This window comes from Bombina bombina, chromosome 3, assembly GCF_027579735.1.
Source record: "Bombina bombina isolate aBomBom1 chromosome 3, aBomBom1.pri, whole genome shotgun sequence".
NCBI lineage: Eukaryota > Metazoa > Chordata > Amphibia > Anura > Bombinatoridae > Bombina > Bombina bombina.
This window is the reverse complement of record NC_069501.1, coordinates 588,154,108-588,442,465: the sequence shown is the minus strand read 5'-3', so window position 1 is coordinate 588,442,465 and position 288,358 is coordinate 588,154,108. Positions and strand designations below refer to the sequence as shown.

The 288,358-nt window shown below is 39.9% G+C and overlaps 3 protein-coding genes across 8 annotated transcripts in view; all 3 read right to left on the bottom strand.

Annotated features, from left to right (window-relative positions):
- YRDC (yrdC N6-threonylcarbamoyltransferase domain containing) overlaps nucleotides 1–7,603 on the bottom strand; it is a 12,957-nt gene extending 5,354 nt beyond the window's left edge. Inside the window, exons 1-2 of the mRNA XM_053707168.1 lie at nucleotides 7,434–7,603; nucleotides 1–158 (exon numbers count right to left, since the gene is read on the bottom strand). The exon at nucleotides 1–158 is cut by the window's left edge and continues 38 nt beyond it. Of these exons, the coding sequence (XP_053563143.1) occupies nucleotides 1–158; nucleotides 7,434–7,578 (303 nt within the window). The 5' untranslated portion in view covers nucleotides 7,579–7,603. The remainder of the gene's footprint in view (nucleotides 159–7,433) is intronic.
- A 59,875-nt stretch (nucleotides 7,604–67,478) lies between these two features.
- Nucleotides 67,479–207,085, bottom strand: MTF1 (metal regulatory transcription factor 1). 3 transcript variants are annotated; one of them, XM_053707164.1, is made up of 11 exons: nucleotides 206,884–207,017; nucleotides 205,423–206,358; nucleotides 184,409–184,647; nucleotides 182,122–182,253; nucleotides 175,833–175,906; nucleotides 175,592–175,722; nucleotides 172,843–172,920; nucleotides 158,242–158,344; nucleotides 126,414–126,973; nucleotides 80,515–80,578; nucleotides 67,479–69,062 (listed from the first exon to the last, which is right to left on the bottom strand). In XM_053707164.1, the coding sequence occupies exons 2-11, from the start codon at nucleotides 205,846–205,848 to the stop codon at nucleotides 68,674–68,676; spliced, it is 2,196 nt and encodes a 731-aa protein (XP_053563139.1). In that variant the 5' UTR covers nucleotides 205,849–206,358; nucleotides 206,884–207,017; the 3' UTR covers nucleotides 67,479–68,673. The 3 variants fall into 3 exon arrangements, with proteins under 3 accessions (XP_053563139.1, XP_053563140.1, XP_053563142.1); XM_053707165.1 differs by having other exon boundaries at nucleotides 80,515–80,575; XM_053707167.1 differs by lacking the exon at nucleotides 205,423–206,358 and having other exon boundaries at nucleotides 206,884–207,085.
- Nucleotides 207,086–275,190: 68,105 nt separating this feature from the next.
- Nucleotides 275,191–288,358, bottom strand: part of INPP5B (inositol polyphosphate-5-phosphatase B) — a 406,727-nt gene continuing 393,559 nt past the window's right edge. For all 4 annotated transcript variants that reach the window (XM_053707160.1, XM_053707161.1, XM_053707162.1 and 1 more), the window contains 2 exons: nucleotides 287,504–287,615; nucleotides 275,191–276,900 (listed from right to left, as the gene is read on the bottom strand). In XM_053707160.1, the coding sequence (XP_053563135.1) occupies nucleotides 276,779–276,900; nucleotides 287,504–287,615 (234 nt within the window). In that variant the 3' untranslated portion in view covers nucleotides 275,191–276,778. The remainder of the gene's footprint in view (nucleotides 276,901–287,503; nucleotides 287,616–288,358) is intronic.

The following is a 288,358-nucleotide window of genomic DNA, read 5'->3' as shown; positions in this document are numbered from 1 at the left end:
AGGCTTGGTCCCATTGCGTCCTTTCACATTGTAAATGTTGTTGATTGATTGGGCATTCTGAGCCAAACAGGCAAGGCCATATATAGTATCAGTAGGTACAGCAATCACTCCACCCTGCTGTAAAACACCAACTGATGTATTCAAAATTTCTTTCCAACCTGCAGTGTTAGGTGAAAGTGCATTTACATTATATTAAGCTTGAAAGCTATTAAAATAAAACAGCAAGTATGAAGACAGAAAGTATCTCAGAAAAACAGAATTTATGTTTACCTGATAAATTACTTTCTCCAACGGTGTGTCCGGTCCACGGCGTCATCCTTACTTGTGGGATATTCTCTTCCCCAACAGGAAATGGCAAAGAGCCCAGCAAAGCTGGTCACATGATCCCTCCTAGGCTCCGCCTACCCCAGTCATTCGACCGACGTTAAGGAGGAATATTTGCATAGGAGAAACCATATGGTACCGTGGTGACTGTAGTTAAAGAAAATAAATTATCAGACCTGATTAAAAAAACCAGGGCGGGCCGTGGACCGGACACACCGTTGGAGAAAGTAATTTATCAGGTAAACATAAATTCTGTTTTCTCCAACATAGGTGTGTCCGGTCCACGGCGTCATCCTTACTTGTGGGAACCAATACCAAAGCTTTAGGACACGGATGAAGGGAGGGAGCAAATCAGGTCACCTAAATGGAAGGCACCACGGCTTGCAAAACCTTTCTCCCAAAAATAGCCTCAGAAGAAGCAAAAGTATCAAACTTGTAAAATTTGGTAAAAGTGTGCAGTGAAGACCAAGTCGCTGCCCTACATATCTGATCAACAGAAGCCTCGTTCTTGAAGGCCCATGTGGAAGCCACAGCCCTAGTGGAATGAGCCGTGATTCTTTCGGGAGGCTGCCGTCCGGCAGTCTCGTAAGCCAATCTGATGATGCTTTTAATCCAAAAAGAGAGAGAGGTAGAAGTTGCTTTTTGACCTCTCCTTTTACCGGAATAAACAACAAACAAGGAAGATGTTTGTCTAAAATCCTTTGTAGCATCTAAATAGAATTTTAGAGCGCGAACAACATCCAGATTGTGCAACAAACGTTCCTTCTTTGACACTGGTTTCGGACACAGAGAAGGTACGATAATCTCCTGGTTAATGTTTTTGTTAGAAACAACTTTTGGAAGAAAACCAGGTTTAGTACGTAAAACCACCTTATCTGCATGGAACACCAGATAAGGAGGAGAACACTGCAGAGCAGATAATTCTGAAACTCTTCTAGCAGAAGAAATCGCAACTAAAAACAAAACTTTCCAAGATAATAACTTAATATCAACGGAATGTAAGGGTTCAAACGGAACCCCCTGAAGAACTGAAAGAACTAAGTTGAGACTCCAAGGAGGAGTCAAAGGTTTGTAAACAGGCTTAATTCTAACCAGAGCCTGAACAAAGGCTTGAACATCTGGCACAGCTGCCAGATTTTTGTGAAGTAACACAGACAAGGCAGAAATCTGTCCCTTCAGGGAACTAGCAGATAATCCTTTTTCCAATCCTTCTTGAAGGAAGGATAGAATCTTAGGAATCTTAACCTTGTCCCAAGGGAATCCTTTAGATTCACACCAACAGATATATTTTTTCCAAATTTTGTGGTAAATCTTTCTAGTTACAGGCTTTCTGGCCTGAACAAGAGTATCGATAACAGAATCTGAGAACCCTCGCTTCGATAAGATCAAGCGTTCAATCTCCAAGCAGTCAGCTGGAGTGAAACCAGATTCGGATGTTCGAACGGACCCTGAACAAGAAGGTCTCGTCTCAAAGGTAGCTTCCAAGGTGGAGCCGATGACATATTCACCAGATCTGCATACCAAGTCCTGCGTGGCCACGCAGGAGCTATCAAGATCACTGACGCCCTCTCCTGATTGATCCTGGCTACCAGCCTGGGGATGAGAGGAAACGGCGGGAACACATAAGCTAGTTTGAAGGTCCAAGGTGCTACTAGTGCATCCACTAGAGCCGCCTTGGGATCCCTGGATCTGGACCCGTAGCAAGGAACTTTGAAGTTCTGACGAGAGGCCATCAGATCCATGTCTGGAATGCCCCACAGCTGAGTGACTTGGGCAAAGATTTCCGGATGGAGTTCCCACTCCCCCGGATGCAATGTCTGACGACTCAGAAAATCCGCTTCCCAATTTTCCACTCCTGGGATGTGGATAGCAGACAGGTGGCAGGAGTGAGACTCCGCCCATAGAATGATTTTGGTCACTTCTTCCATCGCTAGGGAACTCCTTGTTCCCCCCTGATGGTTGATGTACGCAACAGTTGTCATGTTGTCTGATTGAAACCGTATGAACTTGGCCCTCGCTAGCTGAGGCCAAGCCTTGAGAGCATTGAATATCGCTCTCAGTTCCAGAATATTTATCGGTAGAAGAGATTCTTCCCGAGACCAAAGACCCTGAGCTTTCAGGGATCCCCAGACCGCGCCCCAGCCCATCAGACTGGCGTCGGTCGTGACGATGACCCACTCCGGTCTGCGGAATGTCATCCCTTGTGACAGGTTGTCCAGGGACAGCCACCAACGGAGTGAGTCTCTGGTCCTCTGATTTACTTGTATCTTCGGAGACAAGTCTGTATAGTCCCCAATCCACTGACTGAGCATGCACAGTTGTAATGGTCTTAGATGAATGCGCGCAAAAGGAACTATGTCCATTGCCGCTACCATCAAACCGATCACTTCCATGCACTGCGCTATGGAAGGAAGAGGAACGGAATGAAGTATCCGACAAGAGTCTAGAAGTTTTGTTTTTCTGGCCTCTGTCAGAAAAATCCTCATTTCTAAGAAGTCTATTATTGTTCCCAAGAAGGGAACCCTTGTTGACGGAGATAGAGAACTCTTTTCCACGTTCACTTTCCATCCGTGAGATCTGAGAAAGGCCAGGACAATGTCCGTGTGAGCCTTTGCTTGAGGAAGGGACGACGCTTGAATCAGAATGTCGTCCAAGTAAGGTACTACAGCAATGCCCCTTGGTCTTAGCACAGCTAGAAGGGACCCTAGTACCTTTGTGAAAATCCTTGGAGCAGTGGCTAATCCGAAAGGAAGCGCCACGAACTGGTAATGCTTGTCCAGGAATGCGAACCTTAGGAACCGATGATGTTCCTTGTGGATAGGAATATGTAGATACGCATCCTTTAAATCCACCGTGGTCATGAATTGACCTTCCTGGATGGAAGGAAGAATAGTTCGAATGGTTTCCATCTTGAACGATGGAACCTTGAGAAACTTGTTTAAGATCTTGAGATCTAAGATTGGTCTGAACGTTCCCTCTTTTTTGGGAACTATGAACAGATTGGAGTAGAACCCCATCCCTTGTTCTCTTAATGGAACAGGATGAATCACTCCCATTTTTAACAGGTCTTCTACACAATGTAAGAATGCCTGTCTTTTTATGTGGTCTGAAGACAACTGAGACCTGTGGAACCTCCCCCTTGGGGGAAGCCCCTTGAATTCCAGAAGATAACCTTGGGAGACTATTTCTAGCGCCCAAGGATCCAGAACATCTCTTGCCCAAGCCTGAGCGAAGAGAGAGAGTCTGCCCCCCACCAGATCCGGTCCCGGATCGGGGGCCAACATTTCATGCTGTCTTGGTAGCAGTGGCAGGTTTCTTGGCCTGCTTTCCCTTGTTCCAGCCTTGCATTGGTCTCCAAGCTGGCTTGGCTTGAGAAGTATTACCCTCTTGCTTAGAGGACGTAGCACTTTGGGCTGGTCCGTTTCTACGAAAGGGACGAAAATTAGGTTTATTTTTTGCCTTGAAAGGCCGATCCTGAGGAAGGGCGTGGCCCTTACCCCCAGTGATATCAGAGATAATCTCTTTCAAGTCAGGGCCAAACAGCGTTTTCCCCTTGAAAGGAATGTTAAGTAGCTTGTTCTTGGAAGACGCATCAGCTGACCAAGATTTCAACCAAAGCGCTCTGCGCGCCACAATAGCAAACCCTGAATTCTTAGCCGCTAACCTAGCCAATTGCAAAGTGGCGTCTAGGGTGAAAGAATTAGCCAATTTGAGAGCATTGATTCTGTCCATAATCTCCTCATAAGGGGGAGAATCACTATCGACCGCCTTTATCAGCTCATCGAACCAGAAACATGCGGCTGTAGCTACAGGGACAATGCATGAAATAGGTTGTAGAAGGTAACCCTGCTGAACAAACATCTTTTTAAGTAAACCTTCTAATTTGTTATCCATAGGATCTTTGAAAGCACAACTATCCTCTATGGGTATAGTGGTGCGTTTGTTTAAAGTGGAAACCGCTCCCTCGACCTTGGGGACTGTCTGCCATAAGTCCTTTCTGGGGTCGACCATAGGAAACAATTTTTTAAATATGGGGGGAGGGACGAAAGGAATACCGGGCCTTTCCCATTCTTTATTAACAATGTCCGCCACCCGCTTGGGTATAGGAAAAGCTTCTGGGAGTCCCGGGACCTCTAGGAACTTGTCCATTTTACATAGTTTCTCTGGGATGACCAACTTGTCACAATCATCCAGAGTGGATAATACCTCCTTAAGCAGAATGCGGAGATGTTCCAACTTAAATTTAAACGTAATCACATCAGGTTCAGCTTGTTGAGAAATGTTCCCTGAATCAGTAATTTCTCCGTCAGACAAAACCTCCCTGGCCCCATCAGACTGGGTTAGGGGCCCTTCAGAACCATTATTATCAGCGTCGTCATGCTCTTCAGTATCTAAAACAGAGCAGTCACGCTTACGCTGGTAAGTGTTCATTTTGGCTAAAATGTTTTTGACAGAATTATCCATTACAGCCGTTAATTGTTGCATAGTAAGGAGTATTGGCGCGCTAGATGTACTAGGGGCCTCCTGAGTGGGCAAGACTCGTGTAGACGAAGGAGGGAATGATGCAGTACCATGCTTACTCCCCTCACTTGAGGAATCATCTAGGGCATCATTGTCATTGTCACATATATCACATTTATTTAAATGAATAGGAATTCTGGCTTCCCCACATTCAGAACACAGTCTATCTGGTAGTTCAGACATGTTAAACAGGCATAAACTTGATAACAAAGTACAAAAAACGTTTTAAAATAAAACCGTTACTGTCACTTTAAATTTTAAACTGAACACACTTTATTACTGCAATTGCGAAAAAACATGAAGGAATTGTTCAAAATTCACCAAATTTTCACCACAGTGTCTTAAAGCCTTAAAAGTATTGCACACCAAATTTGGGAGCTTTAACCCTTAAAATAACGGAACCGGAGCCGTTTTTAACTTTAACCCCTTTACAGTCCCTGGTATCTGCTTTGCTGAGACCCAACCAAGCCCAAAGGGGAATACGATACCAAATGACGCCTTCAGAAAGTCTTTTCTAAGTATCAGAGCTCCTCTCACATGCGACTGCATGTCATGCCTCTCAAAAACAAGTGCGCAACACCGGCGCGAAAATGAGGCTCTGCCTATGATTTGGGAAAGCCCCTAAATAATAAGAAGTCTAAAACAGTGCCTGCCGATATTATTATATCAAAATACCCAGATAAAATGATTCCTCAAGGCTAAATATGTGTTAATAATGAATCGATTTAGCCCAGAAAAAGTCTACAGTCTTAATAAGCCCTTGTGAAGCCCTTATTTACGATCTTTATAAACATGGCTTACCGGATCCCATAGGGAAAATGACAGCTTCCAGCATTACATCGTCTTGTTAGAATGTGTCATACCTCAAGCAGCAAGAGACTGCTCACTGTTCCCCCAACTGAAGTTAATTGCTCTCAACAGTCCTGTGTGGAACAGCCATGGATTTTAGTGACGGTTGCTAAAATCATTTTCCTCATACAAACAGAAATCTTCATCTCTTTTCTGTTTCTGAGTAAATAGTACATACCAGCACTATTTTAAAATAACAAACTCTTGATTGAATAATAAAAACTACAGTTAAACACTAAAAAACTCTAAGCCATCTCCGTGGAGATGTTGCCTGTACAACGGCAAAGAGAATGACTGGGGTAGGCGGAGCCTAGGAGGGATCATGTGACCAGCTTTGCTGGGCTCTTTGCCATTTCCTGTTGGGGAAGAGAATATCCCACAAGTAAGGATGACGCCGTGGACCGGACACACCTATGTTGGAGAAATATCTGTTACAAACTATCATAATTGAATCCCAGTTCTACCTAGAGACAAAATGACCCAAAATTTAACACGTTAAAGAGACACAGTAGCGCAAAAACGCATACGTTCTAATTTGCTGCTGCATGTAATTTGAGTACTACTATCCCTGCAAGTTTGTGTGTTTAATCCCCACAAAGAGGTTAAACAAAGTTAAAATACAGATTGGAAGTTTGAGGGAACTAGTGGTCCTGCGCAGACATGATCAGCAAACCAATCAGCAGCAGTCATACAACCACACCAATCACTAGCTGTGTTTGTTCGGGACCATGGACTCTAGAATTAGAGCATATCACTTTTCAACTTTGATGTCAATCTATGACTGCCATAAATATGTTTACTACATGCTACAAAAGATTTTGTGAAAATAATGCATGTGTAAAATTCTGCACCATATCTAAATGGTGAAAGCTCTTCTTGATGAGAAAAAAAATTGGCTGGCTCCATTATTGTCAGATATTTTTCTTTCCTTTCCCTTGGCTGCTCGAGAATTATGTTACACAATGCACAGCAGCTTTCTCTGCTTGCCAAGAGATTAAAATAAATAATGTATAAGAGTGCTTTTCAAGCATAGAGGCTGGTAACTTTAAGACATTGTCTTAAACCAAAACAAAAAAATAAACACTTCTTTATAAGGAAAATGATAATATGAGAGCAATCCTTGCTAAAGAAATATATTACAAATATGTGTAATCAAGTGCACAAACCTACATAGAACACGGGTGCAAAAGAATATATATGTTGCATATAAGGTGTCAATTATGTTGATGTGTCACAAATAAGTGTGCAACTCTCGCAAACTGGTAGGGGAGATCACTGGATCAGAACCAAATGCTTTACACGTTATAAAACAGTTTGCTACATATAGGTAGCGTACAGTCCCTGTATAAGTGACGTTACAAAATCCATGGCTCAAACCCAAATATTATATAATCCAGTCAAATGAAAAGCCACGGATCATCACACTATGGATCCACTATGGCCTTAAACCGTACAACCTAATTACCGTACAACCTAATTTATAAACACAAATGTTTAATATTAAACCATTTGAAGTAACTGCCCATTCATATTATAATGTCACTACCTACAGACTCTCCATTTTAAGCCATAATTCCCAGCTGGCCTTATGTGTATCAGCAGCTTCTCCTCTGCAGCCAGACTTTTCCCTGCCTATCCATCACTCCATTTATATTGATGACTCTCATGTCTAGAGCTGCGCATTCTCTCAGGCTGTATCATTATTAGCACGTATTTATAAAGTGCTGTATCACACTCACTCTTGGCATCCCCAGCTGGTCCGTTCCTAAACCCGCCTCTCCTCCCCCCGCCAGGCAAGCTCAGCACCCTACACGCCATGTCCCAGGCCGAGGTTTGCTGATTAATCCCGGACAACGTGCGCTGCAACCGGGTGATCAGCCTCATCCGAACCAACCACGTGACAGTACCGCTACACTTCCGGCATAGACAGACCACGCCCCCTCGTCATCATTTACGTCACTGCTGAGCTGACTAGAGAAACGAACTCCTGGAGGATGCTGAGCCAAAAACAAAGATCCAAACTGTAATTACTTGTGATAAAATGTACAAGTACACAGACCTGTATAATAGACAACTATGTATTGTTTGCCAATGGCACCATTATTACATTTTTGTGTGCAAAATCGTATTTTAGCGTTCTGAATAGCTTCCTCGGCTATACGTTAGTTTGGAGTTCAGTACTGTGAACCGTGCAGATAGTGGGCGCCATGTACTAAAAGGTCTCTGCTGGCATAGGTAGGGTTGCCAGATATACTCCACAAATACACTGAGCAGTCTCTTTGGGTAACTGGGCACCATGATCAATGGGGTCACGTATTGCCCCTCAAAAGCTCCACACATAAACAAAAGTTATTTGACTCTCTTGTCACTTCTTTCTGTTGCATATTTGTAATGAGTTTATAGATATGTGAGACCTTATTCACTTATCTAACACTCATGGACACACACAAAACATTTCAACATTTGTGTCCAGTATTTTAGTGATGTTTTCACTGGACAGCCTGCTGAAATACTGGACTGTCTGGTTGAATACTGGACACCTGGCAACCCTACTCACAGGACAAAATAAAAGGGGATTTAAAAGACCATAAGGGCTTAGAGGCTTCCATTCGTTTACCATTATACACTTTGACCTTATTTTCCCTAATCCCTACTACCCTAATATCTTAACCTGAAATAACCACACAGGCACAGTAGTTATGGCGAAAATGGAAAGGTCACTATTTATTAATTTGTTTTGCCAACCTGTGGCAATTTTTGTTGGAGAGCAAAATTAGCCAATGAACAATAATGTAACTCATAAAAAATGCACCAGCATTTGCAGATAACATGAAATTAGGGTTCGACGTATCGGGGGGGTACCACACACCCCACCTCTGGCAGGGCAAGAGGGGGAAAGGAGAACCCATGGCATAGCCCGCCCATTAGATAGACCACTGGATCACCACTCTAGGCTAGTGTATGCCACGGGATCCTCCCACCCCCTCATATGTGCCGGACCTGAATTTCACCGCATTACCATGACCACAGGTTATTCTAACATAAACAGTTTCTTGATATTTTAATTTCGGGTTGGCGTAGACCACACGAGTCACCTGCCACCTTCCATTGCAGCTGCATTCGTCCTCGTAATGAGGAGCACAGGCGGTCTTACTTCAAATCGACTAATTAGGCAATATTGTGCCCCTATCCTTGCCATGTTGCTCTCCTTTCCAGTGACCTCTCCGAGTTTTGGTTTGCTTGCTTTCCCTGATTCTAGGGAGGGAGGGTGGCAAACAAAGAAAAAACGTTAGAATGGCATCTCCTTGCTGTGCCTCGCCCTAGGTATCCTTAGCCCCTCCTCCGCCCTTTTGTTCCTTTTGGCCAATCCCTAGCCGTCTCACCCCCTTGTGCGGCGTGCCTACCAACCCCCTCTAGCCATTCCCCACTCAGGAGAGCCCAGCCCTTATTCCGCTTCTGTGCGCATGCGCTTCCTCCACTGTCTTTAAGGGCTTGGAGGCTTCCAATAATTTACCATTATACAATTTGACCTTATTTTCCCTAATCCTTACTACCCCAATATCTTAACCTGAAATAACCACACAGACACATTAGTTATGGCGAAAATGGAAAGGTCACTATTTATTTAAATTTTTTGCCAACCAGTGGCAATTTTTGTTGGAGAGCAAAATTCGCCATTGAACAATAAGGTAACTCAAAAAATGCACCAGCATTTGCATATAACATGAACTTTCCCACGTATCGGGGGGGGGGGTACCACATACCCCACCCCTGGCAGGGCAAGAGGGGGGAAGGAGAACCCATGGCATAGCCCGCCCATTAGATAGACCACCGGATCACCACTCTAGGCAGTGTATGCCACAGGATCCTCCCACCCCTCATGCCCCGCTCATGTGCCGGACCCGAATTTTACCGCCACAAAAGAGCCTTCTCTTTCAACCAACTATCCCCTTCACCCTCCGTGACCTTTCCTTACCTTTTTAATATCCTGGATCATCATTATGATGTCCTTCAGTAGCTGTCATTTCCGTCATCCGTGAGGTGCACCCCATCCCTACAAAAGATCTCTTCTCGCTTTGCTGCTATCAGAGGGTGCTCAAACACTAGCCCTCCTGCTTCCCTTACCGCTTTGGGCGCCACTTGGTTCAATTTTCTTCTAGATCTATAGCCAGCCCGCCTGGTGTATGAGTTCCTCCAATTTATCCTTGATATGATATTTGACCATACTATTCTCACCGAAGGCCATCCTATGCTCGACCACTTGAATACTCCTTTGATCCTGTCTTCCAGGTCTTTTAACGGGCTATTCCCTATGTCATTTCCCCCAAGGTGTATTATTAACACGTAGGAGCATCCTCACCTCTGCCTTGCTATTTGTATTGTTGGCACTAGCTCATCCCATCACATTCCTCTCTTTCCTAACCACCTAATGCTGGCTTGGTGATGCGTGAACGCTAGATGCCCGCCTTGTACCGACGCAGTCGCTTGTACTTGAGCCCAATACACGTAGGAATCTCCTACGATCCACACCCTTAAAGCTCTGTCTGTATTAGAAATTGAATAAATGTTAGCTATTTTTCTGGGATGACATATGCGATACCATTTCACATCATTCATGGTAACACATTTTTATTGCCTTTGCCCCCCTTGCAGTCTAATGTATGATTTGTACGCCGCAGACTTCCATCTTCCTAGCTTTTGTATCTGCTCTGTTGAACACCCTTTCCCTGCCGCAGATGTCGCTGCTCCTATTCTGAATGAATGCGGGGCAAAATACGCTTCCTCCCAACCTAATTTTACCACCACTATGTTCAATACTTTCCTAAATTGGTATATGGATACTTCAGAACCGTCCCCATGCCTTAGAAATGCTCTACCTTATCCCTTTCTCACTGCAATATATCCCTTCGCGCATGCCACAGGGCACCCTATCCCCTCAGTTGCCCACATATTAACCCATACCCCCTTTCCCGCTCTGTCTGTCTTTGATTTCCTAATAAAAGCCATTACTGCCTTGTCCGTGACACGGACGTCCTTTTCTTCTAGCCGACTACCATAAAGTCGTCTAAGTAATGTTCTAATGAGCTGAATTTTTCGAATATCGAACACTCCCATTGGCAGGCACTTATCTACGTAGTACATTCCCTGAAATGTGCACCCCATTAGTCTAAAACTTTCGGGGTTCAGTGGTAATAACCTAAATGACGCTTCAATATCTATTTCTGCCCTTTTCCCTGCCCCTTTTACAAGGTCTACCGCGCTGTCAAAAGATTGGTATTGTACCGCCGCATCCAGCTTATTGATAGCATAATTCACTGATTTCCCTTTGGGGTACGATAAATGATGTATCATTCTAAATTTACCTCTTTCTTTTTTGGGGACCACCCCTAAGGGGGATACTACCATGTCTATGAAAGGTTTCTCTTTAAAGGGGCCCGCCATCCTCCCCAACAGTTCTTCTTTTCCCAATTTTTCTTTTGAGTAAGTCATATGCTGATTTTAGGTTCCTGGCTTTGCTAGCCCCCTCCACTCCCCTTTTTACCAGTACTACAAAACCCTTAATTAAGTCCCTGATTATCCTGGGCCTGCCTTCCGTTCTTTTCACTGGCCTGTCCAGCTCCTCCCATTCGCCCTGAAAAACCCTTGACTGCTCCCCATCCCTGCGCGCTCTGTATCCCCTGTCCTCCCATCTATCTGAGTACTCCCCCCTTTGCCCCCTGTTTTGCCTGCTATCCCACCCATCGATGGAGCGAGCACCTAGCCCACCCCACCCCAACTATTCCCCCCTTCCTGCCTCCCTGATTCCCCATATGGGCCCCTCCCCATCCAAACCCTGCTGCTGTCCCTTGGTTCGCGCAATCCCCCAGGGGCCCTGATGCTATCATGTTGCAATGGCCGCCGCTGCCATGCTCAGGGGTCCCCACACTATGACCCCAATCCTGCTGTATGCAGCCTGGGAGCCCCCCCCCCCCTCATTTACAATGTTTATACCCCATTGGCGCGACGGCGAGGCCTTGCCGCCCGCCCCCTCTGCGTTCTTCCCCCCGCTCATATAATCCCTCTCTACCGCCCGCTCCCTATGCCTGGTACTGTTGTCTACCCCAAGCACCCTTTTGCCCTGCGCAAGCGGGATGCTCCCCCCCAGGGTTCCGGGGGGTGAGGAAAAACATGCTGGGACCCCAAAGCTGTCCTGAGAACCTACCAATAGGCCGCTGTGCTCGTCCTCATATGTGCCCGAGTCAACTGCTGGGCCTCTGGCACTGGATGTGGCCACCCACACCCCTCCCACACTTACCGGTTCCGGATCTGCCCTTACAGTCGTTTGCTGTGGGGGACTCACTGAACCACTGACTGCTCTGTCCGTTGCCGCTCCTGTTGCCTTCTGTCCTGGCTTCCCCTTCTCTATTCTGTTTAGCTTCCTCTGCGCCTGCAGGGCCCTGGTTCTCCATACTGACTCGCCATTGTCCAGGAACCTCTTCGGTATTCTTCTGTTCCTAGTCGCCATCTTGGAAAACATCACGATCTGCTGAATGTCCTACTGAAACTAAGAAAAAACTTTAGAATGGCGTCTCCTTGCTGTGCCTCGCCCTAAGTATCCTTAGCCCCTCATCCGCCCTTTTGTTAATTTTGGCCAATCCCTAGCCGTCTAGCCTCCTTGTGGGGCATGCCTACCAATCCCCTCTAGCCATTCCTCACTCAGGAGAGCCCAGCCATTATTACGCTTCTGTGTGCATGCGCTTCCTCCGCCGTCTTTTTTCTCTACTTATACGTCCCATTAGGCACTGGCTACAGTGGAGCGTCTGCGGATGTAAATTGCATTATTGGCTCACCTGATGTGCTCAGCTAGCACCCAGTAGTGCATTGTTGTTCCTTTAACGTAGGATATTGAGAAGGAATCAAATCTGATAATATAAGTAAATTGGAAAGTTGTTTAAAACCGTATGCTCTAAATTAATCATGAAAGAAAAATTTTGGGTTTCATATCGCTTTAGGAATGGTGAATAAACGTTAATGAAATGTTGCATACAATAATATAGGAATTTAGAGGTTAATAAGCAACTACCATCTGGATTATTCAATTCTATACACATTATTTAGAACAGAAAATGTATGTATAATTAGACTGAAAGTTAGCTTTTGTTTTCAATCGCATTTCTTTTTATTAAATTGTGCACTGGAAGCCACATTGTATTCACATTCTTTATATTCCAGTAGTGTTGTCAGTCATTCTATCCAGATCACTACCATTTTGTGTAATTGTACAGTTGGATACTGTGGACAACCTACTGAATTACCCGTTAAAGGGATAATAAAGTCCAACTTAAACTTTCATGATTCAGATAGGGCATGTAATTTCAAACAACTTTCTAATTTACTTTTATCATCAAATTTGCTTTGTTCTCTTGGTATTCTTAGTTGAAAGCTAAACCTAGGTAGGCTCATATGCTAATTTCAAAGCCCTTGAAGGCTGCCTCTTATTTTAATGCATTTGACAGTTTTTTCACAGCTAGAGAGCGTTAGTTCATGTGTTTTATATAAACAACATTGTGCTCACGCACGTGGAGTTATTTAAGTCAGCACTAAGTGCCTGAAATGCAAGTCTGTCAAAAGATATGAGATAAGGAGGCAGTCAGCATAAGCTACAAGGTAATTACAGAGGTAAAACATATATTTCTATAACAATGTTGGTTATGCAAAACTGGGAAATGGTAAAGGGATTATATATCTTTTTAAACAATAACATTTTTGGTGTTTACTATCCCTTTAACTTTATAAGCTTTGTGATCATTACATCATATTTCAGCCTTAAAGTTTTTCTCCCCTCCAAAAAAAACCCTCTCTTTTTTATTTTACAAGAATATCATTGAGAACAAAAAATGTTTCTATACTAGCTCATACACTGGCAATGGATAACTGAGTTTGCAATGACAGGGACAAAGGAAGCAACAAGCTACTGGAAAACAAAAATATGAAATACCCCCCCCCCCCCACACACACACACACTAAATTTAAGTTATTATATAATGATCTTGATGGTAGAATGTCACTAAATATACTACAACTTAAATATCATCTTAACAGGACACTTCAGCATATAAAACTTGGTCTAGAACTCAAAATGAACTAAATTGTATGTACAGTTATCTACCACTCCATGTCATTGATATGTATGTGCTGCCAGCTAGAGTACTCTTACTTTAATGCTCTGCACACTCTTTTCTTAACCATAAAGGGTCCCTCCCATTTCCCCTATCCCCCAGTCATTCTGCCGAGGGAACAAGGAAAAGTAGGAGAAACATCAGGGTATAAAGGTGCCAGAAGAATAATATAAATAAGGAGCCGCCCAACAAAAATAAATTACGGGCGGGGTCGTGGACTTATCTGGTAAGCATTAATTATGTTTTCCTTCCATAAGGCAGGGAGAGTTCACAACTTCATTCCTTACTGTTGGGAAAACTATACCCAAGCTCCAGAGGACACTGAATGAATAATGGGAGGGAACAAAAAAGAGGCGGACCCTATTCTGAGGGCACCACAGCCTGCAAAACTAAACACATCAAACTTGTAAGATTTTAAAAAAAGTGTGTAAGGAGGACCAGGTAGCCGCCTTACAAATCTTATCCATAGAGGCTTTGTTCTTAAAGGCCCAGGAGGAAGCCACTGCTCTAGTGGAATGAGCCGTTATCCTTTAAGGAGGCTGTCGCCCTGCTGTCTCATACCCTAAGCGGATGACACTCCTCAACCAGAAAGATAGTGAAGTCGTAGTAGCCTTCTGCCCCTTACGCTTCCCCGTATAGATGGCAAACAAAGAGGAAGATTGTCTGAATTCCTTAGTAGCCTGAAGATAGAACTTCAAGGCACGAATCACATCTAGATTGTGAAGTAAGCGTTCCTTCGCTGAAGAAGGATTAGGACACAAAGAAGGAACAACAATTTCTTGATTAATGTTGCGATCCGACACCACCTTAGGGAGGAATCCTAATTTAGTACATAAAACCGCCTTATCAGCATGGAAATTAAGATAAGGCGGGGTCACATTGCAAAGCTGAAATCTCAGAAACTCTGCATGCAGAGGCAATAGCCAACAAAAAAAGAACCTTCCAAGATAACAATTTAATATCAACAGTATGTATAGGCTCAAACGAAGCCTGCTGCAAAGCACTGAGAACAAGATTGAGGCTCAAAGGCGGGGGCCCCAGATCTAAACACAGGTCTGATCCTAGTCAGATCCTTAACAAAGGACTGTACATCTGGAAGCTCAGCCAATCTCTTGTGCAGTAGCACTGACAGGGCTGATATCTGTCCCTTCAGGGAACTAGCAGATATACCCTTCTCTAGTCCATCCTGGAAAAAAGATACAATTCTGGCAACTTTAACCTTATTGGTAATAATAGTACAGTCCAGCACAGAGCACAATCCAAAAAGAGGGTAATCCTTGGAGTGACTGCCACACTCAGTAACGAATAAGGACGACTCCTCTGTAGTTAAAATCCAAATTTATTAGTTATACAGGATCAGACAAAAAAACACAACGTTTCGGGGTCAATACCCCTTAGTCATGTGATAAAAAAAACACTCATAACACACCTGTTTAAATAGGCTAACTAGGTAATTAACCCCTTATAAGCTTATCAAGTGAAATAAATCACAACAGTATAGCCTTACTGACCTCTACTGGCCAAGGGTGAAATGACATGAATAATAAAAACAAATATTCAAGTCTCAAGGATATGTACATATTTACATGGTCACAAGCAGTAGTATTTTATACAAAAAACATCATCTTTCAACATTCTTGCCTACAAATTAGAAAGATCTCAATTATAATCCAGAATGTAAGCACTTCAAATGTATTCATCTAAGCAAGAAACAAGAGAAATATTGCCAGAATATTTTACATGAATTCATTTTGCAACTTTTTTCAAAGGAAATAGGTAACCAAAATATCTCCTCTTGGAAATTAATACTAATTAGTATCTGCAATTGATGTTACCTCTTCCAGCAAAGCATGGTCCTAGGAATATTATTGGACATAGAGTGATAACTCATTATCTAAGGAGCATGCTTTAATATAATAGAGCAAGCCCAACTGTCAACATAGAAGGGTACCACATCAATAAAAAACTGCCCAGTTGATTTCTCTGTTCATCCCCTTTGGTTCCAGGGTATCTAACTTAAAAATCCAATAAGATTTGCATTGTTTTAACAACAGCACTCTGTTGCCACCACGTCTAGGTATCTTAATGTGGTCAATAACCTGGAACCGAAGTTGACTTATATGGTGTCCTGCTGACAAGAAATGATGTGCTACAGGGGCAGTGATTACCTTGCACCTGATATTGCTCTTGTGCTCAGTGATGCGGTCCCCTACTCGTCTAGTGGACTCACCCACATAGGCCCGCCCACAAGGGCATTTAATCAAATAAATGACATAGCTAGTGTTACAGGTGTAATAGTCTCTATATTTAAATTTATGACCTGTCTGTGGGTGTAGAAAGTATGGGCTTTTAATAATTGATCCACAATTAGCACAGCCTAAACAAGGGAAACATCCCAGATTTTTCTTAGTAATGTATCCCTGTTGAGGAGACCTGCCAGGACCCACATCTGCCTTGATTAAAGAGTCTCTCAAGCTCTTATTACGCTTGTAGGCTGGCATTGGGTATTGGCAGAATTCCTCAACATTGGGAATACAGTTCTGTAGGATGCCCCAATGTTTACGTATGATACGTGTAATATGTTGACTCTGTCTACAAAAGCTAGAAACAAAGACCATTCTCTTGTCTCTATTGCGAGGGGATTTAGGTTTAAACAGCGTATCTCTATCAATTGTAGCTACAGTTTGGATAGTTTCATTGATTAATGTCATTGGATAACCTCTCTGAACAAATTTCTCCCCCATCTCAGATAGTCTAATTAGAGATTTATCAGTATCATCCACAATCCTTTTGACCCTAAGCATTTGACTGTGTGGGAGAGATTTCACCAAGGGTAGAGGATGTGCACTCTCATAGTGAAGTAAACTATTTCTATCAGTGGCTTTCCTAAACAAATCAGTTTTAAAGCCCATGCCATGTTTCATCACTGTTACGTCTAAGAAATCAATGCTTGATTCGCTCCATACCAATTTACATTGTATGTTGTTGGTAGAGCAATTCAAATCTGTGCTCCAGTGCTCCAACGTCGCCCAGCCACACACCAAAGATATCGTCGATGTAGCGCCACCAGGTGGCACCACACCGACGAAACTCAGGATGTTCAAAAACAAATCTCTCCTCAAATAAATTCATAAAAATGTTGGCATAATTAGGGGCGACGTTGGAGCCCATAGCAGTCCCCTGTAGCTGCATGATTGCAACTACAGCAAAATTGCAACTAATACAAAATTGGTCCTCAAACAGGAAATAGTTATTGTATAAAATAATTTCCAATAGTTGCAAAATGAAAGAAATCTCAAGGGTAGAATATAAACCACTGGAATAAAGTACACTACTGACAGACCCGATGCCACTAGCATGTGAAATTGATGTATAGAGGCTAGTGACATCAAGGCTAAAAAGAATTAATTTGTCAGTAGATAATTCCAAATTATGTATTTTCACAAGTAAATCGTTTGTGTCCTTAATAAAAGTGCATGACTGCTCCACCAAAGGTCTCAAAATTTTGTCCAAATAGATGGCTATATTGGAAAAGATAGAATTCGTCCCCGCCACAATGGGGCGACTAGGTGGAGCAGTCATGGACTTGTGAATTTTCGGCAGGACATATAGGACCGGAGTAACCGGATCCTTCACTTGAAAAATTGACCAGTCTTCTTGTCAATAATGTTAGATCTCGCTGCAAAATCCACAGTCATCTAAATCTCATGTTTCAGCTTAAACACTGGATTGAATGTAATAGGACTGTATACCGATTGTACACTGAGTTGACGGTATATTTCATGTTTGTAATCAGACTTATTGAGAATGACGGTAGCCCCGCCCTTATCCGCTGTCTTTAAAATAATATCGCCATTTTCTCCCTAAGTCTGTTCAAAGCCTGATAGTCATTTTTGGTAAAATTACCATTGTTTAGATTACCCTTCAAGTGCTGTTTATTTACACGTTGTTGAAATTTATTGAGATCAAATAAAACCAATTTCTCAAAAGTTGCAATGCCATGATGTGTTTGTTGTGGATAAAACACACTTTTATTTCTTAAACCTAAATCACCAATCTTAGGTGACGAGTTAGGGACAGGGAGTATTGCATTGACAACATTTTTAACCATATCAGTGTTACAGTTCAAATTAGATGTTGATTTTGAGCAAGTTTCCCCCAGTCCAAAATTAACCCCATGTCCTTATGGGTCTCAAAAGAATCAAAGTCACTGGAGGGGCAAAAAGATAAACCTTTTTGCAGCACAACATCCTCGCTTGTGTCCAGTTGATAATTGGAACTATTAATTACTATGTTTTGCGAGACTGTGTCGCCCTCCCCGATTGTGCCTTCACCAACTGTCTCGCCTTGGCGGGCTGGTTTCCGATGCTTGTGTTTGCGGCCGCCCCGTTTCTTGGGATTCCTTCGCCCTCGCTCTGTGAAAAATCAGAGGAATCAGAGCTGCTGTTACTTGCCATCCCGGGCTGGTTCTGATGACGTCTCCTCTGGCCGGACGTAATGCAACGCATCTTGCCTTGCAGGTCATAGATCCACCTATATACCCGATTGAATGAGTAGTCCTGCTCATCACGCTGAAACTTTGTCCTCTTGCGTTCCTCGATAGTCTTCCTCATCTCCACCAAGAGGTTTCGGCTATCTGACATCAGCTTGTAAAAGTTTTCCTCTGAAGTTGTCTGTTTGATCTCATCTTCCAGCTTAGAGATGGCAGCTTTAATCCCATCAATCTCCAATTGCAGAAATTCCATCGTAAGTACGATAATGTCAAACGAGCATTTATTTAAAATATGCTCAAACTTACGGCAGTATTCTACATTGTCCTTTAATAGGGTAGGACGTGTGCTCATACGTAATCCTCGTGGGATACGTTTTACCCTGAAATATTCAGCCAGGGTCGTAGCATGTAGGTCATATGCCAATAAGCGTTTAGAGAGCCTGTCATGTTGTACCCCTGCCGCATCTGCCGGTGCTGTGTGTAAAAAACTGTGTGACCCCCGGACAAGAGTCGTTATCCTAGAGGCTTCTAAATCTGTATAAGTGAAAGTCTGAGAGCCTGTTATTTCGTCATTCATAGACAAAGCTGGATACTCCGGTGCACGGACCAAGGCAGAATAGACGATAGTGGTAATAATAGTACAGTCCAGCACAGAGCACAATCCAAAAAGAGGGTAATCCTTGGAGTGACTGCCACACTCAGTAACAAATATCCAAGTAGCAATAAGGACGACTCCTCTGTAGTTAAAATCCAAATTTATTAGTTATACAGGATCAGACAAAAAAACACAACGTTTTGGGGTCAATACCCCTTAGTCATTTGATAAAAAAAACACTCATAACACACCTGTTTAAATAGGCTAACTAGGTAATTAACCCCTTATAAGCTTATCAAGTGAAATAAATCACAACAGTATAGCCTTACTGACCTCTACTGGCCAAGGGTGAAATGACATGAATAATAAAAACAAATATTCAAGCCTCAAGGATATGTACATATTTACATGGTCACAAGCAGTAGTATTTTATACAAAAAACATCATATTTCAACATTTACAATTCATGTAAAAGATTCTGGCAATATTTCTCTTGTTTCTTGCTTAGATGAATACATTTGTAGTGCTTACATTCTGGATTATAATTGAGATCTTTCTAATTTGTAGGCAAGAATGTTGAAAGATGATGTTTTTTGTATAAAATACTACTGCTTGTGACCATGTAAATATGTACAAATCCTTGAGGCTTGAATATTTGTTTTTATTATTCATGTAATTTCACCCTTGGCCAGTAGAGGTTAGTAAGGCTATACTGTTGTGATTTATTTCACTTGATAAGCTTATAAGGGGTTAATTACCTAGCTAGCCTATTTAAACAGGTGTGTTATGAGTGTTTTTTTATCACATGACTAAGGGGTATTGACCCCGAAACGTTTTGGTTTTTTGTCTGATCCTGTATAACTAATAAATTTGGATTTTAACTACAGAGGAGTCGTCCTTATTGCAACTTTAACCTTATGCCAGCAAAAGCCACGCTCTTCATACCAATACAAGTAAATCCTCCACACTTTATGGTAGATACGACGAGTAACTGGCTTACAAGCTTGAACCAGAGTGACGATAACACTCTCATTAAACCCTCTCTTGGCAAAGACTAAGCGTTCAATCTCCACACAGTCAGCCTCAGAGAATCTAGATTTTGATGAACGAAGGGACCCTGTATCAGCAGCTCTCTGCGACAAGGTAACCTCCACTGAGGAGATGTGGACATCCACACCAGATCCGCAAACCACGTCCTTTGCGGCCACGATGGAGCAATCAGAATCACTGATGCTCACTCCTGCTTGATGCGAGCCACCACACGAGGGAGAAGCGGTAATGGAGGAAAAAGATATATAAGTCTGAACCTCCTTGGTACTGATGGACCGCCTGAGGATCCCTCGACCCATACCTGGGTAACTTGGTATTGAGGTGTAATGCCATGAGATCTATCTCCGGCATCCCCCGCTCACTGCATATCTCATATCTCACTGCATATCTCATGGTGAAGACACCATTCCCCTGGGTGAAAGAATTGCCTGCTGAGGAAGTCCGCTTCCCAGTTGTCCACACCCGGAATGTGGATCGCTGACAACGTACATCTGTGAGTCTCTGACCACTCTAGTATCTGAGATACTTCTTTCATCGCTAAGGGACTTCTTGTTGCCCCCTGATGGTTGATGTAGGCAACCAAGGTTATATTGTCTGGAATCTGATGAACTGGGACGAACCCAGAAGGGGACAAGCATTCATTGAAGATTGCCCGGAGTCCCAATATATTGATCGGAAGGGAGGACTCCTCCTGAGTCCACAGCCCTTGGGCCTTCTTGGCACCCCAAACGGCTCCCCAGCCGGAAAGGCTTGCGTCCATAGTCACAATCTCCCAGGACGGTCTCAAGAAGCATGTGCCTTGGGACAGATGATCTGGACAGAGCCACCAAGAGAGCGAGTCTCTTGACAGGTTGTCCAGCACAATCTGTTGAGACAGATCTGAATGATTGCCGTTCCATTTTCTCAGCATGCATAGTTGTAAGGGTCTGATATGGAATCTGGAAAAGGGAATGATGTCCATACAGGACACCATGAGTCCGATCACCTCCATACACTGGGCCACTAAGGGTCTCAAGGAGGCCTGGAGGGCAAGACAAGCAGTATTTAACTTGCAATGTCTCTGATCTATGAGAAAAATTCTCATGGATATGAAGTTTATCATCGTCCCCAGGAAATTCACCCTTGTACTTGGAGTAAGAGAACTCTTTTACAAATTTATCTTCCATCCATGTGATCGAAGAAGACTGAGAAGGGACTCAGAGTGTTCTTCCGCTAGACGAAAAGATGGTGCCTGTACCAAGATATCGTCTAGGTAAGGTGCTACTGCATTACCTTGTGTTCTGGCAACAGCTAGAAGAGCTCCCAGAACTTCGAAAATATCCTTGGAGCAGTAGCTAGGCCAAACGGAAGAGCTATGAACTGGAAGTGCTGGTTCAGAAAAGCAAACCCCAGGAACTGAAAATGTTCCATGTGCATAAGAACATGAAGGGATGCATCCTTCAGGTCTATGGTGGTCATAAACTGTTGTTCCTGAACCAGAGGAAGGATTGACCGTATTGTCTCCATTTTGAAAGAGGGAACACTCAGAAACTTGTTTATTCATTTTAAGTCCAGAATTGGACAAAAAGTTCCATCCTTTTTTGGAACCATGAAAAAGGTTTGAATAAAACCCCAAGCCTCTTTCTGCTGTAGGTACCGGGACAATTACTCCTAGAGAGGAGAGATCACGTACACAACCTAAACAAGCAGTTCTCTTTTCTGGTCTTGTAGACAGTCTGGAGAGAAGGAATCTGCCCCTGGGCAGATGAGATTTGAATCATATCCAGTATCCCTGAGATACAACCTCCAGGACCCAAGGATCCTGTACATCCTGGAACCAAGCGTCTGAAAAAATAGACAGTCTGCCTCTACTCGATCCGATCCTGGATCGGGGGCTGCCCCTTCATGCCTATTTGTTCTCAGCGGGCTTCTTAGTCTGGACTTATTCCAGGACTGAGACGGCTTCCAAGTACTTTTGGGCAGCTCGGACTTGGATGAACATTGCTGTCGTCGTGATTTGTCAGAACGAAAGAAACAAAAATTATACAATTGCCGTCCCTTAGGCCTATTCTTCTTATCCTGCAGTAGGAAGGCGTCCTTCCCTCTGGTAACCGTAGAAATACGGTTCCCCTTGAAAGGAAGAGAAAGGAGTCTGGATTTAGAAGTCATATCCGCAGACCAAGACTTCAACCAGAGAGCCCGGCAGGCTAGGATCGCTAAGCCAGAAACCTTCGCATTTAGGCGAATAATCTGCATATTCGCGTCACAGATGAAGGAGTTAGCAATTTTCAGAGCTTTAATTCTCTCCTGAATATCCTTGAGGGGAGTCTCCACCTCAATAAGCTCGGACAGAGAGTCGGACCAGTAGGTAGCTGCTCCAGCAACCGCGGTTGAAATAAAAACCCTGTATGTTGAAATATCTTCCTCAGAAAAGTTTCCATTTTCTTATCCATAGGCTCTCTAAAAGAAGAACTATCTTCCAGAGGGATAGTAGTATGCTTAGCCAGCGTAGAAATAGCACCATCCAAATTAGGGATGGAGCCGCACAAATCTAATTGAGAGTCAGGGACGGGGAATAATTTCTTAAAGGTAGGCGAGGGGGAAAAACAAGTTCCTATTCTTTCCCATTCATTACTAATAATATTCGCCATCTTAACTGGCACAGGAAAAGTTAGAGGGACCTTCCTGTCTTCATAAACTCTGTCTAATTTAGGTATCTTAGGTTCCTCAGGGAGTTTAGCCTCTGGAACCTCTAGCGTAGACAGAACCTCCTTTAAAAAAAAAAACGCAGATGCTCAATTTTAAATCTAAAGGAGGGTTCCTCCACTGAAGGAGGTTTAGAAACTGAAGTCTCCGACTCAGAAAGTTCACCCTCTGAAGCTACAGAGGTTAACTCAAACTCGGATAGCTGGGACATAGTATCTAAATCCGACAAATATTTAGATGACTCTAGGTCAGGAGAACTATGTTTAACCTTTCTCTTACGTTTGCTAGAGGGAGGTAAGGCACTCAGGGCCACAGAATCAGGGCCACAGACACGGCTGATTGTAACTGCGCGGTAAAGTCCGTAGGAAAAAAGCCCCCTCCAGATGGAGGATTAGTTTGGACGCAGGGAACTGCATGTGGAGCAGGTAATGTAGAAAGGGTAGTAATCTCTGGACACAGATTACTGAGAGGTAGACGGCTCAGAGGAGCTAATAGTGCTTTGAGTATTAGCAGGCATGTCTCCCTTCTTAGACTTTAGAACAGTGCTTAGTCAAATGGAACAAAATTGAGCATGCGGGCAAACCACGGCCTCCTCATAATATAAACAGGAATTATTCATCAGTACAGAAGGAGCGAACCTTCTAATGTAGTATCAGAGTCCTCCAAGATATATTCACAGAAGGACAGACAAAAAAGAATGCTTTTATTGCAAAAAAAGGCACCTTTATAATCCCAATGGCTGAGACACTCACAACCTCCTAGACCCAGACAGCTAACGGTGAAAAGTGATGTCCGCAGCAGGATCGTAAGAAAAATTAAAAGACCACACCCAGTCACGTGGTGCGTAGGACAGGACTTCCCCTGCTATGAAAAAAGGCACAGTCTTTGAGCCCAAAAAAACTCTCACATAAAAGCAGTTATAAATAACCCCTTGCTGTTCAAATAATCTCCCTGAAGGAGATATTAACCCTTGATCCTATCGAGGCATAAAGGAGCCACACTGTGACCCTGTATAGTAAAAGTGTATATATAAAAACGGTCTTACTCTCCAGGGTCCATGCTGTGGAAGAGGCACAGCCTCTCAAGTGTGACAGTCTTGCAGCGACGCTCTGACATGGACTTGAGTGTGTAACAGCAAGCAGTGAAACACGTCAACACTGATTGCTCAGGAGCTGTTAGGCGACAGTCTGGATGGGTTCGCAGAAAAACTTTCCCTGCATCTCCAGACTCTAACTTTTATCAATACCCATTACAGGACTAACCAAATCTTCTGACACTTCTCTGCCACCTCCTATAGTAACGAAAGGCAAAGAATGACTGGGGATAGGGGAAGTGGGAGGGATATTTAAGCCCTTAGCTGGGGTGTCTTTGCCTCCTCCTGGTGGCCAGGTGTTGTATTTCCCAACATTAAGGAATGAAGTTGTGAACTCTCCCTGCCTTATGGAAGGAAATGCACTAAAGGACACAACCCCTCTTTAAAGTATAAACAGGTATATAAGCTGGCTGAGGAGACCATGATTGTGTGATCATTACTGGCAAGGAACTAGTCAATTTTTGTTTTACTGGCTCCGGTGCACAAGGATAATGGGAATATTTCTCCTTATTACCTCACATATGCATAATTAATCCTGGTGATATTATTGACAATGTTTAATATATATGCAATTATTCCAGAAAAGACTTAAAGTGATATAAAAAAAGTAAGTTTCATTGTTAGAATTAAAAAAAAACAGTGGGTTATACTTAACAGAAATCATTTCAATATGTAATATTCATCATGTTTAAAGGATTATCCTTTTTTTTTTTTATAAACTTAATTTGTACAGTGTCTATTAATTCCTGTCACAGCTTTACAAGGGGGGGGTCTCTACAAGAAGGCAAATTAGTAGCCTTTGAAGGGGTTGCTAGTGACCTTATTTTCCAAGAAAACACGTAAGTTGTTTGCTGTTTCTTTTTATATTTTCTTTGATAGAACATATATTTTTTTTACCAAAATAGCACTGTTTCTTTTATTACAGAGCCCCACCAGTGTCACTGCAAAAAAAAATAAAAAAATGTAGAAGCGTTTACATCGTGAGCACAGTGTACTAAATAGTTCCTACAAATTAACTACTTAGTGTGCATGCAACAATGAGCAGGGCGTGGGCACAAAATAATTGTCCCCAAGATACAGTTATATAGTATAACTTGAATTATGGCCACAGTTTCCTTTACAGCCTCTTAAGTAGGCGCAAGACCTCTGGATGGGGCAGTACAGAGCCCTGCCGGTGTCACTGCAAAAATATAAATAATGTAGAAGCGTTTACATCGTGAGCACAGTGTACTAAATAGTTCCTACAAATTAACTACTTAGTGTGCATGCAACAATCAGCTGGGTGTGGGCACAAAATAATTGTCCCCAAGATACAGTTATTTAGTATAACTTGAATTATGGCCACAGTTTCCTTTACAGCCTCTTAAGTAGGTGCAAGACCTCTGGATGGAGCAGGTATACATACTTGAGGATTTACTGTAAATTCCATTTAAACCACCACAAGTAAAATTCCATCAATACGATTTTTATCTTATACATGTGTATATATGATATGTACGTATCATATGTATAAGATACAAATTGTACTGATGGAATTTTGCTTGTAATAAAGTGTACGCTAACTTTGGCCTAGTTTCCATTGAGGTGGTAAAGTTTGGAAACTGGTGGTAACATAAAAATTCTCCATAGACTTTAATGGAGATAAATGTTTTTATCACCAGTTTCCAACATTTACCACATCAATGGAAGCTAGGCCATTGTTTGTAAAGAAGTGTGAGCTAATTAAATAATGATGTGTAGAAAGTTTTTTCCTTGGCTGTGACTTTCAGATATGTATTTGTATTGGTCAGTGGATTATCCAATGGATGAGGAATAAAGGTTTTTAGCGGGAAGCTGCCGGAATCCATCCACACTCCTTGAAAAAGCAGAGAGAATCAGTGAAACGATCATTGGAGAAATTAAGTATACAAGAAAGGACTTTGTTATACACTAAGGCAGATTTGGCTCATGAGGTCCAGATTTTGAGTTCCAAAATCAGCACAAACACTGTTAATGTATGTGGTGTTTGTAACCGTAGAGTTGTTATAAGAGACTTGCCTATACCAACCCGTATATTTGTGTCCTGTATCTTTTATTTTAATGTTGTAATAAATATATTTGTAAAAATTGGAGATTCAGTGTCAGACCTCCTCCTTGCCTTAGAAGGATTTAAATTTTATAACGTTGTTTACACTGAGTGCTCAGATATAGCTAATATGTGAGTATGGTCCATTGAGAGATTGAACCAAAACTAATGTCACAATGCTTCACTATATATACTTTTCTTTTATTTCTCTGAGGTTATCCTGCAATTTTGAAAAATTTCCACATCTGGGTCTATATTCTTTATTTCTCATTCATTATAAAAATAAGGACATTTTGGGCACAGTGTTTGTTTATTACACATTTATGTGGATTGATATTATTTATAGTGAGAATTTTAATTAATATGTGAAACAGGCAGGATTTAAAAAGAAGCTAAACAGTCACAATTACCAATCAGTAAGAAGAAAGGAAAGTGATGCAGCCAATCAGGGTGTTCAGACCTACACGGCATCTAGTGCCAAAAATACATAAAAATAAAAACTAATATAACATTTTAGAATATTTGTTTGGTCATTTTGGCAGCACTCCCTCAGTATGTGTGCTAATATATAAAATGTTTTTGTTAGGTGTGCAAAACCAAACCCTCTTGTTGTATATATACCCACCCTTTCCAGAGGTCACACTGTGCTTTTAAGAGATTGTAAAGGAAACTGAGGCCATAATCAAAGTTATATTTTGCGCACAAAATAGTTAATTTTTGGGAACAATATAATACACTACGCTCACAATGTATTACATCATGAGCACTGTATATCATAGAGTAGGAACAAATTTAACATTTGTTTTTTTTTTGCAGTGACATGGCAGGGCTCCGTACATTATCACTTTACGAAGCGGTTTTAATAGTAAGAGTGAATATTATATAGTCTGCATCACCTATGCTGTGGAACTCTATATTGCAGCAGGATATTAATATTTCTGTTTAAACAGTTTACATTTTGATCTGCAACTCTCTTGCTTTCATTTAGGTGATTTGTGAAGGTTCAGCCTAACCTTTTTTCCAGTCACAGCCCGCAAAAAAACATTAAATAACTTAGAAATAAACATCAAATTATAAAGCAATTTTTATATCTTGGCTCATACTCCTACATAATAATCACCAATGTGACAGAACTGACCACTCCCCTCAATATTTAATGAGCAGTGTTACCCTAGAACCTGTCTACTCTTAAGTATGTTCAGAAGTGAACGGACAGGAATGAGCAAGGGAGAGAAACTAGTGATCAATATCCAGGAATATGATCCAAGATATAGAAACCTTGGCTCTCCCTGGCTAATAATCACTAATAAGATAAATACAATAGTATGACAAGAAGGTACATACTGGGAGGGAAAAGCAAAAAAAAAAAGTAAAGCAAAACAAAAAAACTGCTCAATAGAAAATGTATTTATCTAGGAAACCACTGAAGATAACACCTGCCAAATTTTGCTTGTGCAGATTGCCTCACATCCAACTTGTAATGAGGAATGAAGGTTTGTGGAAACTTCCAAACAGCAGCTTGACAAAGTGCTGCTAATGAAGTATGTGCCTGAAGAGCCCATGAAGTGGACAGCTTTTGTAGAGTATGCACTGGGCCCATCTGGAACAGGAACTGCTTTCTCATTGTAGATATAGCTTGGATAATCCAATTGGAAATGGTAGTTTTGGTTTGAGCCAAGCCATAAAAGGACCTAAAAGAACAATAAACAGCCTTTTTGTCTTCCTAATATTTTGAGTCTGATTAAGATATACATTGGCCCACACCCAGCCTATAAAGAGATCTATCCTGCATGGACTGCTTGTTGGTACAGAAAGATGATAAAATTATGTTTTTGGAGGAATAAAACTGAGAAAACACCTTCGGGAGAAAATTGGATACAACAACTTTATGTTGATAAAAATATAAACTTTGAAGTTCTAAAACTCTCAAAGCAGAATTAATTGACACATATCTTAAAGGTTTTAATGGTGGATCAAAATAACTCTGGAATGAGGAGGATTGGAGGGAACACGTAATGAGATGAAATTCCTAATCCTGTAGAAATGCATCCAACCCGACCGACAGAGAAGGAAAAAGAAGGGCAACTGGTAATTGGGACTGGGTGCCATCAGGTCCACACCTGGACACTCGCATCGGTGAAGAATTTGACAAGAGACAAACATTCAACTTCCATCCTATCTGCTGGAAATGACTGAGACTGAGAAAATCCACTTTGCAGTTTTGAATTTCTGGAAGATTGTTTCCAAAACATTGGAAGGTAGAATTGCTGACTGATAATCTCAGACACCTTGTGCTGTCTGATCCTTACTGCTTCCCCAACCCAGATTGCTTGAATCCGTTTTCACAATGATCTACTCTGGATCTGAAAATGGAGGTCCTTTGGTCAGGTTCCGTGGATTAATCTACTAATGCAAAAGATGTTACCTAGGCTGAGGAAATGCAGTGTTTTGGGATAGGCCTTCATCTCTTCTCCATCTTTGCAGAAAGTGATTCTGAAAAGGATGCATGTGCTATCTTGTACACTGAACAACATGAATGCTGGCTGTAATTTTTCTCACCAACTGGCACCACATAATTGCTAACATTGTTCTTGATTGCAGCCTGCTATGGAAAAATTTGTGTAGACTCCTTATTCTGTCTACAGGTATGGAAACCATTCTTTCCCTGGTGTTGACTGCAGCTCCAAAAATGTCAGGGATTGAACTGATACCAGATTAAAAAAAAATTTGGTATGTATTTTCTAACTGTGAGAGCTGAGAACAGACAAGGCCATATCCCTGTGAATGTCTTCCAAGTAGTAAAGAATCAACAGGTCCTATTGTCTGAGAACAGCCAGAACCGATAACATTGGTAAACACCCTTGGAGCTGTGGCTATCCTGAAGGATAGAGCAAGAAATTAGTAAAGCTGGTTGTTGATGACAAAGCGACTGTGCACTTCTGCAAATGGAACATTAAAATAGGCGTATTGCAGGTCTGTTACAGCAGAAAGGAATTATTTTAATTACGGTTAGCAAAGATTTCTTCTTGAATCTGCAAATTGTCGATAAGTGTCCAGGAGCCTCTAATGCAGGACCGGTCTCCAGGAACCATCATTTTTCTGAACCAGAAAAAGACCACAATAAACCCTCTGCCATACTCAACTGGCATAACTCCCTGAATAACAATATCTTGAAGCAGTTTGGTCACAAACTGCTGTATTGCTGACCTTTTACCTGGATTCCAGGCGATATCCTTGGAATGCAATTAGAAATGCCCATTTGCCTGTAACTGACTTTGCCCAGGAATCTGCAAAGTGAATGAGCCAACATCAAACTGGAAACGCCTCGACCACCAGAGAATTGCTTAGGAATTTGAGGAAACTCTGCCATGGTCTCTTTTCTCTAAACTTACATTGAAAATGTGCTGATTCACAAAAGGGCTCCCTGGAACTCTGGCTGAGAACATTTAGGCTTTAAAATAAACAAATTTCCAATTGACTTTTATCATTAAATTTGCTTTGTTCTCTTGGTGGTATTTTTGAAAAGCTAAACCTAGGTAGGCTCAAACTGATTTCTTAGCCGTTGAAAACCGCCTCTTAGCTCAGAGCATTTTGAAAGTTCTTCACAGTTAGACAGTACTAGTTCATGTGTGTCATATAGATAACATTGTGCTCACTCCCGTGGAGTTATTTAGGAGTCTGCACTGATTGCTAAAGTGCATGTCTGTCAAAGCACTGAGATACGAGGGCAGTCATAAACAATAAAAATTCTGGTGTCCCTTTAAGATTTTTTTTTCTGTGAAAAAGAGAAAGACCTGCAGATTTTAGAAGCCTGAGGCGGAACACACTTGCCACCAGATATTTTCAATATAAGAGATTCAAACTCTTTACCAAATAACATGGATATTTCAAAAGGCAAAGTAAGTGAATTTAGTTTAGCCCCTTTGTGCCTGTCACAAGTGTTTAACATTGGAACAAAGTTCCGAAGTAAACACTGCTGCAAAAATAAAATCAAGAGAGTCAATGCGATCACCTGATTTCAAGGCCGGGATCGGATCATGGGGGACTGCCTACATTCCTGAGCACGCCCCCAGTCTGATCATCAGTTTGTCAAATGGGGGAGGCTGCAGGACGCCTTATAAGGTAGGATGTTCCATAATAATGTTAAAGCCCAGCGCTGTTAGAACGGCATGGAACGTCCTAAAGGCTTGAAGGGGTTTAATGCAAAATCAGCTTCCCAGTGTCTGAGCCACTAGACTCTCCTTACCAGAATTGTAGTAACCATGGACTAATTACAGAGAACATATATCCAATATAGAACGAAACATGACTCCCTGCTGTAGATATGTCTTTTTGAGAAAAGATTAAATTCTTTTTATTTTTTTCTTCACAAAAGGTTCCACTAAAATGAGTAGGCAAAATTTTCTTAGGTGGAGAGGAAAACAATTTGCTTGTTTTACTTTCTCCCAGGATGGTTTGGGTTAATACTTTTAGGCAATTTATGTAAGCTTTTGTTTACTTTATCCTCTCCCTTAAGTTTCTCAGCAGTCATATGTTTGTAAAAGGTGGATTATCAGTTTTGCATCAACAATCATAATAGAAGCATTCTTTGCAATAGTAACTAAGTTGAATCAGGGCTAAACCCCCTTAAGGTAACAGATAAGAGCAGTCTTCCCCAGTCTCTCTCAACTATACATGTGCAAACAGAGGCCTAGATTTAGAGTTCTGCGGTAGCCGTCAAAAGCAGCGTTAAGGGGTCCTTATTTAGAGTCATGTTTTTAAAGGTCTACCTCTCACTTTCAAGCTGAGACTTTTCCATACCGCAGATCCCCTTACGTCAATTGCATATCCTATCTTTTCAATGTGATCTTCCTAACGCTGGTATTACGAGCCTTGGCTGAAGTGAGCGGTACACCTCTACCGACAAAACTCCTAACGCCCATGGAAAGGCTGTAGTTAAGAGCTTTATGGGCTAACGCCGGTATATAAAGCTCTTAACTACAGTGCTCTACAGTACACTAACACCCATAAACTACCTATGTACCCCACATCGTCGCAACTATAATAAATATTTTTTAACCCCTAATCTGCTGACCGCACATCGCCGCCACCTACATTATCCCTATGAACCCCTAATCTGCTGCCCCTAACATCGCCGACACCTAAATTATATTTATTAACCCCTAATCTGCCCCCCCCCCCACGTTGCCGCCACCTAACTTCAAGTATTAACCCCTAATCTGCCGACCGGACCTCGCCGCTACTCTAATAAAGTTATTACCCCTTAAGCTAACCCTAACACCCCCCTAAGTTAAATATAATTTAAATCTAACAAAATAAATTAACTCTTATTAAATAAATGAATCCTATTTAAAGCTTAATACTTACCTGTAAAATAAACCCTAATATAGCTACATATAACGAATAATTATATTGTAGCTATTTTAGGATTTATATTTATTTTACAGGCAACTTTGTATTTATTTTAACTAGGTACAATAGCTATTAAATAGTTATTAACTATTTAATAGCTACCTAGTTAAAATAATTACAAAATTACCTGTAAAATAAATCCTAACCTAAGTTACAATTAAACCTAACACTACACTATCAATAAATTAATTAAATAAATTACCTAAAATTAAATAAACTAAAGTACAAAAACAAACAAACACTAAATTACAAAAAATAAAAAAAGATTACAAGAATTTTAAGCTAATTACTCCTACTCTAAGCCCCCTAAAAAAATAGCAAAGCCCCCCAAAATAAAAAAATGCCCTACCCTATTCTAAATTAAAAAGTAACCAGCTCTTTTACCAGCCCTTAAAAGGGCTTTTTGCGGGGCATTCCCCAAAGTAATCAGCTCTTTTGCCTGAAAAAAAAGATACAATATCCCCCCAACATTACAACCCACCACCCACATACCCCTATTCTAACCCACCCAAACCCCCTTAAAAAACCTAACACTAACCCCCTGAAGATCTTCCTACCTTTAGTCGTGTTCACCCAGCCGGGCACCATCCGATAATCCAATCCGTCCAGAAGAGGTCCTCCAGAGGGTCCGAAGTCTTCATCCTATCCGGGCAGAAGAGGACATCCAGAGTGGCAGACATCTTCATTCAAGCGGCATCTTCTATCTTCATCCATCCGGAGCGGGTCCATCTTGAAGGCAGCCCACGCGGATCCATCCTCTTCTTTCGACGACTCCCGACGAAAGAAGGTTCCTTTAAATAACGTCATCCAAGATGGCGTCCCTCGAATTCCGATTGGCTGATAGGATTCTATCAGCCAATCGGAATTAAGGTAGGAATCAGACAATCAGATTGAGCTTGCATTCTATTGGCTGATCGGAACAGCCAATAGAATGCAAGTTCAATACGATTGGCTGATTGGATCAGCCAATCGGATTGAACTTCAATCTGATTGGCTGATTGCATCAGCCAATCAAATATTTCCTACCTTAATTCCGATTGGCTGATAGAATTCTATCAGCCAATTGGAATTGAAGGGACGCCATCTTGGATTACGTCCCTTAAAGGAACCTTCATTCGTCGTTAGTCCATCGGTAAAAGAGGATGGCTCCGCGTCGGCTTCGTTATAGATGGTTCAGCTCCGCTCCGGATGGATGAAGATTGAAGACCCCGCCTGGATGAACACTTCTACCGGATGAAGGACCTCTTCTTGCCCCGCTTGGATGAAGACTTCTACCGGATGATGGACCTCCTCTGCGCACCTTGGATGAAGAATTCGGCTTGGCTGAGTGAAGACGACTCAAGGTAGGAAGATCTTCAGGGGGTTAGCGATAGGTTTTTTTAAGGGGGGTTTGGGTGGGTTAGAGTAGGGGTATGTGGGTGGTGGGTTGTAATGTTGGGGGGGTTATTGTATGGTTTTTTTTCAGGCAAAAGAGCTGATTACTTTGGGGCATGTCCCGCAAAAAGCCATTTTAAGGGCTGGTAAAAGAGCTGGTTACTTTTTAATTTAGAATAGGGTAGGGCATTTTTTTTTATTTTGGGGGGCTTTGTTATTTTTTTTAGGGGGCTTAGAGTAGGTGTAATTAGCTTAAAATTCTTGTAATCTTTTTTATTTTTTGTAATTTAGTGTCTGTTTTTTTTGTATTTTAGTTTAGTTGATTTAATTGTAGGTAATTTTAGGTAATTTATTTAATTAATTTATTGATGGTGTAGTGTTAGGTTTAATTGTAACTTAGGTTAGGATTTATTTTACAGGTAATTTTGTAATTATTTTAACTAGGTAGCTATTAAATAGTTATTAACTATTTAATAGCTATTGTACCTAGTTAAAATAAATACAAAGTTGCCTGTAAAATAAATCCTAAAATAGCTACAATATAATTATTCGTTATATTGTAGCTATATTAGGGTTTATTTTACAGGTAAGTATTTAGCTTTAAATAGGATTCATTTATTTAATAAGAGTTAATTTATTTTGTTAGATTTAAATTATATTTAATTTAGTGTTAGGGGGGTGTTAGGGTTAGACTTAGCTTTAGGGGTTAATATTTTTATTATAGTAGCGGCGAGGTCCGGTCGGCAGATTAGGGGTTAATACTTGTAGTTAGGTGGTGGCGACGTTGGGGGGTGGCAGATTAGGGGTTAATAAATATAATATAGGTGTCGGCGATGTTAGGGGCAGCAGATTAGGGGTTCATAGGTATAATTTAGGTGGCGGCGGTGTCCGGAATGGCAGATTAGGGGTTAATAATATAATGCAGGTGTCAGCGATAGCGGGGTTGGCAGATTAGGGGTTAATAAGTTTAGATTAGGGGTGTTTAGACTCGGGGTTCATGTTAGGGTGTTAGGTGCAGACTTAGATAGTGTTTCCCCATAGGAAACAATGGGGCTGCGTTAGGAGCTTAACGCTGCTTTTTTGCAGGTTAGGTTTTTTTTTCAGCCCAAACTGCCCCATTGTTTCCTATGGGGAAATCGTGCACGAGCACGTTTTTCCAGCTAGCTGCTACCGTAAGCAACGCTGGTATTGAGAGTTGAAGTGGCGGTAAATATGCCTTTACGCTCCCTTTTTGGAGCGTAACGCAGCCCTTCAGAGAACTCTAAATACCAGCGTTGTTTAGAAGCAGCGCTACAAAAAAAAAGACGCGTAGCTAAAGCACCCCTTCGGCCGCAGAACTCGAAATCTAGGCGAGAGTTAATGCTATATCTGAATCTTAGTTTGTTATTGGTTAGTAAGGATTATTTTGTTCTGGGGGACGGGGACAGGGACATCAGTAAAATTAATACACATAAAATAAGATACTTATTTGACAAAATAAAGCAGCAGTTTTCATAGCAAAATTATGAAGGTTCAAAATCATGTAGTTTACAATTTGTGTTTAGTGGTCCATTAATGTAGTTCAGGAGCAACAATGTAGACAAGCATACAAACGCTAAGTTCTTCAGCTCCAATGGTTGGCTCCATGTTTTACCTATAATACATACACCTACACTTTGTGTCACTTGATGATGTCACACGACCTTAGATGGCAGCACCCACTGGAGCACTTTCAGCACTTGGAGGAGCAACCACAGGACACAAGCCATGAAAGCTTACAGTTGCCTCAGAAACCCAGCAATTCTCTTCAGCATCCCATAGAGGTAACACAGGAGGAGACTCCTAGTCCTGTCCCAACTCTGGACAGAACTAAATATAGGAGGGGTTTGGGGTAATAGTGCTTATTTTAGCCACCCCTGACCAAAATGTATTTTGTTAATGTTTTTTAAATGTTGTTAATTTTGAAAAAATAACAAGAGGCATAGTAATAGAGTAAATAAGGCATGTGCTAAAGCTTGGACACCCTTCCAGTTGACCAACACATTTTTTGTAAAGTTTAATGCTAAAATTGACTGATTAGGCCTTGATATGTCTAGTGACATTCTCAGAGCTTAATACATTCTCTGACTCTTGGAACCTCGTAAGAGTCTTCTGCATGGACTCCTCTGAGCAGCTGAGTGAGGATCATAAAATAAAGATAACTAGCTTTTACAAAGTAGGGTATGGTTATACAAATTAGGCATGTGCATTATTTTTTTGCGGTTATTCGTTAGTGCCAGACAATGGCTGTAGTCTGTGGCATTTGGCTATTTTCAGCACAAAATTTATTTGCAAAAAAGTGCAATAGACAAATATCTGTGCACATGCAAACATCATTTGTATGCTGCACTTTTCACTAAAGATCAACAAAGCCCAAAAACATAATTTATGTAAGAATTTACCTGATAAATTCATTTCTTTCATATTGGCAAGAGTCCATGAGCTAGTGACGTATGGGATATACAATTCTACTAGGAGGGGCAAAGTTTCCCAAACCTCAAAATGCCTATAAATACACCCTCCACCACACCCACAATTCAGTTTAACGAATAGCCAAGAAGTGGGGTGATAAGAAAGGAGCGAAAGCATCAACAAGGAATTGGAATAATTGTGCTTTATACAAAAAATCATAACCACCATAAAAAGTGTGGGTCTCATGGGCTCTTGCCAATATGAAATAAATGAATTTATCAGGTAAATTATTACATAAATTATGTTTTCTTTCATGTAATTGGCAAGAGTCCATGAGTATGGGATAGCAAATACCCAAGATGTGGAACTCCATGCAAGAGTCACTAAAGAGGGAGGGATACAAATAAAGACAACCATTTCCACTGATAAATTAATCCAAAACCCAAATCAAAAGTTTTAATCTTTAGAATGAAAAAAACTGAAATTATAAGCAGAAGAATCAAACTGAAACAGCTGCCTGAAGTACTTTTCTACCAAAAACTGCTTCTGAAGAAGAGAAAACATCAAAATGGTAGAATTTAGTAAATGTATGCAAAGAAGACCAAGTTGCTGCTTTGCAAATCTGATCAACAGAAGCTTCATTCTTAAAAGCCCAGGAAGTGGAAACTGACCTAGTAGAATGAGCCGTAATCCTCTGAGGCGGGGATTTACCCGACTCCAAATAAGCATGATGAATTAAAAGCTTTAACCAAGATGCCAAAGAAATGGAAGAAGCCTTCTGACCTTTCCTAGAACCAGAAAAGATAACAAATAGACTAGAAGTCTTCCTGAAATCTTTAGTAGCTTTAACATAATATTTCAAAGCTCTCACCACATCCAAAGAATGTAAAGATCTCTCCAGAGAATTCTTAGGATTAGGACACAAAGAAGGGACAACAATTTCTCTACTAATGTTGTTGGAGTTCACAACTTTAGGTAAAAATGTAAACAAAGTCCGCAAAACCGCCTTATCCTGATGAAAAATCAGAAAGAGCAGATAATTCCGAAACTCTTCTAGCAGAAGAGATGGCCAAAAGGAACAATACTTTCCAAGAAAGTAATTTAATGTCCAGAGAATGCATAGGCTCAAACGGAGGAGCCTGTAAAGCCTTCAAAACCAAATTAAGACTCCAAGGAGGAGAGATTGATTTAATGACAGGCCTGATACGAACCAAAGCCTGAACAAAACAATGAATATTAGGAAGATTAGCAATTTTTCTGTGGAACAGAACAGAAAGAGCAGAGATTTGTCCTTTCAAGGAATTTGCAGACAAACCCTTTTCTAAACCATACAAAGAGAGAAGCGCTCTACCAGGAACGAACAACAGCTCAGTGGCTTGTTCTATGGCGATTTACCACCCGGAGGCAGCCTCTTTTAGACCAGTGTGCTTTTCACAGAAGAAAACTTTCCTGAAGCATATCAGTCTGATCCCGCCAAGTAAGGTCAGTCCAGCCCCGAAATACCAGGCAATTCTCCTCTGAACAAGGAACATGACAACCCCAGACGATCGTTTCGGCCTCCTATGGGCCTCGTCAGTGAGGTGCAGCCACATTCCTCTAAGCACACTGGGCAAGGAGTCCACGTCTGGTTTCCCCCATCACCCATAGGGACCTTACTTGGCAGGATCAGACTGATATACTTCAGGAAAGTTTTCTTCTGTGAAAAGCACACTGGTCTAAAAGAGGCTGCTTCCGGGTGGTAAATCGCCATAGAACAAGCCACTGAGCTGTTGTTCGTTCCTGGTAGAGCGCTTCTCTCTTCGTATGCCTTTTCTAAACCATCCTGAAGAAACTGTAAAATTCTAGGAATTCTAAAAGAATGCCAAGAGAATTTATGAGAAGAGCACCATGAAATGTAAGTCTTCCAAACTCGATAATAAATCTTTCTAGATACAGATTTACGAGCCTGCAACATAGTATTAATCACTGAGTCAGAGAAACCTCTATGACTAAGCACTAAGCGTTCAATCTCCATACCTTCAAATTTAATGATTTGAGATCCTGATGGAAAAACAGGCCTTGAGATAGATGGTCTGGCCTTAACAGAAGTTGCCAAGGTTGGCAACTGGACATCCGAATAAGATCCGCATACCAAAACCTGTGTGGCCATGCTGGAGCCACCAGCAGTACAAACAAATGTTCCATTATGATTTTGGAAATCACTCTTGGAAGAAGAACTAGAGGCGGAAAAATATAAACAGGTTGATAATTCCAAGGAAGTGTCAACGCATTCACTGCTTCCGCCTGAGGATCCCTGGACCTGGACAGATACCTGGGAAGTTTCCTGTTTAGATGAGAAGCCATCAGATCTATTTCTGGAAGCCCCCACATCTGAACAATCTGAAAAAACACATCTGGGTGAAGAGACCACTCTCCCGGATGTAAAGTCTGACGACTGAGATAATCCGCTTCCCAATTGTCTATACCTGGGATATGGACCGCAGAAATTAGACAGGAGCTGGATTCCGCCCAAGCAAGTATCCAAGATACTTCTTTCATAGCTTGAGGACTGTGAGTCCCACCCTGATGATTAACATATGCCACGGTTGTGACATTGTCTGTCTGAAAACAAATAAACGGTTCTCTCTTTAGTAGAAGCCAAAACTGAAGAGCTCTGAGAATCGCACGTTCTAAAATATTGATTGGTAATCTCGCCTCTTGATATTTCCAAACCCCCTGCGCTGTCAGAGATCCCCAGACAGCTCCCCAACCTGAAAGACTCGCATCTGTTGTGATCACAGTCCAGGTTGGACAAACAAAAGAGGCCCCTTGAACTAAACGATGGTGATCTAACCACCAAGTCAGAGATAGTCGAACATTGGGAATTAAGGATATTAATTGTGATATCTTTGAATAATCCCTGCACCATTGGTTCAGCATACAAAGCTGAAGAGGTCTCATGTGAAAACGAGCAAAGGGGATCGCGTCCGATGCTGCAGTCATGAGACCTAAAACCTCCATGCACATAGCTACTGAAGGGAATGATTGAAACTGAAGGTTCCGACAAGCTGCAACCAATTTCAGACGGTTCTTGTCTGTTAGAGACAAAATCATGGATACTGAATCTATTTGGAATCCTAAAAAGGTTACCCTTGTCTGAGGAATCAAATAACTTTTTGGTAAATTGATCCTCCAACCATGTCTTTGAAGAAACAACACTAGTTGATTCGTGTGAGATTCTGCAGAACGTAAAGACTGAGCAAGTACCAAGATATCGTCCAAATAAGGAAACACTGCAATACCCCACTCTCTGATTACATAGAGTAGGGCACCGAGAACCTTTGAAAAGATCCTTGGAGCTGTTGTTAGGCCAAAAGGAAGAGCAACAAATTGGTAATGCTCGTCTAGAAAAGAGAATCTCAGGAACTAATAGTGATCTGGATGAATCGGAATATGAAGATATGCATCCTGTAAGTCTATTATGGACATATAATGCCCTTGCTGAACAAAAGGCAGAATAGTCCTTATAGTCACCATCTTTAATGTTGGTATTCTTACATAAAGATTCAAAATTTTTAGATCCAGAACTGGTCTGAAAGAATTCTCCTTCTTTGGGACAATGAACAGATTTGAATAAAACCCCCGACCCCGTTCCTGAAAAGGAACTGGCACAATTACCCCAGACAACTCCAGGTCTGAACACACTTCAGGAAAGCCTGAGCTTTCTCTGGGTTCACTGGAATGCGTGAGAGAAAGAAACTTCTCACAGGTGGTCTTACTTTGAAACCTATTCTGTACCCCTGAGAGACAATGTTCTGAATCCAATGATTTTGGACTGAATTGATCCAAACATCCTTGAAAAATCTTAGTCTGCCCCCACCAGCTGGGCTGGAATGAGGGCGGCACCTTCATGCGGACTTGGGGGCTGATTTTGATCTTTTAAATGGCTTGGATTTATTCCAGGCTGAAGAAGGCTTCCAATTGGAAACCGTTCCCTTAGGGGAAGAATCAGGTTTCTGTTCCTTACTTTGTTGAAAGGAACGAAAACGGTTAGCAGCCTTAAATTTACCCTTAGATTTTTTTATCCTGAGGCAAAAAAGCTCCCTTCCCCCCAGTGACAGTTGAAATAATTGAATCCAACTGAGAACCAAATAATTTATTACCTTGGAAAGAGAGAGATAGCAACGTTGATTTAGAAGTCATATCAGCATTCCAAGATTTAAGCCATAAAGCTCTTATAGCTAAAATAGCTAAAGACATATATCTAACATCAATTCTAATTATATAAAAAATTGCATCACAAATGAAATTATTAGCATGTTGAATTAACTTAACAATGCTATACACATTATGATCTGGTACTTGGTGCGCTAAGGTTTCCAACCAAAAAGTTGAAGCAGCTGCAACATCAGCAAAAGAAATAGCAGGCCTAAGAAGATGACCTGAACATAAATAAGCCTTCCTTAGATAAGATTCAAGCTTCCTATCTAAAGGATCTTTAAAATAAGTACTATCTGCCGTAGGAATAGTAGTACATTTAGCAAGAGTAGAGATAGCCCCATCAACTTTGTGGATCTTTTCCCAAAACTCCAATCTATCAGTCGGCAAAGGATACAGTTTCTTAAACCTTGAAGGAGTAAAAGAAGTACCTAGTCTATTCCATTCCCTAGAAATTACAACTGAAATAGCATCAGGAACTGGAGAAACCTCCGGAATAACTACATGAGGTATAAAAACCGAATTTAAACGTTTATTAGTTTTAATATCAAGAGGACTAGTCTCCTCCATATCTAATGCAATCAACACCTCCTTTAATAAGGAACGAATATACTCTATTTTAAACAAATAAGATTTGTCAGTGTCAATATCTGAGGCAGAATCTTCTGAACCAGATAGATCCTCATCAGAGATAGATAAATCAGAATGTTGTCGGTCATTTAAAAATTCATCAATTTTATGAGAAGTTTTAAAAAACAAAATTTATGCTTACCTGATAAATTCCTTTCTCCTGTAGTGTGGTCAGTCCACGGGTCATCATTACTTCTGGGATATTAACTCCTCCCCAACAGGAAGTGCAAGAGGATCACCCAGCAGAGCTGCTATATAGCTCCTCCCCTCTACGTCACACCCAGTCTTCGACCGAGAACCAACGAGAAAGGAGAAGCCAAAGGGTGCAGTGGTGACTGGAGTATAATTTAAAAATTTAGACCTGCCATAAAAACAGGGCGGGCCGTGGACTGACCACACTACAGGAGAAAGGAATTTATCAGGTAAGCATAAATTTTGTTTTCTCCTGTTAAGTGTGGTCAGTCCACGGGTCATCATTACTTCTGGTATACCAATACCAAAGCTAAAGTACACGGATGACGGGAGGGACAGGCAGGCTCTTTATACGGAAGGAACCACTGCCTGAAGAACCTTTCTCCCAAAAACAGCCTCCGAAGAAGCAAAAGTGTCAAATTTGTAAAATTTGGAAAAAGTATGAAGAGAAGACCAAGTTGCAGCCTTGCAAATCTGTTCAACAGAGGCCTCGTTCTTAAAGGCCCAAGTGGAAGCCACAGCTCTAGTAGAATGAGCTGTAATCCTTTCAGGAGGTTGCTGTCCAGCAGTCTCATAGGCTAAACGTATTATGCTACGAAGCCAAAAAGAGAGGTAGCCGAAGCTTTTTGACCTCTCCTCTGACCAGAATAAACGACAAACAGGGAAGACGTTTGTCGAAAATCCTTAGTTGCCTGTAGATAAAATTTCAGGGCACGGACTACATCTAGATTGTGTAGAAGACGTTCCTTCTTCGAAGAAGGATTAGGACACAAAGATGGAACAACAATCTCTTGATTGATATTCCTGTTAGTGACCACCTTAGGTAAGAACCCAGGTTTAGTACGCAGAACTACCTTGTCAGAATGAAAAATCAGATAAGGAGAATCACAATGTAAGGCAGATAACTCAGAGACTCTTCGAGCCGAGGAAATAGCCATTAAAAACAGAACTTTCCAAGATAACAGCTTGATATCAATGGAATGAAGGGGTTCAAACGGAACACCCTGTAAAACATTAAGAACTAAGTTCAAACTCCATGGTGGAGCAACAGTTTTAAACACAGGCTTGATCCTAGCCAAAGCCTGACAAAAAGCTTGAACGTCCGGAACCTCTGACAGACGTTTGTGTAAAAGAATGGACAGAGCTGAAATCTGTCCCTTTAAGGAACTAGCGGATAAACCCTTTTCTAAACCTTCTTGTAGAAAAGACAATATCCTAGGAATCCTAACCTTACTCCATGAGTAACTCTTGGATTCGCACCAATATAAGTATTTACGCCATATTTTATGGTAAATCTTTCTGGTAACAGGCTTCCTAGCCTGTATTAAGGTATCAATTACTGACTCAGAAAAACCACGTTTTGATCAAATCAAGCGTTCAATTTCCAAGCAGTCAGCTACAGAGAAATTAGATTTTGATGTTTGAAGGGACCCTGGATCAGAAGGTCCTGTCTCAGAGGCAGAGACCAAGGTGGACAGGATGACATGTCCACTAGATCTGCATACCAAGTCCTGCGTGGCCACGCAGGCGCTATTAGAATCACCGATGCTCTCTCCTGTTTGATTCTGGCAATCAATCGAGGAAGCATCGGGAAGGGTGGAAACACATAAGCCATCCCGAAGGTCCAAGGTGCTGTCAAAGCATCTATCAGAACCGCTCCCGGATCCCTGGATCTGGACCCGTAACAAGGAAGCTTGGCGTTCTGTCGAGACGCCATGAGATCTATCTCTGGTTTGCCCCAACGTCGAAGTATTTGGGCAAAAACCTCCGGATGAAGTTCCCACTCCCCCGGATGAAAAGTCTGACGACTTAGGAAATCCGCCTCCCAGTTCTCCACTCCCGGGATGTGGATTGCTGACAGGTGGCAAGAGTGAGACTCTGCCCAGCGAATTATCTTTGATACTTCCATCATTGCTAGGGAGCTTCTTGTCCCTCCTTGATGGTTGATGTAAGCTACAGTCGTGATGTTGTCCGACTGAAACCTGATGAACCCCCGAGTTGTTAACTGGGGCCAAGCCAGAAGGGCATTGAGAACTGCTCTCAATTCCAGAATGTTTATTGGCAGGAGACTCTCCTCCTGAGTCCATGGTCCCTGAGCCTTCAGAGAATTCCAGACAGCGCCCCAACCTAGTAGGCTGGCGTCTGTTGTTACAATTGTCCAATCTGGCCTGCTGAACGGCATCCCCCTGGACAGATGTGGCCGAGAAAGCCACCATAGAAGAGAATTTCTGGTCTCTTGATCCAGATTCAGAGTAGGGGACAAGTCTGAGTAATCCCCATTCCACTGACTTAGCATGCACAATTGCAGCGGTCTGAGATGTAGGCGTGCAAAGGGGACTATGTCCATTGCCGCTACCATTAAGCCGATCACCTCCATGCATTGAGCCACTGACGGGTGTTGAATGGAATGAAGGACATGGCATGCATTTTGAAGCTTTGTTAACCTGTCTTCTGTCAGGTAGATCTTCATTTCTACAGAATCTATAAGAGTCCCCAAGAAGGGAACTCTTGTGAGTGGAAAGAGAGAACTCTTCTTTTCGTTCACCTTCCATCCATGCGACCTTAGAAATGCCAGTACTAACTCTGTATGAGACTTGGCAGTTTGAAAGCTTGAAGCTTGTATCAGAATGTCGTCTAGGTACGGAGCTACCGAAATTCCTCGCGGTCTTAGTACCGCCAGAAGAGCACCCAGAACCTTTGTGAAGATTCTTGGAGCCGTAGCCAATCCGAATGGAAGAGCTACAAACTGGTAATGCTTGTCTAGGAAGGCAAACCTTAGATACCGATAATGATCCTTGTGAATCGGTATGTGAAGGTAAGCATCCTTTAAATCCACTGTGGTCATGTACTGACCCTTTTGGATCATGGGTAGGATTGTCCGAATAGTTTCCATTTTGAACGATGGAATTTGTTTAGGATCTTTAAATCCAGGATTGGCCTGAAGGTTCCCTCTTTTTTGGGAACCACAAACAGATTTGAGTAAAACCCCTGTCTGTGTTCTGACCGCGGAACCGGATGGATCACTCCCATTAGTAAAAGATCTTGTACACAGCGTAGAAACGCCTCTTTCTTTATTTGGTTTGTTGACAACCTTGACAGATGAAATCTCCCTTTTGGGGGAGAGGATTTGAAGTCCAGAAGATATCCCTGAGATATGATCTCTAACGCCCAGGGATCCTGAACATCTCTTGCCCAAGCCTGGGCGAAGAGAGAAAGTCTGCCCCCCACTAGATCCGTTCCCGGATCGGGGGCCCTCAATTCATGCTGTCTTAGGGGCAGCAGCAGGTTTCCTAGTCTGCTTGCCCTTGTTCCAGGACTGGTTAGGTCTCCAGCCTTGTCTGTAGCGAGCAACAGCTCCTTCCTGTTTTGGTGCAGAGGAAGTTGATGCTGCTCCTGCCTTGAAATTACGAAAGGAACGGAAATTAGACTGTCTAGCCTTAGGTTTGGCTCTGTCTTGAGGCAGGGCATGGCCTTTACCTCCTGTAATGTCAGCGATAATTTCTTTCAACCCGGGCCCGAATAAGGTCTGCCCTTTGAAAGGTATGTTAAGTAATTTAGATTTAGAAGTAACGTCAGCTGACCAGGATTTTAGCCACAGTGCTCTGCGTGCCTGAATGGCGAATCCGGAATTCTTAGCCGTAAGTTTAGTTAAATGTACTACGGCATCCGAAATAAATGAATTAGCTAGCTTAAGTGTCCTAAGCTTGTTTGAAATCTCATCTATAGTTATTGAGTCAAGAGTCTCTTACAGAGACTCGGACCAAAAAGCGGCCGCGGCCGTGACAGACGCAATACATGCAAGGGGTTGCAATATAAAACCTTGTTGAACAAACATTTTCTTAAGGTAACCCTCTAATTTTTTATCCATTGGATCTGAAAAGGCACAGCTATCCTCCACCGGGATAGTGGTACGCTTAGCCAGAGTAGAAACCGCTCCCTCCACCTTAGGGACCGTCTGCCATAAGTCCCGTGTGGTGGCGTCTATTGGAAACATTTTTCTAAACACAGGAGGGGGGGAAAAGGGTACACCGGGCCTATCCCACTCCTTAGTAATGATCTCTGTAAGCCTCTTAGGTATAGGAAATACGTCAGTACTCGCCGGTACCGCATAGTATCTATCCAGCCTACATAATGTCTCTGGGATTGCAACGGTGTTACAATCATTCAGAGCTGCTAATACCTCCCCTAACAGTACACAGAGGTTTTCGAGTTTAAACTTAAAATTAGAAATGTCTGAATCCATTCTATTGGGATCAGAACCGTCACCTGCAGATTGAAGCTCTCCGTCCTCATGTTCAGCATACTGTGACGCAGTATCAGACATGGCCCTATTATCAACAGCGCACTCTGTTCTAACCCCAGAGTGATCACGCTTACCTCTAAGTTCTGGTAATTTAGCCAAAACTTCAGTCATAACATTAGCCATATCCTGTAATGTGATTTGTAATGGCCGCCCTGATGTACTTGGCGCTACAATATCACGCACCTCCCGAGCGGGAGATGCAGGTACTGACACTTGAGGCGAGTTAGTCGGCATAACTCTCCCCTCGTTGTTTGGTGAATGATGTTCAATTTGTACAGATTGACTTTTATTTAAAGTAGCATCAATGCAATTAGTACATAAATTTCTATTGGGCTCCACTTTGGCTTTAGCACATATAGCACAGAGATATTCCTCTGAATCAGACATGTTTAACACACTAGCAATTAAACTAGCAACTTGGAAATACTTTTCAAAGCAATTTACAAATAATATGAAAACGTACTGTGCCTTTAAGAAGCACAGAAAAAAAAAAATTATGACAGTTGAGAAATAATAAACTTGAGAAACTATAACATCAAATTCTTTCCGGTAAAAACACAATTTTAGCAAAGGATTGCCCCCATTAGCAATGGATAACTAACCCTGAATAGCAGAAAAAAAGTGCGGAAAATAAACGTTTTTTATCACAGTCAGTCACAATCTCACAGCTCTGCTGTGAGTGATTACCTCCCTCAAATTAACTTTTGAAGACCCCTGAGCTCTGTAGAGACGAACCGGATCATGCAGGGAAGACAAGAGACTTCTGACTGAATTTTCTGATGCGTAGCAAAAGCGCCAAAATAGGCCCCTCCCCCTCACACACAACAGTGAGGGAGATCAGTAAACTGTCTTAAATGAAATAAAAACGACTGCCAAGTGGAAAAAACAGTGCCCAAAACAATCTTTCACCCAGTACCTCAGATAATTAAACGGTTTAACATGCCAGCAAAAACGTTTAACATCAAATAAATGAAATGTCATTAGAAAGCCTGTTGCTAGTCACTGCAAATTAGGCTAAAGTCTTATGCATACAGTATTATCCCAGTGAAGTGCCATTCCCCAGAATACTGAAGTGTAAATATACATACATGACAGCCTGATACCAGTTGTTACTACTGCATTTAAGGCTGAGCTTACATTATATCGGTATGGCAGAATTTTCTCAGTCAATTCCATTGTCAGAAAATAATATGCTGCTACATACCTCTTTGCAGGTTAACCTGCCCGCTGTCCCCTGATCTGAAGTTTACCTCACTCCTCAGATGGCCGAGAACAGCAATATGATCTTAACTACGCCGGCTAAAATCATACAAAAACACACTCCGGTGCTGTTATAAAATAACAAACTTTTGATTGAAGGTATAAAACTAAGTATAATCACCACAGTCCTCTCACACATCCTATCAGTTGGGTGCAAGAGAATGACTGGGTGTGACGTAGAGGGGAGGAGCTATATAGCAGCTCTGCTGGGTGATCCTCTTGCACTTCCTGTTGGGGAGGAGTTAATATCCCAGAAGTAATGATGACCCGTGGACTGACCACACTTAACAGGAGAAACATAATTTATGTAAGAACTTACCTGATAAATTCATTTCTTTCATATTAGCAAGAGTCCATGAGCTAGTGACGTATGGGATATACATTCCTACCAGGAGGGGCAAAGTTTCCCAAACCTCAAAATGCCTATAAATACACCCCTCACCACACCCACAAATCAGTTTAACGCATAGCCAAGAAGTGGGGTGATAAGAAAAAAGTGCGAAAGCATAAAAAATAAGGAATTGGAATAATTGTGCTTTATACAAAAAAATCAAAACCACCACAAAAAGGGTGGGCCTCATGGACTCTTGCTAATATGAAAGAAATGAATTTATCAGGTAAGTTCTTACATAAATTATGTTTTCTTTCATGTAATTAGCAAGAGTCCATGAGCTAGTGACGTATGGGATAATGACTACCCAAGATGTGGATCTTCCACGCAAGAGTCACTAGAGAGGGAGGGATAAAATAAAGACAGCCAATTCCGCTGAAAATAATCCACACCCAAAATAAAGTTTAAATCTTATAATGAAAAAAAAATGAAATTATAAGCAGAAGAATCAAACTGAAACAGCTGCCTGAAGTACTTTTCTACCAAAAACTGCTTCAGAAGAAGAAAACACATCAAAATGGTAGAATTTAGTAAAAGTATGCAAAGAAGACCAAGTTGCTGCTTTACAAATCTGATCAACCGAAGCTTCATCCTAAACGCCCAGGAAGTAGAAACCGACCTAGTAGAATGAGCTGTAATCCTTTGAGGCAGAGTTTTACCCGACTCGACATAAGCATGATGAATTAAAGATTTTAACCAAGATGCCAAAGAAATGGCAGAGGCCTTCTGACCTTTCCTAGAACCGGAAAAGATAACAAATAGACTAGAAGTCTTTCGGAATTTCTTAGTAGCTTCAACATAATATTTCAAAGCTCTAACTACATCCAAAGAATGCAATGATCTCTCCTTAGAATTCTTAGGATTAGGACACAATGAAGGAACCACAATTTCTCTACTAATGTTGTTAGAATTCACAACCTTAGGTAAAAATTTAAAAGAAGTTTGCAACACCGCCTTATCCTGATGAAAAATCAGAAAAGGAGACTCACAAGAAAGAGCAGATAATTCAGAAACTCTTCTAGCAGAAGAGATGGCCAAAAGAAACAAAACTTTCCAAGAAAGTAATTTAATGTCCAAAGAATGCATAGGTTCAAACGGAGGAGCTTGAAGAGCCCCCAGAACCAAATTCAAACTGCAAGGAGGAGAAATTGACTTAATAACAGGTTTTATACGAACCAAAGCTTGTACAAAACAATGAATATCAGGAAGATTAGCAATCCTTCTGTGAAAAAGAACAGAAAGAGCAGAGATTTGTCCTTTCAAGGAACTTGCAGACAAACCTTTATCCAAACCATCCTAAAGAAACTGTAAAATTCTCGGAATTCTAAAAGAATGCCAGGAAAAATGATGAGAAAGACACCAAGAAATGTAAGTCTTCCAGACTCTATAATATATCTTTCTAGATACAAATTTACAAGCCTGTAACATAGTATTAATCACAGAGTCAGAGAAACCTCTTTGACTAAGAATCAAGCGTTCAATCTCCATACCTTTAAATTTAAGGATTTGAGATCCTGATGGAAAAAAGGACCTTGCGACAGAAGGTCTGGTCTTAACGGAAGAGTCCATGGTTGGCAAGAGGCCATCCGGACAAGATCCGCATACCAAAACCTGTGAGGCCATGCTGGAGCCACCAGCAGAACAAACGAGCATTCCTTCAGAATCTTGGAGATTACTCTTGGAAGAACTAGAGGCGGAAAGAGATAGGCAGGATGATACTTCCAAGGAAGTGACAATGCATCCACTGCTTCCGCCTGAGGATCCCTGGATCTGGACAGATACCTGGGAAGTTTCTTGTTTAGATGAGAAGCCATCAGATCTATTTCTGGAAGTCCCCACATTTGAACAATCTGAAGAAATACCTCTGGGTGAAGAGACCATTCACCCGGATGTAACGTTTGGCGACTGAGATAATCTGCTTCCCAATTGTCTATACCTGGGATATGAACCGCAGAAACTAGACAGGAGCTGGATTCCGCCCATACCAGTATTCGAGATACTTCTTTCATAGCCAGAGGACTGTGAGTCCCTCCTTGATGATTGATGTATGCCACAGTTGTGACATTGTCTGTCTGAAAACAAATGAACGATTCTCTCTTTAGAAGAGGCCATGACTGAAGAGCTCTGAAAATTGCACGGAGTTCCAAAATATTGATTGGTAATCTCACCTCCTGAGATTCCCAAACCCCTTGTGCTGTCAGAGACCCCCAAACAGCTCCCCAACGTGTCAGACTTGCATCTGTTGAAATTACAGTCCAGGTCGGAAGAACAAAAGAAGCCCCTGAACTAAACGATGGTGATCTGTCCACCACGTCAGAGAGTGTCGTACAATCGGTTTTAAAGATATTAATTGAGATATCTTTGTGTAATCCCTGCACCACTGGTTCAGCATACAGAGCTGAAGAGGTCGCATGTGAAAACGAGCAAAGGGGATCGCGTCCGATGCAGCAGTCATAAGACCTAGAATTTCCATGCATAAGGCTACCGAAGGGAATGATTGTGATTGAAGGTTTCGACAAGATGAGATCAATTTTAGACGTCTCTTGTCTGTCAGAGACAGAGTCATGGACACTGAATCTATCTGGAAACCTAAAAAGGTTACCCTTGTCTGAGGAATCAATGAACTTTTCGGTAAATTGATCCTCCAACCATGATCTTGAAGAAACAACACAAGTCGATTCGTATGAGATTCTGCTAAATGTGAAGACTGAGCAAGTACCAAGATATCGTCCAAATAAGGAAATACCACAATACCCTGTTCTCTGATTACAGACAGAAGGGCACCGAGAACCTTTGTAAAAATGCTTGGAGCTGTTGCTAGGCCAGACGGCAGAGCCACAAACTGGTAATGCTTGTCTAGGAAAGAGAATCTCAGAAACTGATAGTGATCTGGATGAATCGGAATATGCAGATATGCATCCTGTAAATCTATTGTGGACATATAATGCCCTTGCTGAACAAAAGGCAGGATAGTCCTTATAGTTACCATTTTGAATGTTGGTATCCTTACATAACGATTCAATATTTTTAGATCCAGAACTGGTCTGAAGGAATTCTCCTTCTTTGGTACAATGAAGAGATTTGAATAAAACCCCAGCCCCTGTTCCAGAACTGGAACTGGAACTGGCATAATTACTCCAGCCAACTCTAGATCTGAAACACATTTCAGAAATGCTTGAGCTTTCGCTGGATTTACTGGGACACGGGAAAGAAAAAAATCTCCTTGCAGGAGGCCTTATCTTGAAGCCAATTCTGTACCCTTCTTAAACAATGTTCTGAATCCAAAGATTGTGAATTGAATAGATCCAAATTTCTTTGAAAAAACGTAATCTGCCCCCTACCAGCTGGGCTGGAATGAGGGCCGCACCTTCATGTGGACTTTGGAGCTGGCTTTGGTTTTATAAAACGCTTGGATTTATTCCAGACTGGAGATGGTTTCCAAACTGATACCGCTCCTGTGGGTGAAGGATCAGGCTTTTGTTCCTTATTGTGACGAAAGGAACGAAAACGATTATTAGACCTAAATTTACCTTTAGATTTTTTATCCTGTGGTAAAAAAGTTCCTTTCCCTCCAGTAACAGTTGAGATAATAGAATCCAACTGAGAACCAAATAATTTATTACCCTGGAAAGAAAGGGAAAGCAAAGTTGACTTAGAAGATATATCAGCATTCCAAGTTTTACGCCATAAAGCTCTTCTAGCTAAAATAGCTAGAGACATATACCTGACATCAACTCTAATGATATCAAAGATGGCATCACAAATAAAGTTATTAGCATGTTGAAGAATTTTAACAATGCTATGAGAATTATGATCTGTTACTTGTTGCGCTAAAGTTGAAGCTGCAGCAACATCCGCTAAAGATATAGCAGGTCTAAGAAGATTACCTGAACATAAGTAAGCTTTTCTTAGAAAGGATTCAATCTTCCTATCTAAAGGATCCTTAAAGGAAGTACTATCTGCCGTAGCAATAGTAGTACGTTTAGCAAGAGTAGAGATAGCCCCATCAACTTTAGGGATTTTGTCCCAAAACTCTAATCTGTCAGATGGCACAGGATATAATTGCTTAAAACGTTTAGGAGTAAATGAATTACCCAAATTATTCCATTCCCTGGAGATTACTTCAGAAATAGCATCAGGGACAGGAAAAACTTCTGGAATAACTACAGGAGATTTAAAAACCTTATTTAAACGCTTAGATTTAGTATCAAGAGGACCAGAATCCTCTATTTCTAATGCAATTCAAACTTCTTTAAGTAAAGAATGAATAAATTCCATTTTGAATAAATATGAAGATTTATCAGCATCAACCTCTGAGACAGAATCCTCTGAACCAGAGGAACCATTATCAGAATCAGAATGATGATGTTCATTTAAAAATTCATCTGAAAAATGAGAAGTTTTAAAAGACCTTTTACGTTTACTAGAAGGAGGAATAACAGACATAGCCTTCTTAATGGATTTAGAAACAAAATCTCTTATGTTAACAGGAACACTCTGAGTATTAGATGTTGACGGAACAGCAACAGGTAATGTAAAATTACTAAAGGAAATATTATCTGCATTAACAAGTTTGTCATGACATTCATTACAAACAACAGCTGGAGGAACAGATACCATAAGCTTACAGCAGATACACTTAACTTTGGTAGATCCAGCACCAGGCAGCGTTTTTCCAGAAGTATCTTCTGACTCAGTGTCAATCTGGGACATCTTGCAATATGTAATAGAAAAAACAACATATAAAGCAAAATTGATCAAATTCCTTAAATGACAGTTTCAGGAATGGGAAAAAATGCCAGTGAACAAGCTTCTAGCAACCAGAAGCAATAAATAATGAGACTTAAATAATGTGGAGACAATAGTGACGCCCATATTTTTTAGCGCCAAAAAAGACGCCCACATTATTTGGCGCCTAAATGCTTTTGGCGCCAAAAATGACGCCACATCCGGAACGCCGACACTTTTGGCGCAAAAAAACGTCAAAAATGAGGCAAATTCCGGCGACACGTATGACACTGGAAACAGAAAAAATGTTTGCGCCAAAAAAGTCCGCGCCAAGAATGACGCAATAAAATGAAGCATTTTCATCCCCCGCGAGCCAAACAGCCCACAGGTAAAACAGTCAAATTTTAAGGTAAGAAAAAAATTGATTTATTCATATGCATTATCCCAAATATGAAACTGACTGTCTGAAATAAGGAATGTTTGAACATCCTGAGTCAAGGCAAATAAATGTTTGAATACATATATTTAGAACTTTATATATAAAGTGCCCAACCATAGCTTAGAGTGTCACAAAAAATAAGACTTACTTACCCCAGGACACTCATCTACATGTAGTAGAAAGCCAAACCAGTACTGAAACGAAAATCAGTAGAGGTAATGGTATATATAAGAGTATATCGTCGATCTGAAAAGGGAGGTAAGAGATGAATCTCTACGACCGATAACAGAGAACCTATGAAATAGACCCCGTAGAAGGAGATCATTGAATTCAAATAGGCAATACTCTCCTCACATCCCTCTGACATTCACTGCACGCTGAGAGGAAAACCGGGCTCCAACCTGCTGCGGAGCGCATATCAACGTAGAATCTAGCACAAACTTACTTCACCACCTCCATAGGAGGCAAAGTTTGTAAAACTGATTTTTGGGTGTGGTGAGGGGTGTATTTATAGGCATTTTGAGGTTTGGGAAACTTTGCCCCTCCTGGTAGGAATGTATATCCCATACGTCACTAGCTCATGGACTCTAGCTAATTACATGAAAGAAAGACCTTTTACGTTTATTAGAAGGCGGTATGACAGACAAAGCCTTCTGAATGGAATTAGAAACAAATTCTCTCACATTAACAGGAATATCCTGAGCATTAGATGTTGAAGGACCAGCAACAGGTAATGGACTACTACTAATGGAAATATTGTCTGCATGTAAAAGTTTGTCATGACAACTATGACAAACTACAGCCGGAGGAACAGTTACCACAAGTTTACAACAAATGCACTTAGCTTTGGTAGAACCGACATCAGACAGCAGGATTCCAGTAGTAGATTCTGAGACAGGGTCAGTTTGAGACATCTTGCAATATGTAAGAGAAAAAATAACATATTAAGCAAAATGATCAATTTCTTTATATGACAGTTTCAGGAATGGGAAAGAAATGAAAAACAAAATAAGCCTCTGGAAACCAGAAGCAAAAAGAAATTAAGTCTTAAATAATGTCAAAAAGTTTGGTGCCAAGTATGACGCCCAACTTACAAAATATTTTTTGGTGCCAAGAACGTCTGCAACAAATATGAGCGTCATAGATGACCCAGCTACGTGAAAAAAACTCGGCGCCAACTAAGACGCCGGAAATTACAAAATTGCGTCAACAAACGTAATTCTCGCGCCAAAAAAGTCTTGCACCAAGAATGACGCAATAAATTATAGCATTTTGCGCTCCTGTGAGCCTAACAGCCCGCAATTTAGAAAAGAGAGTCAATTTGAAAAAACTTCAGGTAAGATTTTTTTTTTTTATATGCATTTCCCAAATATGAAACTGACAGTCTGCAAAAAGGAAATATACTGATAAACCTGAATCATGGCAAATATAAGTACAAACATATATTTAGAACTTTAAATATTAAGTGCCAAACCATAGCTGAGAGTGTCTTAAAAAAAGGAAAAATACTTACCAAAAGACACTCATCTACATAGAGTAGATAGCCAAACCAGTACTGAAACGAGAATCAGCAGAGGTAATGTATATAAGAGTATATCGTCAATCTGAAAAGGGAGGTAGGAGATGAATCTCTACGAACGATAACAGAGAACCTATGAAATAGATCCCCGTTAGCATGACCATTGTATTCAATAGGTAATACTCCCTTCACATCCCTCTGTCATTCACTGCACTGAGAGGAACCGGGCTTCAAAAAAGCTGAGAAGCGCATATCAACGTAGAAATCTAGCACAAACTTACTTCACCACCTCCATAGGAGGCAAAGTTTGTAAAACAAAATTGTGAGTGTGGTGGGGGGTGTATTTACAGGCATTTTGAGGTTTGGGAAACTTTGCCCCTCCTGGTAGGATTGTATATCCCATACGTCACTAGCTCATGGACTTTTGCCAATTACATGAAAGAAATAATGTACATGTGTAATAAACACTCCCTGTGTGCAGTTTATACTGCCCAAATAGTAAATAGTGCATCGGTCCACTATGCTGCGATGCTGGCACAAACAAGATCTGTATGGAAGGGTCTGCAAAAAGGAAACTACCTACAACTTCCTCTAAAAACTCAATGTCTGAAGTAAGCAACATAAATAAGTCAAATGCATTTTCTGGATTCAAGTGCTGCTGATCGAAAACACAATTTAAAATTAATCACTTCCCAGTACATAGAACTGAATCATTTTGAAAATATCTGATCTAAAACATACAGTCCATGAGAGACATCCTAAGAATATTTCTGAACTAGAAGTATTCTGTAATGAAGAACGTGGAAATATTCCTAAAGCAAAAATAGAAGTCAATGGAGGAAAAACTAAATTTATGCTTACCTGATAAATTTATTTATTTCCGGATATGGTGAGTCCACAACGTCATCATTTACTGTTGGGAATATCACTGCTGGCTAGCAGGAGGAGGCGAAGAGCACCACAGCCAAGCTGTTAAGTATCACTCTCCTTCCCACAAACCCCAGTCATTCGACCGAAGGGAAAAGGAGAAAAAGGAGTAACACAAAGGTGTAGATGTGCCTGAGGTTTAGACAAAAAATAACTGTCTTAAAATAAAGGGGTCAAGAGGCTGATTCCACGCATGTGGAAGAAACCTCAAGTTCCCACCACCCAACAATGGTTAGACGAAATTAAACATGTGCTGACTCTGGAAGAATTGTACTATAGCTACTACAGCAAGTCAGACCACTTCCTTAACATTCTCTTTCTGTGGAGTCAGAGCTTGACATTATAGCTTACAAAATAAGAGCTGTAATTAATTATCAAGATCAAAAGATGAAGAAGTCTTTGCCCTTCCATATACCCATACCCCCTCTCTCTTCTCCTATCTTAATGTTATGTGTTGTATTTTTGATGTGTTTTGTGCAACTTTTTTGTTAACCAGAGCTCTAAATTTGCATAATTATTCTCCCGTAAATTGCAATTGCGCTCAAGCGATCACGTTTACTTTCAACTCGTAATAAGAGTAATAAGCCAGACGAGTGTAAACCCCAGTGATAGGCACCTTATCGTTCAAGCAAATGTTTAGGCTACACTCGTAACCTGGCCCTTTATGTGATGTCTTGAAAAAGGCTAAAATGAAAGCCGAAACCTCGACTTAATTTATGCTGCATGTGAAACAGTTTTACATTTTTTTATAAACAACAGACTTGGAAAGACCTATGAGTGCCCTCAAGCAACTAAATTTATATTTACACACACACATATACATATATATACACACATACATACACACACATATATACTGTGTATATATATATATATATATATATATATACACACACACACACACATACACATACTTACGAGCTAACAGCAGAAACATATATTAACTGTTGCTGGTCCACTGGAATATATAAATACTGAAAGATTAAGAAAAAAGTATATTAATGTCCAGCACTAGCTCAAAAATAAAAAAAAAACAATCCCAGACCAGTGTGCAAAATATAAATGCCTTTTAATATAGCATCCTATAAAAAACATAATTTATGCTTACCTGATAAATTCCTTTCTTCTGTTGTGTGATCAGTCCACGGGTCATCATTACTTCTGGGATATAACTCCTCCCCAACAGGAAATGCAAGAGGATTCACCCAGCAGAGCTGCATATAGCTCCTCCCCTCTACGTCAGTCCCAGTCATTCGACCAAGAATCAACGAGAAAGGAGTAACCAAGGGTGAAGTGGTGACTGGAGTATAATTTAAAAGATATTTACCTGCCTTAAAACAGGGCGGGCCGTGGACTGATCACACAACAGAAGAAAGGAATTTATCAGGTAAGCATAAATTATGTTTTCTTCTGTTATGTGTGATCAGTCCACGGGTCATCATTACTTCTGGGATACCAATACCAAAGCAAAAGTACACGGATGACGGGAGGGATAGGCAGGCTCATTATACAGAAGGAACCACTGCCTGAAGAACCTTTCTCCCAAAAATAGCCTCCGAAGAAGCAAAAGTGTCAAATTTGTAAAATTTGGAAAAAGTATGAAGCGAAGACCAAGTTGCAGCCTTGCAAATCTGTTCAACAGAGGCCTCATTCTTAAAGGCCCAAGTGGAAGCCACAGCTCTAGTGGAGTGAGCTGTAATTCTTTCAGGAGGCTGCTGTCCAGCAGTCTCATAGGCTAAACGTATTATGCTACGAAGCCAAAAAGAGAGAGAGGTAGCAGAAGCTTTTTGACCTCTCCTCTGTCCAGAATAAACGACAAACAGGGAAGAAGTTTGGCGAAAATCTTTAGTTGCCTGCAAGTAGAACTTGAGGGCACGAACTACATCCAGATTGTGTAGAAGACGTTCCTTCTTTGAAGAAGGATTTGGACACAAGGATGGAACAACAATCTCTTGATTGATATTCCTGTTAGTGACTACCTTAGGTAAGAACCCAGGTTTAGTACGCAGAACTACCTTGTCTGAGTGAAAAATCAGATAAGGAGAATCACAATGTAAGGCTGATAACTCAGAGACTCTTCGAGCCGAGGAAATAGCCATTAAAAACAGAACTTTCCAAGATAACAATTTTATATCAATGGAATGAAGGGGTTCAAACGGAACACCCTGTAAAACGTTAAGAACTAAGTTTAAACTCCATGGCGGAGCAACAGCTTTAAACACAGGCTTGATCCTAGCTAAAGCCTGACAAAAGGCCTGGACGTCTGGATTTTCTGACAGACGCCTGTGTAACAAGATGGACAGAGCTGAAATCTGTCCCTTTAATGAACTAGCTGATAAACCCTTTTCTAAACCTTCTTGTAGAAAGGACAATATCCTAGCGATCCTAACCTTACTCCAGGAGTAACCTTTGGATTCGCACCAGTATAGGTATTTACGCCATATTTTATGGTAAATCCTTCTGGTAACAGGCTTCCTAGCCTGTATCAGGGTATCAATAACCGACTCAGAAAAACCACGTTTTGATAAAATCAAGCGTTCAATTTCCAAGCAGTCAGCTTCAGAGAAGTTAGATTTTGATGTTTGAATGGACCCTGTATCAGAAGGTCCTGTCTTAGAGGTAGAGACCAAGGCGGACAGGATGACATGTCCACTAGATCTGCATACCAAGTCCTGCGTGGCCATGCAGGCGCTATTAGAATCACTGATGCTCTCTCCTGTTTGATTTTGGCAATCAATCGAGGAAGCAGCGGGAAGGGTGGAAACACATAAGCCATCCCGAAGTTCCAAGGTGCTGTCAAAGCATCTATCAGAACCGCTCCCGGATCCCTGGATCTGGACCCGTAGAGAGGAAGTTTGGCGTTCTGGCGAGACGCCATGAGATCTATCTCTGGTTTGCCCCAACGTCGAAGTATTTGGGCAAAGACCTCCGGATGAAGTTCCCACTCCCCCGGATGAAAAGTCTGGCGACTCAAGAAATCCGCCTCCCAGTTCTCCACTCCCGGGATGTGGATTGCTGACAGGTGGCAAGAGTGAGACTCTGCCCAGCGAATTATCTTTGATACTTCCATCATTGCTAGGGAGCTTCTTGTCCCTCCCTGATGGTTGATGTAAGCTACAGTCGTGATGTTGTCCGACTGAAACCTGATGAACCCCCGAGTTGTTAATTGGGGCCAAGCCAGAAGGGCATTGAGAACTGCTCTCAATTCCAGGATGTTTATTGGAAGGAGACTCTCCTCCTGATTCCATAGTCCCTGAGCCTTCAGAGAATTCCAGACAGCGCCCCAACCTAGTAGGCTGGCGTCTGTTGTTACAATTGTCCAGTCTGGCCTGCTGAATGGCATCCCCCTGGACAGGTGTGGCCGATAAAGCCACCATAGAAGAGAATTTCTGGTCTCTTGATTCAGATTCAGAGTAGGGGACAAATCTGAGTAATCCCCATTCCACTGACTTAGCATGCACAATTGCAGCGGTCTGAGGTGTAGGCGTGCAAAAGGTACTATGTCCATTGCCGCTACCATTAAGCCGATCACCTCCATGCATTGAGCTACTGACGGGTGTTGAATGGAATGAAGGACACGGCATGCATTTTGAAGCTTTGTTAACCTGTCTTCTGTCAGGTAAATCTTCATTTCTACAGAATCTATAAGAGTCCCCAAGAATGGAACTCTTGTGAGAGGAAAAAGAGAACTCTTCTTTTCGTTCACTTTCCATCCATGCGACCTTAGAAATGCCAGAACTAACTCTGTATGAGACTTGGCAGTTTGAAAGCTTGAAGCTTGTATTAGAATGTCGTCTAGGTACGGAGCTACCGAAATCCCTCGCGGTCTTAGTACCGCCAGAAGGGCACCCAGAACCTTTGTGAAGATTCTTGGAGCCGTAGCCAATCCGAATGGAAGAGCTACAAACTGGTAGTGCCTGTCTAAGAAGGCAAACCTTAGATACCGGTGATGATCTTTGTGAATCGGTATGTGAAGGTAAGCATCTTTTAAATCCACTGTGGTCATGTACTGACCCTTTTGGATCATGGGTAAGATTGTCCGAATAGTTTCCATTTTGAACGATGGAACTCTTAGGAATTTGTTTAGAATCTTTAAATCTAAGATTGGCCTGAAAGTTCCCTCTTTTTTGGGAACCACAAACAGGTTTGAGTAGAACCCTTGTCCTTGTTCCGACCGCGGAACCGGATGGATCACTCCCATTAATAACAGATCTTGTACACAGCGTAGAAACGCTTCTTTCTTTATCTGGTTTGTTGACAACCTTGACAGATGAAATCTCCCTCTTGGGGGAGATAATTTGAAGTCTAGAAGGTATCCCTGAGATATGATCTCTAGCGCCCAGGGATCCTGAACATCTCTTGCCCAGGCCTGGGCGAAGAGAGAAAGTCTGCCCCCCACTAGATCCGGTCCCGGATCGGGGGCTCTCGGTTCATGCTGTCTTTGGGGCAGCAGCAGGTTTCCTGGCCTGCTTGCTCTTGTTCCAGGACTGGTTAGGCTTCCAGCCTTGCCTGTAACGAGCAACAGCTCCCTCCTGTTTTGGTGCAGTGGAGGTTGATGCTGCTCCTGTTTTGAAATTCCGAAAGGGACGAAAATTAGACTGTCTAGCCTTAGCTTTGGCTTTGTCTTGAGGTAGGGCGTGGCCCTTACCTCCTGTAATGTCAGCGATAATTTCTTTCAAACCGGGCCCAAATAAAGACTGCCCCTTGAAAGGTATATTAAGTAATTTGGACTTAGAAGTAACATCAGCTGACCAGGATTTTAGCCACAGCGCCCTACGTGCCTGTATGGCGAATCCTGAGTTCTTAGCCGTAAGTTTGGTTAAATGTACTACGGCCTCCGAAATGAATGAATTAGCTAGTTTAAGGACTCTAAGCCTGTCCGTAATGTCGTCTAGCGTAGATGAACTAATGTTCTCTTCCAGAGACTCAATCCAAAATGCTGCCGCAGCCGTAATCGGCGCGATACATGCAAGGGGTTGCAATATAAAACCTTGTTGAACAAACATTTTCTTAAGGTAACCCTCTAATTTTTTATCCATTGGATCTGAAAAAGCACAGCTATCCTCCACCGGGATAGTGGTACGCTTAGCTAAAGTAGAAACTGCTCCCTCCACCTTAGGGACCGTTTGCCATAAGTCCCGAGTGGTGGTGTCTATTGGAAACATCTTTCTAAATATTGGAGGGGGTGAGAACGGCACACCGGGTCTATCCCACTTCTTAGTAACAATTTCAGTTAGTCTCTTAGGTATAGGAAAAACGTCAGTACTCGCCGGTACCGCAAAGTATTTATCCAACCTACACAGTTTCTCTGGTATTGCAACGGTGTTACAATCATTGAGAGCTGCTAAGACCTCCCCTAGTAATACACGGAGGTTCTCCAATTTAAATTTAAAATTTGAAATATCTGAATCCAATCTGTTTGGATCAGAACCGTCACCTACAGAATGAAGCTCTCCGTCCTCATGCTCTGCAAGCTGTGACGCAGTATCAGACATGGCCCTAGTATTGTCAGCGCACTCTGTTCTCACCCCAGAGTGATCACGCTTGCCTCTTAGTTCTGGTAATTTAGACAAAACTTCAGTCATAACAGTAGCCATATCTTGTAATGTTATCTGTAATGGCCGCCCAGATGTACTAGGCGCCATAATATCACGCACCTCCCGGGCGGGAGATGCAGGTACTGCCGCGTGAGGCGAGTTAGTCGGCATAACTCTCCCCTCGCTGTTTGGTGAAATTTGTTCAAATTGTACAGATTGACTTTTATTTAAAGTAGCATCAATACAGTTAGTACATAAATTTCTATTGGGCTCCACCTTGGCATTGGAACAAATGACACAGATATCTTCCTCTGAGTCAGACATGTTTAACACACTAGCAATAAACTTGCAACTTGGTTATAATCTTTTTTAGCAAAAAACGTACTGTGCCTCAAAGAGGTACTAAACGATTAAATGACAGTTGAAATAATGAACTGAAAAACAGTTATAGCATCAAACTTTAAAACAACACAACTTTTAGCAAAGGTTTGTTCCCATTAGAAAAATAACAATAATTAAATTTGACATAAAAATTACAGAGCAACGTTTTTATTCACAGTCAATATAAAATTCTCACAGCTCTGCTGAGAGAATCTACCTCCCTCCAAAGAAGTTTGAAGACCCCTGAGATCTGTCAGAGATGAACCGGATCATGCAGGAAATATAAGAGTAACTGACTGGAATTTTTTGATGCGTAGCAAAGAGCGCCAAAAACGGCCCCTCCTCCTCACACACAGCAGTGAAGAGAAACGAAACTGTCACAATTAAAACCAAACAACTGCCAAGTGGAAAATAATGCCCAAATATTTATTCACTCAGTACCTCAGAAATGTAAACGATTCTACATTCCAGCAAAAACGTTTAACATGATAAATACTTATTAAAAGGATTAGTGACTTTTAACAGAGTAGTTCCGGTGAAATACCATCCCCAGAATACTGAAGTGTATACATACATGTCATTATAACGGTATGGCAGGATTTTCTCATCAATTCCATTCAGAAAATAAAAACTGCTACATACCTCAATGCAGATTCATCTGCCCGCTGTCCCCTGATCTGAAGCTTTTACCTCCCTCAGATGGCCGAGAACAGCAATATGATCTTAACTACTCCGGTTAAAATCATAGTAAAAAACTCTGGTAGATTCTTCCTCAAACTCTGCCAGAGAAGTAATAACACGCTCCGGTGCTATTGTAAAATAACAAACTTTTGATTGAAGTCATAAAAACTAAGTATAATCACCATAGTCCTCTCACACATCCTATCTAGTCGTTGGGTGCAAGAGAATGACTGGGACTGACGTAGAGGGGAGGAGCTATATGCAGCTCTGCTGGGTGAATCCTCTTGCATTTCCTGTTGGGGAGGAGTTATATCCCAGAAGTAATGATGACCCGTGGACTGATCACACATAACAGAAGAAATATATATCTATAATATAAAGAAAAAATTTATTACAACATTCTAGGCAACCAGTAAAAAATGGAGCTGGAACACTTACGTGCGTTTCACCCTTATGCATCTGAGCATTTTTTACAGGTTGCCTAGAATGTGTAATATATTTTTTGGTGATATTATACATATATATTTTTATTGGACGCTATATTAAAAGGCATTTATTTTTGGCACACCAGTCTGTGATTGTTTTGATATTTTTATATTTATGAGCTAGTAGTACTGGACAGTAATATACTTTTTTTCTTAATCTTTCAGTAATATATATATATATATATATATTTATATAAAGTTTGACAATGTAATGCACAGTATATAAAAGTATTCTTAAAAACAAGGGCACTTTCATTCATTAAAATTTGTAAATTAGTTTAATTTGTAAAATAACAGAATTTATGCTTACCTGATAAATTACTTTCTCCAATGGTGTGTCCGGTCCACGGCGTCATCCTTACTTGTGGGAATATCTCTTCCCCAACAGGAAATGGCAAAGAGTCCCAGCAAAGCTGGCCATATAGTCCCTCCTAGGCTCCGCCCACCCCAGTCATTCGACCGACGGACAGGAGGAAAAAATAGGAGAAACCATAGGGTGTCGTGGTGACTGTAGTTAGAGAAAATAATTCATCAGACCTGATTAAAAAACCAGGGCGGGCCGTGGACCGGACACACCGTTGGAGAAAGTAATTTATCAGGTAAGCATAAATTCTGTTTTCTCCAACATTGGTGTGTCCGGTCCACGGCGTCATCCTTACTTGTGGGAACCAATACCAAAGCTTTAGGACACGGATGAAGGGAGGGAGCAAATCAGGTTACCTAAACGGAAGGCACCACGACTTGCAAAACCTTTCTCCCAAAAATAGCCTCTGAAGAAGCAAAAGTATCAAATTTGGCAAAAGTGTGCAGTGAAGACCAAGTCGCTGCCTTACATATCTGATCAACAGAAGCCTCGTTCTTGAAGGCCCATGTGGAAGCTACAGCCCTAGTGGAGTGAGCTGTGATTCTTTCAGGAGGCTGCCGTCCGGCAGTCTCATAAGCCAATCGGATGATGCTTTTAAGCCAAAAGGAAAGAGAGGTAGAAGTTGCTTTTTGACCTCTCCTTTTACCAGAATAGACGACAAACAGAGAAGAAGTTTGTCTGAACTCTTTTGTAGCTTCTAAGTAGAATTTTAGAGCACGGACTACATCTAAATTGTGTAGCAAACGTTCCTTCTTTGAAACTGGATTCGGACACAAAGAAGGTACAACTATCTCCTGATTAATATTTTTGTTGGAAACAACCTTTGGTAGAAAACCAGGCTTAGTACGCAAAACAACCTTATCTGAATGGAACACCAGATAGGGCGGAGTACACTGTAGAGCAGATAACTCAGAAACTCTTCTAGCAGAAGAAATAGCAACCAAAAACAAAACTTTCCAAGATAACAACTTAATATCTATGGAATGTAAAGGTTCAAACGGAACCCCTTGAAGAACTGAAAGAACTAGATTTAAACTCCAGGGAGGAGTCAAAGGTCTGTAAACAGGCTTGATCCTAACCAAAGCCTGAACAAATGCTTGAACATCTGGCACAACTGCCAGTCGTTTGTGTAGTAAGACAGATAAAGCAGAAATCTGTCCCTTTAGAGAACTCGCAGATAATCCTTTATCCAAACCTTCTTGTAGAAAGGAAAGAATCCTAGGAATTTTTATCCTATTCCATGGGAATCCCTTGGATTCACACCAGCAGATATATCTTTTCCATATTTTATGGTAAATCTTTCTAGTTACCGGTTTTCTGGCTTGAACCAGAGTATCTATCACTGAATCTGAAAACCCACGCTTTGATAGAATCAAGCGTTCAATCTCCAAGCCGTCAGCTGGAGGGAGACCAGATTTGGATGTTCGAATGGACCCTGAACAAGAAGGTCCTGTCTCAAAGGTAGCTTCCATGGTGGAACCGATGACATATTCACCAGGTCTGCATACCAAGTCCTGCGTGGCCACGCAGGAGCTATCAAGATCACCGAGGCCCTCTCCTGTTTGATCCTGGCTACCAGCCTGGGAATGAGAGGAAACGGTGGAAACACATAAGCTAGGTTGAAGGTCCAAGGCGCTACTAGTGCATCCACTAGAGTCGCCTTGGGATCCCTGGATCTGGACCCGTAGCAAGGAACCTTGAAGTTCTGACGAGATGCCATCAGATCCATATCTGGAATGCCCCAGTTTTCCACACCTGGAATGTGGATCGCAGATAGGTGGCAGGAGTGATTCTCCGCCCATTGTATTATTTTGGTCACTTCTTTCATCGCCAGGGAACTCCTTGTTCCCCCCTGATGATTGATATACGCAACAGTCGTCATGTTGTCTGATTGGAATCTTATGAATCTGGCCTTTGCTAGCTGAGGCCAAGCCCTGAGAGCATTGAATATCGCTCTTAGTTCCAGACTGTTTATCGGGAGAAGAGACTCTTCCCGAGACCATAGTCCCTGAGCTTTCAGGGATTCCCAGACCGCGCCCCAGCCCACTAGGCTGGCGTCAGTCGTGACGATGACCTACTCTGGACTGCGGAAGCTCATTCCCTGGGACAGGTGATCCTGGGTTAGCCACCAACGGAGTGAGTCTCTGGTCTTCTGATCTACTTGAATCACTGGAGACAAGTCTGTATAGTCCCCATTCCACTGTTTCAGCATGCACAGTTGTAATGGTCTTAGATGAATTTGCGCAAAAGGAACTATGTCCATTGCTGCAACCATCAATCCTACTACTTCCATGCACTGAGCTACGGAAGGACGAGGAATAGAATGAAGAACTTGACAAGCGTTTAGAAGTTTTGACTTTCTGACTTCTGTCAAGAAAATCCTCATTTCTAAGGAATCTATTATTGTTCCCAAGAAGGGAACTCTTGTCGACGGAGACAGGGAACTTTTTTCTATGTTCACCTTCCATCCGTGAGATCTGAGAAAGGCCAGAACGATGTCTGAGTGAGCCTTTGCCTTTGAAAGAGACGACGCTTGTATTAGAATGTCGTCCAAGTACGGTACTACTGCAATGCCCCTTGGTCTTAGAACCGCTAGAAGGGATCCGAGTACCTTTGTGAAAATCCTTGGAGCAGTGGCTAACCCGAATGGGAGGGCCACAAACTGGTAATGTTTGTCCAGAAAGGCGAACCTTAGGAACTGATGATGTTCTTTGTGGATAGGGATATGTAGATACGCATCCTTTAGATCCACGGTAGTCATAAATTGACCTTCCTGAATTGTGGGTAGAATCGTTCGAATGGTTTCCATCTTGAACGATGGTACTCTGAGAAATTTGTTTAGGATCTTTAAATCCAGGATTGGTCTGAAAGTTCCCTCTTTTTTTGGAACTACCAACAAATTTGAGTAAAATCCCATTCCTTGTTCCGCCGTTGGAACTGGGTGTATCACTCCCATCTTTAACAGGTCTTCTACACAATGTAAGAATGCCTGTCTCTTTATTTGGTTGGAGGATAAGTGAGACATGTGGAACCTTCCCCTTGGGGGTAGTTCCTTGAATTCCAGAAGATAACCCTGAGAAACTATTTCTAGCGTCCAGGGATCCTGAACATCTCTTGCCCAAGCCTGAGCAAAGAGAGAGAGTCTGCCCCCCACTAGATCCGGATCGGGGGCTACTCCTTCATGCTGTTTTGTTAGCAGCGGCAGGCTTCTTGGCCTGCTTACCCTTGTTCCAGCCTTGCATCGGTTTCCAGGCTGGTTTGGTCTGTGAGGTATTACCCTCTTGCTTAGAGGATGCAGAATTAGAGCCCGGTCCGTTCCTGAAATTACGAAAGGAACGAAAATTAGACTTATTCTTGGCTTTGAAAGGCCTATCTTGTGGGAGGGCGTGGCCCTTTCCCTCAGTGATGTCTGAGATAATCTCTTTCAATTCTGGCCCAAAGAGAGTTTAACCTTTAAGGGGATATTAAGCAATTTTGTCTTGAATGATACATCCGCTGACCAAGACTTTAGCCAAAGCGCTCTGCGCGCCACAATTGCAAACCCTGGATTTTTCGCCGCTAATCTAGCTATTTGCAAAGCGGCATCTAAAATAAAAGAGTTAGCCAACTTAAGTGCGTGAACTCTGTCCATAACCTCCTCATATGGAGTCTCTCTACTGAGCGACTTTTCTAGTTCCTCGAACCAGAACCACGCTGCTGTAGTGACAGGAACAATGCACGAAATGGGTTGAAGAAGGTAACCTTGCTGTACAAAAATCTTTTTAAGCAAACCCTCCAATTTTTTATCCATAGGATCTTTGAAAGCACAATTATCCTCGATAGGAATAGTAGTGCGCTTGTTTAGAGTAGAAACTGCCCCCTCGACCTTAGGGACTGTCTGCCATAAGTCCTTTCTGGGGTCGACCATAGGAAATAATTTCTTAAATATAGGAGGGGGAACAAAAGGTATGCCGGGCTTCTCCCATTCCTTATTCACTATGTCCGCCACCCGCTTGGGTATAGGAAAAGCGTCGGGGTGCACCAGAACCTCTAGGAACTTGTCCATCTTGCATAATTTTTCTGGAATGACCAGGTTGTCACAATCATCCAGAGTAGATAACACCACCTTAAGCAGTGAGCGGAGATGTTCTAATTTAAATTTAAATGTCACAACATCAGGTTCAGCCTGTTGGGAAATTTTTCCTGAATCTGAAATTTCCCCATCTGACAAAACCTCCCTCATGGCCCCTTCAGATTGGTGTGAGGGTATGACAGAACAATTATCATCAGCGCCCTCCTGCTCTTCAGTGTTTAAAACAGAGCAATCGCGCGTTCTCTGATATGCAGGCATTTTGGATAAAATATTTGCTATGGAGTTATCCATTACAGCCGTCAATTGTTGCATGGTAATAAGCATTGGCACGCTAGAAGTACTAGGGGCCTCCTGCGTGGGCAAAACTGGTGTAGACACAGAAGGAGATGATGTAGAACCATGTCTACTCCCTTCATCTGATGAATCATCTTAGGCAACTTCATTATCTGTGACAGTACTGTGCTTACTTTGTTTGGACGCTTTGGCACAATTATCACATAATTTAGAAGGGGGAGACACATTGACTTTCATACATATAGAACATAGCTTATCTGAAGGCACAGACATGTTAAACAGGCTTAAACTTGTCAGTAAAACACAAAAACCGTTTTAAAACAAACCCGTTACTGTCTTTTTAAATTTTAAACAGAGCACACTTTATTACTGAATATGTGAAAAAATATGAAGGAATTGTTCAAAATTTACCAAAATTTCACCACAGTGTCTTAAAGCATTAAAAGTATTGCACATCAATTTTCAGAGCTTTAACCCTTAAAATAACGAAACCGGAGCCGGTTACAGTTTTAACCCCTCTACAGTCCCAGCTACAGCCTTTGCTGCGACTTTACCAAGCCCAGAGGGGAATACGATACCAAATGACGCCTTCTAGGAACTTTTCCAACTATCTTCAGGTCCTCACACATGCATCTGCATGTCTTGCTCTCAAAAACAACTGCGCAGTAATGGCGCGAAAATGAGGCTCAGCCTACAACTGGGAAGGCCCTTCCTGACTGGAAAAGGTGTCTAACATAGTGCCTGATGTTAAAAAACGTTCCCCAAGTTTATAAGTGTGAAATACCAGCATAAACATGTATAAAATGCCCAAATAAAGCGATCGATTTTGCCCATAAAAGTGTCTACCAGTTTTATAGCCCATATTAAGCCCTTTATTCTGCTTGAGACTAAGAAAATGGCTTACCGGTCCCCATGAGGGGAAAAGACAGCCTTCCAGCATTACACAGTCTTGTTAGAAATATGGCTAGTCATACCTTAAGCAGAAAAGTCTGCTAACTGTTTCCCCCAACTGAAGTTACTTCATCTCAACAGTCCTATGTGGAAACAGCAAAGGATTTTAGTTACTGTCTGCTAAAATCATCTTCCTCTCACAAACAGAATTCTTCATCTTTTTCTGTTTCAGAGTAAATAGTACATACCAGCACTATTTTAAAATAACAAACTCTTGATAGTAGAATAAAAAACTACAACTAAACACCACATACTCTTAACCATCTCCGTGGAGATGTTGCCTGTGCAACGGCAAAGAGAATGACTGGGGTGGGCGGAGCCTAGGAGGGACTATATGGCCAGCTTTGCTGGGACTCTTTGCCATTTCCTGTTGGGGAAGAGATATTCCCACAAGTAAGGATGACGCCGTGGACCGGACACACCAATGTTGGAGAAAATAACCGTTTAGTGATGGTTAACATCACACCATTTCTCCGTCAGCATCTCATACTTTATTTTGCTGATCGATGACGAATCCGGCTTCATCCAATAGTTGCGTTCCCCCTTTGGCGTCCAGCTCATGGGGCATGCAACGATTAGATGAAGCCAGATTTGTCATCGATCAGCAAAATAAATGGTAATTATTTTGCAAATGAAGCGACTTAAATTGTTTTAATGAATTAAAGTGCCTCTGTTTTAAAAAATAATTTTATATACTGTGCATTGCATTGCCAAACTTTACAATCACTTTAATGAGTAAGTGAGCCAGGTGCAGAGAAGAGAAGCAAGCTCTTCTCCAAATTGCACTGTCAGCAGACTTTTGCAAATTTAGAGAAGAACAGGTATAATGTGGAATCTACCCAAATACTTTACTGTAACACCATGTGCAGCCTACAAAAATTTACATGTGAGGTGTCTATTATAGTCCCTATGCACCAGTTATGTTCACACCACAAAGACCTTTTAAAAAGCTGTTAGCTGTGATATAGGTAACAGCTACCTAGACTTGCCACACAGAGTTCCTGCTGAGATACAAATTACAATACAATGATGAAATTACCAAAGACCATTAAACAGATAGTTGAATGCTGCAGATAGATTATTATATACATAACAATATTTATAGCCTTAGGTTTCGTTGGGTAGAAAATAAAGTGACTGTAGACACTGTAGACATCAAAGGAGGTATTTCAACTATAAATTTGTGCACTTGTTCACATTATGAAAGATACAAATATTTTCGAAAATTGTAAAGCAATACTTTTAAATAAGCACTTGTTAGTAGATTGTTTGAGATGTCAACCCCTTGGTTTAGTTACTCAAATAACATATTGTGGTTAAATTTAGCTAACTCATGAGTGTTTCTTAACCCCAGGCCTAGCAACACAGGCTTCTTTTTAAGGACATCTACATAAAAAAGTGAAAAATAATGAGTGAGTGATTAAACTACTTGTCAATTCACTGAAGATCCATCAAAAGATATTCTTAAAATCTGACCTGCCTTGTGGACAAGGAAGAAGAAACACTACAATCTACTATGGTTTTATACTGTACTTTAAAAAACTGAACCAGATCATCACTGAAAAGCAGAGCCTTGCTTACTTTAACTACAAAGTCTTATGGGATGGACATCCTATATTTATGGCCAGTATTTTAGGTATGAACCATTAAATCATAACTAAAATATTGCAGGCCAAAGAGCAACATCAACGCAATCTTTTAACAACAATCTTCAAGATGATTGTAGCAACTGTTTTTCAAATGACTATACTAACATTAGCAAATATATTGTATTGCTTAGCTAGAAGTAACACTTTCAATGACCAACCTTTTCTGATTTTGTTAATAAATTAATAAGCTTAGCAAGGCTGCTTCTTTACATTTTCAGATGTCAGCCCAACACGATCTCTAACAACAGAACGGTCTTCTTCCTTGCTATCCTTATTTATATATATTTTCTGAGACTTTCTTCTAGAAATTAACTTTCGCATATATAACTGGCAAACAAAGTGACTCATAGTGCAATAAAACAAAATAGGTTAATGAATCTAATCTTTACAAACCCTTTTTCAGTGCCAGAAGAAAAATATGTTAAAGTCTCTTCCAATGCAAATTTAAAATAAAATAAAATTATAATCAAAATGGACGAGCTCAGCTGATGTAAGAAGCAACAAAAATAATTGTATATCAGTTTTTACGATAAATGTAACCTCTTCTTAACCAATTCTACGGCCAGAACTTGTATTCTGACAGCAAAATAATTAAGTAAAAATAAGTCTTTGCAGATGGTTTGTTTACTTAGAAAAACTGTTGAGGCTAATATCATCCCCCTGTAATAAGGCTTCCATGGGAACAAGAGAAGAGGGATTTTCCGGGCTCTGGAGAGATAGGAAGTCTGAGATATCTATGGATGATGGTGTCCAAGGCTGAGAGTCTGTAGTATTTAATAAGTGACCACTGCTCCCTTCGCATGGAGACGATGATGAAGAGAGAGTCAAGCCATCTGGTGGGAGAGGCTGCTCTGGCAGTCTGGGGTCCGACACCGACAGTGGAACAGAACACCCTTTCTGTTTTGTAGCTTTTTCTTTAACAGAGTCTCTACAAGCACACTGACACTGGCAGGATTCCTCTTGCTTTATAATGATGACAGGAAGGCTCAAACCAATCTGCTGCATGGTGTTTCCTATTGAAGAAAACCAGAAGTATCAGTAATGTCCTTCAAATAGGAATTATGTCAAATAGACAGAACAGAATTAGATTAAATATGGATGATAGATATGGTGGTAAAGGTAGTGGTGAAATAGTTTAGGTTTTAGTAAATATAATTGATTGGGAATTAAAGGGACAGTACACTGTAAAATTGTTTTTATATGGATGTATTTTCAATGACTTGTTATACCAGCTGCAGAGTATAAAATGTATGAGAAATTGCATTTTTCGGTTTATTTGTGTATTTGAAGTAACTGGTTTGGTGCTTTTAAACCACAGCCTAATACAATGGGTTGAGCTTCAGGTAATATCAGATCTCATTATGTTATCACTTTTATGTACACAGACTTGCTTCCTTATCTTATATTTGTCTGGAAAACTAAAGCTTAATATTTAGAGAGAACAATGGAAAATTATCATTGTATTACTTAACTATCATGCCCCCACTGAGAGTGTAATCTCTTCTGCTGGCTGTGTTTACTTAGGCTATTCAATAGAATATACTCCAGTATAGAAACTTTCAGTATAGGTTGGGATACTACAGGCTAAATCAGCTATTTCAAATGCCAAAATAGGGGTAAAGGAGCTACTTGTAAACATTTTAAAACACTCCAGCTGGTAAAATGAATCATTGGGAACAATTTAAAGGGGAGAACATTTGTGGGTGAACTGTCCCTTTAAATTATAAACTAGTGGTATTTAAAGCGATGGTAAACTTTGTTTAAATGATACACTGTGTGTGAACCATCTTTCCAAATTAATGGCACTTTCATTCATAAGTTTAATGTAATATGTGTGTATTAAAAAAGTAATATATCACAAACTGTTAGAATCGTGCCGCCATTCCTCCGCCCGTCTATTTTCTTAGACAATTCTAACAGTTTGTGATATATTACTTTTTTAATACACACATTTACATTAAACTTATGAATGAAAGTGCCACTAATTAGAAAAAGGAAATTTATGCTTACCTGATAAATTTGTTTCTTTTACGATATGACGAGTCCACGGATTTCATCCTTACTTATGGGATATCGCCTCCTGGTCAGCAGGAGGAGGCAAAGAGCACAACAGCAGAGCTGTATATATAGCTCCTCCCTTCCCTCCCACTCCAGTCATTTGACCGAAGTTAGGAAGAGAAAGGAAAAGCCAAGGTGCAGAGGTGACTGAAGTTTAACAAAAAATAAAGACCTGTCTTAGAAAATGACAGGGTGGGCCGTGGACTCGTCATATAGTAAAAGAAACAAATTTATCAGGTAAGCATAAATTTCCTTTTCTTTTACAAGATATGACGAGTCCACGGATTTCATCCTTACTTATGGGATACAATACCAAAGCTATAGGACACGGATGAAAGGGAGGGACAAGACAGGAACCTAAACAGAAGGCACCACTGCTTGAAGAACCTTTCTCCCCAAAACAGCCTCAGACGAGGCAAAAGTATCAAATTTGGAAAAAGTGTGAAGAGACGACCAAGTTGCAGCCTTGCAAATCTGTTCAACCGAAGCATCATTTTTAAATGCCCATGAGGAAGCCACAGCCCTAGTAGAATGAGCCGTAATTCTTTCAGGAGGCTGCTGTCCAGCAGTCTCATATGCAAAACGAATGATACTCTTCAGCCAGAGAGAGAGAGAGAGAGAGAGAGAGAGAGAGGTAGCCGTAGCTTTCTGACCCCTACGTTTCACGGAAAAGACAACAAATAATGAAGATGATTGACGAAATTCTCTGGTCGCCTGCAAGTAAAACTTTAGGGCACGAACCACGTCCAAGTTATGTAACAGACGCTCCTTCTTAGACGAAGGATTAGGACACAATGAAGGAACAATAATCTCCTGATTAATATTTTTGTTGGAAACAACCTTAGGAAGAAAACCAGGTTTGGTACGTATCACTACCTTATCGGCCCAGAGACAGAACTATTTTTCACTTTCTGCGATGAGATTTTTTTAGTGAATATTTTTCTGCAGGTCATTTTTAAATAAAATAAAATTGTAAATTTGTCAGTTACACTAAAGCACCAGATCAATTGCAATGTGTTGGTTAACTGGAGAATAAAGCAATATTTAAAGTTGTATAATCTAGTGTAGTAGTTGAAAATTGCATTGCAAATTAGCTGCAGACAAAAAAAGTAATTGTAAAATGTCTCTTGAATTAATTTGTTTCCTTTTCTCTTAGTCTAACATAGACATGTAGTAATAAAAAGGTGCATTGCTCATACGAACATCTTACAGTCAGAGAAAAACAGCTTTGCAGACTGTAAAAAGCTAGGGAACGAGCTTGCAAAAATCTCAGAGCCAGACAACAATCAATGCACTGCTGCTTTGCACCACTACTGCATATTTGATTGTTGTCTTCAAGCAGCACTTTGCTCTGGATGTACTGTTAAGGAAAACTTATACAATGCAGCCAGAGAACAGCTCTGTTTAAAAAGAACAGTCTAATGTGGAGCAGCGCTGAAAAGTTAAAGTGCTAACAGTTCCTGTTCTTTCTGCAGACATGCTGCATTTTCTGCGATGCCTTGGGGCTTATCGGAATGAAAAATAAGGTAAGGAGAATCACATTGTAATGTTGAAAGCTCAGAAACTCTGCGAGCAGAAGAAATAGCAACCAAAAATAAAACCTTCCAAGATAACAATTTAATATCTATGGAATGCATAGGTTCAAACGGAACCCCTTGAAGAACCTTAAGAACCAAATTCAAACTCCAAGGAGGAGCAATAGGTCTAAACACAGACCTGATTCTAGTCAGAGCCTGACAAAAAGATTGAACATCTGGAATATCTGCCAGACGTTTGTGTAGCAAAATAGATAAAGCAGAAATCTGTTCCTTTAAGGAACTTGCTGATAATCCTTTTTCCCAATCCTTCCTGGAGAAAAAGATAAAATCCTGGGAATCCTAACCCTATTGCATGAGTAGCCCTTGGATTCGCACCAATAAAGATATTTACGCCATGTCTTATGGTAAATTTTTCTAGTAGCAGGCTTACATGCCTGGATCAAGGTATCAATGACCGAATCAGAGAACCCTCACTTAGATAAAATCAAGCGTTCAATCTCCAAGCAGTCAGCTGCAGAGAAACTAGATTCGGATGATGGAAGGGTCCCTGAATGAGAAGGTCCTGCCTCAATGGAAGCTTCCACAGTGGCAGAGAGGACATGTCCACCAGATCGGCATACCAAGTCCTGCGAGGCCATGCAGGAGCGATGAGAATCATTGAAGCCCTCTCCTGTTTGATCCGAGCAATCACCCAGGGAATGAGAGCAAACTGTGGGAACACATAAGCTAGGTTGAACGACCTAGGCACAGCCAAGGCATCTATCAGTTCGGCCTGAGGATCCCTGGACCTGGATCCGTATCTCGGGAGCTTGGCATTCTGACGAGATGCCATAAGATCCAGCTCCGGTCTGCTCCATCTGAGAATCAGGGTGGCAAAGACCTCCGGATGGAGTTCCCATTCCCCCGGATGAAACGTCTGTCTGCTCCAAAAATCCGCTTCCCAGTTTTCCACTCCTGGGATGTAGATTGCCAACAGATAACAGGAGTGAGCCTCCGCCCACCGAATTATCTTGGATACTTCTGTCATCGCTAAGGAACTCCTTGTTCCTCCCTGATGATTGATGTAAGCCACAGTCGTGATGTTGTCCGACTGAAAGCGGATGAATTTGGCCAACTGAGGCCAAGACTGAAGTGCATTGAATATTGCTGTCAACTCCAGAATATTGATTGGAAGTAGAGACTCCGACCGAGTCCACACTCCCTGAGCCTTCAGGGAATTCCAGACTGCGCCCCATCCTAGTAGACTGGCGTCCGTTGTCACTATCACCCATGAGGGTCTGCGGAAGCACGTCCCTTGGGACAGATGATCCAGCGACAACCACCAAAGAAGAGAGTCCCTTGTCTCCTGATCCAGATCTATCTGAGGAGACAAATTTGTATAATCTCCATTCCACTGTCTGAGCATGCTCAGTTGTAGAGGTCTGAGATGAAAACGAGCAAACCGAATGATGTCCATTGCCGCCACCATCAATCCAATTACCTCCATGCACTGAGCCACTGATGGCCGAGGATTGGACTGAAGGGATCGGCATGTATTCAGAATCTTTAATTTTCTGACTTTCGTCAAGAAGATTTTCATGGATATAGAATCTATTAAGAGTTCCCAGGAATGGAACCCTTGTCCGTGGAATTAGTGAACTCTTTTCTAGATTCACCTTCCACCTGTGAGTCCTTAGAAAGGAAAGAACAATGTCGGTATGAGACTTTGCCAGCTGATAAGACGACGCCTGGATCAGAATATCGTCCAGATAAGGCGCCACTGCAATGCCCTGCGGCCTGAGAACCGCCAGCAGAGACCCTAGAACCTTCGTGAAGATCCTGGGTGCCGTGGCCAGCCCAAAAGGAAAGGCCACAAACTGAAAATGTTTGTCCAGAAAGGCAAACATCAGGAACTGGTGATGATCTCTGTGGATAGGAATATGCAGATATGCATCCTTTAAGTCCACGGTAGTCATATATTGACCCTCCTGGATCAATGGAAGAATTGTCCGAATAGTCTCCATCTTGAAGGATGGAATTCTGAGAAGCTTGTTTAGACTCTTGAGATCTAAAATGGGTCGGAACGTTCCCTCTTTTTTGGGAACCACAAAAAAGGTTTGAGTAAAACCCCTGCCCCTGTTCCTGTATTGGAACGGGACAAATTACTCCCATAGTGGAGAGGTCTTTTACACAACGTAAGAACGCCTCTCTTTTTATCTGGTCTACAGACAATCGTGAAAGAAGAAACCTTCCCCTTGGGAAGGAATTTTTTAACTTCAACTGATACCCTTGAGACACGATTTCTAGTGTCCAGGGATCCTGAACATCTCTTATCCAAGCCTGGACAAAGAGAGAATTCTGCCCCCTACTAGATCCGGTCGGCCGCCCTTTCATGCTGTCTTGGGAGCAGCAGCGGGCTTCTTGGGTTGTTTACCCTTTTTCCAAGCCTGGATGGGTCCCCAGGTGGACTTGGCTTGAGAATAATTCCCTTCCTGTTTAGCGGAAGATGGAGGGGGGACTCCCTTGAAATTACGAAAGGAACGAAAATTACTCTGTCGTCCCCTTTGTTTGGATGTTTTGTCTTGAGGGAGGAGATGACCCTTACCTCCCGTAATATAAGAAATGATTTCTTTCAAATCAGGCCCGAATAGGGTCTTTCCTTTGAAAGGAATAACTAAAAGCTTGGATTTAGAGGACACATCCGCAGACCAAGACTTTAACCATAAAGCTCTTCGTGCTAAGATGGAGAATTCCGAACTCTTAGCGGCTAATTTGGCGATCTGTAAGGAAGCATCCGTAATAAAAGAATTAGCCAGCTTAAGGACCTTAATTCTGTCTTGAATTTCCTCTAAAGAGGTCTCAGTTCTAAGAGACTCTTCTAGAGCGTCAAACCAAAAGGCAGCCGCAGTCGTGACTGTTACAATGCAGGCCGCCGGTTGCAATAAAAACCCCTGATGAACATAGAGTCGTTTAAGAAGACCCTCCAACGTTTTATCCATGGGGTCTTTAAAAGCACAACTGTCCTCAATAGGAATAGTTGTACGCTTCGCCAGGGTAGAAATAGCTCCCTCCACCCTAGGGACCGTCTGCCAAGAGTCCCGAACGGTGTCAGCTATAGGGTACATTTTCATAAAAATAGGGGAAGGGGAGAACGGGATGCCCGGTCTTTCCCATTCCCTTGAAATAATTTCCGAAAATCTCTTAGGAACCGGAAACACATCTGAATAAGAAGGGACCTCTAAGTATTTGTCCATCTTACACAATTTTTCTGGTGGGACCACAATAGAGTCACAGTCGTCCAGAGTCACCAAAACCTCTCGCAGTAAAAGACGGAGGTGTTCAAGTTTAAATCTGAAGGACATGATGTCCGTATCTGTCGGGGGTAATGCACTACCTGCGTCAGACAGTTCTCCCTCAGACAGTGCCTCCCTACCCCCCAATTCAGAGCCTTGGGAGGGTACATCAGAGACAGCCATCAAAGCATCAGAAGTCGCAGGGACCACTAGGGCCTCTGACCTACTGTGTTTGCCTTGTAAAACTGTCAACTTAGACAAAACTTCTGTAAGAGTGGATGACATAACTGCAGCCATATCCTGCAGAGTGAATGAAGTGGACGCAGTTGAAGAACATGGCGTCGCTTGTGTGGGCGTTAAAGGTTGTGACGCTTGGGGAGAAAGTAGCGGCATACCGGAGTCTCATCAGTCTGAGAAACATCCTTAGATATACCTGCATTAAAAAATATTTGTTCTTTACATTGTAAAGCCCTCTCAGTACATGAGGGACAAAAAGTAATAGGGGGTTCCACATTGGCATCTAAACACATACTACAGGTACTAGCCTGAAGTTCAGCCATGATAACAAACTAGCAATAGCAAAATTGGTTGGTTTCTTTAACGTTCCAAATATACTTAAAAACGGGTGTACTGTCTATTTAAAAAATAAAACCGTCTAAGCAGTTGTTGCTCCGCAATAAGCTGCCTTGATTTGGAAACACTCTAAGATGTATAAAAAGTTATACTAACAATGTGTAAGCTAATAAACAATTTAAGTCTAATTAGCCCCTGCACCCAGAGTCGTGGACGGCGCTCCAAAAGTCGCTTGTGAAGTATGCAAACACAGGCAACTTAGGCCACACCGGACTCTAGATACATGCTGCTCCAAGACAGGATTCGGATAGAAGATGCGCGACTAAGCGTGCGAAATTCAAGCCTCGCCCCTTGTGGGCGCAACTAAAGTCCCCGGAGCAAGTGCCGCATGGAAAATAAAAATGTTGGCTCCTATAACAATACCACGAATCGCAATGTGCCTCTTCACATAAACACACACTAGACAAGTAAAGTCGATATACTTTGCTAAATATGCCACATTAAAAAACGCTCACACAAAGTACTGTGCAATAAAAGCAGATTGATCTCCCAGCGTCAAGCCCATAGTAAAACATAGCCCCAGGTTAACCCCTTAATAGGCTACTGATTATCCACACGAAAAAAAGAGAATACTTATGCACATTTAATTTGTAATGCAAAAACGATTACCTTCTTCCCTGTACAGGGAATAAATGCCAGTCTGTTCTGAGATACCTCAGTCTCCCCAGAAATAAATGACTGTACATACCTCAACGCTGAATGCAGTATGAAGCTGCCCCTCACAATGAAGATGTTCCTTTTCCTCACCTCCAAAACGTCTGTGGGACAAATAGAGTTTTAGATAATATCTGCTAAGACTATCAAGCAGGGCAGCAAACAGTATGGGAGAATTAGCAGAGAGAGAGAATCTCCCCAGTCCATTGCTGAAAAGCAAGAAGCTCTAGCCCTGAGGAAAAATAGTATATACTGGTAACATTTAAAATAAAAAACTGTTGATTGAAGAATCTAAACTAACACCTCACTTTACCTCTTCCTATCACTAACACAGGCAAACAGAATGACTGGGGTGGGAGGGAAGGGAGGAGCTATATATACAGCTCTGCTGTGGTGCTCTTTGACTCCTCCTGCTGACCAGGAGGCAATATCCCATAAGTAAGGATGAAATCCGTGGACTCGTCATATCTTGTAAAAGAAAGATGGTTTACACGCAGCGTAGCGTTTAAACAAAGTTTACAATCATTTTAAACATGTTTTGTAAAAGTTTAGTGAAATTAAAAGCTGCAGACAGTTTATGGTTGCCAGCTTTACACCCAGGCCTTAGCTAGCTTACATTAAGATGTGTAATCATATGCATACTGGTTCCGTCAAATTCCCAACCAATGAAATGAATTTGAGAAAAAACATGTGTAGCTAGATAATATATTATTATGTTATATACTGTAAAAATATACCTAGGTCATGAAAAAAATTTAATTCTGTACAGTAGTAATGTCATTTAATATAACCCAAAACAAAAACATCATATGCCAAATAAGGAAGTTCTCTCAACAGCATTAATGGACAGAAATAGAATATGCATGCTCGTGTGTGTCTATGTATTAAAGACCCAGCCTTATTTTGATGCCTTGTTCTTTAGTTCCTATTAGCCTGAATACAACTAGGTTAAAATTCAGGAATGGTTATGGAAAAAGACTATATACTGTAGTAAGTTAAATCTTCAGACTTTTTTTTTATTATGTACTTAAACAGGGAATGGGCTAATGCTACATATGGTGCAAACAATTCTGACACAATGGCAGATTAATTTTAGACATTGTCGCCAAAGCTTGTGTCATCTAAGGTTTGACTGCCCAATTTATAGGGCACAGAATGTGGTAAATTCTATTACTGATTTAAAGGGATAGTAAACACCAAAAATGTTATTGTTTAAAAAGATAGATAATCTCTTTATTTACCATTCCCCAGTTTTCCAACACTGTTATAGAAATATACTTTATACCTCTGTAATTACCTTGCATCTAAGCTTCTGCTGACTGCCTCCTTATCTCAGATCTTTTGACAGACTTGCATTTCAGGCAATTAGTGCAGATTCTTAAATAACTTCACATGCGTGAGCACAGTGTTATTTATATGAAACACATCAACTAACCCCCTCTAGCTGTGAAAAACTGTCAAATGCATTCAGATGAGAGGCGGCCTTCAGGGGCTTAAAAATTATTATACGAGCCTACCTAGATTTAGCTTTCAACTAAGAATAACGAGAGAAAAATACAAATTTGATGATTAAAGTAAATTAGAAACATTTTTTTAAATTGCATGCTCTATCTGAATCATGAATGTTTAATTTGGACTTTACTATCCCTTTAAGAGTGTGATGTTGAAATGACTGTTCAAAGTAAAAATAAAAGTAAACAATAATTCCTGTCTATTTGCAACATATCCCAGCCATTAATTCCATATGCTCCTTAACACTTTGAGTGCTAAGCACTTTCCCACCTGCACATTTTAAGGGTTTTTAATTTTACATTTTTTTAAATATATATTTTTTTTAAACTTTTTTTCTTTTCAGATCCCCAAGACTTATACCATTGGAAAGGTTAGGCGATTACCTTTCCAACGGTGGGTCTTGGGGGGTCTGTAGCTGCTTAGATGCCTGAGATACAGGCTTCTAAGCAGCATGCCCCTTTCCCTATATATTGTCAATTGTCATTTTTAAATAAAGTTGCGCGGTGACATCACATTACAAGTGACGTCACCACGCAAAACGGAAAGCCCCGGTGATGCCTGTCACTCTACAGGCACGATGGCTGGGGTAGGAGCGGGTGGGAGCCCCCAGATCTCCCTCAAGGTGGGAGAGTGCTAGTGACAGCTCTGAGCCGTCGTTAGCACCTGAGTGAGAAACTCTGCGACGGCTCCTATTATCACTTTTTCTTTATTCTCTTGGTATCTTTATTCGAAAAAGCAGGAATGTAAGCTTAGGAACTGGCCCATTTTTTGTTCAGCACCTGGGTAGCGCTTACTAATTGGTGGCTAAATGCAGCCACCAATCAGCAAGTGCTATCCAGAGTGCTGATCCAAAAAAGGGCCAGCTTGTAATCTTACATTCCTGCTTCATCAAATAAAGACGCAAAACCTCAAATTCTTATTTAATGATTTAGGTAAAGCATACCATTTAAGACAAGTTTCCAATTTACTGTTAACACATTTTCTTCATTCTCTTAGTATCTTTTTTTGAAAAGCAGGGATGTAAGCTCAGAAGCGTGCACGGGTTGGGATCATTATATAGCAGTAGTTTTGCAAGAATGTTATACATTTGCAAGAGCACTAGATGGCAGCACTATTCCCTGCCATGTAGTGCTTCAGACACCTTCCTTAAAGGGACATAATACTCATATGCTAAATCACTTGAAACTGATGCAGTATAACTGTAAAAAGCTGACAGGAAAATATCACCTGAGCATCTCTATGTAAAAAAGGAAGATATTTTACCTTACAATCTCCTCATCTCAGCAGAGTAAGTTCTGTGTAAAAAGTTATACTCAGCTGCTCCCAGCTGCAGGTAAACAAATTTAAAAAAATGAAGAAATGAACAGCAGCCAATCAGCATCAGCAGTGCTGAGGTCATGAACTCTTACTGTGATCTCATGAGATTTGACTTAACTCTCATGAGATTTCATAGTAAGCTTCCTTTACCCGATTGGTGAAATAAGATGAGAGTGCACGATGCTAGTCCCTTCAGATGTCCCAGGACAAACACACTAAAATGCTGCTTAGAAATCCTTTACAATGGGAGGTGGCTACTGAGGAACTTTTGAGGTAAAATATCTTTCTTTTTTACATAGAGATGTTCAGGTGATATTTTCTAATCAGCTTTTTACAGCTATGCTGCATCACTTTCAAGTGTTTAAACATTTGGGTATTATGGCCCTTTAAGTATATCTTCGACAAAGAATACAATGGGAATGAAGCAAATTTAATAATAGTAGTAAATTGGAAACTTTTTAAAAATCATATTGTCTGTCTCAAACACAAAAGAAAATGTTTGGATTTCATATCCCTTTCATGGAACATTCAGGGTCATTTTTTAACTTTGCATCAATATGTGTACTATAGTTTTTATATTAGCAATGCCTGTCCATAAATCTCTGGTAGAATTCTACAAATGTTTGTCATCTCTTGTAATCGGTTTGTCTCCTGCTTTCTACATTAAAATTATAAATTGTATTAAAGGGACAGTGTACACTACATTTTTCTTTGCATAAATGTTTTGTAGATGATCCATTTATATAGCCCATCTGGTAATGTTTTTATAAAAATGTATAGTTTTGCTTATTTTTCCAAGAACATTGTGGTGATTTTCAGACTCCTAACCACGCCTCACAGTGCCAGATGTATACACGCGTTTACAGACTACTGCAGGCTCCTGTTTATATTATCTGTCTTTTCATATGCAGGGAAGGGGGAGGTGGGGAGTGCCTGCCCTTTTTGCTTACCCAGCCCCTTTCAGTGGGTTTAGATCAGTATCTTTCTTTATTGTAGTGTCTCTTACATGCAGTTATATGAAAATTGGTGTATACTGTCCCTTTAATGCATTTCAGCAATTATTTTCACAAATTTCTCTATTCTTAGCTAAGTGGATTTTTTGTAGATAAATTCTGTGGCATAATTTTCAAATTGAATAGATTCTGTAGGTTTTGGAGTGGCCAACACATTATACTAAACAGTACAATAAAATGTGTATAAGATTCTTTTAGTAATTTTTATCAAGAGCAATGTTTTCATATATGCAAACAATGAAACTAACACTTAAACATCTTTAGGTTATTCAAAGTGAAATATAGAACAATGATTCAGCTGCAATTGAGCCACTGTCAATATAAAAAACTATAAATAATACTGATGTTGGGGATATATTAAAACAGTACTCAACTGTGGTGATTATTGAGTTTCCTTTATAACAAGAGAAACAAGCTAATCAATATAACTCAGCAGTTACAGATTCACTGAACTAAGTTATTGCATACCTGTGCTTCCTGGCAGAGGGACCGTTGTAGTGAAGTAAACCTTTTCCACCTTTGAGGCTTGCTGCTATGAAAGAAAAAAAAAATCTTTTATGTTACATGCTGTAGCTGATGCTGCTAGAGGTTTTGGCCCTTTTGGTGGTCGGCCACCAGTGTTTAGCGCATCTCCGTTACACATCATTTAAACTTTGTTTATAATTTTAGCAACATAGCTCCTATAGTTATATTGAGGAGGTTTACTATTTTGTATACTTTATTATAGTCAGGTAGCTTGCAGACAGTAGGCAGTATGTGGGAGTTAACTGAGGCGTTCCAGGGGAGTGTAGTTTAGACATTACATAAGTGTAGGCAGTATTAGGGACTTAACTCAGCTATTTTAAAGGCTGGAATAAGGGTAATCAAGCTACTTGTAAACAATTTAATAAACTCCAGCAAGTAAAATGGATCATTGGGAACAAATTAAAGGGGAGAAAAGGTTTGGGTAAACTGTCCCTTTAATCTGTTTCTAATGAAATGTTATACCAATTGCAGAGTATAAAATGTATCTTATCTTTTTTTCTATACACAAAGCCTCCTTATCTTAATTGTGTTTATAAAGAAAAATCAATACTAAGAGCCTGATGATAAAAGGATCATCAGACCCACGGGAAATTACCTTTCTGTCTCACCAGGCTCGCAATCTATGCATCCAGCATGTTTTATAAAAAAGTGGGCTGGCCCTCTCTGCCCAGACAAGTCGTGATGTGCCCTTCATAGGAACCAATAGGGATCGCTGTTTGAGCAAAAATCCACTCAAATTGTCAGTAATCTTAGATCTTGGCATTGCAGAGGGGGCGTGTATTCAAAACATGTTTACATAACATATACTGTGCATTCACTAAATATTAAAATGGTTTCTGTGTAGTAACAGTTCAAATAATACATATGTAAACTAATTTACCTGTACATTCAGTAGATTTATTACAATTAAAAATCTCAACACTGAAGTTGCTCCGAGAGGAGCAACAGACAAACACAGGTCTAATACTAACCAGGGTCTGACAAAAAGATTACACGTCCGCCAGACACTTGTGTAAAAAAGGATAACGCAGAAATCTGACCCTTCAGAGAACTGACTGACAAACCGTCCTCCAGACCTTCCTGGAGAAAGAGCAAAACCCCTAGGAATCTTGACCCTACTTCTAAGAGTAGTCCTGGAATTCACACCAATCAGGGAATTTACGCCATACCTTATGGTAAAAGTTACCAGTAACAGGCTTGCAAGCCGGAATCATGGTCTCAATGACAGATTCAGAAAAACCACACTTAGACAGAACTAAGCATTCAATATCCAAGCAGAAAGCTTCAGAGAAAAATGAAAATGGATGAAAGAATGGACCATGAATAGAAGGTCCTTCCTCAGGAACAACCCCAAGGTGGAAGAAATACATTTCCGCTAGGTTTGTATACCAGATCCTGAGAGTCTATGCAGGAACTATTAAAATACTGATGCTCACTCCCATTTGATACGAGCAGTGACTCGTGGAAGAAGAGCAAACTGAGGAACAGGGATGTCAGACTGAAATCCCAAGGAACCGCCAGGGTATTTAACAGAGCAGCCTGCTGATCTTTTGACCCTTAAAATAACTTCGATGGTTGGTGTACTGCCATCTCCAACTCCAGCACGCCCCATTTGAGGGTTAACCTGTAGAACACCTCCGGGAGAAGCACCCACTCCCCAGGATGAAAACTCTGACTGCTCAAGAAGTCCACTCCCAGTATTCACTCCTAAAATGTGAATAGTGAAGAAACAACAAATGTGAGGGTCCGCCCACCGAACAATCCACGCCGATCATGACAAAGGAACTGCAGGTTCCTCCCAGGTGGTTAATATAAACCACTGAGATGAAATTGTTCAACTAGAACCTGAAAAAAATGGTTAAGACAACTGAGGCCAAGCCATCAGAGCACTGAAGATCACTCTCAACTCCAAGATGGTTATGGGGAGAGCAGACTCCTCCAAAGTCCATAGTCATCAACCCAACAGGATAGCGACCACGGTCACTATTACTCAGGAAGGTCTCCGGAAGCATGTGCTTCGAGACAGCTGCTCCTGAGATAACCAAAAGATTCTGGAGAATGCAGGCAACGATCCCGCTACCTCTCGCATGCCAAGCAAGCGCTCTACTACTAATTCCCCTCTCTGATCCACAGGGAAGAATCTCATGTCGACAGATCTAGATCTATCCTCGTGGAACAGAGCCACAAGATCCCTGGTCCACTATCTGAACATGCATAACAGCAGACTCTCAGATGGAATCAAGCAAAGGAATGATGTTCAATGAAGCAGCCATCAGACCAATTACCTCCATACATTGAGCCACTGAAGGGTCAAACCGTAGAGTGCCGAAAGAGGCAAGAGGAAAGAATCCTCTATTTTCTGACCTCTGACAAAAATATTTTCATAGATAGGGAAACTAATATGGTCCCTAAGAAACTACCCCTGTAGCTGGAACAAGGGAACTCATTTTCAGATTCACTTCCATCCATGGGAATGAAGAAGACAACATGGTCTCTGTATGAGAGTTTGCTTGTTGAAAAGATGGCGTTTGAACCATTATGACGTCCAGGAAGGGCACCACAGCAATTCCCTGAAACCTGATCACTGCCAATATAGCCCCCTCTGAGAGCCATGGCAAGGCCAAAGGGAAGAGCCACAAACTGAAAGTGTTTGACAGAAAAGCAAAACTCAGGAACTTGAAAATATGCGTCCTCCAGGTCTATGGTCACCATGAACTGACCCTCCTAGACCAAAGGAAAAATGGAACCACTGGTTTCTATTTGAAGAACGGTACCCTGAGACTTGTTGAGACACTTTAGGTCTACCATAGGATGAAAAATTCCCTCTTTTTCAGGAACAGGAATGAATAAATTCCTAGACCCTGTTCCCTTACAAGAACTGGAATGATCCTTTACAGGGAAGAGAAGTCCCAAACTAACTACAAAAAAGCCTCACTGTTATCAGGCCTGCAGAAAAAAAATTGAGAGGTGAAACCTGCCTCAGGGAGGGAAAGAATGACTACTATGTAGTAACCCTGAGATACTATATCCACAGCATATCTGGGACATCTCGTTTCCATGTTTGAAGACAAACAGAGAGATTCAGCCCCCCACCTGGACCAATCCTGGATTGGAGCAAAACTCCTGTAGGTCAATTCATCTCGTCTTGTGGTAGAAAGACCCTTTTCCATCTGAAATATCAGAAATATTCCTGTCATATCCGGACCAAACAAGGTCTTACCCTTGTAAGGAAACACCAGAAGCATGGATGCAGAGGAATTAATCCACTGACAAGTAACATAGCCCCACATAGCCACATAGCACAGTGAAGCTAGATATTATTATGCTTAAAAACTTGCATGGTAGCATCAGAAATAAAGGAATTGGCTAGCTTAAGAACCTTAATCCTGTTCTGGATATCCTCCTTAAAGGTACAGTTCACCCAAATATTTTCTCCCCTTTAAATTGTTCCCAATGATTCATTTTACCTGCTGGAGGGTTTTAAATTGTTTACAAGTTGCTCCTTTACCTCTATTTTGGCATTTGAAATAGCTGATTTAGCCTGTGGTATCCCAACCTATACTGAAAGTTTCTATACTGGAGTATATTCTATTGAATAGCCTAAGTAAACATAGTCAGCAGAAGAGATTACACACTCAGTGGGGGGCATGATAGTTGAGTAATAAAAACAGAATTTATGTTTACCTGATAAATTTCTTTCTCCAACGGTGTGTCCGGTCCACGGCGTCATCCTTACTTGTGGGATATTCTCTTCCCCAACAGGAAATGGCAAAGAGCCCAGCAAAGCTGGTCACATGATCCCTCCTAGGCTCCGCCTACCCCAGTCATTCGACCGACGTTAAGGAGGAATATTTGCATAGGAGAAACCATATGGTACCGTGGTGACTGTAGTTAAAGAAAATAAAATATCAGACCTGATTAAAAAAACCAGGGCGGGCCGTGGACCGGACACACCGTTGGAGAAAGAAATTTATCAGGTAAACATAAATTCTGTTTTCTCCAACATAGGTGTGTCCGGTCCACGGCGTCATCCTTACTTGTGGGAACCAATACCAAAGCTTTAGGACACGGATGAAGGGAGGGAGCAAATCAGGTCACCTAAATGGAAGGCACCACGGCTTGCAAAACCTTTCTCCCAAAAATAGCCTCAGAAGAAGCAAAAGTATCAAACTTGTAAAATTTGGTAAAAGTGTGCAGTGAAGACCAAGTCCTGCCCTACATATCTGATCAACAGAAGCCTCGTTCTTGAAGGCCCATGTGGAAGCCACAGCCCTAGTGGAATGAGCTGTGATTCTTTCGGGAGGCTGCCGTCCGGCAGTCTCGTAAGCCAATCTGATGATGCTTTTAATCCAAAAAGAGAGAGAGGTAGAAGTTGCTTTTTGACCTCTCCTTTTACCTGAATAAACAACAAACAAGGAAGATGTTTGTCTAAAATCCTTTGTAGCATCTAAATAGAATTTTAGAGCGCGAACAACATCCAAATTGTGCAACAAACGTTCCTTCTTTGAAACTGGTTTCGGACACAGAGAAGGTACGATAATCTCCTGGTTAATGTTTTTGTTAGAAACAACTTTTGGAAGAAAACCAGGTTTAGTACGTAAAACCACCTTATCTGCATGGAACACCAGATAAGGAGGAGAACACTGCAGAGCAGATAATTCTGAGACTCTTCTGGCAGAAGAAATCGCAACTAAAAACAAAACTTTCCAAGATAAGAACTTAATATCAACGGAATGTAAGGGTTCAAACGGAACCCCCTGAAGAACTGAAAGAACTAAATTGAGACTCCAAGGAGGAGTCAAAGGTTTGTAAACAGGCTTGATTCTAACCAGAGCCTGCACAAAGGCTTGAACATCTGGCACAGCTGCCAGCTTTTTGTGAAGTAATACCGACAAGGCAGAAATCTGTCCCTTCAGGGAACTTGCAGATAATCCTTTTTCCAATCCTTCTTGAAGGAAGGATAGAATCCTAGGAATCTTAACCTTGTCCCAAGGGAATCCTTTAGATTCACACCAACAGATATATTTTTTCCAAACTTTGTGGTAAATCTTTCTAGTCACAGGCTTTCTGGCCTGAACAAGAGTATCGATAACAGAATCTGAGAATCCTCGCTTCGATAAAATCAAGCGTTCAATCTCCAAGCAGTCAGCTGGAGTGAAACCAGATTCGGATGTTCGAACGGACCCTGAACAAGAAGGTCTCGTCTCAAAGGTAGCTTCCAAGGTGGAGCCGATGACATATTCACCAGATCTGCATACCAAGTCCTGCGTGGCCACGCAGGAGCTATCAAGATCACCGACGCCCTCTCCTGCTTGATCCTGGCTATCAGCCTGGGGATGAGAGGAAATGGCGGGAACACATAAGCTAGTTTGAAGGTCCAAGGTGCCACTAGTGCATCCACTAGAGCCGCCTTGGGATCCCTGGATCTGGCCCCGTAGCAAGGAACTTTGAAGTTCTGACGAGAGGCCATCAGATCCATGTCTGGAATGCCCCACAGGTGAGTGACTTGGGCAAAGATTTCCGGATGGAGTTCCCACTCCCCCGGATGCAATGTCTGCCGACTCAGAAAATCCGCTTCCCAATTTTCCACTCCTGGGATGTGGATAGCAGACAGATGGCAGGAGTGAGACTCCGCCCAAAGAATTATTTTGGTTACTTCTTCCATCGCTAGGGAACTCCTTGTTCCCCCCTGATGGTTGATGTACGCAACAGTCGTCATGTTGTCTGATTGAAACCGTATGAACCTGGTCCTCGCAAGCTGGGGCCAGGCCTGGAGAGCATTGAATATCGCTCTCAGTTCCAGAATATTTATCGGTAGAAGAGATTCTTCCCGAGACCAAAGACCCTGAGCTTTCAGGGATCCCCAGACCGCGCCCCAGCCTATCAGACTGGCGTCGGTCGTGACAATGACCCACTCTGGTCTGTGGAACATCATCCCTTGAGACAGATTGTCCAGGGACAGCCACCAACGGAGTGAGTCTCTGGTCTTCTGATTTACTTGTATCTTCGGAGACAAGTCTGTATAGTCCCCATTCCACTGACTGAGCATGCACAGTTGTAATGGTCTTAGATGAATGCGCGCAAAAGGAACTATGTCCATCGCCGCCACCATCAACCCGATCACTTCCATGCACTGAGCTATGGAAGGAAGAGGAACGGAATGAAGTATCCGACAAGAGTCCAGAAGCTTTGTTTTTCTGGCCTCTGTTAGAAAGATCCTCATTTCTAAGGAGTCTATAATTGTTCCCAAGAAGGGAACCCTTGTTGACGGGGATAGAGAACTCTTTTCCACGTTCACTTTCCAGCCGTGAGATCTGAGAAAGGCCAGGACAATGTCCGTGTGAGCCTTTGCTTGAGGAAGGGACGACGCTTGAATCAGAATGTCGTCCAGGTAAGGTACTACTGCAATGCCCCTTGGTCTTAGCACCGCTAGAAGGGACCCTAGTACCTTTGTGAAAATCCTTGGAGCAGTGGCTAATCCGAAAGGAAGCGCCACGAACTGGTAATGTTTGTCCAGGAATGCAAACCTTAGGAACCGATGATGTTCCTTGTGGATAGGAATATGTAGATACGCATCCTTTAAATCCACCGTGGTCATGAATTGACCTTCCTGGATGGAAGGAAGGATAGTTCGGATGGTTTCCATCTTGAACGATGGGACCTTGAGAAATTTGTTTAAGATCTTGAGATCTAGGATTGGTCTGAACGTTCCCTCTTTTTTGGGAACTATGAACAGATTGGAGTAGAACCCCATCCCCTGTTCTCTTAATGGAACAGGATGAATCACTCCCATTTTTAACAGGTCTTCTACACAATGTAAGAACGCCTGTCTTTTTATGTGGTCTGAAGACAACTGCGACCTGTGGAACCTCCCCCTTGGGGGAAGTCCCTTGAATTCCAGAAGATAACCCTGGGAGACTATTTCTAGCGCCCAAGGATCCAGAACATCTCTTGCCCAAGCCTGAGCGAAGAGAGAGAGTCTGCCCCCCACCAGATCCGGTCCCGGATCGGGGGCCAATATTTCATGCTGTCTTGGTAGCAGTGGCAGGTTTCTTGGCCTGCTTTCCCTTGTTCCAGCCTTGCATTGGTCTCCAAGCTGGCTTGGCCTGAGAAGTATTACCCTCTTGCTTAGAGGACGTAGCACCTTGGGCTGGTCCGTTTTTACGAAAGGGACGAAAATTAGGTCTATTTTTTGCCTTGAAAGGCCGATCCTGAGGAAGGGCGTGGCCCTTACCCCCAGTGATATCAGAGATAATCTCTTTCAAGTCAGGACCAAACAACGTTTTCCCCTTGAAAGGAATGTTTAGTAGCTTGTTCTTGGAAGACGCATCAGCCGACCAAGATTTCAACCAAAGCGCTCTGCGCGCCACAATAGCAAACCCAGAGTTCTTAGCCGCTAACTTAGCCAATTGCAAAGAGGCGTCTAGAGTGAAAGAATTAGCCAATTTGAGAGCATTGATTCTGTCCATAATCTCCTCATAAGGAGGAGAGTCACTATCGAGCACCTTAAGCAGTTCATCAAACCAGAAATATGCGGCAGTAGTGACAGGGACAATGCATGAAATGGGTTGTAGAAGGTAACCCTGCTGAACAAACATCTTTTTAAGCAAACCTTCTAATTTTTTATCCATAGGATCTTTGAAAGCACAACTATCCTCTATGGGAATAGTGGTGCGTTTGTTTAAAGTAGAAACCGCTCCCTCGACCTTGGGGACTGACTGCCATAAGTCCTTTCTGGGGTCGACCATAGGAAACAATTTTTTAAATATGGGGGGAGGGACGAAAGGAATACCGGGCCTTTCCCATTCTTTATTAACAATGTCCGCCACCCGCTTGGGTATAGGAAAAGCTTCTGGGAGCCCCGGCACCTCTAGGAACTTGTCCATTTTACATAGTTTCTCTGGGATGACTAAATTTTCACAATCATCCAGAGTGGATAATACCTCCTTAAGCAAAATGCGGAGATGTTCCAATTTAAATTTAAATGTAATCACATCAGATTCAGCCTGCTGAGAAATGTTCCCTAAATCAGTAATTTCTCCCTCAGACAAAACCTCCCTGGCCCCCTCAGATTGGGTTAGGGGCCCTTCAGAGATATTAATATCAGCGTCGTCATGCTCTTCAGTAACTAAAACAGAGCAGCCACGCTTACGCTGACAAGGGTTCATTTTGGCTAAAATGTTTTTGACAGAATTATCCATTACAGCCGTTAATTGTTGCATAGTAAGGAGTATTGGCGCGCTAGATGTACTAGGGGCCTCCTGAGTGGGCAAGACTCGTGTAGACGAAGGAGGGAATGATGCAGTACCATGCTTACTCCCCTCACTTGAGGAATCATCTTGGGCATCATTGTCATTATCACATAAATCACATTTATTTAAATGAATAGGAATTCTGGCTTCCCCACATTCAGAACACAGTCTATCTGGTAGTTCAGACATGTTAAACAGGCATAAACTTGAACAGAAAGTACAAAAAACGTTTTAAAATAAAACCGTTACTGTCACTTTAAATTTTAAACTGAACACACTTTATTACTGCAATTGCGAAAAAACATGAAGGAATTGTTCAAAATTCACCAAATTTTCACCACAGCGTCTTAAAGCTTTGAAAATATTGCACAACAATTTTGGAAGCTTTAAACCTTAAAATAACGGAACCGGAGCCGTTTTAAGCTTTAAACCCCTTTACAGTCCCTGGTATCTGCTTTGCTGAGACCCAACCAAACCCAAAGGGGAATACGATACCAAATGACGCCTTCAGAAGTCTTTTATAAGTATCAGAGCTCCTCTCACATGCGACTGCATGCCATGCCTCTCAAAAACAAGTGCGCAACACCGGCGCGAAAATGAGACTCTGCCTATGCTTTGGGAAAGCCCCTAAAGAATAAGGTGTCTAAAACAGTGCCTGCCGATATTATTATATCAAAATACCCATAAAAAATGATTCCTCAAGGCTAAATATGTGTTAATAATCAATCGATTTAGCCCAGAAAAAGTCTACAGTTTAAATAAGCCCTTGTGAAGCCCTTATTTACAATCGTAATAAACATGGCTTACCGGATCCCATAGGGAAAATGACAGCTTCCAGCATTACATCGTCTTGTTAGAATGTGTCATACCTCAAGCAGTAAGAGACTGCACACTGTTCCCCCAACTGAAGTTAATTGCTCTCAACAGTCCTGTGTGGAACAGCCATGGATTTTAGTTACGGTTGCTAAAATCATTTTCCTCATACAAACAGAATTCTTCATCTCTTTTCTGTTTCTGAGTAAATAGTACGTACCAGCACTATTTGAAAATAACAAACTCTTGATTGAATAATGAAAAACTACAGTTAAACACTAAAAAACTCTAAGCCATCTCCGTGGAGATGTTGCCTGTACAACGGCAAAGAGAATGACTGGGGTAGGCGGAGCCTAGGAGGGATCATGTGACCAGCTTTGCTGGGCTCTTTGCCATTTCCTGTTGGGGAAGAGAATATCCCACAAGTAAGGATGACGCCGTGGACCGGACACACCTATGTTGGAGAAATTATAATTTTCCATTGTTCTCTCTATGTTTTGAGCTTTGGTTTTCTAGACAAATATAAGATTAAATAACAAGTATGTGTATATAAAAGTGATAACATAATGAGATCTGATATTACCTGAAGCTCAACCAATTGTAATAGGCTGTGGTTTAAAAGCACAAAACCAGCTACTTCATATACAAAAATAAACCAGAAAATGCAATTTCTCCTACATTTTATACTCTGCAGCTGGTATAGCAAGTCATTGAAAATACATTAATATAAAAACAATTTTCTCCAACATTGGTGTGTCCGGTCCACAGTGTCATCCATTACTTGTGGGATATTCTCCTCCCCCACAGGGAAAGGCAAGGAGAGCACACAGCAAGAGCTGTCCACATAGTCCCTCCCAGGCTCCGCCCCCCCCAGTCATTCTCCTTGCCGCTCTGAACAAGTAGCATCTCCTCGGGGATGGTGAGGAGTTTGTGGTGTTTAGTTGCAGTTTTTTATTCTTCTATCAAGAGTTTGTTATTTTAAAATAGTGCTGGTATGTACTATTTACTCTGAAACAGAAAGAGATGAAGATTTCTGTTTGTGAGAGGATTATGATTTTAGCAGCAGTTACTAAAATCGTTTGCTGTTTCCACATAGGACTGTTGAGATGAGATAACTTCAGTTGGGGGGAACAGTTTGCAGACTTTTCTGCTCAAGGTATGACTAGCCATTTTTCTAACAAGACTGTGTAATGCTGGAAGGCTGTCATTTTCCCCTCAAGGGGATCGGTAAGCCATTTTCTTAGTCTCAAGCAGAATAAAGGGCTTAATATGGGCTATAAAACTGGTAGACACTTTTAGGGGCTAAATTGATTGCTTTATTTAAGTATTATATGCAGTTTGAAGTTGTATTTCACACTTTTATAACATTGGGGAAGGTTTTTAGCACCAGGCACTTGTTAAGACACCTTCCCAGTCAGGAAGGGCCTTTCTCTGTAGTAGGCAGAGCCTCATTTTCGCGCCATTACTGTGCAGTTAATTTTGAGTTCAGTACATGCAGCTGCATGTGTGAGGGTCTGGAATCCACTAAAAACGTTCCTAGAAGGCTTCATTTGGTATCATATACCCCCCTGGGATTGGTGAAGTCGCAGCAAAGGCTGTGGCTGGGACTGTAAGGGGGTTAAAATTAAAAACGGCTCCGGTTTCCACATTTTAAGGGTTAACAGCTTGAAAAGTGGGGTGCAATACTTTGAATGTATTAAGACACTGTGGTGAAATTTGGTAAAGATTGGATAATTCCTTCCTAGTTTTTCACATATTCAGTAATAAAGTGTGCCCTGTTTAACATTTAAAGAGACAGTAACGGTTTTGTTTTAAAACGGTTTTTGTGCTTTATTAACCAGTTTAAGCCTGTTTAACATGTCTGTACCTTCAGAAAGATCATGTTCTGTATGTATGGTAGCCAATGTGGTTCCCCCTTCAAATATAGTGTGATAATTGTGCCATAGCGTCCAAACAAAGTAAGGACAGTACTGTCACAAATTGTAAAGTTGCCCAGGATGATTCCTCAGATGAAGGAAGTAGACATAGTTCTACATCATCTCCTTCTGTGTCTATACCAGTTATGCCCGCGCAGGCGACCCCTAGTACTTCTAGCGCGCCAATGCTTGTTACTATACAGTAATTGACGGCAGTAATGGATAACTCCATAGCTAATATTTTATCCAAAATGCCAGCATTTCAGAGAAAGCGCGATTGCTCTGTTTTAAACACTGTAGAGCAGGAGGGCGCTGATGATAATTTTTCTGTCATACCCTCACACCAATCTAAAGTGGCAGTGAGGGAGGGTTTGTCAGATGAGGAAATTTCTGATACAGGAAGAATTTCTCAGCAGGCAGAACCTGATGTTGTGACATTTAAATTTAAATTAGAGCATCTCCGCGCATTACTTAAGGAGGTGCTATCTACTCTGGATGATTGTGACAATCTGGTCAACCCAGAAAAATTGTGCAAGATGGACAGTTCCTTGAGGTCCCGGTGCACCCTGATGCTTTTCCGATACCTAAACGGGTGGCGGACATAGTGAATAAGGAGTGGGAGAAGCCAGGCATACCTTTTGTCCCTCCTCCTATATTTAAGAAATTGTTCCCTATGGTCGACCCCAGGAAAGACACATGGCAAACAGTCCCTAAGGTCGAGGGGGAGTTTTCTACTCTAGCCAAGCGCACAACCATTCCTATTGAGGACAATTGTGCTTTCAAAGATCCTATGGATAAAAAATTGGAGGGTTTGCTTAAAAAGATTTTTGTACAGCAAGGTTACCTCCTTCAACCTATTTCGTGCATTATTCCTGTCACTACAGCGGCATGGTTCTGGTTCGAGGAACTGGAAAAGTCGCTCAGTAGGGAGACTCTGTATGAGGAAGTCATGGATAGAATTTACGCACTTAAGTTAGCTAATTCCTTTATTTTAGACGCCGCTTTGCAGTTAGCGAGGTTAGCGGCAAAAAATTCAGGGTTTACAATTGTGGCGTGCAGATCGCTCTGGCTAAGAATAAGTCCAATTTTCGTTCCTTTCGCAATTTCAGGAACGGACCGGCTTCCAACTCGGCAGCCTCTAGACAAGAGGGTAACGCTTCCCAGACTAAACCAGCTTGGAAATCAATGCAAGGCTGGAACAAGGGTAAACAGGCCAAGAAACCTGCTGCTGCTACCAAGACAGCATGAAGAGGTAGCCCCCGATCCGGAACCAGATCTAGTAGGGGGCAGACTCTCTCTCTTTGCTCAGGCTTGGGCAAGAGATGTTCAGGATCCCTGGGCACTAGAAATAGTCTCTCAGGGTTATCTTCTAGAATTCAAGGAACTACCCCCAAGGGGAAGGTTCCACATGTCTCACTTATCTTCAAACCAAGTAAAGAGACAGGCATTCTTACATTGTGTAGTAGACCTGTTAAAGATGGGAGTGATACACCCAGTTCCAACTGTGGAACAAGGTCAGGGGTTTTACTCAAATCTGTTTGTAGTTCCCAAAAAAAGAGGGAACTTTCAGACCAATTCTGGATTTAAAAATTCTAAACAAATTTCTCAGAGTGCCATCGTTCAAAATGGAAACTATTCGAACGATTTTACCTACAATCCAGGAGGGTCAATTTATGACTACCGTGGATCTAAAGGATGCGTATCTGCATATTCCTATCCACAAAGATCATCATCAGTTCCTAAGGTTCGCCTTTCTGGATGTGGCTCTCCCATTCGGACTAGCCACTGCTCCAAGGATTTTCACAAAGGTGCTCGGGTCCCTTCTAGCGGTTCTAAGACCCAGGGGCATTGCAGTGGCACCTTACTTGGACGACATCCTAATTCAAGCGTCGTCTCTTTCAAAGACAAAGGCTCACACAGACATTGTTCTAGCCTTTCTCAGATCTCACGGGTGGTAGGTGAACATAGAAAAAAGTTCCCCGTCTCCGTCAACAAGAGTCCCTTTCTTGGGAACAATAATAGATTCTTTAGAAATGAAGATTTTCCTGACAGATGTCAGAGAGTCAACGCTTCTAAACGCTTTTCAAGTTCTTCACTCTGTTCTACGGCCTTCCATAGCTCAGTGCATGGAAGTAGTAGGGTTGATGGTTGCAGCAATGGACATAGTTCCTTTTGCGCGAATTCATCTAAGACCATTAAAACTGTGCATGCTCAAACAGTGAAATGGGGACTATACAGACTTGTCTCCAGTGATTCAAGTAGATCAGAAGACCAGAGACTCACTCCGTTGGTGGCTGACCCAGGATCACCTGTCCCAGGGAATGAGCTTCCGCAGACCAGAGTGGGTCATTGTCACGACCGACGCCAGTCTATTAGGCTGGGGCGCGGTCTGGGATTCCCTAAAAGCTCAGGGTCTATGGTCTCGGGAAGAGTCTCTTCTCCCGATAAACATTCTGGAACAGAGAGCGATATTCAATGCTCTCCGGGCTTGGCCTCAACTAGCAAAGGCCAGATTCATAAGATTCCAATCAGACAACATGACGACTGTTGCTTACTTCAACCATCAGGGGGGAACAAGGAGTTCCCTGGCGATGAGAGAGGTGACCAAGATCATCAAATGGGCGGAGGATCACTCCTGCCACCTGTCTGCGATCCACATCCCAGGAGTGGAAAACTGGGAGGCGGATTATCTGAGTCGTCAGACCTTTCATCCGGGGGAGTGGGAACTCCACCCGGAGGTGTTTGCCCAGTTGACCCAATTATGGGGCATTGCAGACATGGATCTGATGGCGTCTCGTCAGAACTTCAAGGTTCCTTGCTACGGGTCCAGATCCAGGGATCCCAAGGCGACTCTAGTGGATGCATTAGTGGCGCCTTGGACTTTCAACCTAGCTTATGCGTTTCCACCGTTCCCTCTCATTCCCAGGCTGGTAGCCAGGATCAAACAGGAGAAGGCCTCTGTGATTTTGATAGCTCCTGCGTGGCCACGCAGGACTTGGTATGCAGACCTGGTGAATATGTCATCGGCTCCACCATGGAAGCTACCTTTGAGACAGAATCTTCTAGTACAAGGTCCATTCGAACATCCAAATTTAGTTTCTCTCCAGCTGACTGCTTGGAAATTGAACGCTTGATTTTGTCTAAGCGTGGGTTTTCGGATTCTGTGATAGATACTCTGGTACAAGCCAGAAAACCTGTGACTAGAAAGATGACCATAAAATATGGAAAAGATATATCTGTTGGTGTGAATCCAAGGGATTCCCATGGAGTAAGATTAAAATTCCTAGGATCCTTTCCTTTCTCCAAGAAGGTTTGGATAAGGGATTATCAGCGAGTTCTCTAAAAGGACAGATTTCTGCTTTATCTGTCTTGTTACACAAACGACTGGCAGCTGTGCCAGATGTTCAAGCTTTTGTTCAGGCTTTGGTCAGGATCAAGCCTGTTTACAGACCCTTGACTCCTCCCTGGAGTCTAAATTTGGTTCTTTCAGTTCTACAAGGGGTTCCGTTTGAACCCTTACATTCCATAGATATCAAGTTGTTATCTTGGAAAGTTCTGTTTTTGGTTGCTATTTCTTCTGCTAGAAGAGTTTCTGAATTATCTGCTCTGCAGTGTAATCCGCCCTATCTGGTGTTCCATTCAGATAAGGTTGTTTTGCGTACTAAACCTGGTTTCCTTCCAAAGGTTGTTTCCAAAAAGAATATTAACCAGGAAATAGTTGTGCCTTATTTGTGTCCGAATCCAGTTTCAAAGAAGGAACGCTTGTTACACAATTTAGATGTAGTCCGTGCTTTAAAGTTCTATTTAGAAGCAACAAAGGAATTCAGACAAACGTCTTCTCTGTTTGTCATTTATTCTGGCAAGAGGAGAGGTCAAAAAAGCTACTGCTACCTCTCTTTCCTTTTGGCTGAAAAGCATCATACGATTGGCTTACGAGACTGCCGGACGGCAGCCTCCTGAACGAATCACAGCTCACTCTACTAGGGCTGTGGCTTCCACATGGGCCTTCAAGAACGAGGCTTCTGTTGATCAGATATGTAAGGCAGCGACCTGGTCTTCTCTGCACACTTTGTCCAAATTCTACAAATTTGATACTTTTGCTTCTTCGGAGGCTATTTTTGGGAGAAAGGTTTTGCAAGCCGTGGTGCCTTCTGTTTAGGTAACCTGATTTGCTCCCTCCCTTCATCCGTGTCCTAAAGCTTTGGTATTGGTTCCCACAAGTAATGGATGAACCCGTGGACCGGACACACCAATGTTGGAGAAAACAGAATTTATGCTTACCTGATAAATTACTTTCTCCAACGGTGTGTCTGGTCCACGGCCCGCCCTGGTTTTTTAATCAGGTTTGAAGAATTTCTTTCTCTATACACTACAGTCACCACGGCACCCTATAGTTTCTCCTTTTTTTCTCCTAATCGTCGGTCGAATGACTGGGGGGGCGGAGCCTGGGAGGGACTATGTGGACAGCTCTTGCTGTGTGCTCTCCTTGCCTTTCCCTGTGGGGGAGGAGAATATCCCACAAGTAATGGATGACACCGTGGACCGGACACACCGTTGGAGAAAGTAATTTATCAGGTAAGCATAAATTCTGTTTTACAGTGTACTGTCCCTTTAAAGGAGTCCCTACCAATTGGAACAAATAAGGCATTGCACCAATAAGATGCCGCACTTGACACAGTGGCAAAACAAACTTCCATGTAAGCCGACAGGTTAGTCTTTTGATTTGGAAAGAACAGCTACCCTCTCTAGGAATCGTAGTTCTCTTAGCCACAGTAGAAATGTCCTACTACTATAGGCATGCGTCATGATATTTAATGGAGGCAATGACAGGAAACATCTTTTTAAAGACGGGAGACAAGGAAAACTCCAAGAGTAGCTCTCCCATTCCTGTGAAAAAACTCTCAGCATGGTCTGGTACAGGAAAAACTTCCACAGAGGAATCCTAGTATCTATAAAGTTTACTAGATTCTTTAGGGATTGACAACGACAGACGTATCGGAGTCGCTCCAAGGTAGCCAAAACCTCCTTTAATAACAGGTGTGAGGTGTGAACAGGTTTAAGGTGTGAACTTCAAGCTGAAATCTGAAGGATACTACTTCAGCGTCAGATAAAGGAATTATACTGTCCAAATCTGAGATTTGACCCTCAGAGGCTATTGACGTATCGTCCTCATCAGACCTATGAGGAAGGCATCAATGTAGCAGCAGGTGGTACAGAAATCTTACTATCTGAATCTCTAATATTCCTCCTGCGCTTTTCCCCTGAGAATAGGAAAAACAGATAATGCCACAGATACCCAAAAGATACCCGAGTAGCAAATTTTGCATGCAAATAACTTCTCCAGGAGATAATGAGGAACCACAGGGCACTGCAGGTGACGCCATAGAGGCTTGGGACATGTAAGGAGAAAACTGTGGCATTGCCTAAACAGCATCATCCTGGGAGACATTGGACTCTATCTCAAGAAAGCTAGCGAATCAGAACACACATAATTGTATATTTGAAAACAATATTAGTGTCTAAAAACCAAACAGAATTTTCTACAAAAGAAAAAGAGGCAAAATTAAATTCAAATTAAATATTTTAATATAAAGAAAAAACAGGACTGTCACTTAATTTAAGAGACGTTGTAACAAACACAGTATAGGCAGTGATGTTTGAGCACATAATTTAAGGGAAGTTGTAACACACACAGAATAGGCAGTGATGTTTGTGCACACAAACACACACACACACATATATATATATATATATATATATATATACACACATATATATAAGTACACAATATCCTAATAAACGTTCTACATAAACTTGATAAATAACGTTTAACATCTACAATAGTTTGTATTGTACAGTAATATAAAGTTAGCATTGCGCTGAAAATAAAAAAGCGGTGTAAGCACCGTTCTCAGCCGGAGACAGAGAGGCGGAGTCACATGACCGGACCCGGCAAGGGACTGAAATGGTGCTTCATTTACAATGTGAAACAAACCCAAGAAAAACAGAATTTATGTTTACCTGATAAATTACTTTCTCCAACGGTGTGTCCGGTCCACGGCGTCATCCTTACTTGTGGGATATTCTCATCCCCAACAGGAAATGGCAAAGAGCCCAGCAAAGCTGGTCACATGATCCCTCCTAGGCTCCGCCTTCCCCAGTCATTCGACCGACGTAAAGGAGGAATATTTGCATAGGAGAAATCATATGATACCGTGGTGACTGTAGTTAAAGAAAATAAATTATCAGACCTGATTAAAAAACCCGGGCGGGCCGTGGACCGGACACACCGTTGGAGAAAGTAATTTATCAGGTAAACATAAATTCTGTTTTCTCCAACATAGGTGTGTCCGGTCCACGGCGTCATCCTTACTTGTGGGAACCAATACCAAAGCTTTAGGACACGGATGAAGGGAGGGAGCAAATCAGGTCACCTAGATGGAAGGCACCACGGCTTGCAAAACCTTTCTCCCAAAAATAGCCTCAGAAGAAGCAAAAGTATCAAACTTGTAAAATTTAGTAAAAGTGTGCAGTGAAGACCAAGTCGCTGCCTTACATATCTGATCAACAGAAGCCTCGTTCTTGAAGGCCCATGTGGAAGCCACAGCCCTAGTGGAATGAGCTGTGATTCTTTCAGGAGGCTGCCGTCCGGCAGTCTCGTAAGCCAATCTGATGATGCTTTTAATCCAAAAAGAGAGAGAGGTAGAAGTTGCTTTTTGACCTCTCCTTTTACCGGAATAAACAACAAACAAGGAAGATGTTTGTCTAAAATCCTTTGTAGCATCTAAATAGAATTTTAGAGCACGAACTACATCCAAATTGTGCAACAAACGTTCCTTCTTTGAAACTGGATTCGGACACAAAGAAGGCATGACTATCTCCTGGTTAATGTTTTTGTTAGAAACAACTTTCGGAAGAAAACCAGGTTTAGTACGCAGAACTACCTTATCTGCATGGAACACCAGAAGGAGGAGAACACTGCAGAGCAGATAATTCTGAAACTCTTCTAGCAGAAGAAATTGCAACCAAAAACAAAACTTTCCAAGATAATAACTTAATATCAACGGAATGTAAGGGTTCAAACGGAACCCCCTGAAGAACTGAAAGAACTAAATTGAGACTCCAAGGAGGAGTCAAAGGTTTGTAAACAGGCTTGATTCTAACCAGAGCCTGAACAAAGGCTTGAACATCTGGCACAGCTGCCAGCTTTTTGTGAAGTAACACAGACAAGGCAGAAATCTGTCCTTTCAAAGAACTTGCAGATAATCCTTTCTCCAAACCCTCTTGAAGAAAGGATAGAATCTTAGGAATTTTTATCTTGTCCCAAGGGAATCCTTTAGATTCACACCAATAGATATATTTTTTCCATATTTTGTGGTAGATTTTTCTAGTTACAGGCTTTCTGGCCTGAACAAGAGTATCAATGACAGAATCTGAGAACCCTCGCTTAGATAAGATCAAGCGTTCAATCTCCAAGCAGTCAGTTGGAGTGAGACCAGATTCGGATGTTCGAACGGACCTTGAACAAGAAGGTCTCGTCTCAAAGGTAGCTTCCATGGTGGAGCCGATGACATATTCACCAGGTCTGCATACCAGGTCCTGCGTGGCCACGCAGGAGCTATCAAGATCACCGATGCCCTCTCCTGATTGATCCTGGCTACCAGCCTGGGGATGAGAGGAAACGGCGGGAATGCATAAGCTAGTTTGAAGGTCCAAGGTGCTACTACTGCATCTACTAGAGTCGCCTTGGGATCCCTGGATCTGGACCCGTAGCAAGGAACCTTGAAGTTCTGACGAGAGGCCATCAGATCCATGTCTGGAATGCCCCACAGTTGAGTGATTTGGGCAAAGATTTCCGGATGGAGTTCCCACTCCCCCGGATGAAATGTCTGACGACTCAGAAAATCCGCTTCCCAGTTTTCCACTCCTGGAATGTGGATTGCAGACAAGTGGCAGGAGTGAGTCTCCGCCCATTGAATGATTTTGGTCACTTCTTCCATCGCCAGGGAACTCCTTGTTCCCCCCTGATGGTTGATGTACGCAACAGTCGTCATGTTGTCTGATTGAAACCGTATGAACTTGGTCTTTGCTAGCTGAGGCCAAGCCTTGAGAGCATTGAAAATCGCTCTCAGTTCCAGAATATTTATCGGGAGAGTAGATTCTTCCCGAGACCAAAGACCCTGCGCTTTCAGGGGTCCCCAGACCGCGCCCCAGCCCACTAGACTGGCGTCGGTCGTGACAATGACCCACTCTGGTCTGCGGAAGCTCATCCCCTGTGACAGGTTGTCCAGGGACAGCCACCAACTGAGTGAATCTCTGGTCCTCTGATCTACTTGTATCGTCGGAGACAAGTCTGTATAGTCCCCATTCCACTGACTGAGCATGCACAGTTGTAATGGTCTTAGATGAATTCGCGCAAAAGGAACTATGTCCATTGCCGCTACCATCAAACCTATTACTTCCATGCACTGCGCTATGGAAGGAAGAGGAACAGAATGAAGTATTTGACAAGAGTTTAGAAGTTTTGATTTTCTGGCCTCTGTCAGAAAAATCCTCATTTCTAAAGAGTCTATTATTGTTCCCAAGAAGGGAACCCTTGTTGACGGAGATAGAGAACTTTTTTCTACGTTCACTTTCCACCCGTGAGATCTGAGAAAGGCCAGGACAATGTCCGTGTGGGCCTTTGCTTGTGGAAGGGACGACGCTTGAATCAGAATGTCGTCCAAGTAAGGTACTACTGCAATGCCCCTTGGTCTTAGCACCGCTAGAAGGGACCCTAGTACCTTTGTGAAAATTCTTGGAGCAGTGGCTAATCCGAACGGAAGTGCCACAAACTGGTAATGCTTGTCCAGGAATGCGAACCTTAGGAACCGATGATGTTCCTTGTGGATAGGAATATGTAGATACGCATCCTTTAAATCCACCGTGGTCATGAATTGGCCTTCCTGGATGGAAGGAAGAATTGTTCGAATGGTTTCCATTTTGAACGATGGAACCTTGAGAAACTTGTTTAGGATCTTGAGATCTAAGATTGGTCTGAATGTTCCCTCCTTTTTGGGAACTACGAACAGATTGGAGTAGAACCCCATCCCTTGTTCTACTAATGGAACAGGATGAATCACTCCCATTTTTAACAGGTCTTCTACACAATGTAAGAATGCCTGTTTTTTTTATGTGGTCTGAAGACAATTGAGACCTGTGGAACCTCCCCCTTGGGGGAAGCCCCTTGAATTCCAGAAGATAACCTTGGGAGACTATTTCTAGCGCCCAAGGATCCAGAACATCTCTTGCCCAAGCCTGAGCGAAGAGAGAGAGTCTGCCCCCCACCAGATCCGGTCCCGGATCGGGGGCCAACATCTCATGCTGTCTTGGTAGCAGTGGCAGGTTTCTTGGCCTGCTTTCCTTTGTTCCAGCCTTGCATTGGCCTCCAGGCTGGCTTGGCTTGAGAAGTATTACCCTTTTGCTTAGAGGACTTAGCACTTGGGGCTGGTCCGTTTCTGCGAAAGGGACGAAAATTAGGTTTATTTTTGGCCTTGAAAGACCTATCCTGAGGAAGGGCGTGGCCCTTGCCCCCAGTGATATCAGAAATAATCTCTTTCAAGTGAGGGCCAAACAGCGTTTTCCCCTTGAAAGGAATGTTAAGCAATTTGTTCTTGGAAGACGCATCCGCTGACCAAGATTTTAGCCAAAGCGCTCTGCGCGCCACAATAGCAAAACCAGAATTTTTCGCCGCTAACCTAGCCAATTGCAAAGTGGCGTCTAGGGTGAAAGAATTAGCCAATTTGAGAGCATGAATTCTGTCCATAATCTCCTCATAAGAAGAAGAATTATTATTGAGCGCCTTTTCTAGTTCATCGAACCAGAAACACGCTGCTGTAGTGACAGGAACAATGCATGAAATTGGTTGTAGAAGGTAACCTTGCTGAACAAACATCTTTTTAAGCAAACCTTCTAATTTTTTATCCATAGGATCTTTGAAAGCACAACTATCTTCTATGGGTATAGTGGTGCGTTTGTTTAGAGTAGAAACCGCCCCCTCGACCTTGGGGACTGTCTGCCATAAGTCCTTTCTGGGGTCGACCATAGGAAACAATTTTTTAAATATGGGGGGAGGGACGAAAGGTATACCGGGCCTTTCCCATTCTTTATTTACAATGTCCGCCACCCGCTTGGGTATAGGAAAAGCTTCGGGGGGCCCCGGGACCTCTAGGAACTTGTCCATTTTACATAATTTCTCTGGAATGACCAAATTCTCACAATCATCCAGAGTAGATAACACCTCCTTAAGCAGAGCGCGGAGATGCTCCAATTTAAATTTAAATGTAATCACATCAGGTTCAGCTTGTTGAGAAATTTTCCCTGAATCTGAAATTTCTCCCTCAGACAAAACCTCCCTGGCCCCCCTCAGACTGGTGTAGGGGCACTTCAGAACCAATATCATCAGCGTCCTCATGCTCTTCAGTATTTTCTAAAACAGAGCAGTCGCGCTTTCGCTGATAAGTGGGCATTTTGGCTAAAATGTTTTTGATAGAATTATCCATTACAGCCGTTAATTGTTGCATAGTAAGGAGTATTGGCGCACTAGATGTACTAGGGGCCTCCTGTGTGGGCAAGACTGGTGTAGACGAAGGAGGGGATGATGCAGTACCATGCTTACTCCCCTCACTTGAGGAATCATCTTGGGCATCATTTTCTCTAAATTTTGTGTCACATAAATCACATCTATTTAAATGAGAAGGAACCTTGGCTTCCCCACATTCAGAACACAGTCTATCTGGTAGTTCAGACATGTTAAACAGGCATAAACTTGATAACAAAGTACAAAAAACGTTTTAAAATAAACCGTTACTGTCACTTTAAATTTTAAACTGAACACACTTTATTACTGCAATTGTGAAAAAGTATGAAGGAATTGTTCAAAATTCACCAAAATTTCACCACAGTGTCTTAAAGCCTTAAAAGTATTGCACACCAAATTTGGAAGCTTTAACCCTTAAAATAACGGAACCGGAGCCGTTTTTATATTTAACCCCTTTACAGTCCCTGGTATCTGCTTTGCTGAGACCCAACCAAGCCCAAAGGGGAATACGATACCAAATGACGCCTTCAGAAAGTCTTTTCTATGTATCAGAGCTCCTCACACATGCATCTGCATGTCATGCTTCCCAAAAACAAGTGCGCAATAGAGGCGCGAAAATGAGACTCTGCCTATGATTAGGGAAAGCCCCTAGAGAATAAGGTGTCCAATACAGTGCCTGCCGGTTATTTTACATAATTCCCAAGATAAAAATAATTCCTCAAGGCTATGGAGTATAAAATATGCTTATATATAAATCGATTTAGCCCAGAAAATGTCTACAGTCTTAAAAGCCCTTGTGAAGCCCTTTTTTTCTTTCTGTAATAAAAATGGCTTACCGGATCCCATAGGGAAAATGACAGCTTCCAGCATTACATCGTCTTGTTAGAATGTGTCATACCTCAAGCAGCAAAAGTCTGCTCACTGTTCCCCCAACTGAAGTTAATTCCTCTCAACAGTCCTGTGTGGAAACAGCCATCGATTTTAGTAACGGTTGCTAAAATCATTTTCCTCTTACAAACAGAAATCTTCATCTCTTTTCTGTTTCAGAGTAAATAGTACATACCAGCACTATTTTAAAATAACAAACTCTTGATTGAATAATAAAAACTACAGTTAAACACTAAAAAACTCTAAGCCATCTCCGTGGAGATGTTGCCTGTACAACGGCAAAGAGAATGACTGGGGAAGGCGGAGCCTAGGAGGGATCATGTGACCAGCTTTGCTGGGCTCTTTGCCATTTCCTGTTGGGGAGGAGAATATCCCACAAGTAAGGATGACGCCGTGGACCGGACACACCTATGTTGGAGAAATACAATTTTGCTGACTCTGAGGCTGCCCTTTATTCACAAGGCATACTGGTGGTAAGGAAGACGCCAACGAACTGCGCAGCAAAAAAACATAGTGTGCACCCAAAAACATCTTGTATCCACTGTCTCAATACTGTGAAGCTAACACTCCCCGTGATTAGAGAGCTATAGATACAAGCCCCACACAAGAGAATAACAATAACTTAGAGGTGTCGTTAACCCCTTAGGTGCCTCTAAACATACACATGAGCCCAACAATCAGGGGATTCCTTATTAACCCCTAGTCTCCTGTCACCATAAAGTGCCTGCATCCTGCCTAAAATATCCTACTAAAGGATATATCAGTCCCACATAAATGTTGCAGAGAAGGCTCCTTAACCCTTTAAGTGCCAGTCTCCCACCCAGAAGACGAAAAGGCACTTACCTGCAGTCTAGCCGTCCGGCAGGAGGACAGCCTACATGGTATGAGAGGACACCCCTCCTCACAGAGACCTGTAGAGAAAAGAAAGAACAGAGTAAACCTACTCTGACTTTCTATACCATAGGGAGCAACAATGTTAGGAAAATGCAGCAAGGCCCACCTTACAAGTTCCTAACTGCTTTAAAGCCACCATTGCCCTACTGAAGAGGCTAACGTGGAGTACGGCTAGACCCAATCCTTGAAAAAGGAAAAAGAACAGAGCAAACCTACTCTGGCTTTCAAAAATAATAAAATCTTGATTAAAGTGAAATAAATCCAATTTTCTTCAGACACCAAAACTTTACCTCCTCCTTGCACTAAAGGCAAAGAGAATGAATGGGGTTTGTGGGAAGTGAAGTGATACTTAACAGTTTAACTGTGGTGCTCTTTGCCTCCTCCTGCTGGCCAGGAGTGATATTCCCAACAGTAACTGATGACATTGTGGGCTCACCATATCTTAGGAAAGAAATAAAACACCACCACCTTAATAATAAGCCTATAGGGGTTGGGGGATGTGTATTATTGTATAATTTTATAGTATAATAAATACATATATGTATGTAAAGTCTTGGTGATTTAAATAAATATTTTTTATTTATTTTTAGGAAGATTTTGTGTTTTCGATATTAATATTCCATAGAAGACAGTTGCTACATCTTTTTTGGTTTACCAAAATGTGTTGTTGTTTTTTTAACTTTGCACAGTGTAAAATGTGTTTTTGGAATAGACAGATTTTTTAATATTCTATTTTTATAGCTGATAACAGTTTGCACTGTACTGAACGTTTTACTTATATTGCAAGGGCACTGTAATAAAAACATAATTTATGTAAGAACTTACCTGATGAATTAATTTCTTTCATATTGGCAAGAGTCCATGAGCTAGTGACGTATGGGATATACAATCCTACCCGGAGGGGCAAATTTTCCCAAACCTCAAAATGCCTATAAATACACCTCTCACCACACCCACAATTCAGTTTAACGAATAGCCAAGTTGTGGGGTGATAGAAAAAGGAGTAAAAAGCATAAAAAAAGGGAACTGGAAATAATTGTGCTTTATACAAAAAATCATAACCACCATAAAAAGGGTGGGTCTCATGGACTCTTGCCAATATGAAAGAAATGAATTTATCAGGTAAGTTCTTACATAAATTATGTTTTCTTGAGCTAGTGCCGTATGGGATAGTAATACCCAAGATGTGGAACTCCACAGAAGAGTCACTAGAGAGGGAGGGATAAAAAATAATAATAGCCATTTTCCGCTGAAAAAATTAAATCCACAACCCAAAAAATAAGTTTTTCTCATAATTGAAAAGAATTTTTTTTAAAACAAAAGCAGAGGAATCAAACTGAAACAGCTGCCTGAAGAACTTTTCTACCAAAAACTGCTTCCGAAGAGGCAAATACATAAAAACGGTAGAATTTAGTAAATGTATGCAAAGAAGACCAAGTTGCTGCTTTGCAAATCTGATCAACTGAAGCTTCATTCTTAAAAGCCCACAAAAGTAGAGACTGATATAGTAGAATGAGCTGTGATTCTCTGAGGCGGGGCCTGACCTGACTCCAAATAAGCCTGATGAATCAAAAGCTTTAACCAAGATGCCAAGGAAATGGCAAAAGCATTCTGACCTTTCCTAGAACCAGAAAAGACAACAAATAGACTAGAAGTCTTCCTGAAATCTTGAGTAGCTTCAACATAATATTTCAAAGCTCTTACAACATCCAGAGAATGTAAGGATCTCTCCAAAGAATTCTTAGGATTAGGACACAAAGAGGGAACAACAATTTCCCTATTAATGTTGTTAGAATTCACAACCTCAGGTAGAAATTTAAATGAAGTCCGCAAAACTGCCTTATCCTGGTGGAAAATCAGAAAAGGAGACTCACAAGAAAGAGCAGATAATTCGGAAACTCTTCTAGCAGAAGAGATGGCCAAAAGTACAACAACAACAAAAAAGTACAAGAAAGTAGTTTAATGTCAAAAGAATACATAGGCTCAAAAGGAGGAGCCTGTAAAGCCTTCAAAACCAAATTAAGACTCCAAGGAGGAGAGATTGATTCAATGACAGGCTAGATACGGACCAAAGCCTGTACAAAACATGTGGATCAAGATCCGCATACCAGAACCTGTGAGGCCATGCTGGTGCTACCAGAAACACAAACAATGGTTCCATGATGATCTTGGAGATCAGTCTTGGAAGAAGAACTAGAGGTGGGAAGATATAAGCAGGTTGGTAAAACCAAGGAAATGCTAATGCATCCACCGAATCCGCCTGAGGATCCCTGGATCTGGACAGGTACCTGGGAAGTTTCTTGTTTAGATGTGAATCCATCAGATCTATTTCTGGAAGACCCCACATCTGAACAATCTGAAAAAACACATCTGGATGGAGCGGAGCGACCACTGCCCCGGATGTAAAGTCTGATGACTGAGATAATTCGCTATCCAATTGTCTACACCTGGGATATGTACCGCAGAAATTAGACAAGAGCTGGATTTTGCCCAAGAAAGTATCTGAGATACTTCTTTTTTAGCTAGGGGACTGTGAGTCCCACCCTGATGATTGACATATGCCACAGTTGCGATATTGTCTGTCTGAAAACAAATGAACGGTTCTCTCTTCAACAGAGGCCAAAACTGAAGTGTCATGAAAATAGCACGGAGTTCTAAAATATTGATTGGTAACCTCGCCTCTTGAGATTTCCAAACCCCTTGTGCTGTCAGAGATCCCCAGACAGCTCCCCAGCCTGAAAGACTTGCATCTGTTGTGATCACAGTCCAGGTTGGAAGAACAAAATAGGCCCCTTGAACTATACAATGGTGATCTAACCACCAAGTCAGAGAGAGTCGAACATTTGGATTTAAGGATATTAATTGTGATATCTTTGTATAATCCCTGCACCATTGATTCAGCATACAAAGTTGGAGAGGTCTCATATGAAAACGAGCAAAGGGAATCGCGTACGATGCTGCAGTCATGAGACCTAAAACTTCCATGCATATAGCTACTGAAGAGTACGATTTAGACTGAAGTTTCTAACAAGTTGAAACTAATTTTATTCGTCTCTTGTCTGTTAGAGACAGAGTCATGGACACTGAATCTATCTGGAAACCTAAAAAGGTGACCCTTGTCTGAGGAATCAAGGAACTCTTTGGTAAATTGATCCTCCAACCATGTCTTTGAAGAAACAACACTATTTGATTCATGTGAGATTCGGCAGAATATAAAGACTGAGCTAGTATCAAGATATCGTCCAAATAAGGAAACACCGCAATACCCTGTTCTCTGATTACAGAGAGTAGGGCACCGAAAAAATCCTTGGAGCTGTCGCTAGGCCAAATGGAAGAGCGACAAATTGGTAATGCTTGTCTAGAAAAGAGAATCTCAGAAACCGATAGTGGTCTGGATGAATCGGAATATGAAGATATGCAGCCTGTAAGTCAATCGTGGACATATAATGACCTTGCTGAACAAAAGGCAGAATAGTCCTTATAGTCACCATCTTGAATGTTGGCACTCTTACAAAACGATTCAAAATTTTCAGATCCAGAATTGGCCTGAATAAATTTTCTTTCTTTGGGACAATGAACAGATTTGAATAAAACCCCAGACCCTGTTCCTGAAATGGAACTGGCATGATTACCCCTGAAAGCTCTAGATCTGAAACACACTTCAGAAAAGCCTGAGCCTTCACTGGATTTGCTGGGACATGTGAGAGAAAAAAAATCTTCTCACAGGAGGTCTTACTCTGAATCCTATTCTATACCCTTGAGAGACAATACTCTGAATCCATTGATTTAGGACAGAATCTGCCCAAATGGCTTGGAAAAATTTTAATCTGCCCCCCACCAGCTGAGCTGGAATGAGGGCCACACATGCAGACTTGGGGGCTGGCTTTGGTTTCTTAAACGGCTTCTCCCTTCCCCCAAGTGACGGTTGAAATAATTGAATCCAACAGAGAACCAAACAAATTGTTACCTTGGAAAGAAAGAGATAGACTTAGATACCATGTCAGCATTCCAATATTTGAGCCACAAAGCTCTTCTAGCTAAAATAGCTAAAGACATAGCTCTAACATCAATTTTGATGATATCAAAAATGGCATCACAGATAAAATGATTAGCATGTTGAAGCAAGCTAACAATGCTAGACAAATCAGGGTCTGTTTCCTTTTGCGCTAAGCTTTCTAACCAAAAAGTTGATGCAGCTGCAACATCAGTCATAGAAATGGCAAATCTGAGAAGATAGCCAGAATATAAATAAGCTTTCCTTAGATAAGATTCAAGTTTCCTATCTGGAGGGTCCTTAAAGGAAGTACTATCTTCCATAGGGATAGTAGTATGTTTGGCAAGAGTAGAAATAGCCTCATCAACTTTGGGGATTTTCCCCCAAAACTCCAATCTAACTGCTGGCAAAGGATACAATTTTTTAAACCTCGAAGAAGGAATAAAGAAAGTACCAGGCCTATTCCATTCTTTTTAAATCATATCAGAAATAGCATCAGGAACTGGAAAAACCTCTTGAGTAACCAGAGGAGGTTTATAAACAGAATTTAAACGTTTACCTGTTTTAGTATCAAGAGGACTAGTTTCCTCAATATCCAAAGTAATCAACACCTCTTTTAACAAAGAACGAATATACTCCATCTTAAAGAAATAAGAAGATTTGTCAGTGTCATTATCTGAGGTAGGATCTTCTGAATCAGATAGATCCTCATCAGAGGAGGATAATTCAGTATGCTGTCAGTCATTTGAAATTTCATCAACTTTATGAGAAGTTTTAAAAGACCTTTTATGTTTATTAGAAGGCGGAATAGCAGAAAAACCTTCTGAATCGCATCAGCAATAAAAAAAATTATATTCACAGGGATATCATGTACATTAGATGTTGAAGGAACAACAGGCATTGTACTAGTACTGATGGATACATTATCTGCATGTAAAAGCTTATTACATACCACAGCTGGAGATATAATCGCCGCTAACTTACAACAGATACACTTATCTTTGGTAGAACTGTTATCAGGCAGCAGGAATCCAACAGTGGTTTCTGAGACAGGATCAGATTGAGACATCTTGCAAATGTAAGAGAAAAAAACAACATATAAAGCAAAATTATCAATTTCCTTATATGGCAGTTTCAGGAAAGGGAAAAAATTGCAAACAGCATAGCCCTCTGAGCATAGAAATGTCAGGGTTTTTCCCTGTTGTGTTTGCCATGTGCTGCTGGCAGCCATTTTACTCACCTCTCTTCCTGATTATGGTGCATTGTGGGGGATGCTGCTCATTTCCTGCACTTCCTTTTATGGCCAGACTGGTGTGCATCATCCATGTGAGACAGGATGCAGTCTCAGAATTGTGATGTTATCACTTATTATTTAAAGGGCCTCTGTTCAGTATGCTTTGCCTTTGCGTTGTCTCAGACCTGTTTGTGAGAGTTCCTGTGTATTACCTGGCTGCTTAACGTCCTTCCTGGTTCCTGATCCCTGGCTTGTTCCTGAGCTGTCCTTCCTGGTTCCTGAGCTGTTTTCCTTGTTCCTGATTCCGGCTCGTCTGACTATTCGCTTTAGCTCCTGACTTGGCTCGTCTGACTACCAGCTCTGGTTTTGACTCCTAGCTTGTTATTTGACTTGTGGACTTTTTATTATTTTTTGCTATTAATAAAGGTGTGATTATTTTTGCACTTCTCGTCTCAGTCTGGTTCCTGGCACCCTGACAAGAAAAAGGCAAGGGGCATATAGGAAGTGGGGTTTAAAGAAAAAAAATATTTGGCACTAACAACATCCGGAAGTGACGCAACTCACATCATGGCAGACACAACCTTGTGCAAGGAAGATAGATAAAGAAGCAACCGTGATATACAAATCACTGAGCTTCTATAGGAGGCGCTACAGAGAATAATGAATAAATATGTTAATACATAGACACAAGGTAAATAATATAAATCTCTGAATAAGCAAGTGAAATAGTATTAAAAAGATTATACAAAACAAAGAACTGGACAAGCCAAATAGAGAAAGTCCAACAGGTGTCCTCGGACGTCCCAGAACTTGATAGGCCGCTCTCTGTCGTCACCCAAAAGGATGATGCACTTCTATAATGATCAGACAAAGACAAAAACAGAGGCGCCACATGTGTAGGTCAATAAAGACAAATAAATCCAGAAAGCAGCAGAATAACAGAATTTATGTTTACCTGATAAATTACTTTCTCCAACGGTGTGTCCGGTCCACGGCGTCATCCTTACTTGTGGGATATTCTCTTCCCCAACAGGAAATGGCAAAGAGCCCAGCAAAGCTGGTCACATGATCCCTCCTAGGCTCCGCCTACCCCAGTCATTCGACCGACGTTAAGGAGGAATATTTGCATAGGAGAAATCATATGATACCGTGGTGACTGTAGTTAAAGAAAATAAATTATCAGACCTGATTAAAAAACCAGGGCGGGCCGTGGACCGGACACACCGTTGGAGAAAGTAATTTATCAGGTAAACATAAATTCTGTTTTCTCCAACATAGGTGTGTCCGGTCCACGGCGTCATCCTTACTTGTGGGAACCAATACCAAAGCTTTAGGACACGGATGAAGGGAGGGAGCAAATCAGGTCACCTAGATGGAAGGCACCACGGCTTGCAAAACCTTTCTCCCAAAAATAGCCTCAGAAGAAGCAAAAGTATCAAATTTGTAAAATTTAGTAAAAGTGTGCAGTGAAGACCAAGTCGCTGCCTTACATATCTGATCAACAGAAGCCTCGTTCTTGAAGGCCCATGTGGAAGCCACAGCCCTAGTGGAATGAGCTGTGATTCTTTCAGGAGGCTGCCGTCCGGCAGTCTCATAAGCCAATCTGATGATGCTTTTAATCCAAAAAGAGAGAGAGGTAGAAGTTGCTTTTTGACCTCTCCTTTTACCAGAATAAACAACAAACAAGGAAGATGTTTGTCTAAAATCCTTTGTAGCATCTAAATAGAATTTTAGAGCACGAACAACATCCAAATTGTGCAACAAACGTTCCTTCTTTGAAACTGGATTCGGACACAAAGAAGGCACGACTATCTGCTGGTTAATGTTTTTGTTAGAAACAACTTTCGGAAGAAAACCAGGTTTAGTACGTAAAACCACCTTATCTGCATGGAACACCAGATAAGGAGGAGAACACTGCAGAGCAGACAATTCTGAAACTCTTCTAGCAGAAGAAATTGCAACCAAAAACAATACTTTCCAAGATAATAACTTGATATCAACGGAATGTAAGGGTTCAAACGGAACCCCCTGAAGAACGGAAAGAACTAAATTGAGACTCCAAGGAGGAGTCAAAGGTTTGTAAACAGGCTTGATTCTAACCAGAGCCTGAACAAAGGCTTGAACATCTGGCACAGCTGCCAGCTTTTTGTGAAGTAACACAGACAAGGCAGAAATCTGTCCCTTCAAGGAACTTGCAGATAATCCTTTCTCCAAACCTTCTTGAAGAAAGGATAGAATCTTAGGAATTTTTACCTTGTCCCAAGGGAATCCTTTAGATTCACACCAACAGATATATTTTTTCCCTATTTTGTGGTAAATTTTTCTAGTTACAGGCTTTCTGGCCTGAACAAGAGTATCAATGACAGAATCTGAGAACCCTCGCTTTGATAAGATCAAGCGTTCAATCTCCAAGCAGTCAGTTGGAGTGAGACCAGATTCGGGTGTTCGAACGGACCTTGAACAAGAAGGTCTCGTCTCAAAGGTAGCTTCCATGGTGGAGCCGATGACATATTCACCAGGTCTGCATACCAAGTCCTGCGTGGCCACGCAGGAGCTATCAAGATCACCGATGCCCTCTCCTGCTTGATCCTGGCTACCAGCCTGGGGATGAGAGGAAACGGCGGGAATACATAAGCTAGTTTGAAGGTCCAAGGTGCTACTAGTGCATCCACTAGAGTCGCCTTGGGATCCCTGGATCTGGACCCGTAGCAAGGAACCTTGAAGTTCTGACGAGAGGCCATCAGATCCATGTCTGGAATGCCCCACAATTGAGTAATTTGGGCAAAGATTTCCGGATGGAGTTCCCACTCCCCCGGATGAAATGTCTGACGACTCAGAAAATCCGCTTCCCAATTTTCCACTCCTGGGATGTGGATTGCAGACAAGTGGCAGGAGAGAGTCTCCGCCCATTGAATGATTTTGGTCACTTCTTCCATCGCCAGGGAACTCCTTGTTCCCCCCTGATGGTTGATGTACGCAACAGTCGTCATGTTGTCTGATTGAAACCGTATGAACTTGGCCTTTGCTAGGTGAGGCCAAGCCTTGAGAGCATTGAATATCGCTCTCAGTTCCAGAATATTTATCGGGAGAAGAGATTCTTCCCGAGACCAAAGACCCTGAGCTTTCAGGGGTCCCCAGACCGCGCCCCAGCCCACCAGGCTGGCGTCGGTCGTGACAATGACCCACTCTGGTCTGCGGAAGCTCATCCCCTGTGACAGGTTGTCCAGGGACAGCCACCAACGGAGTGAATCTCTGGTCCTCTGATCTACTTGTATCGTCGGAGACAAGTCTGTATAGTCCCCATTCCACTGACTGAGCATGCACAGTTGTAATGGTCTTAGATGAATTCGCGCAAAAGGAACTATGTCCATTGCCGCTACCATCAAACCTATTACTTCCATGCACTGCGCTATGGAAGGAAGAGGAACAGAATGAAGTCTTTGACAAGAGTTTAGAAGTTTTGATTTTCTGGCCTCTGTCAGAAAAATCCTCATTTCTAAGGAGTCTATTATTGTTCCCAAGAAGGGAACCCTTGTTGACGGAGATAGAGAACTTTTTTCTACGTTCACTTTCCACCCGTGAGATCTGAGAAAGGCCAGGACAATGTCCGTGTGAGCCTTTGCTTGAGGAAGGGACGACGCTTGAATCAGAATGTCGTCCAAGTAAGGTACTACTGCAATGCCCCTTGGTCTTAGCACCGCTAGAAGGGACCCTAGTACCTTTGTGAAAATCCTTGGAGCAGTGGCTAATCCGAACGGAAGTGCCACAAACTGGAAATGCTTGTCCAGGAATGCGAACCTTAGGAACCGATGATGTTCCTTGTGGATAGGAATATGTAGATACGCATCCTTTAAATCCACCGTGGTCATGAATTGACCTTCCTGGATGGAAGGAAGAATTGTTCGAATGGTTTCCATTTTGAACGATGGAACCTTGAGAAACTTGTTTAGGATCTTGAGATCTAAGATTGGTCTGAATGTTCCCTCTTTTTTGGGAACTACGAACAGATTGGAGTAGAACCCCATCCCTTGTTCTTCTAATGGAACAGGATGAATCACTCCCATTTTTAACAGGTCTTCTACACAATGTAAGAATGCCTGTCTTTTTATGTGGTCTGAAGACAATTGAGACCTGTGGAACCTCCCCCTTGGGGGAAGCCCCTTGAATTCCAGAAGATAACCTTGGGAGACTATTTCTAGTGTCCAAGGATCCAGAACATCTCTTGCCCAAGCCTGAGCGAAGAGAGAGAGTCTGCCCCCCACCAGATCCGGTCCCGGATCGGGGGCCAACATCTCATGCTGTCTTGGTAGCAGTGGCAGGTTTTTTGGCCTGCTTTCCTTTGTTCCAGCCTTGCATTGGTCTCCAGGCTGGCTTGGCTTGAGAAGTATTACCCTCTTGCTTAGAGGACGTAGCACTTGGGGCTGGTCCGTTTCTGCGAAAGGGACGAAAATTAGGTTTATTTTTGGCCTTGAAAGACCTATCCTGAGGAAGGGCGTGGCCCTTGCCCCCAGTGATATCAGAGATAATCTCTTTCAAGTCAGGGCCAAACAGCGTTTTCCCCTTGAAAGGAATGTTAAGCAATTTGTTCTTGGAAGACGCATCCGCTGACCAAGATTTTAACCAAAGCGCTCTGCGCGCCACAATAGCAAAACCAGAATTTTTCGCCGCTAACCTAGCCAATTGCAAAGTGGCGTCTAGGGTGAAAGAATTAGCCAATTTGAGAGCACGGATTCTGTCCATAATCTCCTCATAAGGAGGAGAATCACTATCGATCGCCTTTACTAGCTCATCGAACCAGAAACACGCGGCTGTAGTGACAGGGACAATGCATGAAATTGGTTGTAGAAGGTAACCCTGATGAACAAACATCTTTTTAAGCAAACCTTCTAATTTTTTATCCATAGGATCTTTGAAAACACAACTATCTTCTATGGGTATAGTGGTGCGTTTGTTTAAAGTAGAAACCGCTCCCTCGACCTTGGGGACTGTCTGCCATAAGTCCTTTCTGGGGTCGACCATAGGAAACAATTTTTTAAATATGGGGGGAGGGACGAAAGGTATACCGGGCCTTTCCCATTCTTTATTTACAATGTCCGCCACCCGCTTGGGTATAGGAAAAGCTTCTGGGAGCCCCGGGACCTCTAGGAACTTGTCCATTTTACATAGTTTCTCTGGGATGATCAAATTCTCACAATCATCCAGAGTGGATAATACCTCCTTAAGCAGAGCGCGGAGATGTTTCAACTTAAATTTAAATGTAATCACATCGGGTTCAGCTTGTTGAGAAATTTTCCCTGAATCCGAAATTTCTCCCTCAGACAAAACCTCCCTGGCCTCCTCAGACTGGTGTAGGGGCATTTCAGAACCATTATCATCAGCGTCCTCATGCTCTTCAGTATCTAAAACAGAGCAGTCGCGCTTACGCTGATAAGTGGGCATTTTGGCTAAAATGTTTTTGATAGAATTATCCATTACAGCCGTTAATTGTTGCATAGTAAGGAGGATTGGCGCGCTAGATGTACTAGGGGCCTCCTGAGTGGGCAAGACTCGTGTAGACGAAGGAGGGAATGATGCAGTACCATGCTTACTCCCCTCACTTGAGGAATCATCTTGGGCAACATTTTCAGTGTCACATAAATCACATTTATTTAAATGAGAAGGAACCCTGGCTTCCCCACATTCAGAACACAGTCTATCTGGTAGTTCAGACATGTTAAACAGGCATAAACTTGATAACAAAGTACAAAAAACGTTTTAAAATAAAACCGTTACTGTCACTTTAAATTTTAAACTGAACACACTTTATTACTGCAATTGCGAAAAAGTATGAAGGAATTGTTCAAAATTCACCAAAATTTCACCACAGTGTCTTAAAGGCTTAAAAGTATTGCACACCAAATTTGGAAGCTTTAACCCTTAAAATAACGGAACCGGAGCCGTTTTTAACTTTAACCCCTTTACAGTCCCTGGTATCTGCTTTGCTGAGACCCAACCAAGCCCAAAGGGGAATACGATACCAAATGACGCCTTCAGAAAGTCTTTTCTATGTATTAGAGCTCCTCACACATGCGACTGCATGTCATGCCTCTCAAAAAACAAGTGCGCAATACCGGCGCGAAAATGAGGCTCTGCCTATGATTAGGGAAAGCCCCTAAAGAATAAGGTGTCTAAAACAGTGCCTGCCGATATTATTTTACCAAAATACCCAGATTAAATGATTCCTCAAGGCTAAATATGTGTAATATATGAATCGATTTAGCCCAGAAAATGTCTACAGTCTTAATAAGCCCTTGTGAAGCCCTTATTTACTATCTGAATAAAAATGGCTTACCGGATCCCATAGGGAAAATGACAGCTTCCAGCATTACATCGTCTTGTTAGAATGTGTCATACCTCAAGCAGCAAAAGACTGCTCACTGTTCCCCCAACTGAAGTTAAATCCTCTCAACAGTCCTGTGTGGAACAGCCATGGATTTTAGTAACGGTTGCTAAAATCATTTTCCTCTTACAAACAGAAATCTTCATCTCTTTTCTGTTTCAGAGTAAATAGTACATACCAGCACTATTTTAAAATAACAAACTCTTGATTGAATAATAAAAACTACAGTTAAACACTAAAAAACTCTAAGCCATCTCCGTGGAGATGTTGCCTGTACAACGGCAAAGAGAATGACTGGGGTAGGCGGAGCCTAGGAGGGATCATGTGACCAGCTTTGCTGGGCTCTTTGCCATTTCCTGTTGGGGAAGAGAATATCCCACAAGTAAGGATGACGCCGTGGACCGGACACACCTATGTTGGAGAAAAGGGTACTCACAAAAGTAGCGGCACTCTATTATGCCAACAGGGGCGGGCTGGTGTTCTACAGCAAACCAGCTAGCTGTGTAGAAGATCCCCACCGGATGCGTTCAGCGCTGGAATTCTCTGTCTTTAGGGCCTCTGGCCAATGTTCCCAATGTCAATGCTTCCCTTCGACTGAAGCTGCAGGTGGAATGGGGAGAGGGGCTCTATTTTTAAAATTTATTTTTGGGTAGTGAAAACAGTCTATGAGCTTCTCCTAACTCACTTAACCTCCACAGTTGTACGGCCCTGCAGGTGTTGTGTCGTCCACAACTCTAATGAACGACACAACACCTGCAGGGCCGTACAACTGTGGAGGTTAAGTGAGTTAGGAGAAGCTCATACTGTTTTCACTACCCAAAAATAAATGTTAAAAATAGAGCCCCTCTCCCCATTCCACCTGGAGTTTCAGTCGAAGGGAAGCATTGACATTGGGAACATTGGCCAGAGGCCCTAAAGACAGAGAATTCCAGCGCTGAACGCATCCGGTGGGGATCTTCTACACAGCTAGCTGGTTTGCTGCAGAACACCAGCCCGCCCCTGTTGGCATAATAGAGTGCCGCTACTTTTGTGAGTACCCTTATTCTGCTGCTTTCTGGATTTATTTGTCTTTATTGACCTACACATGTGGCGCCTCTGTTTTTGTCTTTGTCTGATCATTATACCTGTGCAAGGAAACCTGGCTTCAACTAAGACGCCAGCAATGACGAATTTGCGTCACCGAACGTATCTTCGCGCCAAAAAAATTCTTGCACCAAGAATGACGCAATAAATATCAGCATTTTGCGGCCTCGCAAGCTTAATTTTGCCCACAAAAATTAAATGAAAACAGTCAATTTCAAAGAAAAGACTATACCCCAGGTAAGAAAAAATAACTTCCTAAACATGTTTTTCCTAATTTTGAAACGGATAGTCTGCAAAAGGAAATATACATAAACTTGACTCATGGCAAATATAAGTACAATACATATATTTAGAACTTTACATTAATACATAATGTGCCAAACCATAGCCGAGAGTGTCTTAAGTAATGAAAACATACTTACCGAAAGACACCCATCCACATAGCCAAACCAGTACTGAAACAGTTATCAATTCAAAAAAACCTGGCAAGTGCTCCGGATCCCCTGTCTTCTGCCCTGTACTTTGGAGACTGACGTTTTTCTTCCTGCCAAGTTCTCTGTACCGGAACAGCAGGGTATTCCTCACACTGTGTAGGTGTCACTTCCTCAGGAGTCCCACAGGGAACAAAAGAGCACACAGAAAGGTTCCTCTTCAGCTGCAGGAGTCCTCACCAGCTCCCAATATCAATAAAGCAAAAACGGAATGCCATAGAGAAGAGTACTCAGTCCTCTCTGGGTGTAAGTATAAATGAAAAGCCAGATGTCTTAAAATTAGACATTTATTTAAGTGGCATAAAGTTAAAAGAGTGGTCAAACAAGTTTCTTTGGTTACACTTTCTCAATGACCCATGTGACTCTCTGATACAAACCCTTATTTAAAGGGGAACAGACAAGTGTATGCCCTCAAGTAATCAGAGTGAACACATATGTTAACAATGCTACATAATGACATAGCAACAAACTTTTAACTCCTAAAATATTATAGGTATTAATATGATTACATATTTCAATGTTTGTTATTGAACATAGTCACTTTATATCTACCAACTACTAATTCCTAAATGTGAATATATGAACATCAACATATAATATACTTTAAATTTAAAGAGCCTATATGGACTATTATTCATCTTATTGTGTATTCTTTAACACTTTTTGTATGTATGATTCAACATATTATGAATTAATTTTAACACCATTCTAAAAAGTGGATTTAATACATAGATGAATGAGCCCTTATGAAGCATGCAAAAAAACATACATCATAGATTACTACTTACTTAGATATACTACTTATTTCTCAAGCAAAAAATGAAGCTCTATCCTGTCAATATCTAAAGAGGTGATTAATATATATATATAAATGCAAAATTTGGTGATGTCTTTTCTTCTTTTGACGAAAAGAAAACCTATAAAATAAATAATTACATTAACTGCAATATGAGATATGTAATCTATTTATTAACATGTCAACTTTGTAACAAAAAGTATGTTGGCTAAACGACCAGACCGCTAAAGAAAAGATTCTTGGAACATCTGCGTTCCATTGAAGATACTGAGTCAGACACCCCAGTAGCCCTTCATTTTCGTAACCAACATAATAGTGAGAGCAAATTTTTGCAATTCCAGGGTACACAACATGTAGGGAGACATGCTAGGGGTGGTAATAGACTAAAAACTCTCAGTCAAAAAGAAGTTTATTGGATATTCCAATTGGGAACTAGGGTTCAAAATGGATTAAATTCAGATTGGGATGTGAAATTATTTGTGGATTAACATTTCATTATTGAAGCATAAATTCTTGGGGATGGAATAGTTATCACCTATAATGCTATTATATGAGCAATGTAATATTCCCCTTTTTTACTTTACAATTCAGTAGCATATTTAAATAGGGAGTAATTTGATGCATGTATCCCCATTTTGCATGTCTTAAAATGATTCATTTGTATATATATATATATATATATATATATATATATTAATCACCTCTTTAGATATTGACAGGATAGAGCTTCATTTTTTGCTTGAGAAATAAGTAGTATATCTAAATAAGTAGTAATTTATGATGTATGTTTTTTTTTGCATACTTCATAAGGGCTCATTCATCTATGTATTAAATCCACTTTTTTGAATGGTGTTAAAATTCATTCATAATATGTTGAATCTTAAGACATCTGGCTTTTCATTTATACTTACACCCAGAGAGGGCCGAGTACTCTTCTCTATGGCATTCCGTTTCTGAAACAGTTATCAGTAGAGATAATGGAATATGAGAGTATATCGTCGATCTGAAAAGGGAGGTAGGAGATTAATCTCTACGACCGATAACAGAGAACCTATGAAAAGATTTCCCACGAGGAAAACCATAGAATTCAATAGGTGATACTCCCTTCACATCCCTCTGACATTCACTGTACTCTCAGAGGAATCGGGCTTCAAAATGCTGAGAAGCGCATATCACAGAAGAAAATCAAGCACAAACTTACTTCACCACCTCCATAGGGAGGTAAAGTTTGTAAAACTGAATTGTGGGTGTGGTGTATTTATAGGCATTTTGAGGTTTGGGAATCTTTGCCCCTCCTGGTAGGATTGTATATCCCATACGTCACTAGCTCATGGACTCTCGCCAATTACATGAAAGAAACATGTTCTATATTTTTGTTACGTGTGGAAGCAACATTCAGCACAGTATGAACTGATATCGGCTATCAAAGTAGAATATTAAAAAACGTGTCAATTCCAAAAATAACACTTTTGACACAGTGCTAAGTTAAAAAAAGAAAAAGCCACAGCTACTATGAAATATTAATATCCTGAACATTAACCCCTTAAGGACCAGCGACGTACCCTGTATGTCGCTGGCCTTTTTTTGGGACTTGATTGTTTTATAGCGTGGTCTTGCCACGAGCGTTGAGACTGCTCTATTCCACAAAGCCTTCTGGAGGGAGGGCATTAATAGCGTGTTCTTGCTAGACTTGTGCTTTTATGTCCTGAAAAAACCCTCAACGACCAGTGACATACAGGGTACATTGTGGTCATTAAGGGGTTAAATCATCTTTGTAAAAAGAAAAAAAACCACGCCATTGTATTATAAAAACTAAATAAAAGAGGTTGCGTTTCGGTTGACACATGTAAATTGTATTGCCATTCAATACTGTGTAAATGTATCAATAACATTACACCTTCAATGCAGGTGGCGATGCTGCTTTTAAAATTCCCCCAGTGTCAGAGAAGCATTGTCTCCCACAGGGAAGTATAGTAAAACATCTATTGGCGAGACTGGCTTCAAACACAGATTTCAGCCCTTTATAACATTTCACAGTCAATCTTGATTGCAAGTCAGATCCCCTTTTTCAAATATTGCCATTATCACAATGCTTTAACTTCAGGTCCCAAAAGAGATTGAATTACATATTAGTACCTCTCTCTCCCACCTTCCGACTGGGAGTATAATTTCTTCTGTTGCTTCTTGTTTATATATTCTTTCTACAGCCAATACTATAGTATTGCAGTCAACAAGAATGGAAAACAGAATTTATGTTTACCTGATAAATTACTTTCTCCAACGGTGTGTCCGGTCCACGGCGTCATCCTTACTTGTGGGATATTCTCTTCCCCAACAGGAAATGGCAAAGAGCCCAGCAAAGCTGGTCACATGATCCCTCCTAGGCTCCGCCTACCCCAGTCATTCGACCGACGTTAAGGAGGAATATTTGCATAGGAGAAACCATATGGTACCGTGGTGACTGTAGTTAAAGAAAATAACATATCAGACCTGATTAAAAAAAAACCAGGGCGGGCCGTGGACCGGACACACCGTTGGAGAAAGTAATTTATCAGGTAAACATAAATTCTGTTTTCTCCAACATAGGTGTGTCCGGTCCACGGCGTCATCCTTACTTGTGGGAACCAATACCAAAGCTTTAGGACACGGATGAAGGGAGGGAGCAAATCAGGTCACCTAAATGGAAGGCACCACGGCTTGCAAAACCTTTCTCCCAAAAACAGCCTCAGAAGAAGCAAAAGTATCAAACTTGTAAAATTTGGTAAAAGTGTGCAGTGAAGACCAAGTCGCTGCCCTACATATCTGATCAACAGAAGCCTCGTTCTTGAAGGCCCATGTGGAAGCCACAGCCCTAGTGGAATGAGCTGTGATTCTTTCGGGAGGCTGCCGTCCTGCAGTCTCGTAAGCCAATCTGATGATGCTTTTAATCCAAAAGGAGAGAGAGGTAGAAGTTGCTTTTTGCCCTCTCCTTTTACCGGAGTAAACAACAAACAGGGAAGATGTTTGTCTAAAATCCTTTGTAGCATCTAAATAGAATTTTAGAGCGCGAACAACATCCAAATTGTGCAACAAACGTTCCTTCTTTGAAACTGGTTTCGGACACAGAGAAGGTACGATAATCTCCTGGTTAATGTGTTTGTTAGAAACAACTTTTGGAAGAAAACCAGGTTTAGTACGTAAAACCACCTTATCTGCATGGAACACCAGATAAGGAGGAGAACACTGCAGAGCAGATAATTCTGAAACTCTTCTAGCAGAAGAAATTGCAACTAAAAACAAAACTTTCCAAGATAATAACTTAATATCAACGGAATGTAAGGGTTCAAACGGAACCCCCTGAAGAACTGAAAGAACTAAATTGAGACTCCAAGGAGGAGTCAAAGGTTTGTAAACAGGCTTAATTCTAACCAGAGCCTGAACAAAAGCTTGAACATCTGGCACAGCTGCCAGCTTTTTGTGAAGTAACACAGACAAGGCAGAAATCTGTCCCTTCAGGGAACTTGCAGATAATCCTTTTTCTAATCCGTCTTGAAGGAAGGATAAAATCTTAGGAATCTTAACCTTGTCCCAAGGGAATCCTTTAGATTCACACCAACAGATATATTTTTTCCAAATCTTGTGGTAAATCTTTCTAGTTACAGGCTTTCTGGCCTGAACAAGAGTATCAATAACAGAATCTGAGAATCCTCACTTCGATAGAATCAAGCGTTCAATCTCCAAGCAGTCAGCTGGAGTGAAACCAGATTCGGATGTTCGAACGGACCCTGAACAAGAAGGTCTCGTCTCAAAGGTAGCTTCCAAGGTGGAGCCGATGACATATTCACCAGATCTGCATACCAAGTCCTGCGTGGCCACGCAGGAGCTATCAAGATCACCGACGCCCTCTCCTGATTGATCCTGGCTACCAGCCTGGGGATGAGAGGAAACGGCGGGAACACATAAGCTAGTTTGAAGGTCCAAGGTGCTACTAGTGCATCCACTAGAGCCGCCTTGGGATCCCTGGATCTGGACCCGTAGCAAGGAACTTTGCAGTTCTGACGAGAGGCCATTAGATCCATGTCTGGAATGCCCCACCGCTGGGTGACTTGGGCAAAGATTTCCGGATGGAGTTCCCACTCCCCCGGATGCAATGTCTGACGACTCAGAAAATCCGCTTCCCAATTTTCCACTCCTGGGATGTGGATAGCAGACAGGTGGCAGGAGTGAGACTCCACCCATAGAATGATTTTGGTCACTTCTTCCATCGCTAGGGAACTCCTTGTTCCCCCCTGATGGTTGATGTACGCAACAGTCGTCATGTTGTCTGATTGAAACCGTATGAACTTGGTCCTCGCTAGCTGAGGCCAAGCCTTGAGAGCATTGAATATCGCTCTCAGCTCCAGAATATTGATCGGTAGAAGAGATTCTTCCCGAGACCAAAGACCCTGAGCTTTCAGGGATCCCCAGACCGCGCCCCAGCCCATCAGACTGGCGTCGGTCGTGACAATGACCCACTCTGGTCTGCGGAACGTCATCCCTTGTGACAGATTGTCCAGGGACAGCCACCAACGGAGTGAGTCTCTGGTCCTCTGATTTACTTGTATCTTCGGAGACAAGTCTGTATAGTCCCCATTCCACTGACTGAGCATGCACAGTTGTAATGGTCTTAGATGAATGCGCGCAAAAGGAACTATGTCCATTGCCGCTACCATCAACCCGATCACTTCCATGCACTGAGCTATGGAAGGAAGAGGAACGGAATGAAGTATCCGACAAGAGTCTAGAAGTTTTGTTTTTCTGGCCTCTGTTAGAAAGATCCTCATTTCTAAGGAGTCTATAATTGTTCCCAAGAAGGGAACCCTTGTTGACGGGGATAGAGAACTCTTTTCCACGTTCACTTTCCAGCCGTGAGATCTGAGAAAGGCCAGGACGATGTCCGTGTGAGCCTTTGCTTGAGGAAGGGACGACGCTTGAATCAGAATGTCGTCCAGGTAAGGTACTACTGCAATGCCCCTTGGTCTTAGCACCGCTAGAAGGGACCCTAGTACCTTTGTGAAAATCCTTGGAGCAGTGGCTAATCCGAAAGGAAGCGCCACGAACTGGTAATGTTTGTCCAGGAATGCGAACCTTAGGAACCGATGATGTTCCTTGTGGATAGGAATATGTAGATACGCATCCTTTAAATCCACCGTGGTCATGAATTGACCTTCCTGGATGGAAGGAAGAATAGTTCGAATGGTTTCCATCTTGAACGATGGAACCTTGAGAAACTTGTTTAAGATCTTGAGATCTAAGATTGGTCTGAACGTTCCCTCTTTTTTGGGAACTATGAACAGATTGGAGTAGAACCCTATCCCTTGTTCTCTTAGTGGAACAGGATGAATCACTCCCATTTTTAACAGGTCTTCTACACAATGTAAGAACGCCTGTCTTTTTATGTGGTCTGAAGACAACTGAGACCTGTGGAACCTCCCCCTTGGGGGAAGTCCCTTGAATTCCAGAAGATAACCCTGGGAGACTATTTCTAGCGCCCAAGGATCCAGAACATCTCTTGCCCAAGCCTGAGCGAAGAGAGAGAGTCTGCCCCCCACCAGATCCGGTCCCGGATCGGGGGCCAATATTTCATGCTGTCTTGGTAGCAGTGGCAGGTTTCTTGGCCTGCTTTCCCTTATTCCAGCCTTGCATTGGTCTCCAAGCTGGCTTGGCTTGAGAAGTATTACCCTCTTGCTTAGAGGACGTAGCACTTTGGGCTGGTCCGTTTTTACGAAAGGGACGAAAATTAGGTCTATTTTTCGCCTTGAAAGGCCGATCCTGAGGAAGGGCGTGGCCCTTACCCCCAGTGATATCAGAGATAATCTCTTTCAAGTCAGGGCCAAACAGCGTTTTCCCCTTGAAAGGAATGTTTAGTAGCTTGTTCTTGGAAGACGCATCAGCCGACCAAGATTTCAACCAAAGCGCTCTGCGCGCCACAATAGCAAACCCAGAATTCTTAGCCGCTAACCTAGCCAATTGCAAAGTGGCGTCTAGGGTGAAAGAATTAGCCAATTTGAGAGCATTGATTCTGTCCATAATCTCCTCATAAGGAGGAGAATCACTATCGAGCGCCTTTATCAGCTCATCAAACCAGAAACATGCGGCTGTAGTGACAGGGACAATGCATGAAATTGGTTGTAGAAGGTAACCCTGCTGAACAAACATCTTTTTAAGCAAACCTTCTAATTTTTTATCCATAGGATCTTTGAAAGCACAACTATCCTCTATGGGTATAGTGGTGCGTTTGTTTAAAGTAGAAACCGCTCCCTCGACCTTGGGGACTGTCTGCCATAAGTCCTTTCTGGGGTGGACCATAGGAAACAATTTTTTAAATATGGGGGGAGGGACGAAAGGAATACCGGGCCTTTCCCATTCTTTATTAACAATATCCGCCACCCGCTTGGGTATAGGAAAAGCTTCTGGGAGCCCCGGCACCTCTAGGAACTTGTCCATTTTACATAGTTTCTCTGGGATGACCAACTTTTCACAATCATCCAGAGTGGATAATACCTCCTTAAGCAGAATGCGGAGATGTTCCAACTTAAATTTAAATGCAATTACATCAGGTTCAGCCTGTTGAGAAATGTTCCCTGAATCAGTAATTTCTCCCTCAGACAAAACCTCCCTGGCCCCCTCAGATTGGGTTAGGGGCCCTTCAGAGATATTAATATCAGCGTCGTCATGCTCTTCAGTAACTAAAACAGAGCAGCCACGCTTACGCTGACAAGGGTTCATTTTGGCTAAAATGTTTTTGACAGAATTATCCATTACAGCCGTTAATTGTTGCATAGTAAGGAGTATTGGCGCGCTAGATGTACTAGGGGCCTCCTGAGTGGGCAAGACTCGTGTAGACGAAGGAGGGAATGATGCAGTACCATGCTTACTCCCCTCACTTGAGGAATCATCTTGGGCATCATTGTCATTATCACATAAATCACATTTATTTAAATGAACAGGAATTCTGGCTTCCCCACATTCAGAACACAGTCTATCTGGTAGTTCAGACATGTTAAACAGGCATAAACTTGATAATAAAGTACAAAAAACGTTTTAAAATAAAACCGTTACTGTCACTTTAAATTTTAAACTGAACACACTTTATTACTGCAATTGCGAAAAAACATGAAGGAATTGTACAAAATTCACCAAATTTTCACCACAGTGTCTTAAAGCCTTAAAAGTATTGCACACCAAATTTGGAAGCTTTAACCCTTAAAATAACGGAACCGGAGCCGTTTTAACACTTTAACCCCTTTACAGTCCCTGGTATCTGCTTTGCTGAGACCCAACCAAACCCAAAGGGGAATACGATACCAAATGACGCCTTCAGAAAGTCTTTTCTAAGTATCAGAGCTCCTCTCACATGCGACTGCATGCCATGCTTCTCAAAAACAAGTGCGCCACACCGGCGCGAAAATGAGGCTCTGCTTATGCTTTGGGAAAGCCCCTAAGAAATAAGGTGTCTAATACAGTGCCTGCCGATATCATAATATCAATATACCCAGATAAAATGATTCCTCAAGGCTAAATATGTGTTAATAATGAATCGATTTAGCCCAGAAAAGTCTACAGTCTTAATAAGCCCTTGTGAAGCCCTTATTTACCATCGTAATAAACATGGCTTACCGGATCCCATAGGGAAAATGACAGCTTCCAGCATTACATCGTCTTGTTAGAATGTGTCATACCTCAAGCAGCAAGAGACTGCACACTGTTCCCCCAACTGAAGTTAATTGCTCTCAACAGTCCTGTGTGGAACAGCCATGGATTTTAGTTACGGTTGCTAAAATCATTTTCCTCATACAAACAGAAATCTTCATCTCTTTTCTGTTTCTGAGTAAATAGTACATACCAGCACTATTTCAAAATAACAAACTCTTGATTGAATAATAAAAACTACAGTTAAACACTAAAAAACTCTAAGCCATCTCCGTGGAGATGTTGCCTGTACAACGGCAAAGAGAATGACTGGGGTAGGCGGAGCCTAGGAGGGATCATGTGACCAGCTTTGCTGGGCTCTTTGCCATTTCCTGTTGGGGAAGAGAATATCCCACAAGGATGACGCCGTGGACCGGACACACCTATGTTGGAGAAACATAAGCTAACTAAATAACATTAAAATCAATATGTAAAGTATATTCAAAACTGCAATAATAATGGCAGCTATTTTTACTGTGAAGCACAGGGGATTGTTTTTATGAATAGGTTCATTTTTCTGTTCAGCGCATCATTACAGTATTCCTTAATATAGCCGGGTAAACGCTACATGGATGGGGGTTATGGAATCAAGCAGTGATTGTAGAGTACTTTTGTTTTTTGCATGTGACAGAGTCAGGACTGCCTAGAGGCAGCAAAACTAACACAGGGGTTATTCAAGAAATTCCTGCTTGTTGTGCTCGCATTAAATCATCTGAGAAGCTTATAATAATAGAAAAGAAGGAGACAGAAAGGTCTTGACTGAAAATATTAGATTAATATACAGAGTAACAATATTTCAATTTTGATACTCACTGATTGCTCCTGGGATTGAGCGGCTCCATTTAATATCCACTGAAGGTTCTGGTCTGCCATAACCAGACTGGGCTGCAATAGAGCAGTGTTGGGAGTCTGAGTGATGGTAATTGCTGGGTTATTGGTCAGCACTGTGTTAGTACTAGAGGCTGCTGTCTGTACCAGTGTTGGTAAAGTAGACTTTGACCCAGTCAATACAGGCACTGCAGGCCCAACCACAGTCAACCCATCTACTAATGACTGTGATGTCTGAGTAGCAAGAAAATTGTCTTGGCTGGCAGTGAAATGAGCACCATTAAGAACAGGTAATTCCAGGGGCTGTCCCACTGCTGTGCTTATGGGGGGAGTTGGCTGCGTTCCACACGTCATATTTCCAGGAGTTAAGGGTACTGCAGTAGAGGTACTGCCAGCCGTACTCTGCAGAGAAGTCTCAGAATTGATAGTCGGAGTAACCATTGGGACAACCAAAGGTGTAGGTTCAGATGAATTGTTTTCTGCTGAGACCATTGATTGTGCATCTGGCAACCATGTTCTTAATAAACTATCTGTCCAAGAAGAGGCTAATGGGAGATACAATAAACATCTAGTCAATCATAAGTGCTAAAAGAAAGATTAACGTGCCACTAAAGTCATAATTAAACATTGATGATACAGATATAGCATGTAGTTTTAAGAGAATTTCCAATCTACTTACTGAGGCAGCAGCTACTACTGGACGAGTACAATAGTTTACAGTGTACATATATATGATTCTGTTATTGGCTGATGGATGTCACATGATACAGGGGCCGGCAAATTGAAGTACATTTTGGAAATTTGTCAGAAAAAAAGTTAACTGCTCATTGCTTTTGCACATTGTTTATACATTTGTTGCTTATGCAGTTCTACTATATTAAATTGTCCTTTAACTTAATGAATATTCATGGTGTAGCAAGAATGGGTTAAAACCGGAGTAAATAAAAATCAATGGTTTTTTAAAAAAAAAAAGAAAAAAAGAACATAGTTTCTGTTTAAGATACATTATAATACAAAGGTTATTCATCCTAAAATATAGAACAGTTTTTAATTATATAGCAAGAAGTTGTATATTCATGGCTGTAATTTTTTTTTGGTAAATTAATTCCATTAATACATTCACAATGTCATGCTCTCCCAGAGGTTTCTGTCAGAGTATTTTGGACAACTTTTCTTTCTTGAAGATATTATCACATTATTGGTTTTGTAGTTCTCAAAACTGTGAATTTGTGTCTGCAGAAATAACACGCGCCTTCTTCACAGCAAAATGTTATAAAATGAACATACAGAGTTGATAAATAAATAGACTTAAAACTGACATAATCATAAAAGATAACTTTTGGGTTTCAGATAGCGCATGTAATTTTCAGATTTACCTCTATTATCAGATTTGCTTCATTCTCTTGGAATCCTTTGTTGAAGAAGAGCAATGCTCTACTGGGGCCTAGCTGAATACATTGGGCGAGATAGCGAGAAGCAGCTAGCTCACGGTAGTGCATTGTTTCTGAGCCTACCTATGCAGGCTTTTCAACAATGGATACCAAGAACAAAGCAAATTAGATAATTAAAGTAAATTGGAAAATTGTTAAAAATTGCATGTTCTTTCTGAATCATGAAAGTTTAATTTTGACTTTACTGTTCCTTTAACACCATCGGTCCTCTGCAAATCTATATACACAGAATCAACCCATACTAAGTTTCAAGAAGATCACTGAATAGACAATTGTTTGGAGTAAAATAGATTTGCACAAGGACCTAAGTTGGAGGAGGGAGGGGCAAGCATTAACAATATATTATTTCAGTTAAATAAAACTATTTCAATTGTTATTATTACTGTGATCATTATTTTTCTCCTTGCAATAAAGTGCAGGTGAAAAGTTGATCAAATATGAATAATTAACCTATTAAACTGGAGATAGTTCACCTCCAAATAATACAATTATTTTCAATGCTCTATCTTTGCATATTTAATGATATATAACCAAATCAGTAATAGTCTGATATAACTTGAAAAAATAACCTGAAAATGTATTATTCTAAAAATGAAAAACATGATTTAAATCAATGTAAAATTTGTCTTACTGACTAGTGATTTCAAGCAAATCCACCCTGGTTAACCCCTTAATGACCAAGGACGTACGCCACACGTCCTAAAAAAAAAGACAGTTAATGACCGAGGACGTGTGGCGTACGTCCTTGGTCTGGAAAGCAGCTGGAAGCGATCCTGCACGCTTCCAGCTGCTTTCCGGTTATTGCAGTGATGCCTCGATATCGAGGCATCCTGCAATAACCCCCCTTGGCCATCCGATGCAGAGAGAGCCACTCTATGGCCCTCTCTGCACCGGACATCGGTGGCCGGTATCGTTGGTGGGTGGGAGCAAGTCTGGGAGGCGGGTGGTCGGCCATCGATGTGCCGAATGGAGTGGAGGGGGGCGGGATCGGGGGCGGGAGCGCGCACGGGAGCGCGCACGGGAGCGCGCGCGTGCACGGGGGGCGGCGGGCGGGAGCGGGAGGGAACCGCTGCACTACAGAAAAATAAACTGGGAAAAGTAAAAAAAAAAATAAAGTTTTTAAAGCTGTAAATAAACAGCTAAGGGACCTGGAAGGGGTGGGGGGTTGATCTTGGGGGGGGGGGGGGGGGAAGCTACACTACAGAAAAGATCATTTAAAAAAATAAAAAGGCACATTTTTTTTACTACACTGGGTACTGGCAGACAGCTGCCAGTACCCAAGATGGCGCCCATTAAGGCAGAGGGGGAGGGTTAGAGAGCTGTTTGGTGGGGGATAAGTGAGGCTGGGAGCTAAGGGGGGATCCTACACAGCAGCATATGTAAATATGCTAAAAAAACACAAAAAAAGCCCAAATATAGCTTTTATTTTAGTACTGGCAGAGTTTCTGCCAGTACTTAAGATGGCGGGGACAATTGTGGGGTGGGGGAGGGAAGAGAGCTGTTTGGGGGGGATCAGGGGGTCTCATGTTTCAGGTGGGAGGCTGAGCTCTACACTAAAGCTAAAATTAACCCTGCAAGCTCCCTACAAGCTACACAATTAACCCCTTCACTGCTAGCCATAATACACGTGTGAAATGCAGCGGCATTTGGCGGCCTTCTAATTACCAAAAAGCAACGCCAAAGCCATATATGTCTGCTATTTCTGAACAAAGGGGATCCCAGAGAAGCATTTACAACCATTTGTGCCATAATTGCACAAGCTGTTTGTAAATGATTTCAGTGAGAAACCTAAAATTGTGAAAAAACAGAATTTATGTTTACCTGATAAATTACTTTCTCCAACGGTGTGTCCGGTCCACGGCGTCATCCTTACTTGTGGGATATTCTCTTCCCCAACAGGAAATGGCAAAGAGCCCAGCAAAGCTGGTCACATGATCCCTCCTAGGCTCCGCCTACCCCAGTCATTCGACCGACGTTAAGGAGGAATATTTGCATAGGAGAAACCATATGGTACCGTGGTGACTGTAGTTAAAGAAAATAACATATCAGACCTGATTAAAAAAACCAGGGCGGGCCGTGGACCGGACACACCGTTGGAGAAAGTAATTTATCAGGTAAACATAAATTCTGTTTTCTCCAACATAGGTGTGTCCGGTCCACGGCGTCATCCTTACTTGTGGGAACCAATACCAAAGCTTTAGGACACGGATGAAGGGAGGGAGCAAATCAGGTCACCTAAATGGAAGGCACCACGGCTTGCAAAACCTTTCTCCCAAAAATAGCCTCAGAAGAAGCAAAAGTATCAACTTGTAAAATTTGGTAAAAGTGTGCAGTGAAGACCAAGTCGCTGCCCTACATATCTGATCAACAGAAGCCTCGTTCTTGAAGGCCCATGTGGAAGCCACAGCCCTAGTGGAATGAGCCGTGATTCTTTCGGGAGGCTGCCGTCCGGCAGTCTCGTAAGCCAATCTGATGATGCTTTTAATCCAAAAAGAGAGAGAGGTAGAAGTTGCTTTTTGACCTCTCCTTTTACCGGAATAAACAACAAACAAGGAAGATGTTTGTCTAAAATCCTTTGTAGCATCTAAATAGAATTTTAGAGCGCGAACAACATCCAAATTGTGCAACAAACGTTCCTTCTTTGAAACTGGTTTCGGACACAGAGAAGGTACGATAATCTCCTGGTTAATGTTTTTGTTAGAAACAACTTTTGGAAGAAAACCAGGTTTAGTACGTAAAACCACCTTATCTGCATGGAACACCAGATAAGGAGGAGAACACTGCAGTGCAGATAATTCTGAAACTCTTCTAGCAGAAGAAATTGCAACTAAAAACAAAACTTTCCAAGATAATAACTTAATATCAACGGAATGTAAGGGTTCAAACGGAACCCCCTGAAGAACTGAAAGAACTAAGTTGAGACTCCAAGGAGGAGTCAAAGGTTTGTAAACAGGCTTAATTCTAACCAGAGCCTGAACAAAGGCTTGAACATCTGGCACAGCTGCCAGCTTTTTGTGAAGTAACACAGACAAGGCAGAAATCTGTCCCTTCAGGGAACTAGCAGATAATCCTTTTTCCAATCCTTCTTGAAGGAAGGATAGAATCTTAGGAATCTTAACCTTGTCCCAAGGGAATCCTTTAGCTTCACACCAACAGATATATTTTTTCCAAATTTTGTGGTAAATCTTTCTAGTTACAGGCTTTCTGGCCTGAACAAGAGTATCGATAACAGAATCTGAGAACCCTCGCTTCGATAAGATCAAGCGTTCAATCTCCAAGCAGTCAGCTGGAGTGAAACCAGATTCGGATGTTCGAACGGACCCTGAACAAGAAGGTCTCGTCTCAAAGGTAGCTTCCAAGGTGGAGCCGATGACATATTCACCAGATCTGCATACCAAGTCCTGCGTGGCCACGCAGGAGCTATCAAGATCACCGACGCCCTCTCCTGATTGATCCTGGCTACCAGCCTGGGGATGAGAGGAAACGGCGGGAACACATAAGCTAGTTTGAAGGTCCAAGGTGCTACTAGTGCATCCACTAGAGCCGCCTTGGGATCCCTGGATCTGGACCCGTAGCAAGGAACTTTGAAGTTCTGACGAGAGGCCATCAGATCCATGTCTGGAATGCCCCACAGCTGAGTGACTTGGGCAAAGATTTCCGGATGGAGTTCCCACTCCCCCGGATGCAATGTCTGACGACTCAGAAAATCCGCTTCCCAATTTTCCACTCCTGGGATGTGGATAGCAGACAGGTGGCAGGAGTGAGACTCCGCCCATAGAATGATTTTGGTCACTTCTTCCATCGCTAGGGAACTCCTTGTTCCCCCCTGATGGTTGATGTACGCAACAGTTGTCATGTTGTCTGATTGAAACCGTATGAACTTGGCCCTTGCTAGCTGAGGCCAAGCCTTGAGAGCATTGAATATCGCTCTCAGTTCCAGAATATTTATCGGTAGAAGAGATTCTTCCCGAGACCAAAGACCCTGAGCTTTCAGGGATCCCCAGACCGCGCCCCAGCCCATCAGACTGGCGTCGGTCGTGACGATGACCCACTCCGGTCTGCGGAATGTCATCCCTTGTGACAGGTTGTCCAGGGACAGCCACCAACGGAGTGAGTCTCTGGTCCTCTGATTTACTTGTATCTTCGGAGACAAGTCTGTATAGTCCCCATTCCACTGACTGAGCATGCACAGTTGTAATGGTCTTAGATGAATGCGCGCAAAAGGAACTATGTCCATTGCCGCTACCATCAAACCGATCACTTCCATGCACTGCGCTATGGAAGGAAGAGGAACGGAATGAAGTATCCGACAAGAGTCTAGAAGTTTTGTTTTTCTGGCCTCTGTCAGAAAAATCCTCATTTCTAAGGAGTCTATTATTGTTCCCAAGAAGGGAACCCTTGTTGACGGAGATAGAGAACTCTTTTCCACGTTCACTTTCCATCCGTGAGATCTGAGAAAGGCCAGGACAATGTCCGTGTGAGCCTTTGCTTGAGGAAGGGACGACGCTTGAATCAGAATGTCGTCCAAGTAAGGTACTACAGCAATGCCCCTTGGTCTTAGCACAGCTAGAAGGGACCCTAGTACCTTTGTGAAAATCCTTGGAGCAGTGGCTAATCCGAAAGGAAGCGCCACGAACTGGTAATGCTTGTCCAGGAATGCGAACCTTAGGAACCGATGATGTTCCTTGTGGATAGGAATATGTAGATACGCATCCTTTAAATCCACTGTGGTCATGAATTGACCTTCCTGGATGGAAGGAAGAATAGTTCGAATGGTTTCCATCTTGAACGATGGAACCTTGAGAAACTTGTTTAAGATCTTGAGATCTAAGATTGGTCTGAACGTTCCCTCTTTTTTGGGAACTATGAACAGATTGGAGTAGAACCCCATCCCTTGTTCTCTTAATGGAACAGGATGAATCACTCCCATTTTTAACAGGTCTTCTACACAATGTAAGAATGCCTGTCTTTTTATGTGGTCTGAAGACAACTGAGACCTGTGGAACCTCCCCCTTGGGGGAAGCCCCTTGAATTCCAGAAGATAACCTTGGGAGACTATTTCTAGCGCCCAAGGATCCAGAACATCTCTTGCCCAAGCCTGAGCGAAGAGAGAGAGTCTGCCCCCCACCAGATCCGGTCCCGGATCGGGGGCCAACATTTCATGCTCTCTTGGTAGCAGTGGCAGGTTTCTTGGCCTGCTTTCCCTTGTTCCAGCCTTGCATTGGTCTCCAAGCTGGCTTGGCTTGAGAAGTATTACCCTCTTGCTTAGAGGACGTAGCACTTTGGGCTGGTCCATTTCTACGAAAGGGACGAAAATTAGGTTTATTTTTTGCCTTGAAAGGCCGATCCTGAGGAAGGGCGTGGCCCTTACCCCCAGTGATATCAGAGATAATCTCTTTCAAGTCAGGGCCAAACAGCGTTTTCCCCTTGAAAGGAATGTTAAGTAGCTTGTTCTTGGAAGACGCATCAGCTGACCAAGATTTCAACCAAAGCGCTCTGCGCGCCACAATAGCAAACCCAGAATTCTTAGCCGCTAACCTAGCCAATTGCAAAGTGGCGTCTAGGGTGAAAGAATTAGCCAATTTGAGAGCATTGATTCTGTCCATAATCTCCTCATAAGGAGGAGAATCACTATCGACCGCCTTTATCAGCTCATCGAACCAGAAACATGCGGCTGTAGCTACAGGGACAATGCATGAAATTGGTTGTAGAAGGTAACCCTGCTGAACAAACATCTTTTTAAGTAAACCTTCTAATTTTTTATCCATAGGATCTTTGAAAGCACAACTATCCTCTATGGGTATAGTGGTGCGTTTGTTTAAAGTGGAAACCGCTCCCTCGACCTTGGGGACTGTCTGCCATAAGTCCTTTCTGGGGTCGACCATAGGAAACAATTTTTTAAATATGGGGGGAGGGACGAAAGGAATACCGGGCCTTTCCCATTCTTTATTAACAATGTCCGCCACCCGCTTGGGGATAGGAAAAGCTTCTGGGAGCCCCGGGACCTCTAGGAACTTGTCCATTTTACATAGTTTCTCTGGGATGACCAACTTGTCACAATCATCCAGAGTGGATAATACCTCCTTAAGCAGAATGCGGAGATGTTCCAACTTAAATTTAAACGTAATCACATCAGGTTCAGCTTGTTGAGAAATGTTCCCTGAATCAGTAATTTCTCCCTCAGACAAAACCTCCCTGGCCCCATCAGACTGGGTTAGGGGCCCTTCAGAACCATTATTATCAGCGTCGTCATGCTCTTCAGTATCTAAAACAGAGCAGTCGCGCTTACGCTGATAAGTGTTCATTTTGGCTAAAATGTTTTTGACAGAATTATCCATTACAGCCGTTAATTGTTGCATAGTAAGGAGTATTGGCGCGCTAGATGTACTAGGGGCCTCCTGAGTGGGCAAGACTCGTGTAGACGAAGGAGGGAATGATGCAGTACCATGCTTACTCCCCTCACTTGAGGAATCATCTTGGGCATCATTGTCATTGTCACATAAATCACATTTATTTAAATGAATGGGAATTCTGGCTTCCCCACATTCAGAACACAGTCTATCTGGTAGTTCAGACATGTTAAACAGGCATAAACTTGATAACAAAGTACAAAAAACGTTTTAAAATAAAACCGTTACTGTCACTTTAAATTTTAAACTGAACACACTTTATTACTGCAATTGCGAAAAAACATGAAGGAATTGTTCAAAATTCACCAAATTTTCACCACAGTGTCTTAAAGCCTTGAAAGTATTGCACACCAAATTTGGAAGCTTTAACCCTTAAAATAACGGAACCGGAGCCGTTTTTAACTTTAACCCCTTTACAGTCCCTGGTATCTGCTTTGCTGAGACCCAACCAAGCCCAAAGGGGAATACGATACCAAATGACGCCTTCAGAAAGTCTTTTCTAAGTATCAGAGCTCCTCTCACATGCGACTGCATGTCATGCCTCTCAAAAACAAGTGCGCAACACCGGCGCGAAAATGAGGCTCTGCCTATGATTTGGGAAAGCCCCTAAAGAATAAGGTGTCTAAAACAGTGCCTGCCGATATTATTATATCAAAATACCCAGAATAAATGATTCCTCAAGGCTAAATATGTGTTAATAATGAATCGATTTAGCCCAGAAAAAGTCTACAGTCTTAATAAGCCCTTGTGAAGCCCTTATTTACGATCTTAATAAACATGGCTTACCGGATCCCATAGGGAAAATGACAGCTTCCAGCATTACATCGTCTTGTTAGAATGTGTCATACCTCAAGCAGCAAGAGACTGCTCACTGTTCCCCCAACTGAAGTTAATTGCTCTCAACAGTCCTGTGTGGAACAGCCATGGATTTTAGTGACGGTTGCTAAAATCATTTTCCTCATACAAACAGAAATCTTCATCTCTTTTCTGTTTCTGAGTAAATAGTACATACCAGCACTATTTCAAAATAACAAACTCTTGATTGAATAATAAAAACTACAGTTAAACACTAAAAAACTCTAAGCCATCTCCGTGGAGATGTTGCCTGTACAACGGCAAAGAGAATGACTGGGGTAGGCGGAGCCTAGGAGGGATCATGTGACCAGCTTTGCTGGGCTCTTTGCCATTTCCTGTTGGGGAAGAGAATATCCCACAAGTAAGGATGACGCCGTGGACCGGACACACCTATGTTGGAGAAATTTAACGTTTTTTTTAATTTGATCGCATTTGGCGGTGAAATGGTGGCATGAAATATACCAAAATTTGCCTAGATCAATACTAGGGGTTGTCTACTACACTACACTAAAGCTAAAATTATCCCTAAAGGCTCCCTACATGCTCCATAATTAACCCCTTCACTGCTGGGCATAATACACGTGTAGTGCGCAGTGGCATTTAGCAGCCTTCTAATTACTAAAAAGCAACGCCAAAGCCATATATGTCTGCTATTTCTGAACAAAGGGGATCCCAGAGAAGAATTTACAACCATTTAAGCCATAATTACACAAGCTGTTTGTAAATAATTTCAGTGAGAAACCAAAAGTTTGTGAAAAAATTAGTAAAAAAGTGAACGATTTTTTGTATTTAATCACATTTGGCGGTGAAATGGTGGCATGAAATATACCAAAATGGGCCTAGATGAATACTTTGGGATGTCTACTAAAAAAAAATATATACATGTCAATGGATATTCAGAGATTCCTGAAAGATATTAGTGTTCTAATGTAACTAGCGCTAATTTTGAAAAATAATGGTTTGGAAATAGCAAAGTGCTAATTGTATTTATGGCCCTATAACTTACAAAAAAAGCAAAGAACATGTAAACATTGGGTATTTCTAAACTCAGGACAAAATTTAGAAACTATTTAGCATGGGTGTTTTTTGGTAGTTGTAGATGTGTAACAGATTTTGGGGGTCATAGTTAGAAAAAGTGTGTTTTTTTCATTTTTTTCCTCATATTTTATATTTTTTTTTATAGTAAATGATAAGATATGATGAAAATAATGGTATCTTTAGAAAGTCCATTTAATGGCGAGAAAAACGGTATATAATATGTGTGGGTACAGTAAATGAGTAAGAGGAAAATTACAGCTAAACACAAACACCGCAGAAATGTAAAAATATCCTTGGTCCCAAACGGACAGAAAATGGAAAAGTGCTGTGGTCATTAAGGGGTTAAAACAAACATCCAGAATATTCATTTGACATAAAGTGTACTGTAGCAGACAACTTCACAGCCCAACCCAATCTACTGTTGTGTAAATTAAAGGGCTATGAAACCCACATGTTTTCTTCATGATTCAGACAGGACATGCAATTTTAAACAACTTTAAAAATTTACTTATATTATCACATTTTCTTCGTTCTCTTTGTATCTTTTTTGAAAAGCAGGGATGTAAGCTCAGGAGCTTGCGCATGTCTGGAGTACTATACAGAAGTAGTTTTGCAAGAATGTTATCCATTTGCAAGAGCACTAAATGGCAGCAGTATTTCTCCAACATCGGTGTGTCCGGTCCACGGCGTCATCCATTACTTGTGGGATATTCTCCTCCCCCACAGGGAAAGGCAAGGAGAGCACACAGCAAGAGCTGTCCATATAGTCCCTCCCAGGCTCCGCCCCCCCCAGTCATTCTCCTTGCCGCTCTGAACAAGTAGCATCTCCTCGGGGATGGTGAGGAGTTTGTGGTGTTTATTTGTAGTTTTTTATTCTTCTATCAAGAGTTTGTTATTTTAAAATAGTGCTGGTATGTACTATTTACTCTGAAACAGAAAGAGATGAAGAGTTCTGTTTAAAAGAGGTGTATGATTTTAGCAGCAGTAACTAAAATCAATTGCTGTTCCCACACAGGACTGTTGAGATGAGAGAACTTCAGTTGGGGGGAACAGTTTGCAGACTTTCCTGCTCAAGGTATGACTAGCCATTTTCTAACAAGACTGTGTAATGCTGGAAGGCTGTCATTTTTCCCTCATGGGGATCGGTAAGCCATTTTCTTAGTCAAAACAAACAGAATAAAGGGCTTATTATGGGCTATAAACTGGTAGACACTTTTAGGGGCTAAATCGATTGCTTTATTTAAGTATTATATGCAGTTTGAAGTTGAATTTCACACTTTTATAACATTGGGGAACGTTTTTAGCACCAGGCACTTGTTTAGACACCTTCCCAGTCAGGAAGGGCCTTTCTCTGTAGTAGGCAGAGCCTCATTTTTGCGCCATTATTGCGCAGTTACTTTTGAGTACAGTACATGCAGCTGCATGTGTGAGGGTCTGGAATCCACTAAAAACGTTCCTAGAAGGCTTCATTTGGTATCTTATACCCCCCTGGGATTGGTGAAGTCGCAGCAAAGGCTGTGGCTGGGACTGTAAGGGGGTTAAAATTGTAAACGGCTCTGGTTTCAACATTTTAAGGGTTAACAGCTTGAAAATTGGGGTGCAATACTTTGAATGTATTAAGACACTGTGGTGAAAATTTGGTAAAGATTGGATAATTCCTTCATAGTTTTTCACATATTCAGTAATAAAGTGTGCCCTGTTTAACATTTAAAGAGACAGTAACGTTTTTGTTTTAAAACGGTTTTTGTGCTTCATTAACCAGTTTAAGCTTGTTTAACATGTCTGTACCTTCAGATAGATCATGTTCTGTATGTATGGTAGCCAATGTGGTTCCCCCTTCAAATATGTGTGATAATTCTGCCATAGCGTCCAAACAAAGTAAGGACAGTACTGTCACAAATTGTAAAGTTGCCCAGGATGATTCCTCAGATGAAGGAAGTAGACATAGTTCTACATCATCTCCTTCTGTGTCTATACCAGTTATGCCCGCGCAGGCGACCCCTAGTACTTCTAGCGCGCCAATGCTTGTTACTATGCAGCGATTGACGGCAGTAATGGATAACTCCATAGCTAATATTTTATCCAAAATGCCAGCATTTCAGAGAAAGCGCGATTGCTTTGTTTTAAACACTGTAGAGCAGGAGGGCGCTGATGATAATTTTTCGGTCATACCCTCACACCAATCTGAAGTGGCAGTGAGGGAGGGTTTGTCAGATGGGGAAATTTATGATAGGAAGAATTTCTCAGCAGGCAGAACCTGATGTTGTGACTTTTAAATTTAAATTAGAGCATCTTCGCGCATTACTTAAGGAGGTGCTATCTACTCTGGATGATTGTGACAATCTGGTCATCCCAGAAAAATTGTGCAAGATGGACAAGTTCCTAGAGGTCCCGGTGCACCCTGATGCCTTTCCGATACCTAAAAGGGTGGCGGACATAGTGAATAAGGAGTGGGAGAAGCCAGGCATACCTTTTGTCCCCCCTCCTATATTTAAGAAATTACTCCCTATGGTCGACCCCAGGAAGGACATATGGCAAACAGTCCCTAAGGTCGAGGGGGCGGTTTCTACACTAGCCAAAACGCACAACCATTCCCATTGAGGACAATTGTGCTTTCATAGATCCTATGGATAAAAATTGGAGGGTTTGCTTAAAAAGATTTTTGTACAGCAAGGTTACCTCCTTCAACCTATATTCGTGCATTATTCCTGTCACTACAGCGGCGTGGTTCTGGTTCGAGGAACTGGAAAAGTCGCTCAGTAGGGAGACTCCATATGAGGAAGTCATGGACAGAATTCACGCACTTAAGTTAGCTAATTCCTTTATTTCAGACGCCGCTTAGCAGTTAGCGAGATTAGCGGCGAAATATTCAGGGTTTGCAATTGTGTCGCGCAGAGCGCTCTGGCTAAAGTCTTGGTCGGCGGATGTATCTTTCAAGACAAAATTGCTTAATATCCCTTTCAAAGGTAAGACCCTTTTTGGGCCAAAATTGAAAGAAATTATTTCAGACATCACTGGGGGAAGGGCCCATGCCCTCCCACAGAATAGGCCTTTCAAGGCTAAGAATAAGTCCAATTTTCGTTCCTTTCGCAATTCAGGAACGGACCGGCTTCTAACTTGACAGCCTCTAGACAAGAGGGTAACGCTTCCCAGACTAAACCAGCTTGGAAACCAATGCAAGGCTGGAATAAAGGTAAACAGGCCAAGAAGCCTGCTGCTGCTACCAAAACAGCATGAATGGGTAGCCCCCGATCCGGGACCAGATCTTGTAGGGGGCAGACTCTCTCTCTTTGCTCAGACTTGGGCAAGAGATGTTCAGGATCCCTGGGCACTAGAAATAGTCTCTCAGGGTTATCTTCTGGAATTCAAGGAACTACCCCCAAGGGGAAGGTTCCACATGTTTCACTTATCTTTAAACCAAATAAAGAGACAGGCATTCTTACATTGTGTAGAAGACCTGTTAAAGATGGGAGTGATACACCCAGTTCCAACTGTGGAACAAGGTCAGGGGTTTTTACTCAAATGTTTGTAGTTCCCAAAAAAACATAATTTATGCTTACCTGATAAATTCCTTTCTCCTGTAGTGTAGTCAGTCCACGGGTCATCATTACTTATGGGATATTAACTCCTCCCCAACAGGAAGTGCAAGAGGATCACCCAAGCAGAGCTGCTATATAGCTCCTCCCCTCTACGTCACACCCAGTCATTCGACCAGGAACCAAACGAGAAAGGAGAAACTATAGGGTGCAGTGGTGACTGGAGTATAATTAAAAAATTTAGACCTGCCTTAAAAAACAGGGCGGGCCGTGGACTGACTACACTACAGGAGAAAGGAATTTATCAGGTAAGCATAAATTATGTTTTCTCCTGTTAAGTGTAGTCAGTCCACGGGTCATCATTACTTATGGGATACCAATACCAAAGCTAAGTACACGGATGACGGGAGGGACAGGCAGGATCTCTATACGGAAGGAACCACTGCCTGAAGAACCTTTCTCCCAAAAACAGCCTCCGAAGAAGCAAAAGTGTCAAATTTGTAAAATTTGGAAAAAGTATGAAGAGAAGACCAAGTTGCAGCCTTGCAAATCTGTTCAACAGAGGCCTCGTTCTTAAAGGCCCAAGTGGAAGCCACAGCTCTAGTAGAATGAGCTGTAATCCTTTCAGGAGGTTGCTGTCCAGCAGTCTCATAGGCTAAACGTATGATGCTACGAAGCCAAAAGGATAGAGATGTAGCAGATGCTTTTTGACCTCTCCTCTGTCCAGAATAAACGACAAACAGGGAAGAAAATCTTTAGTTGCCTGTAAATAAAATTTCAGGGCACGGACTACATCTAGATTGTGCAGAAGTCGTTCCTTCTTTGAAGAAGGGTTAGGACACAATGATGGAACAACAATCTCTTGATTGATATTCTTGTTAGTGACTACCTTAGGTAAGAACCCAGGTTTAGTACGCAGGACTACCTTGTCTGAATGAAAAGTCAGATAAGGAGAATCACAATGTAAGGCCGATAACTCAGAGACTCTACGAGCCGAGGAAATAGCCATTAAAAACAGAACTTTCCAAGATAACAGCTTGATATCAATGGAGTGAAGGGGTTCAAACGGAACACCCTGTAAAACGTTAAGAACTAAGTTTAAGCTCCACGGCGGAGCAACAGATTTAAACACAGGCTTAATCCTGGCCAAAGCCTGACAAAAAGCCTGAACGTCTGGAACTTCTGACAGACGCTTGTGTAAAAGGATGGACAGAGCTGAGATCTGTCCCTTTAACGAACTAGCAGATAAACCCTTTTCTAAACCTTCTTGTAGAAAAGACAATATCCTAGGAATCCTAACCTTACTCCATGAGTAACCCTTGGATCCGCACCAGTGTAAGTATTTACGCCATATCTTATGGTAAATTTTCCTGGTAACAGGTTTCCTAGCCTGTATTAAGGTATCAATTACTGGCTCTGAAAATCCACGCTTTGATAAAATTAAGCGTTCAATTTCCATGCAGTCAGCTTCAGAGAAATTAGGTTTTGATGTTTGAAAGGACCCTGAATTAGAAGGTCCTGTCTCAGAGGCAGAGACCAAGGTGGACAGGATGACATGTCCACTAGATCTGCATACCAGGTCCTGCGTGGCCACGCAGGTGCTATTAGAATCACTGATGCTTTCTCCTGTTTGATCCTTGCAATCAAACGAGGAAGCATCGGGAATGGTGGAAACACATAAGCCATCCTGAAGGTCCAAGGTGCTGTCAAGGCATCTATCAGGACCGCTCCCGGGTCCCTGGACCTGGACCCGTAACGAGGAAGCTTGGCGTTCTGGCGAGACGCCATGAGATCCATATCTGGTTTGCCCCAACGTCGAAGTATTTGGGCAAAGACTTCCGGATGAAGTTCCCACTCCCCCGGATGAAAAGTCTGGCGACTTAGGAAATCCGCCTCCCAGTTGTCCACTCCTGGGATGTGGATCGCTGACAGGTGGCAAAAATGAGACTCTGCCCAGCGAATTATCTTTGAGACTTCCATCATCGCTAGGGAACTTCTTGTCCCTCCCTGATGGTTGATATAAGCCACAGTCGTGATGTTGTCCGACTGAAACCTGATAAACCTCAGAGTTGCTAACTGAGGCCAAGCCAGTAGGGCATTGAGAACTGCTCTCAGTTCCAGAATGTTTATTGGAAGGAGACTCTCCTCTTGAGTCCATGATCCCTGAGCCTTCAGGGAATTCCAGACAGCGCCCCAACCTAGAAGGCTGGGGTCTGTAGTTACAATTGTCCAGTCTGGTCTTCTGAAGGGCATCCCCCTGGACAGATGCGGCCGAGAAAGCCACCATAGAAGAGAATCTCTGGTCTCCTGATCCAGATTCAGCGTAGGGGACAAATCTGAGTAATCCCCATTCCACTGACTTAGCATGCACAATTGCAGCGGTCTGAGGTGCAGGCGTGCAAAAGGAACTATGTCCATTGCCGCTACCATTAAGCCGATTACCTCCATGCATTGAGCCACTGACGGGTGTTGAATGGAATGAAGGACACGGCAAGCATTTAGAAGCTTTGTTAACCTGTCCTCTGTCAGGTAAATTTTCATTTCTACAGAATCTATAAGAGTCCCCAAGAAGGGAACTCTTGTGAGTGGTAAGAGAGAACTCTTCTCCTCGTTCACTTTCCACCCATGCGACCTTAGAAAAGCCAGCACTAACTCTGTATGAGACTTGGCAGTTTGAAAGCTTGACGCTTGTATCAGAATGTCGTCTAGGTATGGAGCTACCGAAATTCCTCGCGGTCTTAGTACCGCCAGAAGAGAGCCCAGAACCTTTGTAAAGATTCTTGGAGCCGTAGCCAACCCGAAGGGAAGAGCTACAAACTGGTAATGCCTGTCTAGGAAGGCAAACCTTAGATACCGGTAATGTTCTCTGTGAATCGGTATGTGAAGGTAAGCATCCTTTAAATCCACTGTGGTCATGTACTGACCTCTTTGGATCATGGGTAAGATTGTCCGAATAGTTTCCATCTTGAACGATGGAACTCTTAGGAATTTGTTTAGGATCTTTAAATCCAATATTGGTCTGAAGGTTCCCTCTTTTTTGGGAACCACAAACAGATTTGAGTAAAACCCTTGTCCGTGTTCCGACCGCGGAACTGGGTGGATCACTCCCATTAGTAAAAGGTCTTGTACACATCGTAGAAACGCCTCTTTCTTTATCTGGTTTGTTGACAACCTTGAAAGGTGAAATCTCCCTTGTGGAGGAGAAGCCTTGAAGTCCAGAAGATATCCCTGAGATATGATCTCCAACGCCCAGGGATCCTGGACATCTCTTGCCCAAGCCTGGGCGAAGAGAGAGAGTCTGCCCCCCACTAGATCCGTTACCGGATCGGGGGCCCTCCCTTCATGCTGTCTTAGGGGCAGCAGCAGGTTTTCTGGCCTGCTTGCCCTTGTTCCAGGTCTGGTTAGGTTTCCAGCCTTGTCTGTAGCGAGCAACAGCTCCTTCCTGTTTTGGAGCAGAGGAAGTTGATGCTGCTCCTGCCTTGAAGTTACGAAAGGCACGAAAATTAGACTGTCTAGCCCTAGGTTTGGCTCTGTCTTGAGGCAGGGCATGGCCTTTACCTCCCGTAATATCAGCAATAATTTCTTTCAAACCGGGCCCGAATAAAGTCTGCCCCTTGAAAGGTATGTTAAGTAATTTCGATTTAGAAGTTACATCAGCTGACCAGGATTTTAGCCACAGCGCTCTGCGTGCCTGAATGGCGAATCCGGAATTCTTAGCCGTAAGTTTAGTTAAATGTACTACGGCATCGGAAATAAATGAATTAGCTAGCTTAAGGGTTTTAAGCTTAAGTGAAATCTCATCTAATGTCGCTGAGTCAAGGGTGTCTTCCAGAGACTCAAACCAAAATGCAGCCGCAGCCGTGACAGGCGCAATGCATGCAAGGGGTTGTAATATAAAACCTTGTTGAACAAACATTTTCTTAAGGTAACCCTCTAACTTTTTATCCATTGGATCTGAAAAAGCACAGCTATCCTCCACCGGGATAGTGGTACGCTTAGCTAAAGTAGAAACTGCTCCCTCCACCTTAGGGACCGTTTGCCATAAGTCCCGTGTGGTGGCGTCTATTGGAAACATTTTTCTGAATATAGGAGGGGGTGAGAAAGGCACACCGGGTCTGTCCCACTCCTTAGTAATAATTTCAGTAAGTCTCTTAGGTATAGGAAAAACGTCAGTACTCGTCGGTACCGCAAAATATTTATCCAACCTACACATTTTCTCTGGGATTGCAACTGTGTTACAATCATTCAGAGCTGCTAACACCTCCCCTAGCAACACACGGAGGTTTTCCAGCTTAAACTTAAAATTTGAAATGTCTGAATCCAATTTATTTGGATCAGATCCGTCACCCGCAGAATGAAGCTCTCCGTCCTCATGCTCTGCATATTGTGACGCAGTATCAGACATGGCCCTAGCATTATCAGTATACTCTGTTCTCATCCCAGAGTGATCTCGTTTACCTCTAAGTTCTGGCAATTTAGACAAAACTTCAGTCATAACATTAGCCATGTCTTGTAAAGTGATTTGTAATGGCCGCCCTGATGTACTTGGCGTTACAATATCACGCACCTCCTGCGCGGGAGATGCAGGTACTGACACGTGAGGCAAGTTAGTCGGCATAACTTCCCTCTCGTTGTCTGGTGAATGTTGCTTAACATGTACAGATTGACTTTTATTTAAAGTAGCATCAATGCAATTAGTACATAAATTTCTATTGGGCTCCACCTCGGCTTTTGAACATATTGCACAGAGAGTTTCCTCTGAGTCAGACATGTTTAAACAAACTAGCAATTAGACTAGCAAGCTTGGAAATACTTTTCAACTAAATTTACAAGCAATATGTAAAAACGTTACTGTGCCTTTAAGAAGCACACAAAAAACTGTCACAGTTGAATAACAATGAACCGGATTAGTTATATAAATGAAAATTAGCAAAGGATTGCACACATTAGCAATGGATGATTAACCCTTAATATCAGAAAAAAACGTATAACAATTGACAATATAAACGTTTTTATCACAGTCAAGCACAGTCTCACAGGTCTGCTGTGAGTGATTACCTCCCTCAAAACTAGTTTTGAAGACCCCTGAGCTCTGTGGAGACGTCCTGGATCATGCAGGGAGAAAAAGACAGACTGTGACTGAATTTCTGATGCATAGTAAAAGCGCCAAAATAGGCCCCTCACACTCACACTACAACAGTGAGGGGAGCTCAGTAAACTGTTTTAATTTAAAACAACGACAGCCATGTGGAAAATAAAGCCCAAAGCAATTTTCACCAAGTACCTCAGAGAATTAAACGATTTAACATGCCAGTAAACGTTTAAAATCTAATATATGAAATGTCTTTAAAAAGCCTGCTGCTAGTCGCTCCCACTGCAAGTTAGGCTAAAAGATATATGCATACAGTATTTTCCCAGTGAAGTGCCATTCCCCAGAAATACTTAAGTGTTAACATATATATATGTCAGCCTGATACCAGTTGCTACTACTGCATTTAAGGCTGTACTTACATTATATCGGTATTAGCATTCCTTAGAAAATAATATACTGCAACATACCTCTTTGCAGGTGAACCTGCCCGCTGTCCCCTGATCTGAAGTTACCTTACTCCTCAGAATGGCCGAGAACAGCAAACGGATCTTAGTTACGTCCGCTAAGATCATATACAAAAACTCAGGTAGATTCTTCTTCAAATTCTGCCTGAGAAGGAAACAACACACTCCAGTGTCGTTTAAAATAACAAACTTTTGATTGAAGATATAAAAAACAGTTTAATCACCACAGTCCTCTCACACATCCTATCTATTAGTTGGGTGCAAGAGAATGACTGGGTGTGACGTAGAGGGGAGGAGCTATATAGCAGCTCTGCTTGGGTGATCCTCTTGCACTTCCTGTTGGGGAGGAGTTAATATCCCATAAGTAATGATGACCCGTGGACTGACTACACTTAACAGGAGAAAGAGGGAACTTTCAGACCATTTCTGGATTTAAAATTTCTAAACAAATTTCTCAGAGTTCCATCGTTCAAAATGGAAACCATTCGAACAATTTTACCGACAATCCAGGAGGGTCATTCTATGACTACCGTGGATTTAAAGGATGCATATCTACATATTCCTATCCACAAAGATCATCATCAGTTCCTAAGGTTCGCCTTTCTGGACAAGCATTACCAGTTCGTGGCTCTCCCATTCGGGCTAGCCACTGCTCCAAGGATTTTCACAAAGGTGCTAGGGTCCCTTCTAGCGGTTCTAAGACCAAGGGGTATTGCAGTGGCACCTTATCTGGACGACATTCTAATCCAAACGTCGTCTTGTTCCAAAGCAAAGGCTCATACAGACATTGTTCTAGCCTTTCTCAGATCTCACGGGTGGAAGGTGAACGTAGAAAAGAGTTCCCTGTCTCCGTCGACAAGTGTTTCCTTCTTGGGAACGATAATAGATTCTTTAAAAATGAAGATCTTCCTGACAAAGGTCAGAAAGTCAAAGCTCTAAACGCTTGTCAAGTTCTTCACTCTATTCTTCAGCCTTCCATAGCTCAGTGCATGGAAGTGGTAGGGTTGATGGTTGCAGCAATGGACATAGTTCCTTTTGCTCGAATTCATCTAAGACCATTACAACTGTGCATGCTCAAGCAGTGGAATGGGGACTATACAGACTTGTCTCCAAAGATTCAAGTAGACCAGATGACCAGAGACTCACTCCGTTGGTGGTTGTCACAGATCACCTGTCTCAGGGACTGAGTTTCCGCAGATCAGAGTGGGTCATTGTCACGACCGATGCCAGTCTATTAGGCTGGGGCGCGGTCTGGGATTCCCTGAAAGCTCAGGGTCTATGGTCTCGGGAAGAGTCTCTTCTCCCGATAAACTTCCTGGAACGGAGAGCGATATTCAATGCTCTCCGGGCTTGGCCTCAACTAGCGAAGGCCGGATTCATAAGATTCCAGTCAGACAACATGATGACTGTAGCTTACATCAACCATCAGGGAGGAACAAAGAGTTCCTTGGCGATGAGAGAGGTATCCAAGATCATCAAATGGGCGGAGGATCACTCCTGCCATCTATCTGCAATTCACATCCCAGGAGTAGACAACTTGGAGGCGGATTATCTGAGTCGTCAGACTTTCTATCCGGGGGAGTGGGAACTCCACCCGGAGGTTTTTGCCCAGTTGACTCAATTATGGGGCATTCCAGACATGGATCTGATGGCGTCTCGTCAGAACTTCAAGGTTCCTTGCTACGGGTCCAGATCCAGGGTTCCTAAGGCGACTCTAGTGGATGCATTAGCGATGCCTTGGTCGTTCAACCTAGCTTATGCGTTTCCACCGTTCCCTCTCCTTCCCAGGCTTGTAGCCAGGATCAAACAAGAGAAGGCCTCAGTGATTCTGATAGCTCCTGCGTGGCCACGCAGGACTTGGTATTCAGACCTGGTAAATATGTCATCGGCTCCACCAGGGAAGCTACCTTTGAGACAGGATCTTCTAGTACAAGGTCTATTCGAACATCCAAATCTAGTTTCTCTACAGCTGACTGCTTGGAAATTGAACGCTTGATTTTATCCAAGCGCGGGTTTTCAGATTCAGTGATAGATACTCTGGTCCAAGCCAGAAAACCTGTGACTAGAAGGATTTACCATAAAATATGGAAAAGATATATCTGTTGGTGTGAATCCAAGGGATTCTCGTGGATTAAAATTCCCGGGATCCTCTCCTTTCTCCAAGAAGGTTTGGATAAGGGATTGTCAGCGAGTTCTCTAAAGGGACAGATTTCTGCTTTATCTGTCTTGTTACACAAACGACTGGCAGCTGTGCCAGATGTACAAGCTTTTGTAAAGGCTTTGGTCAGAATCAAGCCGGTTTACAGACCTTTGACTCCTCCCTGGAGTCTAAATTTAGTTTTTTCAGTTCTTCAAGGGGTTCCATTTGAACCCTTACATTCCATAGATATCAAGTTACTATCTTGGAAAGTTCTGTTTTTGGTTGCCATTTCTTCTGCTAGAAGAGTTTCTGAACTATCTGCTTTGCAGTGTGATCCACCCTATCTGGTGTTCCATTCAGATAAGGTTGTTTTGCGTACCAAGCCTGGTTTTCTTCCAAAAGTTGTTTCCAACAAGAATATTAACCAGGAAATAGTTGTCCCTTCTTTGTGTCCGAATCCAGTTTCAAAGAAGGAACTTTTGTTACACAATTTAGATGTAGTCTGTGCTTTAAAGTTCTATTTAGAAGCAACAAAGGATTTCAGACAAACTTCTTCTTTGTTTGTCGTTTATTCTGGTAAGAGGAGAGGACAAAAAGCTACTGCTACCGCTCTCTTTCTTTCTGGCTGAAAAGCATTATCCGATTGGCTTATGAGACTGCCGGACGGCAGCCTCCTGAACGAATCACAGCTCACTCTACTAGGGCTGTGGCTTCCACATGGGCCTTCAAGAACGAGGCTTCTGTTGATCAGATATGTAAGGCAGCGACTTGGTCGTCTCTGCACACTTTTGCCAAATTCTACAAATTTGATACTCTTGCTTCTTCTGAGGCTATTTTTGGGAGAAAGGTTTTGCAAGCCGTGGTGCCTTCTGTTTAGGTAACCTGATTTGCTCCCTCCCTTCATCCGTGTCCTAAAGCTTTGGTATTGGTTCCCACAAGTAATGGATGACGTCGTGGACCGGACACACCAATGTTGGAGAAAACAGAATTTATGCTTACCTGATAAATTACTTTCTCAAACGGTGTGTCCGGTCCACGGCCCGCCCTGGTTTTTTAATCAGGTTTGAAAAATTTCTTCTCTATACAGTCACCACGGCACCCTATAGTTTCTCCTTTTTTCTCCTAACCGTCGGTCGAATGACTGGGGGGGCGGAGCCTGGGAGGGACTATATGGACAGCTCTTGCTGTGTGCTCTCCTTGCCTTTCCCTGTGGGGGAGGAGAATATCCCACAAGTAATGGATGACGCCGTGGACCAGACACACCGTTGGAGAAAGTAATTTATCAGGTAAGCATAAATTCTGTTTTCCTATCTAGGTATCTCTTCAACAACGAACACCATGATAAATTAATTTCTTTCATGGTGTTGAGATTCCACAATCTATTACTCTTGGGAATTACTCTTATCTGCTACTAGGAGGAGGCAAATATGCCCAAACCCTAAGAGCACTATAAATCCCCTCCCACCTCACTGGTAAACTAGTCTAGTCTGACGTATAGCCAAGCAAAAGAGGTAGGAAAAAGCAATAAGAGCAATAAAAGGAGCAGGGAAAAAAGATGTGCTTAAAGGGACATAATATTCACGATGCAGCACTTTCAAGTGATTTAGCATATAACTGTAAAAAGCTGACAGGAAAATATCACTTGAACATCTCTATGTAAAAAAGGAACATATTTTACCTCACAATTTCCTCAGCTCACCAGAGTAAGCGCTATGTAAACAGTTATCTTTCAGTTACTGCCCAGCGGCAGGTAAAAAAAAAAAAAAAAAAAAAAAAAGGAAGGAAGGAAGAAAGAAAGAAATGAACAGCAGTCAATCAGCATTAGCAGTGCTGAGGTCATGTACTGTTTTACTGTGATCTCATGAGATTTTACTTAACTCTCATGTGATTTCATAGTAAACTTCCTTAAACTGAAAAGGGAAATAACTTAGTGTGCATGAGGCTCACTCCCTTGCAGGTCCCGGGACAGACATACTGATTTGCTGCTAAGAAGTCCTTTACAATGGGGTGTGAATACTTAGGACATTTTGAGGTAAAATATCTTTCTTTTTTACATAGAGATGTTCAGGTCATATTTTCTAGTCAACTTTTAACAGCTATGCTGCATCACTTTTAAGTGTTTCAACATTTGGGTAACATGGTCCTTTAAGAAAAAAAAAAAAAAAAAAATATAGGGTGGGGTCTCGTGGACTCTCACCACCATTACAGAAATGATTTTATCAGATAAGCATAAATTATATTTGTATTTATACAGATGGTGAGAGTCCATGATCAATTACTCCTGAGAACTAATACCCAAGTTATGGAGTCCAAAAGTAATGATACATAAAGGGTGGGATTTAGAAACCTCTTTTTTCACTGAAAAACTAAATCCACAACCTCACAAAAACCCAAAAGGGCATATTATTATTTTTTTTTTTTTTTTAAATGCACATCGTCATCCTTCAACCACTTCCAGCAGAGGCAAAGACAATACTGAGGTACCTGTAAGGTGGGAGGGGTTTTATAGAGCTCTTGGGGTTTGGGGATGTTTGCCTCCTCCTAGTGGTAGGAAGAGTAAATCCCAGGAGTAATGAATAGTGGACTCTCACCACCTGTATGAAAGAAATCATTATTTTATGTTTTTGTTATTTAGGTAATTTGTCCTACACCTCTTCAGTCTAAAAGAACATTTAGGTGATATAAGTGTGATAAGATAAAGTTCATAAGAGTAGTTGTAGAAAGATAGATATTATAAGACTTAGTGGAGAAGTTATTAAAATAAGCTCAGTTAAAAGAAAAAAAAATAGCAGAGGAGTTACAGGAGAACATTCGATTGTAAAATATTTATTGCTCACTTTGGGTTAGTACTGTAGGTTGAACGTGGTTTCGTGTTAGCATGAGAGGAACAGGTGTTAGGTTTTTTTAAGATTAACTCTCCATTGATGTATATGGGGAGAAGTTAACGCGATTGCGATATCTGTAGTCCTACAGTTAGCGTGTGTCGTTTTTCTTTTCCGCGCTAACTTGTTATATTTAACTTGTAATATGCATGTTATCCTGAGCATATTACAAGTTACTTTCAGCGGAATTACCGCTCAAGCATGAGTGCTAAATATCGCTTCACTTGTAATCTGGTCCTAAGAAGGAAAAAATACTTTGAAGAGTTAAAGGCCAAAGCTATATGAGCTGTTGCATAATGAGTTATTCAGACAGTTTATTGGATAATTTATTGTGACAATATGGGAGCAGTTTGGGGATAAATTATAAATGGACATTAAATGATACCTATGTTTATTTCCATATCTTGTAATCAATGGCCTCTTTTACAGGTGGCAATAGACAAATGAAGCCTATAACCCAACCCAACCCAACCTTTTAGGTGGGTAAAATATTCCTCCCTTTCTGCCACACATCATCTTAGTTTAAAAAGATTTAAAGAAAAAGAAGGCGAGTGCTACATAGGGAACTAGGCCAAGATATGGAAATCACTGTAAGTACGATGTGATCTTTCATCTTATCTAACCCTAGTAGCAATAGTACACATCAATGAAGACTTGCCAAGCAGTAAAATACAAGGGCAGGTAGAAACAAGAGTAAGCACACATACACACACCCTGTTAATCATGCTGACAAAGTTATGCATTATACAAGCTAAAGCAGAATGCACACATTTCCTGCCAAACTTGCCATAGCTTTGTTATAGACATCACATTGCTTCAAAAACATAAGATCAGATCTGCACACTGCTGCCTTACACTCAGGTCAAATTAAATTTTCATGATTCAGTTACAGCATGTAATTTTAAACAACTTTCCAATTTACTTCCATTAAAAAAAAATGTGCACAGTCTTTTATATTTACACTTTTTGAGTCACCAGCTCCTACTGAGCATGTGCAAGAATTCACAGACTATACGTATATGCATTTGTGATTGGTTGATTGCTATCACATGGTACAGGGGGGAGTGGAAAAATACATAACTTTAAAATGTGTTAGAAAACAATTTACTACTCATTTGAAATAATGCTTTGCATTATCTTGTTATCTTGCATTTGTTGATTATGCAAATCTACTGTGTTTTCTGGTCCTTTAAACTTGACTGTGCCCTGAGAATTAGTTGCTATCATAATATCGTCTGGATAAAGATACCTTGTATTCTGAGTTCTACAGTTAGTGTGATTACAAACTTTGTAAATTTTCATTGCAATGTGCAAAACCTGATGGGTATATACAGTAAATACTGTTTAAGGCTGTCCATGCTCATTAATGCTAGTGGAGGTACAACAATGGTGACATTTAACACAGATTACATATTAATAGTTGTTAGTTTACATATTTGTTCAATGCCCAAAGGGCTAACATGGATCCTATGACTAACTTTTTTTCTAACCTAGAAACGGAGAAACGGAGAGCGAGAAAGAGAGAGAGAATAGAACCTGGTTTAAAATAAATAAGGTGGGATTCTGTGACTGGCTTTGATTTTGAGACTATGTAAATCATATATTGTCTTTTGTACAGAATATAAGGAAATTAGATATTTAAACAAAAAAGATCTGTTGGTGGTTTATTCTTGAAATCTATAATGTAATTTTTCCTGATCACACCCACAACTTAAAGTGAAGACAAATTCTAGCGTATTCAAAAATGCTAAGATTTACCAAATAGGTTCCTTCATTTTGCTGCGTCTTCAGCGCTAACCTAAACTGATGAATGAAGGCCGCCTTTATTATTAGTGATGGTAAATCTTAGCATTTTTTAAATTTACCATCAATTTAAAAAACAACAACACATTAACACACTTGCACCCCATAAATGCCAGATACATCAAAGTACATAAGCCAGAGGTTCCTTCAAATGATTAGCCTCTTGATATACACGTAAACCTGTCCCTCAAAAGATTATTTATTATGTGTGTGTATGTATATTAAATGTAATAGATTAAGCATGTATCTACAATACTTTTATTTAAAAACACAATTTATGCTTACCTGATAAATTTCTTTCTTTCCTGGCATGGAGAGTCCACAAAACATTCTAATTACTAGTGGGATATTTACTCCTGGCCAGCAGGAGGCGGCAAAGAGCACCCCAGGAGAGCTGTCAAGTATCACTTCCCTTACCCATAACTCCCAGTCATTTGGCCAAAGGGAAACAGAAAAAGAAGATAACACAAGGGTATAGAGGTGCCTGAGGACTAGACAAAAAAACTGCCATCTTAATTTGAATAAGGGCGGGCCGTGGACTCTCCATGCCTGGAAAGAAAGAATTTTATCAGGTAAGCATACATTTTGTTTTCTTTCCTATGGCATGGAGAGTCTACAAAACATTCTAATTACTAGTGGGAACCAATACCCAAGCTAGAGGACACAGAATGAATAGGGAGGGAGAAAGGGACAGGTGGACCAAGTGGCCGCATTACGGATTTGCTCCACAGAAGCTTCATTTTTGAAAGCCCATGAAGATGAAACAGCTCTAGTAGACTGAGCTGTAATTCTCTCAGGAGGCTGCTGTCCAGCTGTCTCATAAGCTAAACGGATAACACTTCTCAACCAGAGAGAAACAGTGGTAGAAGTGGCCTTCTAACCACTAAGCTTACCAGAGAAAACCATAAACAGAGCAGAAGCCTGCCGAAAATCTTTAGATGCTTGAAGGTAAAATTTAAGAGCACACACAACATCCAAGTTATGCAAAAGACATTCCTTAGTACGAAAGACCGCCTTATCAGCATACAAATAAGGTAAGAGGAATCACACTGCAGAGCCGAAAGTTCTGAAAATCTGTGAGCAGAAGAAATAGCAAGAAGAAACAAAACCTTCCAAGATAGTAATTTAATACTAACAGAATGCATCGGCTCAAACGGAACTTGCTGCAAAACTCTAAGAACAAGGTTAAGACTCCAAGGTGGAGCAACAGATTTAAATACAGGCCTGATTCTGACCAGAACTGCCAGACGTTTATGAAGAATAGACAGAGCAGAAATCTGACCCTTCCAAGTACTGACTGACAAACCCATCTCCAGGCCCTCCTGAAGAAAAGCCACAATTTGAGGAACCCTTACTCTGTTACAAGAAAAACCTTTTGAATCACACCAATGAAGGTATTTACACCATACTCTATGGTAAATTCTGCGCGTAACCGGTTTACTTAGACGTTCAATCTCCAAGCAGTCAGCTTCAGAGAAACCACATTTGGATGAAGAATGGGACCCTGAAGTAGAAGGTCCTTTCAGAAAGGTAACCTTAACGGTGGAAGAGATGACATTGTCACCAGATCCACGAACCAGATCCTGAGAGGCCATGCAGGAGCTAATACAACCACAGAAGCTCTCTCCTGTTTGATGTGATCAATTACTTGTGGAAGTAAAGCAAACGGAGGAAACAGGTATGCTAGATTGATGCTCCAAGGAACCGCTAGAGCATCTACAAGAATGGCTTGAGGATCTCTTGACCTTGAACTGTACTTTGGATGCTTGGCGTTTTGACGAGACGCCATCAGATCCAACTCTGGAACCCCCGTCTGAGTGTTATCATTGTGAAAACCTCTGGGTGGAGAGCCCACTCTATGGGATGAAAAGTCTGCCTGCTTAGAAAATCCGCCTCCCAGTTGTCCACCCCTGGTATGTGGAGGGAAGAGAGATGGCAATTGTGAGACTCACTGGAGAATACGAGACACCTCCTTCATTGCCAAGGAACTCTGAGTTCCTCCCTGGTGATTGATGTAGGTCTCTGAGGTGATGTTGTGTGACTGAAATCTGATAAATAGGACCAAAGCTAGTTGAGGCCAAGCTATTAAAGCATAGAAAATTGCTCCCAACTCCAAGATGTTTATTGGAAGGGTCGACTCCTCTGGAATCCACAGATCCTGTGTCTTTAAGAAACCCCAAACTGCTCCCCAGCCTAACAGGCTGGCGTTCATAGTCATAATCACCCAGGAAGGCCTCAGGAAGCATGTGCCCCGAGACAGATGGTCCTGTGAAACCCAATGTGAGTGTGAGACTCTTGTTGGAGGATCAAAATTCTGAGAGAGATCTAAATGGTCCCCGTTCCATTAACTGAGCATGCAGAGGTCTCAGATGGAACCGAGCAAAAGGAATGATGTCCATGGAGGCAACTATCAGTCCAATCACCTCCATGCATTGAGCCACAGATGGACAAATAGACTGGAGAGACAGGCAAAAAACATGAAGCTTTAATTTTCTGACGTCTGTCAGAAAAATCTTCATGGACAGGGAATCTATGATTGTTCCCAAGAAACAAACCCTTGTATCTGAAACAAGGGAACTCTTTCCCAGATTCACTTTCCACCCGTGGGAACGTAAAATAGACTTGAACTTAAACTAGAATGTCGTCTAGATAAGGCACCACAGCAATACCCTGGGACCTCACCACTGCCTTTGTAAAAATTCTGGGAGCTGTAGCAAGGCCAAAAGGAAGGGTAACAATCTGGAAATGCTTGTCCTGGAAGGCAAACCTTAGATACTGGTAATGATCCCTGTGAATAGGAACATGAAGATACGCGTCCTTCAAATCTATGCTCGTCATGGACTGACCCTTTTGGACCAAAGGAAGAATAGAACGGATGGTCTCCATTTTGAATGACGGAACTCTGAGGAATTGATTGAGACACTTTAGGTCCAGAATCAGATGAAAAGTGCCCTCCTTCTTGGGAACTACAAATAGATTTGAATAGAATCCTAGAGGAACTGGAACAATCACTCCCAGGGATGATAGGTCCTTTACACAGTTTAAGAAGGCCTCTCTTTTTATCTGGTTCGCAGATAACCTTGACAGGTGGAAACTGACCCTGGGAGGACAAGATTTGAATCCTATTCTGTAACCATGGGATACTATATCTATGGACAAGTATCTGGAACATCGTGTATCCAAGCCTGCTAAAAAAAAAAAAGAAAGCCCCCACTTGATCCACTACAGGATCGGGGGCGGCCCCTTCATGTTGATTTAGAATCAACGGAAGGCTTCTTAGCTTGCTTCCCTCTATTTCAAGGCTGACTGGACCTCCAAGAACGCTTGGATTTAACCGACTTGGAAGAGGAAGACTTCTGTCCCTTAAAGTTACGAAAGGAACGAAAATTAGGATTCTGATGACCCTTTGGTCAATTTTTTTATCATGAGGTAGGAAAGAACCCTTTCCAACTGTAATGTCAGAAATAATTTCTGCCAGACCTGGTCCAAACAAGGTTTTACCCTTATAAGGCAGAGATAAAAGCTTGGACTTGGTTATAACATCAGCAGACCAAGATTTTAACCAGAGAGCTCTGCGAGCTAAAAGATTAAAACCAGAAATCTTAGCACCTAACCTAAGAACTTGCATGTTGGCATTACAAATAAAGGTATTGACTAGCTTGAGAGCCTTAATCCTGTTTTGGATCTCCTCTATAGTAGTCTATTCTAGGATAATATTAGATAAATCATCTTACCAATAAGATGCTGCCCCCACAACTGTAGCAATACTAGCAACAGGTTGCCACTGTAATCCCTAATGAATGTACATCTTCAAAAAAACCTCAAGCTTCTTATCCATGGGATCCTTGAAAGAACAACCATCTTCAATAGGAATAGTAGTTCTCTTAGCCAGAGTAGAGATAGCTCCCTTTACCTTGGGCACCGTGAGCCACGAGTCATGAATAGAGTCAGCAACAGGAAAAATCTTTTTAAAAACATGGGACGGGGAAAAAGGAATCCCTGGTTTATCCCATTCCTGAGTTATATTATCTGCCATACGGTCTGGAATTGAAAATACTTCCACAGATGAGGGTACATCATATACCCTACTAAGCTTACTAGACTTATTTGGACTCTCCGCAACAGATTTGGATTCTTCCAAAGTAGCAAGAACCTCCTTAAAAAGAACTTGGTGTTCTAACTTAAATCTGAAATTTATCTCCTCTGAATCTACAGAATTTGTCACTACAGTATCAGAATCTTACAATTCCCCCTCAGAAGCCTCTGAAGAATCATCCTCATCAGATAATTCAGACAAACTAACGCAGCTTTAGCAGAGTCAGCCTTACTAACATCATTATGTTTAGATTTCCTCTTACGCTTATCAGAAACCTTTGGAAAAGCTGATAAAGCTGCAGAAACAGCAGAAGTAATCTGCGCAGCGAAATCCCCAGGTAAAAAAAAACACACCCAGGAGATGGAGAGGAACCACAGGGCACTGCATGTGAAGCTTGATGGGAAAGCTGAGGCGTAGCTAGGATAACACTATCCTGAGAGACAGGAGGCTCAGGGAGAGACATCTTATCTTTAAACTTTAAAGTTTTATTTAGACATGAAGAGCAAAACTGTACAGGAGGAATTATCTTAGCCTCCAAACACAATAAGCATTTTTCAATTGAATCAACTTCAGTATTAGTGTCTATAATTGGGTAACAGTTCCTAACAATTAACAAAAAAAATTAAATTCCAAATTAAGTTTATTTATATGAAGCAATAAAACTTAAATAAGCACTTAAAACCCTCAGCTCAGCTGAGGTTGTACCCCTCCAGAAGTTCCTATCCCACTAGCACAGTAAACCAGACACACCCGGTAGCAAAAAAACACCTCCTTGTTACCGGAACAGCCCAAATCCACTTGCCACTGTAGATAGAAGAAAATGAAGCCTCCACACACACCCTGGCAAACCCTGATCTGAACAGAGAAGCCGAACAATGACCGCAACAATAACAACAACAAAAAACTTTTTTTTAATTGCGCCTAACAAAAATGGCACCAAAAACAACAGCAGCACAGCAAAACTGATTGGGCCAATAAGCTGAGCTGAAAAGCGATAGCAATAAAAAGTAAAACAAACACCTGTCAAATACTTTATACACTCAACCATCTCTGAGCCCCCAATAAAAAAATTATGCCTCTATTCACATAAAAGCAGTGCCCCTAAAACAGATACAAATACTTTCTACAAGGATTTAACCCCTATAGTGCTGGTACCTTCAAACCTAGAAGGGAAAGCACTTACCTGTGGATCCTGCTCTGTCAGACAGGAGCTGTTTTCTGAGGTGTGGCAGCTTCACCATATCTACCGGGTACCTATAGAAAAGAAAGAACAGAGTAACCAACCCTGGCTTTCTATAATAGGGGTAGCAATAATGTTAGAAGTTTAAGTAAAGGCCACCTTGCCGTCTTCTAACTGCTAATAGCCACCATTACTCTTACTAAAGAGATTGACATGGACACAGCATAGCCCCAATCCTTGCTTGCAGGGAAAAGTACCCATTAAAAGGATTAAAATCTTCAGACACCATCTTCGCAATCCTCCCGTGATCAAGGCAAAGAGAATGACTGGGGGTTATGGGTAAGGGAAGTGATACTTAACAGCTCTGCTGGGGTGCTCTTTGCCCTCTCCTGCTGGCCAGGAGTGAATATCTCACTAGTAATTAAAATGTTTTGTGGACTCTCCATGCCATAGGAAAGAAATATAATTTAAATGCATCAAGTTTAAGCCCCAGCATGTGTGTAACGCACTATCCTAAGGTATACAGTACAAGCAGCGTCTAAAATGCTAGAGGGAAGTAAAGCAAGACTTCAGAGCCTGGGGGAAAGGGTAACCCATCCATCCTGTCTAAAACACAGAATAAAATTTTTTTTGGTCAGGCTGCTCTTAGAGTAAAAGATACGATTGCAGTTACATGAAGGCGGTAATGGCGCATGTATGCAGAGAGTCATGGGTACAGGTTGGGGATGAGTTAACGGGAGAGGTTATAAAAGCAATAAGGTAAGGCATTTTATAAAACCTGACAGACCAGATAGGAATAATGTATATAAAAAGCCAGCTACAGTCAGTGTTGTAGAGCATGCAATAGCAGCGGTTTAATGGCTCACCTTTGTGCTGAGCTGTATCATGCTCTTCTGTTCTCTCCGGGCTCTGAAACACAGACTCAAACAGGTTTGCTGGCAAAAGGGTGCTAAGTGCTTGCCCAGGACTCTGAAAATCAGATGAAATGTAAGTTTAGATGTTTATATTTTATCAGTTCCCAAAAGAACATCACATATTACACACTTTAAATCTATTTGCTTTATGAGTGAAAAATTCAGTATAAGCTTTTGTTGCAATGTAGAAACTGACAAAATATAAGGCTAGTGTCAATGTGTTTCACTGCTAAAAAAAAGTTATTGTATGGTGTGTTACTTCTCCAATCTTTTTAGCTACTATTTTGCATTACTGCATTGCGAACAAAAAAATAAATAAATAGATACATCTAGAATCATCTAACAAAACAAAGAAACCAGAATTATTCTGACAAGAAAACTATTACTGAATTTGTACGTGTTGTTAAAAAATATACCCCTATGAAAAAGGCAATATAAAAAGATAATTCTGTAGAGAGAGGACTAGCATTAAAACAAGTTCCCACAGGAACAGATGTGGTTTTTAGACGTCCTTGTGGTTTTATTATACATATATATGTTTTACTCTTATTGCACTTTGCAGATCACTATCTGATGTATTTTATTTTCTCATCTTTATCTAGATCGCCATTAGGAATCACAGGAAGTACAAAAACAAAAAAATATGCTTACCTGATAAATTTCTTTCTTTCTTGACACGATGAGTCCACGGATCATCAAATTACTATTGGGAATATCACTCCTGCCCAGCAGGAGGCGGCAAAGAGCACCACAGCAAAGCTGTTAAATATCACCTCCCTCCCCTCCCATCCCAGTCATTCGACTGAAGGAGAGAAAGGAAGCAACAAGGTGCAGAGGCGTCTGAAGTTTATAACATACCAACAACCTGTCTAAAGAACAGGGGGGGCCATGGACTCATCATGTCAAGAAAGAAATACATTTATCAGGTAAGCATACATATTGTTTTCTTTCTAATGACACAATGAGTCCATGGATCATCTAATTACTATTGGGAATCAATACCCAAGTAGACAGATGATAAGGAAGGGACAAGACAGGGAACCTAAACGGAAGACACCACTGCTTGAAGAACCTTTCTACCAAAAGTGGCCTCAGCCGTGGCAAAGGTGTCAAATTTATAGAATTTTGAAAAAGTATGAAGAGAGAACCAAGTTGCAGCCTTGCAAATCTGTTCCACAGAAGCTTCATTTTTGAATACCCAGGAAGAGGAAACAGCCCTCGTAGAATGAGCCGTAACTCTCTCAGGAGGCTGCTGTCCAGCAGTTTCATAGGCAAAGCGAATGATACTCTTCAGCCACAAAGAAAGAGAAGTAGCCGTAGCTTTCTTTCCCTTACGTTTCCCAGAGAATACCACAAACAGAGCAGAAGACTAACAAAAATCCTTAGTTGCCTGTAAATAGAATTTTATAGTGCACGTACCATGTCCAGATTGTGCAATTCCGTTCCTTCTGAGGAGGAGGATTAGGACACAAGGAAGGAACAACAATCTCCTGATTAATGTTCCGGTCTGAAACTACTTTAGGGAGAAACCCTAATTTAGTACGTAAAACTGCCTTATCCGAATGAAAAATAAGGTAATATAAAGGTATATATATATATAAATTTACACCATATCTTATGGTAAATCTTTCTAGTCACAGGTTTACGAGCCTGAATCATAGTCTCAATGACCGATTCCGAAAATCCACGTTTGGATAAAATTAAGTGTTCAATCTCCAAGCAGTCAGCTTCAGAGAAACTAGATTTGGATGAAGGAAGGGCCCTTGAAGTAGAAGGTCCTTCCTCAATGGAAGTCTCCAAGGTGGAAGAGATGACATGTCCACCAGGTCTGAATACCAAATCCTGCGAGGCCACGCCAGTGCAATGAGGATCACCGACGCCCTTTCCTGCTTGATTCGAGCAATGACCCGAGGTAGAAGAGCGAACGGAGGAAATAGGTATGCGAGACTGAAATTCCAAGGTACTGCCAGAGCGTCTATCAGTACAGCCTGATGGTCCCTTGACCTCGACCCATACCTCAGAAGCTTGGCATTCTGCCGAGATGCCATGAGAATCAGGCTGGAAAACACTTCCGGATGGAGTTCCCACTCCCCCGGGTGAAAGGTCTGCCTGCTCAGGAAGTCCGCCTCCCAGTTGTCCACTCCTGGAATGTGGATCGCCGACCGACAGCAATTGTGGGTCTCTGCCCACTGAATGATCTTGGCTACCTCTGTCCGAGTTCCTACCTGATGGTTGATGTAAGCCACTTAGGTTATATTGTCCAACTGGAACCTGATGAACTGGGCCGAGGCTGAGGCCAGGCCAGGAGAGCATTGAAGATTGCTCTCAGTTCCCTGAATGTTTATGGGTAGAACAGACTCCATGTTCCCTGAGCCTTTAGAGAGCCCCAGATTGCTCCCCATCCCAGAAGGCAGCCATCTGTTGTCACAATCACACAAGAGAGTCTGCGAAAGCAGGTTCCCTGGGAGAGATGATCCAGAGACAACCACCAAAGTAGATAATTCCTTGTCTCCTGCTCCAGTTGTAATCGCTGAGACAGATCCGCATAATCTCCGTTCCACTGCCTGAGCATGCTTAACCGGTCCTATCTTGAATTTCTTCGAGGGGAGTGCCTGTTCGAATGGATTCAGACAATCCATCAAACTAGTATGCAGCCGCACTAGTGACCGTAGCAATACAAACCGCGGGTTGCCATTGTAAACCCTGGTGTACATACATGCTCTTGACTAACCCCTCTAACTTTTTATCCATAGGATCCTTAAAGGAACACTATCCTCTATTGGAATAATAGTTCTCTTGGCTGGTGTGGAAATTGCCCCTTCCACCTTGGGTACCGTCTGCCAAGACTCCTTGATAGAGTCTTCTATAGGAAACATCTTTTTAAATATAGGGGATGGCGAAAAAGGGATACCCGGTCTCTCCCATTCCTTAGCAATGATCTCTGTAGCCCTATCTGGTACAGGAAATACCTCCACCATGGAGGACATGTCAAAATACTTGTTTAGTTTACTAGACTTCTTAGGATTGACTACGACGGTAGTGTCGGAGTCGTCCAGGGTAGCTAAAACCTCCTTAAGTAACAAATGGAGGTGTTCTAGCTTAAACCTGAAGGATAAAACTTCAGTATCAGCAGGAGGAATTACACTGTCTGAGTCTGATATTTCACCATCAGATGCTACCGAATTATCCTCCTCCTCAGTCTTCTGGGAGGGGGAATTTGAAATAGCAACAACTGTGTCAGTAACCTCACTTACTGATTGTTTACTTTTACTCTTGCGCTTTCCCTGCAGCATGGGAAAAGCAAACAATGCAACAGAAACCGCAGAGGACATGAAAGAAGTGATGTCTTACAAAGTAACTCCAGATGGAGTAATGGAGGAAACGCAGGGCACTGGCTGTATGGACACTATGTTTTGGAACACTTGAGGAGAAAGCTGCAGTATATTTTAAACATTGTCAGAAGACTCCTTAACAGCGTCCGCCCTAGAGAATGTTGGCTCAGAAAAAAAGTCTATCCCTATAATGTAAAGTTCTCTCAATACATGAGAAACAGAAAGGGATTGGTAGTTCAACATTGGCATCAAAACATAAAGAACATGTAACATCTTGTAGGGCCTTTTGGTCCATCTTTATCCACCACAAAAAAAAACCTGAATAAATAGATAGAAAGTTGATATTTTATTAAAAAAAATACCTCACAAAAAGACTGTTTCTTTAAATCTTTAAAATAAACTGCTTTATTTTTCAGCAAGAAAATAACATAACCTAAGTAATAATTAAATACTCTGGACACCTTTACAGCTCAGCTTAACTTTGCTGAGGTGCTTACCTGGCTGACCAACAGCGGAAATTATAGGCTGTTAGATGATCTGGACTCAATCTATATATTCTGTCAGATTAAGTCCGCAATACGGCCCAAAAACTGAGACATCGTGGGCGTTACAAGAAAAAAACTTCCCTCAAGTCTTTTAAAAGTATAGTTATGACGTTTTATACTTCAGTTAAAAAAAAAAAAAAAACACCACCTCTGAGCCTGCTCCTCGTCCCCAGTGCCTGCTATTAATGCCCATAATAAAAACTCTCCAAGTCATAAGAGAATTCCTTTATTATGTCCCAAATTATATTGTATTAAAGTGCCATCTTTTATTCTGAAAGAGGATCCAAGAAAATAAAAAGTCAGCACTTACCTTTGTATATCTGCCCGGCAGCAAGACAGCTCACTAGGTTTGAGAGGAATGATTCCTCACATGGACCTGTAGAAAAAAATGGAAAGACTGAATAAACTTACTCAGGCTTTAGGAAATAGGGAAGCATTAGTATATGGGAGGCGCAGTGACTATTATACCCCACAAGTTCCCATTGCTCTAAAGCCACCACTGCTCTACTGAAGAGACTGATATGGACTACGGCTACACCGTAGAACAAAGCAGCACAATCTTGCACCACTTCCTCCTGCTGGGCAGGAGGGATATTCTCAATAGTAATTAGATGATCCGTGGACTCATCGTGTCATTAGAAAGAAAACAGTGTATCTCACTATGGGGCATACCCTACATTTCCAGATGTTAAGGAGAGACATATTTATTACAATATAGTGCATAATACAATAAGCAGTACTAAAAATACAATGTAAAATATCAGAAAACAATCTAGCCATAAAAGCATATTAAAAGTATGCAGATAATTCACAGTGTAGACATATATGCATTTTGTGATTGGCTGGAGGCTGTCATATGATGCAGAGGAAGAAAAATTTAACTAACTTTGAAATTTGTCAGAAAAAAAAAAAAAAAATCTAATACTCATTTGACATTCAGACAACATGCTTTTGAATTGTCTTTATATTATGCCATTGTTGATTTTTAAATCCTTTATTAAAGTACAAAGCATTTTCAAAATACGAAAAAACATCATTTATGTAAGAACTTACCTGATAAATTCATTTCTTTCATATTGGCAAGAGTCCATGAGCTAGTGACGTATGGGATATACATTCCTACCAGGAGGGGCAAAGTTTCCCAAACCTCTCACCACACCCACAATTCAGTTTAACGAATAGCCAAGAAGTGGGGTGATAAGAAAGGAGTGAAAACATCAAACAAGGAATTGGAATAATTGTGCTTTATACAAAAAAATCATAACCAACACAAAAAGGGTGGGCCTCATGGACTCTTGCTAATATGAAAGAAATGAATTTGTCAGGTAAGTTCTTACATAAATTATGTTTTCTTTCATGTAATTGGCAAGAGTCCACGAGCTAGTGACGTATGGGATAGCAGATACCCAAGATGTGGAACTTCCACGCAAGAGTCACTAGAGAGGGAAGGATTAAATAAAGACAGCCAATTCCGCTGAAAAAATAATCCATAACCCAAATCAAAAAGTTTTAATCTTATAATGAAAAAAACCCTAAAATTATAAGCAGAAGAATCAAACTGAAACAGCTGCCTGAAGTACTTTTCTACCAAAAACTGCTTCAGAAGAAGAAAACACATCAAAATGGTAGAATTTAGTAAAAGTATGCAAAGAAGACCAAGTTGCTGCTTTGCAAATCTGATCAACAGAAGCTTCATTCTTAAAAGCCCAGGAAGTAGAAACTGACCTAGTAAAATGAGCCGTAATCCTTTGAGGCGGGGATTTACCCGACTCCACATAAGCATGATGAATCAAAGACTTTAACCAAGATGCCAAAGAAATGGCAGAAGCCTTCTGACCTTTCCTAAAACCAGAAAAGATAACAAATAGACTAGATGTCTTCCTGAAACCTTTAGTAGCTTCAACATAATATTTCAAAGCTCTAACTACATCCAAAGAATGTAAAGATCTCTCCAGAGAATTCTTAGGATTAGGACACAAAGAAGGGACAACAATTTCTCTACTAATGTTGTTAGAATTTACAACTTTAGGTAAAAAATTAAATGAAGTCCGCCTTATCCTGATATAAAAACAGAAAAGGAGATTCACAAGAAAAAGCAGATAACTCAGAAACTCTTCTAGCAGAAGAGATGGCCAAAAGGAATAAAACTTTCCAAGAAAGTAATTTAATATCCAGTGAATGCATAGGTTCAAACAGAGGAGCCTGTAAAGCCCTCAGAACCAAATTAAGACTCCAATGAGGAGAAATTGACTTAATGACAGGCTTAATACGAACCAAAACCTGTACAAAACAATGAATATCAGGATGATTAGCAATCTTTCTGTGAAAAAGTACAGAAAGAGCAGAGATTTGTCCTTTCAATGAACTTGCAGACAAACCTTTTTCCAAACCATCCTGAAGAAACTGTAAAATTCTAGGAATTCTAATAGAATGCAAAGAGAATTTATGAGAAGAACACCAAGAAATGCAAGTCTTCCAAACTTGGTAATAGATCTTTCTAGACACAGATTTACGAGCATGTAACATAGTATTAATCACTGAATCAGAGAAACCTCTATGACTAAGTATTAAGCTTCAATCTCCATACCTTCAAATTTAATGATTTGAGATCCTGATGGAAAAATGGGCCTTGAGATAGAAGGTCTGGCCTTAACGGAAGTGTCCAAGGTTGGCAACTGGCCATCCGAACGAGATCCGCATACCAAAACCTGTGTGGCCATGCTGGAGCCACCAGCAGTACAAACGAACGCTCCATTAGGATTTTGGAAATCACTTTTGGAAGAAGAACTAGAGGCGGAAAGATATAAGCAGGTTGATAATTCCAAGGAAGTGACAACGCGTCCACTGCTTCCGCCTGAGGATCCCTGGATCTGGACAGATACCTGGGAAGTTTCTTGTTTAGATGAGAGGCCATCAGATCTATTTCTGGAAGTCCCCAGTTTGAACAATCTGAAGAAATACCTCTGGGTGAAGAGACCATTCGCCCGGATGTAACGTCTGGCGACTTAGATAATCCGCTTCCCAATTGTCTATACCTGGGATGTGAACCGCAGAAATTAGACAGGAGCTGGATTCCGCCCATACAAGTATCCGAGATACTTCTTTCATAGCCTGAGGACTGTGAGTCCCACCTTGATGATTGACATATGCCACGGTTGTGACATTGTCTGCCTGAAAACAAATAAACCTTTCTCTCTTCAGAAGAGGCCAGAACTGAAGAGCTCTGAAAATCGCACGGAGTTCCAAAATGTTGATTGGTAATCTGGCCTCCTGAGATTCCCAAACCCCCTGCGCTGTCAGAGATCCCCATACAGCTCCCCAACCTGAAAGACTCACATCTGTTGAAATCACAGTCCAGGTTGGACGAATAAAAGAGGCCCCTTGAATTAAACGATGGTGATACAACCACCAAGTCAGAGAAGATCGAACATTGGGATTTAAGGATATTAATTGTGATATCTTTGTATAATCCCTGCACCATTGGTTCAGCAAACAAAGCTGGAGAGGTCTCATGTGAAAACGAGCCAAAGGGATCGCGTCCGATGCAGCAGTCATGAGACCTAGAATTTCCATGCACAAAGCTACCGAAGGGAATGATTGAGACTGAAGGTTTCGACAAGCTGAAACCAATTTCAGACGTCTCTTTTTTGTTAGAGACAAAGTCATGGACACTGAATCTATTTGTAAACCCAAAAAGGTTACCCTTGTCTGAGGAATCAAGGAACTCTTTGGTAAATTGATCCTCCAACCATGTCTTTGAAGAAACAACACAAGTTTATTCGTATGAGATTCTGCAGAATGTAAAGACTGAGCAAGTATCAAGATATCGTCCAAATAAGGAAATACCGCAATACCCTGTTCTCTGATTACAGAGAGAAGGGCACTGAGAACCTTTGAAAAGATCCTTGGAGCTGTTGCTAGGCCAAACAGAAGAGCAACAAACTGGTAATGCTTGTCTAGAAAAGAGAATCTCAGAAACTGATAGTGAGCTGGATGGATTGGAATATGAAGATATGCATCCTGTAAGTCTATTGTAGACATATAATGCCCTTGCTGAACAAAAGGCAGAATAGTCCTTATAGTCACCATTTTGAATGTTGGTATCCTTACATAACGATTCAATATTTTTAGATCCAGAACTGGTCTGAAGTAATTCTCCTTCTTTGGTACAATGAACAGATTTGAGTAAAACCCCAGAAACCCGTTCCAGAACTGGAACTGGCACAATTACCCCAGCATACTCTAGGTCTGAAACACATTTCAGAAACGCCTGAGACTTTACTGTGTTTACTGGAATGCGTGAGAGAAAAAAATCTTCTCACAGACGGTCTTACCTTGAAACCTATTCTGTACCCTTGTAAAACAATGTTCTGAATCCAAAGACTTTGAATCGAATTGATCTAAACATCTTTGAAAAATCGTAACCTGCCCCCTACCAGCTGTGCTGTAATGAGGGCCGCACCTTCATGCGGATTTGGGAGCTGGTTTTGACTTTCTAAAAGGCTTGGATTTATTCCAGACTGGAGAAGGTTTCCAAACGGAAACTGTTCCTATAGGGGAAGGGTCAGGCTTTTGTTCCTTATTCTGACGAAAGGAACGAAAACGATTAGCAGCCCTATATTTACCTTTAGATTTTTTGTCCTGAGGCAAAAAAGGCTCCCTTCCCCCCAGTAACAGTTGAAATTATTGAATCCAACTGAGAACCAAATAATTTATTAACAACCAAAAAGAGAGAGAGGGGGAAACTAGCACCAAAGCTGACCAAAACTTATGCTTGAGAACATATGCGTAAAGTTCAAAATATACCCAAAGCCATATAGCCTGATTCACAGTGTGACCCAGTGTTACTAGATTCAAAAGTGTAGTTTCACTTCGCTGTACTTAAGCGGTCAAGAACAGTTCTGTATGTATATGTAAATCAATTGTATCCGAAAAACATAGTTCCAGAGTGGGGTATGCGATTATGAACGGGTGTCTCACCACCCAGAACAGAGTCCCATAACATAACATAAGATAACATACATTGCCGCTGATAAATGCAAAGCCCTTCAGATGTTACTCACTTGGCGTTTCTTCGTGGCGGCAGTCGGCGTCCTCTCCCCCTTTGCTCAGTGTCGCTCAGGTCCCGCCTTCCTCCAAGATGCTTCCGCGGGTAGAGCCTATCAGACACGAGCCGACAACCATGTCGTCATGGGTGGACTGCCAATCAAAGCGCTCCAAAAACGGCAAGACGAAGAGTAACACAGGCTGCGTGTGAGAGATCCTCCTCCGTATCCAGCTGTCATCCGGTCACACTGGCTTAGTGTAGTGAGGGTATATATGAGTTATAGGTCAGGCAGGTGCTGGTGCTCAAACAGGCCCAAAACAAAGTTCCAATGAAAGAAAGTCGAGCAAACCAGCATATATAAATAAAACGTAGCTTTTATTCCACAACTTTAAAAAGCAGGATCACAGTGACATCCTATGAGAATGATTAACACCTCGGGGCTGGCAGGCTTACGCGTTTCGGCATTGCGCCGTAGTCATAGCATAGTTTGCCAGTCCCAGGTGTGCAATTTATACACAATTCCATTATTCTATTGGTTAAAAAATAGATAGAAGGACATGTGGTTAAAACAAAACACGCCCACAAGGGTAACTGTTAAATAACCGTGAAAGAACAAAGTGGTTTATATGTAACAGAGCGAAACACACATATATGTTGAAGATACATTAATAAGGTGACTAATAAGTGAATAAATCCACATTTGACTAAGGATCAGGTATAGAGACGGATTAGATAGGTAGCCATATTAATAGGAATAGTTAGCTGGATATTTAACACAGACGCTATGAACCCAAAAGGGGGGTTCATTGGTTCACAACTATATATATTTTTACTATACTATATGCATATGTGGAATATATAAATCCAATTTACTAGTAATAGTGTTAGCTGGTTGCTGTTCCCTTCCCATCTCATGCTATAAGTTTCGGTTTATTTGCTGAGTGGCACTAGTGTCTGGGTAACTACAATATCGTGGCTATTACAGCCTCTACATCAATATTATAAATATATATTATTGATGTCCTCATATATATGTTTTTGTATGAGCTACTATGTATAATCAAGCATTTTTGCAACAATTCATGTAGTTCCCAAACACTATCCTTTGCTAAGGCTATATAATAGCAAGGGTATGCAGACATTCCTCTTTCTTTTTCCCCCCCTTTTGGGTTCATAGCGTCTGTGTTAAATATCCAGCTAACTATTCCTATTAATATGGCTACCTATCTAATCCGTCTCTGTACCTGATCCTTAGTCAAATGTGGATTTATTCACTAATTAGTCACCTTATTAATGTATCTTCAACATATATGTGTGTTTCGCTCTGTTACATATAAACCACTTTGTTCTTTCACGGTTATTTAACAGTTACCCTTGTGGGCGTGTTTTGTTTTAACCACATGTCCTATCTATTTTTTAACCAATAGAATAATGGAATTGTGTATAAATTGCACACCTGGGACTGGCAAACTATGCTATGACTACGGCGCAATGCCGAAACGCGTAAGCCTGCCAGCCCCGAGGTGTTAATCATTCTCATAGGATGTCACTGTGATCCTGCTTTTTAAAGTTGTGGAATAAAAGCTACGTTTTATTTATATATGCTGGTTTGCTCGACTTTCTTTCATTGGAACTTTTTTTTTTTTTTTTTTTTTTTTTTCAAAATAATTTATTACCTTGGAAAGAAAGAGAAAGCAACGTTGACTTAGAAGTCATATCTGCATTCCAAGACTTAAGCCATAAAGCTCTTCTAGCTAAAATAGCTAAAGACATTTACCTGACATCAATTCTAATGATATAAAAAATGGCATCACAAACAAAGTTATTAGCATGTTGAAGAAGTTTAACAATGCTATAAGCATTATGGTCTGACACTTGTTGCGCTAAAGCCTCCAACCAGAAGGTGGAAGCTGCAGCAACATCAGCCAAAGAAATAGCAGGTCTAAGAAGATTACCTGAACATAAATAAGCCTTCCTTAGAAAGGATTCAAGCTTCCTATCTAAAGGATCCTTAAAAGAAGTACTATCTGCCATTGGAATAGTAGAACGTTTAGCAAGAGTAGAGATAGCCCCATCAACTTTGGGGATTTTTTCCCAAAACTCTAATCTATCAGATGGCAAAGGGTACAATTTCTTAAACCTTGGAGAAGGAGTAAATGAAGTACCCAGACTATTCCATTCCCTAGAAATTACTTCTGAAATAGCATCAAGAACTGGAAAAACTTCTGGAATAACTACCTGAGGTTTAAAAACTGAATTTAAACGCTTATTAGTTTTAATATCAAGAGGACTAGACTCCTCCATATCTAATGCAATCAACACTTCTTTAAGTAAAGAATGAATAAACTCCATCTTAAACAAATATGAAGATTTATCAGTGTCAATATGTGAGGCAGAATCTTCTGAACCAGATAGATCCTCATCAGAAATAGATAAGTCAGAATGATGGCGGTCATTTAAAAATTCATCTGAAATATGAGAAGTTTTAAAAGACCTCTTACGTTTACTAGAAGGAGAAATGACAGAGACTTCTGAATAGAATTAGAAACAAATTCTCTTACATTAACAGGAACATCCTGAACATTAAATGTTGAAGGAACAACAACAGGTAAAGAATTATTACTAATGGAAATATTGTCTGCGTTTGATAGTTTATCATGACAACTAACACAAACTACAGCCGGAGGAACAGTTACCAAAAGTTTACAACAAATGCACTTAGCTTGGGTAGAACTGACTTCAGGCAGCGTCTTTCCAGAAGTAGATTCTGATCCAGGGTCAGGTAGTGACATCTTGCAATATGTAATAGAAAAAACAACATATAAAGCAAAATTATCAAATTCCTTAAATGACAGTTTCAGGAATGGGAAAAAATGCAAAACAAAACAAGCCTGTGGAAACCAGAAGCAACAAAAAAGTTAGACTGAAATAATGTGAAAAAAACTGGCGCCAAGTATGACGCCCACATTTTTTGCCGTAAAAAATGACGCCCATATTTTTTGGCGGCAAAAACGTCCTCAACACACATACGTAAAAAATGACGCAATCACGTGAAAACTTCCGGCGTCAACTATGACGCCAGAAATGACAAATTTTTTGGGCCAATAAAGTCTTGCGCCAAAAATGACGCAATAAATTGAAGCATTTTCTGCACCCGCGAGCCTAACAGCCCGCAATTTAGAAAAAAAGTCAATTGAAAATTTTTAAGGTAAGAAAAATATAAATTCTTATGCATTTTCCCAAAAAAATGAAACTGACAGTCTGAAAGAAGGAATACCGATTATCCTGAATCATGGCAAATATAAGTTTAACACATATATTTAGAACTTTACATATCAAGTGCCCAACCATAGCTTAGAGTGTCATGAATAGAAATAAGACTTACTTACCCTAAGACACTCATCTACATATAGTAGATAGCCAAACCAGTACTGAAACGAGAATCAGTAGAGGTAATGGTATATAAGAGTATATCGTCGATCTGAAAAGGGAGGTAGGAGAAGAAATCTCTACGACCGATAACAGAGAACCTATGAAATAGATCCCCTAGAAGAAGACCATGGTATTCAAATAGGCAATACTCTCTTCACATCCCTCTGACATTCCCTGCACTCTGAGAGGAAAACCGGGCTTCTGCCTGCTGCGAAGCGCATATCAACGTAGAAATCTAGCACAAACTTACTTCACCACCTCCATGGGAGGCAAAGTTTGTAAAACTGAATTGTGGGTGTGGTGAGGGGTGTATTTATAGGCATTTTAGGGTTTGGGAAACTTTGCCCCTCCTGGTAGGAATGTATATCCCATACGTCACTAGCTCATGGACTCTTGCCAATTACATTAATAAAAATAAAAAATTCAAAGCATATTTTATTTTTGTATTGTAAAATTAGTTTCAGAGGCTTAGTGTGTGGGCTGAAGAGGGACATTCTTTGTGCAAAGTCTGAAATTCTTGCACAGGTCTCAACCCATTCTGTAAGCATTTTACGCATGCAAGTCTTGCAGTTTGTACTGACACAAAATGACATGAATGCAAAGCTAGAAGCAAATGCAATTATAGGACTCTAAGAACAGCACAATTTGATTTGCATTTGCATAAAATGTGATCAGTGCACTCCCCTGTGAGATTCTGCATTGCAGATAGCTTCATACTTTCTATGGGAGGCAGTTTGCTGGGACTACCAGGAGCAGCTCTTTTCTTATAGAGACTTGAGTGAGGTTTGCCCATGTAAGGGTCAGTGTGATATTCCAGTCCCTGAGGGCAAATTTTCAAAGACTGGGCCCTTAGAAATGCAGACACCGACATAAGGTTTGTTTAAACTAAATAAGGCCCTCTATGCTGCTTTTCCTTGTGCCGAACATTTTTTAATCTTATGAAAAAGAGGAATTATCTGCAAGATGTAAGATTTAAAATATGGTGTCATTGTGAGATTATGTAACATATCTTATAAAAGAAATAAGGATAAATTAACTAGAGCCCAGAAACATATAGGTCCATGAACGTTGCATCATCATATAAAATGTTAAATTATATATATATATATATATATATATATATATATATATATATATACACACACATACACACAAACACACATACATACATATATTATATAATATATGAAAACTCTGCAATATACTTTTATTATTTATTCCGTTGCTTTTCCCTGATATTCCATTCTGTAGTTGTGAACTTTTCAGTTCCTTTTAGAAATTGAAGTGCAGAACACTGTTATATTCCACACAATCATTGGCTGCACACTCTAGTGACCTATTTATAACTGTCCCTAATTGGCCTGAGCAGAGAAGGTAAATTACAACATGGCAGCACTGATTTATAAACACTAAAACTTTGCGTTTATTCTGTCAATATTTAAACATCTAATGAAACTTTAAAAAATACATATACATGTTATTCTCAGACTTATCTTTTCTTTGACTGAATTATTCTAACTACCATGTATTTAGTGTTTAATGTCCCTTTAAGAGCAGTACACATATCACATAAATTAAATATGATTAGAACATCATCGTTTGGCTTATGGGTAAAGAAGTGTTTGAATAAGCCTTGCCAATTCAACACTGTTTTGCTTTGAGGCACAAAATACAAAGTGTATTTAGTGTTTTTTGTCTTATTACAGGGCAACTATCTTGATACTATGTTCCTGGAAGCAACATCACTGGCATGACCTGTGTTTATGTCTAGAGAGCTAGTACCCTTCTTGGAGGATATAAAGAACCTAGATTTTCTATGACAGAATTTTAATCCCTGCAAACAAAAATTGTATAAATGAGCCTTGTGCCAGTAAAGGCAACTCAGTAAAAGTCATGCAAGAATGGGGTAAGGAGGAGAAAATGGGTAGGGAATACAGAACATAATAAAAGGAAATGGTATAAAACATCAGACATTAACAGGCTAAACACTGTCCTGTGAAAGATGCAGTTGTAAGATATTAATCAAACACACATTGGCAGCTAAGATAGAGAGCTCCCTTGTGACTCAGCACTACACCCTATAGCTTGTGTCCCGTGTGGGCTTCCCGCTAACTCCCACCACCAGTCTGAGGCAAAGAAACAAGGCTTTAAGTGTCAGGCCTGTCAAGCAGTTATATCTAGGAAATGTATTACTTACTGTGTTAGCATTTTCTCGCAGTTCAGAATCCGTAGATAAAGTGCTTAAGTCACTGAGACAAAACCAATGACTTGCATCCTATTGAAAGGAACAGACAGATAGAGACTGATTAAATAGATAGATGCTACCACAAAACAACAGCTAACAGCAGCATGACAATAAATAAAAGTATGCACCTTAAAGCGACAAAAATCCCAATTTTCTTTGTTTCGCGATTCAAGCAGTTTTAAGCAACGTTCCAATTTAGCAAATTTGCTTTACCCTCTTGATATCTTTTGTTAAAGGAGCAGTTATGCACTATTGGGAAATGGCTGAGCACATCAGGTGAGCCAATGACAAAAGTCATATGTGAGCAGCCACGAATCAGCAGCTAGCTCCCAGTACTGCATTGCTGTGCCTGAGCCTACCTAGGTATGATTGTTAACAAATGATATCAAAAGAAGGAAGCAAATCAGATAATAGAAGTAAAATCATAAGTTGTTTAAAATATACCCGTCTGAATTATTACAGAAAATGTTTCATGCTCTTAAAGGGACATAAAAAACATTTTATATATGCATAGTTTACATCAGCAATTAAAAGGGACAGTAAAGTCATAATTAGACAATCATGATTTAGTCAGAGCATACCATTTTAAACAACTTTCCAATTTACTTCTATTAATTTAATTTGCTTTCTTCTCTTGTTATCCTTTGCTGAAAGGTTTATGTAGGTAAGCTCAGGAGCAGCAAAGAACGTTGGTTCTAGCTGCTGATTGGTGGCTGCATACATATACTGATTGTCATTGGCTCACCCATGTGTACAGTTAGAAACCATAAGTGCATTGCTGCTCCGTCAACAAATGATACAAAGATAATAAAGCAAATTTGATAATAGATGTAAACTGGAAAGTTGTTTAGAATCGTATGTTCTACCTAAATCATGAAAGAGAAATGTTGGGTTTCATGTCCCTTTAAAGGAATAGTTTAGTCAAAATGAAACTTGCATGATTCAGATAGAGCATGCAATTTTAAGCAACTTTCTAATTTACTCCTATTAACATTCTTTCTTTGTTCTCTTGCTATCTTTATTTGAAAAAAGCTTACCAGCCTGTCCATTTTTGGTTCTGCACCTGGGTGGCACTTTCTGATTGGTGTCTAAATGTAGCCACCAATCAGAAAGCGCTACCCAGGTGCTGAACCAAAAATGGGCCAACTCCTAAGCGTACATTCAAATAAAGAGAACGAAGAAAAATGAATAATAGGAGTAAATTAGAAAGTTGCTTTAAATTGCCTGCTCTATCTAAACCGTGAAAGTTTAATTTTGACTAAACTATTCCTTTAAGTATTGAACTGCAAAAGACCAGCTTTTAAAATATATGGTTTAAAGCATTTAAAACTATCACTTTACTAATGCTTTGCAAAACTACTTGTAAACTCTGGTAACTATGTTCATTTTGTCTTCCTTTAAAAAGAGAGACATGAAAGTCAAAATTAAGCTTCCATTAAAGGGACACTGAACCCAATTTTTTTCTTACAGGATTCAGAAAGAGCATGAAACTTTAAGCAACTTTCTAATTTACTCCTATTATCAAATTTTCTTTGTTCTCTTGCTATCTTTATTTTAAAAGCAGGAATGTAAATCTTAGCAGCCAGCCCATTTTAGGTTCAGAACCATGGATAGAGCTTTCTTATTGGAGGCTTACATTTACCCACCAATAAGCAAGCATAACCAAAAATGGGCTGGCTCCTATGCATCACATTCCTGCTTTTTAAATAAAGATAGCAAGAGAACAAAGAAAAATTGATAATAGGAGTAAATTAGAAAGTTGCTTAAAATATCATGCTCTATCTGAATCATGAAAGAAAAAAAAATTGGGTTCAGTGTCCCTTTAATTACTGTTCTGAATGTTCAAACTCTCATGAACTTTAATCTGAAATCTTACAAACTATGATCTCTTGCGATGGACTTTTTTTATATTATTATTATTATTAAGAACAACAAGAACATTTTATCAGATGCCCTGCTGCCCATAGTCTTTGCAGTGAGTAGTGTATGTTACAGTACAGAAATAAACAGTAAAAAGCAAGAACACATCTGTTTGTGTGTGGCTACACACACTTAAGGAGGACACCGCCTGTCAGTGTAATGGCGTGCTAAACTAGGATTTTTCTTCATTCTTTTGGTATCTTTATTTGAATGTAAGCTTAGGAGACGGCCCATTTTTAGTTCAGAACCTGGGTAGCGCTTGCTGATTGGTGACTACATTTAGATACCAATTAGAAAGTGCTACCGATGTGCTGAACCAAAAATGGGCCAGCTCCTAAGTTTACATTATTTCTTTTTCAAATATAGATAACAAGAGGACGAAAAAAATCGATAATATTAGAAAGTTGCTTAAAATTACATGCTCTATCTGAATCATGAAAGTTTAATTTTGACTAGACTACTTCTTTAAGTCTCAAAAGAGGAGAGAGTCACAGCTTCTGATAGGCTACACTGCTCCGTATCTAGAAGAAGGAAAAAAAAATGCCTGCTGGGGTAGTAGTACTATGCATAACATACTAGTGAGTAATGGGGATTTTATTTAAAAAATGAAATTAAAGGTCTTGTATATTTAGTTTTTAGGGACCAGTTTGTTGTCCCTTTAAGTTTACTTTGCCTTTAACTGAATCAGTACACAGATTCTTGTATCCTTTTACATTAATCAAATCATTTTATTTTGCCACAAAATATGAGCCACACATAAAATGTCATAGGACTGCCTTACATCGCATGTTTCAGCCTTGTATCCATCGTCCAATCCAGTGGTGTCATGACTTTTCCCATGATTCTTCAAGCTGTACTGAATGCTGAATGTCTTTTCACAGCCATCACTGGTGTAGAAGTCAGGCCTCTCCCCTGGAAATAAGAGATATAGTAAGGATAGCATCTAGTCTATCCATGGTTTTCCGCTATTTTGGTCACCAACTGCAACAAATTTATAGCTTTCTAAATTCAAGACAACTTACCTGTATGTTTTCTGACGTGTGTTTTAAGGCGATGACTTGCAGCAAATGCTTTTCCACAGCCATCATGATCACACCTACGTTAATGGGAAGGAAAATAAAAATCTATTGGACACAAATATGTAATACAGTGAAAATATAATTCTGAACAGAACTATTAAATGTACTGTGTGAGAAAACCTAAATTTGCTCTCCCTGGCCAGATGCATGCTTAATTTATGTATAATTCCAAAAGGAACATTTAATTATATTGGCGTATGTGTGTGTAAAAATCTATACTTTGTTCTCCTTCCCTGATGGTAAGGGTATCTAGTGTATTGTGCTGGAGGTCACCTAGGAACTCTTTAAAAGGGACAAAAAGGTTAAGAAAGAAAATGCTCTCACAGGTTAAAAGATTTTATTGTTGCAATGTTTCTAGCCCTGTTATTAATATAAACAAAATAAATTACCTATCTAATCTATTTACTAATGGGGGAAGTTGCTACTAAGTAACCCCTATCCCCTAAAGACAGCAAACAATGCAAACACAATATGTTTCACATAAAAAAGGGGATTCCCCATTTTTAAATAAGGGGTCTTATGACTCTTTAGTTAGCAGTAATTGCAATCACCTGCCTTTAAATGAATACTAAACCCATTTTTTTCTTTCATGAATCAGATAGAGCATGCAATTTTAAGAAACTTTCTAATTTACTCCTATTATCATTTTTTTTTGTTCTCTTGCTATCTTTATTTGAAAACGCAATTTGGTTCAGAACCTGGGTAGCGCTTGTCGATTGGTGGCTAAATTCGACGGGAGATTATTATTATTTTTTTATTATTTGCGGAAGTTACAGTTTATAAATACAAATATATTTCTAATTGAAGGAATGTTTTTATTAGACATCTATCCCCTGAAATCCATTTTTTTTCTTTCATAACTGAGATACAGCAAACCAGCTTCCCGATTTCCTTATTCTGAATCATAAAAGTTTAATTTTAGGTTTTATGTCTCTTTAAAAAAAATGTTCTTTTCTTTATTATGGAAGAATGTCCACATTATGGAGGAAAACTTCCATGCATCTTTCACATTTTCTGCAGTTTGTTGCTCTATAGAGCATAAAGAGATGGTTCATACGAATGATATATGTTACTAAGAACTGGTGTGGCTTTTCAGGATCTGTTTGGACAGTAAAGCATATGCTCTTGTCTTATTCTCTGCCTCAGATATGCTAAGTGCACGGTTTATTTTTCTGCACTCGATCACATTCTATACAAGTAGCTGTAACTAGAAATCTGACAAATTTCATGGGATTCAATCTTCCCACCTCTCCGGTGTCTGTTTTTACAAATCATGTCAGCAATTTCATTCAGGTCTAAGACCTTATCTTTTAATTCAAAGGGACAGTATAACGTAAAAATGTATCTTTGAAAAGACAGAATACTCTAAAATTCTTTTTCCCTTAATGTGTTTCCGCTTTTTAAGGTTTATTTGTGTATATTAAATAGCTGATTTTGCGTTTTGAAGCCACAACCTAATAAAATGGGTGGAGCTTGTAAGTATAACCAGATCTCCCAATATAAACTTTAGCAAAATAAATTATACTAGTCCTAAATACTTTTTCTCTAGTGCAGTGGTCCCACCCGCTTCCGCCCCCCTACAATCTAGTGGCTCTAGGAAAAATAAATATAGATTGGCTTCTGGAGTTGGGACATTTTACCTTACCAGAAGCGGAATCTGAAATATGTAAACCATTTTCATTTAAAAATATTGCCCATATGAAAATGAACTACCAATACGTGTTAAAAAAGATAGATTTCCTAAGAGATACAATCATTGCATGTCATTGTATATGTAAAAGATTAAAAATACGATTTTCGGTTTCACATTATCGCTCTATCAGAGTGAACCCTGGATTTGAACCGTGAAATAGTTGTAACGTATTTTGACATTGGCATGATAAAGGAATTAAATGGGTTCATCAGTTAATTGACAAAGAAAATGAAAATAATTTGATAACACAATATGAAAGGCTGAAGAGAAAGTTTAACTTGGACCATGTTTTTCCATATTTACAAATTCACAATTATTGTCTAGACCTCATAAAACTCTATGGGAAATTCTGGGAGTGGACTTCTTTAGTACCAATTTCAAACTTTTTAGCATTGGGAAATATTCCATTTCTGCAATATACGGACTAATAACCAATGTAAATTATGAAGATCATATGAATAAAATTCTTGCGAAATGGGAAAAAACGCAAATACAGGATATAGACGAACAAATAATTATACGCAGTATTAAAAGAGTTGAAGAGGCTTCTTTAGCAGCGTTTACAAGAGATTAAAACATATTAATATATAAAACATAATAAAAAAATATTCTTACATCCAGAAAAAGGTATGTCGAATTAAAAAATGTATTAATATAAACATTTTAGTTGGCAGGAATTTGATATTTAAATATTGGAAATCTAAGACTGCCCCCTCATTCAAAAACTTTAAACAAGCTCAGTCTACATAGACAATTTATGATTGAACAATTTGATATAGGGTTCAATTTGGAAAATAATGTGGAAGTTTTTTTGAAAAATGGAAATAGAATTTTTTTTATACTAGATATAGAAGAATAGAAATACTTAGTACAGAGATTCGAATAAACCCAATATATTACCAATTGCAAACTGCATGGAGAATGGTGCTTCCCTATACCCTGAGAGACATTTATTCTGGTGCAGGTTTTTTTGTTTGTTTCCCCCCCTCCTTCTCCCTCCTACTGAATTTTCTTCTCCCACTACCCTCTTCTTAATCTGATGGAGCTAGATTAACTGACTAAAAGTAGGCTGATTTAAAGACAAGAAAATGCTAAAGTCAATGGGATTAAATATTAACAAAATGGAATCTTACCATTAGACTCTTTGTAAAGAATAATGTATTAAACATTGTTCAATTCTTTTTTTTCTGTGATATGTACCCTCAAATCTAATAATAAAAAAAATAAAAAATCAGATCTCATTAATTTATCACATTGTGTACATATACATTCTTCTTTATCTTATATCTGTCCGTAAACCAAAGACCAATAGTTGGAGAGAACAATGAAAAATTAGCGTTTTATTACCTTTTCTCTTCTATACCCCACTGGGAGTGTAATTTCTTCTGCTAGCTGTGTTCACACAGCTTATCTATAGCTTGGACCTAAGGCCAGAAACGTTCAGAATAGGTGGGGATACCACAGGCTAAATTAACCATTTGAAATGCCAATATAAGGGTAAAAGAAATACTTGTAAGCAATTTAATACACTCCAGCAGGTAAAGTGGATCATTGGGAACAAATTAAAAGTAAGAATTGTTTTGAGTAAACTGTCCCTTTACAGTCAGAGACAATCCGGAACTGAATCTTGACTGGGGATCATGGTCCCCAGGAACAACTTATGCGTTAGCTGACTTCTCCTTCTATAACGTAATTAGTAAGGACCGAATAAACACTCATGCAGAGTTAACCAACTGGAATCCTGATGCTTTTGCATCTTGGTTCAGATACGCTCAAATTTCTCACTATTTCTACTCATGTAAAAAAAGAACCGAACTCACCAGAGACAAGACCCAGTTCGAAACTATATGTACGGCTAAGCCAGGCTACAGCCAAGCCACAGCTGTATGTGTCAAGTAAGCTGTGAACACGGAAAGATTTAAATGTTAACAGTCTGATGTCGGCAACCAATTTATTGTATGTTTTCTAATATTATACTTGTGTAATGTAGTGCCTCACGGCCTACGTTACAAGCAGACAAAGTAAACACAGTGCAACCCTGTATTAATATGCATCTCACCAATTTATAGTTTATATATCTGTACATGCTACCTTGAGAATAAGTGTTATATTCTTTAGTTTTACAAGATGCATATATCTCGATGTAAAATTTCAAGGTTCTATAATCGATCGTTGTATTTGCACTTTTCAAAATAAAGCTTGTTGAAAAAAAAACAAAAAAAAAACTGTCCCTTTAAGGATAACATTTGAGAATTGTGTCGAAAGACCTTAATAATGTAAATATGTTACCTCTCAACTCAACAAAATAACCTGGTAAAGGATCATACTAACTACCACACTATTGCCAGTTATAGCATTGGGGCTGTCCAGAACCTAACCATATTTTCTTTAGGAGAGGTCAAACTACTGTTATGCTGCATCAGCAAAGGGTCAACATACTCAAATATGTGTGAAACATATTTTGCGATTGAAAAGTTTGGGTATTTATAAACACAGGTAAAGTGGATCATTGAGAACAAATTAAAGGGGAGACATTTTTTGAGTAAACTGTCCCTTTAATTTGTTCCCAATGATCTATTTTGCATGCTGGAGTGTATTAAATTGTTTACAAATGCCTACTTTTTACCTTCATTCTGGCCTTTGAAATTCCTGCTTTAGTCTGAGGTATCCCCACTTATACTGAAGTTGTCAATTGGCTATAGAAAAGCTTTGCAAACATAGCCACCAGAAAAATACACTCCCAGTGGGAGGTAGGAGAGATAAGTTAAAAAAAAGGTAAATGTTCAATAGTTCATGCAGAGATAAGGAAACGTGTGTATGTATAGTGAGTGATAAAAAAGGAGATCCGATTTCCCTGCAAGCTTGGCCTATTTTAAGAACAAAGCCAGCAATTTTATATCTAAAAAGAAACCTAATGGAACAATCTCTCATAATTTTATACTGCTGGTATATAAAGTTACTGGAAACACATTAAGAGGAAACCAGTTTTACAGTATACTGTCCTTTTAATCTCTCTTCTGCAATAATGTGTTATGTTTCTGTTGGGAAACTTGTATTTCCTATCACCCCACAATGGTTTTTAACTGTCTGTCCTTCTAAACCTGGTCCCTCCTCTCTGTATTTAGCATAACCATTGTGCTAACCTGCTTAGTGGTTTCGGTTTGCCCCTGGCTTTTACTAGGGCTATGTTTTTTTAAAAATCATTGTTTTCCTGGTTGCCTTGTAGTTTATAATTTGTAATGCATAGACTGTATCAGCTATAGAAACTTTACATCTATCTTTTTACAGCAGTCATTAGGTCTCTATGCCTCTATCAGACCTTTGTTGCCTACTTTAGAAGATTTTTTTTTTTTTAATAAGTTCGCACTCCTCCCCGAACATCTGGTTATTTAGTGAGGGTGTCTAGTTGGTAGGTTAGTCCATTTCTTCCACTCAGTCCTGGGGGCAATTTGATTGGACTCGGATTATGTTATCATAGCTCAATATCTAATTATGTATGGTCCACTTCTTCTTCTAGATCTATGGCTTAAAGTCTTCCATAGAGTGTGCCCATCTATTCTCCGAGTTTTATTGTCACTTATATCAGAGGCCTCAAACTAGTTCTTGTGACCCTTACATAGGTCTTGTTTACTATTGGCTGGCTTCTGTCTCACTATTGGTGGTAGTTAGTAACATCATAGAAAAGGTAGAAAGAAGATACAGTCCACTTAGTTCAGCCTTCACTGATCCAGTTTGACCCTATGTTTTTAATTTAAAAAAAACTGCCAAGTGAACTTGACCTCCAGGTGAACCCCATTTAAGCCTATCCATTTAATACAAGCAATAATAACCTAAGTTTCTGTTTTTAGATTATATATATTTCCATAAAATGTTAACATGCCATTCTCTTATGCTATGATTCTCATGAACATGTCAGACAAGCATATTTAAAAGGGACATTAAACACTAAATATATGCTAGATAGAATGATGCATTCAATGAAAGATTAGTCTGAGAAGAATATGTAGATGTTTTTATTAAACTTTCATTAGTTGTTTAAATATCGTCAAAATAAGTGTAAACCTTTAGTGTCTATAAAACAATGGGAGCTGTCATGTTGTAACATAGGTTACCTTCTCTGCTGTGGCCAATTAGGGACAGTTATAAATAGGTCACTAGAGTGTGCAGCCAATGGCTGTGTGGAATATAACATTGTTCTGCACTTCCATTTCTAACAGAAACTAAAAAGCGCACAATTTCAGAATGAATTACAGGAAAAGGGGACAAAATAAATAATAAAAAGTTTATTGTACAGTTTTATATATATATATATATATATATATATATATATATATATATATATATATATATATATATACAGTATATGATATATAATTTTATATTACCATCTCAAAGTGTTTAATGTCCCTTTTAGTGTTTTTTTTTAAATACATACACATACTAACAAACTGTATGGTACAGAAATATGTAACAACAACAAGACTATTTTCTGGACTTTTGAAAAAGGAAAGAATTCAGATAAACTCACAATGATCTTACCTAAATGGTTTCTCCCTTGTGTGGGTGCGAATATGCTTCCGTAGGTCACTGTGGGTAGTGAAGTACTTGCTACAACCCTCAGTCACACAGTTAAATGTTTCACCGGTGTGAAGTCTTTTATGTGCTCTTAACCTGCAGAGAAAAAGGATTAAAGGGATATGAAACCCAATTCTTTTCTTTCATGGTTGAGATACAACAGAAAATAACATTTTAAAAAGTTTCCAATTTACATCTATTATCAAATTTGCATCGCTCTCTTGTTGTTCTTTGTTAATGAGATAGCTAGAAAGGTAGCAGGCACATGTCTGGATCACTACATGACAGGAAATAGTACTGCCATATAGTACTGCAGACACGTGCACACTCCGGAACTTACCTTCCTGCTTTTAAACAAAGGATAACAAGAAAACTAAGAAAATTTGATAATAGAAGTAAATTTGAAAGTTGTTTAGAATTGTATGTTCTACATAAGTCATGAAATAACAGTTTGGGGTTTTATGTTCTTTAAATTTGTTCACATAGTTCATTCAGACACAGTGCCTGTAAACAGCATATCATGAAAAATGCCATACGCCAACTTTTAATGCGAATAAATGTGAGATTTTGATCTATGATTATGATCACTTAATTCCCCAATACTGTTTTAATCTACTTTCAATAAAACCACCCACTTCTGTAAATGTTTGAGGAACTTAACTAAGACATTTAAAGAGACAGTCAACACTTAAATTGTTATTGTTTAAAAAGTTAGATAAAGCCTTCACTACCCATTCCCCAGCTTTGCACAACCGACATTGTTATATTAATAAACTTTATAAGCTTTAAAACTCTAAATGTCTGCCTTTTTCTAAGCCACTACAGACAGCCTCTTATCACATGCTTTTGTATTTGCTTTTCACAACATGAGACTGCTAGTTCATGTGGGCCATACAGATAATATTGTCCTTACGCCCGTGAAGTTGTGCACAACACAGAACTAATTGGCTAAAATACAAGTCAATAGAGAATAAATAAAAAGTCATGTGATCAGGGGGCTGTCAGAAGATGCTTAGATACAAGGCCATCACAGAGGTAAAACTTATATTAATAAAACTGTGTTGGTTGTGCAAAACTGGGGAATGGGTAATAAAGGGATTATCTATCTTTTAAAACAATAAAAATTCTATTGTAGATTGTCCCTTTAAAGGGACAGTAAAATTATAATTAGACATTCATGATTTAGACAGAGCATATCATTGTAAACAACTTTCCAATTTATTTCTATTATTTAACCCTTTGAGTGCTAAGCACTTTCCCACCTGGGTGCTAAGCTGATATGAGGTTGTTTTTTTTTAAATATATATATTTTCTTTAACTTTTTTTAAAAATTCAGATCCCCAAGACTTATACCGTTGGAAAGGTTAGGCGATTACCTTTCCAACAGTGGGTCTTGGGGGTCTGTAACTTCTTAGATGCCTCAGATACAGACTTCTAAGCAGCATTTCCATATACTTATTGTGATATTTCAATAAAGTTGTGCAGTGACGTCATCACGCATGACGTCACTGCTTAAAACGTGAAGCCCCAGTGATGCCTGTCACTATACAGGCCTGATCGCTGGGGTAGGAGTGGGTGGGAGCCCCCAGATCTCCCTCAAGGTGGGAGAGTGCTAGCGACTGCTCTGAGCCGTCGTTAGTACCTGACTGAGACAATTTGTGACGGCTCAGAGCCGTCGTTAGCACTCAAAGGGTTAATTTGCTTCCTTCTCTTGTTATCCTTGGCTGAAAGGTTTATCTAGGTAAGCTCAGGAGCACCAAAGAGCCTAGGTTCTATACCGATTGTCATTGGCTCACCCATGTGTTTAGTTAGAAACCAGTAGTGCATTGCTGCTCCTTCAACAAATTATACCAATAGAATTAAACAAATTAGATAATAGAAAACAATTAGAAAGTTGTTTAAAATTGTTACCTCAATCTGAATCATGAAAGAAAAACACTTAGATTTTATGGTGTTGTGTCCCCCCCCACACACACACAAACACACACAACTGGTATAGCCCTACTTTTGCGTTTGGTTGCTGTATAATACTGCACATGAACATAACATGAACACAACCAGTCAAATGCTGTATATTCATGCTTAGAAAGACATAGGTGAGGCTTACATTTGTTTCTTCAAATGTGTAGGCCTATTGATAAATAGAACCCTTGTGTACAATTTCCCAATCTTAAAGGTCAGCCATTTCCCAAATATGTTTTACAAAGACAATTTAAAGGGTGTGAAGCTATGGGATATAAAGTGACCTCACCTGTAAAGAGTATTGAAAGCTTTCTCACAACCCTGCACATCACACTCAAAAGGCTTCTCCTTGGTATGCACACGGACATGGATTTTGAGACTGTAGGAGGTAAGGAATGCCTTCCCACAACCCTCCTGGTTGCAGACAAAAGTATATTCTCCTCTATGCGTTTTCTGATGAGTTCGCAAATTTCCTGCTGTACTGTATGTGCGGGGGCAGCCTTCAAAAGTGCACTGGTACCTCTTCACCTGAAACACAAATACTAATGCATAAACCAAACAATGGGGACATAATACGAAGTTCATGCAAGTAAATCACATTATAATTGCTGAGTAAAAGGAAAGTAAATTGACATTAAACTCAGTATCTAATGACATAACACTGCGCTAAATTGTAGTGCCCCACCCCCAGAGGCTGCAGTGCATTCCATGGAATGTAGAATCCTAACACTCCTATATGCTGCACAGTCATTGGCTGATAAGTGCAGAAGCTTATTTAGACATGTACCTAATGTACTACACCAAAAAGAATTAGACTCAAGAAGTTTTTTCAAGGGGTGTGTCCTGGGCCAGTAAGGCAATACATATTTTTCTAACAAAATGCAGATTTTTCATACTTTTAAAACATTGATTTTGCAATGCAGTGAATAATTTCTGATGCATTCATTAAATAAATACATTTAAATATCCCATAAAATATTTAATGAAGCATAACAAGCAATGTACCTGAGTACACAATGACAATAACTTTGAATTACACTGTATTTGTTCATCACAGACATGCAATTATAAAACCAAACTCTCAATATCTGGAACAGCCTAGAACTAATTTGGGAAGCAGAGTTTAACGTGGCAACATTCCTGCCACAATAAGAGTGCCCCTAATTAGTTGTACAGGTTGTTCTTAGACTTCCACATGCAATATCACTGATAAAGTGTTAAAGGGACAGTCAACACCAGAATTTTTGTTGTTTTAAAAGATAGATAATCCCTTAATTACCAATTCCCCAGTTTTGCATAACCAACACAGTTATAATTATACACATTTTACCTCTGTAATTACCTTGTATCTAAGCCTCAGCAGACTGCCCCCTTATTTCAGTTCTTTTGACAGACTTGCATTTTAGCCAATCAGAGCTTTTTCCATGGTAAATTCACGTGCATGAGCTCAATGTTATTTATATGAAACGTGAACTAATGGCCTCTAGTGGTGAAAAACTATCAAAATGCATTTAGATTAGAGGCGGCCTTCAAGGTCTAAGAAATTAGCATATGAACCTCCTAGGTTTAGCTTTCAACTAAGAATATAAAGAGAACAAAGCAAAATTGGTGATAAAAGTAAATTGGAAAGTTGTTTAAAATGACATGCCCTATTTGAAACATGAAAGTTTTTTTGGACTTGACTGACCATTTAAAGGGAATACAGGGTCAATCGTTTGCTCTTAAAAGAGGACAATTTATATATATTACAGGTTGTTGGGGTTTTTTTTTTTGGGGGGGGGAACCAATGTTCCAGTACTGGTAAAAACAAAATACATTTCAACAGTTGTGAGACATTTCACCAACCACCTATGAATGGGCATGAGTTCTGTTTACCAGCCAGTAAGCAATATGTTCCAAAAGTGGCATTTTACAGAGGATCAGTCAACACTGTAGATTTGCATAATCGACAAATGCAAGATAACAAAACAATGCAATAGCACTTAGTCTGAACTTCAAATGAGTAGTAGATTTTTTTTCTGACAATTTTAAAAGTTATGTCTATTTCCACTCCCCCTGTACCATGTGACAGCCATCAGCCAATCACAAATGCATACACACTTATTCTTGCACATTCTCAGTAGGAGCTGGTGACTCAAACAGTTTAAATATAAAAATAACTGTGCACATTTTGTTAATGGAAGTAAATTGGAAAGTTGTTTAAAATTGTCGGGTCTATCTGAATAATGAAAGATTAATTTTGATTGAGTGTCCCTTTAAAATAAAATGCTCTATTTTGTTATAGCATGTCATCTTTAAACAGACTGCCTTATTTTTAGTAAAACACACATTCAGAGATGCACTACTGGTATTCCCCCCATTCTGCTCCAGATGATGATAATGCTAGAGACTGAAACAATTCCTGATTGACTCATCAACCTTACCTTCAATTGGAATAGCACTGCGCACAACTTTGACTATGTACTTAAACACTTTGTAGGGTTTAAACACGCAGTAAAAAAATACAATTATTTTATTTTTACACTAATGTGTTAGAGCATTTTATTATTGCACTTTTGCTTGCATAGAACTATGTGTTTAAAGACTGCAAAGGGTTTAAGTGTGTAGTTAAAATCAGCTCCAGAGCAGCAATGCACTAATAGGTAATAACTGAACAGTGAGCCAATGACAAAAGGCATGTGTGTCTAGCAACCAATCATCAGTTAGCTCCATGTAGTCCAATGCTGCTCCTGAGCCTGCCTAGATGTGCTTCTCAACAAATGATACCAAGAGCACAAAGTAAAATTGTTAACTTAAAATTGCATGATCTATTTCTTTTTATTGAAGACAAAGAAAAAGAAATAAGGTTACATGCATATTATCACGAAGCCATATAAACATGAGAATATACAGGGATGTAAAATTATACATAAGCTAGATCTGTAGGAATGTTTATAATACACAAACTTGCCAATGAGATGTATTCAAAATTCTCAAAGTAAGTCAAATATAAACAATAGTTATGGCATATATTTCACAATGTGTAAATAGCGCATGGTCTTCATGTGTCTTCCTTATTTTATTTTTTTATAACACAGCAAAACAAGTTTTTGTAATATATAAGTAGTGTGATGAAATTGAAAATACTAAACTTAAAACTTGTAACTCAATTTGTAAGCGAAGCTTAACAGTTTCGCTTGACTAGGTAGGAGAAATAGAGTCAGTTTTATAGTAGAGTGAAAAGCTGCACATAGAAACATAGAAAATAGATGGGGTAGGTTGCGGTACTGGTTAGAAAGACCGCATAGATAGGCCTCCTTACCTAGGAGGTACATTATAAGATAGTGGCGGGGGGGGAGGTGGTTATTTGAAGTGTGGTAAACGCCTTATATTCTAAATAAATATTGGGCTAAGGGTATGCCAGGTCCGGAGGGCCTCAAGTACTAAATTCAAAGGGCTAACTTAGTTTATGGAGCTTAATCAAGATGCTGTGTATAATAAGGGCGTAGATGCTAATAATAGTGCAGGACCTGCCTACACCAAAGACAGTGTGAGAAGCTTCTGGCTATATCTGTGCATCGCATTATAGCTATGTGCCCCCCCAGCAAGTTATAGGTTTACACACTAAATCTTAGGTTAAACCGGAGGAGCACCTAGTAGGGTACTTGTGAGCTAGGCTGCCAAGCCTAAGGACAAGTTATTTGTAACTTCTAATCTCTATCCAGATCAACTAAGTTCCAACTAGGTGGGATATTAATTTGATAATATATGGTAGTCACTATATAATAATTAAGGTGGATCTGAGGGCAACTCCACTCAAACAAATAGGACTAGCCTGCTAAGTAGGTGCCACATGTTTCATCTAAGTAAACCAGAGTGCTCACTTACTCATAATACAGATTATATTTATAAAGTGTGGTGATATAGCTTCGTCAATGAAAAGTAACAGTGTTGTCATGCAGTTTTCATTTATATAAAGTAAAGTATAAGGGTAGTTACATTCTAACTGGAAATCACATATTTCCTGATCACAGTTTTCGTTTATATAAAGTTAAGTATAAGGGTAGTTACATTCTAATTGCTTGAACAAGGTAGATGAGGGCTCATTATGTCTCTGTGTAAGGCCTTACAAGCATATGAATAGCTATGGGGAAAGGAGAGATAAATTAACTCTAAACTAGAGTAATGTTGTATTAAGGGTATTGCAAGTGAGTAGGCCTAAAATAATGGCAATGGTAATGCAGGGCCAGCCTGCGTCAGAGGCGTATCATAGGTCTTGAGTTAAAGTTATGCCTCACAGGATAGCTATGCTCAATGTATCAAATTACAGGTTTTGCACTTACTACAAATTGGAGATATGAATCTCTCGTCTTTGTAGAGAAAAGAGGTGTATCTAGGTTTTGTTAATGCTTAGAGAGGAGTGCTAGCCCCAAGAAATAAACCTGGCATTAAAAGTGATAAACTGGGTGACTATGACCACACAGTCTGTATGGGGAAAGTGGTAATGACGGAGCAACAGCAACGAGGGGGAGGGCATAAAACAAGGGAAAACCATAAGGTAGATATACTGCTGGACACAATAGGTGCTAGGGGGTCACCTCGGCCGCTGGCAACACCCCTACAGTAGGTAAATAAACCATAGCAGTCAAGATGTTAAGTGTAACCTTCTTGGTTTACCATAAAAATGGGGGAAGTATCCCACTAGAGAAACAAATAACATGGAATAATGTTCATAGGGCTGAATAAAACAAGGTTGTATGGGTTATTAACCATGAACTAGCTGACTATATGGGTATTTCTTAACCAAAGTATATAAAAATTAGAACAAAATATATGAGACTATATAGTCTATGGTTAGTTCCACTATAGTGGTATCAAGCAATATGCGGCATGAGAGATTATAGGCTAACAGGAAAAATGGTAAGTTTTGTCAGATAACCCATAAGCAGTTAAAGCTCAAACAGGAAAATGTGGTGTAACAGATATGTATCATTTATGACAGGGCTGGAACCTAGGTCTATAGGATGTTGTGTGTATTTTACCTGCCCATATTTGTGACCACACATTTATTATAAGCATTGTAAAATAAATAACTAGGGTAAAATAATATCAGCTATAAGCTATTACCTATTTATATGTGGGATATGACCTATGGCAATCAAAGCTAAGCAGCTCCTCGCCAAGCTCATATCTTTTCAAACAAAGTAAGGACCTGGTATTACAGTCATTATGAAGAGCTAGAAATATATAGAAAAACAACATTGCGACCTTATCGAAGTCCAAAACGAAATATGAACCCCCTATAGCTCATACTGTGTTAGCGAATACTCATTTGATAGCAAGTGACCTGTAGGAGTAACTTGAGATAACACTTAACAGTCGGGAGCTGCATACCAGGTTTTCAATTATTGGAAGGGGGTAACAACTGCTGCTTATGAGAAATATCAGTGTAGCCTGACATATCAGACAGAAAAAATACATGCAATATTAACTAAACGTAGTAGCATATGCACTATATACGTTTGGTCAAGAGACGGCTTACTGTTAAATGTAGATCATGAGAGACACTTTGAGATAGTTACAATAACAGTAGCCCAGTACAAACTGTTATAACCACAGTATTATGGTGGAATGTCATCGTGTCTGCAAAACCACTGTGATTCATTAACTGACTCTGGGACATGTGAGGCAAACAGAAAAAAAGGGCACTCAAGCTAGCTAAGATAGATAGACATTAAATCAGTAACTAACTAGGCAGCCTCATAAGTATTTCAAACTTGGGATTATCATAAATTGCATATCACAGTATGAGAAACATTCAGTATGGGTGTCCCAAATAGACAAACAGTGTTTTTCAATGGAGTGATGGCTCTAAATCAGCCCAGCCAGTTCCTCTGTTTGAGAAGCAGTCCCATCCTCATGTACCTTCATAATTCACGGATACTGTTATTATCACAGTAGGCAATTTAACCAATATATATTATAATAGCAGAGTTTAACGTGGCAACAGAGCACAACGGCATAAGGTTCATAAACAGTTTAGGAAATAGCATGTCCTTGTTCAGATACGGCAACCTCAGGGGATCACCAAGCAGGAACTATTTAGCCCATTCCCGACCTTACCAGCCCAGTGATGGCCGGATTTGGATTGTCAGACAGCCCTCTACCAAAATGTTCAATCACCCTGAGAGGCTCAAAGGGTAAGTGCAACGGTGTGAATGGGTGAAGGCGATTAGCATTATTACCGATGCGCCTGGACTCTCCCAATGTTTTCATCTGGGCACTTGGAGAGGTTACCTTCATGTCCGTCTGCGGTTCAGGTACTGCTACCACTCTCGGACTGCCACCAAGGAGAAAGGATGTTCCTGAAGCGAGATGGGAGTGTGATTCCTGCCGGGCCTTTGATCTCCAGCCCTGCGCTGGACTCTGCTGAGTCGGCTTTACGCCCCGCTGAGTGACTTCATCCGCGGCGTCAAACTTGTCAGCAGCTATGTCTGGTGCGTGCTCTCCCACTTGCTGTGTTCCATAGCGCTGTAAGATTTGGCTAGTGGGCATACCATTGCGAGTTTGCGCTGCATATATCCTTGTCAGAAGCACTTCTAATAGCCGAAAAAGGAGGCCTCTATGTAGTCAGAAGCCGTCGCCTCCCAATCTTCTTCAGCCGCCATTCCTGTAGTCTGTATCCGTAAGGCCACGTGGTAGATGCAAAGGGAGCCTAAATACGATGTTTAACCGTTCTGACCCATTTAGCCGGGTATCTCATGGAAAATGCATGCACAAATAATCATTGAGGTGAAAAAACACACCCCTGCGTTTCAACAAAAGATACCAAGAGAACGGAGAAAATTTGCTAATAGAAGTAAATTAGAAAGTTGTTTAAAATGTCATGTTCTATGACTGTGAATCACAAAGTTGGGGATTCACATCCCTTTCACCCCTTAAATGCTGAGCAACTTCCACCCTTGTGTTGAGCTGTTTCGGTGTTTTTTGTCACATTTAAGCCCCACTGTAGGCCATTTTTCAGTGAGAAACCGACACATATTCTATATTGTTTTTTTTCAGCAGGCCCAACACATTTAAACTATTATGTTATTTTATGAATATATCATGACAGTGATTAGTTTTTATTAAAATAAGGTTGCAAACAATAGTGTTTTTTTCTAAGCTCTATAGTCAAAAGGAAGAAGGGGTTAGCCTCATATAAATAAGGGCATTTCGGTATAGTTATATAACATTGATTTAAATAATCGGGGCTCCCATGGGCCTTTATGCAAATAAATGGACATTTATTATTATTATTATTATCGGTTATTTGTAGAGCGCCAAAAGACATTTATTCACGCTAGATGATCACCATTACCATAGTGATCACCTGGTGTAGATGGGGAAGTTACATTACTCTATATAGATATATATTTTTTTATTTTTTTATTTATATTTGCTGCGCTTCTTACCCCCTTTGCTACGCTTAGGTTCTGTGCCGTCTGACGGCATCAGAACAAGGCTCCCATTGGAGCCAATGGAAGTGCGCTTGCATTGCTGACAACTTGTAATACCAGCGCACATTAGTTTGCATGCAATATTTAGTGCTCCACTTGTAATCAGGCGCTTAGTGTTTAATGTCCCTTTAAGTCTGATGCCTGCATTTTTAAATTTAACAGCCCACAATTTTCAGAATTAAATTACAGTAAAAGGGACTAAATAATGAAATTATATCGCAAACTAACTAACGAAACACTAAAGTAAAAAATAAACTGACATGATTCAGAAAGAGCACACTTTTTTTTTTTTTTTTTAAGAAACTTTCCAATTCACTTATATTATATATTAAATTAAACTACTGAGCATGTGCAAAATTTCAGCGTGTAACTGTATACATATATGATTTTGTAACTGGCTGATGGCTGTCAACGTGATACAGGAGACTGGCAAATGAAAGTAAATTTTGAAAATTTGTCTAGAAAAAAACAAAAAACATCTTATTTATACAATTCAGCGTTAGTGCTACTGTACTCTTTTTTTTATTATACATTTTTTATATTATTCTACTGTATTTAATGGTCTTTAAACATTTTATATTACAATCTCAGAGTGTTTACTATCCTTGTAGTACATTTTCATTCCAATATTTGTTCTTAAAAGGGCATTATAGACTCCTTAAAGGGACACTGAAACAAAAAAAAATATTTTGTGATTCAGATAGAGCAAGAAATTTTAAGCAACTTTCTAAATTTACTTCTATTATCAAATTTTCTTCATTCTCTTGGTATCTTTATTTGAAATGCAAGGATGTAAGTTTAGATGCCGGCCCATTTTTGGTGAACAACCTGGGTTGTCCTTGCTGATTGGTGGATACATTCATTCACCATTAAAAAAAGTGCTGTCCAGAGTTCTGAACGAAAAAAAAAAAACTTACATGCCTTCTTTTTCAAATAAAGATAGCAAGAGAACGAAGAAAATTTGATAATAGGAGTAAATTAGAAAGTTGCTTAAAATTGCATGCTCTATCTGATTCACGAAAGAAAAAAATTGGGTTCAGTGTCCCTTTAAAGCTTACTACTAAGCTAATACACCAAAGAGACAAGAGGGACTTGAACAAGCTATTCAAATTTTTGTTTCTTCTTTTAAGAGCACCAAAGATTCCGCTATTGCTTCCACTGCCCTATAAGAAGTGCTGCTCTAAAAAGAAGAAACAAAAACTTCAGGAGCACAGTAAATCAGATTCCTTAAAAAAAACATTAAGCACCTTGTGGATTGTGAAAAAAAAATTAAAAAAAATGTTCTAGTCTAGAAAAGGCAAATGTGGACATTGACAGCAAGTTAAGGCAATTTGCAACATTTTGAAAACCTAGGTAACAGATTTTGCTTTTTGACATCTCTAGGGAGCGTGGAACAAAGCACAATTTTGCAGAAAAGTTAGAGGTAGTTAATATCCCTTTAAGTCACCTTGTCTCTTCATTCCAATAGTGGTAACTAAAATGTTGCTTTAAAGGGATATAAAACCGTCTGTTTCATTGTTCTAATCAAAAAAGCACTAAGCAGTGGGTTATACTTAATCAATACAATATGTATTATTCATCATTTTATAGGGATTTACCTTTTATTTATTTCTTTTTTTAACTTCATTTGTGCAGTAGCCATTACTTCTTGTTACAAGGAGGCTGTGGTCTCTACAAGGAGGTTTAGCTAGCTAGATGTCAAATCTTCTAGAGAATATTGAGCTAGTTTACTATTCAGACAATGCTAGAGAGACAGTAAGTGTCTGGTTTACTCATGCTCAGAAGTGTCAGAATGTAACTTCAGTTCCAAAATTGTCTCCTCTCTCATCTCCCAAGCAAAACAAGTGGTTTGCAGTTTGTTTTTGTTTTTACATAATCGGTTTACTTTGATTTAACATATTTGTTTTTACTAAAGGAGCACTGTTTCATATCCCTTTAAAGTTATAGTAAAGATACTTTATTTGTCTGAAGCGTTCGCCGCTCTGAGTGCCTCAGGCAGCCCGCGGTAGAACGCTATTTTGCTGTAAGGTGATCTTAGCCAATAGCGTGCTAGATATCCGGCATGGTGCCAGCTGGCCTGTACGGCTATTGGCTACGAGGTGGAAACGTCACCTCACAGCAAAATAGAGTTCTGCCGTGGGCTGCCTGAAGAGCTCAGTGCTGCGAACGCTTCAGACAAAAAAAGGACCTTTCAGCATGAAGTATTTTATACTTTATGACTGAAAGTCCCCTTTATTTGTTCCACTGGTAAATCCTAGCGTTTCACTAACACTAGGATTTACAATCACTTTAAAGAGGTATTCTAGTGTAAACATAAAATGTTCAATTTAGTTACAGCACTTTCAACATAAAGGGACTAAACACACAGTCAAAGTTGTACACTCAACAAGCACTTTGCCGCCAATACTGATACTGCTTGTAAGCAAATCAGGAACAGGAATATATACATATGCTACAATTACTGATCACAGTTATCTTCAGCAGCACAGAGGCACTCGGGTTGCATATTTATACCTTTTTACCCTTCCACAGGGGTTAAAAGGGTATCAAGAAAAAGAAAATATATCTAAAATGATCTAAAAAAAAGGTGTGAAATAACAATGGATGTACAATTAATTGGCTCAATAACTTTTATTACAAACTAATATTTTAAAGACTCCTTTGAAAAACCTATAAAAAAACAATAGAATTCAGACTTTCTAATGTCTTTTGCAGAAATAAATACTGCAGATCCTATAGCTAAAAATTACTCAAATTGCTTTTAAGCAGATTGTCACATAAATGTGCCCAATGTTATTTTTTTATCATGTTTATAAGTGTTTTAATGCTCAAGTGATTTGTGCAATGTTTATAAATATGATCTTGTATATAAGATAGAGCACAAATTAGACATTCCTTATATCTTAAGGCATTGTAAGACAATTTTTTCAATTTCCAACAGTCCTATTTGCTGCAAATTGAAAAATTAAAGGGATATAAAACCCAATTCCAATTTACTTTTATTATCAAATTTGCTTCAATACCATGGTACTCTTTGTTGAAGAGATACCTGGGTAGGTGTTTGGAGCACTGCATGACAGGTGTTTTGTCGAATTTTGCTACCTCAATGTGCGCATGCGCACAATTACGTAATCGCACTCCACATATGTTTTAAAAGAATGTGTAGAACGCGATTACGTAATTAAAAGCATGTGCACACTTGTAGCAAATATCGACGGACTTTCAGATTATCCTCTCCTTCATTTTTAAAATGGCGTCCACAGACATACGCGCCTGCGCATTTCAAGGTAGCCAATGTCATAATCACCATATGGCCATGTGTGTCCTTGATATAGATAAAAAAAAATCTACACTAATAGGTTAACAAAAATATTATTATTTTTTTAATTAGAGAAAGTGTTTCCTTAAAAAAAATATTTTTAAAGGTTACAAAATTTATATTACACACTATTTTGAGAACATCTACAAGAAACTTCATGCCTAAAAAAAAATGCATATACAGTAGATTACAAAACAGATGCAACGAGTGTAAAACTATGATAAAATGGTATGTGACCTAATTTATGTTATGAAACGGATTATATGAATTCACTTTCATGCATGTGTATGGTACTTCTGCCAGAGGGCTCTCAGCCAATTCTCTCTATGAGAAACAGACACTTACTTATCATTGACAACACCTCCCTAGTTTATCTGTTGTGTAACTACTATTAAGATAAAAAAAACTTGTAGGGCAATAGAATGCAATACTTGTTCTTTGTAAAATTGTGCAATACCTTTATTTACTACATAAAGACATTACACATTAAAATAATAATTTGCCAAAAATATAATTTTTTGAGAACTAATTCATAGTAAGTTTACACAGTAAAGTAGAATAATAAAAATATACGTGGAAGATGTAAAGAAGGAAAAATCCCTACAAGAATCTTAAAGGGACAGTCTAGTATAAATTAAACTTTCATTATTCAGATAGAACTTTTAATCAACTTTCCAATTTACTTTTATTATCAAATTTGCTTTTTTCTCTTGGTATTCTTAGTTTAAACTAAACATAGGTAGGCTCATATGCTAATTTCTAAGCCTTTGAGGGCTGCCTCTTATCACATGCTTTTTAAATCTCTTTTCAACACAAAGAGACAGAAAGTACACATGGGCCATATACCGTAGTTAACACTGTGTTCAGGCACAGGGGGTTATTTAAGATTTAGCACAAAACAATGCTAAATTTAAGACAATAGATAATAACAGTCACAGTCATGTGATCAGGGGTTGTCAGAAGATGCTTAGATACAAGGTAATCACAGAGGTAAAAAGTATATTAATATAACTGTGTTGGTTATTCAAAACTGGGGAATTGGGTAATAAAGGTTTTATCTATCTTTTAAAACAATAGCAATTATATGGTAGACTGTCCCTTTAAAGGGACAGTCTATCCTAGAATGTTTACTGTTTTAAAAAGATAGATAATCCCTTTAATACCCATTTTCCAATTTTGCATAACCAACACAGTTATATTAATATACTTTTTACCTCTGTGATTACCTTGTATCTAAGCATCTTCTGACAACCCCTGATCACATGACTTTTTATTTATTATCTATTGACTTGCATTTTAGCCAATTAGTGCTGTGTTGTGCACAACCGACGGGCGTAAGCACAATGTTATCTATATGGCAGTCTCCTGTTAAAATAAAATAAAAAAGCATGTGATAAGAGGCTGTCTGTAGTGGCTTAGAAACAGGCAGAAATTTAGAGGTTTAAAGGGACAGTCTACCATAGAATTGTTATTGTTTTAAAAGATAGATAATCCCTTTATTACCCATTCCCCAGTTTTGTATAACCAACACAGTTATATTAATATACTTTTTACCTCTGTGATTACCTTGTATCTAGGAACCTTCTTCCAGCCCCCTGATCACATGACTGTGACTGTTTATTATGTATTGTCTTGCATTTAGCATTGTTTTGTGCTAAATCTTAAATAGCCCCCTGTGCCTGAACACAGTGTTATCTAAATTAATATTACAATGTTGGTTGTGCAAAGCTGGGGGATGGGTATCTATCTTTTTAAACAATAAAAATGTTAGTTCTGATTGTCCCTTTAAGCATTCATGATTCAGGTGACAGGTAGAGCATGCAATTTTAAGCAACTTTCCATTTTACGTCTACTATCAAATTAATTTTTTTCACTTGTTATTCTTTGTTGGATAGGGTCAGAAGCAGAAATGGATACTAGCTGAACACATCTGACCAGCCAATGGCAAGAGGTAAATATGTGCAGCCACCAATCACTATCTAGCTCACATTGCTGCTCCTGAGCTTACCTGCATATGATTTTTCAAAAAAGGATACAAAGAGAAAAAATTGACAACAGAAGTAAATTAAAAGGTTGTTTAAAAATCCAAGTTCTATTTGAAACATTAACTTTCATTTTGACTTTACTATACCTTTAATGAATAATTCTGAATGGCTAATGTTACCCAGATCATGAGTTAAACATCATGGCAGAACACAGAATTCTGTGCAACATTAAATTGGGGGTTAACACGGATTTAGGAGATTGCAAGAATACTGATAAAGTCGTCAGTCAAACTTTTTAGGAGCCAGACAAGGGTTTGTATTAACAAGCAAGATAAATTCTTTACTAGTGACCTCCTGGGAGCAGCTAATTTTAGTTCAGTTGTGCTTCAGAAAAGTTCTCTTCTCTGGAAGTGCATTAGTGTGATGCCATCTAAAAAGAGAGGTCAAGCCAATGTATCAGGCAAACATCCTCTGATAGAGGTACATAAAAACCACAGTTCATCGTTTTTGTATGTAGAGGAATCTAAACAATCTAGAAAGCAGTAGTAATATTCTGGAAACAATGGATCCAGGATTTCTTAAAGAGACATTAAAAACTTTGAGATGGTAATTTAAAATGACAAATCGTATATATAAAAAAAACTGTGCAGCATACTGTCATTATTTAGTCTGTCCCCTTTCCATTTAATTCCATTCTGAGGTTGTGAAATGGAAGTGCAGAACACTATGCACACTCTAGTGACCTACTTATAACTGTCTCTAATTGGCCACAGCACAGAAGGTAACCTACGTTACAACATAGCAGCTCCCATTGTTTTATTGACACTAAAACTTTACACTTATTTCAATATTTAAACAGCTAATGAAACTATAAAAAACAGAATTTATGCTTACCTGATAAATTTCTTTCTTTTGCGAAGTACTGAGTCCACGGATTCATCCTAACATGTGGGATATTGTCCTTCCTGACAGGAAGTAGCAAAGAGAGCACCACAGCAGAGCTGTCTATATAGCTCCCCCTTAACTCCACCCCCCAGTCATTCGACCAAAGGCCAAGGAAGAAATGGAGAAACTATAAGGTGCAGAGGTGACTGAAGTTTACATAAAAAATACTGTCTTGAATAGACTGGGCGGGCCGTGGACTCGGTACATCGCAAAAGAAAGAAATTTATCAGGTAAGCATAAATTCTGTTTTCTTTTGCAAGATGTACCAAGTCCATGGATTCATCCTAACTTGTGGGATACCTATACCAAAGCTTTAGGACACGGATGAAGGGAGGGACAAGACAGGACCTTAACGGAAGGCACCACTGCTTGCAAAACCTTTCTCCCAAAAAAAGCCTTAGAAGAAGCAAAAGTATCAAATTGGTAAAATTTGGAAAAGGTATGAAGCGAAGACCAAGTCGCAGCCTTACAAATCTGTTCAACAGAAGCATCATTTTAAAAAATCCATGTGGAAGCCACTGCTCTAGTGGAGTGAGCTGTAATTCTTTCAGGAGGCTGCTGTCCAGCAGTCTCATAAGCCAAACGGATGATGCTTTTCAGCCAAAAGGAAAGAGAGGTAGCCGTAGCCTTTTGACCTCTACGCTTTCCAGCATAGACAACAAAGAAGATGATTGGCGAAAATCTTTGGTTGCCTGCAAATAAAACTTCAAGACACGAACCACGTCCAAGTTGTGCAACAGCCGGTCCTTCTTAGAAGGATTAAAACACAGAGAAGGAACAACAATTTCCGGATTGATATTCCTGTTAGAAACAACCTTAGGGAGGAACCCAGGTTTGGTACGCAAAACCACCTTATCAGCATGGAAAACAAGATAAGGCGAGTCACATTGTAATGCAGATAGTTCAGAAACTCTTCGAGCTGAAGAGATAGCAACTAGAAACAGAACTTTCCAAGATAGAAGCTTAATATCTATGGAATGCATGGGTTCAAACGGAACCCCCTGAAGAACTTTAAGAACTAAATTGAGACTCCATGGCGGAGCAACAGGTTTAAACACAGGCTTAATTCTAACTAGAGCCTGACAAAAAGCCTGAACGTCTGGGACATCTGCCAGACGCTTGTGCAATAGAATAGACAAAGCAGATATCTGTCCCTTTAAGGAACTAGCGGACAATCCTTTCTCCAATCCTTCTTGGAGAAAAGACAAAATCCTAGGAATCCTGATCTAACTCCATGAGTTGCCTTTGGATTCACACCAAAAAAGATATTTACGCCATATCTTATGATAGATCTTCCTGGTGACAGGCTTTCGAGCCTGAATCAAGGTATGACCGACTCAGAGAAACCCCGCTTTGATAAAATCAAGCGTTCAATCTCCAAGCAGTCAGTTGCAGAGAAATTAGATTTGGATGCTTGAATGGACCTTGAATAAAAAGGTCCCGTCTCAGTGGCAGAGTCCATGGTGGCAGAGATGACATGTCCACCAGGTCTGCATACCAAGTCCTGCGTGGCCACGCAGGTGCTATCAAAATCACCGAAGCTCTCTCCTGTTCTGACGAGACGCCATCAGATCCAATTCTGGTGTGCCCCATAGCTGAACCAGTTGAGCAAACACCTCCGGATGGAGCTCCCACTCCCCCGGATGAAAAGTCTGACGACTTAGAAAATCTGCCTCCCAGTTCTCCACCCCTGGGATATAGATCGCTGATAGATGGCAAGAGTGAGTCTCTGCCCATCGGATTATCCTGGAAACTTCTATCATCGCCAAGGAACTCCTTGTTCCCCCCGATGATTGATATAAGCTACAGTCATGATGTTGTCCGACTGAAACCTGATGAATCCGGCCGAAGCCAGCTGAGGCCACGCCTGAAGAGCATTGAATATCACTCTTAATTCCAGAATATTTATCGGTAGGAGGGCCTCCTCCTGAGTCCACAAACCCTGTGCTTTCAGGGAATTCCAGACTGCACCCCAGCCCAGTAGGCTGGCGTCCGTCGTCACAATAACCCACGCTGGCCTGCGGAAACACATTGCTCTGGACAGGTGATCCTGTGACAACCATCAAAGAAGAGAGTCTCTGGTCTCTTGATCCAGATTTATCTGAGGAGATAAATCTGCATAATCCCCATTCCACTGTTTGAGCATGCATAGTTGCAGTGGTCTGAGATGCAAGCGAGCAAACGGAACTATGTCCATTGCCGGTACCATAAGTCCGATTACCTCCATACACTGAGCCACTGACAGCCGAGGAATGGAATGAAGAGCTCGGCAGGTGGTTAAAATCTTTGATTTCCTGACCTCCGTCAGAAATATTTTCATGTCCACCGAATCTATCAGAGTTCCAAGGAATGGAACTCTTGTGAGAGGAATAAGAGAACTCTTTTTCACGTTCACCTTCCACCCATGAGATCTTAGAAAGGCGCTGGTGATGATCTTTGTGGATAGGAATGTGTAGATACGCATCCTTTAGATCCACGGTAATCATATATTGGCCCTCCTGGATCATTGGTAAAATAGTCCGAATGGTCTCCATCTTGAAGGATGGAACTCTTAGGAATTGGTTTAGGATCTTGAGATCTAGAATTGGTCTGAAGGTTCCCTCTTTTTTGGGAACCACAAACAGATTGGAGTAGAAACCTTGCCCCTGTTCTGTTTTCGGAACTGGGCAGATCACTCCCATGGTAAAAAGGTCTTCTACACAGCGTAAGAACGCCTCTCTTTTTGTCTGGTTTACAGACAATTGAGAAAGATGGTACCTCCCCCTTGGAGGAGAATCTTTGAAATCTAGGAGATACCCCTGGGTTACAATTTCTACGGCCCAGGAGTCCTGAACGTCTCTTGCCCAGGCCTGAGCAAAGAGAGAAAGTCTGCCCACTACTTGATCCGGTCCCGGATCTGGGGCTACCCCTTCATGCTGTCTTAGTGGCAGCAGCAGGCTTTTTGGCCTGTTTACCCTTGTTCCAAGCCTGGTAAGGTCTCCAGGTTGGCTTGGATTGAGCAAAGTTCCCCTCTTACTTTGCAGCAGGGGAAGAGGAAGCGGGACCACCCTTGAGGTTTCGAAAGGAACGAACATTATTTTGTTTGGTCCTTGTCTTATTTGACTTATCTTGAGGGAGGGCATGACCCTTCTCTCCAGTGATCTCTGAAATTATCTCTTTCAGTGCAGGCCCGAATAGGGTCTTACCTTTGAAAGGGATGGTCAAAAGCTTAGATTTAGATGACACATCAGCTGACCAGGACTTAAGCCATAACGCTCTTCGCGCTAAAATGGCAAAACCTGAATTCTTTGCCGCTAACTTAGCAAGATGAAAAGCAGCATCTGTAATAAAAGAATTAGCCAACTTAAGGGCCTTAATTCTGTCCAAAATATCATCTATATCATCTGAAGAGCCTCTTCTAGCGCCTCAAACCAAAAAGCAGCTGCAGTGGTTACCAGAACAATGCACGCTATAGGTTGAAGAAGAAAACCCTGATGAACAAAAAATTTCTTTAGGAGACCCTCTAATTTTTTATCCATAGGATCAATGAAAGCACAACTGTCTTCAATAGGTATAGTTCAGGGGTGTCCAAACTTTGCTCTCCAGAGGTTTTGGAACTACATTTCCGATGATGCTCAGCCAGCATTTTATCTAGCTGAGCATCATGGGAAATGTAGTTCCAAAACCTCTGGAGAGCAAAGTTTGGACACCCCTGGTATAGTTGTACGCTTAGCCAGAGTAGAAATAGCTCCCTCCACCTTAGGGACCGTCTGTTATGAGTCCTTTATGGTGTCAGAAATGGGGAACATTTTCTTAAAAACAGGAGGGGGAGCAAACGGAAACCTGGTCTATCCCACTCCTTAGTAACAATGTCCGAAATCCTCTTAGGGACCGGAAAAACATCAGTGTAAACAGGAACCTCTAAATATTTGTCCATTTTACACAATTTCTCTGGAACGACAATAGGGTCACAATCATCCAGAGTAGCTAAAACCTCCCTCAGCAATAAACGGAGGTGCTCTAGCTTAAATTTAAATGCCGTCATATCTGAATCTGTCTGAGGGAACATCTTTCCAGAATCAGAAATATCTCCCTCAGACAGCAAATCCCTCATCCCTACCTCAGAACATTGTGAGGGAATATCGGATACGGCTACTAAAGCGTCAGAAGGCTCAGCATTTGTTCTTAACCCAGAGCTACTGCGCTTCCCTTGCAACCCTGGCAGTTTAGATAAAACCTCTGTGAGGGTAGTATTCATAACTGAAGCCATTTCTTGCAAGGTGAAAGTGGTTTCTTGTGCGGGCGTAACTGGTTGTGACACTTGGGGAGAACTAGATGGCGAAACCTGATTACCTTCTGTCTGAGAATCATCTAATGCCAAACCTTTATAAGTCAAAATATGCTGTTTGCAATTTATAGACATATCAGTACAATTGGGACACATTCTTAGAGGGGGTTCCACAATGGCTTCTAAACAAATTGAACAATGAGTTTCCTCAGTGTCAGACATGTTTAACAGGCTAGTAATGAGGCAAGCAAGCTTGGAAAACACTTTATTCAATGAAAAAAAACACCATTTGCAAAAACGGTACTGTACCTTTAAGAGAAAAAAAAGGCATACACAAACTGCAAAACAGGTTAAAATAGTTTCAAAAATTCCAAAATTTTAACAGTGTACCCACTAAGCTTTAGAAGAATTGCACCACAAGTAAAAAAGCAATAGACCCCCAAATGAAAAAAAACGGATTGATAATTGTCTAAAACCAGTTAAAACCCCCTAAAGCACCTTGCCACTGCTCTGCTGTGGCCCTACCTGCCCTTAGGAAGCGATAATATGGGGATTAAAGCTTCAATTAGTCCCTCAGAAGACTATCAGGACCTCAGGAGAAGTTGCTTGCTGCTTGAAAATGTAGGCCCTGCCCACCTCACTCGATGTTGCTGGGGCCTACACAAAACTAACAAACCCTGCCTGAAAGCCATGTGGGTTATAAACAACCCCAAAGAACCCTCAAGCAAATGTCCCATAAAACAGAAAACGTTACTCCCGGACACAAAAACGTTTGTCCCAAATTCACATAACAAACTGAGTGCCCACAAAAAATTAACCCTTTATGCAAGCTAGTAAAAACCTCTGATAACACTAGGATTACTGCTTAACCTTCCCCTAATGGGGACACCGTCAGCCTTTCTGAGTTAACACCGTCTCTGCAGAAAATATGACTGAACATACCTCATTGCTGTATAGCAAGAAACCGTTCCTCACACTGAAGTTTTCCTGTACTCCTCAGCTTCTGTGGGAACAGCAGTGGACCTTAGTTACAAATGCTAAGATCATCATCCTCCAGGCAGAAATCTTCATCTATGTCCTTGCATGAGAGTAAATAGTACAACACCAGTACCATTTAAAAATAACAAACTCTTGATTGAAGATAAAATAAAAACAAACAGTTTAACACATCTTCTCTTTACCCTTCCTGCTTAGAGCCAGCAAAGAGAATGACTGGGGGTGGAGTTAAGGGGGGGAGCTATATAGACAGCTCTGCTGTGGTGCTCTCTTTGCTACTTCCTGTCAGGAAGGACAATATCCCCCAAGTTAAGATGAATCCGTGGACTTAGTACATCTTGCAAAAGAAATAATATTTTATTTGAATGCATTGTTCTATCTAACATTTATTTATTGTTTAATCTCCCTTTAATCCCCAAATAAAATACTCAGTGTCTCAACATTTAGAAATGCTCTGTCTGAAAAAATTAATAAAAAGTTTATACAAAGTATTTTTGAATGTTTTACATATTACTATGTGGGCACACTCTTGTCTGCCTTCTGACCTATAAAATGCATGGACAGCTCCTCAATATCCTTTATGACTCCTAAATTTGAAATAAATATGCCACATCCTGCTACAAAAAAAAAAAAATCTAAGCAAAATTAGGACAAGTCTTAATATGCATAGTGGCACAAATGTTGCCTTTAAAAAGGAAATTACTTTCAGCAAAGAAAACAACACCTCTTGTCATTTTAGTGACACTTCTGGACTGGCTGGTTAAGGACACACCCTAAACTGCCAGACAAGGCCCAGTGGCATCTATCCTAAATTATGCAGATTAGTTGCAATTACTTTTTTAATACAGGGACATTACAGTCTGCAAACTTCTGCCCTGCAAATAAAACGGTACTATTTAAACATGTTAAAAATATTGCATGAAAAAAGATTATTTTAAAACAAAAATTGCCTATCGCTTTACATCTGTTCCTTACTGTAAATATTATGTTATTGAAGCACTGCATATAAATGCATGCAAAGGAATTTTTCAAATAAACATTCTAGAAATGTATCTTTTTCAATACTGAAATCTGTCCTTTCAGCACCTATCCCCCCACTGCTAAAGGCAATTGTTTAATTTCTTGACAAAGCGGAATGTACAGCTAATGAAAACAATTTCATTAGCAATTGTTCTTGGCCCCCTGGTCTGCAGCTAACAATTAAAAAACAAAGACTCTGTACATTTAATATGTACTGTCCCCATGGCAGAACATGCAGTGATCTGAGATGTCATCACAGAAAATGCATCACTTCTGCAGAAAGAACAGGACACATGCAGGAACTGTTAGTGCTTTCACTTTGCAGTGCTGCTCCACACCAGGCTGTTCTCTTCAAACAGAGCTTTGCTCTGGTAGCACTGTGTAAGTTTTCCTTAACACAGCGCATCCACAGCAAAGTGCTGTTTGAAGTGAACAGTCAAATATGCAGTAGAGCTGCAAAGCAGCAGTGCATTGATTGTTAACTGGCTTTAAGATTTTTTTTAACCCACCCCCTAGCCTTCACCAGTCTGCAAAGCTGTTTTTTCTGAATGTAAGACATTCTTATGAGCAATGCACATTTTTATTACTACATTTCTATGTTAGACCAAGTGAAAAGGAAACAACAACTTTATTCAAGAAACATTTTCCAATTTATTTTTTTGTCTGCAGCTAATTAGCAATCCAATTTTCTGATGCTCCAATATATTAAACTTTAAAAATTACTTTACTCTCCAGTTAATCAACACATTGCAACTGAACTGGTGCTTTACTGTAACGGCCTAATTTAAAAATAACCTGCAGACAATTTTCACTAAAAAATGTCATTGCAGAAAGTGAATAAAAGTTCTGCCTCTGGGTGTACTGTTTGAAGCCGGTGGGAGAGGGACATCACAAATACTTTAGAAATGTTGAAGCCATTTTAAAATAAAATACAGAATGGGTAGCAGATCCACAAAAATAAAATTCCAGTGAGATTTTGGAACAAGACAAACAGGAAAAGACAGAAAGAGGTCAAACTGGTTATATGCTGCAACTGAAAAGCAGAGCTTCTGAAAGTATTTAAAGCACACAAAGGTTATAAAACAGGAATTAGTCGATATTTACTTCTTCAAAAATCTTACTAAAAGCTGACAACAGTCAAACAAGACATGGATATTTGGGGAAGTGTTTGCTTTTAATCTTGCAACCCATTTATAGAGTATTACATTAACCCAATTTAATGCCAGAAGAAGCAGTAATTAAATACTTTGCTGTGCAGTGTGTTCACCCACTCTTTGAGAAGGTACAACCTACCTCTTTCTGCTTTGTCTCAGGACACTCGGAGTGCAGCGTAAGTGTAGCTCCCTCAATGTTCCTAGGCATAGGAGTGGAGCCTGGGTTTATTGTTAGATGTATCTGATCTGGTGAAATTATATGTTGGACATATCCTTGAGAGATGGCATCCTGCTCTGGCATAAGTAGAAGTCCTGCTTCATTTGCAGCATCCAAAAAAGGTAAATTAGATCCAACATTTCCTTCATCATCATCCTCATCTTCATCCTCCTCCTCACCAGAGGGCTGATGATCTTGTTCTATCAGCACCGTAGTAGTATCATAGACTGTGCCACCTTCCCTCCCACCCTTCTCCAGGAACCACTTCCTCCTCATCTCATCTGAGCACAACCCATCATCCTCCTCCTCCATAGACATGAGAGCCAGTTCAGGGCTATTTTCCCCCATAATCAGCTAATGAACATCAGATTTATTTTACTTTAAAGACTTGTTAAATTAGTTGAAAAATGTTTGATTTTGCTTTATCCCAAAAAATCTGGGTCAAGTTAAACAATTTACATGGTGACAGTTATAAAGACTGAAAGTGTCACTCTTGGAAAGGGATGTCCTTTATAAAAAAAAATACATATAATAAAAATAAACTTTTGTAAGTTATGTGATGACACTATTTTTTCACAGTTTTGGAATGTAATGGGCTTTTAATTTAATCCACAAATACTTCTTTCACATCCTGCCATTCAAAAATAAATCCCTGTAATGTTCAGTGCCATCATCTTCCAGAAGTTTAACGTGTTTCCATATGTTCTCCATACAATCACATTATCTTGAAAACAGGAGTGTAAAATTCTTTCATTTTAGTTTAAAGAAATATCTTGAATCTGCTCCCAGGACTGGTTCACAATAAAAACATTGTTTTCAGCAGTTACTAGAATGGTTTTCCTCCCTCTCCCAAGATATCTGTCCAGAAAAACAAAACAAAAACAAAAAAACATGCAGTTGTTTGAAATGTTTTATAAGTTCAATTGTACTGAACCAGTAATTGCAGAAGTTGGTTTGCTTTTTAAAAAGCAAATACATATCAAATGTTATAGCCCAAACAGGGTGTTTCAAATATTACTTCAAATAATATAAATATACCAAAACAATAGTGATATATGTATCAGTAGCTTTTAAGAAATCTTCCTTATAAAAGTACAAAAAGTAAAGTTATTTTCAAGAATATAACCTAAAGGATGACATTTTGTATAACAGTATGAATGTTTTCCTTATGAACGTGCAGCATAAGAAGGATCGGAGCCCTCTCTCACTAGGGCAAAGTAAACAAGAGAGCAGTAGAAATTATATAACAGATGCTGGACACAGCAGCGAGGGCTCTACAGTAGGGTTATAATACTCAGGTGCCCCTAACACTCAAGGTGACAGTGTTTTGGTTACAAGGACACGTTTCTGAGGGTATTCAGGGTAACAGCAAATAATACAAACCTCATGTGCCTGTGTCAGTATGTAAAGCAGCCACTTCACTTTCCCTGGCCTCCGCCGGTGTCTTGAGATCATGCTCGGACAGGCGCCACTTCCTGATCCGTTTCCTCCTCCTCCTTCTGGATAGTGAGAACTACAGGGAGCTGCGAGGGACACGGCAAGAGCTTGTGACAAACTGGTGTCCTGGTAACTCAGCCGCCGTCAGTGACACTGACAGCGCATGTACACAGCAAAGAGTACAGAGGAGCTGCTCTCTGGGCAGCATAGAGTAGCTGCTGCTGCTGACATCTGTTGGAAAAATTTACTGCTAACCACGTTTCCATTCGTAGAATAGATATAGTTTTGTAACAGGGTTGTTACCTGTCACAGTGACTGGTTTTATATATTCACAAGTTGTGTGAGGAGTATACCCGTCGTCAGGGCCGGATTTACATCTCAGGTGCCTGTAGGCACAAAAACCTGAAGCGCCCCTCCCTTACAAAAAAAGTGAAAAAATATTTTTTTTATTTTTTTTTTTATAATAAAGCTACAAATAATGTTGCAAAACACTGCTGCCATAGAGTACTAAAGACACCTGGACACTCCTGAGCTCTTATTAGTCTACCTAGTTTTACTCTTCAATAAAAGATGCCAAGAGAACAAAGCAAGTTTGATAACAGAAATACATTGGAAAGTTGTTTAAAATTGCATACTCTATCTGAATCAAGAAAGTTTAATTGTGACTTTACTGTCCCTTTAATAAGAATTCACTGCATTGAATAATGAAAAAAAAATGCTTTTAAAACTTTTGATAAACTATTTCATCCTTAAACGGACTTGAAACCTAAAATAATTCAGATAGAGCATTACATTTTAAACAACTTACCAATTTACATCTATTATCAATTTTGCTTAATTTTCTTGATATCCTTTATTGAAGGAGCAGCGATGCATTACTGGGAATTAGCTAAATGCATCAGTAAGACAGTGACAAGAGGCATATATGTGCAGCCACCAATCAGCAGCTAGGTCCCAGCTCATGAGCCTACCTGGGTATTCGTTTCAACAAAGGATACCAAGAGAACAAAGCAAATTAGATAATAGAAGTGAATTTGAAAGTTGTAACTCATGGTGTCAATCCCTCTAATGTTTGTTTTTTTTTTTTGTAATGTGGAGCTATAAAATCAGATATATTACATATGCTTCTTAATCTAGTGTCATAAGGACATAACAATATTAATAAAAGTTAATAGTAATATGTGACTTGATGAGTGTCTTGTGTGTATATTTGTAGCATGCATGTGTAGTGGATGTATGTATTTAACATACTTCTCTTGTGAAACAGCACATAGTAAAATAAATGAGGCCCCGGAGCAATGCCTATGTGAGGAGGGGCTAATGACCTCACACTAGGCATTAGGGGCGTGGTCACGTGAGCCGTCGCTCACTTGTCTGTTAGCCGAGCAGGAGTGAAGACCTGCGAAGAGAAGCGGTTATTTTCTACTCACCATGTCGGAGTTGCAGAAGATCCTGTCGACGGTCCAGGAGCTGTTGTCGTCGAAGGGCGAAGACTGGGTCCGGAAGCGGTTGGCGATCGTAGAGGATTCAGGAACCGGAGGAGTCGTCACGGCGGGCGGTGAGCCATCCAGGCCGACGCGGAGATCCCGTCCGCCAGAAAGGCTGAGTCCATCGACCGGAAGACGTCAGGAGTCCGGGAGCCGTAGAGGAAAAGCGGTGAGAGCTGCAGCGGGTCAGCGGTCGTCATCGGTGAGAAGGAGAGGAGCTGCAAGAAATCGGTCAGGACCGGGAGACATCAGCAGAACGGACGCAACACGGTTTCTCCAGGGAGAAGCTGCACCAGGTACTTCTTCTTCTTTTTCAGGAGCTGTTTTCGTCCGTTGGGATGAAGAGGTGTCGGAAGAAGCGGAGATGGCGGCTGGTGAGGAAGAATCTTGCGAGGCGGCGAACGTAAGTATTTTGGCGCCAAATCAGGGGACAACGGCTACAGGCCCAAAGTGCGCAACAAACCAGGAGAAATGTACGGCCTTTAGGCCTGGGGGTATCATTAATAAAAATAATGTTGGGCAGCATGTGGGCTATCATTTATTACCGCAACAGGACACGAACACGGCATTGAGGCCTTTAATCAGAGAAGGCCCAAATAACATTGGGCAAGTAGAAATTTGTACAGCAATTAGGCCTGAGGTAAATATAGGCGGGATAACACAGCACAGATGGTATATGAGGAAGTTTTAAGAGTCAGGATCAGTTTACGGCTAATGAGCCTTTTTTAATGCAGCAGCAACATTGTGAGGAGCATTTTAGTCAGGTAGGCAGGCATTGTAAAACGGCTAGTGAGCCTAGAACAGCAAATGCAGACTCTTCAAACAAGTTTAGCTCAAGGAATACTACATTGAATAAGCCAGTTACTGTAGGAGCTTCCGCCCCAACAGGTAGAAAGGCTTTGGAAAAAAGAAAGCATTGTTTTACAGGTACAGGAGGAGAAAACGCTGAGAGGGATGTTAGGCCAGAGAGTATTAGAAATTGGGAGAATGCCAGTTTAGATGGTAGTGCTAGAGAGATGTTTTTAAAGGAACATAATGTTAGTGATAGAACAAGTAGGATTGTAAATAAGGAGGCTAATTCTAGGCAGGTTAACGTTTCTTTTTCTTCAGATTCTATTCATCCTGAGTTTATAACACCTGGCCGGAGCTGTGATACGTTTCCTTCTAAGATACAGGAGGAAGCAGACTCTTTATGGATCGATGAACAGTACAGTGATTTCGGGGAGGAGGAAGAGCAATCAGCTTTACCAGGACCAGCAGCGTCTGAGCAGGTAAACAGTTTAGATATTGTATCACAGTTAATTAGAGCTTTAGTTCCAGGTAATGTTAATTCTGAAGGTAATAGGGCGAGTAATTCAGCGAGAGTTAACACTATGGTTAGTAATGATAGTGATAGGATTTTCCTTAGCGAGGGCTCTGTTGATAGGGGTGTTAGTATTTTTGATAGAAGGTTAGCTAACAGGGAATACGCATCCTCTCAGCCTCAGGTAGTCCACAGTGAAAGAAAGAGACAGGAGAAAAGTTCCAGGAGTTCAGTTTCACGGCGACGGGAGAGATCCCGTTCGCCTATTACGTCCAGACAAAACAAAGAATTAGGCGATTCTTCTCTTTGGGGATCATTGGATAAACAGTCAAGGGAAAGAGGGAGACCCAGAAGGTCTAGGACTCCGGTTAGAAGGAGAGAAAATGAAAGAGATAAACAGAGAAAAGGTAGTGATTCAACACGCTAGGAAGCAAGGAGGGAGACGGTCATTACAAGGGAGAATCCTGTAATGTCCAATGATGCAGGTGAGAGTTCAAGTGTTAATGTGAATGCTTCGAATGCTTCTGAGGTAAGGTGTGAGCTGATGTTGAAAGGATTGAAAGATTTAATAGCTAGATTGGAAGGTTGTGGTCCGGTGAGTGCCGAGGGCACTCCAGGCCCGGTTGGTGTTTGGGTTCAGCAAATTGCGCCCTCAGGAGGTGGTCCTCCTGAGCAGGCACCTTCGGTAATTTTAAGTAGTGCAAGTATGGTAGGGCTTCCTAAGGTATCTGATCAGGCTTTGAGACGCCCTTGCTTATGTTCGGTTGGGCCTTTGGGTATTCATTTATCTTTAGAGATAAAAGAAAAGATTTGGCGTAGAGAGTTTATTGAAATTTTCTCATTGCTTCCGGTGGATCAAGTTTTTGACATCAAAGATGATGTAAGGAGTGAGTCTTCTAAAAAAGAAGATGACGAGCGTAAAAAGAAATTTAGAAAATTGCCAAAAACTTTATCTAATTGGTCAACTGCCTTTTGTATTTTGGCAAGCGTAGTTGGTGAAAAGAACCCTGAGCTTTGCTCTTCCCTATTTTGTTACCTCAATGAAATAGCTAGTGCTTGTCGCACGTATGGCGGTCTTGCGTGGTGGAAGTATGACGAACAGTTTCGTCAACGTCTTGCAGTTCGTCCCGAAATGAGATGGGACGATAGGGACATGGGAATATGGTTGGAGCTTATGACTCCGCTAAGGTCTCAGTCCTTTCGTGTTACGGGAGGAGGAAGTAATGCTTCCTCAGCATCATCATCAGCAGTGGCCCTCAGAAAAGGGCTTTGCTTCCAATTCAATGAAGGAACATGTAAATTTGGAACAGCTTGTAAATACAAGCACGAGTGCTCCTTTTGTGGAGGAGTCCATTCTAGCGCAAAATGCTTTAAAAAAGGTAAATCCCTCTCAAAAGGAGAAAGTACTATTCAAAGCCAGGACGCCAGTGAAAGTCGAAAGGATGGCGCCGTGGTTAGAATTGTACGGTAAGAAAAAAGCTAAAAGATCAGATGCAAACACTCTATTGAGGGGGTTTTCAGTTGGGTTTTATATCCCCTTTTTTGAGGGGATTGAATCAGTTTTTGCAGGTAACTTAAAGTCAGCATCGGATTTTCCGGAAGTAGTGATGGCTAAGATTCAGAAAGAAATTTCTCTGGGTAGGATGGCGGGTCCCTTTAGGACCCCTCCTTTTAAGAATTTGCGTGTCTCTCCCTTAGGAGTGGTTCCCAAAAAAAATGCCAAATCAATTCAGATTGATTCATCATTTGTCTTTCCCGAAAGGTTTTTCAGTGAATGATGGGATTGATCCTGAATTATCTGCAGTCAGATACGCATCTTTTGATAAGGCTTTAGATTTGATTCGGGAGGCGGGTCCAAACGCCTTGTTGGCGAAAGTGGACATTGAATCAGCATTTAGGCTGTTACCGGTCCATCCATCTTGTCATCATCTGTTGGGCTGCTTTGTGGGTGGTTCCTATTTTGTGGATCTATGCTTACCAATGGGCTGTTCTATTTCCTGTTCTTATTTTGAGAAATTTAGTTGTTTTCTAGAATGTGTTGTAAAGCAAATTTCTGGTTTGTCATCCGTTTCTCACTATCTGGATGATTTTTTGTTTGTGGGTCCGGAAGGAACCCAATCATGCCAATTTCTGATGGATTCTTTTATGCTGATAGCTAGGGATTTTGGGATCCCGGTTGCTGATGAAAAAACTGAGGGCCCCTCTCATGTGATAAATTTCCTGGGAATTTGTATTGACACTGTTTCTATGGAATGCAGACTTCCTAAGGACAAGATTTGTGATCTTGTGTCTTCCATTAACCTAGCTCTCGCGAGAAAGAAGCTTTCGTTGAGAGAGATTCAGTCCCTAGTGGGTAAACTGAATTTTGCATGTAAGATCATCCCAGTTGGTAGGATTTTTTGCAGAAGGTTATCTTTAGCCACTGTGGGAGTTAAAATTCCCCATTTCCGGATTCGTTTATCTTATCAGGTGAAAGAAGATTTGAGAGTTTGGAAAGCCTTTTTAAAGGAATTTAACGGCAAATCTTTAATTCAGACTATGGAAATTTTGTGTAGTGAACTTCATTTATTCACTGACGCTTCAGGGGCTCATGGTTTTGGAGCCATATTTGGAAACAAATGGTGTGCTGGCGTGTGGCCGGAATATTGGGCTGTGGTAGGTCTAACAAAAAATTTGTTTTTTCTGGAATTATTTCCGTTAGTGGTAGCTTTAAAAATTTGGGGTTTCGAATTCGAGAACAGAAAGGTGGTATTTCATTCCGATAATATGGGGGTTGTTTTTGCAATCAATCGCCTATCATCTAGTTCGAAACCAGTGATTGGATTGCTGAGGATGTTCGTTTTTGAGTGTATGAAGCATAATGTCTTTTTTAGAGCTATTCATGTTCCTGGAAAGGAGAATGTTGGGGCTGACGCTCTTTCTCGTTTTCAGTGGCGGAGATTCCGGGAGGCTGTGCCGGAGGCGGAAGAAATCGGTTTTCCTTGCCCGGAAGAGATGTGGCATTTGAACTTCCTAGATTGCTAAGATCGGTGAGGGGAGCCTTAGCTCCTAGTACTTGGAAAGCCTACCTACCTGTCTGGGTTCAATGGTTGAACAAATTATCTGATTTTGAAGGGGAAAAAGAGGATTTCCTTTTATTAGACTGGATTGAAGAATGGAGAGTGAAGGGTACATCTAAATCGGTGGTGCAGAGGAATATGGCGGCTTTGTCTTTTTTGTTTAACTTGTTGGGTTGGGTCGATCTGTCCAAAAAAATTTCTGTGAGAATGGCTATAAGGAGTTTAATTAGGGGTAAAGTATCAGTTGATAATAGAAGACCTTTGGTCTTCGCCATTGTTGTCAAATTGGTTAAAGTGTTGCCCTTTGTTTGTTTTTCCCAATTTGAAGTTTTGTTATTCAAGGTGGCATTTTTGTTGGCATTCTTTGGTGCTTTTAGGATTTCAGAGCTGGTATCCGCTAACAGGTGGAACTGCGGGGGCTTGTGCTATAGGGATGTGGTTTTGAACCCGCATGAAGTTTTAATTTGGCTAAAGAAGTCTAAAACGGATCAAATAGGTAAGGGTTGCTGGGTTTGTTTGAAAGAGATTGGGGGATTGTGCTGCCCAGTTACGGCAGTTAGGGAATTTTTTAAAGTTAGAAGAGTTATTGATGGCATTCCTTTATTGGTGCACAAGGACGGCACATTTTTATCTCGTTTTCAATTTGAAGCAGTATTGAAAAAAAGGTTAGAAAGGATAGGTTTGAATAGTAGTGAATTTGGTTGCCATTCATTTAGAATTGGGGCAGCGACGGAAGCTAGTATTTCTGGTTTGAATGTCAGTTCAGTTAAGAAGATTGGGAGATGGAAGTCTGAATGTTTCAGGTTATATGTGAGACCGGAGCTTGTTAATAAGTTATAGCTTTAGTTTTTTATTCCAGCAGGTCCCATTCATTGTTGGATCGTGGGACATTCTTACATATACTGGGCGAGAAAAGAGGCTGCATTAAGAGATGCAGGGCTGCAGCTTAGCTGTTCATCTGAAAAAGTATTGATTAAGTGGTTTGGGATTAGGGGTATGAAGTGGGACCAGTTATTATTTAAAGTGATTAGTTGGGCTAGATTATTTCACCCACCTGAGATTTTAATTATTCACGTAGGGGGCAATGATTTAGGGTTTTTGGCACAAAAAGACTTTATTGACATGATCAAAAGAGATATTGGTAGGTTAAAAGAATTGTTACCTGAGATAATGATCATTTGGTCCGACATTGAGTGCAGATTAGCGTGGAGATCTGCTTGGGATGTGAAAAGATTGGACTCATCCCGCAAAAAGATTAATAGAACTATCACAAGCTTTGTGGCAAAATTGGGTGGCTTCGGTTTAAGACATGTGGAGTTTGAAGGAGAGTCTGGAAGCTGCTTCTTCTTAAAAGATGGTGTTCACCTTAACAAAATTGGCCTGCATCTTTTTAATTTTAACTTGAGCGAAGGGGTAAAAAAGGCCTTAGCCCTGTGGGTTGGTGCTCGAAGGTCTTTTCGAGCAGTGGCGGGGTGCTAGCCGCTAAGTTATATTTAATTATTATGGGTACCTCCTCAGGTATGGGGAGAGGTTAAGTATGTGGGCAGTGCGCCTGTAGGCACATGCCTACTGTGCCTAATGAGAAATCCGGCCCTGCCCGTCGTTCAGTCATGGATGCGTAGTTATGTAATGTGTACACACATTTCTCAGTCTCACCTGAAAACGTTTAGGCTTGTTCCTGGAGGGATATGCTCATCAGGGGAAAACCAAAAGTAAAATGCTATATTGTAATTTTGCACTTTTGTTTGAATATAACTATTACTACAAAAGGGGTTAAACATATATGTAGTATAGAGTCAGCTCTATGTGTTTATATGTGTATGTGCACACATGCATACATAAATATATATGGACACTTTAGGCTTTTCATAGTCAAATACATTGAAATATTTTAATATTGTTTTATGTTGTTTTTTTTAAATAGAAATACTTTAAATTCTATATATGAAAATGTGTTATATATATATATATATATATATATATATATATATATATAAACAAAAAGATGCGAATATGGGGGCGCAGCTGGCTGCCAGATCAAGCAGACGTGTTTTGAGGAGCTCCTGAGGCTTGATAGCAAATAATTGATTTAATCAAAGTCTAACTTACAAGTTAATATATATTAACATAGTACTTGAGATCCTTACTATAGAGTCTTCTATTAAGAATGGATTAATGAGCCTTTACGAAGATTAGGGCAGCTATGTCTCCTGAATGAAGCAGGCCAGAAGCAGTACCGAGTAGTAACTACCTTTAATGTTTAAAGCTGGTCAGCGGATCCCCTCCCCACCTCTCCCGGTCTCTTGATCACACAAGATTGACGGTCTGGAGCGGTGTTGTCGCAGGGGAGACCATAAGCACCTGTGAAACGGTGAGGACACAGAATAATTTTTATTTTCTTGCTACTGGATGCGGGCAACCAAGATGGCGACAACCGTGTGGGAAGTGAAAATTATGGGGCTCCTAGATGCTCATTTTCTTGAACTAAAGCAACTGATCGCTACAACCTTTGATTCTATTTCTACAAGGAGATTGCACAGTTACCAGTTTGAGGAGCGGCGAGCCGCATGTGACAGGATTACAACCGATACTATGGAGCTTGGAGCTGGAGTGTGCGGGGATACAGCACTTACTGTAATGGTGGATGCAGGACCTGTTACACATCGTGCTAAAGGCTCTACAACTGTGAAAGATGAGGTAACGTCTAGACCTCAAAAAGAGGGGGTTCAGAAAAATACACAACTAGTTCCTGCATTTCACGACGCCAGCCTGGCCTGGCTCTATTATTCACATGCCGCACTTCATACCGGGGGCCCCTACAGACTATCCCAGAGACAGGTACTGTACCCGCGCAAAGACATGGGAGGCTTCAAAATACTTCTTCAGCTCTGTCTGAATAACGGGGTCTCTTACCTTACAGCCCTGGGAGGGCGGCTTTTCTTACTTGTAGCTTCTGCTGACATTGTCCATGGAGATAACCGCTACAACCTTTGTGAAGTGGGAACCCAGAGAACAGGGGTCGTTTAAAAGTCCCCATACTTGGCCATAGTTCAATTCACGGCTAAAATATGATCATACTAGCGCAATTGAACTGCAAACTCATGCAATGCCTAACATCTTTTGCTTCTCTTGTTTCCATTCAGTATTATATTATCTTATTTTGTGTTTGTTCTATGCTTTATTAAATTTAACCTTAGAAAATGTTATTTTATTACTGCCTTATGTAGAGTTTATAGACATATATATCGAGAGCAATTTTGAGACTGAGTGTTAGGATTTGTCTAGCTGAGTAGTATGCAGTCTTGAATAATACTAATATAGGTGTCACGTAACTAAGACGCTGGTACACGGAGAGTCAGCATAAGAACTCTAAAGCCTTATCAGAAATGGATTTCTGAAATATACTATTATTGTTCTCTATCTGTACAAATCTATTGTTAGGTTAGTAACTGCCTATATGATTACTGAGCAATCTTGTCTCCTATGCCATACAATTGGTGGGCTGTTAATTCTACCCAAACTCCCTGCTGTGATAATTGTTAAACATCCGTTTGCTGAGGTTCCTTGAAACTAGATAGAGGATCATGCGTATCCTTTTTAAGAGGGAGAATATTTCAACCTTTTACACTGTCTGATGGTGCTGTGACACTATTAGTACAAGTACCCTAAACTAGGTGAATTACCCCTTTAACTATATCATCTGGGTCATTCCATTTTTTCATTGAATGGAACCCCATTGTGACTACTGTAGATTTGTTAGAAGAAGGGTCTGATATTTATGAAGTGGGACCTTAATGTTAATTTAGCTCGCTGTTTTACCGATATAATGACTTCAGTGATACTGATAAACCTTTTTATGTATCTGTCCGGTCTGGGGGTTTGAGGGGGCCCCTAGCAGGGACATCTATATGTTATCATTATATTTTGATGTATCATCATTTCATTATTATCCGAGACTATCTCCACATAACGTGCTCCTCCTTCTGGGCCAGTGGCCAGGGCCCTGAGGGAGATCCTACAAAGGTAGTCTAACCCAGGAACACGTAAACCTAGACACAATTAATTTAGGTCTTTATTATACAGCGAGAGGTAGCGATGTTGAAGGCATTAAATTTCATTAACACAAGCATCCTACTTCGAAGTCGACTGACGTACTATTAGTACACACAAAGAGGAACTCCAGCACTCCAGTAGTAGAAAAAGGCAATTTATTAAGCAACGTTTCGGGGTCACAGCCCCTTCCTATAGCATGAGGAAGGGGCTGTGACCCCGAAACGTTGCTTAATAAATTGCCTTTTTCTACTACTGGAGTGCTGGAGTTCCTCTTTGTGTGTACCATTTGCAGATTATTGGGGGGCTGTGGCAGTGCCCCTGGTCTCCTGTGCACCCAGACCTCTGTGCTGTGCTCACTTTTGGACTGTGACGTACTATTAGTGAGATAACTTATTCCGACAAGATATTTGTAGGCTTAACCTACTCAGTCTAGTGATGACGTGCAGCAACGCCCCGTATCGTTCATGAAGATGGCCCAGTTTTATGTAATCCACAATAGTCTAAGGTTTATTATATTACAAAGGAGGGTATGAGAGATATGCTATGCCCTAAACAAGCACTGCTCACCCACTACCCTTACAATGTGTTATACCCAATCATTTGTATGTTACTTGCATCAGGCATCCTGTACCAGCTCACCCCGCCCCCCCCCCTCCCCCCATTTCTATAGAACCCACACCAGGGTTCAAACTAGGCGAACTACTTTCGCCACAAATCTAACCATCCCAAAACAATACTAGTTTCCCTACTGGCTAGTTTTAACTTGTATATTACCCGAGCAGGGAAATAGGACTTCATATCATCTTTATTTGCATGCTTCAAGGGAATTTTCTGTTTACATAGTACCTTTTTCAGTATGTGTATTTACTTCGGACCTGCGTGTCTGAATTTCTTGTGTATATCTTTCAGATCAGGGGCCCTGCGTGTCCCCAATTGTTACTTTTATTCTTCAAATTAAATAAAAAAAAAAAAAAAAAAAAAGATGCGAATACTGCGCTATCCTGATGTCATGTGAGGAAACATACCAAAAATTAATGGATAAAATAAGAATCACAATAACAGTCAAAATAAATACCAAGTATCAATAAATGTATTATGCAAATAATGATAAGTCCATAAGATAGTGTAAATCTGAAGATAGGCAGCTGAACTGGATAGTTGCGTGAAGGCTCCCACTATGCCTCCACTAGATGAAAATGTATAAAAGTCTTTTGTTCTGCGCCAGTCTTCTATGGAAATAAACTGATATCTACAGGGATGAAATCTCCCCTTTTTCTAAACACTTACTTCAAAAGACCTCAATCGATATGAGGTAAGTAATCACCCTTCAGAAAATATCCTCATAGGCACCTGCAGTTCCTTTCGACTGGTTTGTCTAAGCAGCAGCCTGGAGATGAATCAAAAAGTGCTGTATGCTGAGGCGGTATGTACGATCCTCACTGGAGAAGCTGATGGCTCATCATATGTGAAAGGAAACACAAACAAGGGTCCAAAGATAGTGAAGTATGTCTTTATTTAATACCCCCACATTACAGGACACCAAAAGTCAGCCCACTCACACTTAAAAACCTCAATCGATATGAGGTAAGTAAAAGCCAAAAAGAAACAACAGTGGCAATATGATCATACAGATAACCTCAGTAAACTCAAATGTATCCGCACAGCATCCCTGACGCGTTTCAAAGTCTCCTTCCTCAGAGGGATAGAAGTACGGTATAACTTACATGAGCATAGATCCAATGTTTTAAAACCAGCGGTGTGTTTGCTGGAGCGTAATTCTCGCTATCTGATTGGACGTGATTCCCGACCGTTCATTGGATATTTCATTCACTTGCGTGATTGGCACAAAACGTCACATGTAATGGTCATGTGATCTGACTGTGAATACTATCACGGATATTTAAGGTGGACAGATCGCGCAATGAATGAAAATACAGCACAATATAACAAATAAGGGTAACTACTTAAATTTAAATTTTGGTAGAAGTAACACAATTGATAAATGGATATAAAAATACATATAATAGATATAGCAGGAGCAGTGACTGCATGAAACACATAATAAAAAATAGATACATATTTGATTAAAACAAAAGTATATACATATATACCTAAAAAGAAAGATTCATCATTAAAATTTTATATTTAACATACATATACATATCCAAAATTTAATAAATATTAAAAAAAGATGAAATATGAAATATTATTACAAATAGAAAAAAATACATATATTAATTAAAATCCATATTTTGCAGCTAAAAACAAGAAGCAGCCATTTTTAAGGTGGACAATAAATACAGAATATATTTATACCAAAAAAGCTGCCAAATCAATGTCTTTATTTAGACCCCTTGGTATCTTGGTATCCAATGTATGGATCCAATATGTTTCACGTTTTCTCAGGGCCAATTCTCTATCTTCATTGGGAACGGCTGAAATGAATTCAATAATTGTGCCTCTTAGACAAGAGGGATCTTTATTATGAAAGTGCATATAATGTACAGAAAGATTATGTGATTTTTCACCATTTTTAATATTAGTTATATGTTCTAACAAGCGCTTTTTATAGGGGCGTGTCGTGCGGCCGATGTATTGTAGGCCACACCCACATTGAAGTAGATACACAACGAATTCTGATCTGCAGTTCACAAGTGCATTTATCTCCACTTCTTTATTGTTAGAATTTGAGATAACTTTTTTAGTCACTCTATTTCCTGAGTAGTGGTGACTGCATGACATACAATTTGCCCTATTACATTTAAAGAAGCCAATAGATCTTTTTTCTAGCCAATTTTGCTTGGTGGTAGGTTTTTTCAATTTGCTAGGAACTAGCATTGACTTTAAATTTTTATTTTTCCTGAAGACCACGTTTGGTCCCTTACTAGTGATATCATCTAAAAGATTATCTTTTTTCAGAATATGCCAGTGCTTCTTGAATATATTTTTGATATCTATTGCTCCCTCGCTATAGGTTGTGATCATACTTACCCCAAAATCCTTTTTCTTTTTATTATTATTTTCCAGTCCTTTAACTTGTCTTGTTTCTTCTGATTGTGGAATGTGATTGTCCCCAAAAAGTAATACCTCCCTATTCAAATCCTTAGCTCTGTTATAAGCTGAATCAATTATTTTGTTGGAGTATCCCTTGGACTTAAATTTATTTTTCAAAGTTAATGCTTCTTTTTCAAAATCCTCTATTTTGCTGCAATTTCTCCTGACACGCTGAAATTGGCCATAAGGAATATTCTTTACCCAACTAGGGTTATGGCAACTTTTGGCGTGCAGGTAACCATTACTATCGGTTGGTTTTTTTATACAGCTTGCTAAGGATTTTGTTATTTTGATGATATAGAATAAGATCCAGAAATTCAATTTCGTCACAGCTTACTTTATATGTAAACTTAAGGTTATAATCATTAGAGTTAATATGATTTATAAACTCTTTGAGAGATTCATTATCACCTTTCCAGATGAGTAGAATATCGTCTATAAATCTCATCCATGTAACTAGATTATCAGAGAATGGATTGTTTGCCCAAATCTGTAGTTCTTCCCAAAATCCCATATACAGGTTAGCGAAAATGGGGGCAAATTTCGTGCCCATCGCAGTTCCGCTAACCTGTAGGTAGAATTCTTCATTAAAACAAAAATAGTTTCTTTCCAAAATAAATTTAATATATTCCAAAAGAAATTCTTTACGAGTATTCTCTAGAGTGGTTTTAGAGTCCAACCAAAATTTAATAGCCTTTAAACCCAAATTATGTGGGATATTCATATATAATGCACTCACGTTGAGTGAAACCCACTAAAAATTTGGTTCCCAATCTATGTTAGAAACTCTTTGAAGGGTATGAGGCGTATCTTTCAGAAATGATTTTAACAGAGGTACAATTGGTTGTAGATAAGTATCTACAAATTCTGAAAGTTTCGTGGTCATAGAACCAATACCGGAGACGATTGGTCTACCCGGTGGACATGAAGCATGTTTATGAATTTTAGGCAAATGATAAAAAATATTGCCATTTTCGGATATTTTTGTTCAAGAAATTTCCACTCATTTTCATTCAAAACTTTATGATATTTGGCAGTATCAAGCAATGATTTATATTCCCTAAGGAATATCTCCGTAGGATCAGATTGTATCTTTCTATAGGTGACTGTATCATTTAAAAGTCTATAGGCTTCTGCCATATAATCAATCCTGTTTTGAATTACAATACTGCCTCCCTTGTCAGCCTCTCTTATAACTATTTCTCTTTCTTTATTTAAAGCTTCAAGGGTCTGTTTATCTTTAAATGATAAATTGTCTTTTTTAATTTTGTAATTTTTGTATAAATTTGTTAGATCTCCTTCCACCATATTCGCAAAAACTGGGATAAAATTTCCCTTAGACTGAACTGGAAAACAAGTGGAAAGGGGTTTAAAATCCGTATGTTTTCCATATGTTAATGAATCGATTGCAGTATCATCAAGATTTGGGTTAAAATTTCTGTCATCTAATGATGTATTTGTATTGGCTAGCTCCTCTAAGGCCAGAATAGCATCCAGATCCTGATCATTTATTTTGACTGGATCCAATTGATTTAAATACGTTAATCTTTCTTTTTTTGATTTCTCAAAATGTCGTTTTAGGGTCAATTTTCGGATGAACTTATGGAGGTCTATAAATAAATTAAAAGAATTTGGGCCCTTAGTGGGCACGAAAGACAGACCTTTTTTTAAAATTTCTAGTTCCCTAGTTGAAAAGACCCTATCAGAAAGGTTAAAAATCTTTACATACATGGAGTTGTATTCTCTTTCCTGCCCTACATCCCCTCCTTCTTCTTCCCACCTTTTTTGTTGTTTTGATGCCACCCTTCTCCACTGTGGCATTTCTGGGGAAGCTTGTTTTGGGTATTCTTTTTCTTGCCTTCCTTTTTTTGGGGACGTACGGAATGAGTGTTTTCTCTGATTCCCCCCTAAAAAATGGTAATGATATTGGTTACCATTCTTACTTAGTTGTTTATAATGTTGTTTCTCAGGAGTTAATTCATTTGATAACGGCTTAAATCTATTTGCAGACTGAAATCCTTTATAGCTATATCAATCTCCTTCTTTAGTATAGCTATTTAGTCTCTGTTGATTTCTATCATTTCCATAGGTATACTGATTACCTCTTTTAGGGATAGCCCCAGTATTTGGATGTTGGTAATAATTCCTATTATTAAATTTCATTTTATTAAAGTTACCATTAACAGGATTATTATTGCCTCCCTTTATATTACTATTATTTGTAATTTTTGAGTTCCCATGGAATTGTTTATCTCTCATCTTCATCTCTTTTTGTTTTTCATTAAATTTGATGAAGTTACTAAAATCCTTATTTAGTGCAAAATCTGGGGAGTAAATACATTCCTCCAGACCTTGTTCTTCACCAATATATTTCTGAATTCTTAAATCTGCCTCATCTAGCCATAATTCCTCATCATTAGGTCCTGCTCCTTGTTCCATTGATTCACTAACATTTTTAGTTAATTCCTGATTCATTTTAGCCTGATAATCCCTCAGGAATGTATTCCTTTTCTTGTTTTCAACTGTCTTTTCAAATATGTCAATTTTGCGTTTATTATTATTATCTAACTCCTTATAATAAACGTCTCCTTTGAACATATTTAATTTTTCCCTTATATCTTTGATTTGGTCAGTTAAAATTTCTACTTTTTTATTTCGGTATTTAATTAAAATATCAATAAAAGTTAAAGAACTAGTTTCTAGAGCTGCTTCCCATTCAGTAAGCAGTTCAGTTTCAGAATCTTCAAAGATTGGGGTTTTATCCATCTTAAGTCCTTTTGGTATTAAAAGGTATTTCTTATATCTCTCTAAATTGTTGCTATCATGCCAATTGAGTAGCTGCTTCTTGCTGAGCTTTTCCAATTTCTCAAATAATTTTTTGGGGTCAGTTAAGGCTAAATTTCCCTCTAGAGTTAATTGTTCCTCTGTAATTGATACATTTCTACTTTTAGTAGAAGGATCAAAATAAGCCCCATAGTTCAAAATTGGACATGATGATTAAAAAAGTAAAAAAAAACAGTTATATAATATATATATATATATATATATATATATATAGAGAGAGAGAGAGAGAGAGAGAGAAGTGCACTCACAGGAACGAACAACTGGCTCAATAACATTGTTAGCCTGTTCTATGGCGATTTACCACCTGGGTGCAACTTTTTAGCCCAGTAATGTTTTTCACAGAGTAGAACTTTCCTGTAGTATATCAGTCTGATCCCGCCTATTACGGTCAGTCCAGCGCCGAAATTCCAGACAATTCCTCTCTGAACAAGGAACACAGCAACCCCAGACGATCGTTTCGACCTTCATTGGGCCTCGTCAGTGAGGTGTAGCTATATTCCTCTAAGCACACTGAGCAAGGAGTCCACGTCTGGTTGCCCCTTTTTCCCATAGGGAGACTAAATACATATAGAATTATACATTTCGGCGCTGGACGGACCGTAATAGGCGGGATCAGACTGATATACTAAAGGAAAGTTCTACTCTGTAAAAAGCATTACTGGGCTAAAAAGTTGCACCTAGGTGGTAAATCGCCATAGAACAGGCTAACAATGTTATTGAGCCAGTTGTTCGTTCCTGTGAGTGCACTTCTCTCTGTATGTATTTAGTCTCCCTATGGGAAAAAGGGGCAACCAGACGTGGACTCCTTGCTCAGTGTGCTTAGAGGAATATAGCTACACCTCACTGACGAGGCCCAATGAAGGCCGAAACGATCGTCTGGGGTTGCTGTGCTCCTTGTTCAGAGAGGAATTGCCTGGTATTTCGGCGCTGGACTGACCGTAATAGGCGGGATCAGACTGATATACTACAGGAAAGTTCTACTCTGTAAAAAGCATTACTGGGCTAAAAAGTTGCACCCAGGTGGTAAATCGCCATAGAACAGGCTAACAATGTTATTGAGCCAGTTGACATTTTCTAAAAGGCTTACAAAGTTTTAGTGGCACTTTTCTTCATATATATGGATACATTTCAAAAACTAAGAAGATGGAAGTGTGCTTGCTTTTCATTACATATATGACTGAAACATTGAGAACATGTTGCCCCTAGATAGATGAGTGATATTCTGATTATTTATTGCAGGAGAAGCCATTTGTTATATAAGCACAAGACAAGTTGTGTCATTTTGTTGTTATTTAAGCTACTTAACCTGTTATGATTTGTAATCTCTACAAAATGTTAGTTGTCTGTTAGACCATGCAGTGCTAACTTTCCAGATAAGGAAGAAGCAATGTTTATTGGAAAAAGTGAATGTAAATTTTTTACATATTGACAATAAAAATCGATTCTTATTTACTATTTTATTAATACTGCATAGTTATTTGCTTCAAATATCTAAAATTTAACATTATATTCAAGTTTGTAGCTTAGCTCCGTTTTGATTCCGAGCTCCTCCCATCCATAACTTCCCTTCTTTTCCTCGCATAACGTCTAGAGCGGTCCCACCCGCTCTATGACGTATTAGCAATGCACACTCACGATTGCTCCTTTTTGTGCACATGCGTTTCAAATTTGTTGCCGTCTATGCGCATGCGTTCAAGATATACTTCGGCAATTGCGCATGCGTTTATAAATAAGGGTGTACTCGCGATCGTGACAGCTAATTTTTGTGCGCATGCGTAGCGAGCGGGTATGTTCTCAAAGCAACATAGTAGTCTGGTTGTGGCTGCGGGCTTTATATGCGCATGCCTCAAGCGTGAACGTGCAGCGCTTTCGAAATCCAGCTGAAGTTGATTTACGCATGCGCACATAAAAGACGCATGCGCATAAATTCATGAGTGACGTTTTTAAAAAGGGGCTGGATGCAACGGGGTACGGCAAATTATTAGTTTAGGGAAATGTCAATCAAAGTTATAAACGCGGAACAAAATGGCGGGCGGAGGGAGAACGCAAGACGTTTGGAATTATCTAAGTATATAAATCGATATAATATTATGTATTTTAAAGAATCATGACTTAAACTTATGCTATTTTTGGATGATACAGCAGTTATGATTGTCGGCTATCAGTGACTTTACATCCACTTTAAACAAGAACAACATAAGGCACATCAATGACTAGACATGTGGCAGTATTTGCATTTGACATTTTTTTATGGCACAATATGCAAAATAGTTAATAGAACAAGGGCATAACTAGGCCTCATTGAGCCCTGGGCATTGTCTGTGGCATCACCCTCAATCCTCATTTTAACTTATCCTCTTCCAAAGCACCACTTAAAAGGATATGAAACCCAGAATCTTTCTTTCAGATAGAGTATGTGATTTTAAACTTTTTTTTATATTTCTTTTTATTTTCCACATAAATAATGAGCAATGAACAGGATAGACAAAAAAATAGAGGACAATTCCCTCCAAAATAATCACAGCATAAAAATACAAACAAACAAATAAAAACAAAAAAAGTAAGAAAAATAGGCACCAACACTACAGTCATCTATCCTGCATTTTGACAATTCATTATAAAGTTTCCTTATATTTAACGCTCATAGCATTTTGTTCCAACCTATAGAGAACCCCTGTCCCAGGGTTTCCAGTCTGTTGAATCTTAGAAAGTAACATTCAAGAAGAAAAAAGAAAAATACATTAAATAAGAATACTATCTTATCCCTAATAAAGCAGATACTTTATACTTTAAGCTCTTCAATCATTTCTGAGTATGATTATAGTTATTACGTTATGTTTAAAGGGACAGTCAAGTCCAAAAAAAACTTTCATATTTCAAATAGGGCATGTAATTTTAAACAACTTTCCAATTTACTTTTATCAACAATTTTGCTTTGTTCTCTTGGTATTCTAGTTGAAAGCTAAACCTAGGAAGGCACATATGATAATTTATAAGCCCTTGAAGGCCGCCTCCATTTTATTTACTTTTCACAGCAGGGGAGAGCTAGCTCTAGTAGGCCATATACAGGGAGTGCAGAATTATTAGGCAAATGAGTATTTTGACCACATCATCCTCTTTATGCATGTTGTCTTACTCCAAGCTGTATAGGCTCGAAAGCCTACTACCAATTAAGCATATTAGGTGATGTGCATCTCTGTAATGAGAAGGGGTGTGGTCTAATGACATCAACACCCTATATCAGGTGTGCATAATTATTAGGCAACTTCCTTTCCTTTGGCAAAATGGGTCAAAAGAAGGACTTGACAGGCTCAGAAAAGTAAAAAATAGTGAGATATCTTGCAGAGGGATGCAGCACTCTTAAAATTGCAAAGCTTCTGAAGCTGATCATCGAACAATCAAGTGTTTCATTCAAAATAGTCAACAGGGTCGCAAGAAGCGTGTGGAAAAACCAAGGCGCAAAATAACTGCCCATGAACTGAGAAAAGTCAAGCGTGCAGCTGCCAAGATGCCACTTGCCACCAGTTTGGCCATATTTCAGAGCTGCAACATCACTGGAGTGCCCAAAAGCACAAGGTGTGCAATACTCAGAGACATGGCCAAGGTAAGAAAGGCTGAAAGACGACCACCACTGAACAAGACACACAAGCTGAAACGTCAAGACTGGGCCAAGAAATATCTCAAGACTGATTTTTCTAAGGTTTTATGGACTGATGAAATGAGAGTGAGTCTTGATGGGCCAGATGGATGGGCCCGTGGCTGGATTGGTAAAGGGCAGAGAGCTCTAGTCCGACTCAGACGCCAGCAAGGTGGAGGTGGAGTACTGGTTTGGGCTGGTATCATCAAAGATGAGCTTGTGGGGCCTTTTCGGGTTGAGGATGGAGTCAAGCTCAACTCCCAGTCCTACTGCCAGTTTCTGGAAGACACCTTCTTCAAGCAGTGGTACAGGAAGAAGTCTGCATCCTTCAAGAAAAACATGATTTTCATGCAGGACAATGCTCCATCACACGCGTCCAAGTACTCCACAGCGTGGCTGGCAAGAAAGGGTATAAAAGAAGAAAATCTAATGACATGGCCTCCTTGTTCACCTGATCTGAACCCCATTGAGAACCTGTGGTCCATCATCAAATGTGAGATTTACAAGGAGGGAAAACAGTACACCTCTCTGAACAGTGTCTGGGAGGCTGTGGTTGCTGCTGCACGCAATGTTGATGGTGAACAGATCAAAACACTGACAGAATCCATGGATGGCAGGCTTTTGAGTGTCCTTGCAAAGAAAGGTGGCTATATTGGTCACTGATTTGTTTTTGTTTTGTTTTTGAATTTCAGAAATGTATATTTGTGAATGTTGAGATGTTATATTGGTTTCACTGGTAAAAATAAATAATTGAAATGGGTATATATTTGTTTTTTGTTAAGTTGCCTAATAATTATGCACAGTAATAGTAACCTGCACACACAGATATCCCCCTAAAATAGCTAAAACTAAAAACAAACTAAAAACTACTTCCAAAAATATTCAGCTTTGATATTAATGAGTTTTTTGGGTTTATTGAGAACATGGTTGTTGTTCAATAATAAAATTAATCCTCAAAAATACAACTTGCCTAACAATTCTGCACTCCCTGTCGATAGCATTGTGATCACACCTGTGGCTAGTGGCAGACACTGCACTAATTGGCTAAAATGCAAGTCAATAGATAATAACTAAAAGTCATGTGATTAGGGGGGGTCAGAAGATGCTTAGATACAAGTTAGTCACAGAAGTAAAAAAGTGTATTAATATAACAGTGTTGGTTTTGCAAAACTGGGGAATGGGTAATAAAGGGATTATCTATCTTTTTAAACAACAAAAATTCTGGTGATGACTGTCCCTTTAAGTAACACAACGCTCAGACAACAAAAAATATATATATATAATTCTCTCCTCCACCCCCACCCCCAACTCCTCATCAGGAAGTAAAAAGGCATTCACCTCTTAACCAGTTTTCAATATATAATGTGTTTTCAAATGTTTTAATTAATAATTTTTGTTCCTCCAAATCTAAAGTTTTAATCCATTTTTCAAAAAACTTTTCAATATTAATTTCTAATTTGAACCAGATATCATATTGTTCTATGAGAAATTGTTTATATATTGCCTGTTTAAAAGCTTTGAAGGATGGTGCAATCACGCTTTTCCATCCTTTCAAGATGAGATTCCTTCCAATCAAAATTACCATAGTCAAAAATGTCCTCATTTGACGATAACTGGTGCCAAAATTAAAAAAAATTATATGCTCTCCTTGTAAATTTAATTACATATTAAAAATCTTATTGATCCAAAAATGTACCATTCTCCAAAATGTTTGTATCTTTGGATATAATCACAGATAATGTAAAAGATTTGCTATATTCTGTTTACACTTCCCACAAGAGGTTCCTTCCCTAGTGCCCCCCACTTGGAGATCTTTTCTGGTGTAATATATGGCATCCAGATAATCTTAATCTGCTGTTCTCGCATAAGTGTCAACAATGATGCTTTCTCTACTCTTTCCATGCTTTTCAATACAGTTTGTTCATTAATGTTATCAAAGTGCAGATCTCTCCATTTTGCAATCCCTTTATCAAGATATGTTTTATAATCAGCATTATTTACTATATTATATAATAATGAGATAGAGTAGTTACCTCTTTTAAAAGCATTCATTACCGGTGCTAGAATTGGTGAGTCCCAAGTGCCCTCATGTAACTTTATGAGTTTCAAACAATACTGCTTAATTTGCAGAAAGGAAAAGTAATGCTCATTTTTCAATGAGAAATTATTTTTGCCAAATTCAAAGTCTATTATTTTAGATGTTTCCTGATCTTTATTTGTCATCTGGACTACATTAACTAATCCATTATCTCAACATCAAGAGAAATATTTCCCCTGTATGAAATCAAAATTTCCTTTAATGGATAAAAATTGTGATACAGCGAAATTAATTTTTAAATATTTACAAATCCGTTTTTTCTCTTGAAAACTATTTTTTTATAACTAATTCTTGGTTTCTTAAGAACCCATATATATTTTTTTATAGCAGAGTTAATCGTCCTAATCACAGGTTTCTTAATCAGCAGAGGTATATTTTGAAACAGATATAACAAAAACTATCATCTTTAATAAATGTATCTTGCCAAACAGAGAAAGGGGGATTGATTCCCATAGTTTAAGGTGTTACAAAATTGTTTAAACCCCACTACCTATATTCAATGAGTACTTTTCTTCTGGATTAACCATTATTTTAATTCCTAAATATATTTAAAAAAAAAATACTTCCTTGAACATCTCAGTTTCTGACTCACTATTTTTCTGGATCCATAATGCTTCAGATTTACTCTTGTTACTCCTATAACCTGAGAATGATCCAAATCCCTTTATAATCTGGCAGATAATGTTGAAATTTTTATTTGAATTCCTAGAAAATACTAGTAAATCATCAGCGTAGACTGCCAATTTAATAACCTTCCTGTTCAATTCTATACCCTGAATATTTTTCCTTAATGCAATCAACAATGGTTCTAATGCAATATTAAAAATTAAAGGGGAAAGTGGGCACCCCTGTCTTGTACCCCGTAGTAACAAAAAATAGGAAGTTTTAATTTTATTTATAACCAGTACAGCCTTAGATTTCCTATATAACATTTCTATCATATTGAAACAATTACCTAAATATCCAAACTTAGGTCTGTATGAGTCAATTTATATTAGGATCCTTCCCAGGTTTAGGAATGTCAATAATAGTAGATTTGTTGAAGTCATCCAAGGGTTTAAGTTGGCCAGACCAGTATTTATTTAAAAGCAAAGTAAGGGTAGGAGTAATTTCTTCTATAAGTATTTTATAGAATTCTGACGGAAGACCGTCTGGTCCCTCATTTTTATTATTAGCAAGGCACTGAATTGTCTGACATATTTCTTTTTCCAAGATAGGTTCATTAATTTTGTCTATTTGTGTTTTATCTAATTTTGGAATTTCGATAGATTCCCAGAATTTTTTCTTTCTTAATCTTATCAACTGACTGTGACAACTATAATTCTGAGAACTGATCAAAGAAAACTTTTTGAATATCACCAAGATTAGTCCATGTGACCCCTTTTTCTTCTATTTTAGTTATAAATGTAGGTGATTTTTTATTTTTCACTATATGTGCTAAGACCTACATTTATAACTATATAGAAGAAGAGATTCAAATCCGAGGTAGGTAAAAAAAGGCTTTATTGATAAACATCCAAATAAAAACACATGTTAGAGTTGGACTAACAGGTTTTACGCGTTTCGGCTAGGAGCCGTATTCATAAACCTGTGAGTGCACTAGCTGACAAAGTTTAAAAAGCATGCTCTAAGAGATAATTGGCTGGTGTAGACACACCTACCAAAAAATGTTAACTCATACCACACCAATAGTATAATTGCATATATACACATAAAAAGTGTTCAAGAACAGAGCTATGATTCGTGATAAAACATAAGAGAATATGGTACAATGTATTGAATTAGAACATGTAAATTAGAGAAGAGTAAGGACCAGAGAATATGATACAGTATAGTATGCTATTATTATACACTCCAAAGGCCACATTAATTGAATATCCATAAAGAAATGTTCCACAATGTTAAACCCAGAACACGTTAATATACAAAGCAATGCACATATGTATATACACATGCATAAAAAACACATATAGATATGATATGTATTATATATTATATGGATGTGTACACACATATATACAAGGATATTAGATGTATGCACATGAGTAGATTTAGTAGCAATAAATAACAAAGATAATATACCATAAAAAGTGATATACCATAGAAATACTTCCCAAAGGTAGCCAAATAACCTAATAAACATAATGCAAAAATGATATAGAAAAAATTATATTGATACAAAATAATGCAGAAAAAAATGCAGAAAAAAATGCAGAAAAATACAGAAATAACATGCAGAAAAATTACTACACAGTGTATAACAATATCAAATTATGCTCTGTTATATCACATTATATATTATACATTATTTTGGTAGATATTAACGAGAAGTAATGGTAACAATAACATCTAAGTAACTTGAATCTAGATCTAGATTAGACATAGATAGACAGACCTACTCAATCTGTTATAAACCTCAAATCAAACCGAATTGAATAGAACAAACCAAATGAATTCAATTTAAGGCCCCTAAATAACAAAGATTTTTTTTTATTAAACAATCAAAGTTTATATAATCTCCTGAAGGGGAATTGATTCAATTTAATTTAAATAACATTCAATTCAATCTAAAGTGACCATAACCTATTTCCAATGATTGATTATGTCATATTCTGAATTAAAGCCATGTGGAATTTGTGTTTTTAGTTTCATGATCCAATAGACTTCTTGTCGTGCAAGGAGGTTATCCCTATCACCCCCTCTTGTAGGCAATGTGACCACCTCTATTGCTCGCCATTTAAAAGATGAAACATCCTTTTGATGGACTTCCAAGAAGTGTCTCAATAGGGCTGAACATGGTTTGTATATTACATAACTGGTAGAACATTTCACACATCCTTTTGTGAGGAAGGATTCACTGGTTTTACAAGAGTAGAATTCTCTGCCCTCAATCACATAATCGCATGCTTTGCATCTATGGTTGCCACATTTGTATGTGCCGTTGACAAGAAGCCATGAGACAGCATTTTTCTTTTTGTTGGGTAATTGGCTGGGGGCAAGAATGTTACCCAGAGTAAGATTGCGTGAATACACACACTTGAATCCTTTCTCAACTGTTTCTTTTAGGCAATTATCCACCAATAAAATTGGGAAATATTTTTTCACAATGTCACATACTGATGAATAATCTGAGGAATATTTTGTGATGAAAGAGAGATTTCTATCTTCACTATTCTTACATACTTGAGTATGTAAAGAAGGTCTACCATCTTCCCAAGTTTTTTTGGCCAGGTGATTGAGCATTCTAACTGGATACCCACGTGATTTTAGTCTATCCTTTATATTTATACTTTCAATCTGGAAGTCCTGATCTCTACTACATATCCTGCGTGCCATAAGGAATTGACTTTTAGCAATTCTGTAATAATGTGAACTACATATTCTCTTTAATTTCGATTTGTGTGTAGAATTTATCTCAATTTTGTTTGGCACGAACATACTTCTTCCAGTTATCTGCACTTTTTTTGTTTAATATATTTTGCATACGTATTAATAAGGCAGTTAGTCACCTGTTGTCTATGAAAAAAAAAATGTCCCCACAATTTTATTAGAAAATATGTAATTCTCCTCTTATTACTGCTTTAGCAGCATTCCAATATATATTAGTTTTGTTAAGATAATTATTGTTAAATTTATCATCTTCAAACCACTTTTCTTTCATGAAGTTTATAAATTTAATATTATTTAATAAAAATTTGGGAAAGAAAAATTGGTTAGATTTTTTTACCTTTAGTTTTGGGATTTAGAGAGATAGAGATGGGGGCTTGATCGGAAATAGTAATGAGATCAATATTTACTTCTTGAATATTATCAACTAATTTTTCAGAGACCAGGAAGACGTCTATCCTAGATTTAGCAAGGCATGTGTATTCCCTGTCATCTGGATGCATAATTCTGTAAATATCCCGGACTCTTAAATCACGTTGTAATTTTTTGATTATAACACTTTCCCTTTTCCTTCTGACCTGTAAGTTTTTATCAGAAGCCGTTTTAACATCTTGTATTTCTTGATTGATTTTACATCTATCTAATGTCCTATTAGGAGTGAGATTAAAGTCGCCCCCCAGAATTAAATGGATATCTGAATATTTAATTAGTTAAAGGGACAGTCTACACCAGAATTTTTATTGTTTTAAAAGATAGATAATCCCTTTATTACCCAGTCCCCAGTTTTGCATAACCAACACAGTTATAATAATATACTTTTAACCTCTGTGATTATCTTGTATCTAAGCCTCTGTAAACTGCCCCTTTTTCAGTTCTTTTGACAGACTTGCAGTCTAGCCAATCAGTGATGGCTCCCAGATAACTTCACGTGCACGAGCACAGTGTTATCTATATGAAATACGTGAACTAACACCCTCTAGTGGTGAAAAACTGTTAAAATGCAATCTGAAAGAGGTGGGCTTCAAGGTCTAAGAAATTAGCATATGAACCTCCTAGATTAAGCTTTCAACTAAGAATACCAAGAGAACAAAGCAAAATTGGTGATAAAAATAAATTGGAAAATTGTTTAAAATTACATGCTCTATCTGAATCATGAAAGTTTATTTTGGCCTAGACTGTCCCTTTAATCTCGCAAATTTTGCCAAAAATATGTATCTTCTTTGTCTGGGCCATAAACATTGCATATTAAAAAATTCTTATCCCCAATTTCTATGTTCAACAGAATATATCTTCCTTCGTTATCTCTAACTATATTATTTATCTTATATTCCAGTGTTTTATTTAAAAGAATTGCCACGCCTTTTTTCCTTTGAAAACATGGAGTAAATATAACTTCCTTCACCCAGCCACCTTTCAATTTGACTGCCTCTGCCCTCTTTAGATGTGTTTCTTGTAATAATAAAATCTGGGCACCTAATTTTTTGGCATACCGTAGAAAATATTTGTGTTTAATAGGTGAAGTAATGCCTCCTATGTTCCATGAAATAATTTTAAAAACCATTTATTTTATTCAAATCAGTGCAATAAAAGAGATGGCCATTGACCCCTGAGTCCAGGATCCTATAGCACCAGGGAAATGGACTACGTACAAGCTGCAAGACCTCACACCTCTAAAGCCTCAAATGGATATCCAAAAAGACAAAGTCCAGCAGCACTGTAGATGAATATCAAAATTTCTTTATTGCAGCCAGTACAGGTGCAATGTTTCGAACCTAACGGTTCTTAGTCATGTATGAAAATCAAACACAAACAGTGTCCTTAAATAGCCTATACACACCTCTAGCTGTGACATCACACAGATAATCACAGTTTCACCTGTATACTTACTTAGTACTACCCCCTCAAAGGATTAACTCTCTCAGTATCTACCACCATAAATAATACATTGTTATCAAATTCTTTAATATGCTGTATTGCAAACAACCTTTAAAACTATTTTGAAGTATAATATTACCTTATCCATATACCAATTGGTTACTATTTTGAACACATAGAGATTATCAAACTATTATAGTGTAACATATTTTTACCCTTATTAGTTACATAATGTAAAAGATCAGATATACTAATTCTCATTAAGACAAAGACTTTTAGAAACATTGTATCCCCATGTATAACTTACTGGGCATATAATATTCTTATCTATGATATATAAAAATACTGATAAATCCCAGTCTCTATTCATACCTAGGGCACAATTACATATATGGCACAGGTTTCAGCACAAGCGTGGAAACACGTGCCACCCGTAATTTCACCTCACACATCAGGGTATTACATATACTGCGCCGTTAGATGCTAAACTGGCGTAAGTAGGACAAACTGGCGATCTTCTGAAATGTGTGCAAATACACATTTTAGTCATCGCAAGTAACTTACGCCAGTATTTTGTGCACAGATGGTGTCAATAAAGAGTAGTTTTATGCAAATTAGGCTAACACTCGAAAAAATGAACAGATTTCAAATAAAAATGTTACATGTAATTACGCTATTCAAAATTCATATAAACCCATGCGCAGCCGCCATTTTCTTCAGTGTGTTTGGATTGTTCGTTGAGCTACAGCACACTACACTGGAGTGGAGGATTAGTCAAAGTAGAGAGAGAGGAGCAAACAGAGGAGTTAGTTAGGTCGCATTGTTGTTTGATTAAGCTTGTACACTTACACATATTTTTACATATTGCACACATATTTTGCATACATACATACATAAACAAATACACCTCACACATTTTATTTGATTTTTACAGTGTGGTAGGCTGAGTGTTTGGTTGTGATTGTGTGTGATTGAACTGGGAGTGAGTGTGGGTAGTTTGATTTAGTGTGAGGATGTCAGGGAGTGGTAGGGAGGAGGGGAGAGGAGTGGCAGGGAGAGGAGTATTAGGAGAGGACAGGAGGAGCAGTGGGCCCCCCGTCAGGGAGTAAGTGGAGTGTGGAGAGGGAGAGCTAGAAGGGATGATGGGAGGGGAGATGCCCAAGAGCCCCAGAAAGCAGGCACATCTTGGAGAGGGACAGAGGGTACACATGGGGACAGAAGGGGGGAGGAGGGAGAGGATAGGGAGGAACCCACACCAGGGACATCACAGGGAGGAAGCCAAGTGTCCATGGAGGATGAGAGGCTGAGATGTCCCAACTTCTCATTTAATGAAAATGTTGCCCTTGTCCAGGCCATCATGGACAATTACAGTGACCTCTTCAGGCATTAGAAGGGCAAAGGCATTGCCAAAAGGAGAAAAACGGCATGGTTGGCAGTAGAGAATGCTGCCAACAGTGTGGCCCCGCAAAGGAGGACTGTTGAGGGCCTGAAAAAGCGGTGGAATGACTGCAAGAGGCGGGTCAAAGAAAAGATGGGGCAGGAAGCTATGCACCAGAAGGGAACAGGCGGTGGTCCATCCCTGGATATTGAGTATAACACCTGGCAGGAGATGATACGCAGGTCCCTGAGTATCATAGAAGTCCGTCGACTTCCAGGGGCTCGTGACTTAGGGACTGCAACCACAGCACATCATGCTGGGGAGTAACATCCCACACACCAGTATTATATGTATTTGAGATAGAATATCCTTTAATATCACACATTAATGTACACAATGAGGAGCATGGTATTTGGCATACTAACAAAAACATCTACAATTATATTTGACCTTACTGCTACTTAACACAATGCAATTCATGATATGAGGTGGAATAGTGCAATACTAACATGTCTCAGAATAACACAGGACACATGTAATAGAGTTTGACATGAGAATCAGTATAGGCCCTAGCATGTATCAATATATATTGTATGCCCACGTGGACATATATCTGACTGTACTAATCCCTCTCATCTTTTGACTCCTTCACAGAACCTCCTGTCACGAGGATACAAACATCCATGCCACCACCACCAGTCTTCAGGCAACCGCAAGAACAGTATTCTCACAGGCATGAGCATGGTTGGATGGCTTCAGTTGAGGACCCAGGAGTGATGCCACCACCATTGCCATATGACCCCTGGCAAGATTCCTGGCCAGAGGAATATATCCTCCATTTGGCTTTGAGGGGGAGCCAAGACAGCCAAAAAGGGTCCATGTATTTACCCCCCCCCCCCCCAACACAATCTCATGGCAGTCAGGGATTTTACCCACAGACAATGTCACAGGAAGTGCCAATTGGACAGGCTGAGTGGTCACATACTGGTCATCAGTGGGACTATCGACCAACCATGAGAGCTCCACCATCCTCATCAATTGGATGAGCTCCACCATCTGCTGATCAAAATATAGCAGCATCTACAGCAGATGTAGCTGCCCCTGCCCCACATGAACCAGCAGTTGTAGCTGACCCTGCCCCACATAAAACAGCAATTGTAGCTGACCCTGACTCACATGAACCAGCAGTTGTAGCTGCCCCTGCCCCACATGAACCAGCTAAGATGTAAATCAATGTATCTCACATCCAATATAAATTGACACATGGGTATATAGTGATGTTACTGATAGGGTGTGCATTATCAGGTGTTTTAAGGCTGCAGGTGAGAGGTTGTGTTGTCTGTGATTGGTTTGACACAATTGCAAAGAGGCGACCTTCAAGAAGGTCTTAGAAATTATCATATGAGCGATCCTAGGTTTAGCTTTCAACTAAGAATACCAAGAGAACAAAGCAAGTGTTAGAATTAAATTTGAAAGTTGTTTGAAATAACATGCCCTATTTGAAACAAAAAGGTTTTCTTTGGACTTGACTGTCCCTTTATATATTTTGGCATCAATGCCAAGCTGTGTTAACATTAGAATAAATTACACTCCATTGGGTTCTAAAGAGATGAAGGTAATACAATTATGGTTTCCCATTGTTCTCTCCTCCAAGTATTGTCGATTGTTTTAAGAACAAATATAAAGTAAATAAGCAAGTATATGTCCACAATGTGATAAAGTTATGCGATCTGATTATACCTACAGGCTCAATCCATTTGATTAGGTTGTGGCTTCAAACAACAAAATCAGCTATTTCAAATACACAAATAAACCTTAAAAAAACAATATCATAGGGGGGCGTGTCCAGGTAGCGACTATATGCAGTCGCACTCTTCTGTAGCTCCGGGAGAAAAACCAATAATCCGCCGGTTATTGCTTTAATCCTACAGCATCTGACACTAGATCAAGTTATAGCACGAACATATACAAGACCCTATCGTTAGTTGCTGTATTAATGATCCTGGAGGTGGAATTGAACGATTGAGGCCTGTAGCGGCGGCGATCTTACAGGCAGCGTTCCCCCCCCTGGATCCCAGGGGTGTCTAGCCAGAACTGGTTAATCCAAGCACCTACAGCAATATTGCCGAAATCAACAACCTTTCTTACTAAGCATTGGCATACCGCTTTGGGCATTGTAATCACACAGTGAGTGCAGTCACAGACATCAGCCGGCCACAATGGGAGTTAATGACCTTTCCACTGCTTTGGATCTTCGCTTAGCTAAGTTCGACGGTGGTGAATGCAGAGCAGAGGAAGCACCATACCAGCATAGCACGCAAGATATTGGCTTCTCACTAAACACGGGCCTGTCAAGCAGGAGATATAACACCATCTCATCTAAGATGGCGCCTGGAGTCACATCGATCCATCCACAGATGGAGAAACTGGACCTTGCACATTTAAAAGTCATTGCAAGTAAGCAGCGAAAGCCTCTTATTACTCTTGGAATTGAAGATCCCACGGACTTAGCAAGATTGCAGCTATGGTTAGAACAGGACTTGGAGCTGCCGAGGAAGCCACGTGGACTCTGGGGGAGCCCGGAGATAGCCGCAAACTTGGGGACTCTAAGCTCACCTACCTTTACCACGGCCCCAGATTTTATTTTAGACAGTGTATGGCTTGCGGAGGATCTTGACCTCCGATACAACCCTCCCGGGACTAAGAACTACCCCACACTATCCCCTGGCACTATTGCTCTCAGACATCCTAAACTGCCGAGGGGAGAAACTCAGTCCTGCCAAATTACCGGCTTTGAAGATGATAATGCTCCATATGGCAAGCAGAAATATTCTGGGGGTTGATAATACTCCTCTATCGTACATTTACCAATAGACTCTGCTTGGGACTATCGCAAGGACTCAAATATAAGGTTTGCCGCACTGTTTGGTTTTGCTACCACCATTTGATTTGATGTTTTAAAGGTTTACATGTATGTTCGAAATATGTATGTTTTACTAATTTACCATGCAGCTCCTATACCATTAACTCCATCATTACTTTCCAGAGGCCCAGGACATGGGAGGTTGATCGGAGGCAGGGGGAGACAAACGTTTCCTTAGTTTATAACTCTCAGGTTGTAAATGGCTTTAATGGCGTGCATATTAAATATACTGTATTACCTCACTTGTGGCCGGCGGCTGCGGTAGCGGGTGGGGGACATGTATATATTTTATAGCTGGGATACCGCCACTTATCTGTCAATATACATTCCTAACAGACTCAACATCGAATTTTTCCCCTTTGCTTGCAATAGACTATTTTGATGGGCAGCTGAACAATACCTCTGATAAAGTATTATTACTAATACCTCTGATAAAGTATTATTACTCAATTGTTGCAAGGTTCTGACACTCCAAGATACAACTACCTTGCCTTTCTATTTCCATTAAGATGGCCTGGATAATCTTATGGTGGGGCTTGCTCAAATGTTTCTAAGGTTATATATATTTCCTAATTAGCTAAACCTTACTTTTTACAAGGGAATAAAATAGCTGTGGGTACAATTAAATATAAAAATGACATCTTTTCTGGTTAGTTGTGTCTCTTGACACAAGTTCTTCTGTGTTGTTTTGTCTCTTCTATTTGTTCTGTTCAATTTTACCTTTGTATACCCCCAAAACTGTTTATAAGTGTCTTTGCATTAGATCCATGAGTGGTCTGAAGTGTTAAAACTGGGGATCAGAAGGAAGTACACTGAATTAGACAATGTGTTATTAAATATTGGCCCCATCTTTGAGTATAAATTGCATATTGTTCTCATTATGTATTAATTGTTCCATGTTCTCTAGCTATCAATAGAGGGGATTATCTTGATAATTCATTGACTCAACGACATATTGTATTATAATATTTCTGAGGTATGCTATGGTGCATACATTTTATGACGTGTACTTTTGTTTGATATGAATAAAGCTTTTCTGAAAAACAAAAAAACAAAAAAAAAACAATATCATAGTATACTGTCCCTTTAACCTTGAGATGCTGCTTAAATGTATGTGTTTGTTAAGGCTTCTAGGGAGTTAAGTTGTTTTTTTAGCCAGTGCAAAGTTTGCTGTGCGTGCAATATGTGACGAGATGAGGTTGGAGTAGATTTTTTTTAATTCTGCGCGCGTAAGTTCTTACGCTGTATATTGGATACCAAATTGCGCAGCTGTTCTATGTTAGTCTATGGGGATAAAAAATACGTCCGAAGGGTGAAATATAGGCGCGTAACTTGTATACTACGCCGTATATGTAATACCAAAATCGCGTAAAATCCGACGGCTGAGGATTTTGCGGGTGACGCTGCATATGTAATGGGGCTACTAATGGCCCTTTAGTTTCTAAATGATATATCCAAAATGCCTCTCTTTGTTTCAGTTTTTTCTCTCTGTCTCCCCCTCTCCTTTCAATTGGTACAAACGCTATAATTTGGTATCTTAGTTGGTTTATGGCATGTCCTGCCTCTTTAAAGTGGCATGCAACAGGGGATTTGGGGTTCTTTGTCCTAATATTAGATTTGTGTTCTATGATCCAATCCCGGACCCTCCTGGTTGTTTCACCTACATAGATTCTGGAACACGGGCATTTAGGGCTCCATTTATCATTGCAATTCTCCTACATTTACGCCTATAAATACGCCGGCGTAAATTCTCTCCTATTTAATAAAACAAAATACGACCAAAAAACCTGATTTTCGACCGAAAAATCCGACCATTCTATTCTATCTCGCCAAGGCGCACATGTGCGCCGATTGAAGCTTAAAACAGTGCTTTTTCGGTTGTATTTTCATCAAATCGACTAGCAGATCGCCAAATTTCATATTTATCATTATTTTGCGCCATGGGAGAACCTAATATTCTCCTACAATTACGCCCTCCAAAGTTTTCCATATCCACTGAGGAGAACATTTCATTTACTTCATTTTTTGCGAGAGAGAAGATGGAATATTTTCTACTCTTGGCTGCTATTTCTTTGGCAAGGGGCCGTGAAAATCGTCTTGATGATGGTAATATGCCCATACGGAGACGCCAAAGAGTGCCTAGTGTTTTTTTACCCCGGTGTGGACTGCAGGCATTGTCTGATAAGGAGATAAAGCAAAGATTTCATATAAATAGGGAGAGTATTATAAATCTTTACTCTCTTATCCAAAATGACATAGACCCTAGGTCAAGAAGAACAAGGGCGATACCTGGACTTTTAAAATTATTAGCAGTTTTGCATTTCTTGTCAACTGGTTCATTTCAGGCAGTCTCTAGTGCTGTGGTGGGCATTAGCCAGCCTTCATTTTGCAGGCATCTAAGAATTGTTTTAAAAGCAGTTTTGAAACATCTGAATAAGTTTATTTTTTTACCCAGGAATGTGCAAGAATGGCACACAGTTAAGGCATAATTTTATCAAGTAGCTGGTATGCCTAATGTTCTTGGTGCAATTGATTGCACCCACATAGCTTTAAGACCACCAGCTTTAAGGTAGGAGCAATACAGGAATCGAAAAAGCTTCCATTCACTGAATGTTCAGGCTGTTTGTGATGCCAACTTAAAAATTTGGGCTGTGCGTTCAGGATTTCCAGGTTCCTGCCACGATTACCATATCCTCAAACAATCAGCATTATTTACATCGTTTGAATGTAAAGTAGATAAAGCAAAAAACATGACTTTGTAATATGTAAGCCATCTGTTAAAAATAACGTGGAATAAAAAGGTTGTGGTTTGTAAAGAAGAAAAAAATAATAATAATAATCTAGAACTTTGTTCAATTCATATTACAAATATAAATGTTTTAACCAATTAATATAACATTGTATTAAAAATGATGGTTACATTAGAATACAGTAATAAAAAAGGAAAATAGCAAAAATATGCGCTTTTTTACGAAGATGGAATGGTAAATTAGGCGCATATCTAATAATATAGTCGAGATTTATCATTAATACGCCGCATCTCGACTTTGGAAAACAGCGGTATAATACGACCAGTTTTTTTATAAATATTGGTGCACAAGTGCGCCTCACAGAGGGCGAGCTGCGGAGAACTTCTGGGAGAACTGAGTCGGATTTCTCCAAACAATGATAAATGGAGCCCTTAAGGATATATATATATATATATATATATATATATATATATATATATAAACTTTGAATTACAGGTAAAGAATCCTGAGATAGAAATCTTTTTTCCCGTTCTGGGGTGACAAAAAATATTTCCCTTTTAATAAGGTTGTTACAATTACAACAACCTAGACATGGATAACATCCTTCTTTCTTTTGTCCCAAATGTGTTTGTCTGGCTATCTTGTTACTCCCCAAATCTGATTTTCTAAGTATATCTCTCAGATTTTTTGCCCTCTTGAATGCTGCCATAGGGGGTTTCTGAAATTCAACAATATGAGGATTACTTAATTTTTTTTTTTTTTTTTTTTTTATTATTTTATAAAGTGGAAACAAAAATACAGTATTTGATCATAATTATACATTCATTTTGATTTGGAGCCATACCACATTACTGAAACAAAATACTTTTCATCCCAAGTAAAAAAGACAGAGAAACAAATCCTCTTGTATGTCTCCTATAACTCAGGACTTGTTAGTCTAGGCAATCATATTAAAAACTCTTTTTGCTTTAATTACATAGTCATATTCTTGTCATATAATTTTCCAAGGCATTTTCTTTTGTCTTAACATTAGACCTTAACCAAATAATGTATTAAATTAAATACATTACGTTCAAGATAATTACATTAACAAATCCCCAGATTATCTTAATAGTGTAAGACTATTTTTGAGTTATAATATCATTTTTTTATCTTTCTTGCTGCTAGTTCGCTAAATTCATTGAGGAAGGAGGGGGGAGAGAAAAAAATAAAAAAATAAGAGCACCCCACCACATTTTTCACCATACCCCTATTAAAACTATTTCCGAATTTCTAAAGGGATAAATGAGATGATCGATTTCATTTAGGGGGAAAGTTTCAATGAAAGGAGAACATTTTTAGAAAAAAGTACATATATTATTATTATTATTATTATTATCGGTTATTTGTAGAGCGCCAACAGATTCCGCAGCGCTAATATATATCTCGACCATTATTAAGATCTATGTTATATTGTTCTAGTATATACTGTTTTTTCAAATAATTTCTAACTTTCAGAATATTAGGGACAACCGGCTCTTTCCATTTCCTGAGAACCAGGGGCATGATCCGATATACGGCGCAGGTTTCGGCGCAAGCGTGGAAACCTGCGCCGCCCGTAGTTTCAGCTTGCAACTCGAGCTATCACATATACGGCGCCGTCAGATGCTAAAGTGCCGTAAGTCTGACAAACTAGCAATGTCCAGAAATCTGCGTAAGTACAAATTTCTGGAGTCGCCAGTGACTTACGGCACTTTAGAAATTGCAGCTGCCTACAAAAACTGACTAAATTATAAAATCACCCGTAACTGTCTAACACGCCTCCCAAACATAGCCCGACACGTATACCCCTCTATACGCAGCCACCCCTCTCACTCCTAACAATAAATATATTAACCCCTAAACCACCGCTCCCGGACCCCGCCGCAAGCCACATTAACTATATTACCCCTAATATGATCCCCCTACACCATCGCCACCTATTTTAACCCTATTACCCCTAATGTGAGCCCCCTACCCCGCCGCCACCTACATTATATGTACTACCCCCTAATCTGACCCCCTTACACCGCCGCCACCTATATTAACATTTATTAACCCCTAATCTAATCCCCCTACACCGCCGCCACCTATATTAAATGTCTAACCCCCTAATGTGATCCCCCTACACCGCCGCCACCTACATTAAAATTATTAACCCCTAATGTAATCCCCCTACACCGCCGCCATCTATATTAAAATTATTACCCCCTAATGTGAGCCCCCTACCCCGCCGCCACCTATTTTAACCACATTACCCCCTAATCTAATCCCCCTACACCGCCGCCACCTATAATAAATGTATTACACCCTAAAATACTAAAATGTCCCTACCCTAAACTAAATTACAAAGAGCCCTGAAAAGGGCCTTTTGCGGGACATTGCCCCAAAGTAAGCAGCTCTATTACCAGCCCTTAAAAGGGCCTTTTGCGGGGCATTGCCCCAAAGTAACCAGCTCTATTACCAGCCCTTAAAAGGGCCTTTTGCGGGGCATTGTCCCAAAGTAATCAGCTCTTTTACCTGTTATCTAATCCCCCTACACCGCCGCCACCTATATTAAATATATTAACCCCTAATCTAATCCCCCTACACCGCCGCCACCTATATTAAATATATTAACCCCTAATCTAATCCCCCTACACCGCTGCCACCTATATTAAATATATTAACCCCTAATCTGACCCCCCTACACCACCGCCACCTATATTAACTATATTAACCCTAATTATATTAGGGTTAATATAGTTATTATATTATATATATTTACTATATTAACCCTATCTAACCCTAACACCCCTAACTTAATTATTATTGCAATAAATCTAAATAATATTAATCTTATTAACTAAAATATTCCTATTTAAAACTAAATACTTACCTATAAAATAAACCTTAAGATAGCTACAATATAATTAATAATTACATTGTAGCTATTTTAGGGTTTATATTTATTTTACAGGTAACTTGGTATTTATTTTAACTAGGTACAATAGCTATTAAATAGTTAATAACTATTTAATAGCTACCTAGTTAAAATAATTACCAATTTACCTGTAAAATAAATCCTAACCTAAGTTACAAATACACCTACACTATCAATAAATTAATTAAATAAACTACAATTATCTAAACTAAAATATAATTAAATACACTAAACTAAATTATAAAAATAAAAACACTAAATTACAAAAATTAAAAAAAGATTACAAGAATTTTAAGATAATTACACCTAATCTAATCCCCCTAATAAAATAACAAAGCCCCCCAAAATAGAAAAATGTCCCTACCCTAAACTAAATTACAAAAAGTAATCAGCTCTATTACCAGCCCTTAAAAGGGCCTTTTGTGGGGCATTGCCCCAAAGTAATCAGCTCTTTTACCTGTGGAAAAAAAGAACACCCCCCCATTACAACCCACCACCCACACACCCCTACTCTAAAACCCACCCCTTAAAAAAACCTAAGTCTAACCCCCAAGTGCTCCTTATCTGTCCTGAAGACCGGCGGAGAAGGTGCTGTTCCAGGCGGAGAAGTCTTCTTCCAGGCGGCAACCTCTTCTTCTTCCAGGAACCAGCCGGCGCGGAGCGGAGGAGTTGAAGACCGATGACCACGGAGCTGAAGACCGTCCTCTCTGGAAATGAAGACAGGCGATGCAGGAACTGAAGATCGGCGACGCTGGAACTGAAAACCGGAGCCATGGAGCGTGGAGGATCCTCTTCATACGATTGCCGCCATACACTGAATCGGAATTCAAGGTACGCGATTAAAAATGGCGTCCCTTGAATTCCTATTGGCTGATTTGAGCCTTCAAATTCAAATCAGCCAATCAGATGAGAGCTACTTTAATTCTATTGGCTGATTTGATTAGCCAATAGAATAAGAGCTACTGTAATTCTATTGGCTATTCTAATCAGCCAATAGAATTACAGTAGCTCTTATTCTATTGGTTATTCAAATCAGCCAATAGAATTAAAGTAGCTTTCATCCGATTGGCTGATTTGAATTTGAAGGCTCAAATCAGCCAATAGGAATTCAAGGGACGCCATTTTTAATCGTGTACCTTGAATTCCGATTCAGTGTACGGCGGCGATCGTATGAAGAGGATCCTCCACGCTCCATGGCTCCGGTCTTCAGTTCCAGCGTCGCCGATCTCCAGTTCCTGCATCGTCGATCTTTAGTTCCAGAGAGGACGGTCTTCAGCTCCGCGGTCATCGGTCTTCAACTCCTCCGCTCCGCGCCTGCTGGCTCCTGGAAGAAGAAGAGGTCGCCGCTTGGAAGAAGACTTCTCCGCCTGGAACAGGACCTTCTCCGACCGGTCTTCAGGACAGATAAGGAGCACTTGGGGGTTAGACTTAGGTTTTTTTAAGGGGGGATAGGGTGGGTTTTAGAGTAGGGGTGTGTGGGTGGTGGGTTGTAATGGGGGGGTTGTTCTTTTTTTCCACAGGTAAAAGAGCTGATTACTTTGGGGCAATGCCCCACAAAAGGCCCTTTTAAGGGCTGGTAATAGAGCTGATTACTTTTTGTTATTTAGTTTAGGGTAGGGACGTTTTTTTTATTTTGGGGGGCTTTGTTATTTTATTAGGGGGCTTAGATTAGGTGTAATTAGCTTAAAATTCTTGTAATTTTTTTTATTTTTTGTAATTTAGTGTTTGTTTTTTTTGTAATTTAGTTTAGTGTATTTAATTATATTTTAGTTTAGATAATTGTAGTTTATTTAATTAATTTATTGATAGTGTAGGTGTATTTGTAACTTAGGTTAGGATTTATTTTACAGGTAAATTGGTAATTATTTTAACTAGGAAGCTATTAAATAGTTATTAACTATTTAATAGCTATTGTACCTAGTTAAAATAAATACCAAGTTACCTGTAAAATAAATATAAACCCTAAAATAGCTACAATGTAATTATTAATTATATTGTAGCTATCTTAAGGTTTATTTTAAAGGTATTTAGTTTTAAATAGGAATATTTTAGTTAATAAGATTAATATTATTTAGATTTATTGCAATAATAATTAAGTTAGGGGTGTTAGGGTTAGATAGGGTTAATATAGTTAATATATATAATATAATAACTATATTAACCCTAATATTATTAGGGTTAATATAGTTAATATAGGTGGCGGCGGTGTAGGGGGATTAGATTAGGGGTTAATATATTTAATATAGGTGGCGGCGGTATAGGGGGGTCAGATTACAGGTAAAAGTGTTGATTACTTAGGGACAATGCCCCGCAAAAGGCCCTTTTAAGGGCTGGTAATAGAGCTGGTTACTTTGGGGCAGTGCCCCGCAAAAGGCCCTTTTCAGGGCTATTTGTAATTTAGCTTAGGGTAGGGACATTTTAGTATTTTAGGGGGTAATACATTTATTATAGGTGGCGGCGGTGTAGGGGGATTTGATTAGGGGTTAATCATTTTAATATAGGTGGCGGCAGGGTAGGGGGATTAGATCAGGGGGTAATGTAGTTAAAATAGGTGGCGGCGGTGTAGGGGGATCATATTAGGGGTAATATAGTTAATGTAGGTGGTGGCGGGGTAGGGGGCTCACATTAGGGGGTAATAATTTTAATATAGATGGCGGTGGTGTAGGGGGATTACATTAGGGTTTAATAATTTTAATGTAGGTGGCGGCGGTGTAGGGGGATCACATTAGGGGGCTAGACATTTAATGTAGGTGGCGGCGGGGTCCGGGAGCGGCGGTTTAGGGGTTAAACACTTTATTAGGGATTGCAGCGGGGGATTGCGGTTGACAGGTATATAGACATTGCGCATGCGTTAGGTGTTAGGTTTTATTTTGCAGCCAGTTTAGGGAGCTACGGGGCTCCAATACTCAGCGTAAGGCTTACTACGCCTGCAATTTGTGGCGAGGTGAAAATGGAGGTGAAAAAGTCTTTACGCTGTATATTGGATACCAAACTGCGCTGGTTTAATATACCTGTCTATGGGCCAAAAAACTACGGCCGAAGGCAGAAATATACGAGCGTAACTTCTAGGTTACGCTGTATATGTGATACCAAACCAGCGCAAAATTTGGCGTTGCCAGCTTTTGCGGGCGACGCTGCATATAGGATCGGGCCCCAGGTATCTAACCGCCAAAATGATCAAATTAATCATTTTCTTATATTGGCCCTCAGGAATCCCCCTTCCCAAGAAAAACTATATGTATAATGTGAATGTTACTCATGGGCAGCTTGAGTCTCTTGAGTGCCCAATATATTATTTTTTGCCATAGTTGATACATTTTCGGGCATTCCCAGATCATATGAATCAAATTAGCCCTTGGGTAAGAACATTTAGGACAGGAACTAAAGGTTGAATTTCCCAATTTACAGCCCTTCTCTGGGGTATAATAGGTTCTATATATTAATGTCATATGTGTTTCTATCCAGTTTGATGATAGTTTAGTTTGCATTACCAGCCCAAGAGCCCATTGGACCATACTCGCAGTTACTGTTTCAGAAGGAATTAGATTATCCCACTGTTGGGAGATTTCTCTCACATTAAAATCACCTTCTCGTAAAATAAGCATCTGGTACCCAGTGGAGACAGACAAAATACAATTTCCAGCCAAAGTAAGCCAATCCTCTATCCTGCCCCAGTCCCATCTTCAGCCGCGCTCCATCACTATCTATGATATGTAATGTCTGACTTCTAAATATGCAAAAAAATCTCAAAGCATTAAATGTTTTCACTGTTTGATTTTCTGTTTCTATTAGTTGGGAGATCTTGTTTAACCCTGAACTTTTCCATTTCTGGAACACCTCCGACTGGGTCCCATGTTGAAATTCCGGATTTCCTAGGATAACTTGATTTTTAGAAATTTTGGGTTGGATTGATAACATTACAAGAATCTTTTGTCAGGCTAAAATAGGTGTATACACAGATGTATTTTATATATATTTTTAGGTACTATAGCGGATTCACAGTGTATCAAAGCTACTGGGGAGAGTGGGTATGTCGTATTAATTTCTAAGTCATTAGTTGTGAAATAATCTAATTTCAGAATCCAATCAATCACTATCCGTGCTAAAAAAATCAAGTTATATATTCGTACATCGCCAAACCTCCCAATTTTCTCGGTAGGCAGAGCTTTTTTTTTTCCAAATAAATCCACGGATTGCAGTATTTAAATCTTTCAAATCCCTTCCTCTCTGAAAAACTGGGGTATTTTGCATCACATACAATATTTTTGGAAGAAGAACCATTTTAAATAAAGCTATCCTCCCCGATATAGAAAGAGGAAAACTTTGCCAGTTTCTCATGGACTCTAACTTTATGAAGAACAGCGAGAATATTAAGATTGTACCAATTTTCTGGGTGAAGAGATATGTAAATACCCAAATATTTGAAACACTTAGTTGCCACTTTAAAAGGGATTTCCTTAATAGATTCTCTATTCCTCTTGATCCAGAAAATTTCAGATTTTGAGGTGTTAATCTTGTAACAAAAAATAACCCAAACTGCTTGATAGTGTTTAATATTCTTGGAATATTTATTTTAGTATTCAACACATATAAAATAATATCATCTGCATATAGAGCTATTTTAAGTTCTTTATGCCATACTTGAATGCCCTCCTGATATTGCCTAATTATAATAGCCAAGGGTTCAATTATAATATTAAAGAGAAAAGGAGACAAAGGACATCCTTGTTGTGTACCTCTGCTAAACCGTATATCTGGTGATAAATTTCTATTCACAACTAATTTTGTAGTAACATTGCTATACAAATTTTTAATAAATCTGACAAAATTTTCTTTGATTCCAAATTTATATAAAGAAAAAATTAAATGGTCATAGTGAATGGAGTCAAACGCTTTTTCTGCATCTACTGAAATAATCGCTAAATTTTGTAAATGTATTTTCCCCTTTTCAGTGATTCCTTCTGATGCATTATAATAATCAATAGTTAAAAAAAATTCTCTTATCTTGGCTGCAGAGTGTCTCTTATGCATGAACCCTGCCTGGCTTGGATGGATAATATTTGGTAAAAGAGTTTGCAGACAACTGGCAAGAATGGAGGTAAGTTTTTTGTAATCAGAATAAAGAGTGCTATGGGTCTATAAGATTCTTTTTTTAAAGGATCCTTTCCTGGCTTCAAGATCAGCGTAGTTACTGACGCTGAGAAATTCGATGGGATAGTATTATCACCAGAATAATAAAAGTTAAAAAGATTTTCTAGGTATGGGGTAATATCTTGACTTAAAATTTTATAAAACTCATTGGAGATTGCATCCGGGCCTGGTGCCTTATCTAGGTATAAGTTCTTAATAGCTTTTTAAATTTCAAATTCCGAGATAGAGGAGTTCAAATTCGCACTTTCATCAGAGGTCAAAGTAGGATTTTGAATCTTTTCCCAAAATATATCTATATGTGATGTATTTGATTCTTGCCAGGCATATAAATGATCATAATATGTGGAGAAAACTTGCATCACTTCATCCGGTGATGTTACCAGATTTTTCCCGTTTTGTATCCTATCAATTACTGGGGATTTATTGATATTTTTAACTAATGATGCTAATAACTTACCGGTTTTGTTCTGTACTTATGAAAAGTGGCTTGGGATCTAATTTCAGATTGCGTTGTTTTATGTAATAATAAAGTATCTCTTTCTTTCTTGGCTCTATTGTAAGTCTCCCAATTTTCCATAGATCTGTCTGCCAGATAGCGATTATACAATTTGGTTAAGAATTTTAGAACTTCCTATTCTTTCTTCAAATATCTTTTTCGCTCTATTGATGTATATGCTATAATTTCTCCTCTCAAAACCGCCTTCGCTGTTTCCCAGAAAATCACCAGTTTGGTTATATAATCACCATTGAATTGTACAAATTCATTGACTTTCTTTTTAAGGGAATCCTTAAATTTTATATCCGTATAAAGATACCTGGGGGGAAAAAACGTTTAGATGCTGGAGCGCGGCTAGAGATGGCAATCCGCAAAGATATTGGTGCGTGATCTGATATAGAGATAGGGTATATATCTGTTTTAACCTGGAGTTTGGCTGTTTTATCATCCACCAAAAACAGGTCAATCCTGGATAATGATTTATGAGCTTTGGATAGGCATGTAAATTCTCTAACATCAGCATATTGAGTCCTCCATATATCTCTAACTGCCAAATTTGAGAAAATCTTTTTGAACAACTTGGATTCTAAGGCATCTCTTTTTGTCTTAACTAAAGGGGATATTTTCCTAAGCCTATCCAATGGATATTGGGGGGCCATAATGAAATCCCCTCCGATAATAAGGTAGCCCTCCGTAGATTGCAAAATCTTTGTTTGAGCCATATCCCAAAAGTCTGAGCTAATTATCGGCCAGATTACGAGTTTTGCGTTAGGAGCTATGCGGTGCTAACGAGCAGTTTTTACTCACTGCTCACTTACCTACAGCGCTGGTATTACAGGTTTTTACAAACCCGGCGTTAAAAGGCAAGAAGTGAGCATAGAGCAAAATTTTGCTCCATACCGCACTCCAATACCAGCGCTGCTTAAGTGAGCGGTGAGCTGGTCGTACGTGCTCGTGCATGATTTCCCCATAGACATCAATGGGGAGAGCCAGCTGAGAAAAAGTCTAACACCTGCAAATAAAGCAGCGTAAAACTCAGTAACGCAGCCCCATTGATTTCTATGGGGAAACACATTTTATGTTTACACCTAACACCCTAACATGAACCCTAAGTCTAAACACCCCTAATCTTTCACTTATTAACCCCTAATCTGCCGCCCCTGACATCGGCGACACCTACATTATACTTATTAACCCCTAATCTGCCACTCCGGACATCGCCGCCACCTACATTATACTTATGAACCCCTAATCTGCTCCCCCCAACGTTGCCGCCACCTACATTATATTTATTAATTCAAAAAACAGGAAAAAGAGAGAAGATTCCACAAATAAGTGCAATCTTAAAGTCTAGGATACAAAGCACATATAGAAACAGGACCAGTAAATTCAGTGCAATAAATTTAATATATATGATAAGCAAAAAAAGTTTACACAATCATACATTCAAAAAATCATTCATACACTCACATACATACATAAAAAAGGGGTACCCCAATTTGCAGCAAAAAAGAGCAAAATATTATCGTGGTGCACCATAGAAAAGTCCAGAGACTATAGATCACAAATAGCACAGGATGTAAATGCCAGGCACTAGGTAGATGCAGTCAATTGCGTTAGCAAGATACAATAAAGCAGTGATTAGCACATTTATCCAGTAATTGCGTTAAGCTTTTGAGTCACAGTCCCATCCAGACATACTATAGAGGCAAGCAGTTGCGTTAATAGCGTGCAGTAAAGCAAAGTTCAGCACATTTTTCAAGACAGGAATCAAAAGATGCAGAAAGTTTGTAAGGCACAATTTCAGCCAAACACACTGCTATGTAAGTAGTTGGTATCCAAATAGTGCATACGTCTCATTGGGGCATATTGTATATATATTAAATTTATTGCACTGAATTTACTGGTCCTGTTTCTATATGTGCTTTGTATCCTAGACTTTAAGATTGCACTTATTTGTGGAATCTTCTCTCTTTTTCCTGTTTTTTGAATATATAGTTCTCTAGGTTGCACTATAGTTATTATTTCATAGGAGAGCTTTACTAAATAGTTTTTTGTATGATTATATTTATTAACCCCTAATCTGCTGCCCCCAATGTCGCCGCCACTATATTAAATGTATTAACCCCTAAACCTAAGTCTAACCCTAACCCTAACACCCCCTAATTGAAATATAATTAAAATAAATCTAAATTAAATTTCTATCATCAACTTAATTATTCCTATTTAAAGCTAAATACTTACCTATAAAAAAAACCTAAGCTAGCTACAATGTAACTAATAGTTACATTGTAGCTAGCTTAGGGTTTATTTTTATTTTACAGGCAAGTTTGTATTTATTTTAACTAGGTAGAATAGTTATTAAATAGTTATTAACTACCTAGCTAAAATAAATACAAATGTACCTGTAAAATAATAATATTACACTAACACTAATATTACACTAACACCTAACACTACACTACAATTAAATAAATTAACTAAATTAAATACAATTAAATAAATTAAATTAGCTAAATCCCACAAACCCCCCCCCCCCCCACTAAATTACAGAAAATAAAAAACAAATTACAGATCTTTAAACTAATTACACCTAATCTAATAGCCCTATCAAAATAAAAAAGCCCCCCCAAAATAAAAAAAAACCTAGCCTAAACTAAACTATCAATAGCCCTTAAAAGGGCCTTTTGCAGGGCATTGCCCCAAAGTAATCAGCTCTTTTACCTGTAAAAAAAATAATACAAACAACCCCCCAACAGTAAAACCCACCACCCACACAACCAACCCCCCAAATAAAATACTAACTAAAAAACCTAAGCTCCCCATTGCCCTGAAAAGGGCATTTGGATGGGCATTGCCCTTAAAAGAGCATTTAGCTCTTTTGCAGGCCCAAAGCCCTAACCTAAAAAATAAAACTACCCAATACACCCTTAAAAAAATCCTAACACTAACCCCCGAAGATTCACTTACCGGGAGAAGTCTTCATCCAGGCGGCAAGATGTCCTCAACGAAGCCGGCAGAAGTGGTCCTCCAGACGGGCAGAAGTCTTCATCCAGACGGTATCTTCTATCTTCATCCTTCCGGCGCGGAGCGGGTCCATCTTCAAGACATCCGATGCTGAGCATCCTCTTCAAATGACGGCTTCTTCGTAATGAATATCTCTTTAAGTGACGTCATCCAAGATGGCGTCCCTTAGATTCTGATTGGCTGATAGAATTCTATCAGCCAATTAGAATTAAGGTAGAAAAAATCATATTGGCTGATGCAATCAGCCAATAGGATTGAACTTCAATCCTATTGGCTGATCCAATCAGCCAATAGGATTGAGCTTGCATTCTACTGGCTGATTGGAACAGCCAATAGAATGCCAGCTCAATCCTATTGGCTGATTGCATCAGCCAATAGGATTTTTTCTACCTTAATTCCGATTGGCTGATAGAATTCTATCAGCCAATCGGAATCTAAGGGATGCCATCTTGGATGATGTCACTTAAAGAGATATTCAATACGAAGAAGCTGTTGTTTGAAGAGGATGCTCCGCGTCGGATGTCTTAAAGATGGACCCGCTCCGCGCCGGAAGGATGAAGATAGAAGATGCCGTCTGGATGAAGACTTCTGCCCGTCTGGAGGACCACTTCTGCCCATTTAGAGGACCACTTCTGCCGGCTTCGTTGAGGACATCTTGCCGCTTGGATGAAGACTTCTCCCGGTAAGTGAATCTTCGGGGGTTAGTGTTAGGATTTTTTAAGGGTGTATTGGGTGAGTTTATTTTTTAGGTTAGGGCTTTGGGCCTGCAAAAGAGCTAAATGCCCTTTTCAGGGCAATGGGGAGCTTAGGTTTTTTTTAGTTAGTATTTTATTTGGGGGTTGGTTGTGTGGGTGGGGGGTTTTACTGTTTGGGGGGTTGTTTATATTTTTTTTTTTACAGGTAAAAGAGCTGATTACTTTGGGGCAATGCCCCACAAAAGGCCCTTTTAAGGGCTATTGATAGTTTAGTTTAGGCTAGGTTTTTTTTATTTTGGGGGGCTTTTTTATTTTGATAGGGCTATTAGATTAGGTGTAATTAGTTTAAAGATCTGTCATTTGTTTTTTATTTTCTGTAATTTAGTTTTTTTTTGTGATTTAGCTAATTTAATTTAATTTATTTAATTGTATTTAATTTAATTTATTTAATTGTAGTGTAGTGTTAGGTGTTAGTGTAACTTAGGATAGGCTTTATTTTACTGGTACATTTGTATTTATTTTATCTAGGTAGTTATTAAATAGTTAATAACTATTTAATAACTATTCTATCTATTTAAAATAAATACAAACTTGTCTGTAAAATAAAAATAAAGCCTAAACTAGCTACAATGTAACTATTAGTTATATTGTAGCTAGCTTAGGGTTTATTTTATAGGTAAGTATTTAGTTTTAAATAGGAATAATTTAGTTAATTATAGTAATTTTCTTTAGATTTATTTTAATTATATTTAAGTTAGGGGGTGTTAGGGTTAGATTTAAGATTTAGGGATTAATACATTTAATATAGTGGCGGCGACGTTGGGGACGGCAGATTAGGAGTTAATAAGTATAATGTAGGTGGCAGCGATGTTAGGGGCGGCAGATTAGGGGTTAATAATATTTAACTAGTGTTTGCAAGGCAGGAGTGCGCAGTTTAGGGGTTAATATGTTTATTATAGTGGCGGCAATGTCGGGAGCGGCAGAATAAGGGTTACAAATTTTATTATAGTGTTTGCGATGCGGGAGGGCCTCGGTTTAGGGGTTAATAGGTAGTTTATGGGTGTTAGTGTACTTTTTAGCACTTTAGTTATGAGTTTTAAGCTACGGCGTTGTAGTGTAAAACTCATAACTACTGACTTTAGAATGCGTTCTGAATCTTGGAGGTAGAGGGTGTACTGCTCACTTTTTGGCCTCCCAGGACAGACTCGTAATACCGACGCTATGGAAATCCTATCGAAAAAAGGGTTTACGAAGTTTATGCAAGTCGTTTTGCAGTAAGGCCAAAGAAGTGTGGTGCCCCTAAACCTGCAAGACTCGTAATAGCAGCGGTAGTGACAAAGCAGCGTTAGGACCTGTTAACGCTGCTTTTTCATCTTAACGCAAAACTCGTAATCTAGCCGAATATTAGGTGCGTATACATTACAGATCGTATAGATGCAATTCATTATTTTTAACTTTAGCAGAAGATACCTGCCCTCAGGATCTGCATATATTTGGAGTATCTGGTGATTGATCTTCTTTCCTATTAGGATTGCCACTCCTCTCTTTCTATTCTTACCTGAAGCAGCCACTACCTCTCCAACCCAGGAAGACTTAAATTTGAGTGTTTCAAATAAATCTAAATGTGTTTCTTGTATAAGATCTATATCGCTTTTTAATTTCTTGAGGTGTGTGTGAACTGCTTTCCGTTTGATTGGGGAAGTAACACCCCCTATATTCCAAGATACTATGTTTAGATTATTGTGCTCAGCCATGTTCTAAACAAAACAAAAAAGTAAACAAGCAGAAGAGGAAAAATAAATAAATCCCCAATCCCCCCTCCCCCTCTCATCATAAAATCCAGTCTTAAGCTTCTTTTCCACTTTTGATCTATATACATCCGGGGGGAACCCCCCCCCTTTTATTAAGTAACCGCCAATCCTGAAAGTACATATAGTACATCATAGTACATCGTTTGGCCATTAATTTTAATTCTTAATCTAGCTGGGTATACAATTGTAGCTTGAATTCCTAAATTAATTAGTTTTGTGCATAGCGGCGACATTTCCCTTCTCCTCATGGAAGTCTCATAAGAGAAATCTTGGAAGAGAGAAATCTTCACCCCTCCTAATAGGACCGGTTGAGCTTTCCGATAGTATTGCAGCAAGGTTACTTTATCTTGGAAATTAAGGAGTTTAGCTATAACCGGTCTTGTTGGCTGTTCCCTACTGGTATTAGCTATTTGTCCCCTACTCTATGAATCCTTTCCACCACAATAGTGGGGTATTAGGCAGGGATGCCCAGGAGAATAACTAGAGTTGTTGAAATAAATTCTATCAGATTTTAATTTGCTTTATTCTCTGGAAGTCCAATTTTCTATTTTGTATTGCATTTTTTGAAGAGTAAGACTATTAGTTTCAAGTTTAGTTTGTAACAACACATTATTATCTTCCAGATCAGATATCCTCTGCTCAGCCTCTTGAAGCCTTTTAGAAAATTCTCTGACTTCGGTAGTTAATATTAAAATATCTTGCTTAATTTCTGATCTGAGGGTAGCTAAATATAAAGCCTGCATATCCGTATATTCATTAATTCTTGAAGAGGCTGTACTTACAGGATGGATCTCAACCGCAGTTTCTAAAGTGTTTTTATTTTTCCTCTCTCTAGATTTGCCGGCCATTGCTGGAGGGGTGTGTTTGTGGTATGTTGGTGAATTAATACATTTATCCATATAATGTGCATGAGAAAAAAAAAAAAATCAAGTGAACACGTGAAGATTAAGTGTGGGAAAAAAAATTAAATAAGAAAAAACTGAGAATTTCTACAAAAAAGTGGTTTGTCTTCAATCTAGTGCGTCTAAGACCAGCTATGTCAGAAAGAAAGAGGAAAAGTAAAAGAGAGAGAAAAAGAAATATCCATCCAGGTAAATAATCAGATATAGGATCTTTTTAAACACTTTTGTATGTCAAACCAATATAAAAAAACTTTTTAAACCTGAGCGCCTGCTAGTTATAACAGAGACTTGAATGCTGCCAGCTTATCAAAGATTCCTTATCATATTATTGTCCAGCTGTATAATTTAGCCAGCATTCCAACCTATACATTATGTCCCTGAAACAGAGGTTTTAAAAAAAATAAAAAATAATAATAATTATTAGTTTAGCTGTAGCATAACATAGAAATACATGTTTATACAGAATTCTATTATATATTCAACCTTTTTTAATATTTGCAAAATATTAACTATGCCTGAGCTTATAAATAAAATGTTGGCTATAGCTTAATTATATAGCTCTTTAGACTCTTATGAGAAAATGCTTTAGCCTTTTATATTTAGCTAAAAAAAATTCCCTTTTGACTCTTAACATATATGTATGACAGCCACTATAGAGACAGATTTTAACCTAGGACCTCTGCTGGTTATTTCAGAAACTTCAAAGATACCATCTTATAGAGATTAAACAACAACATGTTAATGTGCAATTATCTGGTTTTAGACTTCAAACCAGCATATACAAAATGGCCCTGGAGAGAAAGAAATACATTTAAGGCAGAATGGAGTATTAGGTCAACTGTGTCTGAACAAAGGAGTACATATTAGTATGGAAATTTGTTAAATAACCATTTTTTTAGCCAGTTTTTCCAATACAAAACACTTTGTCCACAGATTTTGAGCATCTTTTATAAGCTTCAGATGCAATAAGGCATTTGCATAGGATCCCAGCTATTTATGGTAAACAGTTAATATCTTCAACCTGTTTTTAGTCAAAAAGCAAAGTAAGGCAGTGCAAATAAAAAGCAACTCCTGTTAGCAGGCAGCTTCAGAGGTAATTTAACTGTATCAAAGCTTGAGATTTGTTGAGACAATTCACAGCCTGCGAATTCACAATAACTAACATTGAAGGTAATACAAATCAAACTTTAATATCTTAGGCATCTGCCTGCTGCCAATTTATAGAAAATTAGTGCCAAGCAAATAATAAGCAGGTTTGATCATTAATTCAGCAATATGTAAAACATTTAGCAGAAGCAGGTTTTCTACTATATCAACCATGCCAAAGCAGAGATGTGGGGGTTAATATGAAAGCTGTTAAGCAGCACTTAGACAGTCCTCCAATATGTAATGCTTATCCACAAAGAGGGAGCAGAAAGATTTTTAAGCAAGTTGTGCATACGAAGACAGTCATATTAGAGCTATTCTTAGCCCACACTAAGAGACCATATGTATTCAAGCAGTAAGATATTTCCAGGAAACGTTACATATATTTTAACAGTATATGACCTGTTTTCCAGTGTAACTTATTTCAAATTACTTGCTCATTATTCTTTTCCCTGGCCTAAAATGAACTCGGTGTCGGTCAGCCACCAGGAGCAGAGTTTCCCTTGCTATCAGCACCCTTACGGTGTCTGAATCAAACTGTAGTTCCCTGGGGTTTCAGAGAGACGACTTTGGCACATACTCCACCCTCTTCACAAGCCAGTGTGAGGGGTGTTGGGTTTTGCTAGCCAAACTGTGATCAGCGTTCCTTTCTGTGCCCTTTCCAAGACAGAGGAGTGTGGTATGAGAATTTACCGTAATCCGCAGTTGATTTGTCCCCCTCACGCAGCACTGGTGGGAGGGGGCATTCCAGTCAGGGCAACCAGAACAGAATACTAGAATAATCCTCCGTCTAAGGCTCAGGGGCTTGGGGAGCAGTGCTACGTGACCTGCACTAAGCTCCTCCTCTTCCTCCAGCAGGATTACTTAATTTTAATATATCCCAGTGTCTATTAGACGCATGATTTTGTTACTCTGATTATTAAAATGAGATACAAACAGTAATCTATCTTTGTTTTTAGCTTTGTGACTGGTATTCTGTTTGATAACTTCTTTATAAGGCTGGGGGTTATAATGTATTTCCCAAACCTGCTTAATTTCTTCATTAATAATGTTATCTGGGTAACCTCTCTCCTTAAAGAGGTTTGCCATTTCTTGTAATCTGAATTTTAATACCTCTTTGTTGGACACAATCCTACCTACTTTTAAGAACTGACTTTTTAGGAGTGATTTTTTTAAGGGGTACTGGATGGGCACTATCAAAATGTAGTAAGTTATTTTGAACTATGCTCTTTTTGTATAGATCTACTTGTATACCCAGCATATCTTTATACACCCTAGTATCAAGGAAATTAATTCCTTCCTCATCATATTCCAAAGTAAATTTTATGTGATCAGTAGCCTCATTAATTTGCGATACAAATTCTAGTAGGGTCCTAATGTCGCCCAACCATATGCCGAAAATATAATCTATGTTGTGCCACCAAGTGGCGCCACACAGATTAAATAGACGATTTTCATAAACAAAAAGTTCTTCAAAACAATTCATAAAAATATTTGCATAGGTTGGAGCGACATTGGAACCCATAGCAGTACCCTTTAACTGCAAATAAAATTGATCCTTAAAAGGAAATAATTGTCATATAGGATTATTTCTAATAGCTGTATTATCAAGTCACATTCTGATTTATCATATAGTCTGGATTGTGTTAGTATTTTATTAATTACCCTATATCACTTGAATGGGGAATTGATGTATATAAACTAGATACATCTAAACTATAGAAAATAAATTTGGTAGTTGGCAGATTTAATAACTCGTGCTTTCTCCAAAAAATCACCTGTATCTTTAATGAAGGAATTTGATTTTTCTATAAAAGGTCTTAGTATCTTATCCAGATAAATAGCAATATTAGAAAATAGAGATCCCACCCCAGAAACAATGGGGTGACCTGGAGGTTCCTTTTCATTTTTATGAACCTTTGGGAGTGTATAAAAAATGAGTGTCTTAGGATGCAAAACTGTTAAAATTTTGACAACTTCATCTGGAATGATACCAACTGTATTAGCCCTAGAAAGGCAACGTTTGATTTCCAATTGTATCTTGGACAATGGGTTATTATTGAGTGGCATATATACATTTAAGTCAGCCAATTATTTTTCAATTCCTGAGTGTAATAATCCCTGTCCAAGATAACAATGGCCTCTCCCTTGTCCACTTCCTTCAGCATAATATTAGTGTTTTTCTTTAAGTTTTCAACAGTAATTCTATTCAGTTTGGAAAAATTAGATGTTATTACATTATTAGATACTTCAGTATTTTTACGTAAGGTCTCAACCTCTTGTAAGACCAATTTACTGAATACGTCAATACTTGCATCATATTTATTGGGTGTAAATACACTCTTATTCTTTAAACCAAACTTACGGCTAGATTTAGAGTTTGGCGTTAGCCGTCAAAACCAGCGTTAGAGGCTCCTAACGCTGGTTTTGGGCTACCGCTGGTATTTAGAGTCAGTCAGGAAAGGGTCTAACGATCACTTTGCAGCCGCGACTTTTCCATACCGCAGATCCCCCTACGTCAATTGCGTATCCTATCTTTTCAATGGGATCTTTCTAACTTTGGTATTTAGAGTCGTGGCTGAAGTGAGCGTTAGAAATCTAACGACAAAACTCCAGCCACAGAAAAAAGTCAGTAGTTAAGAGCTTTCTGGGCTAACGCCGGTTTATAAAGCTCTTAACTACTGTGCTCTAAAGTACACTAACACCCATAAACTACCTATGTACCCCTAAACCGAGGACCCCCACATCGCCGCCACTCTATTAAAATGTTTTAACCCCTAATCTGCCGCTCCGTACACTGCTGCCACCTACGTTATCCCTATGTACCCCTAATCTGCTGCCCCTAATACTGCCGACACCTACATAATATTTATTAACCCCTAATCTGCCGCCCCCGCTATCGCTGACACCTGCATATTTTTTTTAACCCCTAATCTGCCGCTCCGTACACCGCCGCAACCTACATTATACCTATGTACCCCTAATCTGCTGCCCCTAACACAGCCGACCCCTATATTATATTTATTAACCCCTAATCTGCCGCCCCCATCGTCGCCTCCACCTACCTACAATTATTAACCCCTAATCTGCCGACCGGACCACACCGCTACTATAATAAATGTATTAACCCCTAAAGCTAAGTCTAACCCTAACCCTAACACCCCCCTAACTTAAATATAATTTAAATCTAACGAAATAAATTAACTATTATTAAATAAATTATTTTATTATTTAAAGCTAAATACTTACCTGTAAAATAAATCCTAATATAGCTACAATATAAATTATAATTATATTGTAGCTATTTTAGGATTAATATTTATTTTACAGGCAACTTTGTAATTATTTTAACCAGGTACAATAGCTATTAAATAGTTAATAACTATTTAATAGCTACCTAGTTAAAATAATTACAAAATTACCTGTAAAATAAATCCTAACCTAAGTTACAATTAAACCTAACACTACACTATCAATAAGTAAATTAAATAAAATACCTACAGTTATCTACAATTAAACCTAACACTACACTATCAATAAATAAATTAAATAAAATACCTACAATTAAACCTAACACTACACTATCAATAAATTAATTAAATACAATACCTACAAATAAATACAATGAAATAAACTAACTAAAGTACAAAAAATAAAAAAGAACTAAGTTACAAAAAATAAAAAAATATTTACAAACATTAGAAAAATATTACAACAATTTTAAACTAATTACACCTACTCTAAGCCCCCTAATAAAATAACAAAGACCCCCAAAATAAAAAAATGCCCTACCCTATTCTAAAATTAAAATAGAAAAGCTCTTTTACCTTACCAGCCCTGAAAAGGGCCCTTTGCGGGGCATGCCCCAAAGAATTCAGCTCTTTTGCCTGTAAAAAAAACAACATACAATACCCCCCCCCAACATTACAACCCACCACCCACATACCCTAATCTAACCCAAACCCCCCTTAAATAAACCTAACACTAAGCCCCTGAAGATCTCCCTACCTTGTCTTCACCACACCGGGTCCCGATCTGTCCAGAAGAGCCTCCGAAATCTTCATCCAAGCCCAAGCGGGGGCTGAAGAGTGACGTCCATCCTCCGGCTGAAGTTTGGATCCAAGCAGCGGCTAAAGAATTCCATCTTCGGGCAGAAGTCTTCATCCTATCCGGGCAGAAGAGTCGATCCGGACCGGCAAACATCTTCATCCAAGCCGCATCTTCTCTCTTTTTCCATCCGATGACGACCGACTCCATCTTGAAGACCTCCGGCGCGGATCCATCCTCTTCTTGCGACGTCCTAAGTCCGAATGAAGGTTCCTTTAAATGACGTCATCCAAGATGGCGTCCCTCGAATTCCGATTGGCTGATATGATTCTATCAGCCAATCGGAATTAAGGTAGGAAAATTCTGATTGGCTGATGGAATCAGCCAATCAGAATCAAGTTCAATCCGATTGGCTGATCCGATCAGCCAATCAGATTGAGCTCGCATTATATTGGCTATTCCGATCAGCCAATAGAATGCAAGCTCAATCTGATTGGCTTTAGGGGTTAATACATTTATTATAGTAGCGGTGTGGCCCGGTCGGCAGATTAGGGGTTAATAAGTGTAGGTAGGTGGAGGCGACGTTGGGGGCAGTAGATTAGGGGTTAATAAATATAATATAGGGGTCAGCTGTGTTAGGGGCAGCAGATTAGGGGTACATAGGTATAATGTAGGTTGTGGCGGTGTACGGAGCGGCAGATTAGGGGTTAATAATAATATGCAGGGGTCAGCGATAGTGGGGGCGACAGATTAGGGGTTAATAAATATAATATAGGGGTCGGCGGTGTTAGGGGCAGTAGATTAGGGGTACATAGGGATAATGTAGGTTGCGGCAGTGTACGGAGCGGCAGATTAGGGGTTAATAATAATATGCAGGGGTCAGCGATAGCGGGGGCGGCAGATTAGGGGTTAATAAATCTAAGGTTAGGGGTGTTTAGACTCGGGGTACATGTTAGGGTGTTAGGTGCAGACTTAGGAAGTGTTTCCCCATAGGAAACAATGGGGCTGCGTTAGGAGCTGAACGCTGCTTTTTTGCAGGTGTTAGGTTTTTTTTCAGCTCAAACTGTCCCATTGTTTCCTATGGGGGAATCGTGCACGAGCACGTTTTTTAAGCTGGCCGCGTCCGTAAGCACCGCTGGTATCGAGAGTTGAAGTGGCGGTAAATATGCTCTACGCTCCCTTTTTTGGAGCCTAACGCAGCCCTTCTGTGAACTCTAAATACCAGCGGTATTTAAAAGGTGTGGGGGAAAAAAAGCACGCGTAGCTAACGCACCCCTTTGGCCGCAGAACTCTAAATCTAGCCGTTAGTAAGCAATAACTTTTCATTTATACATTTGTCTCTATTAGAGCCCATAATACTTTGTTGAAAACAATTATCAGCAAATTTTTTTTTTAATTTAAGAGTCCTAAAGAAGCGAAACAGTTCTTGTTGCAGAGTAAAAAAGTTACAATTTGAATCAGGGCAAAAGGATAACCCCTTATCTAGAGTCTCTAGAACATCTGTTGTAAGTGGTTGCTTAGATATATTTACCACTAGTGTTTCCTTTGTCCCCGTCTGAATCTGGTCTCCGGTTTGTGTCCCTGTTTGTTGATTCTTTTTCCTTTTGGAGGTATCGTTTTCCCCCTCTCCTGATCCGCTTCCTTGTTCTGAGTCCCCCGATGAGATATCTGACATTGTGTCAGTTGTTCCGGAGTTCTTCTTGGCAAGCTGGTAGCGTCTCTGGTAAGGACCGGAAGTGACGCGTCTTTGACTTCCGGTTTCCTCGGTCCGCCAGCAATACACTTCCCCGGCCTTGTAATCAGCCTCATCCCATTGAAACTTTGATCGTTTATGATCCTGGATGGTCTTCTTGAGATCTGTGATTCTTTTATTCATCTCTGCCAGGAAAGTGTCCATTTTGTCTACTGTCATGCCAGCTTTCAACTCCATTTCCATTTGGGCCAACTCGGTGTCTATCTGTGAGAGTTCATATTGCAAATATTCGACAGTAAGTACAATAAGATCAAATGAACATTTGTTCAGGATCAGTTCGAATTTATCACAGTACTCATTATTGCACATTAATGTCGGTCTTTTATGCATCCTTAGTCCTCTCGGAATGCGGGCCACTCTGTGATATTCAGCCAGGGAAGTTGAGTGTAATTCATAAGCCATTTGTTTCCTAGTCAGTTTTTTAAATTCCTTGTATCTCATTTTAATAATCAGAGTAACAAAATCATGCATCTAATTAATAGACACTGGGATATATTAAAATTAAGTAATCCTCATATTGTTGAATTTCAGATACCCCCTATGGCAACATTCAAGAGGGCAAAAAATCTGAGAGATATACTTATAAAACCAGATTTGGAGTGACAAGATACCCAGACAAACACATTTGGGACAAAAGAAAGAAGAATGTTATCCATGTCTAGGCTGTTGTAATTGTAACAACCTTATTAAAAGGGAAATATTTTTTTCACCCCAGAACGGGAAAAAAGTTTTCTATCTCAGGATTCTTTACCTGTAATTCAGAGCTTGTTATATATATCCTTAAATGCCCGTGTTCCAGAATCTATGTAGGTGAAACAACCAGGAGGGTCCAGGAATGGATCATAGAACACAAATCTAATATTAGGACAAAGAACCCCAAATCACCTGTTGCATGCCATAAACCAACTAAGATACCAAATTATAGAGTTTGTACCAATTGAAAGGAGAGGGGGAGACAGAGAGAAAAAACTGAAACAAAGAGGCATTTTGGATATATCATTTAGAAACTAAAGGGCCATTAGGTATGAATAGAGACTGGGATTTATCAGTATTTTTATAGATGCCTAGATTTGGATAAATATATCATAGATAAGAATATTATATGCCCAATAACTTATACATGGGGATACAATGTTTCTAAAAGTCTTTGTCTTAATGAGAATTAGTATATCTGATCTTTTACATTATGTAACTAATAAGGGTAAAAATATGTTACACTATAATAGTTTGATAATCTCTATGTGTTCAAAATAGTAACCTATTGGTATATGGATAAGATAATATTATACTTCAAAATAGTTTTAAAGGTTGTTTGCAATACAGCATATTAAAGAATTTGATAACAATGTATTATTTATGGTTGTAGATACTGAGAGAGTTAATCCTTTGAGGGGGTGGTACTAAGTAAGTATACAGGTTAAACTGTGATTACCTGTGTGATGTCACAGCTAGAGGTGTGTGTATAGGCTATATAAAGACACTGTTTGTGTTTGATTCTATACATGACTAAGAACCATTATTTCTTATTTTTACCAGTATGTTTTTCCAAGAGCAAATTAACCTCTGCAACCTCAGTAAACATTTTGTTCCCTTCTTTTGTTTGTACGTTAATTCTTGCTGGGTATAGTAACCTCGCTCTCTAGCCTTCTTGAATTAGCTTAGTGCATAATGGTGCCATAATGCGCCTTTTATTAGAGGTTTCTATTGAGTAGTCATTAAACATTAATCATTTTTTCTCTTTATGATTAATCTCATTATTTGCTTTCCTATAGGCACTCATAATTTTAGCCTTGTCTTGAAAGTTTAAGAGTTTCATAATGACTGGCCTATTCATTCTTGTTCCGTTAGTTGCCTTCCTTTCTGGGCCTATTCTATGTATTGGTTCAACTACTATAGCCTGTCCTTCAATTGTATTATTAAGTAAATTCAATAGATCTGTTTCAACAAATTTTTAAGATCTTTTTAAGTTATTTCCTCGGTTAGGCCTATTATTCGTAGATTATTCCTCCTTGCCCTATTTTCTAGGTCATCTAATTTTGCTTTCATAATGTCTATCTGTCCCGACATAAACTGCGTAATCTGATCTCTTTGTATCTCTCTATCTTCAACGTCTGAAATTCTTTGTTCTGCATGTGAAAGCCTAACAGCGAATTGTTTAACCTCATTTGTTAACGAGGTTATGTTATTTTGAATTAAGTCAAATGTAGGTGTTAAAAGTGCATCCAGTTGTTTTACTAAATCCTCATTATTTGTGTTATGTGTGATAACCCCTTCATTAGACCCGGCGGGAGTCTCTAGTGAGGATCTGTTAAAAAAATTTTTCCTGGTTTTTGCTTCTAGAAGTCATATTTGGTGAATTCAATTTACTTTTAGTTATATATTTGTCTATACAAAAAGTGAAAAAAGGGAGAGATGGAAGCTAGATAGTAGCAATACATATAGCTAGTATTAGTAATACCCAACCTCTGTGTATTAAATTAATGTGTGTCCGTGATTGGCCCTAAAGGCTCCTCTTTTTCTTTTTTCTTTTAAAGGTTGCAGAACAATTTAGACGTTTTATACTCAGTATAACCTTTTATAGTCTGCTGGGCAAATGTCTAAACCCAGCTATCCTGTTCAAATTAATTAGAAAACAACTATTAAGAGGGTTTATGACTAATATTTCTAGGCCTGACAGGTACTATAATCTTATTTAGTCAGCAGTATTCATTGTCAATGTAATTCAACAGTAGTTAGTGCTATACCTTGTTTTTAAAATTTAAACAGTAGTCACTCTCACTATAACTTTTTTTGTATACCCTCTGGATATTATCTCAATATTTGAGAGATAGGAAACCGGACTCATCTAAGCAAATATCATTACATACGTTTTAAACCACAAAAATAATATAAGCATATACAGATTATTTAAGCGAAAATAGTTTAACTTCTGAATCATTTGTAGCGTAGACCAGGTAGAAAACATTGAGCTTATGCAAACATTGAGCTTATGACCTAGGAGTGAGCACAGATTTTCTAAAATGCAAGTCTGTCAAAATAACTGAAATAAGGGGGCAGTCAGCAGAAGCTTAGATACAAGGTAATTACAGAGGTAAAAAGTGTATTATAACTGTGTTGATTATGCAAAACTGGGGAATGGGTAATAAAGGGATTAAACAACAAAAATTCTGGTGTTGACTGTCCCTTTAAGAGTCAGTGCATGAGCTTGTTTGCAAATATTTAAGCATCACACATATGACCACAATTGCAGGCAATAATATCTGACTTAACTAAATACAGCAAATATCAGTGTTAAATATTTCAAGGTCTATACGTATACTTATAACCCAACAGATATGCTTATTTGCATGTTAAATGACAAAAACCTATACTCAAAACCTGACATAGTTATTTAGCTGTAAAAACACAACAAGCATATCAAAGCATATAGCAAGAATATTTGATTTCAAGATATTGTACAGGCATATATAAATAAGCTCAATGTTAAATCACATGGAATAGACTAAACATGTAGCTATGTTCAAGTAAGCCCTTAGCCCTTAAAGGCCGTCTCTTATCTGAATACATTTTGACAGTTTCTCACAACTAGAGGGTGTTAGTTCATGTGTGCCATATAGATAACATTGTGCTCATGCCCATGGAGTTACCTAGGAGTCAGCACTGATTGGCTAAAATGCAAGTCTGTCAAAATAACTGAAATAAGGACGCACTCTGTAGAGGCTTAGGTACGAGGTAAAAAGTATATTAATATAACTGTGTTGGTTATGCAAAACTGGGGAATGGGTTATAAAGGGATTATCTATCTTTTTAAACATTAAACATTCTGGTGTAAACTGTCCCTTTAATCCTAATAGTTATTTTTTACCAACATAAAAACTACAGAATTAATCACCATACCTGTATAATAACACATATGATATGCAACATTATTTTATTGCAGGGCTTGACAAATATGTACAAAATCTAGGAGCCAGTGGTAGACAAGGGAACAACCGGGGACAGTCAAGATCCACAGATACTCCACAGTGTTTACAAACTAAAATGGTAGAAGCTTTGGAATAGATGCAAAAATATTGTTACATCACTTTTTTCATGTTTATTTTTCTATTAATATTCCGTTATTTCTAAATGTTATGTTTCTGTAAAGTTAGTATAACATAGTAGAAAACATAATTTATGTAAGAACTTACCTGATAAATTCATTTCTTTCATATTAGCAAGAGTCCATGAGCTAGTGACGTATGGGATATACATTCCTACCAGGAGGGGCAAAGTTTCCCAAACCTCAAAATGCCTACAAATACACCCCTCACCACACCCACAATTCAGTTTAACGAATAGCCAAGAAGTGGGGTGATAAAAAAGTGCGAAAGCATATAAAATAAGGAATTGGAATAATTGTGCTTTATACAAAATCATAACCACCACAAAAAAAGGGCGGGCCTCATGGACTCTTGCTAATATGAAAGAAATGAATTTATCAGGTAAGTTCTTACATAAATTATGTTTTCTTTCATGTAATTAGCAAGAGTCCATGAGCTAGTGACGTATGGGATAATGATTACCCAAGATGTGGATCTTTCCACACAAGAGAGGGAGGGATAAAATAAAGACAGCCAATTCCTGCTGAAAATAATCCACACCCAAAATAAAGTTTAACGAAAAACATAAGCAGAAGATTCAAACTGAAACCGCTGCCTGAAGTACTTTTCTACCAAAAACTGCTTCAGAAGAAGAAAATACATCAAAATGGTAGAATTTAGTAAAAGTATGCAAAGAGGACCAAGTTGCTGCTTTGCAAATCTGATCAACCGAAGCTTCATTCCTAAACGCCCAGGAAGTAGAAACTGACCTAGTAGAATGAGCTGTAATTCTCTGAGGCGGAGTTTTACCCGACTCAACATAGGCAAGATGAATTAAAGATTTCAACCAAGATGCCAAAGAAATGGCAGAAGCTTTCTGGCCTTTTCTAGAACCGGAAAAGATAACAAATAGACTAGAAGTCTTTCGGAAAGATTTAGTAGCTTCAAAATAATATTTCAAAGCTCTAACAACATCCAAAGAATGCAACGATTTCTCCTTAGAATTCTTAGGATTAGGACATAATGAAGGAACCACAATTTCTCTACTAATGTTGTTGGAATTCACAACTTTAGGTAAAAATTCAAAAGAAGTTCGCAACACTGCCTTATCCTGATGAAAAATCAGAAAAGGAGACTCACAAGAAAGAGCAGATAATTCAGAAACTCTTCTGGCAGAAGAGATGGCCAAAAGGAACAAAACTTTCCAAGAAAGTAATTTAATGTCCAATGAATGCATAGGTTCAAACGGAGGAGCTTGAAGAGCCCCCAGAACCAAATTCAAACTCCAAGGAGGAGAAATTGACTTAATGACAGGTTTTATACGAACCAAAGCATGTACAAAACAATGAATATCAGGAAGAATAGCAATCTTTCTGTGAAAAAGAACAGAAAGAGCAGAGATTTGTCCTTTCAAGGAACTTGCGGACAAACCTTTGTCTAAACCATCCTGAAGAAACTGTAAAATTCTCGGTATTCTAAAAGAATGCCAAGAAAAATGATGAGAAATACACCAAGAAATATAAGTCTTCCAGACTCTATAATATATCTCTCTAGATACAGATTTACGAGCCTGTAACATAGTATTAATCACAGAGTCAGAGAAACCTCTTTGACGAAGAATCAAGCGTTCAATCTCCATACCTTTAAATTTAAGGATTTCAGATCCTGATGGAAAAAAGGACCTTGTGACAGAAGGTCTGGTCTTAACGGAAGAGTCCACGGTTGGCAAGAGGCCATCCGGACAAGATCCGCATACCAAAACCTGTGAGGCCATGCCGGAGCTACCAGCAGAACAAACGAGCATTCCTTCAGAATCTTGGAGATTACTCTTGGAAGAAGAACTAGAGGCGGAAAGATATAGGCAGGATGATACTTCCAAGGAAGTGATAATGCATCCACTGCTTCCGCCTGAGGATCCCGGGATCTGGACAGATACCTGGGAAGTTTCTTGTTTAGATGGGACGCCATCAAATCTATTTCTGGAAGTTCCCACATTTGAACAATCTGAAGAAATACCTCTGGGTGAAGAGACCATTCGCCCGGATGCAATGTTTGGCGACTGAGATAATCCGCTTCCCAATTGTCTACACCTGGGATATGAACCGCAGAGATTAGACAGGAGCTGGATTCCGCCCAAACCAAAATTCGAGATACTTCTTTCATAGCCAGAGGACTGTGAGTCCCTCCTTGATGATTGATGTATGCCACAGTTGTGACATTGTCTGTCTGAAAACAAATGAACGATTCTCTCTTCAGAAGAGGCCAAAACTGAAGAGCTCTGAAAATTGCACGGAGATCCAAAATATTGATCGGTAATCTCACCTCCTGAGATTCCCAAACTCCTTGTGCCGTCAGAGATCCCCACACAGCTCCCCAACCTGTGAGACTTGCATCTGTTGAAATTACAGTCCAGGTCGGAAGCACAAAAGAAGCCCCCTGAATTAAACGATGGTGATCTGTCCACCACGTTAGAGAGTGTCGAACAATCGGTTTTAAAGATATTAATTGAGATATCTTTGTGTAATCCTTGCACCATTGATTCAGCATACAAAGCTGAAGAGGTCGCATGTGAAAACGAGCAAAGGGGATCGCGTCCGATGCAGCAGTCATAAGACCTAGAATTTCCATGCATAAGGCTACCGAAGGGAATGATTGTGACTGAAGGTTTCGACAAGCTGCAATCAGTTTTAGACGTCTCTTGTCTGTTAAAGACAGAGTCATGGACACTGAATCTATCTGGAAACCCAGAAAGGTTACCCATGTCTGAGGAATCAATGAACTTTTTGGTAAATTGATCCTCCAACCATGATCTTGAAGAAACAACACAAGTCGATTCGTATGAAATTCTGCTAAATGTAAAGACTGAGCAAGTACCAAGATATCGTCCAAATAAGGAAATACCACAATACCCTGTTCTCTGATTACAGACAGAAGGGCACCGAGAACCTTTGTAAAAATTCTTGGAGCTGTAGCTAGGCCAAACGGCAGAGCCACAAACTGGTAATGCTTGTCCAGAAAAGAGAATCTCAGGAACTGATAATGATCTGGATGAATCGGAATATGCAGATATGCATCCTGTAAATCTATTGTGGACATATAATTCCCTTGCTGAACAAAAGGCAAGATAGTCCTTACAGTTACCATCTTGAACGTTGGTATCCTTACATAACGATTCAATATTTTTAGATCCAGAACTGGTCTGAAGGAATTCTCCTTCTTTGGTACAATGAAGAGATTTGAATAAAACCCCATCCCCTGTTCCTGAACTGGAACTGGCATAATTACTCCAGTCAACTCTAGATCTGAAACACAATTCAGAAATGCTTGAGCTTTTACTGGATTTACTGGGACACGGGAAAGAAAAAATCTCTTTGCAGGAGGTCTCATCTTGAAACCAATTCTGTACCCTTCTGAAACAATGTTCTGAATCCAAAGATTGTGAACAGAATTGATCCAAATTTCTTTGAAAAAACGTAACCTGCCCCCTACCAGCTGAGCTGGAATGAGGGCCGCACCTTCATGTGGACTTAGAAGCAGGCTTTGCCTTTCTGGCTGGCTTGGATTTATTCCAGATTGGAGATGGTTTCCAAACTGAAACTGCTCCTGAGGATGAAGGATCAGACTTTTGTTCTTTGTTGAAACGAAAGGAACGAAAACGATTATTAGCCCTGTTTTTACCTTTAGATTTTTTATCCTGTGGTAAAAAAGTTCCTTTCCCACCAGTAACAGTTGAAATAATAGAATCCAACTGAGAACCAAATAATTTGTTACCCTGGAAAGAAATGGAAAGTAGAGTTGATTTAGAAGCCATATCAGCATTCCAAGTCTTAAGCCATAAAGCTCTTCTAGCTAAAATAGCTAGAGACATAAACTCTGATAATATCAAAGATGGCATCACAGATAAAATTATTAGCATGCTGAAGAACAAGAATAATATCATGAGAATCATGATGTGTTACTTGTTGCGCTAAAGTTTCCAACCAAAAAGTTGAAGCTGCAGCAACATCAGCCAAAGATATATCAGGTCTAAGAAGATTACCTGAACACAGATAAGCTTTTCTTAGAAAGGATTCAATTTTCCTATCTAAAGGATCTTTAAACGAAGTACCATCTGACGTAGGAATAGTAGTACGTTTAGCAAGGGTAGAAATAGCCCCATCAACTTTAGGGATTTTGTCCCAAAATTCTAATCTGTCAGACGGCACAGGATATAATTGCTTAAAACGTTTAGAAGGAGTAAATGAATTACCCAATTTATCCCATTCTTTGGAAATTACTGCAGAAATAGCATTAGGAACAGGAAAAACTTCTGGAATAACCACAGGAGATTTAAATACCTTATCCAAACGTTTAGAATTAGTATCAAGAGGACCAGAATCCTCTATTTCTAAAGCAATTAGAACTTCTTTAAGTAAAGAACGAATAAATTCCATTTTAAATAAATATGAAGATTTATCAGCATCAACCTCTGAGACAGAATCCTCTGAACCAGAAGAGTCATCAGAATCAGAATGATGATGTTCATTTAAAAATTCATCTGTAGGGAGAGAAGTTTTAAAAGATTTTTTACGTTTACTAGAAGGAGAAATAACAGACATAGCCTTCTTTATGGATTCAGAAACAAAATCTCTTATGTTATCAGGAACATTCTGCACCTTAGATGTTGAAGGAACTGCAACAGGCAATGGTACTTTACTAAAGGAAATATTATCTGCATTAACAAGTTTGTCATGACAATCAATACAAACAACAGCTGGAGGAATAGCTACCAAAAGTTTACAGCAGATACACTTAGCTTTGGTAGATCCAGCACTAGACAGCGATTTTCCTGTAGTATCTTCTGACTCAGATGCAACGTGAGACATCTTGCAATATGTAAGAGAAAAAACAACATATAAAGCAAAATTGATCAAATTCCTTAAATGACAGTTTCAGGAATGGGAAAAAATGCCAAAGAACAAGCTTCTAGCAACCAGAAGCAATGAAAAATGAGACTTAAATAATGTGGAGACAAAAGCGACGCCCATATTTTTAGCGCCAAATAAGACGCCCACATTATTTGGCGCCTAAATGCTTTTGGCGCCAAAAATGACGCCACATCCGGAACGCCGACATTTTTGGCGCAAAATAACGTCAAAATATGACGCAACTTCCGACAACACGTATGACGCCAGAAACGGAAAAGAATTTTTGCGCCAAAAAAGTCAGCGCCAAGAATGACGCAATAAAATGAAGCATTTTCAGCCCCCGCGAGCCTAACAGCCCACAGGGAAAAAGAGTCAAATTTTTGAAGGTAAGAAAAAATGATTAAATCAAATGCATTATCCCAAATATGAAACTGACTGTCTGAAAAATAAGGAAAGTTGAACATTCTGAGTCAAGGCAAATAAATGTTTGAATACATATATTTAGAACTTTATAAACAAAGTGCCCAACCATAGCTTAGAGTGTCACAGAAAATAAGATTTACTTACCCCAGGACACTCATCTACATGTTTGTAGAAAGCCAAACCAGTACTGAAACGAGAATCAGCAGAGGTAATGGTATATATAAGAGTATATCGTCGATCTGAAAAGGGAGGTAAGAGATGAATCTCTACGACCGATAACAGAGAACCTATGAAATAGACCCCGTAGAAGGAGATCACTGCATTCAAATAGGCAATACTCTCCTCACATCCCTCTGACATTCACTGCACGCTGAGAGGAAAACCGGGCTCCAACTTGCTGCGGAGCGCATATCAACGTAGAATCTAGCACAAACTTACTTCACCACCTCCATCGGAGGCAAAGTTTGTAAAACTGAATTGTGGGTGTGGTGAGGGGTGTATTTGTAGGCATTTTGAGGTTTGGGAAACTTTGCCCCTCCTGGTAGGAATGTATATCCCATACGTCACTAGCTCATGGACTCTTGCTAATTACATGAAAGAAATATACATTTATTTTTAGAAGGAAACTTTTGTACTAAAACCTCTTTTTCTATGCAATTTTATAACAATGTGAAATCTATACCATGTCCATTTCACCTTAACTATATTCATTTTAAAGGGGCATAAAACACAGGAATTTTTCTTTCATGATTTATGCAGAGCATACAATTCTTTTTAAAAAATTCCAATGTATTATTAAATGTGACTTGTTCCCATGGTATTCCATGACAGGAAAATAGGAAAAAGTGCTGCTATCTAGTGCTCTTGCAAATGTATAACATTCTTGCTAAACTGTTGCCCTATAATGGTGCAGACAAATGCACACTCCTGAGCTTACCTCGCTGATTTTTAATAAAAGGATACAAAGAAAATTAAAGGGACACTGTACCCAAAATTTTTCTTTTGTGATTCAGATTGAGCATGAAATTTTAAGCAACTTTTTAATTTACTCCTATTATCAAATTTTCTTAATTCTCTTGGTATCTTTATTTGAAATGCAAGAATGTAAGTTTAGATGCTGGCCCATTTTTGATGAACAACCTGGGTTGTCCTTGCTGATTGGTGGATAAATCCATCCACCAATAAAAAAAGTGCAGTCCAGAGTACTGAAACAAAAAAAAGCTAAGATGCCTTCTTTTTCAAATAATGAGTAAATTAGAAAGTTGCTTAAAGTTGCATGCTCTTTCTGAATTACAAAAGAAAAAAATTGGGTACAGTGTCCCTTTAAGCAAATTCAGTAATAGAAATAAAATGGAAAACTGTGTTAAATTATACGCTCTATCATAAGCAGAAAAGAAAACATTTGGGTCTGTCTCCAGACAGAGGAGAAAGATAGGGGTCAAGGGAGGGAAATATAGTGAAAAGAAAGACAGGGGAGCAGAGAAGAAGTAGGGACGAGAGAAGGAAAAGGAAGTAAAGGGACATAAACTCATAGCAAATTAAATAGGAGACATCAGTGTAAAAGTAGGCTGGTAAAGGGAGAGGCAGAGAGAGTCAGGAGAAGGGGAGATGACAGAGTAAGGGAGGGGAATTAGTGTCTGCTAATGTGTTTAACAATGTGAGAGAGAAAGGAGGGAAAAGGATTCCCAAACTAAGGACGAATGAAGTAAGACCAAGCAGAATTCAAGGAGGGTACAGCTGCAAATGTAAAAACAAAAAGGGCTTATAAAGGAAAACACAGGGGTATACAAAAGAAAAGAGGGGTACATGAAAAACATAGAAAAGGAAAAGAAAGATGCAGGGAAGATGAAAAAGGGAAAAAGAAAAGGGGAGTAGGAGATAGACAACGGAAACAGAGAGAAGTGACAGAGGAAGAATCAGGGAAGAGATAGAGAGAGAGAGAAAAGTTAAAGATACAGGGATGAAATAGAGAGGGTCAAGAGGTAAGAAGGATAGATGAGACAAGAAAGAGATGAGTGAGATATAAAATGGATTAGAGGAAACGAGAAATAAATGGGATTGATAGTAGCAGGGATGAGGAAGAATGTGAGAAACAGAGGAAGGAGAAGAGCGGAGCAGGGGATTATCTCTAAACAGTTACCCAACCCCACTGCAATAACCCCTAAATCACTGAAGAAAAGCATGAAAATAAATTATGACTTGGTGATGGGTGACCAAAGTTTGGCAAAATAGTTAACAGGAGTGTCATATGACACTGTACAGTTCATTTTAGTGGATGTTATAGTTATGAGAGAAATGTTAGCATTATGGGTACCCGGAATGAGGACTGCAGACCAGAAGTTACAGCAGATAATTACTTCACTACTTCTAACAATAATTCAAAACAAATCTGATTATTTCTCACTATGTATGAGGTGTGGATCTACCCCTTTGATCCTGAGATAAACGCACAATCTAAGCAATAAATGTACCATAGCTCTCCAACCTCTTAAATTTTGCATTCAAGCAACTGCTGGCATGTTTTTGGGAGCTGTGTTTTGTAAGCCAGAGGGAATTACGCTGGTCGTTAAGGGGTTAAAGGGACACTCAAGTCAAAATGAAACTTTCATGATTCAGATAGAGCATGCAATTTTAAACAACTTTCCAATTTACTTCCATCAACAAAATGTGCACAGTCTTTTTATATTTACACTTTTTGAATCATCAGCTCCTACAGCATGTGCAAGAAGTCAGAATATACATTTGTGATTGGCTGATGGCTGCCACATGATGCAGGAGGAGTGAAAATAGACGTAACTGACATTTGTCAGAAAAAAAAAAATCTACTACTCATTTGAAGTTCAGACTAAGTGCTATTGAATTGTCTTTTTTATCATGCATTTGTTTATTATGCAAATCTGCTGGATTTACTGGTCCTTTAAAAGTAAGAATTTGAATGAACTACAGTAAGTGATTTTCTGTTTAATAGACACCCCAAATAGCCCATATATTTCCAGTGCTCAAACAATAATTGAAGTCAACAAATTTAAAATGTAAAATAGTTGTCTGTGCTTTATTATGAGAATTATAGATTCTTAATAGAAAATAATTTTTTGATGAAAAAAAAACAAACAAAAAATGTATAGTATAGAAAATGATAAATTGTATTCAAAACCGGTTTCAGTAGTATTGCTAAGAAAAAAAAAAGTCTGAAATATATCTATATGTATATACATAAAATAGGTTATTTGAAAATAGCTAAAACTCTGTACAAAAGATATTACAGTAATAATGATTTTATACACTATAAAAATATACAATATGTATGTATACAACACTTCAATTACTTCTTCAAATCCAGCATAAATAAGAAAGAATGCAAACAGTGCCAGTTTATGACATTACACAAGTTTAAATAGTATAGTGTCAAATATATATTCATTAAAATAGTCTCTATTTTCAAATAATTATTTATTAAAATAGTCTATTTTCAAATCATATTTCAATATGCTGGTTATATGTGGGAGAATTTACCAGGGGTGTCTAAACTTTGCTCTCCAGAGGTTTTGGAACTACATATCCCATGATGCTCAGCTAGATAAAATGCTGGCTGAGCATCATCGGAAATGTAGTTCCAAAACCTCTGGAGAGCAAAGTTTGGACACCCCTGCGGGCCTAAACGGTCAATTTTTAAGTACAGTTTTTCTTAATTTATTAGCTACTCATTGAGTATTTTTTGTGAAAGACCAAATAATTACCTAGATGACCTTAATATTAGTAAAATGTGTTTTAGTTTGCTTTAAAAAAAAGTAAAGTATATAATTTATAAACTTCCATAATTTATTCCACCAACAGGTGGTATCTTACTACCTATAATATCCCAGTGTGGGAATGGTATGGCTGACAACATCTCTGAACTCTCAACATTTGTGCTGCTTTTGGTAAGAGCTAGTGTTAACTCCTCTGATGCCAGAGAGAGTTGCAAACGCTGACATCCCTTTACCGGCAACACTGCTGCAAACACATTATATACACAGAGACATTTTAAAGCTTCTATATTGTGACATAATTAATTAATAGAACTCAACAATACAGCAATTACCAATCTTTAAATTCCTTAATTAAAAGTCATAAAATGTTAACTTGACTGCTGCAGTCACTCTGTTACAGATGGGACTACAATACAAATGATGCCAAATGGAGGACTTTTCTAAGTAATAAAATAAATCATTGGTGAATTTGGGGTTTTGTGACACCAAATCTAATAAATAAACATTTACTTTTTTCAAATAAAATTTAAATTAAAATGTTCTGCTTACAAGTTAAATACATGCACTTTTTCATATACTGTGTATCTATATATAGCATACATAAGGAGAAACCATTTTGGATATGGCAACAATTCTCCGAACCATTCTATTTTATAGGAATGTTATGGTATCCATTGAATCTTCTTTTCTTTTCGCTGTAGCTTGCACAATATGACTTGGGTTTCAAATATACACAGTGATATATACACTTCTCTTAATGTTCCTCTAACTGAAGACTTAAAACGAGAGGCGATCTGGCACTTTCATGTGTACTGCCGTAAAACCATTGTTATAGAATTCTGATAATAAATTACAAGAAATACTCATTGACTTTCACCCCACTGAAGAAATTCTTTAATGAATTCCTGACACTTCATCTTGTCGGCATTGTTGGGTTTGTGATAGCCAGGTGGAGGCCTGATTAGCAGGTTTCCAAAAATACTTGCTGCAGAGAAGATAGAAAATAAAATGTTGTATTAAAAAAACTAAACAACTTGTACAAATTATAATACTAAGGTTCCAATGATTACATCATTTATAAATAAATGTGCGGGATGGCTTATTTTGTAATATTTGATGAATTGATAAATAGGGGTGGATATGTACATTAAAACACACTGGTACACTGTATGCAATGCCATTACGAGATCCCTGTATTGTTGTGGACAACATAATGTATTAGTAAAGCTATAATGTTTGGAAAAAAACTTTATGCTTACTTGATAAATTAAATTTCTTTCATGATAGTGAGGATCCACGAATCATCATGTGTGGGAATTTCCCTCCCGACCACAAGGAGGAGGCAAAACACAGACAACATACCAAAGATTTAAAATCCTTCCCATTAACCCTGATTCCTCAGTCATACATATAGCCAAGCAGATGGAGGAAACGGAAAAGCATGAAAGAAAGTGGTACAAAAGAAGTACTAAACAAGTACTCATTAAAATGAATGTAGCTCGCTCCCGCTACTAGACAAGAGCGGGAGCGAGCTACATTCATTTTAATGGTGCGACCAGGCACACTGTGACTAGACAGTGTTGCCGCGATGTGCTGTGTAAAAACCAGACCCGCTCAGTAGAGCAAGGAGCGGCGTTCTGGTAAAATGAGGTTTTTACATACAATTTCTCTGAAATAATTGAAAGTATACATCTGCCGGTAAGCTAATGTTATATCATTCTGCACTATGTGCAGAATTATATAACATTAGTATGTAAGTTTACTGCCCCTTTAAGCTGGGATTTGAGTGAAAAATTTCATATAAGCCCATATTTAGCCCATTTTACGAAAAAACAACTACGCTTTGTATTTTGTACTTATAACTAAGAATTTATTTTTCTGCACACCCAGTGTACTTTAATTACAACTTACGCTAAGAATATTTAAAACTATTTATTCCTGTGTAACTTACATACAAATATTTATGTTTTTGATTAAATAATTTTTTTAGTGAACAATTTTGTAATAAGGAATGGTTCAATTATTAATTTTCTATGATTTTTAAATTACAAATTTAATTGTACACTTTTGTAATATATGCATCTCCTCCCCATACGAAAATGCAGTATATGCCTCTTAGAGAGAACTTTATAGAATTTCACCAGCCCAGAGAACTGTATGGAATCAAGCCCTCAGTTTGCCCCTACCAGAGACTGGTCTGACCTGGGGGCCACACCTTAATTGAGATAAAGGGCTAGATTTATTAAAGCCGAGGCGTACAGGGGCGCGTATACGCGCCCCTGTATGCCTCAGCTCGCCTGTGGCGGGGTGAAATTACCCGCAGGTATTCGCAATTTTGCGTTCACGTGCAATCCCCCCCCTGCCCACGCACAGTCAATCAAGCGCGGGCAGGAGCTGTCAATCTCCTCGGTCTGACTAGAGGTTAGGGAAGCGGTGGTCTGGTGACCGCTGCTTGATAAATTACGGCGAGCAAGTTCTTGTGAGAACTTGCAGCCGTAAGGCTTTAATAAATCTAGCCCTTAGAGGCTAGGGTAGATATCTTGGTTTGTTTATTATTAGACAGGAAGATTTGGAGTAACCAAACAGAAGAGGAAGCTTCCTGACTCAGTTTGCAAAAAAATAAAAAAAAACGAAAATATCCTACGGCATAAAAACATCTGTACTCCCAGTGATTGTGGCAATAACAGCACCCAGTTCTGGCCCAATAAAGGTTTAACCCTGAAAGGGAAGAGAAAGTAAACTGCATTAAAACCCATATCAGCAGACCATGATTTAAGCCATAATGCTGGTCTAGAAAAAGCATTTTTAGCATTAATGCAAATAATTTCCACAGCTGCATCACAAATAAAGCTATTTTCTGTTCTTGAGATTTAAGCAAACCTAAATTTTATCCAGATTAGTTTCTCAAAACAAGTTCTGAAAGGTTGTCACACCAAATAGCAGTAGCAGCAGCTACACAGGGAACACTGACAGCAGGCCTAAACCCCTACAAGCTGAAAAGATTGCCTATAAAAACCTTCAAGTTTTATATCCAAAGGATCTCTAAACGAAGAACTATCTTCTCCAAAGGAATAAGAATACGCCTGGCAAGAGGGGAAATAGCTGCATCCACCATAGAAACAGTTTTCCAAATATCTGTATTAGCAGAAGGGAGAAGGAACATAGATTTGAACTTAGCGTACAGAACAAAAGGAATACCTGACTCTTGCTAAAGGCTTAATAAGGATCACCTCCCAATCCTTACATACTCCTGCACTAAACAGCAGGGCACAAAACAGCTAAATAAATTCCTTACATTTCAGCAAAGGGTCAGAATAACTCTCCTGGGAGCAACCTTAATAAGGCAGAAACCCCTGAACACTTTGAAAAGCAGGCAGGGAAGCAAAACACTCTTTAGTGTTAGAAATAGACCCAACACATAAGGTACATAGCTAAACAGTGGCACCTGAGAATCCTTCCCCGGCAAACACAAGCTGGAAGGGGCTACTTTTCAGAGGCTCTCAAATCTAAATGACCAAGAGGCCTGACTTGCACTAGTTTGCTCCATAGTAAAGGTTAAGAATTAGATCAATCAGAGATAGACTGAAGCAAATAAGCAGTAAGAAGCACACAGTTTACCCTGAAGGGAAGAATTAACAGAACTGGCAAAATGTAAAACTGACTAATCCCTGAATGGGAAAACATTAACAAAGTAATAAAGTAGTGCACTGTCAAATAAGTGCTGGAATAACTAACAAAACAGTACTAGCTACATAATAAGTATTAGAGCAAACAAGGTTAGCTAAATGTATGTCCCAATTTAATAAAAAGCACTGATAAAATGAGAATCTCACAGAAAAGCGGTGAAGCCAGGGAGTTGAATAAAACTTAAAGGGACAGTAAAGTCATAATTAGACATTCATGATTTAGACAGAGAATACAATTTTAAACAACTTTCAATCATTTAAATTAAAAGCGGAGCCAGCAGAGAACATCAGGAAAAATAGTCATGCAACAGCTAACATGTTTCAGCCACAGCCGTAATCATAGCCGAAACATGTTAGCTGTTTCCTGACTGTTAAGTTTTATTCAGCTCCCTGGCTTCTCTGCTTTTCTGTGCTTTCCATTGGCCCTCAGCCTGGGTTGAGCTGCACCATGATTGGGCCGCTTCAAGTCATGTGACCTTTGGAATGCGTCCTGGATTGCTACCAGACCAAGGGGGCTCCCAGTACAGCTGAACCCAATCTCCGCTTGTGTGGAAAAGAGACGGCCCATCCGGAGCATACAGTGTGTGTCCCCTTCCTAGGTGTGATGGTGGTGACGACGACCGGATTTGACGCTGGCAAATATTGGTTTTGAGCTGTTATCTTTCGTCCTTGCATCCAGGTATTCATCTGCTTATCGCTTTTATGGTTGCCTGTTGGAGATAATTCTCCCGACATTTAATTATTGCATTTATATACAGGCACCGGGAACTGTTTCTGTAGACTTGTTGAAGTGCTGCCCTTTAACCACTCTGTCACTTCGCTATTTAGCGGTACCCCTATTCTTTGTTTATGATGAGTATCTCACCATCTCCACTAGTCCTGAGAGCTTCTCCCAACCTGCTGAGATTAAAGTTTTCCTCTGTGAAAAGCACAATTGGGCAGAAAAAAGCTACTTCCAGGTGGAAACCGGGCCATAGAACAAGCTGTTTGTTCCTGGCAGTCTGCTTCTCTTTCTGTTTTGCATATGTAAATATGACCCTGGGGATAGTCTCCCTATGGGTGATGGGGGAAACCAGACGTGGACTCCTTGCTCAATGTGCTTAGAGGGATATGGCTGCACCTCACTGACGAGGCCCAAAGGAGGCCGAAACGATCGTCTGGGGTTGCCTTTTCCTTGTTCAGAGGAGAATTGCCTGGTATTTCGGGGCTGGACTGACCATGTCAGTGGGATCAGACTGATATACTACAGGAAAGGTTTCCTCTGTGAAAAGCACAATTGGGCAGAATGAAGCTACTTCCAGGTGGTAACCGGGCCATAGAACAAGCTATTGATGCTGATGTTCGTTCCTGGCTGTCTGCTTCTCTTTCTGTTTTGCATATGTAAATATGACCCTGGGGATAGTCTCCCTATGGGTGATGGGGGAAACCAGACGTGGACTGCAATAACTCCTCAGAGCTCTAAAGTGGATTTTATTACAGGACAGTAGACTCCTATTTTGCCTTATCTTTCTTTACTACTACCAATGCAGCCATTAAAAGCATGGCAGATACAGAACCTTAACAGTTAACATTACAGAAAAAAAAGATATGCCAAACATAATGGACCAATGAGAATAACTTCTGAATAAATGTGGAGAAGAACCACCAATCAGCTCTCTCGAAGTGATTATAAAGGGACCAATGACCCACAATTATTCCTCTTTCTTTTGCTGCTACCTGACAGTTAAGTAGTGCAGCTTTAATTGGGACTATTATTAAACTGTGTATTATTTTAAGTAACATTTTCAGTTTCTCTTATAATATTTTCTTTTACAGTATTCTTTTTCCTTCCATTTTAATTATTTCAGCTCTGTTTTCCAAAAATTTTAATTCTTTTTCTACCGTTTTTCTTGTTTTTTTCCCCTTTAGGCTCCAATATGCCGGCAGCCATTTTACTTCCTTTGTTCCCGCCCTGTGACCTTGTAGCATCCCTCCCCTTTTACCTCAGACCTCGGCAGTGCTTCTTTGCCTCCTCACGCATCGCAAAATTACATTGCAACATTTTCACTAAATTGTTGATTGTTTTTTCTCTACATTAGTTTGTCTTTTAGATTTAATTTTTTAGCAGTCATCTCAACTTTATTAATATTATTATATTTCATTAAAAAATTGTATTTTATATATTATATTACAATGTGTTACCCTCACACTAGTCTTCTCACTGAGAAATCAGTGCAAGCCATGATTGACTCTTTAATGTCAAACTTATTTAACCATTTTAATTCCCAAATGGGTGTGTTACTAGAAGCTATTCAGGCTTCCCCTCCTACAAAAGCTTGTAAGACAAAACTTTCTCCTAAAAGAAAAAAGCTCTCAAAAATTTCTCTCTCTAAAAGTCTGTATAAATCAGACTCCTCTATTCCCAAAAGGTGTGGGAACTAAAAATAATTCACCTCCTCCCTCAGGCTCAGAGGGAAAACTTATGAGCCATAAAAGAAAAAAAAAAATAGAGAGCAAGAGATTCCTTTGATTTTCAGAGTGATGATGATTTTTCTTCTACTGGAGATTATATCAATGACTCTAATTCTGATAATAATTTAGAGGCTAATAAACCTTTTTCAAATTATGATTCCCTCTCTTCAGATGATTCTCCTGCGCCTAAAAGGCGTAAAAAGTTGTCATCATTATCCATAATTATCTCATATAAATTTACTGACAAAGCTGTAAACCCTAGATTTAGCTCCAACATCCCTGCTCATCAGAGTAGTTTCCCTCAAAGGATGTTTCTGAATTTGTTGAACACTGGATCAGACGCCCCCTTAAAAGAGAAGTTAGACATAAGATGTGGGCAGAATGCCCTCGCCCTAATTTACCAAATAATACTGCTATCACCCCTGAAGTTGACCCCAAAATTGTTAAATTTATTTCTACTCCAGGATTTAAATGTTAAAAAAGGTCTTGACAGATCATCGAAGATTTGTCAAAAACAAGCTCCTGGATTCCATTGGTCCTCTCACTAAAATTCTGGAACATACAAATGAGGCAGTGGAAAATTATTCTTCTCTTGACCCTGCAATGGTCAGCCAAAGAGCTTTGTATCATATTGGTAACGCCAATACTGCCATTGCTTTTGAGAGAAGGAAACATATTCTCCAAAAAATTTATCCTAAACTCACTGATATGGCCTTGTTCGAGTTGGGCTCTAACGTTAATGGCTTTCTCTTCAGAGATGAATTTATCAAAGAGCATAATAATTATGTGAGCACCTTCTCTTCTCTCAATAAGGCTAAGATGTCTATGAAAAATTCCTAAATCCTAACCTTGTTTTTGATAGGGCTGGGAAAGGAAGGGGTCGCTTTTCTTGCAGATCATATAACACCTACAGACCCCAATTTTAATACAACAATCAAAGACACTTTTCAGAAAACCCATCCTCCTCATACACTCAGTTTTCCCCCTCATGTTCCAGACCCTGGCAGTCTAGGGGTTTCAGGTCCGAGCCCACTCAAGACCATCTCCAGGTAAGATTTCCTCTATCTCACAAAACTTTTTTTCAATGAAGAATTGGGGGAAGACTTTCACTTTTTGTAAACAACAGGGACATTATCACTTCAGACCCTTTGATTTTAAATACAATTCAGGGCTTTCAGATAGAATTTTCTTCCCTTCCCATACAAATTGTCCTTCCTCATCCCATACATTTTTTTCCATCAAGACAGACACCTCCTTCATTTATAGGTAAATAATCTTATACATAAACAAGCCATAGAACTATCCCCCTGTCCTCTAGAAGGTTTCTAAGCAGCCTCTTTTTGGTAAAAAAGAAAAATGGCAAATGTTGCCCTGTCAAACTTGCGATCCTTAAATTTTTATGTAACTTATCATCATTTCAAAATAGAGGGTATTCACCTCCTAAGAGATTGCCTTCAGGACACGGACTGGTTAGTTCGCTTAGACCTTACAGATGCATTCTTTACTGTCCCCATAGCACAAGATTTTTGCAAATTCCTAAAATTTCAATGGAACAATCTCACATGGCAATTAACATGCCTTCCTTTTAGCCTTTCTTCCGCTCCTTGGGTATTTACCAAAATAATGAAGCCGGTTGTATCTTGGCTACGCCTTCGCCGGTCAGACTTATAGTTTACCTAGACGACATCTTGATTATGAATCAGGATCATCATTCCCTTCTTCAACAATTACATCTCACTACCAATCTCCTCTCCAATCTAGGTTTTCTCATCAATCGAGAAAAATCAGAATTTATTTCTTCTCAAGCTCAAACTTTTCTGGGATTTCTTATAGACACAAAATCATCTACCCTCAGTCTTCCAAAAGAAAAAAACATCAAACTATAAATTTCCTGTATTCTACTCAAAGACCTCATTTCTCTCAGGATGGTGGCTCAGATTGTAGGGTTATTATCATCCTCAATTCAAGCCATTTTTCCTGCTCCTCTACATTATTGGGCCTTTCAAAGGTTAAATATTTTCTTCAGAAAGGTTTTCCCTATTCTTACAAAATTCCCCTTTCTTTCGAAGCCAGACAAGAACTCTCATGGTGGCTCAATCACATAGAAGCCTGGAATGGAAGAGCCATTTTTGGTTAGATCCCGGATTTAGTCATTGAATCAGATGCCAGTCTATCTGGCTGGGGTGCCAGATGTGGTCCTTCCATTACAGGTAGGAAGAGGTCATCCAAAGAGAAAGCCCTTCACATAAATTGTCTAGAACTCCTTGCTGGTTCTTTCGCTATCAAGAGTTTTTTTCATTTCAATCATCCTATTCCCATTCTGCTGCAAATGGACAATATTACCCCAGTTCAATACCTGAATCGTCTTGGAGGTACCAAGTTGAAAGCTCTTTCAGACATCAAAAAGAATTCATTAATTTTTGTCTAGCCCAGAATATTGTTGTGAAAGCAGAGTATTTCCCTGGACTTACAAACTCTGCGGCAGATTGGGGTTCCAGATTCTACAAAGACTCGAGCGACTGGAAACTCAACCAATCGGTTTTCCATCGCCTCTTTCTCCGAGGCACTCTATCAATAAATATCTCTGCATCTCGCCTCAATTGTCAAATTCGTCCCTTTTTCAGCTGGCGCCCGGATCCAGAGGCTCAAGCAACAGATGCTTTTCTCCAACCTTGGCCTTTGTCTGGAGCGTATGCCTTTCCTCTTTTTGTCATGATATCCAGGATTCTTTTCAGAGTTCGTCAGGATCCTCTCTCCCTTCTTCTAATCACTCCCTTTTGGCCCTCCCAACCTTGGTTCCCCTCCCTCTTAGAGATGGCAATAGAGATTCCCCTTCTCCTCCCTATATTTCCAGAGCTCCTCAAAGAGCCGAACGACAATTCTCAGTCTAGTCCTTCAAGGATCCCTTCAACTTCTGGCTTGGAAGATATCAGGAATCCCTTCCCTCTCTTTGACCTTTTATCAGGAGCTATCCAACAACTCAGGGAATCCTTGGCTCCAGGTAACAACCAATCCTATTCGGCAGCCTGGGCCAAGTGGAATTGTTGGTGCTTGGAAAGGAACTTGGATTCCCTTTAAGCACCTCTAGCTCAAATAATTAATTTCCTTTCTTCTTCTCTTTGATTCAGGTCTTGCATATAGGACTATTAATTTAATTAGATCTGCTATTTCTTCTCGTCATTCTCATAATAACTTTCCAGTGGGTCGTCATCCTCAGATTTGTAAAATCCTTAAAGCCATAAGGATTGAACGCCCACCTATTCCTAAACGTTCTCAATTTTGGGATGTAGATTTGGTTCTCTCCTTTCTCAATTATTATAATTAATCTCTCTCTTTGAAACAACTTACTTGTAAACTTGCTACCCTTCGTTGCCTCCTTTCCATTAAAAGAGTCTTAGATGTCAGAGCTATTGATTTCAATTCAATTTATTTTCCCCCTGAAGGTTTAACATTCTTTATTTCTGGTAGAACTAAAACTTTCTCCTCCACCTTATTTTATCCTTATTTTCCATCTCCTAAACTCTGTGTGGTCAACTGCTTTAAAGAATATGTTAAAAGAACTAATTATTTTCGTTCCCCTACATCTTCTAACCAACTTCATTTATCTTTTGTTCCTCCTTTTAAACCGGTGATCATGAAAGAAACTACAGTAGACTATTTTTTTCTGCTCATTCGGTTTGAGGTTCTGCTGCCGCTAAAGCCTTTATCAAATCAGCTTCTCTTCAGGATATACTTAAAGGGACACCGAAACCAAATTTTTTCTTTTGTGATTCAGATAGAGCATGCAATTTTAAGCAACTTTTTAATTTACTCCTATTATCAATTTTTCTTCATTCTCTTGCTATCTTTATTTGAAAAAGAAGGGATCTATGCTAAGGAACCAGACAATTTTTAGTTCAGACCTGGACAGCACTTGTTTATTGGTGGGTGAATTTATCCACCAATCAGCAAGAACAACCCAGGTTGTTTACCAAAAATAGGCCAGCATCTAAACTTAAATTTTTGCTTTTCAAATAAAGATACCAAGAGACTGAAGAAAATGGTATAATAGGAGTAAATTAGAAAGTTGCTTAAAATTGCATGCTCTATCTGAATCGCAAAAGAAAAATATTTGGGTTCAGTGTCCCTTTAATGCTGCGGACTGGTCCTCAGACTCCACCTTTGGTCAGTTTTATTTCAAACCCATTTCTCATCCTTCTTCTTCCCTTTTACCTCAGCTTTAAACTAGCAAAATAGGAGTCTCCTGTCCTGTAATAAAATTGGGATTATCCTAACTTTAGTGTAGGAATAATCTAGATTTTATTAAGGAAAAGGAGATGAGTATTTTCCCCCACAACAAAATTTAAAGCTTTGTCCCTCCCATGATGTGTTTTTTTATATGTTTTTTATATTACTAATTATATGTTTATTCACCTAGCTCCTAAAATCTAAGATGTCTTCACATGCCAAGATTCTGCATTGTTCCAAAGGATTCCCGTCTCCTTCATCTTGGTTGCCTGCATTTCAAGTGTCTTCTCAAGCATCTTCCATCTTTCATCCAAGTTTGGTTTCTCCATCTTCCCCTTCGGCCAAGTTCGGAATGAAGTTTTTCCTCAGAATCGTCATGATGCTTGGACTGTTCCTGTTTGTTCATCTCGGCAGCAAATCCGAAAGAGAGATCATTGGGGGTCATTGGTCCCTTCACCAGAGCCGATTGGTTATTCTTCTCCACATTTGTTCAGAGGTTATTCTCATTAGTCCATTACGTTTGGCATATGTTTTTTCTGTAATGTTAACTGTTTATGTTCTGTATCTATCTGCCATGCCTTTAATGGCTGCATTGGTAGTAGTAAAGAAAGATAAAGCTATTCACTAAAGCTAGGATAATCCCAATTGTACTAAGTTTAAACAGAAAGTTAAAAAGTCCACAGCAGTGCTTAACAGCTAATATAAAAAGTGTATAAATATATGTCCCTAGACTATGTGAATTATTTTTTTACATATTCATACTAATAGCCGTGGAGTAGCACCATTAAGATCAGGTAATTGGTGGATAAATCCATGTTTCACCTTGGAGGCCGGTGACCTCTCCTACTGAGAAAATATTGTTCACTGCCTGGCTGATATTTCCTTGTCTATCCCTCTGTCTGGCTGGGCAGTGTGAGGAGAAAATGGGTCTCAGATTGGCTAGGGCTCCTCTCAACAACGAGTAAATCAGCACTTCAACTTTCACCTCACTCCATCAAGGAGGCAAACAAAATGACTGAGGATTTAGGGTAAGTGGGAGAGTGTTGTGTATCTTGCCTTTTCCTAGTGGTCAGGAGGGAAATTCCAACGAGTGATGAATTAAGGACTCTCCTCATCTGATCGTCGTTACACAGATTCCTTCTCTACAGTGTTAGTAATTTGTGTCATAAACATGAATGGTATGTTCAAATAAGTTTGTATTACTGAGAAATATTGCAGTTTTACCTAAAATATTAATATCCAAGTGGTTCTTCTGTGAACATTTTAGCAGCTCTCTCAGGAAGGAGATTAAGTAATTGAATACATTTTTGTGGCACAATGGTAGCATGACAATAACCTGCAAAAACAGAAGAAGAAAAAAAGGAAATATGCTTCATGAAATGGTCATAAAAGGTGCAAAAGGCAAATACTCTGTGTTAAAGCAATTTATTATTGCACAATTGCTTGCACATAACTATGTGTTTGACACCTGCAAAGAGGATAACACTAAGTTAAAATCAACGTATCAAAGCCTAGCTGATGTCATCTGGTGAGCCAATGAGTGTAGCTACCAATCACCAGCTAGCTCCAATGTGTGCATTTCTGCTCCTGAGCCTACCTTGGTATGTTTTTCAAAAAAGAATATCAAGAAAATTAAGTAATTAAGTCTGAATCATGAGTTTAATTCCGACTTTCATGTCCTTTTTATAATTTTAATTTAAAATGTTGGATAGAAAGTCTATTTTCTTATACATAAGGCTCATGATTTAAATAAAACACATTTTTACTACATATCATTCACACTTCGGCCTAATTACTCTATTCTCCCAACTATAATGTTATTGGGGGAGAAAAAAAACCCCATAATGTATGTAAGAACTTACCTGGCAAGAGTCCATGAGCTAGTGACGTATGGGATATACATTCCTACCAGGAGGGGGCAAAGTTTCCCAAACCTCAAATGCCTATAAATACACCTGCCATCATACATATACCTCAGTTTAACATATAGCCAAATAGTGAGGTGTAAAAAGGAGTAAAAAAAGCATACAAAAAAAGAGGAATTAGAAAATAATATTATGCTGATACAAAAAAATATAA

Coding starts and splice junctions, on each gene's coding strand:
- MTF1 (XM_053707164.1), bottom strand. CDS start 205,848: ATGGGGGAAAATAGCCCTGAACTGGCTCTCATGTCTATGGAGGAGGAG. Junction 182,254..184,408: donor GCTTTCAATACTCTTTACAG/GTGAGGTCACTT, acceptor TTTTCTCTGCAG/GTTAAGAGCACATAAAAGAC. Junction 175,723..175,832: donor ACACGTCAGAAAACATACAG/GTAAGTTGTCTT, acceptor TCTTATTTCCAG/GGGAGAGGCCTGACTTCTAC.